The sequence below is a fragment of the Myotis myotis genome, unplaced genomic scaffold (assembly GCF_014108235.1).
Source record: "Myotis myotis isolate mMyoMyo1 unplaced genomic scaffold, mMyoMyo1.p scaffold_m19_p_12, whole genome shotgun sequence".
Classification (NCBI taxonomy): domain Eukaryota; kingdom Metazoa; phylum Chordata; class Mammalia; order Chiroptera; family Vespertilionidae; genus Myotis; species Myotis myotis.
The window spans coordinates 4,615,100-4,853,287 of NW_023416316.1; the positions used below are offsets into that span (position 1 = coordinate 4,615,100).

At 52.7% G+C, this 238,188-nt stretch overlaps 6 protein-coding genes, 1 long non-coding RNA gene and 2 other non-coding genes across 25 annotated transcripts; 4 read left to right on the forward strand and 5 right to left on the reverse strand.

Annotated features, from left to right (window-relative positions):
* Positions 1-10,831: 10,831 nt before the first annotated feature.
* LOC118667832 lies at positions 10,832-10,938 on the reverse strand. The gene has a single exon (XR_004971409.1). It is a non-coding gene; the product is annotated as a U6 spliceosomal RNA (small nuclear RNA).
* Positions 10,939-23,046: 12,108 nt separating this feature from the next.
* On the forward strand, positions 23,047-69,970 carry NIBAN2 (niban apoptosis regulator 2). Its single transcript, XM_036329600.1, has 14 exons — positions 23,047-23,233; positions 51,746-51,876; positions 56,550-56,678; positions 58,418-58,523; positions 59,730-59,897; positions 64,474-64,589; positions 65,167-65,271; positions 65,372-65,534; positions 66,555-66,742; positions 67,522-67,677; positions 68,181-68,297; positions 68,490-68,597; positions 68,751-68,862; positions 69,342-69,970. The coding sequence occupies exons 1-14, from the start codon at positions 23,179-23,181 to the stop codon at positions 69,968-69,970; spliced, it is 2,283 nt and encodes a 760-aa protein (XP_036185493.1). The 5' UTR covers positions 23,047-23,178.
* Positions 69,971-73,019: 3,049 nt separating this feature from the next.
* Positions 73,020-106,601, reverse strand: LRSAM1 (leucine rich repeat and sterile alpha motif containing 1). Of its 2 annotated transcripts, XM_036329601.1 has the most exons (26): positions 106,449-106,601; positions 105,912-106,066; positions 104,293-104,395; positions 103,824-103,880; positions 103,062-103,106; positions 102,135-102,212; positions 100,999-101,067; positions 98,860-98,944; positions 97,884-98,005; positions 95,817-95,907; positions 94,188-94,318; positions 93,043-93,072; positions 92,585-92,707; positions 92,194-92,333; positions 91,293-91,337; positions 88,000-88,070; positions 86,960-87,059; positions 85,232-85,319; positions 84,780-84,854; positions 83,389-83,469; positions 82,295-82,390; positions 80,342-80,440; positions 79,330-79,461; positions 79,014-79,095; positions 76,622-76,767; positions 73,020-73,797 (listed from the first exon to the last, which is right to left on the reverse strand). In XM_036329601.1, the coding sequence occupies exons 3-26, from the start codon at positions 104,362-104,364 to the stop codon at positions 73,672-73,674; spliced, it is 2,184 nt and encodes a 727-aa protein (XP_036185494.1). In that variant the 5' UTR covers positions 104,365-104,395; positions 105,912-106,066; positions 106,449-106,601; the 3' UTR covers positions 73,020-73,671. The 2 variants fall into 2 exon arrangements, with proteins under 2 accessions (XP_036185494.1, XP_036185496.1); XM_036329603.1 differs by lacking the exons at positions 104,293-104,395; positions 106,449-106,601 and having other exon boundaries at positions 105,912-106,065.
* RPL12 (ribosomal protein L12) lies at positions 106,590-110,507 on the forward strand. 2 transcript variants are annotated; one of them, XM_036329613.1, is made up of 7 exons: positions 106,590-106,750; positions 107,295-107,368; positions 108,726-108,824; positions 109,150-109,231; positions 109,751-109,837; positions 110,210-110,322; positions 110,452-110,507. In XM_036329613.1, exons 1-7 carry the CDS (start codon positions 106,714-106,716, stop codon positions 110,455-110,457), a joined length of 498 nt encoding a protein of 165 aa, XP_036185506.1. In that variant the 5' UTR covers positions 106,590-106,713; the 3' UTR covers positions 110,458-110,507. The 2 variants fall into 2 exon arrangements, with proteins under 2 accessions (XP_036185506.1, XP_036185507.1); XM_036329614.1 differs by lacking the exon at positions 109,751-109,837.
* LOC118667789 lies at positions 109,540-109,669 on the forward strand. Its single transcript, XR_004971382.1, has one exon. It is a non-coding gene; the product is annotated as a small nucleolar RNA SNORA65 (small nucleolar RNA).
* Positions 110,508-110,653: 146 nt separating the features above from the next.
* On the reverse strand, positions 110,654-113,667 carry ZNF79 (zinc finger protein 79). Its single transcript, XM_036329612.1, has 2 exons — positions 113,156-113,667; positions 110,654-113,024 (listed from the first exon to the last, which is right to left on the reverse strand). Exons 1-2 carry the CDS (start codon positions 113,459-113,461, stop codon positions 112,410-112,412), a joined length of 921 nt encoding a protein of 306 aa, XP_036185505.1. The 5' UTR covers positions 113,462-113,667; the 3' UTR covers positions 110,654-112,409.
* SLC2A8 (solute carrier family 2 member 8) lies at positions 113,187-135,274 on the reverse strand. 14 transcript variants are annotated; one of them, XR_004971137.1, is made up of 13 exons: positions 135,114-135,274; positions 134,863-135,016; positions 134,403-134,609; positions 133,121-133,220; positions 131,569-131,768; positions 130,748-130,894; positions 130,551-130,659; positions 129,853-130,026; positions 129,306-129,451; positions 124,177-126,259; positions 119,837-119,931; positions 118,886-119,001; positions 113,187-113,325 (listed from the first exon to the last, which is right to left on the reverse strand). XR_004971137.1 is itself a non-coding variant. In XM_036329606.1 (11 exons), exons 1-10 carry the CDS (start codon positions 135,167-135,169, stop codon positions 119,863-119,865), a joined length of 1,362 nt encoding a protein of 453 aa, XP_036185499.1. In that variant the 5' UTR covers positions 135,170-135,274; the 3' UTR covers positions 113,210-113,325; positions 119,837-119,862. The 14 variants fall into 14 exon arrangements, 8 of the variants coding, with proteins under 8 accessions (XP_036185499.1, XP_036185500.1, XP_036185501.1 ...); XR_004971138.1 differs by lacking the exon at positions 113,187-113,325 and adding an exon at positions 115,546-115,602; XR_004971139.1 differs by lacking the exon at positions 113,187-113,325 and adding an exon at positions 115,609-117,859.
* On the forward strand, positions 130,891-150,185 carry LOC118667045. Its single transcript, XR_004971145.1, has 4 exons — positions 130,891-131,219; positions 141,097-141,369; positions 141,854-142,807; positions 145,069-150,185. It is a non-coding gene; the product is annotated as an uncharacterized LOC118667045 (long non-coding RNA).
* GARNL3 (GTPase activating Rap/RanGAP domain like 3) lies at positions 138,441-237,808 on the reverse strand. Of its 2 annotated transcripts, XM_036329598.1 has the most exons (30): positions 237,631-237,808; positions 224,345-224,515; positions 209,462-209,531; positions 189,326-189,400; positions 176,133-176,232; positions 174,406-174,524; positions 173,523-173,587; positions 172,490-172,553; positions 170,839-170,865; positions 166,599-166,674; positions 165,885-165,983; positions 165,284-165,387; positions 164,105-164,213; positions 162,833-162,878; positions 161,952-162,058; positions 159,957-160,072; positions 159,314-159,418; positions 158,229-158,303; positions 155,932-156,043; positions 151,161-151,259; positions 150,559-150,675; positions 149,660-149,835; positions 147,697-147,855; positions 146,611-146,677; positions 144,705-144,812; positions 142,706-142,824; positions 142,200-142,338; positions 140,796-141,011; positions 140,026-140,152; positions 138,441-138,901 (listed from the first exon to the last, which is right to left on the reverse strand). In XM_036329598.1, exons 1-30 carry the CDS (start codon positions 237,720-237,722, stop codon positions 138,724-138,726), a joined length of 3,237 nt encoding a protein of 1,078 aa, XP_036185491.1. In that variant the 5' UTR covers positions 237,723-237,808; the 3' UTR covers positions 138,441-138,723. The 2 variants fall into 2 exon arrangements, with proteins under 2 accessions (XP_036185491.1, XP_036185492.1); XM_036329599.1 differs by lacking the exons at positions 224,345-224,515; positions 237,631-237,808 and adding an exon at positions 210,516-210,680.
* Positions 237,809-238,188: the final 380 nt, after the last annotated feature.

The following is a 238,188-nucleotide window of genomic DNA, read 5'->3' on the forward strand; positions in this document are numbered from 1 at the left end:
CTGGCCACAGGCTGCGGACGCTCTCCATCTTCCGGAGATGCAGCTATGGTCCGGTCTTCCCTCTTCTTGGTAGCATTTCATTCTTCCCCTGCCCATCAAAGGAACTCGGAGGCTAGATCTCTTAGTAAAGGTGCCCACTCCCAGCCACAACCAAAGCATGCGGTTGGTTTCATGACACCCCCTCTCTCTGGGTATCTATTCATACATCCACCATTCACTGACCTGGTAGGTGTCCAGCTCCAAGCTAAGCCCCTGACATGCATCATCTCATTAAACTCTCATAATAACTGGCATTGTTTTTAATCCCCACTTTCAGATGAAAACACAAACTGAGGCTCAGAGATCTGAGCACGCGACGTGGCTATCAGGCTGTATATTATTCATTAGCAAATATTTGTTATCTCGCTACTGTTAGTCAGCCGCTATTCCAGACATTGGAGCTACAGCCGTGTACAAGGCCGACTCAGATCCTAGTTTGGGGGCACTCAAAGTTAAAAAAAAATTTAAATCCCAATTCTGATAAGAATATGCTGTGGGGTTACTCTGAGTCTTAGTATCTCCTTCTTGAAGTCCACCTTTATCTAAGTCAGTGGTTCTCAACCTGTGGGTCGCGACCCCTTTGGCGGTTGAACGACCCTTTCACAGGGGTCGCCTAAGACCATCCTGCATATCAGATGTTTACATGATGATTCATAACAGTAGCAGCATTACAGTTATGAAGTAGCAACGAAAATAATTTTATGGCTGGGTCACAACATGAGGAACTGTATTTAAAGGGCCAGATGGTTGAGAACCACTGAATTCTAAGTGGTCCCCAGCCAGTGTTTTTGCTGCAATGTTTTTGTTAGTGGGGGCTATTATTTTTGAAATATGGGACAGGGCTCACCTTTGGCTTTAAACAACAACAAATAGAGTAGAGCCCAATTGAAAATAAAAAAGGACAGGACTGTGCTAGTTGTTGTAAATTGAATAAGTACTCATTCATTAAGTTTTTTTTTTTAAATATATTTTATTGATTTTTTACAGAGAGGAAGGGAGAGAGATAGAGAGTTAGAAACATCGATCAGCTGCCTCCAGCACATCTCCTACTGGGGATGTGCCCGCAACCCAGGCACATGCCCTTGACCGGAATCGAACCTGGGACCCTTCAGTCCGCAGGCCGACGCTCCATCCACTGAGCCAAACCGGTTTTGGCCATTAAATTTTTGAAACAGCTCTGTGAGCTGGGTCTTTTTCATAATAATATTAAGAAACCCTAGCTGAGTGCAGGAGGCAACCAGTCGATGTGTCTCTCTCACATCGATGTTTCTCTCTGTCTCTCTCTCTCCCTTCCACTTTCCCTAAAAATCACTGGAAAAATATTCTCAGGTGAGGATTAACAAAACACACACACACACACACACACACACACACACACCCCAAAAAAGAAATGTAATGTTTCACAAATGAGAAAATTGAAATTCAGAGAAGGTAAGTACTTGGTGTAAGTGACAAAGGAAAGATTCAATTCTAAAATCTGAATTCCGAACCCTTATTTTATATGAGCCACAAGTAAAGAAGCCGGGGCCTAAAGGAACACTTTCCCGTGGTCATGCAGTGAACAGGGAGGACAAGAGGCCACATGTCCTAATTCAACCACCAGCCCCGGGGCAAGAAGGATTGACCGTCTTCTCATTCCTGCCCAGAATACCCCAACAGAACCCTCATAAGGCTTCTCGGGGAAAGCATTCACCTGTCACCTCTTTACGTCTGGGCTCAGAGGGGATGGTCTGCAAATGAGAGGGGACTTAAGATGCATCTGAGATGCCACATGCGCCCTCCTTGGCCAGATGGCACAAGTCAGCAGAGATGGCCCTCAAGGAGCTGGGGTTCTAGCTGGGGAGGCGGACAGGAATCAAGAAGTCACATGCAGCACTGAGTCACTATTCGAGTTAGTGCTGGAGCAGAAGGACAAGGGGCTGTGAGAGTGAAGGACAGGGCACCTGACCCAGTGGGGGAGGAGGGGTACAGTCCTCACAGGCTCTCTGAGATGAGTAAAAGGTAGCAAGAGGGGACTGGGAGAGTGTCCTAGGCAGATTATACGGAAGGCACAAAGACCAAGAGCCAGAAAGGAGTTTGGTTTTTCCAGGAACAGAGAGGGGGCCAGAGAGCCTAAGGGGCAGGGTGAAAAGACAGCCCCCAGGGGCAGACCTGGCTGCAGAGCTCCAGGACTAGTGGGTGGATCTGCATGAGACCTCCTCAAAGTCAGAGCAAATAAAATACAGCAGCTCCTTAGTTTCTACAGAAGGAGAGACAAAAAAGAAATCTCTTCCTGCGATGCGTACCTGAAATGTGCGCTGGGAATGGCAGTACTTGGAACGGATGTTATTTTAAATAGGATGGTTGGGAGAGCAAGGGGGTGAAAGACTGTGAGCTCACTCCGGGACCCCTGACCGAGGTGGCGGATTGGAATTTCTCTGGATGTGGAATCCGAGACCGGATCGGAGATCTCCGACATCCCTCAGCCTTGGTCTCTCCATCTCTGAAACAGAGACAACAAAGCTCAGGGCCTCTCTCTCCGGGTGGCTCCGAGGAGCCAGCAGGATGACCTAAGCAATAGGGTAAAATCCTCCCCCAGCCATCGCACAGCGAGTGCCCTTTGCTCTGTAGTCTTTATTTGCATATACATTTGATTCAAGCCACACACCTCACAAAGGACTCTCATGAGTTTTCACTGAATTCTCACTATGGCTATTATTACCCCATTTTCCTGGGGCGCAGGGAGGTGCGTCACTTGCCCAAGGTCACACGGCTTTAAGTGCAGAACCCGGTCTCCCGCTCAGACGTCCTGATGCTCAGGGGACCACATCCCGCGCCCAGGCGCAGCCCCAGGGCCTTGGCCTCAGGAGAGGTTTGGCTGCGTGAACAGCTTGCTGGCAGCGCATCAGCAAGGAGAGCCAGAATCCCTCGGGAGTCCGGACCCAAGCGGGTCCACCACCCCAGCCCGGCCCAGCCCAGCCCGGGAGTGGGACAGGAGGGCTGCGTTCGTTCGCGGGATGCTCAGGGCTGGTCCACCGCCCCGCCTGGCCGGCTTGCAGGTGCGCCTGCTGCTGCGCATGCGCGGGCTGCTGCCTCTGCAGAGCCGGGTGCTGGCCAGTTGCTGGGGGTGGGAAGAGTCCTGTGATGCGCGCACCGGTCACGTGAGCGGTTGGCCACTGCGCCAGAAGCCACGCAGGTGGGAAGACGGATGCGGAGAGGAGCAGGAAGAAGCTGGGCTCAGACCAGAGAAGCAGGGAGCAGCCTGGAAGGTCTGAGAATGGAGAGAGAGGAACAAGCGAGCCAGAATAGGCAGCGGGTAGAGTAGACCCTAGTGACAGGGTGCAGTTGCCTCCATCAGACCTACTGATCCCGCGGACCCACTGGCTTGGCTCCCCCCCCCCTCCCCCCCCACACACACACCCAGGGCCTGTTGGAGGGCCTGGGTGCAGAGTCTGGGCCTCTTCTCTGACAGTCTGGGGCTTGCACCGCCCTCTCTTCTTCTCTTAAGTAGCAGCAGCGGTTGCATTGTTTTCGTGTTCATCGTGATTCACCCCTCTTCTTGGCTGCTGGGTCTTGAGATTCTGCTACGTTCTTTTAGGAGCAGTTTTTAAAGAATTCAACAAGATAATATTTACAAAGGTCTTTAATACTGAGAACCCAGTAAGGAGCCAATTACTGTTAGCTGTGAACAGGGTCAAAATGACAGGACATGAGGCTCCAAATACAGTGACAGAAATTTCAACCCGTGTCCTGCCCCTTTTGCTGCTGTAGACTCATTAGGAGAGAACGGAGAGTAATTGTCTCGTGGCAGCCACCCCTGCTGCCCCGCACCCTGTCCCAAGAGCATCTGGGCCCGGAGAGCTCGTTTGGTACATCCTTGTCCCCCAGAGTGAGTCAACCGTTTTTTGTGTTTTTCATCGGAATATATTATCAAAAAGGCTTTGTTTTCCAAACCCTAGGCCAGGTTCTCCAACTCAAAAGGACTGTAGGGGCCAGGCAGTCAGGATAACACCTCTGGTTCTCAGGTTGTCCACTGCAGGGCGCACGCCTGGCTCAGAGGGGCAGCGCTTAGTCAGCTCCAACCAGTGATGACGAAGGGTCTTGATTGTAGAAATTGTGACGTCTTCCAATGTTTAAGTGTTCCAACAGATTGTTAAAGATGTAAGAACACCACGCTGGCCAAATGAAACGCATTTCCAGCCTCCAGGCTACCTGAAGGCAAACTGTGGACTAATACCTCTTCCCAAAGGGAGAGGCTGGATTCTCCCAAGCGGCAGATTCCTGGAGACGCACTGACTTCTACCCCACGCACATAGAGGCACGTGGTGGGTGAGGCTTCAGACAGGGGTAGTGGTGGGCACCAAGAAGCAGGGCCTGGCCCCTCAGCCTGGAGAGGCAGGAGCAAGTACCTCTGCTCAGCCTGGCTCTGGCTCTGGCTCTGGGGTGGCAGGCTGGAGCCAGCCACCTTTTTCTTCTTTTTAATTTTTATTAATTTCAGGGGAGAAGGGAGAGGGAGAGAGAAATAGAAACATCAGTGAGAAAGAATCATTGATTGGCTGCCTCCTGCACGCCCCCTGCTGGGGATGGAGCCCGCAACCTGGGCCTTGTGCTCTTGACCTAAATCGAACCTGGGACCCTTCCCTCCACAGGCCCGTGCTCTGTCCACTTAGACACACCGGCCAGGGCGGCCAGGCGCTTTTGAATGGACTGAAGAGCAACTGCAGTGGAAGCCTTGGAGGACAGCTGATGCGGGCAGCTTGGTCTTGCTGGGACACGCCCTAGACCAGTGATGGCAAACCTATGACATGCGTGTCAAAGGTGACATGCGAACTCATTTTTTTGGTTGATTTTTCTTTGTTAAATGGCATTTAAATATATAAAATAAATATCAAAAATAGAAATCTTTGTTTTACTATGGTTGCAAATATCAAAAAATTTCTATATGTGACACGGCACCAGAGTTAAGTTCGGGTTTTTCAAAATGCTGACACGCCGAGCTCAAAAGGTTCGCCATCACTGCCCTAGACCAAGGAAGGAGTCACCCCCAAATGCCAGATAGGACAAGTCTCAGAGACCTCAGACAGTGGGGACTTAAAGCTGGTTTTATTTAATTTTGAAAAAAATCAAATAGAGAAATATGGCATTTTTCTATACATTGGATATCAGAGAACAATTCATGCCTTTCACGCGTTAAATTGTTGTGGAATCCCAGGGGGGGGGGCTTTTTCTTCCAACTGGGGAAATAGTTTTGTTCAGATGTGTTCTGTTTCCGGGCAGCTTGGCCAGCAAGCTTCATGGAAGACGGGGCATTTGAGCTGAGCCCAGGGGCCGAGAAGAAAGAGAAGATCAAATCCAATCAAAGACGAGAGCACAGGTTCTTGTGAACATGTGCTGTCTGATGTGCTTCCAAGGTCTGAGACGGTGTCCACATCCCATTAGTCAGCAATGGTGATTCATTAAGCATTATAGTTAACATTTTTTTTCAATCTGTGGGTATTATTTTTTTTCAAATGGTTACTAAGCTGTTAGGTCCTAACTACTTAATAAGCAGAGCTGTTAGGTTTTCATTTGGGTTAAGGACTGTGAAAAAATTACCGAGAAAGGCTGCCGTGTTTGGGAACCTCTGGCATAGGCAAAGTGCGGTGGCATTCATTAACTCAGCAATATTCATTAAACACCTACTATGTGCCAGGAACTGGAGACCCAGCAATGAACAAAAGAGAAAATTCCCTGTGGGTATGAAGCTGACATTGTAGAGGGGGAAAAACAATAAATAAGTAAATGCTAAATTATATCGTATGTTAGAAGGTGTTAAGTGCTGTGGTAATGATAGGTAAGGTCAGGACTAGGGGGTTGGACAACTTGTATGTTAAAGGGGGTAGGCTGGGCTTCATTAAGAAGTGGTTGGATAGGAGTTCAAAGTCAGTAGCCAGCTCTGGGCATTCCTGCCAGCACTTAGGAGATGGATGACACCAGGAAGAGGGACTGAGATGACCTGGGAGTTGAGGGTCATGTGAAGGGCCCTGAGAAGCACTCCAGCTTAAGGCTGAGCAGTTGGAGCAGAGCCCAGAAGGAGATAGAAGGGAAATGGACAGCCCGGCCACGTGGTTCAGTGGTTAAGCGTTGACCTATGAACCGGGAGATCATGGTTCGATTCCTGGTCAGGGCACATGCAGGGCCAGTGTGGGGCATGCGGGAGGCAGCCAATCACTGATTCTCTCTCATCATTGATGTTTCTATCTCTCTCTCCCTCCCTCTCAGAAATCAATAAAAACATCTTTTTAAAAATAAATTTAAATATGGTGTGTGCATGTGTGTTTGATCTAGAGAAGCAGGGCCACTAGTGATATAAGATACGGGGTTGGTAACAGGGACTAGACCCCATGCAATTGTGGGTGCTGGTGGAACAGACTGTGCAAGGCCTCCACACCGGCCGGTAGTTGGAAAGGAGAGATGGACGTGCGGGGGGAGAGCAAGGACACATCTGTCTCTCACCCTCTCCAACCTCAATGACACAGGTGACCTGCAGGAGAACGGGTGTCCGTTACTGCAGAGCTGCACACAGACCTGGCCCAGGGCTCAGAGAAGCCGAAGGAGGAGACCTTGCAGGAGCCAGAGACGACATATGCCCAGGTGTTGCTCCAAACCAATAATAAGGCAGGTTAACAGCTCAGGGACAACCATGTGCCAGGCACAGGAGCGCCTGAGGCCTTCTTCCAAAGCACAGAGCATAAAAGATGGCTGCTCCTTCCAAATCGTGAGCCAATTTATTTTGTGGCCAACCTGACCTGGAGCCACACAGGGAGGAGAATTCTGGGAGACGTGGTTCCAGCTAAGTTGACACAGTACAAAGGAGAGAGAGAGAGAGAGAGAGAGAGAGAGAGAGAGAGAGAGGAGAGAGAGAGAGAGAGGGCACTCACAAATGTGACAAAATGTTAACAATTGGTCAATCTAGCTGAAGAGCATTCAACTTTTCTGCAGATTTTAAATTTTTAATAAAATGTTGGAGGTGAAAAAGGCACTGGGCCTAGATGGTTTTACAGCTGAGTTCTGAGTTTTACTTTGCCTTTTTTTTTTTTTTTTTTAAGGATTTTAAAATTGATTTTTAGAGTAAGAGGAAGGGAGAGGGAGAGAGAGAAACATCGATGTGAGAGGGAAACATCTATCAGTTGCCTCCTGTGTGGCCCCCTCTGGGGATTGAGCCCAAACCCTCAGGCATGTGCCCTGACCAGGAATTGAACCGGCAACACCTCAGTGCCCAGGACAATGCACAACCAACTGAGCCACACCAACCAGGGCTTATCTAGTCTTTAAACAGATTAATAGTTTGCATAACAGATTATTTCTGTTACACAAACTATTCTAGAGTATACAAACATATAGAAAGTTCTGATCCATTTTAGTGCCATATATATATATATATATATATATATATATATATATATATATATATATATATTTTTTTTTAAGTAAAACCATAGACCATTTTTCACTTTGGGATCCCCTCCCTCACCCCCATAAAAATATTTCATCACTAGAAAGACAGTCAATTTATTACATAAATTAAAGAAGAAAAACCATGAATAACTTTTTGGCCGGAAAATATATTGAAGCAGAGTGACCTGTACCATGCCAGACACGCCGGGTTTGTACCTGGAGCTCGTGCCCTTCAGAAACTTACAGGTTGCTTGTAATCGAGTGTCCAGTCAATCAGATGATGGTGTATGAGAAACAGTGATGGGTGCTAAATTGAAAACAATTACATTCCCAGTGGGGGCATGAAGCCTAAGGATGAATGAGAAGTCAGGGCTGAGCTGTTTGAGCCGGAAATTAAATGTGAGCTCCTGGCCCTTTACAGATAGGAAAACGGAGGCCGGGAGACGAGAGGGGGACTTACCCAAGATCAGAGATGCCCACCCAGCCGGTCAGCATCTGCTTTTAAGTAATCCCGTGGATCTAGAGAATTTGGGCCAAGCAGAGACAACTTTCCAAAACCAGGCTGCTCCCGCCCCCTGCCGGTAGTCAGGAGGAACAGCAGGTCCCTGAGGCCAGGACTAGGGTAATGGCATCCAGATTTTTTCCTTTTGCCCAGGCTCAGTGGTTGAGTTTAGCCTAACCGGCCTGGCTCAGTGGTTGAGTGTTGACCTATGAGCCAGGAGGTCATGGTTCAATTCCAGGTCAGGGCACATGCCTGGGTTGTGGGCTCGATCCCTGGTCTGGGGCATGCAGGAGAATCAATGATTCTCTCTCATCATTGATGTTTCTCTCTCTCCCTCTCTCCCTCTCTCTTCCTCTCTGAAATAAATAAAAATATTAATTAAAATAATAATGCTCTTTGTACTATTCTTATTCTTGCAACCCTTCTGTAGGTTAGAAATTATTTCCAAATTAAAAGGTTAAAAGATTACTCTTCTCTCTACATGCCTGGGGGCCTGTGAGTCGGTACAGTCACTTCGGAAAGCTCTGCAGCGGCACCTACTGAAGCCAATGCCCCGCCTCCCTGGGACCCGGCCGCTCCACCTCTGGGCATGTCCCTAATGGAAACGCGTTGTATCGACCAAGAGACCTGTACCAGAAGGCACATGGCAATGTATTCCTAACAGCCCCGAACTGGAGGCAGCCCCAGCGTCCCTCAGTAGCAGAACTGACACATGGAGGTAGCTCACTCACACACAGAATCTGCCCAACAAGAAAAAGGACAACGTGCAAATACACACACGACACCACGGGTAAATCTAAAAAACATGGTGCTGAGTGTGGTGAGCCAGACACCAAAGGCAGCGCATTACATGGTAACTTCATTTCTTTGCAGTTCAACAACGGGCCAACCTGACCTAATATGATGATAGAAATGAGATACTGGTTACCTTTGGGGGGAGGGGAGCGGGTGGGCTCCTGGGGCTGGAAATGTTCTGCATCTTGATGTGGGTGGGTGCTCCAGGGATGATTACGTGCACAGGAGTGTATCAAGCCGTGCACTTAAGATTCGTGCAATCTGCTGCGTGTCACATAAGTAAATAATAACAACGAAGGATTGCCCTGGCTTCTGTGTAGAGACTAGAGTAGTGGTCCAGGCAGACAGCAGAGAAACCAGCTGGGAGGCTGTGACAAAGGTTGGGGAACAGAAGGGAGAGAGCATCAGCCTGTAGTAGCCGCAGGATGGGACATGGCAGAGGTGGAATGAAATGAGAGAAAGTGGGGGCTGGAGGGGGAGCCCTGGTTAACAGCTGGGAGGGTGGTAGTGCTGGTGACTGAGATGGGAGGCCTCGGGGAGGAGCGGACCTGAGGACCCTGCCTCCCCTGCCCTTATTCCCCCAATTTCTGCCCGTGTTGGATTTCCCTCTGGTCACCACCAGGGGGCAGTGGGTTCCTTCCTGGCGGACCAGGTAGCCTGAATCCTGCTCGGAGGCATCTGCCCCAGGGGACAGCTGTGGAGCCTCCTGCCTGCGTGGCCTCTTGGTCACCCGCAGACACTGTGCTCCTTGCAGCGGAATCCTGTAGGATGGAGAGAAAAAGAAATTAAATCCTAAAACCTAGGAATCTGAAAATTGTGGCTCCAGCCCTTCCAGTGTTCCTCTTTATGCTCAGGATGGAGCCAGGTTCCTTAAGATGGTCACAAGGGTCTGGCTGGCATGGCTCAGTGGTTGAGCTTCGACCTATGCACCAGGAGGTCACGGTTCGATTCCCAGTCAGGGCATATACCCGGGCTGTGGGCTCCATCCCTGGTCTGGGGCGTGCAGGAGGCAGCCGATCAATGATTCTCTCTCATCATTGATGTTTCTGTCTCTCCCTCTTCCTTCCTCTCTGAAATCAATAAATACATATTTTTTAAAAGATGGTCACAAGGTCTTGCTGCCAGCACCGTCCACTTCACCTGCCCCCACTGGACCCCAGTCCTGCCTCAGGGAAGAGATGGGCTTCCTGCGAGTGCACCCTCTCATACACATGCTGTTTCTGCAGCCTGACTCCCTTTTCTCTTCACACCCTTCCTCACCCCAAATGTGGGTCATCCTTGCCCCCCTAGTTCTCCCATCATAGCCTTTTCTCCCTAAATGATATTAGTCAGTCCCCCGGTCTGACTCTTCAGCTCATCTGTGGCTCTGAAAGGCAGGGCAGGGCCTGGCGTGGGCTCCAAGAATATTTGTTGAATGAATGAAAAAAACGAATGAATGAGTGAGTGAATCTGAGGTTGTAAGAGGACAGCATCTCAGTTCACCCACCTGGGTTTTCAAAGTCAGAGACCTGGGTTAAGTGGTGCCATTTATGAGCTGTGTGACCATGCAACTGTCTTAACCTCTCTGGGTCTCAGTATCATCTACTTATCACAGTTGTACAGATTCAGTGATATGATGCATGTCAGTCCTGTAGCCTAAAATCTGCACATAGTACTTTCAATCGAAACAAGAGGATTTTTTTTCTTTCTTTCTTTCCTTTTTTTTTTATTGCTTAAAGTATTACAAAGAGTATTACATATGTGTCCATTTTTCCCCCCCGCCCTAGACAGTCCCTTAGCCTCCCCTATCCCCCAGTGTCTTATGTCCATTGGTTATGCTTATATGCATGCCTACAAGTCCTTTGGTTGATCTCTTACCCCCCTACCTTCTGCCCCCCAACCCTCCCTGGCCTTCCCGCTGCAGTTTGACAATCTGTTTGAGGCAGCTCTGCCTCTGTATCTATTATTGTTCAAAAGTTTATAATGGTCTCTATTATCCATGAATGAGTGAGATCATGTGGTATTTTTCCTTCATTGACTGGCTTATTTCACTTAGCATAATGCTCTCCAGTTCCATCCATGCTGTTGCAAATGGTAAGAAAAAATATGGAACGCTTCACGAATTTGCGTGTCATCCTTGCGCAGGGGCCATGCTAATCTTCTCTGTATCGTTCCAATTTTAGTATATGTGCTGCCGAAGCGAGCACAAGAGGATTTTTTTTCTGATTAAAAAATATATATATGGCCTGGCTTATATGGCTCAGTGGTTGAGCGTTGACCTATGAACCAGGAGATCATGGTTCGATTCCCAATCAGGGCACATGACTGGGTTGTGGGCTCAGTCCCCAGTGGGGGGCATGCAGGAGGCAGCCAATAAATGATTTGCTTTCATCATTGATGGTCTTATCGCTCCCTCCTCTTCCTCTCTGAAATCAATAAAAATATACATTTTTAAAAATGTAAATTTGTGTGTGTTCAATTTTATCTGTTTGCACTATATAATAAACTGTTAGCTAATGCCAGGGTGTAAAATTGGGAGAATAAGGTAAAATCTTTCATTCTACTTTATGTACTTCTGCAGTTGAATGTGTTATCTTACGTGTGTTTTACTTTTGTAATAACACGAAGTTTAAAGGAAAAATAAAATCCAATAAAATACGAAAGAATGCTAAACATGATGAGTCAGTAGTCATGAGAGAAATGCAAAACAAAACCACATGAAATGCCACTGCTCATCCCCAGAAAGGCTAAAATTAAAGGATCGACGATAACAAACCTGGCAAGAATGTGGACCAACTGGTGGCGGAGGCACTGTTTGTGGGGGTGTAAAATCTCGGACGCTGTTGGTAGGAGTGTAAAATGACACAACCATTTTGAAAAAATGTTTGACAGTTTGAAGTAATAAGCCACACTTCCCCTATGAACCAGAAATTCCACTCTTAGCCATGACCCAGGCACCAGGAGAAATGAAAATGCGTGTTTACAGAAAGACTTGTAATGAAGACTTGCAGCATCTTTATTTACAATAGCCCCAAGCTGGGAGCAGCAGGAGAATGGATAAATATTTTGTGGCATATCTCTACAGCGGAATACTACACAGCAATACAAGGGGATACTTTACTGATACAGGCAAAAACATGGGCTACTCTTGGAGACATAATATTGAGCAAAAGAAGCCAGACACAAAAGAAAATGAATTGCAATATTTCATTTCATGTATATGACATTCTAGAACAAACAAAACTGATTTATGGCTCAGCCAGCATGGCTCAGTGGTTGAGCATTGACCTATGAACCAGGAGGTCAAGTTTCGATTCCCAGTCAGGGCACATGCCTGGGTTGAGGGCTCAATCCCCAGTGTGGGGCATGCAGAAGGCAGCCGATCGGTGATTCTCTCTCATCATTGATATTTCTATCACTCTCTCCTCTCCCTTCCTCTCTGAAATCAATAAAAAAATATATATTTTAAAAAGAGTTTTACTGCCCTAGCTGGTTTGGCTCAATGGATAGAGTGTCGGCCTGTGGACTAAAGGGTCCCGGGTTTGATTCCGGTCAAGGGCACATGCCCGGGTTGTGGGCTTGATCCCCTGTGTGGGTCATGCAGGAGGTTCATGGTTCTCTGTCATCATTGATGTTTCTATCTCTCTCTCCCTCTCTGAAATCAATAAAAAATATTTATTTTTTAAAAAAAGAGTAATACTAAATGATTCACTTGTATAAAATTCTAGAAAATGCAAACTAATCTACAGTGATAGAAATCAGATCAGCTGTTGCCTGGGATGCACGTCCGGTGGAAGAGGGAGGGAGAAATAACCAAGGACCAGGGGGAACTTTGGGGGTGGTGTTGCTAGTTTATCTTTATTTTATGGTTTGCAGATGTCTTCAGATGCCAAAAAAATCATCAAATTTTACACTTTAAATATGTGCAGCTTACTCTGCGTTAATTCTATCTCAGTAAAGCTGCAAAAAGCATGTTTTAGTAGCTCATTGTGAACTGTGCCTTTGACATATGTAAATTAGGCTTCAACAAATAAAAGACAAGAAAAGGAAGAAGTTCTCCGCCTGACCCTGTTTTCCAGAGCCACACTCCGGCCTCATCCGGGTCCCACAGGACCCTTCTTTCTCACCTGGAGCACCCCCACCCCCGAGAATTCCTACAAATCCAAGCTCTACGGCTCAGGGATATGTGGCTTCTTTACAGCAAATCTGTTCCATGTCTTGTGGCCCAGCTCAAACAGAGCCTCCTCCACCAGGAAGCCCTCCTGTCACACCCTCCCAGCTCAGGGCTCCCAGGGCCCTTGGCTCAGACCTCTGTCTTGGCTCTGGCCACTGGCGATCAGAGTTAGGGTCCTTTGTAGACCCGCATGTCTTCCACTCTAAATTCTGACAATCACTAGAGCAGCTACCACTTGATGAGCCCGCCAGGCTCTGGCCAAGTGCTGTACGTGCCTGATTTCATGGCCTCCCTACAACCGGGGATTGTTAGCTCCACTTTTTGAAGACTGAGGCCAGGATGGTGAGAGCCGGTCGGAGCCAGTCCGTGGCCACAGGAAGGCTGGATTACATGCAGACTCCACTCCTGCTCACCTCGAGGGCAGCTAGGGGCTTTCCCCGCAGCAGAGCATTGTTGGAGTCCTGCAAAGTTACAGCATGAGCCATCGCCTGTGCTCTCAGTGGTTAGAGCATTGACCCACACAGCGGGGTCACGGGTTCAATTCCCGGTCAAGGGCACGCACCTTGGGTTGCAAGTTTGATCCCCGGCCCTGGTTGGGATGTGTGCAGGATGTCTCTCTCTCATGGATGTTCTCTCTCTCTCTCTCTCTCTCTCTCTCTCTCTCTCTCTCCCTCCCTCCCTCCCTCCCTCCCTCCTTCCCTCCCTCCCTTCACTCTATCTAAAATCAACAGGAAAATATCCTAGGGTGAAGATTAACAACAACAAATAGTTACAGGATGACACCTTACAGAAGGAAAATGGAAGATTACTCAGACACCTCGGTTCCGCCTGGCCCTGCCGGTGGCTACTTGGGGAGCAGTGAGAGTGTCTGTGTGTCAGTTTCCCCATCTGTCCTGCCAGTGGCGAGTAGGGCTTTGGTGTGAAGTAGGCCCAGGTTGTAAAACGGGCTTCCCGACTTCCCACCCTCGTGACTCCCCCCCCCCCCTCTGAGCGTGTAGTTCCTCGTATGCAAACTGGGAACAATAACAGTGACAGGGCCATGGGGGTTGTCATGAAGATAACACGGCCAAAGCCTGGCCACATGTCTGGCACGGCAGGCAGGGGGCACTGGGTGTTACAGTCATGTCCTTGCCCTCAAGATTACTAAGTGAGGAATGAAAACGTCAGCTGCACCCCGAGACCAGTGAGGCAATGCATCTTTTTTTTAATGATTTTTAAAAATTAACTATTTATTTTTATTTTTATTTTTTTAAATATATTTTATTGATTTTTTACAGAGAGGAAGGGAGAGAGATAGAGAGTTAGAAACATCGATGAGAGAGAAACATCGATCAGCTGCCTCCTGCACACTCCCCATTAGTTATGTGCTTGCAACTAAGGTACATGCCCTTGACCGGAATCGAACCCGGGACCCCTCAGTCCGTAGGCCGACGCTCTATCCACTGAGCCAAACCGGTCAGGGCAAAAAATTAACTATTTTTAAAAAGTATGTTTTTATTGATTTCAGAGAGGAAGGGAGAGGGAGAGAGATAGAAGCATCAATGATGAGAGAGAATATTAATGGGCTGTCTCCTGCACGTGTGCCCTTTACTACCCCCCTCAGCCCCTTGTCCTCTAGTAACCACCATACTGTTGTCTGTGTCTATGAGTTTTTGTTTGTTCGTCTTGTTTGTCCATTTGTTGCTCTCAGTTTTTTTATATCCCACATGAGTGAAATCACATGGTTCTTGACTTTTTCCAGCTCACATTTTGCTTAGCATGGTACAAACCTGAGTTCGTGAATGTCTCCCATCTCGAAGAATTCGCTTCTCAACCCAACAACTCTTGCATGCTGATGCTTGTATGACCAGTCACACGTCTCTCCGGCGACAAACCAAGGAAAGAATGCTTGAGGATGAGTCAGTTTGCTGCTGTTAACATCTCAGGAAATTGTGCTGCGAATATTTTCATGTTTTTCTGTTGTTGTTGTTACCGTTTATTATTGCTATTATTTTAAAGTATTTTTTTATTGATTAAAGAGAGGAAGGGAGAGGGAGAGAGATAGAAACATCAATGATGAGAGAGAATCATCGATTGGCTGCCTTCTGCACACCCCACACTTGGCAATGAGCCCACAACCCGGGCATATGCCCTGACCAGGAAAGGAACCATGACCTCCTGGTTCATAGGTCGACACTCAACCGCTGAGCTATGCTTATTATTGCTGCGTATTATTATTACATTTTCATTTTTTACTGTACATTTCATTTCCTTTTTGTTAAATTCCCATTTACATTTCATGTCCTTTTTGTTATTAAAGTGTTTATTTATAGATTAAGTAGTACAGTAGACATGTACTGTACATAAGAAACGTTAAAAAAGGGAATCTTTGGGGGTCTGGAATAGATTAATGCAATTTACATTATTTCTAATGGGAAACATGCTTCAGGTTTTGAACAGCCTTCTAGAATGAATTAAGTTCGTAAACCAAGGTCTCACTGTGTTCTCAAGATCCACCCATGTGTTGCAAATGGTAGTATGTTATCTTTCCTGTGGCTGAGCAGCATTCCATTGTACATACAGACCACAAATCCTTTATCCAATCACACACGGAAGGACGCTTTGGTTGTTTCTATGTCTTAGCCACCCTGAATAATGCTGCGGTGAACATAGGGGTACGTATATCTTTATGAAGGAATGTGTTCTAATTTTCCGGTAGATACCCAGCAGAGAGGTCGCTGCACCATACAGTAGCTCTGTTCTTAATTTTCTGAGGACCCTTCGTACTGTTTTCCACAGTAGCTGTACCAGTTTACATTCCCACTGGCAGTGCACGAGGGTTCCTATTTAACCACAACGTCTCCAGCACTTATCCCCTGTCTTGTGGATGACAGCATTCTAACGGACGTGAGGTGGATCTCATTGTAGTTTCAATTTGCATTTCCCTAACAGCTGGTGAAGCTGGGTATCTTTTCCTATATCGGCTGGTCATCTGTACGTCTTCTTGGGAGAAGGAGACAGTGTAACTTAAAACCACTTGGAATCTTGGGAGGTGCTTCTAAAGTCAGCACGATCCTCTTCACACGGTTACTGGGCAGCAGAGGGGTCTCAGCCTGGATTTGGGGGTTGGGGAGAGGATTTTGTCCCTGGGCAGGACTGGCCACCTCTGCAGAATGCTCAGCATCTCTGACCTTCAGGTACTAAATGCCACTAGCCATCCTCCACCACCCCCACAGACACCAGGCATAGTGATAATTAAAAACAACTCCTACACACATTTCCAAATGCCCCCCGGGGGGGTGCACCACCCCCGCAGCTGCCCCTCGCTCAGGCTCAGGGCTCCATGTGTAAGCGCACAGGTCAACCCCCCTGCAGAGCTGTCGGATGGACTGGGTGCCGGGCAGAATCCAGCCGGTGCTGCCATTGCCAAGCCAGCTGGGGCGCTGCCTCAAGACTGTTGTCATTGACTTTGCCAGTTCTCACAGAGGGAGGCACCCTGTGGGGTAGGGCAGCCCAGTCCTCGCAAGCTCCCTGTCCTGGGCCCCTGATCAGTCCATATTCACAGAGAGGCCACCCTGGGCACTCTTCACGCCTCTCCCCCCACCTTCCTCTTGGACTTTTTCTCTGTTCCTCTCGGGGCAAAGGCTTCTGTCCTCCAGGCTCTGCCCCCTAGGAGGGTGGGGACCAAGTCTGTCACCCCTGGCACACTCGCGCATTCAGAAACCAGGATGATACTCATTCTATCTGGAAGGCCCCGAGGACAGAAATCGGCTTAAGGGAGAGAGGAAGGAGGGCCAGGCTGGGGCGGAGGTGGCCCCACCCCAACAGGCCCAGCCCAGCCTCACCACAGGCTTAGTCACTGGCAGGGCTGGGTAGGCTAGCGCTGCCACCCTGGCCAGGCTCTGAATCACCAGCTGGTGAGGGGTAGCGTCAGCCAGCAGGAAACCAGCCTGACATGGAAGAAATGGGTGGTGGTTGGTGAGGCCTGAAACTCCTGGCTGGCCCTAGAGGAACTGGGAGTGACTGTTAGCACTGGCTCAGCAGCAAACATCTCCAGGACTTGCCAGGAAGTCGGGAGGGAGTGGGGCCAGGCTCAGGGTCCCTGCTTGTGGGGCTCTCACTCTGGAGGGTGGGGTGAGATGGGAGACAAGGCTTATGCACAAGTCAGCAGGACACAAGGGTTTCTTTTTTCTTTCCTTCCTTCCTTCCTTCCTTTCCTTTCCTTTCCTTTCCTTTCCTTTCCTTTCCTTTCCTTTCCTTTCCTTTCCTTTCCTTTTCTTTCTTTTCCTTCCTTTCCTTTGTGTGTGTATGTTATTAAAATTGACATTTATTTGAAATTATATATATTTTTATTATTTACTTTCCTGTTACTTAAATGCAATTATTTAAACAAAGCAATAATAAGATTAGTTAACAGTGGCAATTAGTAGTAATTACTAGTAGGACAAGGGACATATGACAGGCACATGGCTAGCGCCAGGAGAACGCTGGCCTCTATAATCATTCCAGTGGGGCAGTTTGTCACATGTGTCAAAAACCTCAAAAGGAGGTGCATGCCAGTAATTCCACTTCTAGAAATGTATCTAATTAAGGAAATAAGCATCTGGTCACAGGTACATAGTTTAATGGGCCCTACAAGGGAGTACAATGCAGCCCTTAAAAATTAGCAGAGCCTGGCCGGCGTGGGTCAGTGGTTGAGCGTCAGTCTATGAACCAGGAGGTCATGGTTCGATTCCCGGTCAGGGCACATGCCCAGGTTGTGGGCTCGATCCCCAGTGTGGGGCGTGTAGGAGGCAGCCGATTGATGATTCTCTCTCATCATTGATGTTTCTATCTCTCTAGCCCTCTCCCTTCCTCTCTGAGATCAATGAAAAAATATATGTATTTTAAAAATTAGCAGGATTAAACATCCACAGGCATAGGAAGATGTTCATATAACATCGCTAAGTGGAAACCCAAAACGGGCGAGTCAGTAGTGGCCACAGCCGAGAATCCCGCTTCACATCTGAGAACCAGAGAAGCGCAGGGGCTGGGTCCGGAGGACGGTGCTGTGTGGTTCGGTGCTCAGCTCTGGAGCAGGCAGAGCTGTGTGTGGGTCTTATCTTCATCTCCTAGGAGATGAGGGCCCCCCACTCCCCCCCCAAAAGGGCCTCTTTCACAGAGCTGTGGTGAAGAGTGAAGAGGCAGAGGTGGGGGCCCAGAGCTGGGTGCCGCATGAGCCCGCGATGGATGCAGCTCTGGCTGTTTTCAGCAACCCTTTGTGGTTATTTTCCCCCCCTGCTGGCCCTCTGACACCCCGTGCCTGACTTTGGTGCTGTTGGATCCAACTTGGAGTCCGTGACGTGGGAAGGTGGTGAGCACCCCCTTCTTGGAGGTATGCAAGCAGAGGCTCTCACCTGGGGAGTCAAATGAGTGTGGCCACCGCAGGCACGAGCCGGGGCCAGGCGGGTGCCCGCCGTCACATCCCCCTCCAGCGCCCAGGACAGCATTCTGCACATCGCAGGCGCTCACCTCACCTCCCATGACACCTGACGCTAGGAATGTCATGTTGAATGAGGACGGTCCTTGTCATCAGAGAGGGAGAGCTATTGAAGCAATACCCACACAGGACAAAATAATTATAAATGTGCTGATTGCCATGACGACGCCGGGGGAGGCGGGGACAGGAAAGACCTCTGTGAAGGGCGGTTTTAGCTGAGGTCTGAAGGATGAATGGCGCCTGGTGGGGCAAAATGGGGCAAGGGAGTCAGCATGCGTAAGCCCTGACGCAGGAGGGAGCGCGGCTGTATGAGGATGTGAAAGGTCGGAGAAGGGCAAGGGGAAGAGGGGCAATGGAGAGGCTGGCAGGAGCCCTAATGCCATGTTTAGGGTCCGGGTCTGACTTTCTCTTGAGGACAATGGGAGCCAGCCGGTCTGAAGCGGGGGAACGACCTGGTCACATATGTGTTTCAGAACAACGCAGGTGGCTTCCAGTGAGGAGCCAATGGGAGGCTGGAGGCAGGAGGCCAGCCCAGGGCTGGGCAGTAGTCAGCCAGGGTGGTGGCCATGGGCCTGGCCTTGGCTGTGGGGTGGAGCTGGCCACCGGGAGGAGCAAGAAGGGAGTTTAGCAGCCCAAGGCCAGGTGACAGATGGAGCAGGCTGAGCTGAGGCTCCGTCCACCTCCACCCAACAGTTAATAAAGAGGGGAGGTCCGGGCAGGGTGCCAGGGTCCCTTCCGCACAACGGGCCATGCCAACTGGGTAAACAGCAGCGGACACATGATATTTCTTAAAAACAAAATCCTGATTCATTCACACTCCCTGTTGTTTACCCGAGGTGTTTGTTTTTTTTCTCCTGGGCTATTTCAGGTCTGACAGGTTTGAGGGGAGAGCAGAGCTGGAGCTCAGAGCCAACTGGGAGGGAGAGGGACCAAGGGGTCAAGGCAGGTCTTTCTCCTTCCAAGGAGACTGGGAGGGGTCCTGGCGGGGGACCCTCCTGGATGTTCTGGGGCAGATCCCTTTTCTTCTCCCGGCTCCTGGCCAAGCTCTGGCCCCTGCCTCCTGGACCCTCCCTTTCACAGTAAAGTGTTCTTATTCTTCACCTTTGGGTTCTTCTTTCTAAGTGTGGGGTGGGCGGGGCGGGGCAGCCCTGCAGGAGGCCCGTTGGCAGAAGCCACTTCCTGTCAAAGGCCGGGTGAGTCAGGAGCTGTAGGGAGGGGGCAGGCCCGGCAGGTGGGCTGGAGGACCCCTCCCTGTGCTTGATCTGGACCATTCCTAGCCTTTGTTCTCATCCTGGTATCTTCCACCAGCCTCGAGCCTCGCCTCGCCTCGGGCCAGGGCCAAGGCAAGGGTGGGGCAGAGTCTGGTGGATAGAGATGTCCCTCAGAGCCCTAGGGAAAGATCAGACTTGAGAAATTCTTCCAATAGAAAGAATTCTTAAAGATCAATACAAAAGATAGGCATCCCAGTAGAAAAGCTGGCAGAGGATATGAGTTTTTAAAAACCCTACAAATAACCAATAAATGCATGAAAAGGTGTTGTAATTACTCAGAACTAAAAACTGAACATCAAAACGGCCTCAAGTGAATGCACCGCATGTCGGTGGAGTGAGGCCGAGGTGACCAAGTTCTGGCCCGAGATGCCCCGGGGAGCCGGGACGGGGAGGATGTCGGCTTCATTAGTTCGGGCCGCTGTCCGGGCTCTGAGCAGGAGGAAGGTGCAGCCCACCGGAGCCCCTCTCCTTCTGACACCGTCAGCACTAACAACATAGAACAACTCCTTAGAGAAAAGCCTGGTCACGTGGGTGTTGTAATGGCCTTTCTTACACTCTAGACATCTAGAACAGTGATGGCGAACCTTTTGAGCTCGGCGTGTCAGCATTTTGAAAAACCTGAACTTAACTCTGGTGCCGTGTCACATATAGAAATTTTTTGATATTTGCAACCATAGTAAAACAAAGATTTCTATTTTTGATATTTATTTTATATATTTAAATGCCATTTAACAAAGAAAAATCAACCAAAAAAATGAGTTCGCGTGTCACCTCTGACACGCGTGTCATAGGTTGGCCATCACTGGTCTAGAACAAGCATGTCAAACTCGCAGCTGGCCGGCTGCATGTCTCATAAATAAACAAGGCACCTGGCCCGCCGGCCGCGAGTTTGACATGCTTGCTCTAGAACAAAAACATAAGGAGGTTCCGATGAATAAGTTGCTCAAATGAAATCAGAGCAGTCATCGGAAAGAAAGCACAGCTAAGACTTTTAGGAACAGAAATGGACTATGCAGAGGACAAATGATCCAGCGAGTTTGTGTTCAGTAACCCAGTCATCAAAGGAGCATGTGGCTGTGATGTTTGACTCCAAGAACTACTGTGGCTGTGAGATCCAGAAAGCCCGCGGGAGCCCTGGGCTCACGGAGGACGTCACGTGGCTGCCACGTGCTTAAGGTTTAGGATGCGTGGTGCCTTATGAGGAAAATAAAGGAATGCATTTTGAAAACGAGAAAAACAAAACATTCTCAAGTGGAAGGGCAGGGGTTCCCCAATTTTTGTAGTAGAGAAATTCTTCTGATGTCTAACTTCCTGGAACCCTTAATCCTTTCGGCTTCCTCATAGAGTTCTGATGACTATATTCAATTTTCTTTCCTTTAAAAAATGCCATTCTTTCTCCACCCAAAGAGCATAACTGACCTGATTTATTAACATAAAATAGTGGGCTGCCGACAACTGTTAAAGAAGCTTACGATCTTCCGAGAATAAAGTAAAGCAATTCAATGCTTCGGTGCAGGAGGGGCCTCCCAGTGGTCCCACCCACCATGGCAGGGACCCCACTCTTCTCTTCCCTATAGGCTAGCTGCCTGGCCCCAGGGTCCCCAAGGACTTGCCTTACACTGACACTGATTGATTGATTTGAGAGAGAGAGGGAAGAAGGCAGGGGAGAGACTAACCTTGGTTTGTTGTTCCACTTATTTCTGCATTCATTGGTTGACTCTTGTATGCGCCCTGACTAGGGATCGAACCCGCAACCTTGATGTATGGGGATGACACACTAATCAACTACCCGGCCAGGGCTTCACACTGACACTTCCACCTGGCATGCCCCCTCCATGCCTACCTATTCAGTGTTTAAATAAGGATTGCTACGTGCATATCATAGAATATCATGTTTTAAAAATCTTCACAATTGGTGATTCTTCCAACAGAGAAATGGTGAGAACTGTAGATAAGGCAGCGAAGGCCTTTTGGCCCTGATTCCTGGCGTGGTACCTGATCCATAAATGGTAGCTATGCCCACATCTTCACGGAGCAGGCTTCCTGCTAAGCAGGTTTCAAAGTGTCACCTCCTCAGAGAGGCCTTCCTAGACCACCTTTCTAGAAGGCACCCCCACACCTGCCACTCTACCCCCTCATTCTATTTTATTATCTTAATGATTATCACCCTCTGAAACCATGCTATTTATTTCCCGTCTTTCTCCCTCCAGCACAAGAACATAACCTCCGCAGGGCAAAGACCTTGATTATCTTGTATACGGATGTATCGCCATCACCTGCAATGTGTCGTCTGACACACACAGGTGCTCCATATATCTTTTCATTTTAAAATCAGCTTTATTAAAGTATTATTGACATAAAATAACATGCATCATTAATATGTGTAGGTTGAGTGTTGACTCCTGTGTGACCATTATCCCAGTCAAGGCACAGGCCATTTCCATCTGCCCCAAAAGTTCCCTTCTGATTTTGTTGCAGTCATTTCCCTTCCATCCCATTCCCTGATAATACAACTGGATGAGCCCTGGGGTGCAGTACAGCGGGTCTGAGTATCAGCAGCCACGCAAGGCCTCCGCCACCCCAGCCCATGACCTGGGAATCGCGGTGGTTAACCCATCCATCCACCTTGGGAAGTCGCAAGGTTAGGGTTGAAACACATTCCTCTGGTACCCGCGATCCACCCAACCCAGCTCCGCAAGGCCTGGCACCCTAAGTCCATGCCTGCGGGTTGGGTCTCTGGATTTTGAATCTGAGTCTTAGGCAAACTGGAAAGAGCTATTATTTTTTCCATTCCTCCCTGGGCCTGTCCCACGAGCCGCCACCGCCCGAGGGAAGTACCCACATGCTGGGCCCGAGGAATGTCCTCCCATCGCTGGGACCAAGAATGCCTTAGAGCACCAGCCATCCCGCCCCGCCCCTTCCCCGGCACATTGTGCAAGACCCGAGGGCACACCTTCCAGGCGGGTCGGATCCAGGCCGGGAACTTCCTGGGCTCGGGCCGCGGCGGGCGGGGCGGGGGAGGGCAGGGTGCAGGGAAGAGGGGGCGCAAACGCGCTCCTGCCTAGCGCCCCCTACCAGCCCCCCAAGTCCTCCGCGGCGGGCTGTCTCCCCGCCCAGGGAAGGAGGGAGTGACGCCCAGGGCGACCCGTTCTTTCAGATGCCCCCCAGCCCGTGGCCCGCGCGCCTCTCCGCGTCTCTCCAGGTCTCCCATCTCCGCTCAGCTCTTTGTCTCCATCTGCCCCGCTGTCCCGGCGTCCCCGCCGCCTGCCCCGCCCGCCCGGGGCCGAGGAGGGGCGGGGCTCGGTCCGGGTCCGGGGGCCGCGCCTGGCGGGGCGGGGCGGGGCGGGGCGGGCGCGGCGGGGCCGGGGCTGCGCTGTCCCCACCGACGCGGCCGGAGCCGAGCGCGGGCAGAGCGGAGGCCGCAGCCGGGGCGACGGGAGCGGCGGGAGCGGGGCGGGTCGGCTTCATGGCGCCAGCGGCGTCCGCCTGAGCAGCGCGGGCAGCGGCGGGTGGCGGCGGGGTCGGGCCGCGGCTCTCCTTTGCGATGGGGGACGTGCTGTCCACGCACCTGGACGACGCCCGGCGCCAGCAGATCGCAGGTGAGTCCCGCGCCGCGCCGCGCGCCCCGGGTCCGACCGGGATCCCTGGCCACGCCCCCGCCCCGGCCCGCCGCTCGCGCGGGGGCTGGGGTCTCGGAGGGCCAGGCCCCGGGTAAGGGCAGCAGCTGCTGGGGACCAAGTCCCTCGTCCGAGCTTGTCTCCTCCACGTCTGGGCGCCCCTTCCCAACCTCATCGGAGCTCATCCTTCTCCCTCCCGAGGGGACTTGACACCCTCTCCCCGCTAAGGGAACCCCCTTGGAGCCGGTCCGTCGGATCCCCAACACACTACCCCAATCGAGCTATGGGGGGAGGGGGTGTCGTAGCCCCCCCCCCCCCTCGGATATCCCGCCCGGAAGCATTCCAGGCCCACTCAGCCCGCCTTCCCTAACTGTCCCAGTCCCAGCTCTCCTGGCCCCAGCCCCGGCCCCGGCCCCAGTACACGTGGCTGAGGCTTCCAGGGATGAGCCCATAGATGCCTGGGACTGAGCCTGGGCAGTGGGGCTAGGAATAGTCGGGGTGCGCAGGAGGGGTGGGTCAGAACCCCATCCTTTGGCTCAGGCAGCAGGGTGCTCCTGCTGTTCCCTGGGGGAAACCTGGGACTGCAGCAGAGTCCGGGGTTCCTCCTCCCCAGCCCGAGAGAACGGAGAGGGGGAGAAGCTGGGAACCCCAGTTCTGTGGCTCACCTCCCTGCCCTGGGTGAGGCTGCCTGGCTGAGTTCTTGGACAGGCCTCTTAATGTCCTGGTGCCTCGGTTTTCTCCTCTTTGAAATGGGGTGAATGATTTCTTCCTTTAGTTATGAGTTGTTGAGAGACTCAAGTGAGATAACTTACGTAGCTTGCTTGGCACAGAGGCTGGCACAGAGGAGGCACCTGTGCACAGGTTGCTGGTGCCTGTGGGTGCCGGGCAGCCCATGGAAAGAGGAGACCGTTCCTCCCCCAGTATTTGCCTCTCCCTGTCCATTGTGCCCAGAGCACTGTGTCCGCTTACACGGATCTTGATTGCCTGGTAGAGAACTTTCAACAGCTGTGTTCCGCCCTGAGAACAGGGACCAGGTGGCCCTTAACTGGGTCCCATGCCCTCCGGGCACAAAGAAGGGGCTGGGGAAGGCTTGTCCGGTGGCTGTGGTCCTGGGCCCATAGCCTAAGCTCCCCCTTTGTACCAGAATCTGGGGCTGGGCCGAGATGAGGGTGGGATGAGGGTGATGTCGAAATGAGTCAGATCCTCTGAGGCCTGGGACCAGCAGGGGGTTAAGTCCTGGAACTCTGCTTGTAGGACAAGGACTCTGGGAGGGGGAAGGCCAGGGCGGAGTCTTCCTGTCCCCTCCCAGCCGGTGGCAGCCTCCTGGGGCTCTGTAACAGTCCCTCCATTCACGACCTCCTTTGGGGCCCCTCACCCGGCTTGGGTGGGGTGTGCTTCACTTTCTTCAGTGGGGTTTTTCCTTTCCCCACACCCACTCTGGCTCTCCCCTCCTCCCACCTCCTGGGCTGAGAACTGCCAGCACCCCCTTGGCTCCCCTGCCAGGTACAGGGGGTGGGGGAGGCTGGGACCACAAAAGGTGAAGTGTCCTCTCCTGGACAGGGTTGGTTTGTTTTGTGGATACCAGGCTGGGAGGAAGGGGGCTGTGCCCACTCAGAGCCGGCTGGCCTCCCTCTTCTCAGCACTTCAGTGCTATTAATAACCCCCTTCAGATGCCTCAGATTCCTGGTCAGAGCTCACCTGAAGGGGCTCCTGAAGTGTGGGGGTGGCAGGTTGGACGGGGAGGAAGCCAGCAAGCCTCCGGCCCCTCCCAAGGAAGTGAGCTGCCTTAGAAATCTCTGCTGGAGGGGAATTCGGGCCTGCCTTTGCCACCTCCGGGGATCCTGCACCTCCTCTCTCCACCCAAAGAGCAGTGGGCACTTTCATGCCAGGCAATTAAAATTCCAGTGCCCTCCCTACCTGGGCCTGTTCTTCGCCCAGGAGAGCTGGGGCCGCCCCTGTAGAAACATCAGGGTTCGGAACACCCCATCCCACAGTGCTCTGAGCTCCGAGGCCTGCGGGGGTTCTGTGGCTTGGCTGGCCCGCCCCCGAGCAGGTGAGCAGGTGGATGCCAGCGGGCAAGTCCTGGCAGGGGTCAGGCGGCTCCTGCCCACGGTGCTGTTTTGCTGATTCGCTGTCACAGGCCCTTTCATCCTGGGATTTCAAAGCCGCAGGCAGGCAGGGGCTTGCTTGTTCTCACACCAGGGCCCGTGGGGCTGGGGCAGGACCACTTCCTCCTGCTTTCCTGAGGGAGTTTGCTTGGAGGACAGAGCCCTGGCCCGGGAACCAGGGGGCCTGCGTCACCTGGGCAGCCACCTGCTCTCTCCGGGCCTCAGTTTCCCCAGCTGAGAACTGAGAGGTGTGCTGCCTGATGGCTGAAGTCCCTCCCAGCTCAGAGCCGATCAATCCCAAATTTCCCCCGCAAGTCGCCTCCAGCCCTGAGCCAGCTCAGGGTCCTCACACAGACTCAGGCTTATTCGCTGGCAGGACCTTGGCCCAGCATCTTAATCTCAGTTTTCTTATCTGTGAAGTGGGACTCATAGTCCCTTCCTACTAAGTACTCTAGCAAGGATTTAATAAGATAAGCAAGGTAAGAAACGCAGCCCAGTGATTGCGGCATAGGAAGTGCTCAGCAAACAATTGCTAGGATGGAGCTGGCCACTGACTCCCTGTGACTGATCCTCTGGTGGGCAAGGGGAGTGGCCGGCGTTTGGAGTTTGAAGGGGGCAATGGTAGCTGTGGGTTAGGTCCCATCTCTCTGAGGGGTGTGCAGGCCTGGGGTCAGGGCCTCTGGCTTCAAGAATTCACCGAGGTTTTCAAAAACCTTGATGCCTGGGTTCCTTCCATGTTGGCATGTGTGTGAGATGAGGTGGGTTACCTGGAGCGGGAGGGCAGTGTGGGGAACCCTACAGGAACTGGGAGGTGAAGGGGTGGGGCTGGGCCCAGAGGACCGGACTAGGACAAGAGCGTGGAAGTGCCGGGGTGGCCCGTGTCAGAGCTGTATGGGGGATTCTTTGCATATGGTCTGAGCCACATAAACCAAGATGGAGCAGGTGAGGGAGTGAGCTCACTGTTGCTCAAGATGTGCAAGTAAGGGCCGGGTGCTGTGCCGTTAGCAGAAAGCCAGGCATTGCCTGGAGGGGCCCTCCGCCTCTAGTACAGCCTTGAAGGACTCTCCATTGCTCTAGAAAGTCTGTTGAGCAGGATAAGATTGTGGGGGCTGAGGGACTCCCCACCCCCAACACACACACACACACACACACACACACACACACACACACACACCTGTAAAGTTTATCACCTGAGAGGGCTGCTGAGGGAGCCTGCCCGCACCTGAGCCCCTCCCTTCCGCTAAGCTCACCTTTCCCCTTGCTAATTCCTTTTCGAAAGAGCAGCTTTATTGAAACATAATTCACCTGCCAGACAATTCACCCACTTAAAGTGTACAGGTCAATGTTTTTGTGTGTGTGTAATTCACAGAGTTGTGCAACCATCACCGCCATCAATTTTCAAACATTCTCATCACCCCCGAAAGAAACTCTACCCATTAGTCGTCACGCCCAGTTCCTCCAGTCCTTCCCATCTCTCTGCATCCACTGGGAACATTGTGTGGCCGCAGGGCCATCGGACACGCAATGCGGGAGTGTGAGATAGAAAGCCCAAAGCTCCCTCCCTCTCCCTCCCTTCAATCCCACTCCCAGCAGAAATCACTCAAGTGTCACTGTTTCCAGCTCTGTGTACGCATGCAGTTAGCTCTGTTTATGAAAAGAGGTCCAATTATGTGTGTCTGTGGTTTGACTTCTTTCGCTCAGTATATTGTGAACATCTCTCCATGTCAGGACACACACGTCTGCCTCGTCCTCCTGGGGGGGACTTCTCTCTACCCATCCCCTGTCCTGGACGTGTGGGTTGTTTCCGATGTTTGGCCAGTAATCAGCGCGACGCCTGAACCTTAGCCCATACCCCGAGCCTGCCTCCAGGGTCACAGAGGCCTCAAAATGGAACTCCTGGGTCCTGTGTGGATGTCTTGACGTGTCGCCTCTGAAAAGGCTGTTAACATGGGACACCCCTTCCGGTCGGTACGAGTGTCTTGTTTGCTTAATTGAGCAAAACTATGAATGCCCTTTTCCAAATCGGTTTTAAAAATTTACCTCTCCACTTTAGGAAGTGGCTGTAGGTCCCAGAAGTGAAGGGGTGGAGGTGTCTGCTTCGGCCACCCCCTACCCACGTGGCTGGCTGCCTAGTTGCTGCCTGGGCTTTGCAGAGGGACCCAGCTGGCCGGCTCCACCTGGGCTGCTGCCCTTAGCCGAGGTCTGGGCCAGTCCCTGGGGTGAAACGTCTGGGGATTCTGCTCTGCTCTTGTGTCTCTTACATAATGTGCTTTTGTTGGTGTTGACCCTGCCTTCCCCTTTGTCCAGCCCCCACTCTGTCCTTTCTCACTGCTGAGGCCTCCGGCCTGGCCTGCTAGGAGCTGCCTTCTGCCTCACCCCTCCATCCTTCCCCCTTCACCCCTCCATTCTTCCCGTATGCACTGCCAAAGAGACCGTTCTAGACCCAAATTGGGCCACGGCCCTCCCTCCCTGCCTCCGAATAGTGAAGTTTAGACAAGAATAGGCATCACTTGCCATCCTGTGATAACCACTTTATTCTTTTTTTTTTAATCTTCACCTGAGGAGTGAGGATATTTTTTCCATTGATTTTTAGAGAGAGCGGAAGGGAGGAGGAAGAAGAAGGGGGGGGGGGGAGAGAGAGAAATGTCGATATGAGAGAGACACATCGATTGGTTGCCTCCCAATCGATGGAAGGCAACCTGTCTGGCCAGGGATTGGACCTGCAACAGAGGTAGGTGCCCTTGACCAGGACTTGAACCTGAGACCCAGTGGCTGCAGGCAGACACTGTGACTATTGAGCAACACGGGCCAGGGCACCACTTTGTTCTCTAGTGGCTTTCCCTTCTGTGTTTATTGCTATACATTGCTGAGACCACGACTCATTTTGTGTCTTGCTTCTTCCACTGAACGATGTATATATAGGTCGTTGGAACCTCCCAAAGGCTGCCTCTTGTGCCACTGAGGCCGTCCATGCAGAAAGGCGACCTCCTTAGCCTTTCCCCTAATGCTGGGCATTGCCATGTCTCACTGTGACCAGACTGTGGGCTTTCGGGGGCAAACCGAGTCACTGTGTTTGCTTCCTCCTTTTCTGCCCTGTCCAGATCTCCTGCTGAGGACAGACTCATCCTCTGGCCCCACTCTCCCCTGGCAGCTTACACCGATCTGGGCCTTTCAAGGGGGGCTCTTCCTGGGAGCTCCCGACACCTCTGAGCATCTTTCCACAGGGTAGTGGGCTCAAAGAGGCTGCCTGTGAGCTGGGGACATGGACTGATGACATTGACCTTTGGGGGTGTGTGACCACTTACTCGGGCTACTTCCCCGGCTGGTACCTTCAGGGACTCTGTTGATATGTCTCCTGCCTGGGGATGGTGGTTGTTGGAGGAGGGAGGGGCTGTATGAGTCTCTGAACAGTCTCTGTAAGATTAGTCACCCTTTAACTGAGCACTTACTATGTGCCAGGCCTTCCGTTGCCTGTATACCTCATGAATCCTCACCCTCTGCGCCCTCTCCAACATTTTACAAGTGGAGGTAGATCAAGCCAGTGGCAGGCCCAGGCCCAGGCCCAGACTTGGGAGTCCGAGGTCTTAGCTGTTCAAACCACCAGGTTGGGCAGGGGGGCTATTTGGAAAAGGTCCTGACAGGAAGCAGGCATTGGGGGGCGCGGGCGTGAGGATGTGGGGAGCTGAGTGGGAACAGAGCTGAATGTGTCAGAGGCTCCTGTAGATTGCACAAATCTATCCCTTCTGTCATTACTCATTCTGAGACTTAAGTCCCTCCTTGGCCAGTCCTGTTCTCCCTCACGTTGCCCCCTCCTCCTCTGCAGGCAAAGCTCATGACTCACTTTGCCCTGGGTCTCTGGCAGCAGCATCCTGCGGGTTGCACAAATTCCTGAGCTGCCTTCCCCTTCCCCCGCCCCACCCCCTCCACTTCCCTGCCTGGGAAAGGAGGGTTGCCGGCTAGTTCTAAGGAATAATGAAGGCAGATGCCTACCTCCACCTCTACCTCTACCCTCTTCTACCCTCGCAGAGCTGTGGAGCCGAGCCCCCCTCCTGTAGAATCTTAGGCTCTGAGTCAGGAAGGCTGCAATCTTCTGATCTCACAGATTTTAAAACTGGAAGAGCAGGAAGTGCCTACCTCTCCAGCGCACCTGGTCCCACCCGCTGGGAACTGTCCAGGTTTGGAGATTCACTACCTCTGGCCCACTGCCTGGTGACACAGTGGATGGTAAGTTAGAAGAAGCAGGGAGTTGAGAGGTTCGGGGCCCAGCTCTGCCACTAGATGGACCTGTGTTTTGGGACAAGTGGGTCACCTTCGCTGAGCTCAGGGTCCTCTGGGAGAGAGGATGATTGGAGAGAGAGTGCCGGCCTGGACGGGGAGGCACGGGGCTGGTGAGCGGTGAGAACAGTGGGTGGTAGCTGTTCTGATTGGCACTTCATTGAGGGCGATGTGCCAGATCTGTCCTGGGGCCTCAGGCACCTTCAACCCCTTTCCATGTGCCCCGGAAGTTGGCCTGCCCCAGGTTGAGGAGCACCAGCCCGCGGCTCTGGACACCTGGGGCCGTCAGCAGGTATGGGGAGGATGGCGCCCCAGGGGCCATGGTTCCACTGCAGAGTCAGCCGCTCTACATCATCCGCACTGTGCCGGCACTGGACAGGACACACAGAACAAATGAGTGACAGACAGATGGGAACGCACCCCCTTGCCTGGCCGCGTGTCCAGAACGGTCCTGGGTCTCCAGCCTGGTCCTGTTGACTCTGGACCAACACCTGTGCCTCTCTGTGTCTTTTCTGTGCCTCTGTGACCCGAAGACCAGTATCTACTCCTGGGCATTCTCTGCCTCTGAGAACCCTTTTCTCAGGGACTCGGGACGCCTTCCAAAGGCAGGCTGGGTGGGCTTGGGTGTGAGTTGAGGTGGAGGGTCCCGGTCTGCACGCCTGTGAGCTCTGGTCCCAGACACACTTGGTCCTTCTTTTATTCATTCAATCAATAGTTACTGAATACCGATGTGTGCCAGGCACTGTGCTAGGCACCAGAGACGCGCTGATGCACAAACTCCTGCATGGCCCCTGCCCTTCTTAGAGGGCCAGACCTCCGAGGAAAGTGTGAGGGGAGGTGTGGCCTAGTGGGTGAAGGAGGGAGAGGGTGAAGTGGAGGGAGCCATAGGGACTGACCTCGGAGAGGAGGGGACCTTTTCCTGAGGGTCACGGGGAGACCTCAGAGTATTTTCAGGCGGAAGCAGCACAGGCAGGTCAGCTGTGCGTGAGGGGAGATGAGAGGAGGACCCCGTGGTGAGCCAGTGTGGATGGGGGTGGGGCACAGTCAGGGGACAGTGTGGATGGGGGAGATGGAACAACCAGGCCGCCGTGATGGAGATGTGTGAGGTCGGGGAGATCCGGTGTCTGCTCTTCTTGGCGCTGTTGGGTTGGTTTATCAAGGCAGCCAGTGGCCCACCTCTGCTCGCATTCCTACAGCTCTGAGTGTGAGAGCCTCCTTCCTTTCCTGGGGCAGAGTGGGAAGAGGGCTAGGCCTGGGTTCTGAGGACCTAGTTTTGAGATCTTGTCTCAACTACCCTGTTATTTGACAGGGCCTTTCCCTTTTCTGGGCCTCAGGTTCCTCATCTGTAAAGTGGGCATAAGGTAGCCCAGCCCTGCTAGGTTGTGAGGGATCAATGAGATGATGTGGGCAGAGCTTTTGGGTTTCAGAAAGCGTTGGCTCCTGTCACCATTAGCTATTACTGTTGTGCATAGTCCATGATAGGACTGGCCAAGGGAGCCCCTCCTCTCAGGGAGAGCTAAGTGCAGGGCTTGGGCCAGGGCGTGGGTGCAGGGTCCATGTGCAGGGGCGGGGGCTCCAGTGGGCAACTGGGCACTCAGGGTGGGCAGAGGAGAATGGATTGTGGTTTGCAAAGTGTGAACCCCACTTTCCCACCCACACATCTGTGGCCAAGCCAACCACGGCTGCTGCCCTTCCTCCGCACACCCCACGCAGAACAGAGCTGTTTGTGCCCCGCCGTGTTTGTTAAGCCAGAATCTTCTACAAGAGGAGTCCCTTGAGCAGGAAACTACTCATCCCCTGTGCTCCACCACCTTCCAGGAGCCATATGGGTGCAGGCTAGAGGTGAAGAGTCCCAGGGCTGGTGCCAGGTGACCTTTGGCAAGCCCTTCTTCCTCTCTGGCCTCACTTTGCCTTTCTGCGCAATGGGCACAGGACCGTCTCGAGTGCCCTTCTAGTGCCCTCTGACTTCTTGGGAGCCTGTGGGATCTTGGGCTGCATTGAAGGCACAGCGCAGGTTCCTAGAAAATGTTTATGGCATGATGCCATCTTGCTGGGGAAGGAAGAGCTGTCTTGTGCTGGCCTGAGGGCCCGAGCAGGGCGGTGGGGATGGCGCCTCAGGGCCTAAGCTTGGTGGTGGTTCTGAAGCATTGACATGAGCTCATGGGACTCAGGCCAGCCGAGAAGCTCCATCAGGCTGGATGCAGTGTGGTTTGCGTTACAGAGAGAGCGGATCTTTATGTTTTACCAAGTGTACACACTGGCGTTGAACACCTGGTCAGCCCAACTCAAGAAGCAGCGTGTCTGACCTCGACGGGGAGGTGGCTGGCTTCTGCCACCGAGGGACCCCGTGGCCTGTTACTGTCCTCAGAGCCTCCGCTGTCAGTGAAATGGGAAGGTGATCCTGCCTCTGGCTGTGTGGGTGCTGGGAGGCAGTTGTCCCGGCACATGGGAAGTGGCAGTTTCATCGTAGCCAAGCTCTGGGAGGAGCTGTGTCATTTGCCCGGCCTGCCAGGGACTTCAGGGGTGATGGGCCACCCAGAGGGGAGTGAGCTGACAATTGCACTTCTGTTTCACGTTTTGTTTGGTTTGGGGGAATGCTTGGGGTAGTGGGGAGAAAAGAGAACAGGCTTAAGGTTTGGGGAGCCGCAGCGGCCTGGAAGGGTTGCTGGGTCTGCTCGGCCACAGCTCGCCGGGCGGAGTTTGGGACTGGTCTGATGGGCATGGGCTGTTCTCTTGTCTAGCCCGGGCCCTGCTTCCTCCTAGCAGGAAGGACCCTTTGCTGGCATCTAACCATCCCTCCCCCCATTTTGTAACTGAGTAAACGGAGGCTCAGAAGAGAAGGGGAGGTACCCAGGGTCTTGGCGGCTGTGGAATGGGTCGGAACCCCGCCGCCAGCACCAAGCCCTTTCCATTCCTGGGTCCCCTCTGCCCCCATGGCCGGCCCCAGACAGCAGAGACTGGTCAGGGAGGGAGTGAGCGGCTGGGTGGGGCTGTGAAGGTTGTAATTTGGAGAACCAAGTAAACAGCCCTCCGTGAGGGAGAGAGAAGCCGCTCTGTGCTGGCCTCACAGATAGGCCAGTGTCTGAGGAGACAGCCCAGGCCTGTCCGCCCGCCGCAGACAGTGAGGTGTCGGGAAGATTTAAAAAAGCCAAAGCTCCGCTCCCCTCCCAGCCCTCCCCCACTCCCACATTTAATGCTTCCAGGAAAAGGGGAGGGGGCGAGGGGGCGCCTGACCCCCTAGATGACCACTGCTCCACCCTCCAGGCTCAGCGTGGCTCAGCACGGGCACAGCTCACTGTGTGACTTCGGTCCAGGGGTCTCCTCTCTGGGCCTCAGTTCTCCGTCTCTGAAATGGGAGCGACCCTGTCTCTCCAGGAGGGGGTGAGGGTGGGGGTGACTGAGCGAGTGGTCGAACACAGGAGCCCTTTCTCTCAGCGGGACCGGGACCGCAGACTCTCTTCACTTCTTTGTGGCCAGAGGCGGGGCTCCCTGAGCCCAGGGGTTACTTTCTCAGTGACCTGAGCCTCCCATCCAAGTCAGGCAGGACGGGCCCAGCTCAGCTTTCCTGTTTTCCTGTTGAGGTCGAGGCAGAATCCGAGAGGAGCTGCTTCTGGGCCTTCCCCGCAGGTGGGGGCTGGGCTGCCTGTCTGGTTGCGAACCCCCCCCCCCAACACACCCACACACCCGCCCCGCCCCTCCCCCTTTGAAGCCCCCCTCCCTCCTCCCGGGTGGGCTGGCCAGCAAACTTCCTGTGTGATTAGGGGCAGAGCCTTTACTCCCTCCCTCCGGCTCCCCCTCTCCTCTTCCTGCGTCCCCTTGAGATCCAGCTCTGAATGGGATCTCTGTGTAGCCTCCACTCTGGGCCTCAGTTTCCCATGGTTCAGGGCAGGGGTTGGGTGACTCTGGAACGCCCTCTGGGTGAAGTCCCAGACCCCGGCCGGCCCTGAAGGACCCAAGGACCAGCCCTTGCAGCCAAGGGCACTCCTCCCGCGGCCCCACCCGCAGTCTGGGCCCTTGCGTGGTTGTGGTTCTAATTCTCCTCTAAGATATGGCACCAGGAGCGCTTGGTCAGAGTGGCGTTGAGGGCCAGAGCTTGCCCAGCAGCCACTAGCCAAGCCCCCCCCCCCCCCCCCCCCCCCCCACAGTTCCTTTGGTCCTACTCCTTAGTTTCATCGGCTGCACAGTGGGAATGATAATACTTCACCGGGTTGTAAAGTTTAAATGGCATGATGTGTGTTTATCAGTCACACTTACATATATTTAACACAGAGGCTGGGCACAAGGATCAATAGCTATAATTAACACCTACTGGTTTAAATTACTTTAATTCCTTAGCGGTGAGTGAATGAATCAGTGTCATTGCAAGGTTTACGTTCTCGCAGCAGATAGGGACCCTGGGGCTATTGGGATGAAGGGTCTGGTGGCTGCAGAGTGTGGCTTGGGGTTTGGAGGGGTGGGTGGGGCAGATGCAGGCGGGTGCAGAGCTCTGGCTGGTTCTGACTTCCCCTCTTCCTTCGGGAAGGAGTGGTTTGGGCCCCGTGGTGCCCAAGAGCGCCCGAGACCGCAGGCACGGAGCTCAGGCAGCCACACAGGGCTTCCTTCCTCCTGGGCTGTGCTCCTGGCAGTCTGACTGGTTTTGAGCCCTTTGTTCTTGTCCTTGAGCCCCGAGGGGATGCCCAGTCTGGGGGAGGAAGGGTCCTGGGGCCTGGTTCCTGGTCCCTCTGCAGTTCCAGGGCCGACAGGACTGAAGCCCAGATGTGACAGGCAGGGGACAGGACACCTGGTCCTGGTGCCCCCGCTGATGTGCTGACTCACTGTCACAGGGCACACGAGTTTGACACCCAAATCCGGCTCGCCCGGGCCTGTCTGTAGAGCTCAAGGAGAGATGGAGCAGCAGTTACCAGCCAGTCATTAAGTAAATTATTATCAGAGGGCAGGTCTTTGTGACAAATGACCACCCTCTAGAGCGCTCACACTTGTGGGTCCTCGCACAGAGCCCCGATGGTGGGGTTGTCAGCCATGCCTGTTCTTGGCTCTCCTGTCACAGATGGGGGAACAGGCTCCTGATGGCCAAGGGGCTGGCCCAGGGTCCTCTGAGTGGGTGGGAGAGCAGCCCCAGTGCCTTCCCGCTGGGCACCTCATTCCTGGTCAGTAACTGCTGGCCCCATCCAGGTCCTGGGCCGTCACTCCTGGGTTTTAGGACGGCGAGCACAGTCTCTGGGACTGCAGAGCTGAGTTGCAGGTTTTGGGGACTGGGTTTGGTAGTCCCTGAAATCCTTTCTTTGTGCTTCCTGAGGCAGAAATATAGGGTACAGAGGCCTCTGGGACTACAGCCCTGGGTGCTCCTCACACTGCGCAGCAATGACTGCCTGAGGGGGGTGGTCCTCGCCAGCCCCCACCAGGAGGAGCAACACCGGAAAGGCGGCTCAGAGCCCCTGGTGAACCTGCCTGCCATTCCACACCCAGAATTTACCCACACGTGGCCAAGTGGTTACGTTACGTTATAGCATTGGTTACAGCAAGAAAAAAAAAAAAGGGTGTCAATCAGTAGGTCATAATCTGTGGCCAATAGGTGAAGATGTAATTCTGTTCGTCTGCAAATGTATAAGTCTGTACAGATGTAGAAAAAAATACAGGAGGAAATTTATCAAAATACTAATAGAGATTTTTTCGGAGTGGTAGGATAATGGATTATTTCTTTTTCTTCATTCTCCCTAGATTTCTTTTTTATGGTAAATATATTAAAAATGTAAGACTAGTCCTATTGACCGTATTTTGGGGGAAATTTTGATCCTTTTGTCTGACTCCAGAATCTAAACCACTCTGGCCTGTGGGGACCCCAAAGGGGTTGCGAAGGGCAGGCTTGGGAAAGAGGTAGAAAGCAGGGAAGATTCTGGAAGGAGGGGTGTTTGAGTTAGGTCTTGAAGGACAGGATGGATTTTGGCCATCACAGTTGGGGTCCAGGCAGGTAGAGGGAGTGGCTTAGCACAGACAGTTGCCTGTCCTTGGAGGGGGCCAGGGGACCGGGGCTAGAGAGAGAGGGGCAGGAGCTCTGCCTGGTGCAGCCTTGAGTGCCAGGCGAAGGGACCAGGGAGTGGGGAGCCCTTTCTCATCAACACTCATTGGCTGGGCTTTGAAAGAGGGTTTTCCCTGTGCTGCTGTGAGTAAGAATAGCAGCCGCACTTCCTTTGTGCCCTGTCCAGGAGGCACTGGCTGCGGATAGATAAGACTATGGATGGATTCCACAATATGGAGCCCCTCACTGTGCCAGGCAGTGAGGGTAGGTGTGTGTGGGTTCTCGTTCCACTGGGAGAGTCTGCGACCCATCAGTCCGCCACCCTTAGGTACCTGCTCACCACTCCGGCCAGAACATGGCCCCAGGCCCCAGGTGACCTGTGTGGCTGCTGAGGGCGTGCGAGGCCCAAGGCTGGGCTGGAAGTCTGCGTTTGGTGCTCAGGGCTTCCCCTCTGCCTGTCTTCAGTGTGTCCTCTGCTCTCTTTCCCCATCAGTACAGGGGGGCTGGCCATCACCTCCTCTGAGTGCTGTGAGCTTTCCGAGGGATGCCGCTCGCCTGGTGCCTGGCACAGAGCGAACACTCAGAAGAGAGTTGCTGCCCCACTTGGGGTGCAGTGTTCCCTCCTGAAGGAGCCCACTGCCTGGACTCTGGTGACAGGCTGGTGCTAGGCCAGGTCTCCCAGCAGTGAGCTCTTACCTCCCTCTCAGACCCACAGTGGCTCCCACCTGCCAGCACCCGCCAAAGGCTGGTCCTCGGTTCCTGGAGTTTGAGCTTTCAACTTTGAGCTTCCTCAGAACTGTCCTTGTTGTTACATAAACGGTATCTAATGACCAACGAAAACAACATAAAGATAATGGGAAGAAGGTGAACATTGCCAATAACCCTGCCACCCAGGAAGAATGACTTCCAGGCGTTTTCCTGATGCAGAAGCAACGGTGGGGTGTGGGCACGGCATAGGGGCCATGCCCCCTGCAGTGTGTGGAATGGTGCAGAATGTTCCATTAGGCCCCAGTGGCCTGCGTTTCAGCTTGCTCGGCCAAACCTCTCGTGCTGGGCACTTGAGTTGTTTGTGTTTCTCCCTGCGGTAAACAGCATTACTCCATCCTTTCTACGGTTGAGAGCTTGCTCAATGCCAGCTCGTGTGTGGGGCTGTGGGTGCCCGTTGGGGAGGTAGCCACTGTCCGCACCCTCCCAAGGACCCCCTTCTGGGAGGACACACCCAGCACGGAGCTCCAGCCCAGGTTGGAGGGGGCGGAACAAGGGCATCCTTGGGAGCCTGGGGAGCAGCGGTAACTCAGACTTGGAGCTCAGGGGAGGCTTCTGGGAGGGCTGGGTGTCCAGGCAAGACCTAAAGGCTGAAAGAGGAGGACAGGGTCATGGGCAGAGGGGCAGCTCGGCAAAGGCCCAAAGCCCAGAGAGCACAGGTGTTGGGGGAACCAGAATTTCCCAGAAATTGGTGGTTTCGTCTCGGTTCTTGTTGGCCCTGGCAGCAGCTTCCCCATGCGCACAACACTTTGGTAGTTGTTTCTTGGTGTCCATACACCTGTTCCTTGGTGGGCGCCACGGAAGCAGGGTGATGCGCCTGCCCCCCGGTGAGAGTCGGCAGACCAGGCCTCCACCTCTCAGCGGGGTCCCCCCTACCCCCATCCCCTGTGCCCGCACAGAGAGGGCAGGAGAGGCTCAAGAGCAGGGCCTGCTCAGCTCCAATGTCTCCGCCCTTCGCAGGTGCTGTATCGTTTGACAGCATCTGCTGGGAGAGGAAACCAAGGATCTGAGCTTAGGTGACAGCTCGGCTTGTGTGATGGGGTGGTGACCTTTCCTGCCGCCGATGTGTGTGACCTTGAGCTAGCCTGGCCAGCTCCAGATCCGGCCCCAGCTGTACAGGAAGCGCCCTACTGGGATTGGAGAGCTCCTGGCTGAGGCTAGCCCCGAGGGTGGGGAAGGTCTGTCCCCAGGCCTGAGCTGGCTTTTCTTTCCTTTCTTTTTCTTTCCTAAATATATTGTTATTGATTTCAGAAAGGAAGGGAGAGGGAGAGATAGAAACGTCAATGAGGAGAGAGAATCATCCACCGGCTGCATCCTGCTCGCCCCTGCCTGTACCAGGGATCGAGCCTGCAGCCCTGCCTGTGCCCTGACTAGGAATCAAACCATGACCTCCTGGTTCATAGGTCGACACTCAACCCCTGAGCCACATCAGCCGGGCCTGAGCGGGCCTTTCGCAGAACCCCATCCTCTCCCTGTGCCCTAAGATGCCTGGGAGACCCAGTGGAGGCGCTCTGGTGTGATCTCTCAGCCAGGGGCAAATACAGGTGCTGCGTGCTGTGCTCTGCGCAGGGGATATAGCATGACCGAGACACACTGGGTCCCTGCCCTCGTGGGGGAAACAGACACTAAACAGTTAATTATTAAAGCAAAGTTGTGCTGATGACTAATGGGGGGTTCTGACTTGCAAAGAGGGTGGGGTGGGGGCAGGGAGGGGGGGAGGTGACTGTCGGGACAGTGCTTTCAGTACCCAGGTCGACAGGTGGAACTTGGAGCAATTTGATCAAGCCTGACGGACGGGCTCCTCCGGGCCTGCCCATATGGTCCTGGCTGGGGAGGGAACGCCGTCTTATGTCACAGTCTGAGGGTGTCAGGGCCTTGAGGGTCCAGTGCGATGAAGTCAGTCCCTTCACTGGACAGACCCTCGAGGAGATGGGAGCCCGGAGGTGTGAGGGACTTGCCCGAGGTCACCCGGGGCAGTCAGTGCCCAGTGGTCTTAGCCCTGCGGCCACCCCCTGGAGTCTGCCCCTGGAATCTGCATTGCTTCCAGGGGAGATAATGAGCCTGTCCCCAAACACCTACAAGAGACACCCCCCGACATCCCCTGGGAAGCAGACACAGAACTTGGGCTGTTGCTAAGCGCAGTTTTTCAGGGAGCACAGACAGATAGAGGTCATGCGGGCACCTGGACCAAGGAATGTGCAGCTGGCAGGGCCTCCGAGGGGATTTTCTGGTACCTCCCCTTCTGGTCCCCGAGGAGACCTGCAGCTGGTGACCCAAGGGTGGGGCAGGGCCTGTGTCCTCTGCTGGCTCAGAGGGCAGCCATGGGAGTCTTGTTATTTGAATAAACTTTTCATCTTCTATCTGCATGAAGCCTCCCCATGCTCCGAGTCCCTGGCATTCCAGCCCCAGATTGGGTTTCCTCTGGCCCAGCAGCAAACACATCGTGAATTTTCATATTGGCTTATCCGTCCTCCCTCCCCCTCCCCCTCAGCCTCTCCCTCCCTGGCTTTGAAAAGGCAGGAACCCTCCCCCTGTCCCCACCTCACTTGCCTGCAGGACCCAGGGAGCCAGCACTGCAGGCAGGTATGTGTGTGTAGCCTGGACTTAGTGTAAAGATGTTGACATCAGAGGGCACTCGGCTAATGAAACGTGGGGGATTGTGCCTCTGTTTAGCCCGTCTCTGTTAGAATTGGGCCACAGGGACTGGCATTTACTAGTGAGTGGTTCTTATTAGGACAGCAGCTGGTACTTATCGGGCTCTCACCCACTGTCAGGCAGAGTGCCAAACACTTCTCACACTTTGTCTTATTCCTCACAGCAACTCTTTGAGGTGTGCACTCTTTTTCTCCCCATTTTATAGATGAAGAAACAGGCTTGGAAGTCATGGTCAGCAGCAGAGCCGGGTCTGCTGGTCCCAAAGTTTGTGTTCACCTCCCACCTGGGACAGAATCTTCTCTGCAGCCTCCTTGCCAGTTGGCCACCCAGCCTCTGCTTGCACACCTCCAGTGATGGGGAACTCTCTACCTCGCAGAGCCGCCTGCCCCACGCTGGGCATCTTAGATAGAAAGCCCTCTCTGGTGGGTCCCTGGAGAACAGGCTCCAACATGGCTTTCGCCTGCTATGGCTGGCTTTCCCAGCGTCTCCCTTTCCAGGGAATTATCCAACTCTTTTGTTTGGGGAGAAGAGCTAAGTCCTTCCTTCTTTTCCTTAGCAGCTCCTGCCTGGTACTCAGCCCTTTAAAGAGTCCTTCATCGAATACTGAGCAAGATTGATGTTGAAACCCTAGCTCAGTGGTTCTCAACCTTCCTAATGCCGCGGCCCTTTAACACAGCTCCTCATGTTGTGCTGGCCCCCAATTTCATTGTTACAAATTGAACATAAAGCATAGTGATTAATCACAGAAACAATATGTAATTACATATGTGTTTTCCGTTGGTCTTAGGCGACCCCTGTGAAAGGGTCGTTCGACCCCCAAAGGGGTCGTGACCCACAGGTTGAGAACCGCTGCCCTAGAGGCTTTTCATTGATCTGGATGTCTTAGTCAATGCGATAAGGGGAAAAAAAAAAACGGTATCACTACAAGGTACCAAAAAGCAAGACACACAGGGTCCTGCCGTCATGAAGTTCAACGGACTTTTACCTCTAGCCTCTCCCTTGGCCTTGTCCACCTGTGGGAAGTGGAGGCTCGGAGAGACAAGGAACCACCCACCTCCACCGCCAGGGAGCAAACCGGGTTTGGTCGCTGAGGTTTGGTGGCGTGTGGTTTGTCGGGTGTCTGCTTTCAGAATCTTCATTTCTCTCTCCATTTTCCCTTTCTGATGAGTTAACCTTCGAGGGCCCGGGAGGATTGAAACCCAAGCATGTAGCTGCTGTTCTGGTTCTTCTTTGCTGGCCCCCACTCATTGGCATGAAACACAGCACAGAGAACGGTCATTCGCACAGGTCAGCTCCCTCTGTGCCCACCCCGATGACAGCAGCCGTAGGAGGAAGAAGCTCGCACGCAGGGAACAGGGACGCACCTCGGGCGGCCACTGCAGCCCAGAGCTGGGCTGTGCTCTGCGTCTGTCTGGCTCCCCAGCCAGGGCTCTCTCGGGGGCAGGAGGTCGGGAGCTGAGCAGGGTGCTCAGTGCGGGGTGGCTGGCCCTCCGGTGATCTTGCAGCTCTGGGAGTCTCCACCTGCCTTTGACCCTCCCTTTGATCCTTTCTTCATGACTCCATTGGCCTGGGTGTGGCTGTGGCCATGTCAGGGCGCGGTGCAGGACACCAACCTGCGGAGCCAGCCCGAGACGTGCTCCTGGGAGCAGCAGGGGTGCCCTCCGTGGCAGGCACAGCACGGGCACCAGGGGGGCTGTGGGTAGGCCGGCCCTGTCCTGGGTGGGGGACGCTGCAGGGCGGGCCTTGGCACCCTCCCTTCTTCACCCTCCCAGCTGGGGTCTGTGCTCCCAGAGAGCAGGGACGCCTGGGTTCTAGGCCCCAGAACAAGCCGCCAACTGTAGGCTGTGGGTACGGGCAGCGAGGGAGGGGCCGGCGGGCATGAGAGGGCTTTTGTTTCCCTGTTTGTGTCTAGATGGGAATTGACTTCTTCCCTCCAGGCAGCCTGGAGGTGTAGGGGAAAGGGCAGTCCCGGGTGGCTGGGTCTTCAGTCTGCCTTGTTTCTGACGTTTCTCCAGAACACTCCAGCCAGCCCTCCCTCCTCAGGCCCTCCGGCCTCAGAGCTCATGCTTCCTGCCAGACTTGGGTCGCTGAGCTGAGCTGTGGTTAAATATTTGCTAACTGAGAAGAGCTTTAAAGGCGGCTCTGTGAGAACTCCCGACCAGCTCCTCCTGGCCCGCCCGCCGCCTTGCCCCAAAGCTGCCTTCGTGATGGGGAGGCCGGCCTGCCCCTGCCCTGCCGAGCCTCCCTCCGGGCCCACCAGCCTCCTGCACAGCCAGTTTGGCATCTGAAACTGGATGAGCCCCACCGGGTGTTGTTCACTCAGCATGTGTTTACCGAGCACCCACCTGGGCCGGGCATGAGCTGGGTGCCGGAGATGGCGGACAGGGTCTGTCTTGGGGAGAGCCAGCCCGAAGGAGCCTTTCTCAGTGACGCAGTGATTGTGGCTGGGAAGAGTGCTAAGGGTAGGGGAGGCTGCGGTAGGAGGTTGTAGGGATAGGACTTGGGGTGGGGTGGGGGGTCCCCGAGGAGGTGGCGTTTGAGCTTGGGGAGGAAGAGGTGACGTTTGTGCCTGGCCAGATGGAGGGGGTGGGCTCTGGGAGAGCATTCCAGGCCAGAGACCCTAAGACCTGAGCCTGCTTTCCTCTCTGGGTACTGAATTCCCACTGACTTCGTTCTCCCCATTTCCCCCCAGCCTCAGTTTCCCCATCTGTCCAGTGGGGAGCTTGGACTTGATCTCAGAGGGCCCTTCTCAGGTCCAGTGGCCTGTTACCAGCCCCGGGGAGCTGCCCTCCAGTGGGGACTGTCCCAGCGGAGTCACACAGACTTGTGTTCTCGCCGTGGACTGGGCAGGCCCAGGTGCTGGGATGGAGCAGGGAGCAGAGGCTCTACCCGTGTGATGTCACGTCACCTCTGAGCCTCAGAGTCCTCATCCACAGAAAGGGTTTAATAACACATCCGGGCGAGGGTTAAACGAAATAATGTCGGCTCTAATTGTTAACATGGGGCGCTGCCTCTGTGCCTGGCATTGGGCTAAGTGTTACATGCATTAGCTCATGCCCCAGTTATTATTATAATCATATGCAAATGGTAACTCAGAACATTGTGTGGAAGAGATGACATTTGGGTCGGGCCTTGGAGTCTGGCTAAGATTTAGAACTGTGGGAAAGAGGGGAAGGGAGTTCCGCAGCGGGCACAGCCCAGGTGGGAAGTGCCTGAGTCGGGCAGGAGACAGGCAAGGTGGGGCGTGGGAAGGGAATGCGGTTGAGATGGTGGTGGACCCTGCATTCGGTTCAGTGTAATGTGTTTGCGGCTCAGTGTAATGTGCTCGCGGGCTGCAGTTTGCCAGGCCCTGTGGTAGGTGCTGAGAACGCGGCCATGGGTGAGCCCACGGTCTCCCGGGCGGTCGGAGGCCGGCGAGAGCCTTTGCAAAGTGCCCTGCGTGACTGTCGCCTGCTGTTCCCACAGCCCTGGGGTCGGGGCTCAGGCCCAGTTTGGAGTGTTCTGCACTTGACAGCTGGCTGACCTTGGACAGGTCACTGGGCCACAGGGCCTCTGTTTCCTCAATGGGGTGATGCCTGTACCCACCTCCTGGGGTGATGTCACCATTTGCTAATCACCCCTGCAGAGTGCTGGCCCCGTGGCGACGCTGCATGGTGCCTGTCCGGCTGGGTGGCCTTAGGCAGGCTCCCGAACTGCCCCCTGCCTTCGTTCTTCCCTCTGTCCACTGGGGTGATGACGAAACCTCCGTCCTCCTGGCCACTGAGATCTCCCACATAAAGCTCCTCGCGCAGAGCGGGCATGCGGTCAGATGGCCGTCATTGGTGGGCCTTGGGTGTGCTGCGGGCTGCTGTGTATGTGGGGAGAGGTTTTTCCTGGTTCATAACTGGCCCCCGGGAGGGGTGACCTAGCAGAGGGTCCCTTCAGGGCACCAGAGGCCGGTAGGGAGGGAGGCCTCGGGGTGGCAGCCACCTTCCCCAGGAAAAGAGACGGCATTGTGCACGTTCTCGTCCCCGGGACCCAGCCACAGCCCTGGGTTGGGCTTAAGCCTCCCTTTCTGTGGTGAGGAATCTCTGGGGTGTGTGTGGGGAGCCTTATTGCTCAATGGGGCGGTGTCTCTCTGCGGGAGGCGGCCCTGGCTCCGGATCGCTGCCTCTGGCGTCCTGCTCTGGGCTGTCTTCCCATTCTGTTCCTACTGTGCGCCAGGCCTTGTCCCAGGTGTGGTGGGCATTGCCAGGGGGAGTCAGACAGGGAACATGCCTTGACCAACAACTAGGAGATCAACAGGGGGCTTGTGGGAGCCAGAGAAGCTTTCTGATTCTGAGCAGGGGAGGATCAGAGGGCAGGGGGTAGAGATTTGGCGGTTGTGGCTGGCTGGGCGCCAGGGACTATCGGTATGGTCTGGGCTGAGCTGGACTGGTTCCTGGCTAGGAAGCCTGCTTCAGCCTGATGGCCCTGTGCTGGGGGGCAGGGCACGGGGTGGGATGGGTGTGGGAATCCTCTCGGGGCCCCCCAGTGGGGTCCCAGGGACCTGCCATTGCTCTACACGCCTGCTTCAGGGCATGCTCATGGGGTGACCTGATCAGTCCCTTGCGCCACCCCCCTCCGCCACCGGGTGCTATTCCCCCTCTGGACAAGGGCTGGCCTGGGGCATGCAGCGTCCCGCCGTCGGGATTTGGCTCTGCTGCTAGTTCAGGCTTTTCTCCTAGATGGGCTGCCCAGCCCGTCCCTTGCTGGGCCCTGGAGCTGTCATTACCCCTCCACCGGGTTCCCCCTGATTACGGGTCCTGAGCGGGAGCCTTGTCAGCCTTTCTGGCAGCGGCCACCCACAGGCCAGTGCTGCCTGGAGCCCTGCCCCCAGGGGCTGGCGGTCTGGAAGGTGGAGTGAGACGGATTTACTAGACTCCGACGGTTCTGGGTGCATGTCTGTCCCTAGAGAAGTCACTTGCCCTCTCTGAGTCTCCATGTCTGCTCTGTAAAGTGGGGACAGTGCATGAAAGAATGCGTGCACACGTGTAGCACCATCCTGGGCACAGAGGAGGCGTGGACAAGCAGCCGTTGCTACCATGTGTTAACAGTCACAATGGGGAGGGGGTCACATAGAAGGGCCCTGGCTAAGTCCTGGGTCCGGGCAAGCCGACCAGTGACCCTAGGAGAGTGTCGACACCTCTAAACCTGAGGCTCTCCTGCTCTCCATGGAGGCACTTGGAACAACTGTGACACAGGGAGGTGGAGTCCCGGCCTCACTCTGCTCTTCCTTCAGCTCCAGGGTGGGTGGCTCTGCGGTGGGTGGGGTTGGGGTGCTGGGCTGTCTCCCCCACATTCCCTCCTTGGCCCTGGTCCCCAGCGCCCTGGGAACTAGGCAGGCAGGTTCCGGGCCACCCCGCCTGCCAGGGTTTCAGTAAGCAAATCTCTCAGCCCTGAAACCGGGCTGGGCCTGGTGGCGAGGTGTGGCCGGGAGCCCACTGGAGGGACCGGATGGGCCAGGAGCGGGTCTGGCACAGTGCCCTCAGCTGAGGCCAAAACAGGGCTGGCACCAGCGTGAAGCCCCCAGGGTTGGCACAAGGCTGATGTGGTCTCAGGGGGAGAGCTTCCTCTTTGCCCTGGCACCCCACTATCAGCAGAGTGGGGGGCCTGGGCTCAGATCCTGCTGTCTCTGGGAGGGGGTCTCAGTTCTCTGGGTCTCCATCTCCTTGTCTGAAACGTTCCTCCGATATGACAGCACCTGGCGCGGGGTTGACTTGAGGATTTGGGGGGGTGGTCCAGCTCAAAGTTTTAGCTCAGGGGTGGCACGTGCTGGGCTTTGGAAGGGCCGCGAGAAAGCAAAGAAACTCCTTAGCTTGGCTTCCGGACTCTGCAGGGTGTTACCTACCTGGGTCCATTCTCCGAGGACCCTGCACTCTTCCTCCCATTCTCAGCTCAGCAAGGACTTTCTCTTCTCCGAGCCTCAGTTTCCCTATGGGAACCATGGGCTCAGTACCCCATCTTCTACCCCACCCCAGAGTCTCCAGGCAACTCCAGGCCACCCTGGGGCCTCCCCAGTTCTTGCCCAGCCTCCGCTATCTGAGTGCAGGAAGTAGCGTGATCCTTAACGTTGTCAGTTTGGAAAATCAGAGATTAATGTCCTTCCGGCTGCTTGGCTGCTGTCGGTGCTGGTCCTGGGGATGGGGGGACAGTGGTTGCTTGCCCCTGTGTCAAGGGCTTCTCCCTGGGTTGGAAGAGCCTTGGACAAGAACACTTAATAGGCGTCTCCATTAGTGCTGTACCTCCTCCCATCAGGGCCAGTGCACACTCTCCTTCGCCCATAGATCTTCTTATCACCCAGCCAGGCATCTACTGTTGTGCCATTTTGCAGCGACGGAAACAGAGGCCCCGAGAGGGGAACTGCCGTGGCCGAAGCCACATAGATAGTAGGTGGCAGAGCCGGGGCTTTCATCCAGAGCTCAGGTGCCTGGAGGAGATGGGCTGCCCCCCACCCCACCCCCATCCTTCTGCCCAGCCTGGGGGTGACTGTGGTCAGCTCCCACTCAGTTGACTCACCCACAGCTCAGAGGAGGTGGTCAGCTCCTGGGGCCAGGACAACACTGATTAGATCGTCATTAAGATATTAAGTCAGCTGAGCCAACAGAGACCCACCCACCCATTTTATAGGTGGGATGATTGAGGCCCAGAGAAGATGGACAAGTAGGGACCCAGCAGGTGTGAAGGTTCCCTGCTAACTCTGACCAGAGCGGGGGATGGAGCCTCCAGACTTCAGGCCTGGCTCTGACAGTGGAGCCACTGGCGTGACCTTGGGAAAGTCACTGCCTCTCTGAACCTCAGAATCCTCACCTGTAAAATGGGCCAGTTAAAGTCGGCTTTACCTGCCTCTTGGGACCAGACAGAGACCCAGCCAGAAAGTGTAAGGTAGGGCTTTGGAAAGCCCATTGTGCTGCAGTGTGGGAGGCCAGGGGAGGAAGAGGCTTTGGTGTGAGACATGGCTTAAAACCCACCTCTTGCCCTTCCAGCCTGTGTGTCTTTGAGTAAGTCGCCAGGTCTCCCTGAGCCTCAGTTTCCTTATCTGTAAAGTGGGCATAACAGTATCTGTTCACATTTGCTGTTGAACATGCATATGTTCACAGAGGATAGCATGCCTGGTAAACTCGGGGGCTTCTGGGGCAGAGTTAGGAGGACTGGCTGGTGAGAAGGCTCCCCCCCCCCCCCCCCCGAGTCACCCTCAATGGTCCCAAAGAACATACCCTTTGGAGACAGGGTTCCGGGCATTCAGGGGGCAGAGCCTCCTAAGATCCCAAGATTTAAAGATGCAAGATCCCTTACTCAGCCAGCTCACTGAAAGGCTTGAATCTAAAACAACCCCCGTGTGTGTGTGTGTGTGTGTGTGTGTGTGTGTGTGTGTGTGTGTATGTGACTGTATGTGTGTGACTGTGTGTGTGAGAGTGAGTGTGAGTGTGTGTGTGTGTGTGAGTGTATCTGTGTGAGTGTGTGTCTATGTGTGAGTGTGTGTCTGTGTGAGTGTGTATGTGTGAGAGAGAGAGAGAGTGTGTGTGTGCTGCCCTGGCCCCCATGTCCTGGGAAGTATCCTCTTTGGAGCCCACTACCCTCGTACAGCAGACATGACGTGGAGATGGAGGCCCCGGGTGGGCAGTGGCTCCCTGAGGTTGAGCACAGTGGGGTACTCAGGTGCACCCCTAGAGTTCACGGGCTGCTGCGGGAATCAGGACCCCCACGGGTGGACCCTTCCTGTGACAACCCATGGAACTGCACACTAGGTTTTTGTTGACTGACGGAGAGAAATGGCCCTTGGTGAGCCACTAAGCTTTCTGACCTCGGTTCATACACCTGTAAAGGGAGAGCTCTACCCTACTCACCTCTGGGCCATTTGAAGAATCTGGGTGTGTTGGGCCCTCCTAATTCTGTGGGACGTGCTGGCAGAGGGACACAGAAGAGGGCAGTGATTGGCTCTGGACACTAGTAGAGGCGGAAGGTTATGCCAAGGGACCCCGCCAAGGTTGAATGGGAGCCTGGGTTCCGGGTGCTCCACGCACACACCCAGCCTGCCTTTCCCACCCCCTCACCTCTGCCTGTGCCGTTCCTTCCTCCTCATGGGCTCACCTTTGTCTGTTGAAGACTTGCCCACCTTTATCATTATTCTTATTTTGTGATTACTTTCCTGGTTCTTTTTTTTCCCAAAAGTTTTTATTGGATTTTTTTCAAACTATAAAAGTTATACCTGCTAATAGGAATGTTAGTCTCTTATATTATTGTTAAAGGCTGAGAACTGTTATGATTAAAAGTAACATTTATGGAGGTCTGAACTGAGCGCTTCAAGGGCTATCCTTGACCTGCAGAGCACTGTGAATGGATTGTGTTATGCCCATTTTACAGATGAGGAACTTGAGGCTCTGGGAGAGCTAGGCTGCTGCAGGCCTGGGGTCTGGCCGAACTGGGACTCCATCTCCCACCCTGTGCTCCTCACCAGGAAGCTGGGAGCCTGAGGCTGGAGGGCAAGCTTTCAGTCCCACTACCTTCTCCTGCTACAGCACTTGGGGCTGGGTCAGTGCCAGGAGGGAGGGGGAATGGGTGAGAGAATGTGGAAGGTAGACGAAGCCAGCACACACCCTCAGACGTCTCTGCCCCAGCATCTCTGTAGCTCCCAGCAGCAACTGGATCCCTACAACTAGCCTGGGTCTCTCAGTTCCTGGGCCCAGGGGCGGAGGGTGCCCTATGGAGCAGTGGTCGGAGGCAGGGTTAGGAGGGGGTCAGCAGGCTCCGGCTTGAACCCTGAGTGCCTCAGCCTGGCCTCGGGGGAGCCCCTCACCCTCTTTGGCTGAGTCTCCTTCATGGTTGTGAGCCTTGGTCTTGGAGTTCCTAAATCCATGGTGTGTGGTGTCTCCAGAAGCTCTGGGAGGAAGTGAGAAGAGTTGGTGTGGCAGGTGGGGAGGACAGAGGGGCGCCTGAGGCCTCGGGGACCACCCAGGCACGCAGGGAGGCCACAGTGGGAATTCAAGCTGTAAAATCCCGGTGGCAGCCCCAGGGAGACAGCCCCTGCAGGGAGGCAGGAAAGGAAAGTGGGGTGCAGAGTAGCATTTGTAGGGAGGGGGCTGTCAGGGTCCTCCTCCTCCAGCAACATTTGGCCAGAGAGGGAGACCCTGTCCAGGGTGTGTCCCCTGCCAGCTCTTTGTCCTTGAAGGGGGCTGGGCCCCTCCCCTCCTGCCTCTCTGAGGCCCAGAGTCCTCATCCTCGGCCTTCCTGTGGCACTTCCTTTGTATCAAGCCGGGGGCAGCTCCTCCCAAGCTGTCTTAGGACATTTCTCAAGAATGTGCTTGGGGCTACCTCTGCCAAGAAGCCACAGCGTTCCCCCACTGTCTCCCCTTTCCAGCGCTCCCTTTGCTGCCAAACTTAGGAGAGCGCCCAGCTCCCTAGCGATGCCACCTCTTAGTCCACCCCTTACCCAGCCTCTGCCCGTCCTATAGGGCCTGGTACAGAGCAGGCCCTCAGTAACCATTTGGGGAATGGACTCCCCTCCCTCAGCACCTGCTGTGCCAGGCCACAGGGGCGACCACAAGCCCACCCGCCTGGGGTTTGCAGTCAATCCTTAGACACAATGAGCATCCCCAGCTACTGGGGTGTGAGAGACCCCACGCTCTTCAGTCTGTTTGGTTCTAGAATTTTAGGCGGCAAAGGGTTTATCTAAAAACGGCAGATCAAAAAATAAAATAAAAGTAAAGCAAAAACCAGGCAGATCTGTACAGTTCTTGAGTTCGGATAGTAAGGCATGTCTGTAATTGCGGTGGGGTTGGAGCCGGGGCTGCTGCAGTCTGTTTGGGGGTGCAGGGAGCATGGGGCTGCCTCCCCTTTTCCTGCTCCAAGTTTCTGCTGGTACCCTTTCCTCTCTCCACCCTCTGCCTGGCGACTTCTCCCCTCTACCCCAGTCCTCTTGCCCTTCACTCCTGGCCCCCGGCCCCCAGTTGCCCTTGGATAATGTGAGAGGTTTAAAATGAATTTCATCTTCGCCTCCCAGCTCGCCGGGCCACTCTCCGCCGGATGTTTCAGGTCTGTCCGCCTCATTTTCGCCTCCTGGCTCTGTCTGGGTCACCTCCTTCGGTTGTCATTTCCTCGGCCTCTGCCAGCTTCCTCTCCAGCCCACAGCCCCAGCCAACGTGGGCCTGCAGGACGCCGTCCCGCGGTGATGCCTGGCCTTCACCTGGCTGGCCTTGCCCTTCCTGCACTTTGCCCTCGTCTAGCCTCCTAAACGCTGCCTGGATATGATGTCTGGCCCTCGCTGACCGGCAGCTGAGACCCAGGTTTAGCTTCCTCCTGGACCTGGCGCCCTGAGGTCAGGGCAGCTCCCGGCCCTTCTAGAAAGAATGCTCTGTCCGAGGCTGGGTGCACAGGGCTGGGTCACACTCCCACAGACTTGGCTGAAGGACCCTCAAGGTCGGAGGGCCCACACCTACCCATCCTGCACCCTGGGAGAGTGCCCATGGGACCCAGGCTGCTCGGGGCAAAACCCCAGACCGAGGCTGAGTGGGCTGATGGCTGAGAACCCTGCTCTCCTGTTCTGGCACCAGGAGCCTCTTATCCATAAAGTGGAAAGACAGTAGTGCCGACTCCCTAGGCTTTTCCTGAAGGTTCTTGGGGATCGTGCCTGTAAACCTTGCCCCGATCCCCGCGCCCGCCCCCCCCCCCCCGCCCCCGCCCCCGGCTCGGGTTAACAATCGATGGTAACTATTATTGTAGTGATTACAGGATTTATCAACATGATTGTTGTCTAGGGTCCTATTTTCTCTGTTTGGCCCCAATTCATTACCATCTCTCCCCCCACCTCACCCCCACTCCCCATCTTGCCTCATTTTTCAAAACAATTCCCATGGTCTTTGAGAGGGTTCTGGTTGTTTATGGTTTTCAGAAATAGGCATTCAAAGCAAATTCCTCATCTGCTCTCCTTGTGTTCCCCCCAAGACAGAATGTGCACAGACAGGATCTCATCCGGGGAAGGGGAGTGCAGGCTGGGCCAGGCCGGTGGACGGGGTTCCAGGGGCTGAGCTTCCTCCAGGCGGAGGGCGTGGCTTGCCTGAGACCTCAGGTGGAGGATGTCGCACATGCTCTGGGCCTCCTCCCTGACCCCACCTCTTTGCCGGGCCCCAGGATTACATCCCAGCTACGCCGCCTGCTAGCTGTACGACCTTGTGCCAGAGACTTAACCTCTCTGCTCTCAGTTTCCTCCTCTGTAAAATGGGGCGATCCGCCCAGCCAGTGTGGCTCAGTGGTTGAGTGTCGACCTATGAACCAGGAGGTCACGGCTTGATTCCTGGTCAGGGCACATGCCCAGGTTACAGGCTCGGTCCCCAGTGTGGCAGCTGATCAAGGATTCTCTTTCATCACTGATGTTTCTATCTCTTTCTCCCTTTCCCTTCCTCTCTGATCCACAAAAATATCAATAAAAATATATTTAAAAAAAAATGAAGTGGCGTGACCCAGTTCTACCTCACAGAGCTATGGAGAGGATTCCATGAACTGCTGACCAGCCGGGTGCCCGCTGCCCCCAGAGACCAGCACGAGAGGGACGGTGTCACTTCCGCCTCTTTTCCTTTGAGAAACCTGGAATCCGAGGCTGCCAGGTTAGCAGGGCCTGTTGTGATTGAGTCCAGCCTGTTAGTGTGCAGGGGAAACTGAGGCCCAGCGAGGTACAGCGGGCCAGCGCACACGCCCCTGGACGGGACTCAGCACCAGGAAGTCCTTCCCAAGGAGACGGCCCCCTTGTTGTGGGTCACAGCCCTCTCCGGGCCTCAGCTTCTCCACCTGCACAGAGGGATGCCTGGCAGTGCATATACTGAGTGTCTGACGGGTGCCCGAGGCCACAGGACTCACTTTCTCGGTTCAGAAACCGCTTTAGCAGAAGAGAGAAGCCAATGACCAGTGCGAGCAAAAAGGTTGTTAACTTGGTAGATGAGTCACTTTTAGGATATTTATATTTTATTGTGAAAAGAGTCACGCACGTAAGCTAATTAAATGCAATAAAAGTGAGTAAAGCAGAAGATGGAGTGGACTCTGCACCCCTCATTCCCACACCCAGAAGTCCCATGTCCACAGTCTGCAGTGTGGCCTTCCCGACCTCGTCCCATAAGCCTCCAGGAGGTTTACATGTACGGACAGGGCCAACCTCAAATGCGATGGCAGGCCGCGCGATTCTGTGGCTCGCTCTTCTCTACGTGACCGAGTGTGGACACCTTCCCGCAGTTGATGCTCATACCTATAGACCCTCCTCCGTCTCCTCACGGCCTTATCCTTGTGCCCACAGCTGCCAGTCACCCTCCAAAGGGCCGTCCCGTTTCCAACACCCCAGCCCCGGTCAGGTGCCAGTTCCTCGGCATTCCGGTCTGACGGGAACCTGGAGTCTTGGTTCCGGCTGCATCTGGTCGAGGCTGAGTGCCTTTTCACTCGTCTCTGGCTCCCTCGTCCTTTCTCTGCCTCGGGTCATTGCCCATTTCCCTGCGCGGAGGTTCCCCCAGGTGTGTGTGTGCAGGAAATGCACGCTCCTGCCCAGAAACGCAACGCCGAGAGCAAACCATTCTACAAGCAGGAATTTGGGGTGCGTGGACGTCCCTCCCTGGGGCAGAGTCGCTGCGTGCAAATACCTGTGATGACCTCATGTTCCCGTTGGTCCTTCCCTTTCAGAGAAAACGGGAAAGATCCTGACGGAGTTCCTTCGTTACTACGAGGACCAGTATGGCGTCGCCCTCTTCAACAGCATGCGCCACGAGATCGAGGCCACCGGGGGACCGCAGGCCCAGCTGCTCGCGCGGAAGGTGAGAGGCCCCGAGCTGGCGTGGCTTCTGGCCGGGCTCTGGCATCGCTCACCCCGTGGTCTCAAGCCAGTGGCTGCTTCTCTGGGCCTCAGCTGCCCATTGTTGCCATGATGGGCTCTCAGGGCCCCACCCAGCTTCTGAGCAGGCAGAGGACCTGGTGGTGGTGGTGTCCAGGCCCCCAGGCCCCTTTCTCACTGTGGGTGACACCCCCAGCTCTGCCCTTTCCGCACAGACAGGCCTGGGTTCCAGCCAAATCCTTCTCTGACTACCTCACTTCCTGGATCCTCAGTTTATGCCTCTGTAAAATGGATCAGCACACCTCCTGCACAGGATGCTGTAAGGGTTAAAGATGCGAGTCAGCGGGTGCTGGGAGCAGGGAAGGAGTTTGGTGGCGCTGGCTGACACCGTTGTCATCACTGAATCCCGGTAGCGGGAGGATGATGTATGTCCAGTATGTGTTTGTCCCGCGAGGGACTGGAAGCGCCCGTGGAGGTGCTGGGGCCACTGTCCTGGAGGGATGGAGACTGGAACCCCGTGGTCTGGTAGGAAAGAACTCGGGAGGATCTGGGTTCAAATTCTCTAGGTTGATCCAACCCCCAAGGCTCAGTCTTCTCATCTGACAAGTGGGTGCGTACCTCCTGCGTAGGGCCGTGGTGAGGATGCAGAGAGGATAAATGTGTGTGTTTGGGGGCAGGTGGGATTACTCAGGGGGTGTGAGTCCTGACCTGCTGGGTGACCTCAGGCATGGGGCTTCACCTTACTGAGCCTCAGTTTGTCTGTCTGTGAAATGGCGTTCAGACAGAGGAGTCATGGGCCAGAGGACTCAGGGCAGCTTCGTGGAGGGGTGGGATTTCATGGGGCTTAGGCATGGATACAGGCATTGGGGGTAGGGTTGGGGGCGGGGGCAGGGGAGGCAGCAGAGCAGACAGAAAAGGTTAGGAAGGCCTGACACCGGGATTTTTATTTTATTTCATCCCACTCCCCATCCTCCCCAAACGAGGGACTGAAAACTGTGCTGTCTACCCTGAAGCCCCAGTGGGGTGGGAGCTGGTGTCACTAGCCGGGCTTTGAGGAGTCATTACTCTCTGGTGTCCTCTCAGCTGGGGGAACAGCTGGAGGCATTAGCTCAGGGGCTGGGAGAGCTGCTGAGACTAGGGATGACCTTGACAGACCGGCAGGCCCCTTGTCCGGGACCCACCGACCGTGTCAGGTCAGATGCTGGCCCCAAAGTCATCGGCAGGCACTCCAGGAGACAGACAATGAACAGCTGCTTGCACAGTCCAGTGGGTGCCACCACAGGGTGAGCCCAGACAGTGGGGGCCTGGCCTCTCAGCTGAGGACCTGATGGGAAAAAGAATATCAGGCAATGGCACGTGCAGAGGCCAGAGCTGAGCCTTTCAATGGCTCGCCCGGGGTGGCGGAGGCAGGACTCTGAGCCAGGGTCGGATTCCTAGCTTAGGGCTCTTTCTGCCTCTCCATGCCTCATCGCCCAGCCTGCTTGGGGTGGAGGGGAGGTCAGGACTGTGTGTCAGAGCCTCTCAGAGCATCACATGTTCCTTTGACTTTGGAACCAGCCAAGGCTGTTCTCTTGGTGTCATGGTCACCTCCGACCTTCTGACAAGGAGGGTAGAGGCGCACAGAGGGGCCTGGGGGTCTGGCAGGTGCACACCTGGGTGACAGGAAAGGAGGCAGGTGAGCTACATCGAGTGGGCTGAGCTGGAGTGGCCCCCTGTTTGGAAAGAAATGTCACAGGGATCCAGGTCCCAAAAACCGGAGATAGCAGTGGGGGCTGGCGGACAGCACAAGCCTTTACTCTGTGTGAAAAGGGCCCTCAGCACTCACGGTGCAGATTCGTTGCAGGAAAACAGAATTAACACGGAAGCAAGAAGAGTAACAGAAATCACCCACAACCCCTGGGAAGCAGGGAGATTTGGTCCCATTTTGTCACTCAGGAAATTGGCCATCACGATGCTAAGTCGTGACAGTAATATTATAGCAATAGAAGTAATGATATTAATCATCGTCATCATCATCATCACATCGTGTTTATAAGAAACAATAATAAAATAGGTATAGTAATAATCAAAACAGAAGTAATAAAATAGTAGCAGGTGTTTTAAGGGGGCATGGTTTGTCCAGCTGTGGGCGCTGAGGCGTGGAGAGGTCCTGGTGCTTGCACAGGCTGCCCTGGCGTGGGCGGCGAAGCTGGGCTGGAACTGGGGCTGTTGGAACAGGGTCTGTGTGCTGACCATTCACCCCCCCCACCCCCACCCCGAAGAGTCCCTCCGTGGTATTGGAGAGCTTTGCAGAATCCAAAATATTTTGCCTGGGCAGTCGGTTCTGTTTCATTTCCTGCAGACCTTCCAATGGAAACACGACGCTGCCATTTGAAAGTCTTAAAAATAAAACCCAAACCCACAACCAACCATCCATTCTTGGCTGCCCAGGATCTGGGGATGGACTTGGGGGGTGGGGTGGGGCGGGTTGCTGAGCCCCAACTGCCACAGCCTCCCGCTGCCCCTGGCGGAGGCCTGGGGCCTGCAAGGTCTCAGCAGGGTGTCAGGAGGGCTCTCTCAGCTCATTCTAGAAGACCTGGGGTTTGGGAGGTGGGATGAGAGTGGGCCCTGACCTAAATATAGCCCACTGACCCGCAGCTGTGACCTGGGCAAAGCCCGCGTGTGGGGTGGTGGGTAGGGGGAATCGTTTTCTTTTCCGGTAAATATTTTTATCCCTGGGTAGGAAGCAGTCCTCAGGGTCCTATTGTTTAAGTACAATGGGCCCTCGTTTTCCAAGAGTGTTTTGGCATTTCCCCTTGAAGGGTAGCAGGGAAGCTGCTGGGAAGAGGGGGCTGCGTGTGAAGAAGGAGGCCGAGGCCAAGGCCGGGACCTGGGGGCGGCTTGGGAGGGGCCCCTCACACCAGGCTGTAGCTGCGGGGCTGCCAGAGGCAGAGCCAGGAAGCTAGGGGGCCAGGCACCATTAAATCACGCTTCTCCCATGATGACATCTGACCCATGTTTCTCCTGCAAAAGGCACCATATTTGTAGAACAGGTAGAAGCTGCCCAGAAAGCGTGGAGCCCTGCCTCCCCGAGCTCCTCCCCGCCAGGAGTGAGTCTGCTCCCTGGTGGCCTGCGTCTCCTTTCCCGAAACTTCTGGGCGAAACTTCCGGGCGGGCGCTGATCTGCTCTGGAAGCACTCTCTCCCGGGGGCCGCCCCTCCTCCTCCCCAAAGCAGTCAGTCTTGGAGCTGGGAGATTGACGCAGACTGAGTAATCCTCACTGTGGCCACACGCGGACTGTGAGCTGCACGCAGACCTGCCAGGTGCCAGCAGCTTCAGCTGCCTGTGTGAACTGCACACGTCATCTCAGAGTCCGAGATGAAGTCAGTGCTGTCACGGTCCCATTGTACAGAAGAGGAAGCTGAGGCTTGTTAATGTAAAAAACCGTTGAAACCTGTAAAGAATTTTTGTGAGTTTATTTGAGTCAAACTGACAATTGTCAGGAAGCAGAACCTCAACGAATGGAGATAGTGCTCCGGAGAATGGCAGGGTTACATCCGTATTTATACATGAAATTCATTGGTGACAGATGTAAGGAGGTGGGATTAAGCGAAGCAGGGAAACCTCTGTGATAGGATGAATAGTAAAATGATGGACACATACTTAGGTGGGTGCAGGATCAATTAACATGATAATGAAGGAATTTGTAGTATCTGTCCTGGCGCCCAGAACATTTGGTTGTGCCCCAGGGGCTCCAGAAAAAGGGAAGTTACAAGTAACCCAGACATTTCAAGGGAATGTTATCTTAGAGGCAAAAAGGCAAATGGGCTCGGTAAGGATCAAAGTTGATCTTGTCAGTGAAGATACTGGCTTAGAACATAACTGCCCACCATAACTGCTTTCAGTTAAAGTTTAATTTCAGACCATCCTTTGTGGTTATTTTAGGTCTCTGAGTCTGCTAGGCTGCCACGCAGGCCTTCCCTGAGCTTGTCAGGTCAGCGTGTGGCCCCTTTCGTCCACAGGCTCAAAGAGGTGATGTGACAGGCCTGACTGAGGTCACTCTGGGTCAGAGGCAGAGTTGAAGTTAGGGCTTTGCAGGCAGGTTTGGGCGTTTCTGCCGCTCACACTGGTCACCAGTCTGCCAGGATGCCGGTCAGACATCGAGCCCTCCAGACTGGGGTCCCCTGCACCCCCGCCCGGATTCATGGAGGCCATCCCGTCAGCTTTCGGCTGGGGAGGCTCTCTGGAGCCACCTTGGTCACGTGTTTGTTGCCTTGAGGAGACACGGAGGCCCAGAGCTGGGAAGAGACTTGCCCAGGCCCTGGGGCCTTCACCGGCCTGGCCCGTGGGCGTGTCCCCTCTGCAGAGTGACTGCCCTTCGGAGGGAGTCCCAGACCCATCCGGAGGTAGCTGTGTCTGCGAGGGCCGGACGGCCTGCGGTCCTGCCTGGGTTCTGAATTGTGGTGTGCGGCCTGGGTTCAAGGGCTAGCATCTCCGTTGCTCCTCCCGGACCCCTCACTGCCCTGAGCCTCACTTGCCTCGTTTGCCAGGTGGGCTGGATGCAGCCCTGCCCCGGAGGCCTTCATGGGTGAGCGCGGAGGCACCCAGGCCGGCTGTCACCTTGTCAGAGGACCCCTGGGCCTCGTCGGCCTCACGCCCGCCCGCCTCCCTCCCCAGGTGCCGCTGGATGAACGCATCATCTTCTCGGGGAACCTCTTCCAGTACCAGGAGGACAACAAGAAGTGGAGGAACCGCTTCAGCCTCGTGCCCCATAACTATGGGCTGGTCCTCTACGAGAACAAAGTGGTGAGGCCGCCACTCCCTCCGCTGGGTGCCCGGTGCCCTCACTGAGCCCGGCTCCTCCTCCAACCCCAGCCAGGTCTTCTTCCCCTTCTCCTTGGCCCCTCCCCTCCCCAGCTGTCCTCCTTCATGCAAGCCCCCTACTCCTAAATCTGAGACTCCAGACCTCCACCCTCACCTGCCACCCACCATCCACCTTCCCGTCACCAGGGCCAAAGCAGAACCTCAGCCCCCACACCCTTCCCACCTCCCCATAGGTTCCCCTCTAACGTTCATCCATCCAGGCATCCAGCTCTGGATACCCCAGAACTAGCTCACTAGCTCCTATGTACGCATCCCTGCGAATCTCTCTCCAGTTCTTCCAAATCCCCATTTCCAGGGCCTCCTCCAACTCAGCTGCCCCCACCTCAGCCTGGGCTTCCTGCCACTCAGCTCCTCGGACCCCTCCCATCCTTACAACAGCCTCTCCCTGGGTGGTGATCTGGTCTTTTCCTTCCTGGTTATCCCCTCGCATTTCCCTGCTGCCTGCCCTGCAGCGGGAGGGATGTGTCCTGCGGAGTGTATGTCTCCTTGCCTTGGGCCCTTGCGGAAGCCCCACGCGCTGAGCCACAGACCCAGTTTCTTCTACCAGACATGTCTCCAGAGAAGCCAGGACAGGCTGGAGCCCTGTGCAGGGCAAGTCAGTGTTAAAGTAACCGGGTCAGGAGCAACCTGTTGCCGCAGGGCAGTGGTTCACAAATGGATAGAATTCCATCAGGATGACCTGGAAGGCCTGTTAAAAAAAAAAGCAGGTTGCTGGTCCTGCCCCCGTTTGATCCAGGCCTGGAATCTCTCTCAATGTGCATGTCTAACCAGTTCTCAAGTCTGGACCACACTTGGCCAGTAACCAGTGCACCCCCACCCCGTACCCCAGGTTTGAGCTACTCTCAAGAAATGTGCTGCGTAGTGACACCTAGCGGCAGGGTGCAGCATGGCAGCCCTGCTGTAGGAGCTACTTAGGCAGCAGAACCACTTTGCTCCCGGCTGGGAAAGGAAGCAGTGCCCAGACCTGACTCTCCCCGACAGGAGACTTGTGTGGTGCTCAGAGCCTAGGGCTTGGTGGACAGTTCAGGGAAATGGTCAGACACCCTGGGCTCTGGAGGCTGACAGTCCAGGATCATGTCCTAGGTCCCCGCTTACCAGCTGTGTGAACTGGTGGCTAATAATGGCACCCATCTGCCGGATTGTGCAAATTCTGTGAAACGAAGCATGCGGTACCCGTAGCACAGTGCCTGGTAGGTAGTGAACACCTGGCTGGGGTACCTGCTGATAACAGAGGCAGTGGTCGCAGTAATGATAATAACCTCCGTGTGCTTACTGTCCCGCTGTGCCGGCACCGTGCTAATCATTTCCTGTGGATTATCTGCTCAGTGAGGTGGGGGTCATGACTATCCTGGTTTTATGGATGAAGACCCTGAAACACAGGAGGTGGAGCAACCTGAACTTCTGCATCACACAGACGGCACTCGGTGGTGCCAGGATTTGAGCCCAGAGCCTGGGTTCAGGTCACTATACCAGGTTGACCCTCGTCACCGGGTTGGTTAGACTCCTCTTCCTCTTTCCTGTGTGTCTCTTCTTCCTTCCCCTCTTCTCCTCCCGCCTTGGGCAGCAACACAGAGGAGGGTCCTGGAGTCAGAGCTGGAGATGGGATTGGCTTGGGCATTACCTGTAACCCTCAGGGACCGTCTCCCTCGCCCTCTCCGCAGGCCTATGAGCGGCATGTGCCACCCCGAGCTGTCATCAACAGTGCAGGCTACAAAATCCTCACCTCCGTGGACCAGTACCTGGAGCTGGTTGGCAATTCCTTACCAGGTAAAGGAGCACCCATCCCAGGCCGAAGTGCCCTGCACAGGCCCAGGGATTTGGCCCAGGGAGAGGGCAGCCCTGATCCCGGAGCTCCAGGCTCCACGTTTGCAGAAAGACCAGCTGGGCCTGGAGCTGCGGGCAGGTGCCCAGCATGAACTGAGCCCCAAGACAGGAGGCCCGAGGCCACGCAGTGAATCCAGGCTGGACCCGTGCCCCCCCCTGTCCCCGGGTCCCCTGCTTCCTGAAGCTTATGGTCACAGCTGTGCACTGGGGACCTCACTGTCTATCCTTCCTCTTCCCTGAGTCCTTGAGAGACTCCCGGGAGAAGACGATCGGGGTGACCCTGCTTTGTAAACTGCTGAGTCAATACTGCATTTTCCAGGAGTTATTCTCCGAGTCCTGTGCACCCCACCTTGTCACAGACCCCCAGAAGCCTTACAGGGGCACAGCTGCCTCTCAGGTGATCCCAGGGAACTAAAGAGGGGAGGATGCTGGCCTGGGGGGCAGCATGGGCCCCTACGTGGGACTTGCGAGTACAGCGCCCCTGGCTGAGAGCTCAGCTGGAGTGAGCATTCCTGGATCCCGGCCCGCACTCTGGTTTTGTTTTTGCTGTGTCTTTTTGGGCAACACCGCACTGAGAAGCCTGACCTTGGGGTGTTGTGTGGACCCCATGAGGTCTGTGTGTGCCGAGCCCAGCCCCGGGACACAGACAGAGCCAGGGCACAAAGAAGAACCGTCATTGTTTTGTTATTAACAACAGCGGCGAGGTCGCAGCCCAGGACCCCTTATCTCACTGGATCTCAAATATCCATGCAGACAAAATAAAGAGAGAAAAATGCCTTTTTATTTTTCCTATCCCCCACCCCCAGGCCTCCCTTCCCCCTTGGACATTTAAGCCACACTTTGGCCTCCATAGCTAACATTCGAAGGGAAACCCAAGAAGGCAATGCTCGGCCTTTGAACCCGAGGGCTCTGACCCTGTGTTATCAGTGCCTCCCACAGGAGCTCAGACCTTCCCCAAGAGGGGGTGATGTGCTGCATCACCAGCTCTAAGAAATGGGCCTAAACAGACGCCGGGGCCCCGTTAGCCACGCTGTGGAGCACAAAGAAAGGATGCTGCCTCCCCTGCACAGGCAGCCCTCTCTGGGCTTGAGTTGACCCTCAGATCGGAACGTGCAGAGGGCAGCTGCTCAGGGGGTACTGTCTACACAGGGATCACATCAAAATCAGGCACTGCCCCCATCCTGAAGTGCCCCACGCAGTTCCCACTCATCCTCTGGCACCCGTCTGCACGGCACTACTACTTCTGCATGATGACGGAGGCCGAGCAGGAGAAGTGGCAGGCTGTCCTGCAGGACTGCATCCGGCACTGCAACAATGGTGAGTGGGGGTGAGGGGCATCACCTGGGTTATATGTTGAATGGTGACACCTACTGGCTGAGTGTGTTATGGCACCCCTGCTCTATGAGCTATTCTCTTTTCCTTCCAGACTTGTAAGAAACCATGGTGATGCTACCCTTAACCTTCTTCCTTTTTTTTTTTTGTCTCCTCTCTCTCTTCTCTCTCTCTCTCTCTCTCTCTTAACCTTCTCCCTTGATGTAAACAATTCTGTGTTGCCCTGACCAGGTGGCTCAGTTTGTGGGAGCATCGTCCTGTATACCGAAAGGTTCCAGTCAGGGCACATACCGAGGTTGTGGGTTTGATCTCCAGTTGGGGCACGTGATCTATGTTGATTTCACATTGATCTCTCTCTCTCTCTCTCTCTCTCTCTCTCTCTCTCTCTCTCCCTCCCTTCCTCTCTCTCTAAAATCAATAAACATATATCCTCCGGGTAGGATTAAAAAACCCAAAACAAACAAAAAAATAATTCTGTGTTGTTCTGAACTTGCTGTCAGAGGGGCGTGATTGTTATGCCCTTGGACCCAGGATCACAGAATCACAGTCCGGATTCTGCCACCTTCTAGCAACCTGACCTTAGGAGACTGACTTACTCCTGGGAGCCTCTGAAAATAGGGATAGAATCCCTCCCCCGCCTGAGGGTTAGTGAGGATTCACAATGAGAATCCACTCAATGCTTGTAAAAGTGGTGTTTGTTACATCATTTTTTCCCTTACACTGACCCTAGGTGCTCGGGGAAGTTTACCTCCTCCCTCAGGGCCTCAGTGCCCTCAGCTGTGAAGTTATGAGGCCTCTTTCAGCCCACCCATTCATTCAGCAAACATTTGGGTGCTAAGGATGCCTCAAGGGAGGAAGAGGTGGTCCCAGCACCCGGGCTGCCAGCAGCTTGGTGGGGGAGACAGATGTGAAACAGATGAGAATGCCAGGGGTGATGAGTCAATCACAGCTGTGCTGGGTGCTGGGGAGGGAGCTGCCCGGGGAGCCTTGAGGGTGTGAATGTCCTGGGGAGGAGGGGGTACTGATGCAGTGTGTGGGGAGCTCTGTGAGGAGGTGATGGTTCAGCTGAGACCTGAAGGATGAATTGACCCTCAGCAGAGGGAGGAGAGTTCCAGACAGAGGCCGCCGCCGCGTAAGGGGAGGCCCAGAGGGGAAGCAGTTTAGAGGAGCCCTGAATTGGGGACAGGGTGACCTGAAATGGGGTTGCCGGGGACACTGTGGTCGGGAGAGCCTGCGGAATTGGATCAAAAAGGCTGTGATTGTCTTGAGGGGACGGTGGGGCCCTGAGGGAGGAACAACCCTGTCCCGGTCCCGACTGCCTTCCTAGTGACCTGGCTTTGGGGCAGCAGAGGGAGGCACTGTGCCAGCCCCGCCCACCCTGCGGCCCAGCCCACCTTGGACTGGGCTCCACACAGAGGTGGACGATGGTGTGGCACCCACGCCCAGAGGCGGCAGTCGTGGTGCCTGGGCTCACCCCACTTGTCCTGTAAACTCTCCAGAGCCGCCTCTGCCGTCTGGAATCTGCCAGGCCCCGCCGCCCACAATGGGTCTCCTGTTCCCAGGTCCCCCGGGGCTATGGGGCCAGGACTGGGTGGAGGCCATCTGGGCTCTGGCTGCTCAGCCTGGGCACCCTCCCTGCTCCTTCCTCCTTCCCTCCCTCCCCCTCCAGGTTTCTAAGGCTAATGGCTGACCTGGCAGGGTGACCCCAGGCCCAGTGGGGAAGTCATTGTTTGGGATCCCCTTTGCACAGTGTGGGGTTCAGGTAGAGCGCTTGGCCCAGGCCTGGCACATAGTGAGTGCTCAGCTGGGAGGCGAGGGCAGCCAGGGGTGTCTGTGCCCAGGAAGGGGGGAGGCCGGCAGAGCTGGGGAGGGAGAAGGGGTCCTGCTGCAGGAAGGTGGTCCAGAGCTGCCAGGCTGGTAGGCAAGCCTTTCCTCCACCCAGGACTGTGGGAAAGGGCTCTGCTTCCTTTAGCTTGGAGGCGGGGCCTGGAATTTGTGGAGCCTGGAATTGCTCACTGCTCCAGGGCTGCCAGGAAGTGGGGGGTGCGGGGGGGAGGGGGTGAGTGGGGAAGGAGACCAAACTGGGTGGGAGCCAGCTCATCCCAGCCTCCCCCCCTACACACACACACACATCCTGCATTCCTGGAGCAGTTGGGGGTGGCAAGAGGCAGCTAGGGCACTGAGCTGAGCCCTTGGGGTGGGCCCGGGTGCAGAGGTCAAGGCCTCTTCCTGTCTGCTGCCCAGGACAGGAATGCAGTTTCCTTTCTCAGCCTGACCCTGAGGACCCCACAGGCAGGAAGTCTCCAGGTCTGGCTGGAGTCAGGGAGTCTTGGGTCTGAGCCCTGATGCTGTGTGTTCTTGAGCCGGTGAACTGCCTCTCTGAACCTCTCTTCTCACTGCGGAAAGGGGGGCTGAGAACCGCCGTTCCTCGCGGGATTAGAGGAAGGGATGCGGGCGAGGTTTTGAGGCCTCAGCCCAAGGTCAGTGTCTTAGCTGGCTCTGGTGGCCTGGGTGGCTTAGACAGTAGGAATTCATTTTCTCCCAATGCTGGAGGCTGGACGTCCCAGATCAAGGTGTCAAGGAGTCAGCAGGTTTGTTTTCTTCCGAGGCCCTCGCCTTGGTTGCAGAGGGCTGCCGCATCCCGTGTCTTCACTGGTCCTGTGTGCGAGCCTTTTCTGAGTCAAAATTTCCCGTTTTTGTAAGGACACCAGTCAGACTGGGTTAGGGCCAGGCTGATGCCTCATTTTCCCTTCATTACCTCTTTACGTCCCTGTCTCCTAATACCAATACCGTCACGTTCTGAAGTGCTGGGAGCTAGGGCTTCAACATATACATTTGTGGGGACACACACACTTCAGCCCCTAGCAGCCAGGCTCATGGGAATGGCTCAGGAGGAGTGGCCCTCACTTTTGTAAACTCGGAGCTCAGCATGCAGATCAGACGAGAGACGAGAGACGTCCTGGGGGTCTGGTTGGCCAGAGCCAGGCCCGAACGTTGGCAGCCTCCTGCCCGCGGCCCCAGCCCTCGGCCTCACCTTCCTCCTGCCTGCAGGGTTGCCTGTGGAATATAAATGCCCTGGAGTGGGAGAGGCTGCATATAATGCAGAACCCACACCTTTAGGCAAAACCTGGTCTCTGGGAGACCTTGCTCCCCCAAGAGCGTGAGCGGGTTGCTCTCCTGGCCCAGGTGGGCAGCACCCACCCCGGGCCTCTGCCTGATGCTCGGGCCAGAACCCCCTGCTCTGCCCCAGTCAGGTCCCTAAAGCGCTGGGGTGAGGTTTGCCCCGCCCCCCTGCCAGTCCAGGGAGCTGCCCCTGCAGGGCTGAGGGCTGGGCCTCAGTTTCCCCACCGCTGAGCCCGCTCCCTCCCAGCTCCGACAGGCAGTGATTCCTGCGGTCAGCCACATGTGTCGGGGAGGGGCCCTCCGCACGCCAGAGAGGGGCTTTTTCTCTGTGGGGTGACTCAGCCTGTAGTCATCGCAGCGGGAGGTGGGCACGAGCTGTGCTTCCCTTCCCTCGGCTCCGGGACGCCGCGGTCGGAGGCACGTGGCCAGGGCGGCCGCTGCCTGGCTCTGCGCTGATTAACCACGCTCTTCCCCAAGTCAGATTTTGCAACTTCCTGCAGCTGACACGTCCCCGGCACCCAGCCTGCAGGTTCGCCGCCAGCACGGGGGAGGTGCACAAACTCACCCGGGCCACCACCACCAACAAAAATAGAGAAATGGTATTGGTGGTATTTTCTAGTCAGCCCTGGACTCAGCGGCAGACCCGGCCTGCCCGTGGCAGAGGAGCAGGTCCTCGCCGCAGTTACGAGTCAGGTGCCACGCACCCTGAGCTGGGCTTGCGCTGTGGCCCCGCGAGCCTCCCGGTAGATGTGTGAGGCCAGGCTGGGTCGTGGTTCCCAGTGTTCAGAAGGGGAAACTGAGGCCCCCAGGGTTCAGTGACCTGAAACCAGGCTTGGCAGTCCAGGTCCCACGGGCACATTGTGAATCACATTCATTCACAGATGGTCTGTGGCTGCTTCCGTGTGTGCACGTGGCAGAGAGCATCTGCCTGCAAAGCTGAGAATACTTACTGTCGGGCCCTGGCAGGGAGCATGCAGGCCCCTGGTGTAGGGACCAGGGGAGGGGCAGGGGCGGGATGGGAACCCGGAACTCAGGGCGGCCTCTCCTGGGAGGATCAGGTGGCACCTAGTCCTGGCTCTGCCATCCCTGCCCTTGGCTGTGGGCAGGGGCCTGACAACTGAGAAGTAGGGTCAGTGACAGTGCCCATGTCTTGGGGTGGGTGGGAGGCCTTAAGGAGATAAGGAGGGTATGAAGGAGGGCTGCCTTGCTGCTGTCGGGGGTGGGTGATTATCCCTGTAGCTGCCACTGCAACTGCTCCTGCTCAGTTAGGACAGAGGCGGTGGGGGTTGCAGGTGTTGTGTGTATGTGTGTGTGTGTAGGGTGTGTATGTGTGTGCACTCCTGTGTGTGTGTGTGTGGGGGGAGGGGTGTTGGCTGTCGGTCAGTTGGTCTTGGTGGAGGCCGTTGGGCCAACCTCCTGTCTCCTTCCCTCCGGGCAGGGATCCCTGAAGACTCCAAGGTGGAGGGCCCGGCGTTCACGGACGCCATCCGCATGTACCGCCAGTCGAAGGAGCTGTACGGCACCTGGGAGATGCTGTGTGGGAACGAGGTGCAGGTGAGCTGGGGGGAGATGCTGGAGTTCCCCAGGGCCTAGAGTGCTGGTTGGGCACAGAGATGGGGCTCTGGGCGCTGCAGGCTTGGACAGAGACGACAACTCAGGTTTGGATCGGCGGAGGCCCAAGTTAGCCAGGCAGATGGAGAGGCTCGCTATTTTGTTCAGTCATTTCCTGGGCACCTGCCCTGGCCCACGTGCCCAGATGCCACTGTGAACAAGAGGGACACAGCCCCGGACCTCATGGAGCTCTCTGTCTAGCGGGAGAACCAGACAAATAAACACACACACTTCCATGCGCCGCCATGGGGGGGGTGGGGGGCGGGTGGTCCTGAGGGGAAGGCGGCATGTGCTAAGGCCCTGAGGGTGTGGCCCTGGAGCCTGAGGACCCTGCAGGGCACCCAGCAGAGAAGCTGAGGCCTGGGGGAAGGATACTCAGGAGAGAGGGCCCTGGAGACCTGGAGCAAAGGGCCACATGGCAAGGAGGTCGGGCCTGAGTGGCCGGGCTTGATGGCACCTGGAGAGGAGCAGCCTGGCCATGTTCCAGCCCCTGACCTGCACGGCTGGGCTCCGGTCCTAGATCCTGAGCAACCTGGTGATGGAGGAACTGGGCCCTGAGCTGAAGGCGGAGCTCGCCCCGCGGCTGAAGGGGAAACCACAGGAGCGACAGCGGCAGTGGATCCAGGTGGGTGGTGGGTGGTGGGTGGCAGGGCTGGGGGCGGGGCGGGGAGCCGGCAGCTGCCCAGCACCCTCAGCCCAGTGCTGACGCCGCTCTGTGCCCCCAGATCTCAGACGCCGTGTACCGCCTGGTGTACGAGCAGGCCAAAGCACACTTTGAGGCGGTGCTGTCCAAGCTGCTGCTGGCCCGGCCGGCCATGGAGGCCGTCATCCGCACCGACATGGACCAGATCATCACCTCCAAAGAGCACCTGGCCAGCAAGATCCGAGGTGGGCAGGCCTCCCGCGGGGCTGTCTTCCTCGGGCCGACCTGCTGGGACCGCCGGCCCCAGGAGCCAGGCGGCCCTCCCGTCTGTTTCAAGGGTCCATCTGCATTTCACAGCAACGACTCGATTCATTGATTGCTTTAAAAAAAAAAGGAAATCAAATCTGAGCCGTTGCTTTTCCAAGCTATTTCTAGACACCCAGACCCTGACGGTCTAAATGTTGTCAAGGAGGCTGAGCCCTCAGCTCATCTTCGGGCGATCACAGCTTCTCACATGTGTTGTTTCACAGACATCGGCTTAGCACGGTGATGATTCCCTTTCACCGAGTCCAACTTCTCTGTCAGTTTATGCTCCTTCCCGTGCTGCCCGATGGGATCCTTTCACTCCCTGTCACCATCACACCACGGCCAGAGTCCTCAGCTGCCTGAGACTCCTTCTGTACTGGCTATGTTCACTGGGAGTGGGTGGGCCTCCGAGAGCTGCCGTTCATTCTGTGGAACAAACACTAGCTGGGCAGAGGGGAGGGAGGGCCGTCAGAGCCCCCAGGGGGAAAGCGCCTGGGCCGGAGTGTCCTGGAGATGGTCCCTGCCACAGCGTCACAGCCTGCTACACGGGCACGCTGAGGCCGGCCACACCATTCCAGACAGGGTCGGGCTCAGCCTTTGCAAAACCCAGAGGCTCATTGAATCCACTGAAGTTTTTTCTTTTTTTAAAAAAAACAACAACAAATGAGCAAGACCCGAAGGTGTTCTCTCCCCGCTCTAGCTAAAGAAAAGCTGCCGGCGCCTCTAGGCCGCAGTCCTCTCGGTTTCTTGCGTCACCACTTAGAAATACGTCCCCGTCAAGTTGGCTCCATCATGTGTGTCTTTACTGTCTCAGAATCATTGTTTGCTGCTGCTGTCACCTTTGGTTTTCTTTAAAAAACACACAAACAAAACCCAACAGCCTGCCTTTAGCCTCGGGGGCTGGGAGGGCTGGGAGCTGCTCCCAGGGGCCTCAGCTAACCAGTTCCCTCTGGGCGCAGCCTTCATCCTCCCCAAGGCGGAGATCTGTGTGCGGAACCACGTGCAGCCCTACATCTCCTCCATCCTGGAGGCCCTCATGGTGCCCACCAGCCAGGGCTTCACCGAGGTGCGGGACGTCTTCTTCAAGGAGGTCACCGACATGAACCTGAACGTCATCAACGAGGGCGGGGTTGACAAGCTGGGCGAGGTGAGGCCTTGGCTGGGACCCGGGTGGGCCCCTCCCCTCCCGCGTCACCTGTGAACAGGGTCTGAGGGGTGAGTGCGCGAGGCTGAAGCTGTTGGGGGCCGGCATTAGAGGAAAGGGGTTACCTAATCCCCTGCCACCAGCCTTTCTAAGCCATGTGGGTTGTAAAATAGCAAAGAACAGAGAAGGGAGGGAGGGAAGGAGGAAAAGAAGGAAGGAGAGGAGCAGAGAGGAGAGGAGGAAGGAAGGCAACTGCAGAGACGAGGCATGTGACTGTCAAGGTAGATGTAAGTACGTGTGAGCCATTCATGTGCCCCACAAGCAGAGACAGCCCGGCTCTCCCTGTTCCTCAGTTATCTGGTTCTTGGGGTGAACGCCCTTCCACAGACCCCATTTGAGCACTCGGCTGCCTGGAGCCCCACATGGCTGTCAGGTGAAGGGAGACTCGATCCTATCTTAGCCTCCTCTCTATACTTTAAATTGGAGAATCTACAGACAACATAACCGTGGAATTTGAGAACCAGAAAGGAACTTAGAGGTCAGGAGAAACCTGATTTTGAGGCTGAGGAACCTGAGGCTCAGAGAGGGTGAGTGCCCTGGCCCAGGTCACCCAGCGCCCAGAAGGGAACAGGACCCAGCTCCCAGCTCCCAGGTTGTGCTGCTGGACCACGTTCCTCCAGCTTCAGATCCCCAGCTCCGAGGGCCCAGGCAAGGTGTGGGTCGGGGGGTGCCTACCGTGCAGGTGGCCCCAGCTCAGGTCCCGCCTCCCTGCCTCCCTGCAGTACATGGAGAAGCTGTCCCAGCTGGCGTATCACCCCCTCAAGATGCAGAGCTGCTACGAGAAGATGGAGCCGCTGCGGCTTGACGGGCTGCAGCAGCGTTTCGACGTGTCCAGCACATCCGTGTTCAAGCAGCGAGCCCAGATCCACATGCGTGAGGTGGGCCAGAGGCTGCTCCCCGCACACCCCTCAGCCCTCTCCCTCCCACAGCCCCCATCTCCTGGCAGAGTCCCCACCCCCGGCCGCACCCTCTTCTTGTGCGCCCTGCAGCCACGCCCAGCTCCGCGTGCTCCCCTGCTCCGGTCCATGTGTTTGGAACACCTGTCCCTCTGTTCACCTGGCTAATTCGAACTCATCTTTCAGGTCTCAGCTTAGAAACCCCTCCCTCCATGAAGCCCTCCTTACTCCCCAAGCCCCTTCCTGCAGGGCCCAGGACCTCGGTTTCCTATTCCCTTGAGGCAGGGACTGCCCGTGCCCAGCCCTGTGCCAGCACAGGGTAGACACTCCGTGACGCTGTGAGGGCGGGAGCGCAGTGAGCGAGCGCACACGCCACCCGCTCCTCCCGGCTGGCTGGGGACAGCTGGCTGAGGGGCCCCTCGGAGGCACGCAGCAGGGGCTGCGGTCACGCGGGGCCTTCACGTGCCCCCTGGTGTGTCCCACAGCAAATGGACAACGCCGTGTACACCTTCGAGACCCTCCTGCACCAGGAGCTGGGGAAGGTGCCCACCAAGGAGGACCTGTGCAAGTCCATCCAGCGGATCCTGGAGCGGGTGCTGAAGGTGAGCGGCTCTGCCCCGGCCCTGGACCTGCCCCAAGTGTGGCCGAGCCCTGCGTCCAGTCCCGGTGGGAGGCGCCGCCCACCCTCTGGTACAAATGAGGATGCTGAGGCCGAGGCCAGACCACCGGCCTTCCGTCCTCCTGCCAGGGCCGGGGGCCACTGGCTCAGAGCCCCTTCTCCTCTCTCCCGGCAGAAATACGACTATGACAGCAGCTCTGTGCGGAAGCGCTTCTTCCGGGAGGCGCTGCTGCAGATCACCATCCCCTTCCTGCTCAAGAAGCTGGCCCCCACCTGCAAGTCGGTGAGCAGCCCTGCCGCCCCCCCCCCCCCTCAGCCACTCCTGGTCCTGGCAGCCGGAGCCAGCCCGACCAGTGCCCGGGCTGGGTGGAATCGCGGACCCTCTGCCTCCAGGCCCTGACGGCCCCCTCTGCCCCTTGCCCGCCTCACCTTGCAGGAGCTGCCCCGGTTCCAGGAGCTGATCTTCGAGGACTTTGCCAGGTTTATCCTGGTGGAGAACACGTACGAGGAGGTGGTGCTGCAGACGGTCATGAAGGACATCCTGCAGGGTGCGTGCCGGCAGCCAGGGGGCCGCTGAGAGCTGGGGGGCGTGGGGGGGGGGTCGTCCCCACCTCCACTGGGCTGGGATTCTTATTGTCAGAAGGGAGACGGAGGAGGCCACCCAGAGGCCTTTCTCGTGGGGTCAGCGAAGCTGCAGACCATCATGGGGTGTATGCTGTGGGCCGGGTAGGCCCGCTGTTAGCTGTGCAGCCACAGGAGGGGAGCGCCCAGTCTCTGTGCCTTCGTTTCGTGGCGTGTCAGATGAGTGACAGGGTGGCACGGTGGTTGCCAGCTTGGGCTTTGGGTTAGGGTCATGGCTTCTCCTTCCTAGCTCTGAGGCCTGGAATAAGTCACGTCCCAGTGACAGCACCCGCAGGCCGTGGGGAGGGCTCTGGGGGTGATGCCGGTCACATCTGGGCACCGTGGAGGGTGTGGTGGCTGTGGTCCCCGTGGCACATGTGCTGATGCCGCCCGCTTGGCCCTGCAGCCGTGAAGGAGGCCGCCGTGCAGAGGAAGCACAACCTGTACCGGGACAGCGTGGTCCTGCACAACAGCGACCCCAACCTGCACCTGCTGGCTGAGGGCTCGCCCATCAACTGGGGTGAGGAGTACGGTGGCAGTGATGGTGGCAGTGGGCGCAGTGGCAGCCCCAGCCCCGGTGTCCAGGAAGCAGCCACCATCTCGGAAAAGCGACGGCGTGCCAAGCAGGTGGTGTCCGTGGTCCAGGACGAGGAGGCGGGGCTGCCCTTCGAGGTCGGCCGTGAACCACCATCACCTGCGTCCCCGGACAGTGTCACTGAGGTCCGTGACCTGCTGGCCCAGGATCTGGGGGCTGAGAGCCCCCCGCCAGCCTGCCCCCTGCTCAATGGGGCCCCCTTGCCCACGATCCCTGTGCCCTCCTCGCCTTCGCCCTCCTCACCACCTGCAGCCTCCTCACCACCTGCAGCCTCACCACGGGCCTCGCCCCTCCAGCAACTCCCACCTGGAAAGGCTGTGGACCTTGAGCCTCCAAAGCCCAATGACCAGGAGACCGGGGAGCAGGAGTCCAGCCCTGGCGGCCGGCCCCCCATCCACACCACCACCGAGGACAGCGCGGGGGTGCAGACTGAGTTCTAGGCTGGTCGCCCCCAAGCTTCTGTTGGACGCGGCACACAGGCCCCTCCCGCTGAGGCACTGACAAGCTTGGCTCCTGGGATTTGGATTTGTGCCTCCGGGTGGGGGTGGGGCAGGGCTGGTGCGGCTCCTCGGGCTGAGCAGGGACAGGCCCACCTGAAGTCACTTTATTGGGTTTGTCACACTTTGTTGCTGTTTTCTCTTCTGTGGGGTGATCTCGGCTTTCCTGCTTGGCTAGGGGTTGAGCAAAGCTGAAGGGCCTGGGGAGTGCCGGGTGGCCCCAGTTCTCTCGGTCCTCCCTTCCTGCCTTTCCTCGTTGGCCCGTGTCCCTAAGGGGTCTTGCCATCCTTGCAAAGAGGGAGGCAAAGGCATCGTCTGCTGACTCAGAGCCCATGAATTTCCTCCCCTCTCATCCAGGGCTCACTGGAACCAGGAACATGGAGTGTCCAGGCCCATCCCTGGGCCCCACTCCCCTCTCCACTCTTCCAGGCTGGGCCCAGAGGCCAGTTTTGGAGTGGACAGTGGCCTGGCTTTCCCCGCTCTGGGTGAGGGGAAGTGCAAGGAGGGGTCTTCAGGCCAGAGCCAGTCTGGGGTGGGGGGAGGGGCCATAGGCCTGGGGTGGAATGAGAAAGGCTTGGAATGTGCTGGTCTGGGCAAGGAAGTGTCCAAGGGCAGGAAAAGGGCAGGAAAGAATGAGCCATGCAAGCAGGAGGCCAGAGGGCAGAGGTTGCTGGAGGCCAGGCCGGCCTTCAGGCCCTGTCTCCCGGTTCCAGCCTCAGCCAGCTCCTGCCGCCTCCTGCCCCTGTGCCCGCTGCTGGGCTGGGCCGGGCTGAGGGAGGCGGCACTGCTCAGGGGCAGGGCTTAGCAGGTGTGGATTCTGTCTTCCGAGGGCCACCTCCAAGGTACGGCTGTCCACCGCGGGAGCTCTAGGGTTCCTGGGGGTCACGGCTCCCACGGCACCACTGGTCGCCGCTCTGAGGGCTTGGGGTCAGGCTGTGGCTTGGCTGTTGCTGCCTGAGTCCCCAAGTCACCTCAGCCTAACATTCCAGGCCTGTTTTCAAATGTGAGTCACTTGGGGGCCCACTGTCCTCAGCCTCTTGTTCCTGGGGGTGAGGGTCAGGCCGAGGCAACCCCCAGCCTGGCAGTCCCCGGCCCCGCCCCTGCTGCTTCGAGGAGAGGGTCGGCAGGGCAGACTGACTTCTTCAGGGTCCTCGGGGTGGGGCCCCCACCCAGCCCTGCACCCTCCCTTGATCTGCTTCCAGGGGCCCGGGCCTTGGACCCCAGGATGGATGGCAGTGGTTGGTGCAGCCCCCCACCCCGCACCTCACTAAACCTCTTCTACCAACACATTCCGTCTTACGATGCCCTCCTCTAGTGCCTTCTTTGGGGATTTTCCAGTCATTCTTCCCAGATATTGTATTGGAAATATTAAGCAAACTGTTTAAGCTTCTACTAATCAATAAATGCTTTATTTAAAGCCAGTGGCCTCTGTGTGGTGCTGGCAGGAGGAGACCTGGCTGGAGACTGCGGGCGGGCCTGCCCATGCGCCCTGGCTTTCTGGGCTCACTGGACCGAGTACCTCTAGCTCCGAGTTCTCATATCCTCCTGCCTTACAGAGGAGGAAACAGGCTCAGAGGGAAGACAGCACGTAGGTGACTGGCCTGCCTTGAGCTCAGCTTCCTCAGCTAGAGCTGGGCAGGGCGGTCTTCCTGCAGGTTTCAGGCCACGTGGCCGTGAGGCGCCCACAGGGGGGTGGGCCTCCGGCTCATGCTGGATCCAAACAACGATGCCACCTTTTCAAGACTCCTGACCGCACAGCACCTGCTGTGGGCCTGCACCTCCAGGACCAGAGCCTGGCAGCAGATCCCGCATATGGTGCCGTCATTACACGTCACCAACGTGTAAACTGAGGTTAGGGCCCCCCACCCCCACCCCACTACCACACACACACACACCTGGTGGGGACGGGCTGCCTCACCCATGGGTAAAAACGTGTTCCTCCTGGGTAGATGGCAGCATCACTGTGGCGGATGTTGGTTTCCTTGGTACCAGGCTGCCCACCGTGGTCAGTGGCCGAGGGCTCGTCCACGAGGGCTGGGGTGTGGAACAGCTGGGGCTATGGGGCCACAGACTAGGGGTTCACCTCTGGTCTTGCTGCTGTCCTCAGCAAGTCACTAACTCCACCTCCGGTGCCTCGCCTATAAGAGGGGACTCGCCAGAGTCCTTTCTCGCAGGGCAGATGTGCTCTGCAGAGCGGCTCTGCCCCTCTCAGGCCTCAGCCTCCCCACCTGACCACGGGGAGCTCAGCAGGGCGAGTGGTGAGGGGGAAGGAGACATCGCGGGAAGAGGCCCAGCTCCTGCCTCACACAAGGAGCCTTCATCCATTTCAGCCCACAGGACTGATGGATGGTCCCAAGAGGCGGGGAAACTGAGGCCCAGGGCTCTTTCTGCCACCAGGCCTGTCCCCTGTGTCCAGCTGGCTCTGGACACTGCACCTGGGGTGACCATCGGTCTCCATCAGAGCCCCATCATGTCCAGCATTGAACAGACAGGAAACAGGATGGAAGGCGGCCAGGGTCAGGGGGGGACAGCTAGCGGCAGAGCCCAGGCACCCTGAGCCGGTCTGCCTCCGGCCCAGAGAAAACCCTGCCCGTGGCTCAAAACCATTTGCCAGAAAAGGCACAATAAGCGTGCAACTCTACAGCCAGGACAAGGTGCACGCTCCTAGGATTGTGCAACGAACAGCCTGCACGGCTCCATACCCGGCACCGCCGTGTCCTAGCTGCAGGTCCTGGGCCTTCAGCTCCTCAGCTGGGCTCCCTGGTCTGGGATTACGGCCGCTTGGGCCTGACACGGCACCATCTGCTCCGGCTGACTCCTGTGCCACTTCTCTCTGAGCCGTGTCTCCCCCGTCCCAAGGGGTTTGCATAACTTCACGTTTGGGAATGACTCTGCCTCCTCCTTTCCTTCTGACCAGGGTGCAGCCCTCCCTGACCCCACCCAGCCCCCGGACTCTTCCCCTCCATCAGGACCCAGTGATGACTCCGAAGCAGCGGGCCGGAAGTGGGTTTATTGGCAGTCCTGCTTTGGGTCTGCAAAGCTCACTGCCCGCCCTTGAGCCGCATGGGGTGAGGTGGTGCAGATCTAGAAAGCAGAGGGGCCTGAGCGTTGGGGGGCAGCAGTGAGGGAGGCAAGAAGGGGCTGATGTCGCCTGTGGCACCAGGCCTGCACTGAACACATTCCAGCCGATCGGACAGCCCGTGGCGGCCTGTGGCCTCTCCTCACATCAGGGCCCTCCTGACTCCCACCACCCTGCTTCGTGGGACAGCACTGCCTCTGTTCCCCTGGCAAGAACACCAAGGCTCCTGCAGGGACGGGCTGCCAGAGTTGGCTGGGAAGGGTGGAGCACACTGGCCAGGATACTCAGTCCTGTGCTCAGATGGTGCCACAGCTGCCTCTCCACACCCTCCCTGGTACCAGGAGGGCTCCCCTCTTCTTCCACAGTGTGCAGGTCACCGCTAGGAACGTACACCTGCCCGGCCGGCCCAGCTGCTTGGAGATCGAGGGTGGGGGGCGCCCTCCTGGGCTGTAGGGTAGGGCCCAGGCCAGAGGGGCCTTACTCGTCTGGGGAGAGCAGGGGTGAGCTGGAGCCCTGGGCCTGCAGGTGTGGACGTGGGCCGGAGGGCCAGGGGCCAGGCGGGCGCTCAGCTGCTGTGGTAGATCCGGAGGCGCTGGGCGATCTCCTGGCGGCACAGCGGGCAGGTGCGCAGTGGCTGGCAGCACTGCAGGCAGCAGCAGACGTGGCCACAGTTGAGGAAGATCATCTGGGCCTGAGGAGAGAGCGGAGCGTCTGGGCTCTGCCACTGGTCGTCCTGAGCCTCTCGACCATCCAGAAGCACGCCACACAGCAGGGGAACGCCCAGCCCTGCCCTCTGCCAGCAGTCCGGCACTCCTTCACGTTTTGTTAAAAATCTATAAATGCCCGTAAGCCCCGCCCCTTTCTTTCTGATATGAAACTGGATTATATGCTCTGATGTTTTACTACTTGCCCGCCCCCCTCTCTCGGGGTGACAGCTGCGGTGCCCTCTGGATGGAACCAGCCCTGCTGCTGGACGGGAAGGCTGTTCCCAATTTGTGTCTTTTTTGTGTGTGCACTTGCCCAGCCCCCAGTCTAAAAGCAATTCCAACACGATGGCCTAGAAGCCACGCCTACGCTTTGCTTCAGTGGTTCCTCCTGTTAGGAATTTACTGTAAGGCCACAGTCTAGGGCAGTGATGGCGAACCTATGACACGCGTGTCAGAGGTGACACGCGAACTCATTTTTTTGGTTGATTTTTCTTTGTTAAGTGGCATTTAAATATATAAAATAAATATCAAAAATATAAGTCTTTGTTTTACTATGGTTGCAAATATCAAAAAATTTCTATATGTGACACGGCACCAGAGTTAAGTTAGGGTTTTTCAAAATGCTGACACGCCGAGCTCAAAAGGTTCGCCATCACTGGCCTAAGGTGTGCTCCCAACTCGTTCCAGGCTGCTCAGCTCAGCACTGTTTGTAATAATGAAATTGGAAGCCAACCTATGGGGCCCCAAAGCAGGAATTTGATTAAATATATAACCGAGTCCTTCCACATCATGCCTGCCCCGGGTGTGGTGAGACCGAGGGAAACCAAATGCTCTAACACGGCCGCCTTTTCTAAGCAGGGGCGCACGGTGGAGGGAGGGTGAGTTTTAATTTTATATGCTGTGTTGTACATGGAACCACAAAAGACCCCGAACAGCTGCAGCAATCTTGAGAAAGAAGAATGAAGTAGGAAGAATCACAATACCGACATCAAACTATACTACAAAGAATTATAACCAAAACAGCCCGGTACTGGCACAAGAACAGTCATATAGGCCAATGGATCAGAACAGAGACTCCAGAAATTGACCCACACCATTATGGCCAATTAATATTTGACAAAGGAGGCAAGAACATACAATGGAGTAAAGACAGTCTCTTCAACAAATGGTGCTGAGAAAACCAGACAAACACATGCAAAAAAGATGAAACTAAATCACCAACGTACACCATACACAAGAATAAACTCAAGAAGGATGATACACTTAAAGGTAAGCCATGAAACCAGAAAAATCTTAGAGGAGAACATAGACAGCAAAATCTCAGACATCTCATGGAGCAATATGTTTACAGATACATCTCCTAGGGCAAAAAAACAGGAGAAAATAAACAAACGGGACTACATAAAAATAAAAAGCTTCTGCACAGAAAAAGGAAGAAACCACCATCAAAATGAAAAGGGGACCCACTGCCTGGGAGAACATACTCGCCAATGACATACCTGGTAAGAGGTTAATATCCAAAATATATGAAGTACTCAGACACTCAACAAAAGGAAGACAAACAATCCAATTAAAAAATGGGCAGCAGACCTGAACACACATTTCCCCAAAGAGGACACACAAATGGCCAAGAGACATATGAAAAAATGCTCGAAGTCACAAACCACCAGAGAAATGCAAATAAAACCACAATGAGGTATCACCTCATACCTGTCAGAATGGCTATCATCAAAAAAAATCAGCAAACAACAAGTGCTGGCGAGGATGTGGAGAAAAGGGAACACCAGTTCACTGCTGGTGGGAATGCAGACTGGTGCAGCTGCTGTGGAAGACAGTATGGAGTTTCCTCAAAAAATTAAAAATGGAACTTCTATTTGACCCAACGATCCTGCCTCTGGGAATATAATCTAAAAACCCCAAAACGCCAATCAGAAAGAATATATGTTCATAGCAGCGTTATTTACAATAGTTAAGATTTGGAAACAGCCCAAGTGCCCATCAGTAGGATAAATGGATACAAAAGCCGTGGGATAGTTACACTATGGAATACTATGAGCTGTGAAAAAGATCTCTTATGCCTTGGGACAGCATGGAGGGACCTGGAAAATACTATGCTAGGTGACATAAGCCAAACCGAAAAAGACAAATATCGCATGATCTCACTTATTTGTAGAATCTAATGAACAAAATGAACTGACCAACAAAATAAGACCCGAAGCAGGGAGGCCTGGAACAGACTGACATACCTCGATGTGGGGCTGGGGAGACGAGAAGAGATAAACCAAAGAACTTAGATACTTATATGCAGAGCCCATGGACACGGGCAATAGGGTATTGAAGACCTGGGTGGGGGGATGGGTAATGGCTGGGAGGAGGGAGGGAAGGGGAGGAAAATGGGAGACATCTGTAATACTGCCAACAAGAAAAAATATATTTAAAACCTTCTGGGGAAAAGAAAACATAAAAATTTTTATATGCTGTGTTGTTTAGTTTTTACAATAAGAGTGAATGTTGTAATGTTTTTTTTAAAAAGACGGTTTTAGAACAGCCTCTTCAGAGAAAATTGTGTTGTTGATATTTAACAACTTGAGAAATTTTCCTTAATGTATTTGTTAAGTAGGGAAAACACCCTCTTTGGAAAAAAAAAAAGAGTCTAGCATTGCTCATATTTGGGTCATGGGATCATAGGTCACTTTTATTTCCTGTATTTTCCACAGCTTCTAATGAACACCAGATACTTACATGACTAGAGCAAAGTGTTTAGGAAGACACGGATGGCCGCGGGCAGGGCGCCGGCTCCAAACTTACCTCCCGTTCCAGGCACACCACGCACTCCGAGGTCTGCACCTCCAGATCCGCGGGGGGAGCCGACGGCCTCGCGGACTCAGGAAGCGCCTCAGGGGCCGTGGGCTCCAGGGCCCCGAGGACCTCGTCCGGGGGTGGTTTCAGCAGCTCTGTGGGGACCAGAGAGAGGTGAGCCAGGCCTCTCCCAGTGATCCCAACCCCAAGGGGCTGCCCCCAGCCCTGCCTGCCCCACGTGGACACTGAGCTGGAGGTGAGGGTGCTCTGACCTCAGAATGGGGCGGGGGGGGGGGGGGGGGCACCTTACCACACACCCTATTATTTCTCTTCTCTGAGTCTCCTGCCCCATCTGGAAAAGGGGAGAGCTGGGACACGGGCAGGGGGACGGCACTGGCTAACTGGGGTCTCTTACGCCTAACGTCCCCCGGACCTTTAAGGGCCATCCTGCAAGTAGGGCTCTGTCACTTTCAGAGATGAGACCTGAGCTCAGAGAGGGTGGCCACGTGTCCAAGGCCACAGCGCCACCTGGTGGTGGAGTCGCAGCACAGGAGCCCCTGCTTAGGGACTCGGGCGGAGGAGCCTCCCTCTCAGCTTCACCTAGTGGCCATGGAGACAGAGGAGCAGGGACAGGAGTGAGAGGTCCCCACGGCTGCTCCCCGCACCCCTGGCTGGGCCCCCAGCGTGCCCACTGCTCTCCCCTGCAGCAGCCGCCAGCCCTGAAGCCAGACATCAGCCTGGCCCTTCCAGATGCAGTCTTTCTGATCATCACCCAGTGGGCACCACCGACATCCCTGAGTCTGCTTCAGCCCTGATCCCCACCCGGATCTCAGCTCATATGTTTCATTGATTCTGTGGTTTGACTTACAAGCAGTATTATTTTATAATTGGAAAAAAATTCTGAAGATTTTTCAAAGGTTATTACAACCCTAGACACTATGAGGGTATCAGGGTGCCCCAAGCCATCGTGGTGAAGAGGCCCTTCTGTACTGAATATGACACAGATGGAGGCCTGGGAGCAGCAAGAGCATTGGCAGGAAAACGCCCAAGCATTTCCCGTCCCTTCTGGAGCTAAGAAGGAGCCATCCGCCACAGCCCCCTTCCTGGTGGGGTGGGCAGAGCCGAGGCATCACACCGGCAGCAGGGACACCGAGAGGGGGATTAGCTCCGAGCAGGGAGCAGCTCCTGCTAGCTCTGGGGTTGGTGGGAGATGGTGAGAGGTTTTGGATGCTGGAGGGGCTCGGAGTGAAAGGTACCTGCAACTCTGCTCCAGGGAGGTGTGTCTGCTAGGGTGTCACCTTTGTCTCAACCCCTCAGGTGGGCACTGTTGTTATCCTAACATGTTTGCCGATGTTAGGGCGACCCAAGTCCTGATGCCAAACTCTTCCTGACCTGAGTGCGATGGGGCCATGCAGGGGGACAAACATCTGAGGGGGCTATTTTGCACAAGACTTGATACTGAAGGGCTGGAAGCTTAATAACTTTTTCTAGGTAGAGTCAGTCCCTGCTGTAAAATTGGCTGGAAAACTGGTGTCTGTAGATGGCACGGCCCTGCCATCAGCCCTGACATCTGGGGACCCAGCCAGGCAGTCTGAGCTCCTGCCTCACCCCTTCGGTCTGGTCTGGCACCTCCACGTTAGCCTCTGTCCCAAACAGATCCTGCCTGAGGCTGGCCCTCCCGTGGGCTTGCCCAGCCTGGCAGCCTGCCCTCTCCTTCATTCTTGTTCTAGGCCCCAGGCCTCCTTCCGCGTGTCAAGGCCCCTCGGCCTTTCCTGAGGGGCAGCAGAGCCCAGTGGTTCAGCCGTTTGCTGGCTGTGTGATGTTGGAGGCGAGTTAACCTCTCTCTGCCTGTTTCCTCACCCCTCAAATGAGGATAACAATACCCACCTGATGGGGTTGAACAGGTGACACAACATGGTACACGTGATACGGCTGGCAACTGCCTGGCAGCAGATCGTGCTCGGCACACAGGAGAGCCGGTTTCCATGCCTGCCCCTGCACCCACCTCGGTACCTGCTCTCCCCTGGCCTCCGACGGGTGGAGTGCCTTTATGACCTGCACTTACCCTCACAGCCCGTCACACACATCCTCACAGACACCCCAGCCACAGTGCTGGGCACCGGATACAGCTGGTTTCTCCCTCGATTCCAAGGCCCCCGGGTGTGTGAGTCCCAGTGTCTGTAGGTGGGTTTAGGGAAGGTCACGGGACAGGGAGCCAAGGGCCCCGAATGCTGCAAGGAAACTCCCATTTTTGTGCCTGTTTTTCTCATTCGTAAATCCTGTTCCTTTAGGAAGGAACCTTAAGGACTGGCAGGGGCTAGATCCAGCCTTTAGGGCTCGACCTGAAGAGTAAAGAGATGACTGCCCCACCACAGCCCACACGCAAGGTGGGTGTCGGTACCTGGCTGCGTCCTGGCCGCGTCCAGCAGCTCCCGGGCCCTCCGCAGGATCTCGTGTTGCAGGCCAGCTTCTGAGACGCCCACCTGCGGAGTCCAAGGAGCGCAGACTGTGGCCTGGGCTGGGCCGGAGCCGGCCACACAGCACAGAGCCACGGGGCCGCCTCACTCCTGGCTGCTGGCGCCTTCAGCAAGGGGCCCTGCGGCATTTGCTAATAGCAGAGCTTTCCAAGAACTGCAAGAAGAGCAGCGACCCTTGGCCAGGTTGGGCCCGTGGCCCAGCGCTGCGCTGACCTCCCCCGAGAGGCTGCTGCCGCCCACCTTGGCCAGGTCCCCAGGGCTCATGCGGCTCAGCATGTCCAGCGAGATGCGGTGATGGGCAAAGATGGGCAGGTAGTGCTCGGCGGACAGCTCCACCAGCAGGGCCGCCAGTGGGCGCTCCATGCCCTCTTCCTGTACAGGGAAGAAGAACAAGAAGCCAGTATTCACAACAGCAAACAAAGGGTGTGAATATATATAACCGAAGTGCAAAATGTATTCTTGGAACCTTCCCTACAAAAACGCATGTGTAAGCGCAGAGAGATGGGGGTACGGAAGTTCACTGTCGCTCTATTTGTGGACTTGAAAACAGTAAGCAACCTAAGTACCACTGAGGGGACTGTTTAAATGAACGAGGGCCATCCATATGCTACGGGCATGCAGCTGTGGGGAAACAATGCGGACTCTACTAGTACGAGTACATGTCCAGGCCTGGACAGCTGCCCATCACCACTACGAGGAAAAAGAAGCTGCCAAATAGTATGTATAGAAAGACTCCATTTTTATTTGACGTTAAAAAAAAAAAAAAGTGTTGCCCTAACTGGTTTGGCTCAGTGGATAGAGCGTCGGCCTGCGGACTCAAGGGTCCCAGGTTTGATTGCAGTCAAGGGCATGTACCTGGGTTGCGGGCACATCCCCAGTAGGGGGCGTGCAAGAGGCAGCTGAATCGATGTTTCTCTCTCATCGATGTTTCTAACTCTGTATGCCTCTCCCTTCCTCTCTGTAATAAAATCAATAAAATATATTTTTTTAAAAAAAGTGTTGGGAGGGGAGAGGGAGGAGATGGACACAGGGAGAGAGGACCACATCCGGCTTATCCACGCAGGTGCGCGGCGGCAGCACTGTCGCCACGTGTGTTAGCACGCACAGAGCGCCAGCAGCTGTCTGCTCTCACGGGAATGAACCCTCCCTCTCACTCTGTGCCCGGGGTCCAGCCACCAGAAGCACGCACGGAATGAAGCTGGAAGGTCAAGCAGCAGGGTATCCCGGTGCGGGCGGCGCCACCAGGCCTTACCTGCAGCTTCAAGGACAGCGGCTTCTGGTTCAATAGCCGTTGATACTGAATCAGCCAGTAATTTTCCTGCTTGGTTTCACTTTTGGCTTCTAACTCCGTCTGCCAGAACGAAGTTGATGCTGTTAGTTACAAATCGGTAAGTAAAAACAATGACAATGACGGTGACTGAACTGTGCTCCTCTGAGCGCGTGGACGGCACGTGGTATCTCACAGCGTCCCTGTCCGCTATCATCACAGCACGTCAACTACAGGCAGGAAGGGCAGGGAGCAGCACTGCCCCAGCTTACCGCTGAGAAGGGTCTCACACACGCACCCGGTGGGGGCCTGCCCCTGGCTGCTTCACCTGGCACCTCGCTTGTGCACCCCTAGTCTGGGAGGGACACTGTCTCATCTGCTTGTGGGAATGGCCAAGCACCAGGCAGCCACCTCCTTCTCCCAGAGCTCGGGCTGGTCTCCGGGTGCCAGGTAGGGAAGGACAGAGGAGTCCAAGGACACCTCCGCTGTCTGACAAAGCTGGAGACTCGTAAACATGGAGTGGAACGGATTCCTTCCTTCCGGCACCCAACAAATATTCCTGGAGAGCCGTCTGGGCCAGGCGCTGTTCTAGGGGCCGGGGACAGAGCAGCGGACAAATGGTACCGACAGCGGCTACGTGCGACTGTGCTGTGCACGAGACGCCCTTTTACTAATTCTCACAACTGAAATGGGCTCCACTGCGTAAGTGAGGAAGCTGAGTGTCAGAGTGATTAGCAGCCCAAGGTCGAGGTGCTGCCCAGTGTCAGGGCCATAATCCAGAACCGGGTCTGTCCTGTTCTGGGGCCTGGGTCTGAGCAGCGGAGCCGGCCCATCCAGGACACGGGGGTCTGATGTGACACAGGAGCAGGGTTTCAACACAGGGACCTGAGTGCCCTTTGGTGGTCACTCCTGGGCCTTGCCTAGCTGGCTCCCCTCTCCTGGCCTGGGCTGTGGACGTACCTCTCTTCTGGAACCCATGGCCCTGAACCTCATGTTCTGCTGAGGTGCTGCTCCCTCCCCTAGTGAGTCCCTCACTGCCCCTCGAGGGCAGAGACCCAGGGCCAAGTATATGGCTGCTCCTGCACGATGCCCACACTACACTACAATTTGTACGCAATGCAGCGAGGCATCGGGAGGGAAGGCACCTTCTGATGGGCACAAGCGTGGCACTGGGGCTTGCACAGGGCTCGGAGGTTTCGGAGCTGGTCTCAGCCTCCTCCGTACCCTGCACAGGGCCTGCTCTTGGAGCCCAGAGGGTGCCTGGAGCAGTACCGACACCAGGGGAGTGCCTCGGTCCTCCAGCCCCAGCCAGTGGGCTGGCCTCCGTCCTCACCACTCACATGCACTTGGGATCTGGAGGACGCGACCTGGCTGCTACCTAAATGCAGCTCTGCCACCCTAATGACGTGCCAGAGTGACACCCATGTGGGCACAGGGGACAATTGGGTACTTCCTGTCAAAGGCTTATTAAAGGCCTGCCCTGGACACAGCAAGTCCTCTCCTGGGCTCAGCTGTTCTCAAATACTTAGCTGCAAAGACGGTCAGAGCGCACTGCTCATGAAAGTAAAGAACGGGAAGCAATCTAAATGCTCAACAGGCCAAATGATGGCCTCTCCAAACGCAGCCATGAAAAGAATGCGGAGGAGTATTTCAGTGACACGGGAAGAACAGGTGGAAGCGAGCTGGTCACCCAGGGCTCTGCACTGTTTACGTTTAAGCACGTGCACACATAGCTATAAGGAAGTATCACAACGTTTGAAAAATGTTCATCAAACCATGAGCAACAGACAACTCTCAGAAGTGAGACTCTTTTCCTTTGTAAACGTCCATGTTTTCTACGATGAACAAGTATGATGTGAATAACAGAAGTGTTTCTAAGAATGGCAAGTGTGTGGAGGGCAAGCAAACCCGTGTTCGGTGCTACGCGGCCCAACGCACCAGGATTGCCCGGAGCTCCTCCTCTCGCTGCGTCTTCTCTTTGAGCAGCTGCTGGAGCAGGGAGGTGAGGGCCCAGCGCTGCTCTGAGATCATCTCCTGCAACACAAGACCACACCCAGTGCCGCCAGAAGCTCCCAGCAGCCCTGGCGCCAGAAGGCCCAGGGCACAGTGGTGGGATCCCCAGCAGAGTTCTCAGCTGCCAGCTGGGGGCTCATGGAGGGCTGACTCAGTTCAAGTCTCTGCCCACGATCTCAGGGTGAGAATTAGGGGGCAGAGCCGAGGGGCCCCTCTGCCGGGCATCCCCTCCCCACCTGCTCCTAAGCCTGCACCTCCCTGCCCCGTGGGGCTAAGGCCAGGCATGGAATCTAGTGACTGATGTCGGTGGAGTGGTAAGAAACAGCAAACAAAGGAAATGACAAGCCATGGGTATCTGACCTCCTCTCACTGAGCCCACAGCATGTAGGGGAGACACATGGCGGGGAGGGCTGTGGAGCACCAGACAGACTGAGGCGCAGAGAAGGGAAAGGCCGCCCCTCCCCCTCCCGCCCAGGTCACACAGCAGGACTGCGCTGGACAGAACCCAGGTCCAGCCTTGCAGTCCAGATGCCGCCGGCCAGTCCCTGCAGCCCCTTCTCTGTGAGCAGGACAGCAGGCTGAGCCGCAGAGAAGCTGCCTGCAGGGAGCGACGCAGCGACGGCTGGGCCCTCTCCTCCGGACATCCCTGAGACACCAAGAAAGCTCCTTCCCCAGAGGATGTCAGCCCGAGTGGAACCAGCGCCCCAGAAGCATGGCTTAAAGAGACAGGGAGCTCAGCAGCAACCCCGCTCCAAAACAAAGAAAACGTGGAGATGGAGATGTCACCTGGTGAGCCTTGGCAATGAAACCCTCCTTCCTCTGACCCTCCTGCTTGGCAACAGCTGACCCAAGCCCTAGGCTTGGCCTGCGCTCCCATCAGCCTTCTGGGATTGGGGCACCCTCCAAGGTCACAGCCACGGAGGAGACCTGCCCGGCTTGCTGGAGAGGCGGTGGGGCACCAGGCGGGGATTTCAGGGGGTACAGGGGAGGGACCGGGCAGGCCAGGGAGCCCTACATACCTGTAGTGCCTCTGTGTCCAGGGATTTCCTCTTTAACTCCAGCTGTGTCAGCTGCAATAACTCAGTTTCTATTAACTTAATCTAAACAGAAGATGAGACAGGGCGTTTTTTATTCACATTAACCATAGTTCAAGTCTGTGCCATTGCTCTCTGATGGCCAAGTGGGGTCTGAGAATCTGTTCTGGGGCTCTCTGGGATGAAGGGGCCCTGAGTGCTTTGGGCAGGGGTGTGGACATGCCTGCCTGGTCAATACTGTTGACCAATTCTCTTGCTTCCTCTGCAGAGCTGACCCAGACAGGAGCAGAGGGTCATGGAAGTGACTGAGTAATAATAAGAGTCGTAGCTGATATTTATTGAGGATTCTGCATGCTAGGCCTGTGCTGGACACTTTATATGTATCGGTTTGTCAATTCTCCTCTGGCTCTTAGGAGGTATTATTGCCTCCATTTTACAGACAGGGAAACTGAGGCTCAGAGAGGTTAAGTAACTTGCCTAATGACACAGAGCAGGCACGTGAGTGAGCCCTTTCCCTGGATGTGCCTTCTCAGGGTCTAAAGGGGAACAGCTGGCCTGGTGGGTCAAAACCACCCACAGTGAGAATATCTAGGGGTCACTGCACACCCCAGGGTGTGACTGGGGACTTTTAGCCCTGGGGGTCAGACCGCACAGCCTGTACCTATGACCCTATGACCCTTGTCCCTAAGTTCCTAGGTCCCCACCAGCCCCTGGTCAGAGGAATGAGCTTCATGTCCGGCTATGTGGGATTGAAATTAAAGAGGGAAATAAAAAGGTAAGCTGGTTTTGGCCAAAAAAGAAAAGAATAAAAAGAAAAAAAAACATGCAAAATGTGAAATTCAAAGTGTTGAGTACAATGCGATGAGCATTCCCACAGCCTGAAAGCTCACTTCATCTCCAGCCCGCAGAGCGCACCTCACCCTCAGGAAGCCCAGAGTCAGACGGCCCAGAGGCCACAGCGGTGGGGCCCGCCCAGAGCTGGCCCAAGGTCAGCCTTGGCCCTCTCCTCCAGGCCCAGCTGACGTCAGGCCCTCCCTGCTCCCTCAGGTGGGAGATCCTGTCTGTCCCAGTTCAGAGCTGATGGGACATTGGGGTTTCAGCCGGCTGCCTGTGAGTGCTCAGCACAGGCTGCCCCGCGGTCAAGGCTGCAGCTGCCCTTCCCCTCAGCCCTGGGCACCCACAGTGCTACCTAGGGCACCTGCCAACAGCCCCTGACCGAGCTTCTGGGAGGAAAGGGAGCTTCTGCAGGGAGGCCTCCTGCTGAGCTCCTGTGAAGAAGCCAGGATTCAACCTTAACTGCGGCCTGTCCAGCCACCTCTACGTGTCTCTGAAGGCTGGCGAGACAGGTCTAGAAGGGGCCCACGACCCCCACTCACCTGGTTCCTGATCTGTCGATGCATCAGGTCTTTCTTCACCTGGAGAGCCTCAAATGCAGCCTTCTGCATGGCGCTCTGCAATGAGACAGGCTGCTGAGCAGGGCCTGCCTGGCTTCCCAGTCGGCGGCAGACCAGAGTCGAGCGGACAGTGCAGCGGGCTCGGAGGTGAGCCCAGGTCCTGCAGCGCTCTGTGGGCTTCTCCGATTGCACCACTCCCTGCCCTTTCAATCCTCATGATGGAGCCCCCACAGCACAGGGAGTGGGTGCCAGCCACAGCGGTGACCAGATCACCACCCAGAGGCCTCTCCCTGTCCCTCTCTTCCTGATGGTTTGTACTAAATGCACTAAGCATGTGGGGTCTCACACGCTCTCTGGGACAGGGCTCCATGCAGAGTTCTGCCCCAGCATGCCCTTCATGCACCCCCGCCCTCACATCCTGGGCAAGGGCTTACCTCCTGCAGGATCTGGCTGATGGCTTTGTTCTGATCCATCTGCTGCCACGACAGAATCTGCTGGAACCGCTCATCCATTTCAGCCATGCTGCCACAAAGACAGCACATTCATTTACTCTCTCAACATTTTCTGAGCACCTACTGTGTGCCCGGCGCCTTGGAGGAGATCAAGATAAACCATTTATTCATTCAACAATGCTATGGAGCACCTGCGGGGGTCATGCTCCAGGCGGGGCAGACACAGAGTCTGTCTGGGAGCTGGGAGACACCCACCCCTGTACCGGAACACCGCCTCCCAGGTGAGCCGCTCAGGCCCGGAGGAAGCTGTCCTTCCTCCGCACTAGCATCCGCACTCCCCACCCGGCGTTTCTTGCCCTGACAGCGGGTCTGCTCCCAGCCCCTAGAACAAGTCTAGTGATTTTGGCACAAAAATCCAAACTTGCAACCTCATGTATGTCCATACTTGGGTGCATCTTGGCTTTGAGTTTGTTTGTTCATAACAATAGCTGTTATTTATTGAACCCTATGTGGCATACCTTATGCTCATTAAAGGCTCCAGGCACTGTAGGGGAAGGTACTGATTTATCCCCATTTTTCTGGTATGAAAATTAGGACTCAGAAAGGAAAAGCAACTTGCCCAAGACATCACAGTTACTAGTAGAAGCGCCGTGCTCCTAAGCACAATGTCATGCACCAGGAAAGAGGGAGAGTCCGCACCTGAGGACGCAGAGGAGGCTGGCAGCTGCGCCCCCTGGGTGGGAGGAGACGGCAGCAGGGCTACTGCCTGTCCCCGTCTGGGGCTCCTGAGCATCAACTGGGCCTTTCTCACCTGGCTCTGCCAGACAACTGTGGCTCCCCCAACAGACACCCGCAGAGCCATGGGGAACTTGGAGGGTCAGACCAGAGTGGCTTCAGCATCGAAGGCAACCCCATCATTGTCCCCCCAGTGCACCCTGCCCCCGACCTGTGCAGATCCTTGGCGATGATGAGTGCACCCCCGTCAGGAGCACCTCGTCCCCCCCCCCCCCCCGGTCTGGGTTTGAATCCTGGCTCTGTCAGCTGCTAATTGTGTTTCCTGGGGTGTGTCACATGGCTCCCCTGAGCCTGAGCTGAGATGGTAAAGTGGGGCCAGTAACAGCAGAGTCCCTTGGAGATCCAATAAGCTAGTGCATGTCACGTGGCCGAGAGCCCGGCACAGGAGGGCGTGAGAAGTGGTGGTGATTACAGGCACCTCAGAGATCGTGTAGGTTTGGTTGCAGACCACCACAATAAAGGAAATACTGCAATGAAATGAGTCACAAGAACCTGGGGTTTCCCGGTGCATATGTAGGAGTTACGTTTACATAACTGTAATCTATTAAGTGTGCAACAGCATTATGTCTCAAAAAACAATGCACATACTTGAATTAAAAAATTCTTTATTGCTAAAAAATGCTAACCATCTGAGCCTTTAGGAAAAATGGTGCCAACAGACTTGTTGGAGGCATGGTTGCCACAAGCCTTTAATTTGTAAAAAATACAGTATCTGTGGAGTGCAATGAAATGAAGTATTGTCACTTTCTCACAGCCCAACACAGAACCATAAGGTCCAGCTAGAAAAGTCATGGGGACCAGTCACCACCTGCCTCTGAGAGCATGGCCGAGGCTGGGGTGGCCGGGCAGGGGACTCCCTGGGCCCAGAGCCGGCTCCCCCAATTCCCTTCCTCTGGACGCCTCTCCTTACATTACCTGGAACAGGCCTGCTGGACCAAGTTCTGCCTCTGAGACTCGTAGGTCATCTGGAGGAAGCGGTTCTTACAGCTCTCGGTCAGCATCTGCTGCATGGCGGCTGAGAGACGGGGCGGGCTGAGGGAGGGGCAGCCTCGGGGGGTTCACCCAGTCACCCGCCTGATGGTCACCCTTCAGAGAAATCTTATCTTTAAACCATAAAAGTAACTTAAGTTTGAAAGGTTGACTAATTGTAAAACACTGAACAACACACACAGAATCTCCTATCACCTGTCACCCAGAGATATTATCACTTTTGATACGTATTCTTCCAGTGACATGTAAATACATACTTGTGAATTTTTTAAAATGAAAATTAAAACACTGAAAGCAGAGACTTGAATAGATATGTGTGCGGCCACATTCATAGCAGCATGACTCACAATAGCCAACAGTGGAAACAACCCCAGTGCCCACTGGCGGATGAATAGACTAATGAAGTGTGGTGGGTCCAAACATGGAACATTATCCAGCCTTAAAAAGGAAGGAAACTCAGAGGGAAGCTGCGACATGAATGAACCCTGAGAACATGCTAAGTGAAAGAAGCCAGTCAACAGAAAGAAAAATACCATGATCCCATGTATATGAGGCACCCAGAGTAATCAGATGCAGAGAGAAGAAAGCAGGATGGTGGGTGCCGGGGCGAGGAGAGGGGACATGATGAGTTGTTACTGAATGGGCCCAGAGTTTCAGTTTTGCAAGATGAAGTTTCTGGAGATGGAGATGGTAATGGCAGCACACTAATGTACTTACTGCTACAGAACTAATGAAACGTGGTTAAAATGGTAAATTTTACGTTGTATATATTTTACCACAATAAAAAATTAAAATGTCATCACACTAAATATACCACTTCTTCCTTCTCATGAATACTTTCCCTCTCAAGGGGTCAGCCCTCAGCACCCTTCCCAGGTGACAATAGACAGGGCTGCCTACCCCTGTGCCCCAGACGGCCAGGCTCTGTTCCCAGGACCCCTCCCACTCCCCACCCTGAGACTCACAGGCTATCTCACGTCTTCGCAGGTTCTCTGTCTCCTCCTGGGTTATGGACATCAACTGTTCCATTCTTATTCTAGAAAAACAATCCATCCATTTCTTCAGCAGACATCACACTTCCAAGAGGAAATCCCATCAGAAGAACAGCTCCTCCTTCAGGAAGTCCTCCCTGATGTGCTCCGCTGCATCACGCCCCTCTCCCCCGGGGCCCTGCCTACCTTCAGCTTCGTAGGTAGCGTTTCTTATATAAAAAGGTGAACATTCCCTTAGAAAAATAGGCAAAGGACACAAACAGCCATTTCACTGATGCTTGGATATAAGTGACCAATGAACACATGGGAAGATGCTTCACATCACTGGGAACTAAAGAAAGTAAAATCTTTTCAACTAGCAGACTGGTTGGGATTAGGAAAACTGATAACCATAGGTGATGGCAATGAAGGTGGTGAAATGGGCACTTTCATAGACGGGAGAGAAGAGTATAAACTGGCAAAATGTTTTCTGGAAGGCAATTTGGCAAAACCTATCCAATGTCCTTTGACTATTTCCTTTAAAATATTCACATAAACGCATATAGGTATACTTAGGAGATATTCATTGTAACAGTATTTGTAATTATGAAAAACTGGAAACAAATTCCCATGAACAGAGGGCTAATTAAATAAGTTATGTTGTAATCATATAGTGGAATACTCTATATAGTTATTACAATAAGGTTGTTGGCATGGAAATATATCCATGAGACAATAAATGAAAATTAAAGTGTCTAATGCAAACTGTAATAAAAAAATAAAATAAAAGTAAATGAAAATATAAGAGGTAATTACATGCATGTATGTGCAGGCTGCAAGTGTGTGCATCTCTCCCGCAACCCCACCACCACCACCACCACCACACACACACACTAAACAGGTTAGAGTGGCCTGAGGGATAATCCGTATGTTTCTGCAAGTCCTACTTCACTGAAGAAGCGTGTACCCTCTGAGCCCTCTGCCCTGCCCAGTGTGCCACGCCAGCACGACCAAGGGTGACCCTGAGTGGGGGTGTGAAAGGATTAAGGAAAGACAGACAAGAGAGTAATAGCTGGGTCTCGGTGGGACGCTGCCTCCCTGATGAGGAGACAACGACAGCGCCCACAAGCCGTGTCTTTATTTTATAGCAGGTGCCACGAGGCAAAGTAGAGGCGTGATCACGCTGTTCACAGCATTCTCGTGAGTTTCAACCTCACTCAACTACATGCACCCGAACTCTAGCACAAGGCACGTGGGGCTACGTGTTTGGACCATAGGTTCAAGCTTACAACCACAGCCGTTGGCTGTGATTGTGCTGGGAGGGCCCTGCCCTCCAGCTGGGACTTGCACGTGGCAGTGAGAGGACCCTGTCCTTTCATTAGTCCGAGGCTTGAATCTGGCCAAAACAGCGTAACTGCGCCCCACAGCCCAGGACCGTGGGCTGCTCAGGGAAGCTGCACTGTGCACTGCTGGACCCCGGCCCCGCAGTGAGAGTGTGTGCCAAGTAAACGATGCCACCCCCACAGCTCAGCTTGGCCTTGACCACCCCTGGCTCCACAAGTGCCACAGCTTCAGTGGGTGGGGTGCCGGGGCTGCCGTGCCACCTGTGGGAGCTCCTTATGGGAGGTCTTCCCCAGGGTGGGCGCAAGGACAGCAGCAAAGTCCACGCTCCTATTTGGGACCTCAGAGGAGCAGGAGGGATCCCATTACTCCCTGGAGAAGGGGAGGAGGCGGCCCCTCCCAGCTGTGTTTGCCTCATTGCTATAGGGGTGTGCCTCAATGCAGTAAGTTTGGAACATACTGGACACACAAAGAAAGAAAACATCACCGCCTCTAATTCCCACCTCCTAAAAATGTCCAGTGTAAACCACTGGGGGTGGGTTTTTCGCTTTCTGAGCACGGAAACACACAGAGTGCCTTCAAGAAATGATAGAAGAGCCGAAACCGGTTTGGCTCGGTGGATAGAGCGTCGGCCTGCGGACTGAAAGGTCCCAGGTTCGGTTCCGGTCAAGGGCATGTACCTGGGTTGCGGGCATATCCCCAGTAGGAGATGTGCAGGAGGCAGCTGATCGATGTTTCTCTCTCATCGATGTTTCTAACTCTCTATCTCTCTCCCTTCCTCTCTGTAAAAAATCAATAAAATATATTAAAAAAAAAAAAAAAAAAAGCAGAAAAAAAAAAAAAAAAGAAATGATAGAAGAAAAGGATAAAAAATACGAACAATAAAATGGCAATAAATACATTATCAACAATTGAATCTAAAAAACAAAATAAACAAGCAGAACAGAAATGGACTCTAGATACAACGAGCCATTTTGACGACTGCCAGATAGATGCGAGGTTGGGAGGATGGGTGGAAAGGGGACGGGGTAAGAAGTGCAAATTGGTTGATACAGAACAGTCATGGGGATGTAAAATATAGCACAGGCGATACCGTCAATAACACTGTAATAACTGTGACGGTGTCAGATGGGTGTGAGATTTATCCAGATGATCACTTAGTAAGTTACATAGTGTCTAATCATTGGGGTATACACCTGAAACTAATATAAAAATGTATGTCAGCCAAGCCGGGGTGACTCAATAGTTGAGTGTTGACCTATGAACTAGGAAGTCATGGTTCGATTCATGGTCAGGGCACATACCTGGGTTGCAGGCTCGATCCCCAGTAGGGGGTGTGCAGGAGGCAGCCAATCAATGATTCTCTCTCATCATTGATGTTTCTCTCTCTCTCTCTCTCTCTCTCTCTCTCTCTCTCTCTCTTTCCCTTCCTCTCTGAAATTAATAAAAATATATTTTAAAAAATGTGTCAAGTGTAATTGAAAAATTAAGAATTATTTTAAAAATTATAGACTGTAGACCCTACTTTTCCACTTAGCAATATACTGTATTTCTTTTAATAAGGAATATTATTCTATATGATATTTTTGAATAGCTACAGATTAGTCTTTTGTACATAATTCATGTAACCAAATTCTTTTTTCCCCTCAGAAATGTAGATTTTTGGTAATTTTTTTATACTAGGAATATAGTTGGACATAATATATACATTCTTATTCACATCTAAATTTTTGTCAGGAATGTGTTTTAACAAACTTGCAGGTAGTGATTCTTTTTCATGATGTTCCCTAATGAGCTGAATCTGCTTATAGCTTTAGGAAAACTTCCTGGCATAATCCTTGAGAACCATAAGACATTCTAACTCCAAAGACAAAGCCACCCTCCCCTTCCCCGCCCCCCACCCCAGAAGGCAGGCCCTGCCGAGAAAGCCAGAGCCGGACACGTACCTTTCATTTTCCAGTGACTTCAAAATCTCGGAACTTTTCTTTTGCCTGTAGAGAAACCCACGAAAGGTCCCTGAAGCCGTCGCCAGCGGGCCTGTTTCCACATAACCACCCCCTCACCTCATCAGGGGTGCAGAGGGGGCTTAGAGACTGGGGGGCTGGGGGGGCTCTCAGCCCCACCACCGAGGGAGGGCTGAGGTCTCGGGCCAGATAACCACTGCAAGCCCCAGCTCCCCATCTGTGTCACGGGAACAATATTAAAAAACAAAACAAAACACTTCATGGAGTATTTGGAAAGAGTGAGTGAGAACATGTACATAAAGCGTTTGGCCCTTAGCAGCACTGGGCGGATGGTGGCTTTCCCGGACACCCCGGTGGGGAGGGCACGTGGGGGGCCCCGGGGCAGCTGACCTGGACGGCAGAGGAGCCCGTGAAAAGCAAAAGGAAGCCTGGAAGCGACAGGAGATGCGGTGAAACCTGTTTCTGGGCCCTTTCCACAGGGACCCTCACCAGACTTGCTCAGGCTCCCTGAGGTCCCTGTCCACCCCCTTCCTCCCAAGTCCGGCCAAGACCTGCGCTCAGCGGCTCCTACTTGGGCCGGATGGGTTAAAGCAGCTCCCCCAAGGGGGTGAATGCTGACCTCAGCACTAGAGGTTACTTGGAGCCCAAATGTTGGAGACGTGATCTCCACTATCTGGTTAAAGCCTCATTGACGGATGGGAAACTGGGGGACGCAGGTCAGACCAGCCTCTAAGTTGGTGCAAAATGCAGCACCAAGACCGGATGCCAATGATGGAAACCTGGGGGAGGGGTAGAGCCTGTGAGGGAGAAGTGGACCCCATCTTTGTCTCCTCCAAGGGCATCATGTGGGAGGTCTGGGGGTCTGGGAGGATGGGAGCCCGACCTCTGATTGTTCTGCAGAAGCTTCTGGATCCGGTTGGAGATGTTCTGCTCCGTCTGCTTCAGCTGCTCCTGCAGCCGCTGACGCTCTGCATCGAGGTAGCGCCGGTGCTCAATGAGGCCCTGGTCCAGCCGGGACTGCTCCTGCGGCAGGGCAGGCAGAGGTCCTGAGCCACTGGGACCCCTTCAGATGCCTTAGAGCAGTGAGGGGCTCCGGAGTGGGGTTAGGGGAATGGCCCTATCCTGCCAGCCCTTTCGTGAGACCTTGGACCAGGGTCCTCCCCTCGCTAGGCCTTGCACACAAGGAGGCTGGACCAGGCGGCGTAAAGGCCCCCCAGGCCCTGGAGTATGGAAGGGGGCGAAGACAGAACCCATCCCACTTGCCGCTCACGAACCTTCCTGACGGACTGGAGGATCTCGTCCTTCTGACTGTGGCTCTGCTGAAGGAGCTGGGCGTGCTCGCGCTGCCCGAGTTCCAGGCGCCGCTCAAACTCCAGTTTCTCCAGCATCTTCTGTTCCTGCAAGAATGGAGATGCTGGTGACTGCTGGCCCAGGCTCTACGGGCATTAGGACGTGGGAGCGGGGTGAACCCACCCCGAAACTCCGAATAACCCCCCAGGGCCCCCCTTGACTAGAACAGGCTGTTCGCTGGCGGGGGCCAGTGGTTTGGAGCTTGAGCTCCAACTCTCTGAGCCTCAGTCTTCTCATCTGTCAAGTGGGGATACTCTAACACCTACCAAGGCTGTGAGGAAAGCAATGCTTTACCCTCTAATTTAGAGGCAGGTAGGACTTGTTTCCTCAAGTCTTCTATAATTATTGAGATCTTTAATGAGAAGAAAAGTGACTTTCTTACCTTCCTCTTCTCGTAGTCTGAGAACCTATTCTGGGGGGAAAATACAGTGGTCAGAGCAGGTGGGCAGCCTGGCACCATTCAGATTCCCAGGCCCACCCCAGAGTACACCCTCATCATCAGAAGGGTGGGGTGGGTGGGAATGAGGGGTGGGTGGTGCTAGTGGACACCAGGGTTGAGAACCAGGGGCGTAGCACACCATAGGGAGGTCTTCAAGAAGTTGTGGGGATGCAGCTCTGAGAAGGCCTGGTGCTCAGAAAAGAAGACCAAGACGGGGAACCTGAGCCCTGATGTCTGCACACACAGCGGAGGCACCCAGCTCTCGCCCACCGCACTCCCCCCGCACACAAGGTGCCGCATGCACTCCTGCAGGAGTGTCCACAGAGTGAAAGCCCTGGAAACAACTCAAATGTCCATTAACAGAGGATTCCTTCAGTGAATTGTGGTGCAGCAATCTCGGCTGCGGTATTCGCCTTATTTCGGTGGTCTGGAACTGAACCCAGTCTCTCCGACGGGTGCCTGTATTTGTACGTGTGCCTGTGACAGGGACCTGGGAGAGCCACCTGCTGCTGGCGCTGACACGGGTGCCGTCTGACTCCTTCACAAAACGGAGAGCACGCAGGTGTCCTGCACGGTGAGTGGCACTGAGGCAAGAAGGGTTTGCTGAGAGACAATCAGCACTACAGACATGGTCGCCCTCCCAGCAGGGCAGACACACAGGAAACAAATTCTCTCCCATGCAGTCCTGCATTTAGCTTAGAGCTGCGGTAAGTGCTCCCAAGGAAATGGATGGGTGGGCCCTCTGAGAACACCGGCAGGAGGCTGACCTGGGCTGGTGTGTGGGGAGGGCTTCTCCGAGGCGGTGATGTGTAAACAGAGAACTGAAGGATCAGACTGAGTGAGTAGGGGAAGGTGAGTGGGGAGAGTTCCAGACCGAGGGACCGGCAGGGCGGGCATGGTGTGGTTGACGCCTGGTGAGCTGGTGAGGACAGAGGCCGTGCTTGGCCTCGTGAAAGCAATCTAATCAAGCATGCCGGTCTAATGGAGGCGAATTTTATTTGATGGAGGAATCTATGGGCCGCAGCTCTGAGCATCCCCCCACTACCCAGGGCCCTCTCTCCAGGTGCCAGCGGGCAGGCGTACCTTACCTGCCACTCTACCTCCTCCCTGGAGAATCTGTCCGCGGGCCCGTCAGGGCTGTCCTGGGAGTTCTGGGCTCCATCTTGCTCCAGGACTGGCAGCAGGTACTGCGAAGGGGGGTAGTAGTCCAGCCCTGACTCTGCAAGAGATGACACAGCTGACCCGGAGGGAGGAGGCAGCCCAGGTACCTGGAGCGGCCAGCGCCTGCCGCCCTTGCCTCCCTCCTTCCTCCTTGGCATCCCGTCCCATCCCCACCTCAGGCCACTGCTCCCCTGCCCTTGACCGGGCCCTCATGGTGCCCACCAGTCCTCACGCCTGGCCCGGAATGTGGCCAGTGCTCAGAAACCTTTCGCTGGTGCATAAACAGGGCCACCCCCTGCCTCTTTACATCAAGTAGAAATCAGATGAAGAGGAAGCCTGAGATTAAGAGTTGAAGGCTAAGTTCAAGACCCAGCTGTACCCATGATTTCCCGTGTATGAGCCCTTGGGCAAGACGCTTGCCTACTTTGGCCCTGCAGTTTTCTACTGCATAATTTATCTGTTTTTATTTGGTTGTTTACCCTATTTTTGCTGATTTGTAGGTGTTTCTTAGCTATATATTATAGCTAATAACCTTGGGTCTATATCAGGGGTGGGCAAACTTTTTGACTTGAGGGCCACAATGGGTTCTTAAACTGGACCGGAGGGCCGGAACAAAGGCATGGATGGAGTGTTTGTGTGAACTAATATAAATTCAAAGTAAACATCATTACATAAAAGGGTACGGTCTTTTTTTTCAATAGTTTTATTTATTTCAAACGGGCCGGATCCGGCCCGCGGGCCATAGTTTGCCCACGGCTGGTCTATATGCTGCCACTATTTTCTTCTGGGTGGCAACTTTTCTTTTTAGCTTTGACGATGGTACCCTATCCTTTTGAGATAAAGACGTTTTAAATTTTAATGTCGTCGAAGTTACCCTCCCCCAAGGATATAAATAGGCAGTGCACAAGAAACACTAAAACTGGGTGGTGCAGACACTCCTCACAGGAATGTAACCTCGGGTAACCTGTGCAGAGGGCAATGTGGAGTTCCTGTCCCCACCCTGTGCCAACCCCACTGGTGCCTGCCCTAGAGGAACCTCATCCAGTGCCACAGAGGTGTGGGTTACTGTTCCTGGGAGCAGGATCCTGGAAATAACTTCCGAGTTCACAACAAGGGCTCCACCATGTGAAATGCTCTGCAGCGATTTAAAATGAGGCAGAGCCTGGCCGGAGTGGCTCAGTGGTTGAGTGTCGGCCTATGAACCAGGAGGTCATGGTTCCATTTCCGGTCAGGGCACATGCCTGGGTGGTGGGCTCGATCCCAGCCTTCCCTCCATGGCCCTTCTACACGCACCTCTGTCTGCCAGGAACACCCTTCTCTCTGGTCTAAGTCCTAATCATCCTTCAGGTTTCACCGAGGCCCCTAAACCTGACACCCGCCCACGGTACTCTCATGACCACAATATGTGATTATACTTCCTTGTGTGATGTTTGGCCTGTCTCCCTGCCAGACAGTGGCCTCCTTGGTCTCTGCCGCCCCCCCATCCCGGGCTGGCCCAGGGCAGCTGCCGGGGCCACGGGTGCCCACCGAGTGGAGGAGGAGGCCGCCGGCCTTACCTTTGCAGAGGAACTGCTGGATGGCCTCGGTGCCTGCGCCACACACCTCCGGCGGCGGGAAGACCATGGACGAGGCGTCCAGGCTTAGAGCCTGCAGAGACAAGGGAACCCTCTTTATATGTCGTTCACGTCACTGCTCCACACAATGGAAAGCCACTGGGTGCAGTTATGAATACGTGCTCACTGCCTGCTCTGCCTGGCAGGGAAAGCTCACCTGCCTCGCTCCATCTGTGGTCCCAGCTCCTAGAACAGTGACTGGCATGCAGTAAGCACTCAATTCATGTTTTTGGATAAATACATGAATGAGCAAAAAAAAGGAAAGTTATAGGATAGCATAGAGAATAGATTCTTTTTGTAAAAAAAAAAAAAATACTCCTGTAGTCTCAGATTAGTATATTTATAATAGAAAGGGCACGTGCTCAGGTGGCAGGCTTGATCCCCACTAGGGGGCGTGCAGGAGGCAGCCAATCAATGATTCTCTCTCATCATTGATGTTTCTATCTCTCCCTCTCCCTTCCTCTCTGAAATCAACTAAAAATATATATTTTAGAAAAAAAAATTTTTAATTGTGACCCAGCTGGGGATCAAACTTACAACCTTGGCATATTAAGACAATGCTCTAACCAACTGAACTCTTCGGCCAGGGCTAACTGATTAAAATTAAAGAGAATTTCAAGCTCAGTTCCTCAGTTGCACCAGCCACATTTTCAGTGCTCTGCAGCCACCGGTGGCCAGCATACTGTGTTGGACAGCACAGACTATGGGACATTCCCATCATCGGCAGGAGGAGCAGCGATTGCACAGCACAGTCACACAGCCTGGTTTTAGACTCCAGCTCACCGGGGGCCAGCTGTGCGTCCTGGAACGGGCCACTTGACCTCCCTGGAGCCGCAGGTCCCTCAGACTTAAGAGGCACAATATCACCCCCCTGGCAGGCTGTCAGATGGGTAATAGGAGGTAACACGTGAAAAAGACTTTGGCCTCAACCAAGAATGGTTGCTGTTGTTGTCTCATCCTGAAAACAGGTTTGTCCAAGGTGCCACCAAGAAGCCCAAAAGATTTTTGTGTAAAGAATCGCTAGAAAACAAATCACTGAATTCTTACTGGCTTTAGAATTAGGAACACTGCTCTGAGCTGTGCCGATAAGGTAGCAACTGAGCACAGGTAGCCATTTAAATATAGATGAATCAAATTCAATAAAACGAAGCATGTGGTTCCTTGGTCATACTGGCCACACGTGGCTAGTGGCTACCAGTTGGACTGAACGTTTCCTTCATCGCTGGAAGCACAGGGGAATAAATGCCCACGTGTTAGCCATTTCTCCAGCGTGCGCAGGGCGAGCGGCCTGCCATTCTGTCCTTCCTTAGGCTGTCCACCATGGCAGCGGGGACCAGCCCCTGGGGTCAGTCACCTCCCTCTGCTGTCTCCTTGCTCCTGACCCAGATGCCACTGGTCCGCAGTCTGGCTTGCGAGCCAGTTCACTGACGGACGATCAGAGGGGTCTGGGGTGCCTGTCAGGTTGTGAATGGAGAAGTGCCAGCACCAGGGGCGGAGACCAGGCCCTGGATTCAGACGGCCTGGGTTTTACACCACCTTTGCTATTTATTACTAGTTGTGTGGCCCTTGGGCAAGCTCCTTAAATGGTCTGGGCCTCAGTCTCCATCTGCAAAGGGACACAACAGGGTTCTGTGAGGATTCAGAGAGCGAATGCAGGCCAAGTGCTGAGCCTTAGTAAGTACCTGGCATGTTCCTGCTACCCTTGTCTACATCCTCAGAGCTTCTTTCTCTTTCATGGTCTGGCTCGAATACCACCTCTTTCATAGTGTTAACCCCATCAGGATTTGATGTTATCTCCTCACTGCAGAAATATGTTCCTATGCCACCATCATGACAGCAAAGCCACGTAATTATGACTGCTCACACACTGGTCACTGCGAGCTCCCAAGGACCACGCGTTGAGATCTCCGTGACCCCAGCACCCTGTGACCAGGACAGGTACTCAACACTGTGGGAGGCAGGAGGAAGGCAGGCCAGTGAGGAATGTCTGGGAGGAATGGCTCCACTGACCTCCAGGGTCCGCACGTGCGCCAGCATCTGCGGCAGCCTCTGCATCTCATTGTCACGGATGTCAAGAGTGCGTAGGCTTCGAAGTTCCCCCAAGGTGTCTGGAAGCTCCTTCAGCTTGTTGTCTGGAGAGACCCCAATGGCACAGCTCAACACCCCAAAACCCCTTCCCCAGCTTCCTGGCTGACACCCACCACGACTCGGGGGGGAGGGGCTGCCTCACTCTGACCCTGACTGAGACTCTGAGGAAGAGCATGACGGTGGGGTTTCAGCGACCTGGACTCAAGTTCCCACTGCACAACTTACTAGCTGGGTGACTTTGGAAAACCAGCTCTACCTTCCTGGGGCACCGTCTTCTCATCTGTAAAATGGGATTATAATACCATTTGGCCTCACAGGAATATTGAGGGGTTCAATGAGATTATGCATGTGAGGTCCTCAGCACAGTGCCTATCACACAGTAAGGGGTCAGTGAATGGGGCACCATTATTTTTATCGTTATTCATGCTACGTTCAGGTAGGCTGAGGGTTCTGTGCAGCCAGGAGAAAGGAAAGAGCTGGGGCAGGCACTCTACTGACGCATCCGAATCTTGGTTCTGTCAGGATCCCACTGGGTGGTCTTGAGCAAGCCCCTGCTCTCTGAGCCTCACTTGCTTCATCTGTAAGTTGGGGATAACACCTCCTCCCTCTCCAGACCTCTCGGACTGGCCCTGAGGCTCCCTGAACCTCCGAACGTGGGGGCGCTGCTCGCTGAGTGTGAAGCGCGACTCAGCACCGTTCCCGGGGCTCCTGGCTCGCTCTCACCGCCAGTCCACTACCCATCTACGGTTACCACGGAGACAGGCCGACCCAGCAGGAGGTCCGTCCAGTGTCCAGTGACACCTCGGACTGGCTGCCCTCATGCTCAGTGGCTCCAGGAGGATGCTGGCTGGGACAGAGCTGACTGAGGGTCACACGGACAGGGCCTCTTGGCTCCTACCTTTCACATTGAGGGTCTGGAGCTGGGTCAGGTTCCCAATGGAACGTGGGAGATACGTCAGTTGATTCCTTTCCAGGTTCAATACCTAAGAAAGGAAAAAATGATGAGACCCACCCTGGCTGGGTAGTTCAGTTGGTTGGAGCGTCACCCCGATTGCACCAAGATTGTGGGTTCAATCACCAGTGAGGGGACATACAAGAATCAACCAGTGAATGCATGGATAAGAGGACCAACAAATGGATGTTTTTCTCTCTCTAAAAATCAACAAATAAATATTTTAAAAAATAATTGTGGCCCTAACCAGTTTGGTTCAGTGGATAGAGTGTCGGCGTGCGGACTGAAGGGTCCCAGGTTCGATTCCGGTCAAGGGCATGTACCTTGGTTGCGGGCACATCTCCAGTGGGGGCATGCAGGAGGCAGCTAATTGATGTTTCTCTCTCATTGATGTTTCTAACTCTCTATCCCTCTCCCTTCTTCTCTGTAAAAAACCAATAAAATATATTTAAAAAATTGTGAAAAAATGATGAGATCTCACATACAGATAATAGTGATACCCCTGCTTCTGGCCAGGAATCATCTGGGCACCACACACACACACCTTTACCTTCTCCCAACAGCCTTGTGATTATGATCCCAATTGAGAGATGAGAAAACTGAGGCTCGGACCAGTGAATCCATGAGCCCAAGAGAGCAAAGCCAGACCCTGAACCCAGTTCTGGCTGAGGTGCCGCCATTTCCACAGACCACAAAATGCACAGCCACAGTCCCCCCATCAGGAAGGGAGGGGGAGGAACTGAGAGGCCCAGGGAGCCGGGTGAGGCAGCTCATGATAAGGCTCGTTACCTCAGGGTCAGGAAAGGATGCTGAGCTGCATCAGGCAGTGGGGCCTGGCCAGCTCCAAGGCCGCAGCTGCCGGCCAGGGCGGAACCTGGTTGGTTGGGTTCCGAGGGCTGTGCTTCCTCCAGGATGCATTACTGAGGTGAGCCAGGCCAACGGGAAGACACACTAAGTACCAATTAAACATAGATACCAGGGAAGCTAAGCAGCTATTGAAAATAATGTGGCAGATGAATAGTTGATGAACTATGAGTTATTGGTTATGAGTTATTGTCAAATATCCAAAAGTTACAAAAGAGTGAATGCAGCAATCCTATAAAAACAAGCACGCTAAAAATGTCCCCAAAGACCCTACACCAAGGTATTCGCTCTGGCTCTGATTGCTTCTGCGCTGCCATGCGTTCTCTGTGTGACTTTGGGCAAGTTATAGTCGCCTCTCTGGTCAGTTCTCTCTTCTGTAAAATGCAGTGGCATCACCCACATCATAGGTTGTTCATTCAAGTCATTCAAGTGTCGAGGTGAGGGCGTGGCCCCCACAGGATTACGTTTCAGTAGGGGAGACAGTTAAGCCAACAGACACATAATCAGTAACTATACTGCAATTGGCGCTCTCGGGGAAATAATCTGGGGTTGGCAGAGAGGCCATTCGGTAGATCTACTTAGACGGGAGGTCGGGGAGGACCCTCGGGGACACTGGGGCTGAGAGCATGAGCCGCTTGGGCAGAAGGAAGAGCCTGTGGAGACGTGGGCGCCGGAGGCCAGAGGGTGCCAGGAGCTGGCTGCAGGGGGCGAAGGGGAGGAAGCAGGGAGGAGGCTGCAGACACGGGCCCCTCACATAGGGTCTGACTGGGCTCAGTGCGGAGCAGGCATTTCAATCCAAGTGTGAAGGAAAGCCGCTTCTTCCTCTGTACAATGCGATCAGTCGACACCTGCCTCACTGGGAGGCTGACCGATAGACAACACAGGGAAAGGCTCTCTGTGCTGGGAGCAGTGAGCACTTAGCAAGCGGAGGGCTAGTGACAAGGACTGGAAGGGAGCCCGAGTCAGTGCTGAGCTCAGCATTTTAAAAGGTGCACCCGCTGGGCCCTCTTTTCCTGCAAAGCTGTGGAAGCTCATGATGAAATCCCCAAAAGAACAAGCCCCCAAACATGGTGGGGGACGCCCACAGCCCAGACTGCAACAGCAAGGGCCTCCTGGGGTCTTAACAGCAAAGGGGCAGGGGCACCGGCCCGAGTGCCGCCCGATGGAGCTGCAATTTATCACTTCGACATCAAGGTGGGTTTTCTGCTTCTGTGGCCTTACTTGGAGGGCCGTCAGCTGCCCTATATCCTCAGGAAGGGCTGTCAGCTGATTATCATGAAGATCCAGAACCTGCAGAAGGAAGACAAGCTCAGCACCCAACAGCGACCCACGGAGACCACCCCTCCCACCTGGGCCTCTGCCGTTGGAGCAGCACCCAGCCTTTCCTCAACAACTGAGCGATCATCCCACCTCATTTCCTCTCCCACAGCATTGTCCCACTTCATCCTTTCATTCATCAAATATTGACTTTTACTATTGAGTGAAAAAATATGCAGACATTTATATGTTTAAGAGAAAAAATCTTCATAGTATAAATATATATTTGCAAAGAAAATGACTATTAAACATGCAATAAATATTGATAGTGGTTCTCTGGAGTATGAAATAATATATGTTTTTCCTCATTTTCTGCCTACCTGCGTTTGTTAATTTTTTAAACAATGAAAATGAGCATAAAAGACATATATATGCATCCATATGCATATATACTATACATATATATGAAATATAAATACACATAAACATAAAAATTTACTGTTATGCCTTTCTGACTATAACCATGTTGGACAATGAAGAGAAGCAAAAACTACCCTGGGCTGCACACCAGAGTTAACCATAAAAACACCTGGGTGCCTGTGCTGCCCGCCTCCTGGTGTGTACACCCAGGTCACAGCTTGTGGTCCTGGGCTCAATCCTGCGGCCATACCTCACGTACTGTGTGAGTATCACACCCCACTCCTGTGCTGACAGTCAGGAGGGATCGCCCAGGTCACCAGGCTTTCACACACTGACCACATGATGCCTGGCATCGTCCTGTTCCAATGGCCTGGGACCAGCAGTCTCCCTGCTCTCTGCTAGTTCGCTTGCTATGAGTCTGTGGTTTGTCTTTCCATCGAGCAGGCAAATTCCCCGAGGACAGGGCCTGTGGCTGGTTCTCTTGGTAACCCCACCCCACACATAGAAGGTGCCCAGTAAACCATGCGGATCAAACCCCAGATGGAATACTACATTGGGCCTGCCTGGCATAAACTCGAACAAGGGACGCTTTGCTGCCACCTGGAACTCCAGGCCATTAAACATGCAATAAAACATGGACAGTGGTTCTATCCTGATGCTTGGGAGGAGGGCCCCAGTACCTTGATGGTTATAAGACTTAGGAGGCTGCAGGATTTCGGAAGCAAGGAAGTGAGGTGATTCGTGTGGACAATCAACACCTGTGGGAAAGATTTCGGCAGGGCTCCTTAGATTAAAGCGCATCAGGTGGGGAGGCTGAGGGCAGGTGGGCGGGGATGGGATGGGATCTCCAAAGTGGAATCAGATAACCTCAAGGCCTGGAATTTCAAGGTTAAAAGGGACCTTGGAAGACTAAATCTACCTTCCATTCTGAGAAGGGAGCCCCGCACTCTTGTCCTAATCTCCGTGGGCTGCCAGGATGACTACAAGCTAATGGACACTTGGCCCGGGGCTGTCACTTTTGTTCGGCAGGGACTCCTGCGTGGATACTTCCAGTGTCCAGCAGCTCCCTACTCTGTTGGTATGGGACACTTCTCACCTACCTTCAGCTAGATAATTTCCTTAGATTACTCTATCTAGCTGCATTCAGAGCTGCAAAGCCTTTCTGAACAATCATTCATTACACTTTTAATCGCCCCAGTGACCAGAATGAAGCAAGTGTAGCTTTCATTATTAACAACAATGAGGTTGCTCAGGGTTTTCCACGTGGCAGGCACCATACTCTGTGCATTATATCTCTGTCTCTACCAGTCACTCACTCAGTTCTCACTACAGCTCTGCGAGAGTAAAGCTACGAATGTGTTCACTTCAGAGGTGAGGAAACCGCGAGGGAAGAGTTTGAGGAAGTTGCCCAAGTCCTGAGGGGCAAAGCCAGGACGTGACCTAGGGCTGTCCAATGCCAAAGCCGACTCTCCCAACTGTGAACAGACCTGCTGTAGGCGGAAAGGGCGAGAATCTGAGAGAAGAGAGATGCCAGGAAGAGAGCGCCTATAAGTCCCACCAGAGTGCAATAAACATGCAATAAAGTCTCTAAAAACGGGTTGCCTCACCTTCTTCTGTAAAACTTTGCATGTTGCAAAAGCCCCAAATGGAATCTAAGATGAAATAAAGATGAGTTAGTATCTCCCCTCCCTCGAGTTTTTAATTTGTTTTCTGAGTGTGAGGGAGAGAGGGGCAGGAGGCCCACGATGCAAAATGCTGATGTGAACGGCTAAGCCCAGGGAAAGGCTGGTGAGGAATGTGGCTTGGATACCCCAATCAGCCCTCCCCATCAGCTGGCAGGAGACTGCCCTGCCGGGCCCTGGCCCACCGGCCACATCCCCATCCCCATCCCCATCCTCAATGCTATCAGGGCCAAGGAAAGCTCTCTGGTGCTTTGCAGAAGCTGGAGAAACCCAGGTCTCCGAGGAATCTGTGGTACATTTTCTAACTAGACTCGGACTCTTGAAGACAATGCTCAAGCCAAAGATCACCTCGATTCTTTTGGACAGGAACAACATCTAAGGACATATCTCTGCACTAGGGCTTCCGGACTTCTGAAAGGCCCAGTCCAGGGAGAGATCAACCAAAGGACTCGTATGCATGCATATAAGCCTAACCAATGGACACAGACACCAGGGGGGTGAGGGCATGGGTGGGGGTGGGGGTGGGGCAATGGTGGGATAAGGACACCTATGTAATACCTTAATCAATAAAGAAAAGAAAAAATTTTAAAAAAAAGAAAGCCCCAGTCCACATCTGTCAGGGACAGGTGATTCAAGGAAAAAAAAAAGACAGATCAAATCTACAACCAGAGCACCAGCCCAATTTACCTCTGAGAGCTCACATTTAGAGATGTCGAGAATGTCATCTGCCCCAGCTTCTTTTGCCTAAGGATAAAAGTAATTTCTATGTTTCAAACAAAACATCCTTGCAGAGCGGACACACCAGGCAAAGAAACACAGGATTAAGGATCAGCAAGGGGCCATGGACAGCATGTGGTCCAGCTGGTCCATGTTGTAGGTGGACCAATGCTCCCTGCTTTCAAGGGGCTGAAGGGCCAGCAGGGCAGAGCAAACGGGCAGGTACTGACAGGTGTCACCCGTCTGTGGAGGGAAGCACAGGGCACTCCCGAGCACCTGACAGGCAGCCTCATCCTTCTGCTCTGAGTCAGAGGTTTCCTCTGGGCCTGGGGGAGGCTGAGAGGAGGGAGCACGGCTTGTCTGGGGGGCAGTGCAGAGCCCTGCCTCATGGGGCAGGCGGAGATGGGGAGGAACTCAGAGGAAACCCAGGTTCCCTCACCAGACACATCTGGTACTCCAGGCGTTTCCGAGCCTCCTCACTGGGTTTCCGCTTCCGGAAGAAGAGCGGCATCCTTCCTTTCCCCCGAGCAATCTTCTCGGCTCTAGGGCATCAGAGAAAGGCTAGGACCTGGGGAATCTGTCACCGCCTCTCAATCCCCAGGACAGGGAACACGGTCACACAGCATGTAGCTGATCTGCTGGACTGTAAGTTCCCTGAGGGCAGGTGCTGTATCCATCTCCACCATCACTCCGTGTCCTGAGCCAGGCATGGCAGGCGCTCAATGCCCTCTGTTGACGAGACAGTAAGCAGCAGTATGTGGTGGAAAGAGCATCATGGCAAGCCGGGTGGCCAGGGTTTGGGCCCACATTTGCCACTGGCCACTGAGACCTTGGCATACTTTTGCCCCATTCTGGATCCCCATCTCTCCACAAGGGCGTGGCCTAGAGAAGGTTCCTCAGGTCCTTTCTAAGGATGCCACCCGAGGACTCGGACAGATTGGCCTGGCGAGTCCCTTCTCGCCTCCGAAACACTGTTAGAGAGCATCAGCACATCCAACATGGCATGACGCCAGCCAGCCCCGACCTTGGGGAGCTCAACTACCCCATCACCAAAGAGATTTTTAAAACAGAAATTCAAAAGCCATTCTCAGGCACCTTGCCACTCTCACAGGTATTACGCCATTTGATTCTCAGCCCTGTTTATAGCGATGAAACTGATGATGACTGAGTTCAGTGACCTGGTTATACAGCCTGGATTGCAGCAAAACCAGTCTGGAATTCTGCTCTTTTGAGCCCCGATCCTGCAGATTTGCCCAACTCTCTGGTGCTGGAATAACTCAGCACACACCAAGTACACTGTCCTGAACTCAGACGCCAGGAGCTCACTGCCTGCCCGGGATCTGCAAACAGCATTTGAGGGCAGCCGTGGATGGGTCAGGAAGCAATCATCCAGGAAGCTTACAGTTCACAGCTTGGGCTTTGGGATGAGCTATAACTGGGTCAGAATCCCAGACCCAACACCCACCAACCATGTCACCTTGGTTCGCCTCTCTGAGCCTCAGTTTCCTCATTTGTAAAGTGTAATAATGTTACCAACACCCGGCTCTATGAGGGTCCAGTGATTTCATGTATGTAACCCCCATAGCACAGTACCTGCCACATAACGAGCGCTCAATAAATGTTGGCCACACAGCACCACACTTATTCAGGGCCTCCTACAATTTAAGGAGCTGGACACACACTCAGCCCCGGGTGGAGGGGGGCGGGGCGGGGGAGGAAGAGATCACCGGTCTCCGCCCACAGGGGTGTGGGCTGTCTGGGGAGCCGGCCAAGACTGCAGAGCTGGCTCAGGCCCCTCTTGTCACCCCATCTTCCTGCAGGGATGAGGACTAGTCCCAAAACAGCCCTCCCCCATCCTTCCCTGACGACCAGCTCTTACCCTTTATGCTCCCCAATGACAAACCTTTCACCACCTCCTCCCCAATAATCCTCCCTCCCAGATCCGCTCTTCCCAACCTGCTCCCCGACGTCCACCCCTCGTCCATCCCCTCCCCCGACGTCCCGCCCAGATCGGGGAACCACACCCATCTTCCCCGGCTGCAGCGGGGAGTGCCCGACCTGGCTTCGTGGGTGGACAGGTCCCGACGTTCGTTCCGCGGGCGAACCTGAGGGCAGGCCGATCACTCGTGGGGCTTGGTCATGGACGCTGGGCCGCAGACCACCTGGCAGGGGCCCCGGTGAATCGGGAGACTGGTCTCCCCCAAACGCCGGAGCTGGGGACCGAAACTCAGAATCTCAGAAAGTCATGCAGACCAGGATGACGAAGTTTGAGACTCCGAGAACCGCAGCATCTTGGAATTAAGAGTCCGAACGGATGTGGACGCGAACGGAATTGTTTTGATAACTAAAATGCACACGTCGCGAGGGAGTTAAAAGGGGGCCCGGGGATCGCTGTGGACCTGGCGTCCCGGAATGTGTGCGGACCTCTCCGGAGGGGCGGAGCTCGGGATTGGGAGACAGGGACCAGGGGGTGATCCTCATCACAAGGGAGAATGGGGGACAGGAGGAATGGGATCTTGGGAACAGCCCTCTCTCGTCTGCCTCCCTTGGGCGAATTGCCCTGAACCCCCTTCCGAGCACCCAGTCACAGCTTACCCGGTGCCAGGTTCTCCACTTATCAGCTTCTGGCGCCTGCCCACAAGGAACATGGCGGCAGAGGCGTCGCTGGGATACTGGGCGGAGAGGATGGTTCTCGCGACAGGCGGAGAGGGCAGTTCTCGCGAGAGCTGCGCTTTCCGGCCTATATCCGGCGCAGCTGAAAGGCCTTCCGGTCTTTCGGCTTTCGGCTCGGAGGAGGCTCAGGTGCAACTTTCTTCGGTCGTCCCGAATCCGGGTTCATCCGACACCAGCTGCCTCCGCCATGCCGCCGAAGTTCGACCCCAACGAAATCAAAGTCGGTGCGTGTTTTAGGTGCGGCCGGGGCTGCGGGAAAGCATCCCTTCTCCCAGCAGCCCGTCGGGCCTGCGGCCCCTCCGCAATTACTACCTTTACCACGTCGCGTTTTTAAGCTACTGCCTACTAGAGGCCTTTCCGGTGCCGCGTTCAGGGCGCCGTGAAGTCCTAGCCGAGCCTCTTACTCTTTCTGGGCCTCGGCTTCCCCACGTGCAAAATGGGGCGGGAGGACCGGAACACCTGCGGCGGCGTTGCAGCCCGCGCGCTTTAGGGTAAGGTTTGTCTCTGGCGCTTCCCCCCGTCGACTGGGTCGGTCGCCTCCACGCCGGCCCGGTGTGGGCCTCGTTAGCCGCGGCCGAGCCGAAAGCCGCTGGTCCTCGTGGCGCGTGGGGCCGTCCATGCCCAAGGAGGGGGTGGCCCGCCTCGCTCCTCCCCGAGGTTCTCGGCGGTGTTTGGAGAAGAGGCAGAGTGGCGTGGCCAGCCCGGAGCGACGCGGAGAGGGCTGTGGCCGGGGCTCTGCAGAAGCACTTACGGTTCTTTCCCTCCCAGTCTACCTGCGGTGCACCGGCGGGGAAGTGGGCGCCACGTCTGCCCTGGCCCCCAAGATCGGCCCCCTGGGCCTGGTAAGTCATCCTCGCGGGGGGAGGGGGCGTTTCTTACTCGGGAGCAGTTGGGCTCCGGCTTGTCAGACACAGCTGTGCCCGAGGGCCGGTTTCCATCCCCGCGTAGACCTCGGACTCGCTGAATTGCCGCTAGGTGTGTGGGAAGGTTCTATCTGTGCGCTTAGAGCCCAGTGCCTCGAAGCGGTCACTTTCTCCACTGAGGCAGCGGCCGGGAGGGCCACGGAGGGTTTTGAAGTTGACGGGCTTAGTGACTTTTAGCCTATGTTTTCTTTATTTTTATTGATTTCAGAGAGGAAGGGAGAGGGAGAGAGAAACATCAATGATGAGAGAATCATTGATCGGCTGCCTCCTGCACGCCCCCCACTGGGGATCGAGCCCACAACCCAGGCACGTGCCCTTGACCCGAATGGAACCCAGGACCCTTTAGCCCACAGGCTGACTGAGCCAAACCAGCGAGGGCTTAGCCTGTGTTTTCTGGTGAGGGAAATGGGCATCTCACTGTGTGGAGGCTTAAATGGGATGTTGGGTGAAGATTCTGGTGAACGTTATAGTAGCTGTTTCCTATTCTGTTCCAAACCAACTGGTTAGTGTGGCCAGCTTTCCTTGACGATCAGTCTTATTTTCCTACTTATCCATTTTACTGAAGTTGGATTTCCCAAAATATGAGACCTTTGTTCCTTGCACAGTGGTCTCTAGTCCCAAGTGTTGTCCCACCTTGGTCTTGCTTAACCAGTGTCTTCTTGTTTTAATTCTTTATTGTTGAAAGTATTACATATGTCCCGTTTCCCCCCATTGTCCTCTTCCAGCCTGTCCTGCCCCCCAGCCCTGGCCTTCACCCCCCCCCCCCATCATCTGTGTCCATTGGTTATGCTTATATGCGCACATTAACCAATGTCTCCTTGGCCCTTAGCTCTGCTGGCACTAGGGACATGTTTCCTCGTGGTCACTAGGAAATTCTAAAGTAGCAAATGCCAGACTTCCATCCCCACAGATTGACTTGGGCGGGCCTGACACAGGAACCTGATAACTTGAAAGGTCTCCAGATGATTTGAATGTAACTAGTGTGGAAATTTTCTCCCTACGCTATCACGTAGGTCCTTATGGTTAGGTAGGTAATTTTGCCCCATTATGGCCCTTGGCCTGCAGTTTACAACCCTGAACAAACCACCCCTAGCTTAATTTTTCCAGTTTATACTATGCTGAGAGCCTTGCCTTGATTGGGTAGGCGCAGGTGTGTGCTCAGTTTCCTGTGCTCTGTAAGGAAGATTTGGGGTATTGGCAAGTGAGGGAGACTGGATAGGTTTTCAGGACACTTACACTTAAGGCACAATATGATTTCATACCTTTATTTCTACAGTCTCCAAAAAAGGTTGGTGATGACATCGCCAAAGCAACCGGTGATTGGAAGGGTCTGAGGATTACAGTGAAACTGACCATTCAGAACAGACAGGCCCAGGTACTTGGTTTGAGGGTGGGCAGGGGTAGCCACCCTCGGAATCCTGGGTGGAAGGTTTTGCTGACATGGCCACCTACCATTAGCAATTTTATGTGTGGGGAAAGAGCAAGGCCAAAGACGTGCTCAAATAGTAACTCTTATCACTGTGTGACATGGGCGAATCACTTAATTCTCCTTGGCTAGGACGTGTTTTGGATTTTGAAAATTACTTGATAGTACAAGTTCAGTGTCTGCCCCATAGTCTCCAAGAAACCGAGTTTCGTGGCAATATTGTCTTCATTGGAGGTTGGGGTAGGGCTTAATCATAATGAGAATCTCTTCTTAGATCGAAGTAGTGCCTTCTGCCTCTGCCCTGATCATCAAAGCCCTCAAAGAACCGCCAAGAGACAGAAAGAAGCAAAAAAACAGTGAGTGGCCTTTCTCTGACTAGTTTGTGAGCGGTGGTGTCTGCACAATGCTTGCTACTTAGCTGCATGCTTTCTTTTTAACGTGACCTGGGGATGGCATGGGGATTTGGTGGCAGGCTGTTAGGTAGCCAGGCGGTATCGGGAAGTGCCATCCAAGGTGAAACAACAGAAGGATGAATTCAGAGAGCACTTCTTAGTTGGGTGACGCTGAATAGATTAACACCAGTAACTTAAGCTTGCCTTTCCTCATCTCTAAAACAGTCACATACATGTTAAGATTGGTAAAGATTTGATTTTGCCGTTAGCCACCCGCCACTGCACCTGACCACTTCTCTGTTGGCTGGTGCATTCCAGTGGTGAGCTGAAAGCAAACCCCAGCTTAGGAAACAGGGTCATTCTTCACGTGGGTGACTCTGTGCCGAAAGTATGGGAACAACCAGGAAGTGGCTGAGGGAGGACATGTGGTCTCTCTGGCTTTGGCTTGTGACAGAGCTTTTGCTGTGTTTTCTTTTTCTGCAGTTAAGCACAGTGGGAATATCACTTTTGATGAGATTGTCAGCATTGCCCGACAGATGCGTCACCGATCTTTAGCTAGAGAACTCTCTGGTAAGAGCAGGACAACATGGAACCACCTAGTGATATGGGGCCTATTCACCGAGTGGTACCTTTTTCCCACTTAAAGGAGACTTAATTCTGTAAGACCCAAAATTTGGGGTGTAGTCTTTTCTGGGTTTGAAAAGTGGCTTGATCATGGTGATTTTGGGCCAGGTGTATTTAATCTGGGTACCAAGGGTCCCATGGAGACTTGGCATTCAGGCCTTGCATAAGTAAATGGGAGCTCTCAAGTAGGGGAGTCATGTTTATTTCTGGTATTTTGTGACTCTGTCTGCTGTGGAACTCAAATGGATTTTCCCAGTGGTGTCTGTGGATTGCGAGGGGCTGGCGTTCCCATCTAATGCCACCTTTTCTTAATTATAGGAACCATTAAAGAGATCTTGGGGACTGCCCAGTCTGTGGGGTGCAATGTTGATGGTCGCCACCCTCATGACATCATAGACGATATCAACAGTGGTGCAGTGGAATGTCCGGCTGTAAGTGACTTCTGTATTTTGTTTGCTTAAAATCAGGGTGAAAGCTGGAGAGTTCTAGAATTGGTCAGTAGTGGGGTTGAGAAGATTTTTTTCCAATCACTGATAGGATTTCTTTTTTCTTTCCTACAGAGTTAAGAACTACAAAGGAAAATGTTTCAATTAAAGATCATTTGACAAGCAATGGACTTTTTGATGTGGCCTTTTCCCTGGGGGAGCCAGGTTCTTTGTGGTCAGGTGGTTAGTGGGACCAAGTGGGGGACCTGTGGAAGCACCATTCTGGGCATCTGTTGTCTTACCAGTAACAGATTTCTGCTCTCGATGGCACCAGCTCTCATGAAAGACATCTAGAAAAGAAGTCTCAGCGGTTTTTGTAGACATTCCTAGAGCTCTTCATAAGAAATAGTTCTTGGCCAGAAGGAAAACTTGTGCAGCATAACTACGTGAGTGATGTTCTTCATCTTAGACCAAATCATTTGGGGGGGGTGGGGCCCAGGGCCTGTAATTCAAGACTTCTATATCCATTCCAGTACACAGCTGGGGCTAAATGATTGGATAACAAAGAAACCTGACCTGTGTCCTTGATTAATTATGTGAAAGTGAGGGTCAAGTATACTTCTAAAGTTGAGCTACAGCCTAGTCCTAACATTCTCTTGGCTTTAAACCAGCAACAGATTATAATCTATGTTTTCACCTTTTTCTTCATCATCCCTCTGTTTGCTCTAAATCATCCTTAGAGCTCATCACTCACTTTTCCTTCATTAGACACGCAGCGGATGGGCACCTGGGCACTGGGATAGGCCACAGTTGAGGAGCTTGAAACTCCACTTGGGAATGATTAACCCAAGAGCTTCATTTTTTGCCATTAGTTGTTTCTTTGCTCTCCCGTTAATTTTGTCAACAGGCCCTTTAGTAGGGGGTTCTTAGTCACCCCAGGTGCAATCAGGGTTGGAGAACACACTATCTTTAGTGGAAAGGTGAGGGAAAAATAAGTATTCTAGGACATGTGCCAAGTCACCCAAAGAATCAAAGCTAGAGGCTTGGGGTGAGAATAGTTGACACAGGCCTCCCTTGCAGCAGGTGGCCAGTACTGGGAAATCTGTCCCTGAAGTCAAGCGCATTCCTAACCAAAAACCAGGGAAAGCACACAGTGGTTTGTAACTGCTGAGATGAGATCACACCAGTTGGTGTAATGTCAACAGTAGGACCCAGGTCAGTGCAAAGTGGAAAAGCAAAGGGAACTGCCCTCTAGTGGGGAAAGCAGGGATAGCCCACCCGCCCCTGACACAGGGAGAGCATGGCTTCGTCAGGTCGTCCCTCCCTGTTAGGGTGTGCCTTATGGGGAGATTTTGGTAACAGCCTCCTGACATCCTCAGCTTCTATCCTTCCAAGACTTAACAGCTCAAACAGCACTAGGTCAGTTATAAAGCGGACATAGGGTATAGCAGTGTTGCGGTGCATCTGTGTGTGTGTAGGTTTTCACATATTTAGCATTAAGGCAGGAATCCTTCATCTACCCTCAGTGAAATTGTAGCATTAAGTGGTGGCCCCAGAATCTTTCCTACTTGAATTTACTTCCCCAAATCAGATACTTTATTGACCCCATTATAGAGAAATGCTCTTTCCTGGCTAGAATTCTTGGTTCTTATGGTTTTTACAAGTCATTCAAGGAGGGATAACCATTGCTGAAATACCTAGCGTTTAAGTAGGAACCAGGTCTTCCACTGATTTGATCATACCTTTATAAACCAAGGTTTCTTGGAGTGCTTGGTACACAAAAAAGCACTTAGGCTCATGAATATAGGTGACTAGTAATTTGAGTTGGGTTATATTAAAGAAAAAAAGCTCTTGAGACCTTCCACATGAAATAGTCACTTTATTACGGTGCAAAAGTGTTTCCAGAGGCTTTCAAACCGTCAGGTCCCCATCCACGTTGGTCACGTTGCCAGTTACTCTCTAGCATGGAGTCTCTGGTGGCTAATGAAAGCTGAACTACACCTGAAAGCCTTCCCACCTCCCTACATTGGTAGGGTTTCACACCAGTGTGAATTCTCTGATGCTGACTAGGGGATGAACTCTGGTTAAATGCTTTATGGCTTCTCCCCAGTGTGGGTCTTTTGGTGGATTATAAGATTTGTACTTTGGCTGAAGGCCTTCCCACACTCGCACTTGTAGGGTTTCTCTCCAGTGTGAGTCCTCTGGTGGTTTGTGAGGTTTGCTCTCTGGCTGAAGGCCTTCCCACATGCGTTGCATCTGTAAGGTTTCTCTCCTGTATGGATCCTCTGATGCTGTATAAACGCTGCACAGTAACTGAAGGCCTTCCCACACTCACTGCACCCGTAGGGCTTCTCCCCTGTGTGAGTCCTCTGGTGGTTTGTGAGTTGGCACTGTGACGAAAGGCCTTCCCACAGTTGCTGCATTCGTAGGGTGTCTCCAGTGTGAATTCTCTGATGCTGAACAAGGGCTGAACAGTCACTGAAGGCTTTCTCACACTCGGTGCATCTGTGGGGCTTTTCTCCAGTGTGAGTGCGTTGGTGTTTTGTGAGGTTTGCATTCTGGCTGAAGGCTCTTCCACACTCACTGCATTTATAAGGTTTCTCTCCAGTGTGAATCCTTTGGTGCTGAGTAAGAGATGAGCTCTGGCTGAAGGCCTTCCCACATGCATTGCACTCATAAGGCTTCTCCCCAGTGTGGCTCTTCTGATGCTGTGAAAGGGAAGAACAGTAACTGAAGGCTTTGCCACACTCATTACATGTGTATGGTTTTGCTCTGTGAGATTTAATTATGTCTGAATTCCTGCTGAGGCTCTTTGTATTTCACATTTATGGGGTCTCACTTCTTTAGGAGCGCTCTGTTGTGGAGAAAGGACTGGTCGCAGATTAAAGCTCTTCCCCTGTCCACAGCTCCTATGATCTGATTCCCCAGGAGGTATCTCTACCCTTGTGTTTTGGAATGATTCTTCAGAAAGGTCTTGCTCTGGTGGTGATTCAGACACAGTCTTCCAGTCTGAAAAAGATGTAGAAAGGCAATTTAAAAAATTCCTTCGGTAGAAGAAAAGAGAATACTGACATACAAAGGCTGGAGGAGTTTGGCTGAACTCGAGTGCAGACAGGTTTGATGCTTCACTTTTCACCCAGAACATTAGTGGTTTCTGTTTCTGTTCTAAACCATGAATAACGACCAGTGGCTTCTGTCCTGGTCTCAATTCTGTGTGGTTTTGGGCATTCTGCTCACCTGGGTTAAAAAGCTGATAACAGCCCTAGCCAGTTTAGTTCACTGGATAGTGTTGACCTGAGGACCAAAGGGTCCTGGGTTCGCTTCCCGTCAAGGGCTCATATCTTGGTTGCAGGCTCCTCCCCAGCCCAGGCCCTGGTCAGGGCTTGTGCAGGAGGCAACCAATCCATGTGCTTCTCTCACATTGATGTTTCTGTCTCCCTCTCTCTTCCACTCTCCCTAAAAAAAAAAAATAGCCTCGGGTGAGGATTAACAAAAACAAACAAAATAAAAAGCTGCTAACAGTGCAGCAACATACATTTTTTCACTTTTTAAAATTAAGATTTAAAAAAATGTGTAATCCTAGCGTTGATAAGAATTTAGCACCCCGATATCTCATACACTGGTGGGGCTGCATAAATTGGAACATTCTGGAAAACAATATGGTTGCACATGCCAAGAGTCTTGAAAATATTGATAGCAGAATTCTATTCGAGTTTATCCTAAGGAACCATTGAGAATACACAGCTGTCAAATGAAAAGCAAACATCTAAATGTTGAATAATGAGGGGATGACCATAGCACAGCCAACCAAGGGACACTATTAGCAATTGCAAGTCATGTTTGAAGTCTGCACTAACTCCTTTGGTAGAAAAGCCCTGAGAGATGTGGGTATAAGCTGTATTGTCTTCGGGTTGTGGGATCAGACAATTTTTCCTAGTGCTTATCTGTATTTCCTAATGTCCAAGATAGTATAATAATATAAGTCATAAAAACCTTGCTTTCAGAGAATATGCAGTGATAGAAACACACAAGTGAGAAAAGGAATATGTAAAATTACATATTACTGAATTTTGTGATATGAAGACTTCTGTGTGATGGGATTGGGGATCTTGATCTTTTTCTAAATTTAACTGAACCTGCATCATTTTTACTAGAATGGATATTTTTTAAGTTAATGATTCTTTAAAATTGGTGTGCAGCACATTTTTATGCCTTAGGAAGTGACCACAGTAAGTCTAGTAACCATCTGTCACGATAGTTGTTACATTGATTCTGGTCTCTTTTCTGTAACTTAAATCACTGTGACTTATTTTATAGCTGGAAGTTTGTACTCCTGAATTCTTCCCTTTTTCTGCCCAACACTGACCTCCCTCCCCCCTCTGACCATGAGCTTGTGCTGTTTGTTTCATTGGTTCATTTTTTTTTTGTTTTTTAGATTCCACATATAGGTGAAAGCAAATGGTATTTGTCTTCCTCTGTCTGACTTTTTTCACTTAATACTTTTTAGAAAAGGTCTGTTAATATTGTTGCAAATAGCTAAGTTTCATTTTTCAGGGCTGAGTAAGATTCCATTGTATGTATGTATTATATCTTTACTCATCTATCATGGATAGTTTTGTTGGATTAGTATTGGCTGGTAGTTTCAGTGTTTTAGAAGGCAGCTATGCTCACTACTATACCACCACTGCAACCTCGTTTCAGTGTTTTGAATATATAATTCCACTCACCTGGCCTGTGGGGTTACTGAGAAATAGGATAATCTGGTAAGTTTTCCTTTGGTGGTTGCTGTCTGTTCCCCTGCCCCTTCCCCTCCTTGAAAATTCTTTATCATTAACTTCTTTTTTAAAAAAGTGTTGTTTTTTTAAAAAAATATATTTTATTGATTTTTTACAGAGAGGAAGGGAGAGATAGAGAGAGAGAAACATCGATCAGCTGCCTCCTGCACATCCCCCACTGGGAATGTGCCCGCAACCCAGGTACATGCCCTTGACCGGAATCGAACCTGGGACCCTTCAGTCCGCAAGCCGACGCTCTATCCACTGAGCCAAACCGGTTTTGGCAAAAAAGTGTTTTTTTTTTAAATATATATTTTATTGATTTTTTTTTTTACAGAGAGGAAGAGAGGGATAGTTAGAAACATGATGAGAAACATCGATCGGCTGCCTTCTGCACACCCCCTGCGGGGGATGTGCCCACAACCAAGGTACATGCCCTTGATCAGAATCAAACCTGGAACCTTTCAGTCCGCAGGCTGACGCTCTATCCACTGAGCCAAACCTGTTAGGGCTAAAAAAATGTTTTTATTGATTTCAGAGAAAGAGAGGGAGAGAGAGCTAGAAACATTCATCCGCTGCCTCCTGCACATCCCCTCACCCGGAAATGAACCGTGACTGCTTCATGGGATGACAACCAACCGAGCCCCAGTGGCCTGGCTGTTAGTAGCTTTTGACAGTTTTAATGCGTCTTAGGGGTCTTTTTGCAGAGGTAATTTCATGTCCTGTTAGCTGCTTGTACTGGATTGTCTAGTTCTCTCCCTAGTTTTGTGAAGATCTTGTCAATTCTAGATTTTTCGTTATTTTTTTCAGTTTCACAAATTCTGTCTTCCATCTGGTTTATTGTATTTCCAATGCTTTTTATGTATTTTATTGATAATCCTCACCTGAGGGATATGTACATTGATTTTTAGAGAGGAAAGGGGACACATTCAGCTGCCTCCTGTATGTGCCCCACGGGATCCAGTCCGCAACCCGTTTGGTGTAAGGCAGTGGTTCTCAACCTGGGCTGCACATTAGAATCACCTGGGAATCTTTTTAAAATCCTGATTTCTGGGCCTCATCCTCCGGAAATTCTGTTTCTTTATGTGTATGGGAAGAAGCTCCACTAAGCTTGACACAGGCTAGGAATCGGCCGGAGCCTCGTGTGCTCCTCATCTCATTCAGTGGCAGTCCTTCAGCTGCAGAATTGGTTTGGTTCTTTCTGGTAAAGTACTCCGTTTGCTCACTGATTTTATCCTGACCTCGCCTGAACTGCCTCCCAGTTTTCTTGTATGTTGAGTTTCTTCATGGCAGGAATCGATATGTCTTCCATGTCTTTCAGATTGGTTTCTGGACACTTGGAAGTTACATGCTACCCTGGTTGTTCATGGCACTTAAGGGATCGTTCCTCTGCCTGTGCATTTGAGGTAGTGGATTCTTTCCTTGTTTAGATACTGTTTTGATCTTAAAGATTCAATAGGTTGATAATTAGAGGCTCTGTTTTGTTTATCAGTAGAAGGTGACATAGTGCTAAGTTTTCAGGTTTTTTTTTCTTGTGCTGTGTGTGCTTCAGGGGTTATTATAGGAGTCCCCACTGTGTCTGGGTCCCCTCAGTCTTGGGCGCAACCACCATGGAGTGGGTGGTCAGGAGCTGGGTTCACACACCCACAGGGCTGCCTCTTGTTCCTAATGGGCACCATCACTGCTGCTACCTGGCTCTGCTGCAAGTGGGGGGAGAGGAAGGGAGCCAGATTCTTGGCCACCAATATTGTTTTTGCAGGGTCATAGTGTGGGGGCACACCCCAACACCTCCCTTGCTACTGTGTTATGTGGGGCCACCGAACTGCATCTAATCCTGCCTCCCCTATGCATTCCAATACCCCTGCCTTTCAGATGCATGGACATCTCAGGCTTTATTGGATTGCCGATGTAAGGGGAGATAAAAAGGAGTTTCCACACACTGCCATAATGCTGAGGTCACCCTTACATTTTCTTTTAGTTTAAAGGAATTTTCTTTCCCACCTAAAATCCCTTTAACTTTTTATCTCTGGTGCTGGTTTAGCTTTTGCTTGTCTAGGAAACTAGCCTTCAATTCTAAAGGATACATGGGTAGAGTATTGTTGGTTACAGGTTTCCCCCCCTTTCATTATTTTGAATATATTGTACCATTCCTTTTTGGCCTGCAAAATTTCTGAAAAGTAGCTGATAGTTTTATGGGGGCTCCTTTGTACGTAACTAGTTGCTTTATATGTCTTACCTCTTTGTGATTCTCGCTGAGTTAATCTATTCTCCTGGGTTCACTAAACATCCTTATAACCAGTGTTTTGAACTCTATTTGGTAGATTACTTGTCTCCATCTCATTTCTTTTCCTGGGCTTTTGTCCTGTTCTTTCATTTGGGACATATTTCTCTGTCTCATTTGGCTGTTTCTATGAATTAGGCAAAACAGCACCTTCTGGAGTGGCCTGTGTAAGAGCTGCAGGCGTCCTGAGGACAGGTGCTCTGACGTGCCTTGGCAGGCCAGTTGGAGGGGCTCAGGCTGCGGAGTCCAGGGAAAGTCACAATGGGGCCTGGAGCTTTAGTTGTGGCGGGTGTAAGCCACAAGTCCCAGGGGCAAGCTGTGCTAGGACCATCTTGGCAGACGTGTGAGTGGAATCAGGCTGTGAGGAGTCCAGAGGTGAAGCCACTTCAGAGCCCAGAGCTGCTGTTGGAGTAGGTGTGAGCCACGCCAGGACCACCTTGGAAGGGCAGCTGGAAGAGGAAGCAGGCTGCGGGGAGCCTCGGGTGAGCTGTAATTGGAGCAGTTACAGGCTGTAGGAAATTTTGGACACAAGCCATGGAGCTATTTTGGGCCTCGGTCCTGGTGTGCACTTGGGCTACACGGCCTGAATTGCACTTCTTGCCAGTTATCCAGGGGGCTGGGAGGGCAACATGCAGTTCCCCTCCCATTTGGCACATGCTCTGGGGTCAGTAAATGGATTTCCTTCCTGTATAGTCTAGGTGTCCTTAGAACCTATTTTTTTTCCCCCACTGTTCCATGGACTTTTCCCTTGTTCTAACTGGGAGTTCATGCCTATTCATCTGATCTAAGATAGCCCGCACCCTCACCTTTGTACCCCCAGTTACTATTCCCTTACCAAATGCATTAATGTGGGTTTCAAAGGGGCTTTTGCTCCCAAGACTCACTGGCTTAGTGCTTGTTCCCTTACCTGGACAGGTACTCCTTAGGCCTTCTCCCTCCAGCATCCATGGGCTTTACCCTTGTTCTAAATGGGAGTTCATACCAGGCTGGGAAACTGGGCTTTAGAGACCTGTCCTAATAGCCACCTAGCATTCAGGGGAATGGAAAAGGCCAGTTAGGCCATTAATTCCATTCATGCAACAAATACATATTGAGCATGCACTTGTGCTGTGCACTACGGGATACAGCAGTAAGACAGACAGACATGGTGTGGTGCTGATGTCTTGGTAAAAGCGTTTCTGGAAGGAACTACATGAACAGCCTCAAGAAGGGGGTCAAGCTGAGGATTTAAGCTAAGCTCATAAAGCAAGCTACTTGGGAAGATGTGAAACTACTGACTAGAGAAAACTAACCTGAGGGTTACCCCAGCCCTAGTCCTAGGGGGGGAATGGTGAGATGTAACCCCAGGGAGCAAACGAAAATGCCCATCCCCCAGCAAGAATGCAGAGACTTCCTAGGGAACGAGGGAGACTGAACACTCCCTCCAGGGTGTCGGAGCCATTCGGGACCACTCAACACTGGAAAGGGCCACAGGCTCTCAGACTGAGCAGAGGATGCCCAATGGTTTCCTTACCCAGTAGGACCAGGTTCCTGGACTTCTCTGGTATCTCCTTCCCTTGGAGCTCGGACCAAGTGCCTCCACTCTTTGTGAGGAAAAGCTGCAGTCACACTGCTGAAGGGCGTGGATCCCTGAAACAACAAGCACATTTCTTGCCCAGTAACCTTTGGATGTGTGGTGAGGGAGGTGGGCAGCTACGGGTGAGATGGCTAGCAGGCCTGGAGAGGGTCTTGGGAAGGATTCAGGGCTTTGAGTTCCAGAAAAGCACTTACTATGTGCTTAACAGTATTGGATATTGACACAAAAATAAAAGTCTCTTGCTGATACATTTACAATTCTGGTAGCTTTTCCTTATGAAGAAACGACGTGTGTATGCATGAACAGTAATTGGACAGAAAGTAACAGCTGCTTGGGATTAACAGCAATATAGGAAAACCAAAATTACAATCAGTTTGCCCAATGAGCCACCAGGTGTAAATTGGCAAACATGTGAAAGCTTAATGTTTTAAGAACATTCAATAGGTATTTCTGTGAACTCAGACATGACACGATACAGGAGAGCCAAGCACATGCAATGTCCTGTAATGTGTCGGAGACGGACAGAGCAGCATGTAAGATGATCGAAGAGGAATCCTGGGTGGAGGCTGGGAGGAGGCAATCAACATGCTAGCCTTAGAGAAATTCCTCAGAAGGAGCAAGAGAAGGATAATTATCTAAGGCAGGGGAAAGCCACAGAGGCAAGAAGGTATATTTTCAGCTCTGAGAACGGTGCCTCCATTCACCTAGTTGGCCGCCCAGAAACCTGGTGTTATCCTTCACCACAAATCCAAGTGCCTATTCATTCTTCCTCCTAAGTATCACCCATTGTGTGTCCCAGGTTTTCTACAATGAATATGTATTTCTTTTGTAATTAATAACAAAACCCCCCTTAATACAAGGCTGTTTTTGAGTAAATTTCCAACTTACATGTGGCCCTGCTGTGAGGAGACTAGTCACCATTCCCATTCCTTCCTCTCCCGTGCTTTCCTCTTGGGAAAGGTTAGGGTCTGGAGATCATGATTCTGGAAGAAAAGAAACAAATGAGGCATAAAAGTTTAGCTCACCAAGCTAGGAAGTCACATTCTCACTCTGAAGAGTGGGTTCAAAAGTGTCAGGTCACGGGCTGAATTCACAGACCCGCAGTGGGGTATAAATTTCCCTTTTTTAAGCTGATAATTTTGTATGGCCTGGGGATGTCAAATTACAAATGACCCTTGGCAGAAAAAAGGCTCCCCACCTCTGCACTAGAGTGTAGCAGAGTCTAGTATCCCCTATTCACCACTACCGGCAGTGTGCAAATCACAGAACCTCATAAATCTCATTTTTCTCATCTGTAAAGTGGGGATAAATACCTTGTAAAGTTGTTGCTTTGAAAATTTAAAGGAAAATGCAGATAAAGCAGTTGGTACAGTGCCTAGCAAATAAGTATATAGTTTACAAATGTCCTATTCTTTGGAGAAAGTGCCTCTGCAAATTTGCCTAATCAAAGGGAAATGACCAAGTGAGATTCATACTAAGAACACAGGTTGGTTCAGTCTACATAATATACCATATTAATACAAAGAAAAACTCCCACATGATCTAAAAACCGAAAAGATATTACAAAATATGACACCATTTTATGATAAACTAGGAACAGAAGAGAACTAATTGCATTTGAGATGCTTTAAGATGTCTGCCTTGCCACTTCTATTCAGTATTTTACGGGAAGTTCTAGCCAGGCCACTTAGGCAAGGGAAAAGAAAAAGGTATCCAGATTGGAAAGGGATTAAAACTTCATGATTTTTTATACATAAAGTCTTCAGGAATCCACAAGCTATCACAGGTAAGTTCAAGGTTGCAGGATACAAGATAATATACAGTAAAGGGACAACCGCTTTAAAATGGGCAAAAGATTTGAATAGCTATTTCTCCAGGTGTATTTCTAGGTATTAGCAATGAACAATCAAAAGATGAAATTTAAAGCAATTCGAAGAGTATTAAAAGGATGAAATGCCTAGTAATAAAAACAGGAAGTGTAGGCATGTACACTAAAAACCATTGTTGAGTTGGTGCAATCCCTGTCAAAATCCTAGCTGGCTCTTTTACAGAAAACTAACCCAAAATTTCATGGAAATGCAAGAGACCCAGAATAGTAAATCTGGAAAATGAACTAAGTTGAAGGACTAGTTTGCAATATCAAAACTTTATACAAAACAGTAATCAAAATAGTGCTGTACTGGTACAAGGGCAGACATACAGTGTATCAATAGAAAAGAACTGAGTCCAGAAATAAGCACATTGTATAAACAATTGATTTTCAACAAGAGTACTAAGAAATTAAGTGGGGAAAATATTCTTTTCAAAAAAAAATGGTGCTGGGGCAACTGGACATCCACATAAAAATGAAGTTCGAGGCCCTGACTGAGAAGCTCAGTTGGTTAGAGCAGCAGCCACCAACCTTTTGGACTGGTTGGCAACTGCTGGGTTAGAGCATCATCTCAATATGCCAAGATTGCAAATTTGACTCCTGGTCAGGGCACATATGAGAATCAACCAATGAATGAATAAGTGGAACAACAAATGGATGTTCCTCCCTCTGAAAATCAATAAAAGAATGAAATTAGACCCCTACCTTGTACTGCTAATGAACTCAAAATGGATCAAAGACCTAATGTGAAAGCTAAAAGTCCTAGAAGAAAATATAGTTTCCTAGATATGGCACCAAAAGCACAAGCAACAAAAGAAAAAAATAAATTGGATTTCATCAAAATTAAAAACTTCGTGCTTCAAAGGACACTATAAAAAATGTGAAAAGACCCCTAGCTGGTTTGGCTCAGTGGATAGAGCGTCAACCTGTGGACAGAAGAGTCTCAGGTTTGATTCTGGTCACGGGCACATGCCTGGGTTGCGGGATTGATCCCCAGTGTGGGGCGTGCAAGAGGCAGCCAATCAATGATTCTCTCTCATTGATGTTTTTCTCTCTGAAATCAATAAAAACATATATTTTTAAAAAACGTCAAAAAGATAACCACAGAATGGGGAAAAATATGTGCAAAATCATAAATTTAAGGGTCCAGTATCCAGAATACATAAAGAATATATAAACAGCCCTAACCGGTTTGGCTCAGTGGATAGAGCATCAGCCTGCGGACTGAATGGTCCCAGGTTAGATTCCGGCCAAGGGCATGTGCCTTGGATGCAGGCACATCCCTGGTAGGGGGTGTGCAGGAGGCAGCTGATCGATGTTTCTAACTCTCCCTCTCCCTTCCTCTCTGTAAAAAAATCAATAAAATATACATTTTTAAAAAAATATATAAACAAAAAACTCAATTTCAAAATGAGCAGTGGATTTGTATATTTCTCTAAGGGAGATATACTAATAGCCAAAAAGTACATGAAAAGATGTTCAACATAACTACTCGTTGGAGAAATGCATATTAAAGCACAATGAGGTACCACTTGGCACACCAGATGGCTAAAATTTACAGGTGGAAAACAAGCGTTGATGTAGGGAGAAACAAACATTCACACATTGCTACTGGGAATGTAAAATGGTGCAGCCCCGGTGGAAAACAGTTCGGCAGCTCCTTAGAAAGCTATACCACACAGCAATTCCTTTTCCAGGCATAGACCTGAGAACAATGAAAACGTGTCCACACAAAAACTTTTGCACACATGTTCACAGCATTATCTATATACATAAAAGCCTAAGCAACTGTCCGACCAGTAGCTATGACACACAATGACCACCAGAGGGCAGATGCTCAATGCAGGAGCTGCCACACTGTGGTGACTTGGCATCTGTGGTTCTTGGGTGATGCACCTGGAACCAGGGATGAGGGAGCCCAATTCTAGGGTGCATCACTGGAGAACCGCCCTCTTGCAATCTGGGACCCCTCGGGATGTCAGAGAGCCTGTTTTGGCCCCATCCCCGCAGGCCAGGCTGAGGGACCCCACCTGCTAGAGGGACCCCAACTCACTCCACAGACGCCCTTTGAGCTGCATCGCCACACCAGGTGTGGCTGGCCGGGGAGGGACCTCGGGAGGTTGGCTCTAAGGCATGTCCGCCGGTCTCACCCAGTCCCGCCCCACCAGCCACCTTTTAATTAATTTCCTTTCAATGTGCACAAATCCATGCACAGGGCATCTAGTTATTCATAATAGCCCAAACTGGAAACCACCCAACATCCATCAGCCCAGGGACAGATAAAATGTGGTACATCCATATAATGGAATATTATTCAGCCATAAAAAGGAATGAGATGCATTCATGTTACAAAATTACCCTAAGTGACAGAAATCAGACACATACTGTATGATTCTATTTTTATGAAACGTCCAAAATGGGCAAATCCATACAGTGGTTGCCAGGGACTAGAGGAGGGGGAAGGAGTGGTTAATGGGTATGGGTTTCTTTTTAGGGTGATGAAATGTTTCAGAACTAAATAGTGGTGGTGATGGTTTTGCAACTTTGCAAATATACTAAAAGCCACTGAACTGTATACTTTAAAAGTGAATATAGTATGTGAATTATATTTCAGTTAAAAAATAGAAGAGGTAGTATAGTCCTCAGAAAAAGAAAGAAAAAGGTCTTAAGTTACTGAGTTTCACCTAACTCCACTGTATCTTATTTTTCTCTTCGGAGAGGATGATAACCTGCTGCTTACGTTCTCAGGTCTCTGGGGAAGACAGCACGAAATGCTGGTTGTCAAATTGGACTTGAAGAGTTACTGACGAATACAGGGGCTCCTTGATTTAGGGGAGGATGGCACAAGCCTGGGTGGTAAAGATGAAATTTAATGCACATTTGTTCTGTTCTGCAAGGCGTTAGCAGTGCTATTTTATTTGACGCTTACAGTTCTTACTGGTAATCGAGGTACTCAATGTTATTTTACCCTTTCCTCCATAAAGAAACACAGGTTAAACAGGACTTCTGATTCCAAATCCCCAGTACCTTCCACAATTTTACGATCAGCTGGGTTCAACCCGCCCTCATCTCAGGTGGAGTCAATAGGCTCCTGTTCCAAGGATGCTTGGCTGCTTCAATAGCTGGGAGATCAGCAGCAATGGAGGAGACCCCGAGTACGTCCCAGGGTGAGGGGTTGGGTACTCAGAGATTATCCGGGGCTGAGCTCCTCAAACTTTTTTGACCTCAGAATTCTTTATTAGAAGATCGTCCCTAAGTGGGAAGGACAACCGCGGGGTTCGGGGACCGCGTCGCACAGCAGCAATAACGGGCACGCTGGGACAGGCTGGCCTGCAAACCGTTGCCTCAGCCCACTCACCTTCCTCCAGCATTCGGGTATCACCACGCGACACCGCCTCCCAGCAGTTCTCCGGGCGCCAGCGTCGCTTCCCTGCTCTGCCCGCGGATTCCTCTCTCCCGCCTTCCCCCGAGGCCGGGTCTGAGCCTGCGGTGCTGGGCTCCGGGAGCTCGGGCGGGGGCTGTCCAGCTGGGTCTTTCACTGTCTCCCAGCCACAGCCAGGCCTCGGCTGGGGAGCCCGAGGCGCAGCCAACGACTCAGTCTCAAACAAAACACCGCGGGAAAATACCGCAGGCAGGTAACCGGGTACCGCTCTAACTGAGAAACCGGCTTCGGGTCCTGCCAAACGTCACGTCCTCTTCTCGCGCCAGAGGACGCGCGAAAACAGCATCACTTCCGGTCATGCGCACTTGCCTTCCAGCGCCTCTCGCTTCTTTTCCCTAGAAATCTCCGTGCTCTCTTCCTAGTCAAAGCCTGTTCTCTCCGTGCCAGCTTTGTGATCCGCGCACGCTCCTGGATCGTGCTTCCTAGAGAGGCTTCCGCCAGTTCTCGCTCCCAGAATCTATTTCCCATCATGCTATGTCGCACAAGCTCTTCAGGTCCACCGGAATCCAACGCCTGGAGCCTCTGAGACAGGAAGGGACTTGGCGCTAAGGATCATGGGAGTTGTAGTTTTAGCGCAGACAACAGATCTACACTGGTTCTTGGCTCCTGATTTTTCAGTTGGTCGCGTTCCCAGAGTAGCAGGTGAAGAAGGTTTTCTCCTTCCCGGACCTTCAACTCAGGCCCAGCTCGACACCTTCACACTCCTCTTGAGCTTCTCAGTGTGAACAGGGCTGCCACCGGTTGGTGGCCTGGCATTCTCAAAGTATAAAATCAATCGGCAGGAGGGAACCGCTTCAGTAATTTCAGGGTCAAAAACACACTTTGATAGTGTTTGATCAGCACTGTTGCAAAAGGAGATTCCTGAACTTTCTGTCCGTTGGAGGATTCTCTGCTGCGTCAGGGGATATTTCAATGGACTTCCTCAGAGCATTGATGAAAATTCTTCACCACCCAAGCAACTTCCCGATAACTCAATTCAATTTTAGAGGCATTTTGACAATAAGACGGGAATGCGTTACCTGGGAAGCGGGAATGAGTGTAGGGGTCCTAAGGCCTCTTACGTTGTACGGTCTCGGCCCCTTTCAGTCACAGCTGGTAGCGTTTTTGCCAATATAACCCTCTTAACTTAGTGAGTCCTGTATGAATCTTACTGGATTAACTCCATTAGGCAAGTCACGCTCACAGATCCCTTTGAGATAAGCCCATTTCCACTTTCGGCTTCTGAAATTTGGGGCTTACGACTTTGGAGGTCAGAAGTCGGAGATGGGTATCACTGGGGTAAAATCAAGGTGTTGGCACGGTTACATGCCTTCCAGAGGCTCTAGGGGAGAATCTGTTTCCTTGCCTCTTCCAGCTTCCAGGGCTGTGGACACTCCTTGATTTTTGACTCCTTCCAGTTGGTGCGGTGCTGCCTGCAGCCACAGGCCGAACAGGTGCTAACCCCACACTGGCCACTAGGTGGTAGCAGAGGGTTTCTTACCCATGGCCCCTGGGAGGAAGCAGAGCGCTTCAGGCTTCAATTGATGCAATTCCGCATGTGGCCACTGGGCGGCGTTAGGACCCAGAAGCCTTGTTTTAGGTTCCCAGAAGCCAGCATTCTTCTGGAAGAGTTGGGGTGAGGGGATGGGGAGCGGGATGAGATGGAGATGGAGATGGAGTGACTCTTGGTAGGCAGTGCAGATTTCTACCGTATCCAGTACAGAGACCTGTCTTATGTGGGCTGGGTAGAGCACAGCTTCTGCTGGACCTGTCCTGTGGCAATGCTTTATCCTGCTCCTCTTCCCTATGGTCCTGTGTCTGACAGTGCTGGGCTGGGCTGGGCTGGGCTGATACTGGATTGCCAGCTGGGGCTGGTTCTTCCCATCTTGTGCCCCGAGGGGAAGGCCCCAAGGCAGTCTCAGGGGACCTCTGAAGAGCACGTGTGTCCACCGTCCTTGGTACCTATAAGTGGGTACTGGTAGCAATCAGAAGGTGGTATGGGTAGGAGTTGCTGAGGGAGCTGGGTAGGAAATAGGATATAAAGAGAAAAATGTGGAAATATTTCACATGTCTCTTTCAGAGGCACACCTTGGACATCACACCAGCTTTGCTCCACCACAGCCTCATCACCACCACCAGCTAACAGCAACAAACTTATTCTATGACATCCTCAGTTCTAAGTGCTTGACATGATTTTTTCCTTTCATCCTCACAACAATCCTGTGAGGGAGACAGCATCATTATGCCCATTTTACAGATGAATAAACTGAGACCTGGAGGTTGTGACTTGTCCGGGTCACATAGTGAGTAGTGCAACTAGAACTGGAACCAAGTCCACCGGCTCTTACCACGCTGCCATGGCTCCTGGCCCCTGGATTAAAGAGGAAAGAGACCACAGTAGGACTGAAGCCACAGGTTTTCTTGCCCACAAGTTTAACCATCTCCCTTGCAGCCTGGGGGAGGGAGGTGTGTGAGCCATCCCCTGCCTTCTCTCTGGTCCTTTGCCAATCCCCATGTGCAGAGGCTAGGGATGGCCAAGCAGGAGCTGGAAGCAGCCTCTGCTTAAGTTTCACGTGAAGAAGTTTCCAGTGCAAAGACCTGTCTTCTGTGAGGTGGCTGAGAGTGGGTGGCCTGTTAGACTGAGTTGTCTTTGGTGCTGACTCACTGAGAACAGATTCTGAGACGGTAGGGAGTAGGCCCCTGTCAGACACAGCTGGCGTATAACCTTCTGGGGTGCAGGACAAACAATAGCTTGAATCAACCCCAGGAGAGCTGCAGGAGAACTGGCCACGTGTGCAACAAGCGGACAGAAAATCGGTCAGGATGCCAGAGACCCGATCCACGCTAAACAAGTTGGCATTTGCAGGACACTCGCTGACATGACAGTGCGGTTCTCAGCCCAGCCAGTGGCCACGTGCAGCACTAACAACAGTGTCGATGTGCAGTTGTCCACACAGAAGATGAGCCTACACTTGGACATGACCTTGCTTCTGGAAGGCCCCAGGAATTTGGACTTTGCTAAAGCTGAGAGCTTTCATGCGTGTTACTTGGCCCATTTTACTGCCATCAGAGAGCTGCTGCAGGACCTCCCAGAAACCAACCCTGGGGTCCCGTCCTGTTCTCCCCACCACTCTGCCCTGAACCAATGCCCAGCTCTCAGCCTCGTTATAGCTTAATAGATGGTGCCAAGGTGGGTGCACACAGGGGCTGCACACCAGGGAAGTGAGTACAGCGGATTATGGGATGGGAAGTAAACCCACAAAGGTTCTCAGAGGCCGGTTTATGGGACAGGAAGCTGCCCTCCTCAACTGCAGCTCAGAGAGGCCGGGACCTGACTTTCTGAGTCAAGTCTTTATTTGGCAACAAATGCATTCCTGTGAGGAGACCAAGGGCCACCACCCCAGCCTCCAAAAGCACCTCCTCCAGAAAGTGAGGAACCAAGAGTCCCCTCCTCCACTGTCACTTCGTATCACGACAGGGAGGGCACATGGCGGCCTGCCACAGGGCACTGAAGACCCTCCGAGACGTCCCCTCCTCCTCAGTCTCAGAGCAACGGTGGGAACTGGACCCAGGGACTGGGAGCCTCATGCCCATGGCTCGTGGGGCTGTAGGGAACTGAGCAGGAGGGAGGGACCTGGAGGGCGAGGGCCTGGATCCTGGCTCCCTGGGGGCTGGCAGGGGCTCTGGGCTCTGGCTGAGGCCCAGCTCGAATCACAGGCAGGCTTCTGTCCCCTCCGAAACCCAAACTGTCCCAGCTGGGAGGGCAGCCGCTCCTGGGAAGGGACTGTCATCGCCCCTCAAAATGGGCTGTGATTTGCTCCAAAGTCTTTCCTTTGGTTTCAGGGACACAGAACACAGTGAAAAGGACACCGCCGACGCAGAAGGCAGAGGCGAGCCAGAAAGCACCGTAGGGCCTGAGCACCTCCTGCAGAGAGAGGGGAAGAGCCAGCGACTGGAGGAGGCAGCAGCCCTCACGTGACCACCCGCCTGCGCTGCCCGGGCGCGGGGCAGTGGAGGAGGCTGAGCACTGCCCATGGGATGGACGTTGTGTGCTGGGGAAACTGAGGCTCACTGTGATGAAGTGGCTGCCCCAGGTCAGAGAGGCACTACCCAGTGACAGCTGGGTTCTCCCCCCGGGGTCTGGCTCCAGAGCCCACAGACCTTCCCTGTACACTTGGCTTTGGCCCTGCCCTCTGAGGTACCAGAGGGAATGGGTGCGTGAACAGCAGGCGAGATGGGCAGTATGAACACACAGGCACTCAGGGCCCAGGCAGGGAAGACAGCAGTTCCCTTTGATCAGAGCCTGTCCGTCCTCCCAGCCCAGAACCACAGCCTGTCCTCCCAGCAGTCCCTCCCTGGGGCAGCTGCCTGATGGGCCCCCTCCCTGGACAGACCCCAGCCCATCCCCCTGGTTTATCCTCCCACCACCGTCCACTGCTGTCCCAGCCCTAAGCAAAGCGACCCTGCCCATCTCATTCCTTGCTGTCTCTGGCACCATGAACAACCTGGAGGTGGTATGTACCAGGAGACCTGGGGGCTGGGTGGCAAATGACTGAGCAAATGCTTGTCCATCTGCTCCAACACCATCCCCCCATTGGCTGGGAAGCCCCTTAGGCAGGGCCGTGTCTGTCAAGTCTATCCATGAAAAGGGAGCAAAATGTTGAACTGAACTGATGCTCCCATCAACCCCAGAGGAAGGTATGGCACCTCCTCCATGTTCCGCCAAGGAAGCTGGTTCGGAGGAGGTAAGCAGCACACCACGGTCACAGCGGGGAAGTGCCAGGCAGCGCTGGAGCCAGAACTTCCCCACAGAGCCCGACTTCCCGCCCTGGGTCCTCACTGTCCGGGGGGAGGCCCGCCCTGCCGTCCTCCACCAAGACCGCCCGAAGGCTCCTGAGTGGTCCGGCCTGAGTTCCCCTCACCCCGACCCAGACAGCTGGTGCCCCGGATGGGGGTGGGCAGCCTGCACACAAGGCCATTCATTGACTCTGAGTCTTTTGCGAAGAGAACAATCTACAAGCACTTCTCTGCTGACGGGAGGGGAGGCTGCCGGGGCCTGGACTCACCATGAGGCTGCTGAACTCTTTTGTCACCAGAAAGGCCATGAGCCAGTTGGTGAGGACACAGACGCCGGTGGCCACGCCCTTGACGTGCAGGGGGAAGATCTCCGACATGAGGAGCCAGGGGATGGGGCCCCAGCCCACAGCGAAGCCTCGGGAACAAGACAGGTGTCAGCACCACAGAGACCAGAACCCTCGGCCCCCCGCAGACCCCGGGGCTGACGCCTGGCTGGGCTGCCCACATGGGCTGAGGGGCCTGGGTGCCAGGCTGGGCTCCCCCTCTGTGCCTCCCCGTTGTGAGGTCGGTGGCCAGGCCCTCTGCTTCTTACACTCGGGATAACAATGGGGCCCACTCAGTGCGCTGACGGGGGGATTGAGAGGAGAAGGGCTGAGCTTGGTGCTGGGCGCGTGGCCAGAGCTATAAACGCAGACTTGGGACCGCTATGGACAGGTGAGACCAGGGAGGCCTGGGCTTGCTGGGAGCCACTGAATGCAGCAGTGACAGGGCGTCCCCATCAGTCCCCACCCAACCTCCCCACAGGCCCCCTCTCACCAGCAATGAAGAGGCACATGCTGCCCACCGCCAGCCAGGCCAGCCCTACACCGGGGTTGGCGGGCTCCACGGAGACGGGCGCCAGGAGGTCGACGTGCGAGGAGTTGCTGGGGCTACCCTGCGTCAGCTTGAAGTAGGTGCCAAAGGCACTGGTGCTGAACACCATGACCACACCTGCGGGGAGGGCGGCGCTGGGCAGGGCGCTGGGGGAAGCGGCCTGGAGCCTGGGCATGTGGCTCCCGTGGCAGGAGTCTCAGCCCGGTGTGGCCACAGCCAAGTGGCCTGGGCACCTCGGCGGGGCAGTGAGCAGTACCCCAGAGCCCTGACTGAGCAGCACCACTCAGCACGCCGAGGGGCTCCCGAGCCTCCCCATGGCCCCGTTACCCCCATTTCAGAGGGAAACCGAGGTTCAGAGAGGTCAAGTCACTTCCCCTCCAGGGCCCTCCGTTTCCTCATTGTCGGCTGGGGCCCAGTGGCACCTTCCTTGCAGGTTCATTGCAAGGTTACGGCGTGAGGTGGTGACGCGGTGAGCACGGGCCTGGCCTGCAGCGAGCGCTCCCGTTAAATCTGTCTTGTTCTCAGGGACACTTGTCCTCCTCCTCCCACAACACAGTGGCCTTGGCACAGACCCCCCAACCTGCACTGGGAGCCTGGCCGGGGTCCCCACTCGCACACGGGGCTGAGCCCTCGGGCCTCACCTGACAAGGCCAGGAGCAGCCGCCGCCCGGCTCTGTCCATGACCAGCGCCGCCCCGGCCGTGAACAGCACCTGGATGACGCCCACGATGACGGAGGCCAGGCTGCTGTTCTGGGGAGATGGGCAGAGGCGGGTCAGGCAGAGGCCCGGGGAAAGGCCACACCCGAGTGGCATCGGCATGAGGCAGAGGCCTCTTTACCTTGAACTTGGCCTCCTCAAAGATAGTCTCTGCGTAGAACATGACAGCGTTGATCCCCGACAGCTGCTGGAAGACCATGAGTGAGATGCCGATGGCGAAGGGCTTGTAGATGCCGGGCCGCCTCAGCTGGGCCAGCTGTAAGCCCTGCTGGACGGAAGGGGCGTCAGTGCTGCTCTGCCCTCTGCCCGGGCGCCCTGCTCCAAGGAGGGAGCCTCAGCTTCTCCGGGTCCCTCTCCGCGTCACTGCGGCCTCCCCGTTTGTAAGGTGGAAGGTCCTCACTCCGGACATCCCTTCCTGATTTGTTGGGGGGGCGGCCCACAGAGACAGCACACGGGCAGAGGGCCAGGGGCTCCAGAATCCCACAGCCTCGGGCCGGGCCCGAGTCCTCGTCACCGCTGGCTCCGCAGCAGCACGTGCTGGCTCCTGTTCTACATGAAGTAACGAAGGCCTGACCATGGGAGTCACCCGGCAGGTAAGGGGCAGAGACTCGATTTCAGCCCCTGCCCTACAGCCCCCCACGTAAAAACCAAGTCCTCAAGTCTGCCCTGCGTGTCCCTGGGACCCGGCCGGGCCTTTCTCTTCAGTGAGACCAAGGCTTGGGCCTGCCAAGGAGCGGGGCTTGCGCAGGCCTTTGCTTGCTGGCACACAGGACAACACTGGCCCCGTGTGTGTGTGTGTGTGTGTGTGTGTGTGTGTGTGCATGTGTGTGTGAGTGCGCGCGCATGCATGCAGTTACATCCTTGAGAACGGCTTGTGCTGGCTCCCTGGCTGCAAAGGGGTGATACCTCCCTGACCCCTTCCCCCAGCTCCCAGCCCCTCACCTGGTGCTCAGCCCCGACAGGGGGCTCTTCCCAGCCCTGCTCAGAGCCCCACAGGAACCGCACGGCAGCCAGGGCTTCCTGGCGCCTGTGCTGAGTCAGCAGGAAGCGCGGGGTCTCGGGCATGCAGCACATGAGCAGCAGCATGAAGGAGGGGGGCACACAGCCCAGCACAGCCAGCCAGCGCCACTCCAGGATCCAGCCTGGATAGGGTCAGATGTCAGAGCCTGGGTGAGCCGGCCTGGGCTTTCTCGGCAAGTGCGTGCCCCTCACCAACCCAGGGGCTCAGCTTAAAGGGTGGGGACCTACCTACCTCTGCAGTCTGTTACTGACATTGTGGCTATTGTTGAAATGCAGAAGTGACGATGGGGACGTTATGCTACATCGGCTCCGTGAATAGGTACGCAGCCATTATACAAAGCATGAGGCCTTGCTATGTAATGATGGGTATGCTGTGGCCATCTGTGTAACATTCTGGGGCGGGGGACAGGCCTCACAGAGTCCTCACGCAGACCCTCTGGAAGGCCACCAAGAGGCAGGCAAGGCTGGTTCGCCTGGAGCCGAAGCAGGACGGGGCGGGGGGGGGAGGGGGGACCTTTCACTGAGCGCCAGAGGATCAAAAGTCACAGGAACTGGCGATAATTCGACACCCATGTCTGTTCCAAATGTCAATGCATGTGCATACTGCTGGGCCCCGCGGCAGCCAGACTGCTGCCAGGATTCTGAATTACAGTCAGGATGGTAAGTGGGTAAAAAGAAAGACCACAGACCTGCAAATAGACCATTCTAAAGACCCACAGGGCACAAGGCCAGGCCCGACCACACCCATCAGGCCCGAAAGCCCCAGGCTCCCTGCCCTCCCCATGGTTCTCGGGCCATCCCTACACAATTCTCACTGGGGCCTGCTGCCAGGCACTTCTCGTGTGTCATTTAATTAAACCCTCAACAGCCCTGGACGAGGTGGGGTTTTCTCCACCTAAAGACAGGGCAAGTGCAGCTCCCGAGGGCTGAGCAGGCCAAGGCCAGGCAGCCAGTAAGTGGCAGAGGTCCTCCCCTGATCGGGCTGCCAGATCTGAGCCCCGCCTCTTTCTACCCTGTTCTAGTGCAAACACACTTCTCTGCTGGCCCCAGCTCCACCCTCAGGGTCCCCCGGAACCCGCCTCCTTCACGCTGCAAATGCAGTACTGATGTTTCTGAGGGAGACAGCTTGGGCCCGAGCGCCTGGGCGGGAGATTGTTGGGGTGCCCCGGCTGCCCCTTGAATCCTGTTTGTCGCTGCACAGTGAGGCACTGACCTAAGCAGCCAGCTCTCCCCAGACCCCGGGAATGGGCTTCTGCCCAGGAGGATGAGCACCTTCGTCAGCTCTCCCGGGGACTTAGGCACACCCACGCTTCCCGGGGTCTCAGGGAGGGGGTCTGGGAACCCAGCACCTTGGGTGCTGGCTGTGAAACCTCGGGCAACTCCTGTGACTTCTCCTGAACTTCAGTTTCCGTGGCTTTAAAGTGGCCAAGGGGCCATTAAAAGGGATCAAAAGAGAAGATGTGAAAACTCTTACCTGCCAGATAGGCCAGGAGGATGCCCGTGACGACCATCAGCTGCACACAGGAGCCCAGCAGCCCCCGCACTTCAGGGTAGGCAATCTCAGAGATGTAGACCTGTGAGCAGGTAAGGGGGAGCTGCAGGCCCGGTGGGCCCCTAACTGCAAGCCCCGGGTCAGAGCCTTGCTCATACCTCCCGCGCCCACCTAGTGATCTGCAGCAGGTGTTTAAAGGGGTGAGGGTATCTGAGTGGCTGCTGTGTGTAGGGTGATGGGGGGGTGGGCACAGAGCTTTGCAAACTTTCATGTAATTGTATCATTACCCTTGGTAACACGCAGGCGGGTGCAGCAGGTGTGGGTGGGGCCTGAGAGTCTGCCTTCTAACTAGCTCCAGGTGACACCTGGCTGCTGGCGTGGTGCCCTTGGAGTTAAGCAGGAACTCTTCACCTCATTGGTTATCGGCGACTATGCTCAGGGGCCAAAGAGGCCTTGCTCTTACTTCTGGGTTACTCCATACCTACGCCCATGGCTTAGGTGTGTTTTTACCCAGTAAAAACCCCAGACATAAAATCCAACCAGCTGCCCAGCCAATGCAGGTGAAAGGAATGGCAGGTGCAACGGGATGAGCAGGGAGAAACCCACACCACTGCTTTCAATCTCGACCCGGCTGGGGCGTGGGTGGTGGGTCACCCAAGCCCATGGCCAGCGGCAGTTCCCTGGTCACCAGCAATCCCAGCTGCAAGATCCAAGTCCTCCATAAGCCACGACAGGGCTGATGTGTGTGTCTCTGATTCCTCCCCCACTCATGGGGTGACCGGTCCTTCTCACTCACGGGAGGGAGCTGAGGACCCGGAGGCGGCAGAGCCGGAAGCCAGCCTGGCTGTGCTGGGTCAGGAGCTGACAGACTCAGGGAAGCCGCGAGCCCTGGTGTGTGAGCAGCGAAGGGGAGTGGCCCTCGGCAGCAGCCTTTGCCCCGGGACAAACCGGGCAGGATTTTCCTGCTAAACTGTACTCAGTGGTCTGAATGACAAGGGGGCCCAAGCCATACTGTGAGGCTGCTGTTGACCATCCACAGAGCAAAAGGGAGGCCACGTTAAGTGGCACAATCCTGGGTAGTCGCTTGGCCACTGACCAGTTGAGTCTGGACAAAGGACTTCACTGCGGAAACTTACTTCCTCTGCAAACGGGGCCACTGAGGGTAAGGGAGATAAAGCAGATAAGGGCCACCCGGAGGCCCCGGAGAACCACGCCCCCGTCTGCTGCTCCTCGGTTCCTGGGCGCGAGGCTGCGGGCCACTCACCGGGGCCACTAGCGAGGCAACGCCGCAGGCCAGGCCGGTGAGGAGGCGGCCCCCGAGCAGCATCCACACTTCCTGGGCGGCGGTGATGACGGCAAAGCCGGCCACGAAGGGCACCGTGCAGATCAGGAGGCTCAGCTTGCGCCCGGCGCGGTCCACCAGCCAGCCCCCCAGCACGCCGCCCGCCGCCGCGCCCAGGGTCACGATGGCCTGCGGGCGATCGCCAGCTGAGGAGGGGGCGCCAGGGGGGCGCGGCCCAACCTCGCCCTCCACCCCACCCCCAGCGGCCTCCGAGGGAGGGGGACCAGGTCCCCGGCTGGTGGTCGGGGAGAGGGCGACCCCTGGCGGGGGAACCGGGACGGAATCGGCGGAGGGTCTCCGTGTCCGCCCCAAGCCAGGCCGGGGGAGGATCCCCCCGCGCGTCCCAGGGGTGGGAGTGGGGGGTCCCAGCCGGCGGCCTCACCCCGAACCAGGAGGCAGCGTCGTCGCTGAGGCGTGGGGCCGGGGGCGCGGCGCGGCGCAGGCTCGGGATGGCCGGGGAGCTGTATCCGAGCGCGAAGCCGAAGCTGAGCGGGCCCAGGGCAGCGGCGAAGGCGGCGAGGAAGACGCGGCGGCCGCTGCGGGGATAGGCGGTCGGTGAGCGGCGCCGGCCCGGGCGCAGCGAGAGGGGCCAGGCCGCGCCCCAGGCCCGGGTTCCCCCGCCCGCCCGCCCACCTGCCACCCGGCGGCCGCAGGAGCGGCTGGGTCTCCTCCTGGTCCTCAGGCGTCATGTCCGCGGCCAACGCCGGCAGGTCCTGGTGCAGACACCGGCTCTCCCCGCAGAGCCGGCCAACGGGCCTGTCTGGGAGGCCCTGGGAGGCAGCAAGGGTGGTGTGGGAGCAGCCAATGGGAACGCAAGACACGGTAGCGTCGCCGATGGGATCCGCCCTACAGAGCAGAGCAGACCAATGGAAGCAAAGTTCGGTAGGCGGAGCGCGCTGGAACCGCCCCTAGGACAGAGCTATCCAATGTATAGGAGGGGCGGGGTTTGTCATCCAATAGGAGTGGTGCGGACCAGGCGGGGTCAAGGAGCTGCCTCCAGCCGAGCCGGCCAATGAGGGTGGAGGGCGGGGATTGCACTTGTCTGGGAGTCGCCTCTCTGTCTAGCTTCAGCCAATGGGGTTGGGGCCGGACGAAGGCGGAGCACGTGGGCCCCCCAGGACTTCCAGCCCCTCGCGGGCGGTTGCCCAGTCTTTCCACAGACGGGTCTGCAGTTCCTGCTCCTCGTGAGCCGCGGCTCTGGGCCCTGACGTAGAGAAGCCTGGCCCCTCCGCCCGGCCCTGCTCTGCCCACCGAGAGCCGCGGGGCTGGAGTTTCCAAAAGACTGTCGCGTGTCACTCTCCTCCCAGACTCAGAGCCTGGACCCGCTGGGCTCGGGGCGGAGGCGTGGCCCCCGCGCACCCCACCTGCGGGTCACCAGTGGCTGCAGAGCCCGCGACTAGGACCTCCGGGTGCTGGGCACCGTGTTGGGGGGGGGGCCCTATGCCGCCTGTGGGACTGATCAGGGCGTGAGCTTCACGCTCCCTGTTAAGTTCCACCCACTTCACAGGTAACCCTGACTCTTGAATATTCATCCAAATACCTCGCATCTTGCCGGCCGGCGTGGCTCAGGGGTTGACCTCCTATGAACCAGGAGGTCACGGTTCAATTCCCGGTCAGGGCACATTCCCCGGGTTGCGGGCTGGGTCCCCAGTTGGGGCCATGGGGGAGGCAGCCAATCGGGATTCTCTCCCATTAATGTTTCTGTCTCCCTCTCCATTCCTCTCTGAAATCAATAAAAATATATACACCGCTCATCTTTGGGGCCGCTGCGGATGTTGATAGCCAGCCACTCCGGGTGCCCCCCAAGCCACTGCTGCTGGGGCGAGGGCGAGGAGGTCAGGGCTGAGGAGCACCAACACTGGGTGCCGCCGCTGGGGTGGTGCTGGTGAATCTGGAAGGAACCAGGGCTGTAAGAGGCGTAGCTTCTCATCTTTCTCTGGGCCTGTGTTTCATCTCTAATGGAGATGAAATCTGTCTTCCAAGAGAGTTTGGAGCAGGGGCTGAGCAGGGGCAACGTACACTAACACCAAGCACACGTATGCGAAGCTGTCCGTGCTAGCCAGTGTGATCATGGTGCTAGCCAGTGTGATCATGGTGCTAGCCAGTGTGATCATGGTAGCTGTTTGCCCTCTGCAGTCATCTGACTGCACCATAAGGACAGGCATCTTGTGCTCGAGCTGTAAATTCTCATCACAGCACTTCTTATCGCTTTGTGGTCACCTGTTTACTTCTCTCCCGCCCCATGCACGTGGTCTTCTGCAGACAGCACCTGGTGTTTGCAGTGGATGCATGACTCAGACTCCAGGGGTAAACTGCTCAGTTTACTTTGTAACTCAGCGGGTGGGGTGTGTGGAGAGACCTTTGCAGACAGGACACTCCAGTGAGTCCAGCTAGGCCAGCTCTGAGCCTAAAAACCGGCTCCTGCCCTCTGGCTGGTGGTCTCCCTCCCGTGAGTGTTCAGTTCTTGACCACTAAGCAGATATTGCTGCCAGAGCAGCCTCCTGCCCGCTTCATAGCGAAGCACCATCCACCTGATTAGTAGGGTCCACTTCTTGCCCTTTCTACATTCATTCCTCAGATTTGTGACTTTTGTCAAGTCATGGGGTGACTCTAATACTGCCCAATTGTTTGCAAAAATGGTCTACAAAGCCCTTGGTTTTTCTATTCCAGAATGAGAAGCAAGAACCATCAGGGGAAGAAATTAACAGGAAAAAACACCCATACAAGCTCATAAAGCTCACAAATTAGCTTAACATGAACAACATCAGCCCGGTCCAACTGACACCATCACTCAGCCTGGCTGTGTACGGTGGGCAGGGAGAGAGCCCAGCTCTGAGACCAGAGAACTCACAGCTTCAAGCCATTGCTCCTTTCTGAGCCTGTTTCCTTATTTGAAAGCAAACAATAATAAAACCTAGTTCACCAAACTTTTGGTGAGTTCGAGATACAGGATGTAGTGGACTCTGTGTTCCCCGGTATGTGACAAGGGCATAACAAAACGCAAAGGAAGGACCAGCGTGCTGAACGCTGCGGAGACCATGAGAAGACACGTTCGGTTGTAAGCGCCCCACATGCCTCTACATAGAAAGCACCGTCTTTACTTCATACTAATTTACCTTCTGACTCTGGCCTCCTGCCTTCTGCTGAAGGGACCCAGGCGGCCTTCAGCTTGCATTCTCCATCGTGTTGAACCGTGTGTGCGGCAGGCAGGGAGGGGAGCAGTGTGCAAGGCCCACGAGGAGGCAGGTCATGATCAAGGTCAGATCAAGGTTATGTCACACAGCTCTCTGCACTAACAGGGGAAGTGATTTCCAGTGTCTTTTGATGGGTAGTGTAGACGAGAAGAGATCTACTAAAACGGACTTGTCAGACGAATGCCAGAGGTCAGTTACCTTCTTCACACGTTAAACTTTTACAATGTTAGGGACACTGGGTTCCCCCTTTAACTGTCCTGGCTGGAGGCTTACGTTTCGCTGTTTCATTTGCACCCAGATTCTCTTCTCACTTGGAGGAGGGAGCAGGGGAAGGCAGATAAGTAACAAGAGGAAGGACAATCATCTGGTTCACGGGAAAGAGCAAAGCAGAGCTGAGGGAGAGGAAGGCACTCGAAAATGCTCGTTTTGATAACTGTTCTCTGGTTATATGAATTCAGAGTAACAATAGAACCAAACAAAATAATCTTAAGACTCTTCAGCTTCTTCCTATACCTTATTGTTGTGAGACACAAGGAAAAAGGCACAGGAGCTTCTGAGACCCAACCATCAGCTTTTCTCAAGAGTCCAGGGGCAGGAACGGGGCTGGTGTTGGTGACAGGGACCTGAAGCAGTCATTGGGCCAAAGGTGCAGAAAAACTTATTTATAATACATTTAAAAAGCAATGGCTTTTCTTTGTAAAAGAAACATTCTAGGACATGAAAAAAATAATTTTCCCACCTAAGTATATAAGAGAAGGCTGCCATAGAAAGAGTGAACATTTTTGATTTATTCAAAGTTTTAATCTAAAACCTCAATGAAATCTACCACCTGTGTTACAAGGGGACTGATGGTTCCTGCACAGAAAGAAACCAAGGTCGAGAGACGGCACTGGGCACTAGAGACCGACCGGACTGGCGAGCGGCAGAGGTTTGGTCCAATAGATCGCGGACAGGCTAGACGCCGCGCTGTTGGGAAATGATGTCAGAACTGGTGAAAGTATAAACGTCCATAAGAAAACGAAAGGTGGAAAACTCGACTTGGACTCCGTTTACTTCAAGTCAATGATGTCTTCATCCGAGGAAGCCGGGAGCTGGAAGGGGCTGCTGCCCCAGACGGGGCTGCCTTCTCTGTCCTCCCCAGGGTCCTGGTCAGAGCCCGTCGAGGCGCACTGCCCCTCGGGATTGGCTTCGGCGGTAGAAGGACTTTCCAAGGAGCCCGATGTGATCCTAGAAGAGAAGAGTCGCTGGGAAAGGATCGCTGCGAAGACCACTGAGGGGCCTAGTTTCTGGCAGTTTTGAGCTCCTAAGCCTGTCTCCCCCCTCCCATTGGGGGGCGCGGTGGGGACATGCAGGAGTCACCCACCACCCCAACAGAGCTTGGGGCCTGCAATCTGGCAGCCCTACCTCCGGGACTGGTGGGAGCTGCAAAGGCCAGGGTGACAGACCTCGGAGGTGCTCGTGAGGCATCTACCTGCTTCAGTGCCCACACGATACTGTCCAGTGGCTCCCGTGGCCTGGGGCTAAGGCTGAAACTCCCACCCACAGGCCACAGGCCACAGGCCCTGCCCTGCCCTGCTGACCCTCCAGCCCCTCCAGCCCCTCCAGCCCTCCGTGTGTCTCCATGTCTCTCTTGCTCAGCTCAGTGCCACTTTCTCAAAGAAGCCTTCCTCCTACTCCCCACCGCCCCGCCCCGCCCAAAGTAGACCTATCCACCCCACACCCCCTCATGTATCTCTTTTTTAAATTTCCTTATGGCGACCGCATCCTCTGCATCACCTGCCACCCGGGGATGCCGTCTGTCCTAGGTTGTCCTTGTTGTCCTTCCCCATAGTCCTGCGAAGGCCCTGTCGCCCACCTCCATGTCCCCACACCCAGCTTGGTGCCAGGCGCTCCATGGAGGTGTGTTGAAGGAATTAATGGAGCTTGCATGGTGTCGTGTGGGGGACACAGAGGATCTCAGGGGACCAGCCAGTGGGATTCAACAAGCAGTCGCTGGGCTGTGGCACTACGCTGCCAGCAGAGGCTGCGGCTGTTCCGCTCCCACCAAAGCACTGCAGACGTGCCTTTCCCTGTCACTCCTACTGAGCATTTTTGTTCAAAAAAATTATGTCCATAAATATGGGGAGCAAAATTACAGACATGCCTGACTCTTACTGAGCACTTGTCGGGTTGCCCATCTGTCGGGGCGCCCCCGGCAGGCTGTGTTCTCCGGGGAGCCTCCACGAGGAGCTCCCCGGCGGCTGGTCCAGGGGCCACCCACAGCGTCACCGGCAGCAGACAGGGCTCCTGCCAGGGCTGCGACTCGAAGGGCCACCCCTGAGCAGGGGCTGCTGGGGCTGCTCTTTCTTTACCTGTCGCTGCTCGCTGATCTCACTGTCCCCGGCGCGGAAGCTCCGCGGTTTTCCTCGAACTGCTTCCGGGCCTTTGACTTAGGCTTCGGTGCTGCCTCTGACCTGGGGCTACCGTTGTCGGAGAGGCCTGGATTGCAGGGGAGAACCAGAGGTCAGAGGTCATCGCCACAGAGCTGCCGCAGAGATAGAAAATGCCCCTCTTCTTGGTTGGGAACTGGTGCATCATTGGGACAGTCAGGAGGAAAGAAGATACAGGATATATTTTTATTTATTCATTTAATATATTTTTATTGACTGCAGAGAGGAAGGGGGAGGGAGAGAGAGAAACATCAAGGATGAGAGAGAATCATTGATCGGCTGCCTCCTGCACCCCCACACTGGGGATTGGCCTGCAACCTGGGCATGTGCCCTGACTGGAATTCAAACCATGACCTCCTGGTTCATAGGTTGATGTGCAACCACTGAGCAACACTGGCTGGGTTCCAGTATATATTTTTAAAATTGTATCAGATTAGACACTATTTACAAACAGCCTTTTCCCCCTTAGCCATGATTTAGGCAGCTTTCCCTACCAATAAACATAGATCGAGGCTTGGTGTGGTGAACTGTATAGTATTCCTAGGTATAGATGCACTGTAATTTATTTAAAAATCCCTTTCTAAAGGGAACGTTTCCTTTTAGCACATTGCTTTTGAGGATGATGACTATCCAAAGACAAAACCAGCTGGTATGGTTACAAACGGTGAAAAGAAATAAGTGAGAGCCATTACCCAGCAGTTCCCTGCGGGTCCTGCTCGCTATTTCTTTAATCTCCATCCGGGACAGGGACAAGGAGTGAGTGACGGGAATGGCAGCGATGCCCACGCTGATGGAGGTGGGCGGGGTGATGACCTTGGGGACCAAGGGCGATTTCAGAGGTCGCTCGATGCTTCTGCCCACGAGGTTTCTGAGTGGAATCTTGTACAGATTTTTTGACTGAATTTCACCTGAAAAGTGATTTAGAAAGGAGCATTAGGACTTTAAGAGAAGTTCATATTATTTACAAGAGGGTAATTTCTGGTTCCTCAACAGGTAGCAGGAAGGAAGATTTGATGCTGCACACTGATCTCCTGTTCCCAGCAGGAGCAATGAAGCGATGGTGCCTGCCACCTCTCGAAGGGCACTGCTGTCATGGTAACGAGGATGAGATGCGCCCACCGCTGGCTACCGGCACAGGAGTGAGGGGCAGACGAGGCCCGCCAGCAGCTGCAGAGGCCAGCGGGGAGCCGGGCTTTAGGGTAACAAGGAGCATAAAGGGGACTGATGTGGGAGAAGCTGGACAACCAGCAACCACAGCAAAGCCAGGTAGAAAGCAAGACTGGGTGTGCTGAGCAGCCTGTAGGCTTTATGACCAGATCCTTTTAGCTATAATCCCCGTCTGTTGTTAACATCCCAGAAGGAAGACTAGCTTTGCTTGGCCCGGAATCCCCTAGCCCTCCCGCCCTTCCCCCCTTCTCCCCACTGAAACAAGTTTTTTTCATTATGGGATTTTTTTGTTTGTTTGTTATCACCAAGTTTCTTTTTTCTTTCTTTTTTTAAAAATAATTCTTTATTGTTGGAAGTATTACATATGTCCCCCTTTTCCTCCATGGACCCCCTCCAGCCTCCTCTGCCCCCCCGCCCCAGGCCTTCAGCACCCTGCTGCCCGTGGCCATGGCCATGCATACGTGCATACAAGGTCTCTGGTTGGTTACTGCTCCCCCCACCTCCTCCCACTTCCCTCTGAGATTCCGCACTCTGTTCCATGTCTCTGGATCCGCTCTGTTCATCAGTTTATTTTGTTATTTAGAGTCCACATACAAGTTCGGTCACGTGATCCTTGCCTTTCTCTGACTTACTTCACTCAGCATAATGCCCTCCGGGTCCCTCCAGGCTGTCTCGGGGGTGAGAGATCCTTCTGTCTCACTCTGCACAGTGTTCCACGGTGTGACTGTGCCCCAGCTTTCTCATCCACTCGGCCACTGATGGGCACTTGGGCTGCATCCCCAAGTTTCTTAAGAATGCAACCAGTGCACTCAGAATACACGTTTTTTATGGCTTTAAATAGTGACTTCCTTGGGCGGTAGTCACGTGCTGATATTTGACAAAGAACGGACTAAGAAACCTCTGAACAGGACAGTGAAAACGGGACTCACCTTCCCCCAGGGACGACGGGAACACGGGAGCATCTCCGCCCGGGGGCGTCTGAGGAGAGTTGTGGGCACTGGCCCCCTTGGAGCTGCCTCCAGACAGGACCTGGCTCTCGGCCGCGGCTGCTGTGAAGTAGATGTCCGACTGGGAGGAAAGAGATCAGGCACGTGAGGGCTGCCGGGCGCTGGGGACCCTCGTCCTCGCTCAGCTCCTCAGCGCACCCCAGGGCGGCGCTGTGCCCGGTGCTGGGGAGAGGCCGCACAGCCCCCTTCACTGCACCAAACCACCGCTCGCGGGGGGGTAAGAGGGGCGCCCCCCTCACTGCACCAAACAACCGCTCGCGGGGGGTAAGAGGGGCGCCTGCAGCCCAGGGCCGCACATGAAAACCCCACCGGGAGCATTTCCAGCCTCCTCATCGCCCCCTGGCGTCCTGACACCTGACGGGCTGGGAGGGGAGTCTCCTGGCCTTGGGGCCCACAGCCCCTCGGATGGAAACATGGGGTCTGCTCACCCTGGAGGCCACGAGCTGCAGCTGAGGCACGACCGCGGTGTGGACCAGGTTCCCGTTCACCACCAGGCGGATCTCCATGGAGTCGGGGGTGAAGGCCAGGAGGTACGGGAAAGCACAGACTGCAAGGCAGCGGGCGTCAGCTCCAGCCCCCCACTTGTGGCTGTCTCACACCCCTCCTCAGTTCTGGGGAGCTCCCGCCCCTCCCAGTGCTCCGGCTGCCTCTCCCACTTCACGGGCCTGTGCCCAGTCCTAAGAGAGCCTCCCCTGGTGGCCACGCTGTGCCTCTGGTGGGGGTGCGCTGTCTCCTCTCCTTACCGCCTTCCCTCCCGCAGTCCTGGAGCCCCATCTTCCCGCGGCTCTGCCCAGGCCCTGGGAGACCCCTACCGTCCACCCACAGCCGACCCAGCCCTCCCTGGTCTCTCTCCTCTCCGGTCCCTGTCATCAGTCCCCTCCCTCCTCCTCTGTCCTGTGTGCGGGGCGGGGCCACGCCTTATCCCTCACCGTCCCTCACCACGTCCCTGCGTTCGGTGGGCTTGAGATCGGCCCCTCTTCTTGACATCGTTTTTCCGACACATTATGGCTTCCACACACCACAACTGCCCTGGTGCCCAGGGATCCCACTCCTGCCTCTGTACTGGCCCCTCCCTGCCCTCTCCCCTCCAACCTGGCTGCTCCTTTGCACTCTGCTTGGTGACCCTGCACTTTCCTGGCTCACCCTGGACACTTTCTACCAAACATCGCCTCTCGCCTCTCACCTCCACCCCTCAAGTGACCTCCAGGGTGTGGCTCAGACCCTGAGAGCCAGTTTAGCCATCCCTGCCACACCGGCCTGTCATTGGCCAGGTCCCCGCCTTGTTACCACACGGGCCTGTCATTGGCCAGGTCCCTGCCTTGTTACCACACGGGCCTGTCATTGGCCAGGTCCCTGCCTTGTTATCACACCGGCCTGTCATTGGCCAGGTCCCCTCCTTGTTACCACACCGGCCTGTCATTGGCCAGGTCCCCTCCTTGTTACCACACCGGCCTGTCATTGGCCAGGTCCCTGCCTTGTTACCACACGGGCCTGTCATTGGCCAGGTCCCTGCCTTGTTATCACACTGGCCTGTCATTGGCCAGGTCCTGCCTTGTTACCACACTGGCCTGTCATTGGCCAGGTCCCCTCCTTGTTACCACACCGGCCTGTCATTGGCCAGGTCCCCTCCTTGTTACCACACCGGCCTGTCATTGGCCAGGTCCCCTCTTTGTTACCACACCGGCCTGTCATTGGCCAGGTCCCTGCCTTGTTACCACACCGGCCTGTCATTGGCCAGGTCCTGCCTTGTTACCACACCGGCCTGTCATTGGCCAGGTCCCTGCCTTGTTACCACACCGGCCTGTCATTGGCCAGGTCCCCTCCTTGTTACCACACCGGCCTGTCATTGGCCAGGTCCCCTCCTTGTTACCACACCGGCCTGTCATTGGCCAGGTCCCCTCCTTGTTACCACACCGGCCTGTCATTGGCCAGGTCCCCTCCTTGTTACCACACCGGCCTGTCATTGGCAGCCGGTCCTCCGGTGTCTGGGCCGGCTCCCACATACACGAGGCACCACCATGCGTGTCGTGATATCCCAGTGACGGACAAAGTCCCTGCGTTTCTGTGGTTCTAGACTTTTTAAGTATGGGAATGGCACTGGAAGCACTGGGCTTCCCCTCCCCCACGTCAGTCCGGGTGTTAGGACTGGATCTCATCTTGCATTTTAGATAAAGGCGAGTGGGGCCCAGAAACCAGAAATGAAAGGACGCTAAAAGCTGAGATTTAATTGATCTCAAAGGATCATGTGCTCAGAACTGGGAGGAACCGTAGAGACAATAGTCCTAAAAGGGGAACAACAGAAACGACTGAGTGCCCATCTTCACATAATTTATGGCAATTTAGCAGGAAGCCAGCGAGTCTGCTGACGCAGCGTGGATAGGCCCAGGGAATGCACGAGGGGAGGAGTGCAGGCAAGGACTTTCTTACCGACCGCGTAAGGAGCCTGGTTCCAACAGAACTGGAAATCGGACGCAGACGGTTGAACCAAAAAAGAGCCCCCATTAAACGGACACACTTTTTTATAGATGCAACTGTCTGCAACGAAACAATAGGACTCATTTTTGTTGGAGACAATACTTAGATGACTGTAATCGGATGCATGACAAGCAGACCACAGGAATAGCACCCTGACTGCTGTCCCGAGGCCAGGTTCCCAGGGGCAGCACTGCAATAACCACAGCTGCCACTTTGGGAGACTTTATCACAAGCCAGGCTCTGAGCTTTGAAAACACCACCCCCTGGATCTGTACGGCTTTATGAAGTGGATGCGATTATTGCGCCCATTTTACAGATGAGAAAATTGAGGCGAGGAGAGGTGAAGTAGCTGGTCCGAAGTCTCAGCAGTACCATGTGGGGAGAACACGGGGCCGCCTGACTGCAGAGAAGGGACACTTGCTGGAAGCCCTCGGATCAGGAAGCCCCCCTGAGGGGCAGGTCCGACACGGAGCCCCACTCGGCAGGACTAGTGGTGAGAGCTCCACATGTCCCTCCTCCCAACATTTTATTAGGAAACCTGAAGCCACATGCCTGCATCGCCTGGTGACCCTGAGCCAGCATTAGACTAAGGCCAGGTTACTTCAGCTACCCTGTTCCTGCCTGCTCCCAGCTCTAAACACCAGTCCAGTGGTTTGGACCCTCTCGTAGGGAGGGCGTTCACGTAGAAGCGGAGGCCCCTTGTACTCCAGGAGCCACCATGGGTTAGCCATACAATTTTATTCTTAAACCCTTGACCTCTCTTCCTCCTCTCGCTATCACCCTCTTCCCCTGTCTCTTTTTCCTTCAAAGCAAAAGTCTTTGCGAGACTTGTCTCTATTCCTCTTCCCCATTCTCTAGTGTCCTGTGTGGTCAGCTTTTGCTCCCACTTCTGCCCCAGAGACACCTGCTCGGAACAAGGTTCCCAGCGACTCCACCTGGTAAAGCCAGAGCGGCTCTCAGACCCGCCCACTCCTGGTCTTCCTCCTGCCGCCCTCCGTCTTCCGTGCTGGCTCCGCCTGTCTCTCTCCCACTTCTCTTTACACAGTCTCTTCAGTCTCGTGACTCCAGATGTCAGTTACATGCTAACGACACCCAGTGGTATCTCCCGCCAGCCCTCCCGCTGGGCGCCCAGCTCCGGACGTGACCCAGCTGATGGCTCAGGGCTCCACTGGGATCACTGGGAGGCGCCGACGCGTCCAAACTGAACTCGGATGTTTCCCCCAAGCGCCCTCCTCTTCAGGGTCCCTCTTCCCGGTAAATGTATCCTCCATTCTTCCGGCGGCCCGGGCCCCACCTGCAGAACCTGCCTCTTCCTCTCATACTGTCTGTCTGACCCATCAGCCAAATGCCTGGGTTCTCAGATTTAAAATACACCCAGGAACGGCCATCTTTCGCCAGGTGAGTGCGGCCACGAGGAGTCCCTGTGGTCAAAATTCTGGGCGAGGGAGTCACCGGGGCCGAATGCGAGCCCTGGCTCCGCGGCTTCGCATGATCTGAGGAAGGCAATTCCCCGCCCCCCGCCTCAGCTGCCTTTTCTCCAAACTACAGGTAATACGAGCACCTGAGAATCACAGAGATGCTGACTCCAGCGTCCTGAGTGCCGCACGTGGCAGGCAGCAAGGGCTCCCTAACGGAAGCTGTCACTCTAACTGTCACCCCCACACCCTGGAGACGGGGCCACGATCCGGGCGTATTGGTAGATCTAGTTAGGAATGCAATTTTTAGATGTTTCCTGGAGCGCAGTTAAGGGCACGGGAATGAACCATTAGGCAAGTCTAGGGTTAGGTCCCTTCAAATTGCCCCCCAAAAGGGACGGTGGACTTCAGCAGATAAAGACACAAACACATTGCTCACTTACAGTTGTAACACAAGAGCAGCCCGGCTTCCCCGTCTTCGTAAACATCAATAGCTGCAACGAAATGAACCTGCAATGATAATGAGCGGGGTCGTGGGCAGGCGGGAAGTTTCAGGGGCTCCCAGCACCCCGCCCAACAGCAGCCTCCCGCGTCCCTCAGGTGCCTTTGTGCACCACGCTGCCCCTGGGCTGCCTGCCCTGCCCTCCCAGTGGGGGCTCGTGCGGCCTCCTGCATTCGGCTCATCTCGCTCCAGGGCAGCAGTTGGCATCAGGCAGGTCTATGGGGACTCTGCCAGGACTGAGCTGACAGTGTGGCTGTGTTCAGAGTCAGGCTGTGGGGCAGGCCATGGCGGAGCGCCAGCCACGGCCGGGATCAGGGACAGAGCCACAGCGGAGCGCCAGCCACGGCCGGGATCAGGGACAGAGCCACAGCGGAGTGCCAGCCACGGCTGGGATCAGGGACAGAGCCACAGCGGGGGCCTCCCCACTCCCTCCTGAGTCCTCCGCAGCCTGTCAGGCCGTTACTGACACTCAGCACGGCAGACCCGCTTCATGCTTCAACCCAATCCCTGCCTCGGTCTCTCCGGGGTGAGGGCCCGGCAGGACCAGCTCCACGACCGTTTCTCCAGGTGAGGACATGAGAGCCAGCTAGAGAGCTTTCGGAAAAGGCAATTCCGGGTCCTCACTCCTAGATCCTGACGTTATAGTGTAATGTGGGGCATTGGCTTTTCAATGTTTTTTTGCTTAAAAAGCAGTTCATTTTATTGGCATTTAGAAATGATGAAAATAACATATGGTGTTTGTGAAAATGAAAAAGCACAGCTTTGTAACACGTGAGGCCTGTGCCCTGCCTTCCCAGCGCCCGCGGAAGAGGAAGCCCAGCTGGGCCCGTGGCCAGCCCTCCCGTGTGGCTCGGGGTGAGCTCCCAACTGGGAACCCCTGGGACTGGGGCCCACAAATAAGCCAGAGACCTGATCTTGTGACCACCTAATACTGATACGATACAGAACCTGCTAACCGTGGCTTCACAGAGCTGGAAGCCACACCGCTGGTCGCCTTCCATCCCCCCTGCCTGTGGCTGCGACTCACCCTGCTGGCCTCCACATGGTGCAGCCGGAAGGCCTCCCCCGTGCTCTCGTTCACCACGTCAAACTGGTGTCGATAAGCCACGCAGATGAGATTGTCACTCTCTTCTGTTGGCCCGTCTACTAAAGTCATCACCACGGGAGAGTCGGTCAGACAGATCTCCTGTGTGGTTGACAGGGTAGGAGAAACGGTCAGGACACAGACAGCCATCTTCATATCAAGCCCCACTGCCCGCCCCATCCAGAAGGGGGCCCCCTCCCAGGTCCTGCAGACCCTGCTCCTGACAGAGAGTTCTCCCCGACACCCTGTCCTCAGGACCAGACCTCCTCCACGCATTGGGGCGGGGCCAGGGAACACTTTTACAAAAGTGATTCAACAATGTGGTTTGAGTTAGCCCTTAGATTATCTGGTCCTGTCCTGTGAGAGATTTAATAATAATAATAATAAAAATAATTGCTAACTTTGTTGAGCACTTAACACAGTGCCAAGCAACCACTATTCTCACTGAAGACTCATGACAACCTTATGAAGTAGGTAAGGTTATTATCCTACTTTGCAGATGAGAAAACAGAGGCTCAAAGGTCATGTGACTTGCCTACGGTCACATGGTTTATATGTGGTACAGCCAAGATCTGAACTCAGGAAAACTGACTTCAGAACTCGTATGCCCCATAAATGGGCATACATATTCATTAAAATTGCTAATAACTGTATCAAGAAGACTAATAGCTAATTAAAGCAGAAACTGAGATGCATAACTCCAGGCAAAATCATCTCTCAGCTTGCCTACAGGCATACTCTGCCTTGGCTGCCAATGCTTGACACAGTCCATACCTTAATGTACCACAGTTTTTAAAAAGTTAGAAATGGTAAGCTCAGGGAAGGAACCTGTCCCTCAAGGAGGCTTCTCCTACAAGTTCCACCCTCAATCGATTAGCAAACCTAGTGGCTAGTGGCCTGGCTGCTCTGCCACGGCTTCCTCCACCTCTGCAGCCGCCCACGCCACCACCGTCTCTCGCTGGGCCTGCAGTGGCCTCTCAGCAGGACACCTCATCCCCATTCTTGGCCCATGCTCGCCTCTGCGCAGCGGCCAGAGGAGGCTCCATAAAACATGCAGCTCTGCCCAGCCGGTGTGGCTCAGTGGTTGAGCTTCAAACTATGAAGCAGGAGGTCACAGTTCGATTCCCAGTCAAGGGCACATGCCCAGGTTGTGGGCTCGATCCCCAGTGTGGGGTGTGCAGGAGGCAGCCGAGTAATGATTCTCTCTCATCATCGATGTTTCTCTCTCTCTCCCCCTCCCTTCCTCTCTGGAGTCAATAAAAATATATTTTAAAAAACCAGGCCAGTTCTCTGCTTCAAACCTTCCAGAGGCTTCCCCTTCACTCAGTCACAACCACAGTCCTGGGCAGCAGCCTGGTCCCGTGCCCCGGCCTCCCTGCCTCTTTACTCAGCCCGGGCACCCGCCTCTTGCCTGAGCCTTGGCCAGGGTCCGAAATGCCCTCTCCCCGATACCCTCATCACCCACTCCCATATTTCATTTGGATCTCTGCTCAGGGTAACCTTTCCAGAGAGGGTTTCTGGGACGTCCTTCCTAGGATAGAGCCCCCCGCCCCCCGCCCCATTGCCCTCTGCTGTTACCCCTACTTTGCTGTTATCCTCAGGACCACAGACCTGCCTGCTGATTCCTGTTACCCTGCAGCTAGCAAGCAATCTCTCGGAGAAGAGTGGCGTTTTGTTCACTGCTGTGTCCCCAGTGCCCAGAACACCCCTTCGGTGGTCACGGGCCTGGGATCTGGGTGGAGAAGGGAAAGACCCCTTTGGCCTTAGTCCTCTGGGGGGACAGGGCTTCAGGTGAGGGTTCCCCGAATGGGCTACTGTCTGTGGAGCAACCCCAGTGGATGACAGACTCAGCGTGGAAGGAGAGTCGGCCTGGCCCGGAGAGAGGGGGTTTGAACAGAAGACCTACCCTGATGTACTGGAATTCTTCGACGGGGGACTCCGACAGGGGGGATAACAGCGAGGGGCCGGGCAACCCTCTTAGCTTGTTGTGTTTCCTTGTGATCAGAAGCAGTTTATTCCGGATGGCGACCACCACCCTCAGCTCTCTGCTGTGGTGAGTGTTAATGGCATACAAGTGGCAGCCTGGAAAGAGAAATCCATGATGCTGATCAGGACCAGAGGTTGCCAGCCCCCAGGCCTTGGCAATCGGGACCTTCCTAGGATCCCCCGAAATTAGAAATAACCCAGTGAAATGGCTAAGAATGCTGCTGCCACCTGGCAAAATGGAGACTTGGAATAAAAACTGGGTTGAGCTACAGGAAAATTAAGGACGTTAGTTCCCTTTATTGTAGAGTTTGTGGTCTCAGCTTCCTATCACAACATGATATGAATTAAAGTGAGGGTGATTGAGCTCCAGAAACCCACGTCTAAACCAGCCGTGGGCAAACTACGGCCCGCGGGCCGGATTTCCGGCCCGTTTGAAATGAATAAAAATAAAAAAAAAAAAAAGACCGTACCCTTTTATGTAATGATGTTTACTTTGAATTTATATTAGTTCACACAAACACTCCATCCATGCTTTTGTTCCGGCCCTCCGGTCCAGTTTAAGAACCCATTGTGGCCCTCGAGTCAAAAAGTTTGCCCACCCAGAGCTGGACCAGCCCCCTGACCCGTTACACAGCCTAGGACTCCCCCTGGTCCTCAATGGTTTCCAGGGCTCAGGGTTCACTCAGGGAGCCCGTGATGCTATCTTTGTGATGTTTCCGAGTAAAAGCAAACCAGTGAAATCAAACTCCTCCTCATTTGAAGTTTCAGGGAAACCTGGCAGCCTGACCCGAAACCAGCCACGCCGCGGCTGCGCGTCACCTTTCGTTTTCTCCAGCTTGTTCTCCCGGCAGTCGCACCTGCCCCACGCGGCCTGCTTGCCCTCGATGCCCTTCTGCACAGCACTCAGCCTGAAGACAAAGAGGCGGGCGTCCTTCCCTGGTGAGACGAAGCAGTCGGAGGAGGAGACGCATGGAAAAGTGAAAAAGAATGAAAGGGGCAAACTGTGTGGGAAAGCAGGGCTAGAGGCAGGGAGACCCCCCACTGCCTTCACCTATCAATGCATTTAAGGATGCTCTGCCCCACCTTCTCTCCTTCACTGTCCCCTCTTCAGAGAACCAGTAAGCCACCCACGAACCCTGAGCACTGAGCACCAGGAACAGAGACAGTTGGTACGACCTATGCAGTCAGACCCTGTGAGCTTCAGTGCTGGCCACAGGGGACTTCACACTCCCCTTTCCCCTGGAGACCAGCACCCAGGAGGGGAGTATCACCAGAGGGGAGTATCATCTGGAGGGGAGCATCACCCAGAGGGGAGTATCACTGGAGGGGAGCACCACCCAGAGGGGAGTATAATCTTGAGGGGAGCATCACCCAGAGGGGAGTACCACCTGCAGGGGAGCACCACCTGCAGGGAAGCACACCTCTGTCTGCTCGGAGAATCAGGAGGTCCAGCGCCTCAAGCACATGCATCTGCTTCACAGGCAGAGTCCTGTCAAACACTGGCACTGCCGGGAGGTCACCTGGAAAAGGAAACCTGGTTATCAGCACAGCATCCCGAGGTGCTTTCCAGAACCTAGTGAACATGCCTGTGGCCGCTCTGGAGGCCAGTTCTCGCTGGGCAAGGAAGGAGGCCAGCTTCCAACGCTTCCATAGGGCTGCACAGGAAGTTCAAGACTCGTCTCCTCTCAGTCTGGGGAGAGGGACTGACGCTTCCTTCCGAGAGGCACTTAAACCTCCAGAGAGCCCAGGACCGAGACCTGCTTCCTCAGCGCTCGTCAGAGAACAGGCGGCCTCGCTCAGTCCCAGCTTTCCCTGGGGTTCGTACACTTAGTGTATACAAAATTCAGCCATTTCTCTTAAGTAGTTTCTGATTTTTATGTAATTTTTTGAAATTGTATCGTATCTCAGGTTATTTTATATTTCTCAAGAAAGCAAAAGTTAACATTTCCTTGTATTTAAAATAAATACAAACAGCCTACTCCAAAATGCCCTCTATCAATAGTTTACCTATACATTTTCAGTATTTCTCCATATAAGAATATGAAATGTCCTTTTTAGACAAAAATAAGAGAGAAATGATCAATTACTTTGCCCAAATAAGAGGAAAAGTGAGTTTCTGTGGAAGTGCTCAGGAAGATGCCAGGTAAACGGACGATTAAAGGCCTGTAACTACAGGCAGGATTTGCTGTTAAGCTTACTTACTGGGATCGTACATTCCTGGCGATGACTGTGCCCCTGGGGGACTGTGAAGGACACAGGCTAAACGGATTAGGCTGGTCCATAAGCAAAGGGTCTGTTCTGGGCTTGACCTGGAATCAGGCAAGTGATGGGGCCCGGGAGGGTGTGGACGTGGAGGCAGAAGTGGTAGCGTATTGCTCACCTGTACTTGTCAGGCACTTAGACCTTCAGGGGCTCTGCTGTGGGTTTAGGCTTGTCTGTCTAATTATAATTTAGGTGCAAGGGGCCCTGAGCCTCTGGCCTCTTCCAGAAGTCTGATTGGGAATTCATCCCTCCCTGACGGCGGGAGAAGGGGCAGAGCTTACAGGCCTCAGGATTAATGACCCCCTCCCGGGGGAGGGACCTCCTGCTGTTGCGCCTGTGAGAGCTCCCATCGGTCAGAACACAAGCCGGTGAAGCTCTTGCTAGAATCGGCTTGTCTCTAGTTCCTCATAAGGATGGGGCCAACTGAGTCCCATGAGAGCCCACGAAACCACTCTCCTTCCTCTTCTGCCCCAACAGGAATCGATTCCCAAGCTCTCTGTGCTTCCGCTGGGGCTGACCTGATTTTTAAAGCACGGGATGGGCTCTCATCAGCACATGTGACCAAGGAGCTAGGATCACCTCATTTCCTGAACGGCGGCTAAGAGACACCGAGGGCTTCCTGCGTGCCAGGCCCAATGATAAGTGTCTCACAGGTCATTTCATTTAAATGTCCCCGTGATGCTATTCGGGGGAACTGCAATATTCCCACTGAACAGCTGAGGAATCTGAGGCTCAGAGCTGGGGAGCTCCACAGTATCGCCCGTTTTAAATGTGAGATGCCAGTAACGTGTCCAAGGTCACGTCCTGAGCATGGGGAGCCCAGTCTGCAAGGACAAAGGCTGTGCCGTCAGCCAGCGCTGTGGCCTAAAGGCAGCTGCAAACCCACGGACGGATGGTGGGCCCGGAAGCAGCAGCCCTGGAAGGAATTAGGAAGTGACAGAAGCCCATCATTTCACATTTAAAACGGGCGACACTGCGTAGCTGCCCAACTCTGTCCAGAGTTCCTCGGGGTTTATTCTCCTCAAACCTTCCCCAGTGGCTGAACAGGCTGACGCAGCGCACAGGAAGGGAGAGGAGGCAAGGGGATGAGCAGGTGACTTGTAGATTTCATGACAGTTTCATAACAATTTTGTTCTTATCATCTCCTTATGAAGAAATCATCTTTCAGAGCCGGCTTTTCTATTACTGCAAAACCAAAACCTATGGTGACAGCTTGCTTAATCAGTATCTAGTCTCCCTTCAAAGTAGGTTTTGCTACACTTAGAACACAAAGCATCTTCATTTCTTAAGAATGACCTTGGAGAGAGCAGACTCTCAGGGATAAACCCGATGAAATGAAGCAGTGGCTAATGGGACAGCGTGAAACAGCCTAAAGGGAAGGGGAGATTCACACGTGGAAACAATGCGTATATGATGAAGTGTAGACAAGAAACAGGTAAACAAAGAAATAATAAGGATTATGGCTTCGCAGCACACAGGAGGACCAGCAAGGCCACAGTCTCTTTTTAGCAAAAGCAAACAGGGAAGCGAAGACTTTCCCGGCAAATCACAAAAGTCCTTCCATCTGACACATCTGTGAACATTTGCATCTGTAAAGATGAACACATCAGAAAGGGACTTGGTAATCTTGGTTTGGATTTTACGTTGCAAAAAATAGAAGCAACTCAAAAAAGGATTTTTCCTGTTTTTAGGCGAGCCTTACAAGTACTTCCTTTCCCACCAAGGCCAACAGGTAGAATTTAATGGTAACATTTTTCATCATTCCCTGCCCAGGACTGTCCTTTTGGAAATCTGTGTTAAGGTGACGACAGTCACATGGTGGTGTTCAGTTTTAATGCAGTGCAGCTGGTTTAGTGCCAGACGCTGGGCTAGGAGCCCCCTGTGGGCGCAGGCGCTAGTTCTAGTGCCACTAACCAGCTGTGTCATCTTGGGCAAGTCACACCGTCTCTTTCGGCCTCAGCTTCCTCATCTATAAATCAAGAGACTACACTAAACCTCTAAGGCAGCAGTTCTCAACCTGTGGGTCGCGACCCCTTTGGGGGCCGAACAACCCTTTCACAGGGGTCGCCTAAGACCATCGGAAAACACATATATAATTACATATTGTTTTTGTGATTAATCACTATGCTTTAATTATGTTCAATTTGTAACAATAAAAATACATCCTGCATATCAGATATTTACGATTCATAACAGTAGCAAAATTACAGTTATGAAGTAGCAACGCAAATAATTTTATGGTTGAGGGTCACCACAACATGAGGAATTGTATTAAAGGGTTACGGCATTAGGAAGGTTGAGAGCCACTGCTCTAAGCTGTGTGTGTGTTTTAAAAAATAAATTCTTTTATTTGGTTGTACTTTGGGCAGAATCTATGGACTTTGTTACCTTTTAGCAAGTTCACAAGGATATAGAAAAGATAATAGCTACTGTTTAATAAGTTATTACTATGTGCCAGACACGGCTTTAAGCACTTAACATCTGTAACAATAGAATCTCCACAGTTTTCTCATTGTAGTTATGATCATCATCCCCATTTTGTTCATTTCATAATTTTTCATGATCATAAATGACTTTTCAGCTACTTAAAATAATTGCCTCCACTTTAGAGAAGCCTGAAGCTCAGTGCGGTTACGCTTTCTCAGATCACAAAGGTTTTCTGTCTTGTAATTTCTAAAATTAAATATCAAATTTAAATTATTAAATTATGAATGTTAAATTATCAGCTTTTTGTGGGAGAAGGCACAGAGATTGTCTTTAGTAAATTAGTTATATATACAATTACATATGTACATACATTAAAAAATTATGTGATGGCATGAAATGAAAACATATGTGAAAAATAACAGAGGAGGTCAGAAATAAGTCCATGATGAAGCCTGGCCTGCCTGCCCTGTCTTTACAGAGGCACCTGGCACAGATGCTGGGTCAGGGTCGGAGGAGGGAGTAAAGGTCATGGCCAGGGGTGGGAAGAGGCCGCTGTTTTCGGCCACTGCATCACTCACAGCAGTGGCTTCCCGGGTTCTCATGAAATGTCACTATGTGACCGGAGCCTGGCGGCCTGCTTCCGGGCAGAGTGGGGGGCGTGCCCTGGGAAGATGCTATCTTTCCACCTGTGCTCTCTCCAGCCCGGGAGACACTTGTTACAGTGTTTAGCCCCTTTAACATTCATCTGGGGTCTGGAAACCCCACAGGGCCCTCCTGCAGGAAGGCACCAATGGTCCTGGGGTCTAAATTAAATCCCCACCTGCAGCTGAACTCCCTCTCCAGCCTCCTCACCAAGGACAGGTCGGATTGGTGGCTGCTCTGTGGAGACAGGGAGCTGACCCCCGGCAGGCTGGCCCTCCTGGGAGTCAGGAAGCTTGATTTTATACTGAATTGAAATCTGTCTTCCTGCCAAAATCCTTTTGCTTCTATATCCATCAGAAATGGATTATCTACGCTTCTTATTGTTGGTTTTGGACACCAAGTACTTTTTGAATTAGAAACCTTCAAAAAAAAAAAAAAAAAAAAAAGAAGAAGAAGAGAGAGAGAGACCTTTGAGAGAGAAAGAGCGTGTCCCTGAGAGAGTGGCTCCAAATAGCGTGTCCTTGTCGATTTAAGGTGAATGTTGGAATCGTGGTAAGTATTGGCCAAAAAGGAGATTCTTTTTGCAGGTCATTCGATACCCACAGACCAGCGATGCGGGCAAGGGAGGGACCTATCACATGGGCTCACCTCCGGCTTGCTGGCTCAGAAAACAGTCCCTCTGCTTGTCCTGGGAACTAGCGGACTGTTCCCAGGAAATGAAAGGAACTTTCCTGTAAGGAAATGAAACTTTGCCAACCTCATTGCTGGGGACACGTTTATCTAAAGGGACTTGGCTGGCGGTCACGCGTCTTAGAAGCACACGGCACACAAAGACATTTAAAGGAGCGGCTACTCACTAACCATCCACTAGCAGGACGCCCGCGTCGGTGGAGACCAGCAAGGCCTGGCCCCAGGGCTCTGCGCACACGGCTTCGTGGGGGAAGTCACTGCAGAAGCACTGGGGCTCCCAGGGCTGCGAGGGGACACAAGCATCCAACGTAAGCGCACCAGGAAGAATGGGCCGGCCCCCCGGGGACCGCGCAGTCCGCCGCCTGAACCAGCGACACCGGGCCTCCACCTGCGGGCTCGACGGGCTCCGCACTCAGTTCCTGTTGTTAAGGAGTCTCCTTCCTTTTTTTTCTTCCTTTTTAAAATATATTTTTATTGATTTCAGAGAGGAAGGGAGAGGGACAGAGAGATAGAAACATCAATGATGAGAATCATTGATTGGCTGCCTCCTGCATGCCCCCATGTGCCCTGGGGGAATTGAACCGTGACCTCCTGGTTCATAGATGAACTCTCAAGCACTGAGCCACGCCAGCAGGGCTTACGGAGTCTCCTTTCAAATCCATATGCAACAGGAAAAGAGAGCCGGCACGTGTTTCGGACACCATCACCTGTCCCCATGTTCTAAATGCTCTTTAGGGGCAATTGAAGCGTTCATCCTTTTTTTTTTTTAGCAAATGTTTTTCTTTAACACCTGCAAGTTGGACCAACTGATGCCTATATTTTTGGAGAGCTCATTTTACTTCATCATAAAAGGGAGTCCTACGTAACTCTCTCAAACAGGTTAGATTCCTGTGTTGCTGATTCAGTAAAATTATTAAGACATACAGAATGCGAGCAGTTGGCAGTGTCTTCACAGGAAAATGCTTATTGACCCATTCAAGGCCACACAATCTTAAAGAAAATAATAACACATTAGTAGGAATTTGGCAAGTTCTGCCCACAAACCTATTCATGTCTCCCCACGTGACATTCATACCACGTGACTCTTGTCATTAGTTTCAATTTCATTTCAAGCTCGAAGAGTGGGCCCTCCCTCCCACTGCGTCCGACCGGTGTGTGGACGCCTGGCCTCAGTGGTGGGTCTCAGTCCCACAGAATCGTGGACATTTCCATCAGAACTGTTAACATTTCTCCAAAGCACCTGGCTTGACCTCAAAGGAGAGAGAAGATTTGGGAGAGTCTCAGGGGCGAGTTGAAGTCGTACCTCTTCACTCTCAGACGTCCCACCAGGCTGTGCACCCGCTGGATGCAGGCGCATGCACTCAAAGCAGAGTGACGGCTCTGAGGTCACCTTCAGGGGTGCCATTTGCAAATTCTCTGTGTATTATTGCTCTCTCAGAAAAGTATACTCTCTTCCTTTAAGAACCACATGCCTCCAAATGAGTATTCTGATTGCTAAGAGAAGGCCTGGACTGTTCTGAAAAGTTGTGCAAAGGCTGTGAAGACATTTTATAACCCGAAAAAGGGCTACGTGAGAGCGGGTCAGTCACTGGCAAGGCATTTTCCTAAGAAGATTTCTGGAAGTTCTGGGTTTGTGACTTACAGCAGGAGAACATGACAAGCAAGTGAATATCAATGCCACGTGAGAGCCAGACGGGGACACCAGAGCACTCAGTGACACCGAGATGGAAACCAAGTCCAAGGACATGTCTCCTCTCAGCCAAGGACTCAAGTGAGAACACCCTGGCAGAACAGGGCTTCTGACCCAGAAGATCCAAGGGCCCTCGAGGACCTGGGGGGTGGGGGGGTGCAGGCCTGTGAAACCCTGAGACAGTGGGCGCCGTGCTGTGCAGATATGCCATCTGTACATTGTAATGGGCCTGTGTGCTCATCCATTGCTTTCCTGAGTTCTCGAAGGGGCGGGACTCCATTATGTGGGGCATCATGGAGGAGGTGTCGCAGACACAGAGGCTCTGAGGGCGGATGGCCTTCGCCATTTCTCTGGACTCCCCTCTGCCACGAGGGTGAGCACAGGCTGCAGGGTTGAATGAGGCCTCAGGCCTTCCCGCCTCAGCACAGGACTGACCTCGCTCCCTCTGAGAGCTCAGGGGACAGTGGATGCCTGGGCGGTTGGGAAAGCCCATCCCCTGGACAGAGAAGACTCTTGAGGCCGCATGTGGGTCTCTGGCCTCTGCGGGGCCAGCTGGACAGGAGCCCACGCGACCTGAGAGCAGGGCTGCTGAGGGCCTGGGCCCCTGGGAGGCTCGGAGCTGGCCCGAGAGATGCAAGTCGTGCTTTGTTGGTCACTAGTGAACACGTTACTGCTGCTCACGCTCTCCTCCTGCCCCACAAACCTCCTCCTAAGAATCTGAGTAACTTCACTGAGGACAAGGACATTCAGAGTTGAACTTGAAGTATCATCAACTCACCTCTTTTTTACAGATCCCTGAGGCCACCAAGCCGGACGGGGCGTCCACTCTCACAATGGATTTCAGCTTTAGTGCCTTCAGAACAGAGAGCTCTTTGAATGTTTGTTACCAGGCAGTAAAAGACAGCAGGGTCAACAATTATGACTTGAAGTTTTTAAAAACACAAAACAGGAGTAATTTCAGATTGAGCCCAGCTTCCCACACGGCCCTCGCGTTGAAGATAAGCAGGCAGCCTGGTATGGGGAAGCCCTGACACTGTCCCAACCCAAGGACCCAAATGCAGTCTGTCTCTCCACCGATCAATAATCAATACAGTGATTTCCAACCGCGAGTACCGAAAACAACTCTGACCTCCTGAAACCTGGTGAACAGCGTCTCCGAGGGGAGAGCTGAGATCTTCAACCAAGGACCACGCCGGGGGCCTGACACTGCACCTGTCTGGAAACGGTGACCTTTCCTCTCGGCTCTCCAAGGTCACCTTGCTCAGCTCTCTGCTTTGGGTGAGAACCTTAGCAGCTGGCAGCTGGCCTCCTCCTGTTGTGACGTGGGGTCAGCAAAGCGCTGCCACCTCCCGGAACTGAGAAATACTGATGTCGCGTGGGAGCAAGGCCAAGGGGAGGATTTCCTCCAGGATCTGGAACGAGGTGAGGACCGAGGGCCACCTGACTGAGCAGCAGGGGAAACTCTGTGAGGACACTGCCCCCTGCTCACCCCTGCCTGGGAGGGGTTCAGGGTGCTTTTCCCAAATTGGCTGCCCACTCTTAAGAAGGCTCTGGGAGGCAGGCAAACGGGAGGCAGGCAACGGGACGCTCCCTTGACCAGAGGGGCCCCGCTGGGCCCTGCGGCCTCTCTCTTCCCTCTGCACAGCGCCCTGCTCTCACTCATGCCGCACAGAGCCACGCCCGCACAGAGCCACGCCCGCACAGAGCCACGCCTGCAGGCTTCGAAACCATCTCCCTCAGGGCTTCCAGGCTCCCACAGGGAAAGCACAGGCTCGGCAGGACTGGGCGAACTGACATTCTTTGCCGGGTCGGATGGGCTCCCAGCTGCACATCCTCTGAAAGCGGTTTCAGAACACGACCCACCTGCCCTATTCTCACAAACTCCGCCTGGCGGGCCTCCTCTTTCTTCCGCGCAGACTTGGGCGACTCTGGTAAGACATCACTAAACGATCGTCTGTTCAGCATGTTCTGAAAGAGAGACACACCTTAGAGTTCCACAGAGCTCTGGGGAGCCCCACGCGTGGCAGGGCTGTGCTGGATGCAGGGATGACAGAGCCGGCAGGTGCAGAGCCAGCACGTGAAGGCTAAGGGCCAGGGCTGTGACCTCGAGCAAGCCAGCAGCTCCAGAAAAACCTTCCAAGCACCCAGGCTCTCTCCACATCCCCGCTCCCTGCCCACCAGCACACGGCCCTGGTCATGTGAGCAATGCCACCAAGACAGCCACCCCCCAGAAGCACCTCCAATGCTCCAGGGGCTGCTGTTTGACCTGGACACGTCTGCCCAGCCTGCACCTTGACTCCCATGGCCCTGGCTTTGTGAAACCACCTTCCTGTGTGTGGACAGTCACCATCCTTGTTGTGGGAACGAGAGGATGTCAGGCACGGGCCACGGAGCCACAGGCCTGTCCTGACAGCAGGATCCAGGTGAGGTCTCTGCGTGTCTACCCAGGACTCATCGTGGGGACTGTTCCCAGCTCAACCCCACGCATAGGAAAGGGACCAGTTACCTTGTGCAAGTCTGGCATCAAATCCTGGTGCAGCGACCGAATCAACATGTCCAGAGTGCGTCGGCGCTTCTGGGCGAAGGTCGGGGTTTCCAAGGTGGCCTTTTCACCGTTAATTACTGAAAGAAACCAAGTTGTAAAGGGGCTACTGATGCGAACATGCTGTCGAGGAATGCCCGCCTCATAGTGACACCACCCGCTTTCTCAATATGGGCACGACCGCGAGTAATGCCCTCGCGAAGCTCGCTTCAGAACGCTCCCACTTTCTTCATACAAACCGACCGTCCCGGGCAAGACCGTCGCACCTTCCCTGCCGGCTGCAAGCTTCGAGCAGCGGGTGTATTAATACCTGAACACCTACACACCCAGCCTGCCCATCCACCTTTCCACCCATCCATCCACCCATCCACCCACTCATCCACAGGATGCCATTCCATGGGATTAAAGATACAGATTTGCTATATTTTGTTAGAAAAAAAAAATAACACTTGACTAAGCAGAGTACTCAGCTTCTTAGCCTAATGGAAGTTTCTTCTGGGAAAAGAAAGCTAGTGGTTTAGTGGACTAGACACTGAAGTTATGATAGTGGCTGCCCAGCAACACGTCAGGGCACAGGACAGACTGCGATGGGGGTGAGGAGCCTGAGGGGCAGACAGCGGTGGGTTTGAACGCCAGCGGTGCTGCCACATACATTCTCAGCAAACAGTGTAGCTGTGTGGGGCCTCAGTTTTCTACCTTGTAAAATGGGTATAACTGTATTTCCTTGTAAGGGTTGTTGTACATTTTTAAATGACATAATACATATAAAGAGGTAGCACAGTGCTAGGCACAGCCAACTGAATGGCTGAGCTATTATTAACAGTTCTCTTTCTCAGACGGAGGGCCGAAGGAAGGACGGCGCTCACAGGCCGGACAGCGACCTCCCTGCGACAGGCTGTTCCTGGGTGAGGCCTGTACGCTGTTGGCAAGACATCGCTTAAGGAACTTAAACTTTGAACGTTTCACATTTCCTCTCATTTTGGGACTGGGAATTTTTTTGTTTGACACTATTTTTTCCTTAGCACCCTAGAAATATCCATCCTAAATGACTTGTTTTAGCTGAATAAGGAGAAAAGTTCCTTTTTTTTTTTTTTTTGCTGAAATGCTACTTCCTGTTGTCTAGTTTTCTACCTGGCCCACTCCCTCCCTCCCAATAAACCCACGTCAGGGTTCAGAGACGTCTGATCGTTGGCTTCCACCTTTTCTCTCAGTCCACCAGCCCCCCCCTCCCCCCCCATCCTCCTGGCTCCTTCCTCTGTGACTTCAGCACCCCTTCTCATAACCTTTGGCCTGTGTTCTTCCACTGGGTCCCCTGTGCAAATCTTCAATTGAACCCTTCATGACCTCCCACCCCAAGAGGGGGCTGAAGAAGTCTCCCTGCTGACTGGCTCCATTAAAAAAACACACAGATATATACACTTTTTAATGATTTCAGAGAGGAAGGGAGAGGGAGAGAGAGATAGAAACATCGATGGGCTGCCTCCTGCACTCCCCCTACTGGGGATTGAGCCCGCAGGTACCCTGACGGAATCGAACCAGCAACCTCTTGGTTCATGGTTCGACACTCAACCACTGAGCCACAACGGCCAGGCGACTGGCTCCATTTAAAGCCAAGGATAACTTGAGTCCTTTGTTGCTGAGCGATCTCCAATCCCTGGTGAAAGGACTACCAGCCCGTGGTGGTTCCCTCCCTGAGCCCGCACTCCACAGACACGGCTCACCCCCGCACCCAGGTCTCAGGACCCTTCCTCGCAGGTGAGGGGAAGGAGGGCAGGGACACAGGGGGACACCGGGCAGCTGCACACACCTCAGGAAACTACAGACACTTCGCACGGAGAATGAGAGTACCTGGCACGGAATCGATGCCCGAGCAACACACTTCCTTACACAGCATCGGAGTCTGAAGAACGTATTCTGACGCAGAACAAGTTGCAAAAAACACTTCAAAACAGCACTTACATTTCACCAGCAAGAAGTCCCTGAACTCCTGGTGGTCTGTGAACACGGGCGGGGAGGGCAGGGGCGGGCCGAAGAGGGGCACGCTTTCTTCCGAGAAGATTTTCAGCCTGCAGAGAGCACGCCGCAGTCACCTGCCGCTTCTTCAGAGGCCACGGGCATCTGGGCCTTAAAATGTGTCCAGCTGCCCACGTGACGGGGTAGGAATATTCACACCCCAGACGGTGCCTTCCTGTGGCTGCCAGCGCCTGGCCACTGTGCATTCGGGCAGAGGCCAGCTCTCCCCGTGTCCTTCGTGGCCCAGCCCAGCAGCCGTGGGCAAGGTCGGGCGGCCCAGGAGTCACAGCAAAGGCCGCCACTGGGCACCCTCTGCACACCAGGGAGCACACTGGTATTTTAAGACACGTCATCAATGGATTCTCACCAACCTGCCAAGGTGGCATCATTACCTCACCCTGGCATCACCCGAGGCTTAAGCTGACAGATGCTTTCTCAGAGCCTCCACGCTATAAGGGACAGTCGGGGTTCCAACCCAGGTCTATTTGGCCTAAAGTTCGTGCTCTTTTCACAACGTCATGATCCCTTAACAGAGGAGTGTTTGAGACCAGAAGGACAAACAGGCCAGGGGACAGCCTAGGAAAGGGGTGCTCTGGTCAGGATCAGACCATAAAACCCCGAAGCACCCGGCCTCGGTCTCCTGCACGGAGCAGCGTCACAGGGAACAAGTTTTCCCCAAAGAGAGGGTGGCCTTGAAGAAAGTTCTCTAAGGCGAGGACATCAACTCAATCGAGAAATATCTATATCAGGAGTCTCACATTATGAACACAAATTAGCAAGCAAACGTGCGAATCAGAACCAGAGATGATGACGAAGTCAGTACCTACCTGTAATTGTCGTTTTGTTGATCATACCTCACTAAGGCAAAAATATCTGTGGTAATGGTTAAGGAAATTAATCAAATGCTCACAGTCCAAGGCTTGTGCTTTGAAAATCCGTGGGGAGTCATCCCAGACCCGCCCTTTGTGGGCAGGGCACCTGTCGCCCACCCTTTGGAGGACTTTTTGGAAAGAGACCACCCGGGCAGACGTAGGTCCAGCCACTGAGTGTTTATCCTTTGGGGAAAGAGCTAAACCTCCAAGTGTGTCAGGAGAGCAACATGAATAAAGCTGCTAAGCAAGGAAGGCGCCAGCAAAGCAAAAAGAGCAACTCTGTTGCCTGGAATGCAAAGATCCCAACAGGAAACCAGTCATAGATTCCATCTGACACATTCTGAAGAGAAAAGCAGCTCCCCTTTCTCCTTCTGGCTTTGGTAGAATAAACAAACCAAACACACTCATGTAGCTGGTGGCAGCCTCTGGGAGCCCCTACTTGGCTTGTGCCAGGCACGCTGAGTTGAAACAGTACCAACCCTCCAGGCAGCTTCCTCCCGCTAACTCCCTGCCCCCCGCACCTCCCCGCATCGCCCCGCTTTCCTTAGCTCGGGTGGCAATGCCATCAGTTCCTCAAAGTGCTTCCCCATCTCGCCTCAGAGGAAGGAATCTGCACCCACTACCTGCCTGGCCCCTTCCAGACACAAATGTGCCCCAAAGTGAAATGAAAGTCTAAAAAGAATGCGCGCCCCTCTGCCACCTGCAGAGCCACCCTCCCGTCCCATGCTGGCAACATGAGCTACACAGAAACGAGAGGAAGCAAATAAAAATGATGAATTCTATCATTTCAGATTTTAAGAGATGACAATGAAGCAGCTATTATGAGGGCTTAGAATCAACAAAGAAATAGTATTTTGGCTTTTTATCCTCACTTGCAAGTTTTTATACCCAAAGCAAATTTCTCAGAGGATTCACCAGAATTCTTCTAATTCAGTTTTTATCGATGGATGGTAGGAAGTTTCCCTCATTTCAGAGACTACCTGAGGGAAGGGAAGAGATTTCAGAAGTCAAGGACTGTCTGGGAATTAATCCACAATTACTCCAAGGGATGGAGAGAGAAGAGAGAATGATGCTGAAGGAAAATCCCAATGGCAGATGTAAGAATCTACCAACACAAAACAATTATAACATGCAAGTCAATGATAACTCTTGGCGAGAGGGCCATTTCCGTCCCATGAGGCTGAGTGATAGCCCACCGAACCAGAGCAGTCACAAGGCCCAGGATACGTGTAAAATGGGAGCGGATCATGGAAGGCTTAAAGGCAGGACAGGGCTCCTCTCCTTCCTGGAACACAATGGTGACGATGTCGTTCCCGATGTGGCGCTTCCTTTCCACCTGGATTGAGCATAAATAGCATCACTGAGAAGGCCGCTCAGACCCAGCAGAGCTGAAAAAGCAGCACAGTGCGACAGCCACCAGGACCAGGGCCCAAGCTTTGGCCGCTTTCACGCCTTGCCTCCCAGGGTTTACCAGCCGGCTCCCAGCTCTGCTGTCCATCTCCACCTCGCCTCTCCCAATTCGGGCCTCATGTCCTCATCCAGCCTCTGCAGAAGCCTCCTAGCCAGCCTCCCTGCCTCCACTCTCCCATTTTACTTTTCTGATCGCGTTCATCTTCATTCATCATCACCTTAGCCTGGCATCCAAGGCCCCCAAACAAGAGGCGGTGCATCCGAATTCCCTGGGCATGGGCTCAGCGTGTGGATTTTTAGAAAAGCTTAGTTCTGACGCAGATACTGGTTAAAACAAGGCCCTACCTAAGCTGACCCAGCTGGCCTTTCCAAAATGATCTCCTCGGCGTGTGGTCAGTGTTTTTTTCTGTAAAGGGCCAGACAGGAAATACTTTCAGTCTCATAGATCACATTATCTTTTTGCAAACTCATCAGCCATTACTCAGAACGCACTTATTTTAGGTTCCGGACAAGACACAAGGCCCACTGCGAGGAGTCACAGGGGAAAGGCAGCGTAAATGCAAAACAGCCTCTCAGGAGTCACAAACCACTCACACACACGCAGATACACATGCTCTCACACAGATACACATGATCACACATGCAGATACACGCGCTCACACATGCAGATACACACACATCCACACACGCAAATACACGCGCTCACACATGCAGATACACACACATCCACACACGCAGATACACACGCTCTCACACAGACACGGCGTGCACTGCTCCCTCTGGCCCTTCATTACTTTCTGGCGAAGGCACCAGGGAGGGTGGTTCTCCCTAAGGCTGTGGAAGGTTCCAGTGCAGAGACTGCAGACAGCACCCTGAACTGGGGCCGAAGCTCTGCTCCTCTGTTGGCACCTTAGTCTGACTCCAGGAAACTGGCGGAGCTTTCTGCTGTCAGTCACGTGTGAGGGCCTGCGGCCGAGTGCCGGTGCTTGCACCCACCTGCTGCTTGTTCTCCTTGGAGTACGGCAGCATGGTGGACACGTGGAACATGATCTCGTGGCCTTGGTAGAGAGTGTAGACCGAGTGGATCCCTGTGGTGTCATCTGTAAAACACGAACATGCACTGAGTGGGTGCAGTGAACGCCGGGGCCGGAGGAAGGGTCTCCATGTGAGACAGACGAGGGGCTGCAGACAATCGGACGGTCCCTAAGGTCCCTCTGGACTGTCCACCTGCGGGGAGCGCAGTGTGAACGCTGCCCGTGGGCAGCCCTCCCCCTCCCGCTCTCCGCTCGCTTGCTCACAGCCTCGTGCCTCGCCCCGGAGGCAGGACGGCATGGGAAGTCTGAGCTAGAAGGGAGAGTGTGCTGTAACTCCTCGCCTTCCAGTTACCGCCAGTGGACAGGACAAAAGCAACACAAGATGCCACACCAATACTGACCGTGTGTGTCCATGAAACATGGGCAGACTGAACAGCGGCCCCGTGCCAGGCTGGTGTGGGGCTCAAACCCCCGCTTACCCTCTTTCCCCGACTTGGGTATAAGTTCAGGCCGGCGGCAGGAGGCCTACCAATGCCAGCAGAGCCAAGCCAGGGCGAGCTTACTTTTGGTGTCCAGACCGCCACGGTAGCCCGTCCAGCCCTTCAGAGTGATTGTGTCGCCCAGGAGGTGTAAGAATTTCTGGAAAGCGTCACTTCCGATTTCTGTGGAAAAAGGGAAAGTGTGAGGGGGTGCGGCAGCAAGTCCTCCTCTAGCTGCAGCCGCTGAAGAGCCAGCTCTGCGGACGAATGGTGTGTACTGTGGGAAAGGGTGGGCCCGGCAGGAGGGCCACGGCTCCCAGGACACGGGAAGGAAGCCACAGCATCAGACTAACCAGCCCTCCCGCGGCGGGGCCACAAGGGGTAACACACGATGACCGTTTCCACGAATAATAGAAGACACTGAACATGACAAGTGCTAAATAACAGGAAATGACGCCATCTTACAATCCCCCAGCCCTGACCTCACAGGGAAGAGGCCCCCTCTGCTCCCGATTATGCAGAACCAGCTTCTTCCGACCCCACGTCACTTCCCACCGAGACCCGGGACAAGTTAAGCGACCCGTAAGTATTTATCAAACCAACGAAACGGGGTAACATCTGCCTTACCAAATTTACCCTGGGAATTCACCCCACACTTTGCTGAAACTACCGGCGGTTTCTCTGCATTAAATAAAGGCTCCAACCCCACCGGCAAGTTTGGTTTCCGTCGGTTTCGGTTGTCAGAGCTGAAATGGGGGGGGGGGGGGCGGTGGTCCTGTCAGCAGGGGAGATACTCACCGTTGCTGAACATCTCGTCATCGGTGAGCTGCCCGTCTTTGGCAAAAAGAACCCCGAACTTGAAGTTCACAGAGCCCTGCAATAAGACAACAAAAGGGGTGACTTTCATCTTGTCAGCAGAGCACGCCCAGTTGTGCGACGTGCTGGTTGTTACCCAGGGACACGGCCATGACAGCCTGGGCCCAGGGGGATGACTCCCTCCCCTCTCTCCCAGTTTTGACCAACACGAAGAACAGTCACGCCTTCCTCTCTGTGGATTCTGACAGTGAAACTCTGCTTTTATGAGTTCATTCATCTGTCATGTCCTAAGGCGGCCAGGTCCATCCTGCAGCAAACAGAGCTGCAGGTCAGTGGCCCCCAGAACCCACAGGCTGGTACCATCTTCCGACCAACCCATCCGCAGGGCCCAGACCCCAGGCAGCACTGGGGAGCTCAGTGCAGTCAAAGCTCAGTACGACAGTGTGAGGCTGAGACCTGTGGGCTCTTAGAAATAGAAATGGAAACTGTAGCTCATTCCCCCCAATTCCTAAAGACACTGAATCTCAAGAAGCCACACAACAGATAGGGGGGAGGCTGAAGTAGCCAGAACAGAGAAAGACAAGTACCAAATGGTTTTACTTATATGTGGAAGTTAATGAGCAAAATAAGTGAACAAACAAAATAGAAACAGACTCATAGGGACAGAGACCAGACTGACAGCTGTCAGAGGGGAGGGGGGCAGGGGGCTGGGTGAAAAAGGTGAAGGGATTCCAGGGGTGGGGAATGTCTGGCCCACGGGTCCTAGAAGGCCCTCAAAATCATTTGGTCTGGCCCTCCTAAGGCATTAGGGGCGAGTTAATTAAATGTTTGACCAAATATAGCAGGCTAATTTTAAAAAATATCTATTTTATTGATTTTTTACAGAGAGGAAGGGAGAGGGAGAGTTAGAAACATCAGTGAGAGAGAAACATCGATCAGCTGCCTCCTGCACACTCCCTACTAGGTATGTGCCTGCAACCAAGGTACATGCCCTTGACCGGAATCGAACCTGGGACCCTTGGGTCCACAGGCCAACGCTCTATCCACTGAGCCAAACCGGTCAGGGTGAGCAGGCTAATTTTTAAGTTGATAATTTTATATGGATCGCAAATGATGATCCTTGGCAGAAAATGGTTCCCCACCTCTGGAATCATTAAGCAAAACAAAATAAAACAAAACACCTCATAGACACAGACAGCAGTATGGTGATTACCAGAGGGAAAGTGGGATGGGGGCAGGTAGACGAGGGTGGGGGGTGGTAAATGGTGATGGAAGGAGACTTGACAGGGGACGGTGAACACACCACACAGATGATGTATTTTGGAATTATACACCTGAAGCCTATATAATTTTATTAACCAATGTCACCCCAATAAATTCAATAAAAAAAGAAGTAGCTAGTACAAATGTTCAGTCCACTATCCTCAACTCTAAACACTGGATTGAAATCAGGTCCTGCAGGAATGATACCAATGCAAGGTAATAGCTTCTACAGAAGAGGAATGAGGTCAGAGAACTCAATGTATTTAAAAACGTATTGATTTCAGAGAAGAAGGGAGAGATAGAAACATCAATGATGAGAGAGAATTATTGACCAGCTGCCTCCTGCATGCTCCACACTGGGGATTGAGCCCACAACCCGGGCATGTGCCCTGACTGGGAATTGAACTGTGACCTCCTGGTTCATAGGTCGATGCTCAACTACTGAGCCACGCCAGCTGGGTGAGCTCAGTGTATTTTTAATAGTTTTTTTCCCTTAAGCCAAGGGTGAATTTCTAGGTCTCATTACATTAGCCTCTATGCTTTGCTTTTGCATTTCTTGAAGTATTTCCTAATAGAGTAAAATCTAGGGTTGGAAGAGAATCAACCTTTACAAGGCCGCTTGGCCCTCCACTCGCTGGGGGAATTTTTGTGGTCCGCGAAGGGGCAGACCAGAATCGGAGGTGTTAAAAGCACTGGCCCGTGGGGGCAGAGGTGCAGGGTCAGGACACAATGCCAGGCGTCAGGACAGCTACATTCCGGAGCCAAGACTTGGAATATCTAAGGGTCTCAGACAGTTTCTGTCCCCAACACAGCAAGGGGCAGATGCGTGACACCCACCAGCCAGCGTAGTTCTACACGCAGTGATTTTCTATGTGGAGCAGGGACAAGGGAGGGCGCGCCATGCTGGCCCCTCCACCTGCAGCCCTTCCTCAGCTCCTTCCGTGGAGGCCATTCCCATCACGCGCTCTCAGCTCAAATGTCCATTCTAGGGAGGCCTTCCCTGACCTCCCCAAATAGTCACCCTCCCCCAGGGCCCTCTCCATCACAGCACCTTATTTGTTTTTCTAAGAGCACATTCACACTCTGATGCTTTTGTTAAGCTTGCGTATTTGTCTGTTCTGCCACTGGAACCTGAATCCTGAGAAGGAGGGATCATACAGGTCTTACTTTCCACCAGCTTTGCAGGGCCCACCACAGAGCTGGGTGTACCGAGGGGGTGGATGAAGACTCATGGCCTAACTGTGCAGAATAAACGAGAAAGAAACAGACGGGTCCGATACAACTTCTTTTTCACAAGCTGCCCCAGTGTTGGGTAAACTCGGCATTCTGTCAGGGATCTCTCCGCTTTAGGGTTCTGTGCTCTCTAACTCTCCCTTCTCTGGCAATGCTGCTAGTGGTCACATGGCTCCAGAACTCTGGCACCTCCTCCTCCACTCTCAGGGGTCCCTTCAAAAGTACCCCCAGTGGCTTGGGGTCCACAGAGGCTTGGGGTTCTCAGAAGAAAAGTGCAGAGACTAAAGCAGAGGTTCTCGAACCTGGCCAGGCATCGGAATCACCTTGTTGGCTTGTTAAAATAAAGAGTGCTAGCCCGCTGGTGTGGCTCAGTGATGGAGTGTCAACCCATGAACCAGGGTTCCATTCCGGGTCAGGGCACATGCCTGTTGTGGGCTCAGTCCCCTGTAGGGGGCGTGTAGGAGGCAGCTGATCAGTGATGTGTGTGTGTCTCTCTCTCCCTTTTTGTCTGAAATCAATACAAATATATTAAAAGTAAGAGTGCCAGGCTCCACTCCCAGAATCTCCAAGTCATTTCTGGAGTTGGGCCCAAGAACGAGTATCTCTGACAAGCTCCCTGGTGATGCTGAGGCTGTGGTCCAGGGACCCACTTTGAGAACTGCTGGACCAGAGGAGCAAACCAGCGGACTGTCAGGAGGCCCGGGACCAGGCACAGCTGACCTGACAGCTAGCGAGCCCAGGGCAGAAGGTCGGGGTCAATGGCCAGAGCACCGAGCTATGAACTGACAGCCCGTTAGAACCAGAGGGGACCCTGAGGTCCACCAAATCCACTTCCATCTCACAGACAAGACAGCGGAAGCCCAGGGAAGGCGAGGCTGCCCGAGGCCGGTACCAGGTGAGCGGGGGGACGGGAGCTGGAAGCCGGGCTTCCACGGCTCTTTCCAGTCCCCATGCCACAGTCTTCTCAGGATGGCTGTGAACTGAGTGAAGCCGAGTCATTAGCAGAAATGAGACCCTCTGCTGACTGGTCACTGGGCTGCCCTGTGACTGGCCCCTGCCACCAGGACCCTGCTGAGGACCCTCCGCTTCGCTGGGAAGCTGGCAGGATTAAGCGAATGAGCGAATGAGCGTGGTGGTAGGGAAGCCTGAGAAATGTGTGGATTAGGGATTGTCTCGAAGCGTGTCAACAGGATGTGCTGATGGGTCAGAGATGGGCTGAGAGAGAGAGAGAGATGCTAGGATTTTTCCAAGTTTGGCCTGAGCAACTGGACGAATGATATGACCACGTACCGAGAGGCAAGTATGCACAACGGTAATTTACTGACTCAAATTGCCAATTTATAATATTTTAGGTTTTTCTCTATGTTAGTGATGTACTTAGAAAACATTTTTTTAAAGTGGGGCAACAGACAGGGCTGGAACCACACTATATATGGCATTCCGTAAACTGAGTGTGTGATCAAGTGTAGACGCCTACTTTAATTGGATGAAAATTAAAATCTCCTACCTGCACCGATCCCGAGGCTAAAATGTGAATATTCCCCAGCAGATTTAAGTAGCTTGGCTGTTTGCGTCTCTATAGTGGCTGCACAGACACCCCTGAACCACCCCTGAGAAACCGTGTCAGGAAGTACCGTAGACACGGAGAGGTCGAACTGGAAGGAGAGCGTGGTTATACACGCGGACGCCGAGCACAGAGGGACAGACGGCTCAGCAAGGCACTTACCTCTTGTTCTTCGAGAACCAGCAGGTCCTGTCAAACAAAGTTTGAAAAGTTATGTCCGTGCTTAGCAGCGATCCTTGTATTTCGACTTCCTATGAAAGCCGAGCTTTAATTTACTGAAGTTTATCCCCCACCCAGAAGTGCTGTAAACATTTAAATGTAGCTCTACAGACTTTTACAAAATGCCTGGTCATTTCAGAAAGTCTTATTATCTGGAAACAAAGACGGTGCACGGCTGTGGGAAGGAAGACACAGACCCCTAGGTCCGTCATCTCAGCCGGCCTTGCACACACTGCCTCCTGGAAGGTTCTGGCCAAGAAAAATGCTGCTACGACAGAGCAGCCAGAAACAGATCACATTTCCAAGCAGCAGCCACTTGGTGGAAAGAGGCCGTCTTCGTAATGCAGGCGGCTTAGTTCTATTTACTTCTTAGATCCAGGGATTTTTTAAGAACTCTTTCCCCTAAACCCAAAGCCTGCTGCTCACGGCTTCCTAAGGGAGGTCTACAGAAACCTGGTGAGAGCCGGGGAAACACTGCTGCCAAGCGGCACACTCATGTGCACGCATACACACGCACACGCACACACACTCATGCATACGCGCACGCATACACACGTGCACACAAACACGCACATGCACACACTCACACTTATGCACGCACGCACACTCACACGCACACACTGGGCAAGCTCCTGGGAATAGTTACTTGTAAGGGAAAGAAAGCTGGACCATGAATGTGGGGACAGCATGGACGTCTCTGCTGTGCTATAAACAGCAGAGGCTGCTGTATCTCGTTTACTTGTCCTCTTACTTTACGGAAGGGCGAGCAGGCAAGGGCGACTGGGCAGAGGTGAGCGCAGCAGCAGCCACGGGAAGGAGCACCAGTGCGCTCCGTGGGTTTTGGGGCTCAGTGTCTGGGGGTCACATCCCCTCCCAGAAGGAAAGGGTTGATAAGCCAAACAAATGAAGTGCCAGAGGCACACCGACTTATAACTCTAACTGTTCTTATGTTTGCTATAAAAATTACTTCTAAGCATAACAGGGCTTACAGTTGCTTCAAGCTGGACCTCCCACACCTGGTTTTGCCTCAGTCCCTTTTGGTCCCAGCACAGCGTTCTACCTGAATCACAGCTTGACAAGCACATTTCATATTTATTTAATATATATATTTTTTTAATTTCAAAAAGGAAGGGAAGAGGGAGAGAGAGACAGAAACATCAATGATGAGAGAGAACCATTGATCGGCTGTCTCCTGCACGCCCTCCACTGGGGATCGAGACCACAACCTTGGCATGTGCCCTTGACCGGAATCGAACCTGGGACCCTTTAGTCCACAGGCTGACGTTCTATCCACTGAGCCAAACTGGCTAGAGCCACATTTCGTATTTATTATTTTTTTAAAAATCTGACATTCCCCATAACTCTGTATCACTCAGTACAAGGAGGGGCTTTTAGGCCAATAAGATCCTTCTGACACACCCCTTTCGGACCACTGGTGGAGGAGCCTGTTGCTAGCGATCTCAGCTGTGGCTATGCCTAGAATACAGACTCCCGGCCTGCCCCTTGGGCCTGGCATAGCAGGATCTCAGTGTGAGTTCTCCAGGACCTAACACGGATCGAAGTGGTACAATTATGAAGCAGAAAGTCCTGTTACCTTCTGTATCTCAGGATGAAAAATTTCCCTGGGGCCTTTCTCAAATTTGTCCAGATTCATGGCACTGAAACAGAACAGAGAGCGTGAGGCAGGTGCGGCAGGAACGGGAACGACGCGGAGCAGGTCTCGGCTCTTCAGAGAAGCTAGAGAGCATCTCCTAGGACAGTGGTGGGCAAACTGCGGCTCGCGAGCCACATGCGACTCTTTGGCCCCTTGAGTGTGGCTCTTCCACAAAATACCGACTTCTGCGCATGGGCCATGAAGATTCAATCGCACTGTACGTGCACGCCCGCAGGTGGTATTTTGTGGAAGAGCCACGCTCAAGGGGCCAAAGAGTCGCATGTGGCTCGCGAGCCGCAGTTTGCCCACCACTGTCCTAGGAAATTGTGGGAGGGCCTGGACCCCGAAGACAGACGAGCGAGGAGGAATCCAGGAGTAACTATGTGAACATAGGACAGTAACCAGACACCACACTGTACTTTCCTTACATAACTGTCCCCAATGGCACTCGATGGTAAGGGGGGCGGGGAGGAATCGAGAGCATTTGCTTTGGGCAACCCTGACTAATCTTCATGATTCTTACTTTTATTTCCTAAAAGAGTGACTCATTGACAGTTACAGAACGAGTCATGATAAACTGAGATGTAATGAAGATGACCTGGTATTTCTTCCTGCGGTAATTCCTCTGCCACGAATGGCAAAAGACCATCCCGACAAGGTTGTTCTTTGTTTTACTTTGGACAAGCAATGAGCATTTCCTGCTGCCTATGCCCCTGGAGAGGAAAACCAGGGCCACTGAACCAGACCTCTGAGGCCCCTTCAGCCAGGATTCCTCTGCTCGTGACAGGCAAACACAAGAGCTAGTGTTAAAGCGTGTACCTATGCCAGGCCCTCTGCTAAATGCTGTAAGGGCCTGTCTCGTTTAGTCGGTGAGGCAAGCACTAGTTTATCCCCATTTTACAGATGAGGAAGACAGAGAGCTGACAGAGTGACCCCGGCTCCTGGGGTTGGGGTTCCACTCGGCGGCACTCACCTTAAGATGGACTTCACAGAGAGCGTCTTGGTGGGGCTGTAGGGGAGGCATATTTTCTGGGTACCCTGGAAAGTCAAAACGCCCAATCAGAGAAGCGTGGCAACTCCCATCTCTGAAAGCTCCCTCCCCGGTCACTTGAAGGAACCACGCCTGGCCTTTCTCACTCCCGTCAGTGGCCCAGCTATGAGTAAAGTCATTATATGACGCAGAATCGTGCTCAGACTGGACAGCGTCTGCCCCTCTCCTAGCCCAGCACTCATGGGTCTCAGCATTACAGCCTCTTCCACGGACAGACTGACAGGTCCTCCACGCCTTCGGGGTTGTGAGCAGATGTGCCGTCTGAGCCAGGCGAGAATGGGGTTTGGTCTCTGAGTCGAGGGTCAGATCAGCCTCAAAGATCATGAAAACATAACAGGCCCCAAATGTGATAGCCCCAAGTCCGAGACTCGAATGAGAAACCACTGAATCTTGCGGAAGGCCTGTGTGAGTCCTCTGTTTCCTGGTGGAAGCCCGTGTCCTCCTCCCACTGTGACTAACGCAGGGAAAGTACCCCAGTAGATGTTGGGAGCATGAAAAGGAATGAACGAAGGACCCACATCGTTTGTGGTGAAGAAAAACACAAATGGCCAATCCCATGAGCCCTGGGCTCCCCCTCCCTGTGGGCAGTTCACGAAGAACCGCAGGGGCGGGAGCCTCTCTGTCCATACACCCCATCTCAGGCCGCCCTTGGCTTCTCTACAAAAATGCCTTTACGTCAGGCTGTTACCTTAACCTGCCTAAAAGAAGACATTTCTGACACGTGATGTGGACACTTATGTAAACAGAAGCAGCAGAGCACACAGGTTAAGTGGGAGGAAACTCCAGGCCCAAACCAGTTACTTACCGTTTTCCTCCAGAGAATTGCACGATATTGAGGGACTCGCTGATTGTTCTGGTCAGAAAGGGTCACGGACAAGAAGAAGGGGCTCTTCTCAGCATCATTTCCGATGTAGTTCTGATGGACTGGGGAAGAGATGGGCTTAGGACAGGGACAGCCTAATGGCTCCTCCAGTCCCCGGTGTGGGGGCACGTCAGGTGGTATCCAGCCCTTCGCACAGGGTCGGGGAGCAGCAATCCCGAACCCAGCTTGAGACAGAACCCAATCACTCTCTAGAACAGTGGTTCAACCTTCCTAATGCCGCGACCCTTTAATACAGTTCCTCATGTTGTGGTGACCCCAATTTCATTGTTACAAATTGAACATAAAACATAGCGATTAATCACAAAAACAATATGTAATTACATATGTATTTTCCGATGGTCTTAGGCGACCCCTGTGAAAGGGTCGTTCGACCCCCAAAGGGGTCTCGACCCACAGGTTGAGAACCGCTGCTCTAGAATCACGCACTCCCATTCCCCTAGCCAGGGGCTGGTTCTGGGGTGAGCGTATGACCCCATTCTGGCCAATGAGACAAGAGGATAAATGTGTCAGAGGTTTCTGGAAAGGCTTCCTCACTCTTGGAGATGGCCTTCCGGATGAACTCTGGGTGGTGGTGTCTGGAGTGATGCCTGGAATTGCTGCAGCCATTCTGCGACCCTGAGGAAGCCCAGCCTGGTGACATCACAGAGCCTGTGACTCCACCCCCGCTTAGAGCCTGGCCTCCCTCTGGGTTTCTTATTAGAAACCATTTCAGCCATTGAGGAAGCCGAGGCATCCACACCATCTTCCTCCCGTCATCACTGCTCCAGGACTATGTTTTGCAAGCATTTGGGAGGCTGACCACTTCCCACTGATTTCTTTCTTTATAACGAAGTATGCCTTGCCAAGTAAGGGAGCTTCTTAGCACAGTGCAGGAACGGATTGTTTAAAAAGACACCTTTTGGGTCTGGCCACTCTCATTTTCTAGTTCGAGCCTCACATCTTCTCCAAACCAATGTATTAGTCTGATAAGAAATGTGTCTAACTCATTTCCAATCCCACAGCAGCGACCGTTCTTCCATTTCTGCAGTGAGCCACACTCCTGCCTGCCACCTCTCCGTGTGTTCACCAGAGCCCTTCGTCGTGCACGTGTGTCACCCCAATGGCGGAGCTCCCGCCACGCGCCAGGCATCAGGCCTGGGGTTTTTCCTGTGTATCTCTTTGAAACCTCCGTCCAAACCTGCTAGGTGTGAACCAGTAACACCCCCACTTCACAGATAAGGAAACTAAGTCTCAGAGAAGCAGAGAGTAGCAGGTGTAAGGTCCTATGGTGAGTAACAGTGGGGCAGGATTCAAACCCATGAAGGCAGGGGCCGTGACTGCCTTTGCCAGCTCCACATTGGCCCTGGAGCTCAGGGAGCCATTTCTCTTCCCACTGCCTTACACTGTTCAAAACCCACTACACTCAGGGCACTTGCCTTGTTAAATCTAAAGTTGCTTTCCACCCTGCAAATTCTTCTATGTTTCAAGTCACTCATTCAGATGATCTAATCCCCTTTATTCCTCAGGGGCAAAAACAACTGCCCCCCCTCAAAAAAATGAGTGTCCTTACACTGGTTAGCGGCACACGGACAGGGCACGTGCAAACCACGCCAACACTGATTTTCATGTTGAATAGCCTTCCCTCCCAGCCACCATCACGGCACACTTACCTTGTCCTAAAAAATACTTGAAATACCATCTGGTGTGGTATTCCGGGTTCTCTAAGTGCACGGCTGTTCTTCGCCAGGTCCCTGGCAGAGCAGTGGCATTCTGTAACGGAACAACGTTGTGCCATGAGGAGGCTTATTCATTAGAAAGTAAACAAGAAGCTGACAATGAGCCAGAGGCCGAAGAACCAGAAAAGTCATTGTTGAAAGCATATAAACAGCCCTAGCCAGTTTGGCTCAGCAGATAGAGCGCCGGGCTATGGACTGAAGGGTGGGATTCCGGCCAAGGGCATGCACCTCATTAGCAGGCTCAATCCCCGGCCCTGGTTGTGGCATGTGCAGGAGGCAACCAATAGATGTGTCTCTCCCTCCCTTCCACTCTCTCTAGAAATTGATGGGGAAATATCCTCGGGTGAGGATTAACAACAAGAAGCATACAGACTGGGCTGTGCCCACGCTGTCATTAGCAAAGGCCCCATCTAAATGGCCTCACAGGAGCCTTCTGGGGCGTGGGGACAAGGGACCAAGCGACCAGTGGGCTCAGCTATTTCTAACCTGAGTATAACTGGGGTTTAAAGTTCACTCCTTTCTGGTCCGAAGCTTCCGAAATATTTGGGCGCTGGTGCCCCCTAGAGGCACGCCCTTCTGTTGTCACCCTGGAAGGCACATTTCACCTGGAAGATATCTCTCCAGCATCTTGAGTTCATATTCTTTGTAGAATTTTAAAAATTTATCATAAAAATTACTCAGTCAATGTGGAAAATACAGACAATCATAATGAATAACCGGAATCCTCTGTCCAAAGATAATCAATATTAACGATTTGGTGTGATTTCCTGTAATGTTTTTCCTACACGTGCAAACATATGTCATTTTGCTCCAATGGAATCATAATGAACATAGTTTCAAACTCCTTTGGTGTCTACATTGTACCATGCGTATAGACAGAATTCAGGAACATGGTTTTCTTTTTTAAAATTGATTTTGGGAGAGAGAGAGAGAGAGAGAGAGAGAGAGAGAGAGAGAGAGAAACATTCATTGGCTGCCTCCTGTATACCCTCTACTGGGGACTGAACCCACAACCTTTCAGTGCACGGATGACACCCAATCAGCTGAGCCCCACTGGCCAGGGCAGGCACAGATTTTTCCGGTTCGGACATGTCTCTAGTGATTTCCTAGGTGTTTGTGGTCAGTTGCTTTCTCATGTTGAAGTCTCCTTCAAATCCAAGTTTACAAAGAGGCTCTTCTTAGGAAGGACTATTGAATTTTACTGGAAGCTTTCTGGGTAACTATGGAGAGAACAGGCTAAATGAGGGAAATCTCAGCGATGTAATGAATTACACTACAGCTCTGCGGTGCCGAGCGGCCGTTAGATTTCTGGAATGCACCCCCTCGGCCCGGGTGCAGGCCTCTCCTGATGCTGCCGGGCTTAGACCACGCGTTATGTGTCCTGCTCGCTAGGAGCCGGAGCCGCGGGCGTCTCCTCTGTATGGTTTGTTGTGCTTTCAGGCGAGTCTTACTGTGGACAGTGGACGGGGATGCCCGTCTCTCCCGTGGCTCTGGATGCAGACACTCAGTGAGCGAGCTCTACGTCCAGGCACCGGCCGGCACCTGCTACGCACCAGCTCCACAGCCTCTCCCAGCTTCCCGAGCTGGAGCGTCCGCTGGGCTCCGGGCAGACAGTATGCAGTGAAGCGGAAACTAAAAGTCTTAACCTTACATCATCTTCTGCGTCCTTAATGCTCTGCCTTTTTAATCTATCAAGGAGTAAAAGAGTACGTTAGCATATCTTAGTATGATTGCGCTTTTTATTGAATTTTCTTGAATTTCAAAAATTCAGTGACTGATGCGCACACATAAAAGCCATGAGACTAGGAAGAGCGCGGGAGCATGTGTGTGCCCTTGACCAGGCTCACCTGCTGTTAGCACTGTATCCACGGACTCATTTGTTCCCCTCCCCTCCCTCTCTCTGCACGCACGCACGCACGCACGCACGCACGCCATTTCCTCAGTCACTTAAGACTAAGTTGCCCAAAGAATAGCCCCATATTCCTAAAGGCTTCAGTGTGCATTTCCCAAGAAGAGGGATGTTTTCTTACATCAGCACAGTTAGCTTTACCAACTTTTGTAAATTCAACCTCAATATTTTAACCTACCGCCTGTATCCCAGTTTTGTCAACTGACTCAACAGTGCCATTTAAGGGGATCATTTAGTGCCATGTCTCTTTAGATTCCCTTAATCTGGAACGTTCCTGCAGACTCTGTCTTCTATTACACCGACACTTGTGGAGAATGAGCACTCCCCACTCCCACCCCCGACCGCCCCTTTTAAGAAAGAAAGCGGCCCTCACTGTGGGCTCGTCTGCTGCCCGTGACGGGGTCCAGGTTATGCACACCTGCTCAGGACACCACACAGGTGCCGCCGTCCTCCTCAGCTCGTCGCATTTCCAGAGACCCACTGGTTCCTTATGGGCGATGCTAACGCTGACCACCCGTTGGAGATGGTGCCTCTTAGCCTTGACCTTTCGTGTGACTAGGAGGCCGTATAATTGGATTTTATTCCCTGTAGAATTTCTGGATGATTCATTATCAACAGCCACTCATTTTATAACCACAAACCACCACAGTACTCCTGGTGCACAGTTCTTACCACCACGTCACCAGGCAGCACCCACGACGCATAACCCTGGGGTCCACCAGCCAGCCGCCACAGGGGCGGGTGTCATGGTTCCCAGGCCCTGGGCCCTGGGAGGCGCCTGCAGAACCTGGAAGCCACCCGGACATTGAAGCCCCTCGAGCCTCCAGTGCTGCAGGCCCAGACAGGTCTCTCAGCGGCAGCCAGATCCAAGCTCACCCTGTGAGCTCAGTGCTCTCGATCTGCTAACTGTGCAACCTTGGGCCCACTAGCGCCATCCTCACGATTTCTGTGGCCAGGGCCCTGGAACCTGCATTTTAACCAGCATCCCAGGGAATTCTGATGAACACGGAACTCTGAAAGAATCCAGGGAGGACATGAACTAGGGGCAAAAAATTCTTCATTTTCCCTAACTTCTCACTAAAACTTAGTATTTCATCAGTTATGAATATATGCAAAAATTACAGTAGAATAAACAGCCCCGATACCATGTCACACACACAAAAGTCACAGTTATTTTCAGAACTCATCATAGCGACTGCAGGTATCTTGAAATATTGTTCACACTCTTCACAGTTCAAAATTAAAATAGTTCAGAGACCTGCTGCTAGATTTTTTATTTAAAGTACTCATTAAAAAACATGTATATTACAGTTTTATATACTGGGTTTTAAAAAGTCATTTTGATAACTATTTTTCTTTAAATGAATTACTTCTTTTTAAAAAAATCTTCACCCAAGGATATTTTCTCATTATTTTTAGAAAGAGTGGAAGAGAGAGGGAGAGACAGAGAGAAATATCAAAGTGAGAGAAACACATCAATTGATTGCCTCTTGCATGAGCCCTGACGAGGGCCCAGGTCAGGGAGGAGCCTGCAACTGAGGTACGTGCCCTTGACTGGAATCGAACCCAGGAACCTTCGGTCCAGGCTAACTCTCTATCCACTGAGCCAAACCGGCTAGGGCGAATTACTTCTTTAAAAAAATTTATTTTTATTGATTTCAGAGAGGAAGGGAGAGGAAGAGAGATAGAAACATCAATGATGAGAGAGAATCATTGATCAGCTGCCTCCTGCACACTGGGGATCAAGCCCACAAGCCAGGCATTTGCCCTGACCAGGAATCAAACTATGACCTCCTGGTTTACATGTCGACACTCAACCACTGAGACATGCTGGCCGGGTGATAACTCTTACAATACAACTGTTTGCCTCTGTTATCCTAGGACAGTGGTCGGCAAACCGCAGCTCGAGAGCCACATGCGGCTCTTTGGCCCCTGAGTGTGGCTCTTCCACAAAATATCACGTGCGGGCGTGTAGATACAGTGCGATTGAAACTTTGTGGCACATGCGCAGAAGTCAGTATTTTGTGGAAGAGCCACACTCAAGGGGCTAAAGAGCCGCATGTGTCTTGCGAGCTGCAGTTTGCCGACCACTGGCCTAGGCATTTTGTTTCGTGCATTTGAAAGCATTATTCTGAGAAGGGGTCTACAGGCTTCACAGGCTGCTAAGGGGGGCCAAAGGCACAGAAAATGACCCAGACCCTCTAGACCAGGGGTGGGCAAACTTTTTGACTCGAGGGCCACAATGGGTTCTTAAACTGGACCGGAGGAGCGGAACAAAAGCATGGATGGAGTGTTTGTGTGAACTAATATAAATTCAAAGTAAACATCATTACATAAAAGGGTACGGTCTTTTTTTTTTTTTTTAATATATTTTATTGATTTTTTACAGAGAGGAAGGGAGAGAGATAGAGAGTTAGAAACATCAATGAGAGAGAAACATCGATCAGCTGCCTCCTGCACATCTCCCACTGGGGATGTGCCCGCAACCCAGGTACATGCCCTTGACCGGAATTGAACCTGGGACCTTTCAGTCCGCAGGCCGACGCTCTATACACTGAGCCAAACCGGTTTCGGCTATGGGTTCTTTTTAATGATGAAAAAGTTACCTATTTATCTGTCATCTTCACTGAATACTTAGCTAATGTGGGAAAAAGCCCAACACCAAGAAAGTTGTGAGCCTCGCAGAGCAAGACTTCCCACCCCTTGTTGAAAGACACATGATGAGGTGCAAAGACAAGAATATACGCAGGAGCTGGCAAAAGAAATGGGAACCAAGCAAAACAGACCCTCTTCCCAGAAGAATGACTCTGAAAATGAGTTCGAATTTCTGTTGACATGGAGTAGAAATGGACAGCAAAAGGCACAGATCTTAAGTGCATATTCTAGGGGAGGAAAAGTAATTTTCCTTCAACTCTTCTGAGTTCTTCTGGTTGGTCTAATAATCCAATTAGCATGAGACAGACTAACAGGAGGAAAGAACCAGATTTCACGTGTGCATACTGGGGCTCTGTAAGACTGGGACCCGGGACTGGTGTCTCCCAGCCTGAGCCAAGGAGAAGGGGGTAGTGACCCAGACTTCAAAGGGAATGAAGGCAATTCACGGCTAGATGAGGAAGTACATTTGATGAACAGATTCTTGCTGGGTCGCCTAGAAACAATGGGACACAGGAGGCAAGCTATCAAACAGCTCTCCAGGCCCCTCCCTGTCTATCTACCAGCTTCCCAGGCTCCTCCCTGTCTATCTAACAGCTTTCCAGGCTCCTCCCTGTCGGCCACACCTAGTTCACCTGGTGTGAAGGTGCTCTCCCTCCCTGGAGGGCACTTCTAACTGAATTCCTTGAGGTAGGTGATGGGGAAGTAAGAAGCCCTTCTTGAGTCTTTTGTTTTCTTGAAAATAATCAATAATATGCCTTTTGGGGATGGCAAGGCTCTGTTCCCCACAGAGTTAAATACTTTAAAAAAATATGTATACACCTTAGCACCACTACCTGGACCAAGATAGGAAACATTTTTGGTTCCCAGAAGGCTCCTCCATTCATTTTCCCTGTCGATACCCAACCACACTCCAACATGACTCCTATCGCCATGGATTCATCCGACCGGCTTTGAACCTCATAGAATGAAGTCATATTGTGTGTTTTCACTGAGCCCAGATTTTTGTCCTTCCACATCATGTCTGTGACATGCACCATGTTACTGGTGTAGCAGGAGATCGCTCCTCCCACAGCCACGTCGCAGTCCACAGAACGGGCACCACAGTTCATAGGTGGCCACAGGGGCTGTTTCCAGTGTGGGGTTATCACAGATAAAGCCACTCTTGACAATTCTTGCGTCTGTCTTTATGGAACAGGAGCACTCATTTCTGTTGGGCGCAGTCCTGAGACACGGGTGCAGATGCTCCCATGGGGACACACAGCTGGCACTGTTAGTGACATAAACGAGCTGCCCACACCCTTCCCCAGATCCCCGAATTTCACCCCGTGTTTCAGCAGTTCCAGAGTGGGGGCAGCAGTACCTAATTGTGGTTTTAATTTTTCTTTTCTTTTTTTAAAAATATATTTTTATTAATTTCAGAGAGGAAGGGAGAGAGAGATAGAAACACCAATGATGAGAGAGAATCATTGATCAGCTGCCTCCTGCACACCCTCTACTGGGGATCAAGCCCACAACTTGGGCATGTGCCCTTGACTGGAATAGAACCTGGGACCCTTCAGTCCTCAGGCCGGCGCTCTATCCACTGAGCCAAACCAGCTAGGGCTGTGGTTTAATTTTTCAATAAACCCTCAGTATTCTGAGTCTGTCCTGTTTGGCAGGGGGTTTGGGAGCACAGAAGGTTTGTCTGCAGCACTTCCAGGCCACAGAGGCACGGGAACACGCTCTTTATTTGACACCAACAAGGAAAGCAGGGGAAATATTCTGATGAGCATGTTTTCTAGGCAATTGAGGTTTAACACTACAAACACCCACACTTATTTCAGGCCCTTTTATTTTATTTTATTTAAAAGATATACTGTTGATTTCAGAGAGGAAGGGAGAGAGAGAGAAAACATCAATGATGAGAGAGAATCATTGATCAGCTGCCTCCTGCACGTCCCACACTGGGGATCAAGCCCACAACCCGGGCATGTGCCTGACTGGGAATCGAACTGTGACCTCCTGGTTCAGAGGTCGATGCTCAACCACTGAGCCACGCCGGCTGTGCTCATGCCCTTTTCATCATCTTTTCCTACGAGGGATTACGAAGTCATGACGCTGAAATCTGTGCTGCAGACAGGCCTGGGCTCACCCATGTGCCGAGGGAGCCCTGAGACTAAGCACCCGCACACGTGGGCGTCAGGGTCCAGAGCCCACAGCGCCCCCACTGCCTCACTGTCTCTTTTACCCCACGGGCACTGTGGATGTGGAGGAGGAAGACTGCGTCTGGCCAAGACATTCTGAACTCAGTCGAAATCCATACAGTACACCCTCGTGGAGTCTGCACGGCCCCTCACGCTGGCCTGTAACTTTAAGCAGGGAATCCGCCCGCTCACACCACAATCCGATCGAGGCTCAGCGAATGCCTGTGGGTTTTCAGTCTCCTCTACAGTGAGTTCGATGAATGAGTGGTCGTTTAAACCGCCTTTACTTCCGCTTCCAGGTTACATTGCTGAGAGGACACTGGCAGTAAAGAAGATGGATTTAACAAAAAAGACTAAAATTTTCCGAATTGCAAATATTAGCTACTTAAAAAAAGTGAAATCACACAAAAATTAAAATCCTTTTCTATCCCCCCCATGCCCCAGTCCACTTCCTTTCCCTATATGCCCACGCTACCAGATTGTGCGGACAGTCCCAGATTTCTCTGTGAGTTTACAAAGATGTGCTTACTTTATATATAAATACATACATAACATCCACATTCACACACACACATCTGTATACATACATGCATACATACATATATACATGTAAATATCTACACATGCCATTTGTTTTCATGAATGAGACAGTATCATAGATATTATACTAAAACATGCTTTTTTTTTACTAAAGAAAATACCTTAGAAACATTGCCATGTCAGTACATATGGATCTACCCTGTCCTTTTTAACAACTATGCAGATTCTTTTAAAAAACCAAACACTTCAGTTGAGTATCAATGTATAAAATATGTAAAGAGCAGAAAAGGGCCTAAAGTGGGAAGTTAAGGCCCCCCAACTCCTTCCCGGCCTCCCGTTTTCATTCTCCACGGGAAATGGCTATCAAACCCGTGGGTGCCCTTCTGGAACTTTCTTGCATACTGACAAGCATATTTATCTTTCTTTGTTGTTTTAAGGAAATGGGGAGGTATCGTACGAATCATTCTGGAACTCGCTTTTCTGTCTAACACTGTATGTGAGACATTTCTCTGTGGTGTCACATCTATTTCCACGTCGCCTTTCCAACAGCTGGGAAGCAGTGCATTGTTCAAATGGATCATAATTTCCACAATCACTCCTCTACTGATGGAAATTGAGGTAGCTCCCAGGTGTGGTTTGTTTTTTCTGTTTTAAATAATGCTAGCACACACATCCTAACAATAGAGCTGTGGCTAAATGCTGTGTGCATCTTTAATGACTGCTAATGGCCCTCCCAACAGACTGTACCATGCACATATCCCCCAGCAGTCTGCGGAGACTCCTCCCGTGCCAGGAGGACAGATCTGTAAGGAGCTGCAAGTCCGCCCCTGCCCTGCCAGATCCTAATTGATATAGAAGGAGCTGTCAGGGAGGCCCCCAGGGCGCCACCCAGGGTCACACTCATTTCAATTAATAACCAGAGGAGCTCACAGATGGCAGGGAGCACAGGGTAACCAACGCTTGGGGGTGGGGGGTGAGCTAACAGGCAGGTGACAGAATCAAGATGTCAGGAAACTCCTGACAAGTAGCAATTACAGACACACTGAGGAGATTCGACTCAGTGGACAAGGCAAACCCCCCACGGAGGTGCAAATACAAACTGCAGATGCAACCCACAGGGTGGGGCGGGTGGCTGCTAGGGGGCAGGCGTGTGTCCCCACTCCACCCACAGGAAGCGAGGCTCACAGGCGTCCTCATAAACTGGCAGGTGATAGAGCTGAGGTCTGAACCAGGTTCGTTTGACTCCAAAATTGTCCCCGCTACACATGATGTCACCTCACAGCCATTAACAGCTCGGGTGGGGGAGGGTGCTGTGGTTCCCCAGGAGTCATCAGGCAAGGCAGCGGACCGGCCTGCTCCACTGGTGCCTAGGGGACGGGGGCCCAGAGTTCAGATCTGAGCACTTCAATTTAAAAGGCTCGTTAAGACCTCACACGTGCCCAGGGAGCGCAAGGAGGGTGGTGATGAGGGGAGCGGAGGCCAGGTCTCGGGAGGAAAGGAGCAGGTGACCTGGAATGCCCGGAGGCAGCACGGTGACGGTCCTGGTGACGATCCGACCCGGGTGACGAGGGCTCAGCCTTATACTACGGCTACAGAGAACGCAAACGGAAACTCGGAATGCAAGACACAGACAAATGAATTCACTTAAAACAAACTTTCTAGCAGCCAGAGATGCGGAGAGAGGAGATGAATTGCTGTGGGGGTGCTGTATTAATTGCTTTTGGGGGATTTGTCCCCGGGCCCTGGCACGGCGCGCCTACAATCCTGGGAGCTTCCTGAGTGATAAGGGTGATGGGAGCGACTTGGGCTCTAAGAGGCCACGCTGGTGGCCCTGGAGAGCGTCAGGACGGGGCTGGTCGCTGGGAAGACCAAGCCTGGATTTAGGAGCTTGAAACGCTCAGATCCAGCCCGGCTGGCGTGGCTCAGTGGTTGAGCGTCAACCTATAAACCAGGAGGTCACAGTTCAGTTCCAGGTCAGGGCACATGCCCAGGTTGCAGGCTCGCGATCCCCCGTGTGGGGAATGTAGGAAGCAGCCGATCAACGAGTCTCTCTCATCATTGATGTTTCCATCTCTCTCTCTCCCTTCCTCTCTGAAATCAATAAAAATATTAAAAAACCAAAAAAACAAAAACAACCAAATACCTTGCGGACCCAGCCTGAAATCTCTGGATGAGGCGCTGAGCGATCCAATCGCCAATGGCCAATGGTTTAATCAGAGGTGCCTGTGTGATGGAGCCGCCACAAAGCCCTGCACCCCGGGGTTCAGCAGCTCCCGGCTGGTGCACACACCAAGGTCCATGGGAGCTCTGTGCCCCTTGGCTGCTCCTGAACTGTATCCTTTACAATAAAAGGATAATAGTAAGTGATGTGCTTTCCTGAGTTCCGAGTCATTTTAGCAAATGAGTGAGCCTGAAGGCACCCCTGACTGTGACCTAGGACTTGATCCTCACAATTGGCATCTGACGTGAAGGCTGCCCAGTGGGCTGGGCCCTTGAGCTGTGGAGGCTGACACTAACTCTGAGTGGTTTGTGTCGGAAGTGAATTGAATTGTGGGACACTCAGCAGGTATCAGAACTGGTTGGTGTCAGGAGAGAAAACACCTATGAAGGAGGTAGAAACTTCTCTTTACTGGAGACCTTCAGCAGGGCCAGGCAGCTGGCTGCTGGTAGAGCTGCTGGGATTCACGCCGTGGGCGGGGGGCTGGCCCAGATGAACCCTGAGGCAGTAGGTATGGTCCACGGTGCTGGCCTGCAGGCTGCTACCAGCGCACGACCAAGCGAGCAGGAACGGGAAGCAAGCATGTAGGAAACAACAGCAACCTGACATGGCCGTGACCCCTTACATGGAGTCCAGACCATCTGGGTGGACTGAACTCGGTGGTAAGTGCATGAGGCGGGTGGGGCATACTGGTCAAGCATAGCAGGACCACAGCAGAATGTAGGTCTGCAACAGACTAGAAATTAAAACGTGGGTCCTTCACCGCAAACAGTCGGAGAAGTGCGGCTCAGGGCCTCGGCCTCATGTGCTGGCCCCAAGGAGGCCTTTCTGACCACCCTAAGCAGCTCTTCCTCACTCTGCAGGGAGCCAGCCTTCATGTAAGTTTACAGCTCCTTCCTCCATCACGGGGGTGGTTAAAGAAAGTTTCAAGCTGGGATTTAAAGGTGTCTGGAGAAAGTGAGTGCAAACCCTCCCTCCAATCCTGACACGAACTCCCGTGTGTGCTTCCCCTGCATGCACCAGGAGCTCTCCGACACCCGAACCACGAATGGCACACGAGAAACGCAGCACCATGGGCACCACAAAGTCACGCACTGGAGTACCAGCCACAGGCGGCGAAGCCATTACGCTGACAATGGTGAAAAATAAAAGGCAAATTTAACATTTTAAGGTAATGTCCACAGAAACTATAAAAAACGACCAAGCAACCTTGGGTTAGGCAATGGTTTCTGAGATATGACATGAGACACACAGGCAACAGAAAAACAGATGGAGGAGACACCATCACATTTAAAAACGTGTGTACTTCAAAAGACACCATCAAGAAAGTGAAGAGGCATCCTACAAAATGAGAGAAAACGTCTGCAAATCATGTATCTGACACAGTATCCATCTGTATTGAGCATCCTTAACATCTATAATAATAGAAGCGCAATATGCTAATTAGACCGGACGACCTTCGGAATGAAGCTGGGGCTGCAGTTGCCTCGGGCTGAGGCAAGCCACCGCGGCTGCGAGGGTGGAGCCCCTTGCACGAATTTCATGCATCGGGCCTCTAGTTCAATAATAAAAGGAAAAACAGCCCCATGGTGCAGTGGTTTTGCCATTTCTTTGTTCGTGGGTTTGGACGTTTTTAGGCAGCAACATGGCGCTCCGAGGCCCTGCCTGCTCCTCTGACTCGGGCCGCAGCCCTGCCTGTTTTGTTTGTCTTCCCCGAGTCTCGGATCCTCAGGTCTCCTGCCAGGCTGGGCAGCAACACCGGCCAGAAGCTTTACCCGAGACCATCGATACAAACCACAGCAACGTGCTGCAGGGAGCGCGCATGCTCAGTGTCTTCGGCAGAAACAAAACCGGAGACCACATTCGAGCCTGGCTATCATCTTTCCCACAGAGGCCACCGGAGACGGCCTGTGTTCGGGATACGACAGACCACAGTGATTTGTGAAGTCGATCCTTCTAGCCAACGGTTCCAAAGATGTAAGGGAGCTGCCCACGCCGCGCCACGGGTGAGTGTGGAGCCACGGGGGCCGGGCAGGCTGGCTCAGGCCGCTGCTGCCCAGCACGCTCCACAGGCGATTTCTCACCCCCCATGGGGTCCCAGGACATGGCCGCCAGCATGTGGCAGGACCAGGGGACACCCCCGGGCGAGGACTGTGTGATGATCCACGTGAGGGGTGATGCTGGGCCCACATGGAGGCTCTGTGTCTCTTTCCTGGGAGGCGTGGCTTTCCTCTGGGCACAGGTGCTGGCCGCAGAGCTGTGTGGCTGGGGAAAGCCCAGGGCAGTTTGTTCCTTTTGGGCGGGGCTGACGTTTTGCCCAATTCTGGCAGCAGAAGGACTTCCCGAGGGGAGCAACCTCGCGGTCTCTGGTGCTCTAAGCAGAAAGAAGCTCAGCGTGGCGGGTGCTGGCACCCTGAGCACGAGAAACGGAGGGTTCGCGCTTCTGCTCCTGACTGAGCGGCCGGGACGCCCTGGGCTGTCTCAGCGGCCGGGCCCTTGGGGAGGGCTGTGCTCAAGCCTCGGGAGCACATTCCCCCGGGGCCCTTCTTCTGTGTGGGTCAGCGGGCGCCGCTCTGGACAAGAAGCATGTGGACACCTCTTCAGAGGCCCAGCCCGAGACGGGACCGCCCCCCTGGCCTCACAGGACAAGGCGAGGTGGGCGCCCGGCAACCTGGGTGTGCTCCGTGAAGGCCAAGGTGAAGATGGGCCAGACATTGTGGCCTTGAGCGACTCCATAGCCCTTCACCAGGGACTGGACGCAGGGTGCCCAGGAGGGCGAGGCTGGCTCTCAGGCACCAGGACCATGATCACCGCCACTGTTACCGTGACAACCGTCATGTGCTGAGTGCACGTTCTGTGCCGGGCACCGTGCTCACAGCTCCCCCTGCTCAGCTCTTGGAATCCTCTTCATCGTCCCAGACAGTTTCCACTGCAGATGATGAAGCCGAGGCTCGGAAAGGCGGGTTACCTGCGCAGGGCCCTGAGCCCAGGAGGCGGGGAGCCTCAGGCAGGCCAGGTGGCCCCGAAGCTGGGGTCTGCTAAGCACGGTGACGGGCAAGCTCTCCAGGAGGCAGCAAAGAAAAAACGGGGGCACTTACATGGCCTCTGCAGTTCTAGGGGAGACCCCCAGGGGTAGAGCGGGCAGTGGAAGTTTGAAAGGAGAAAGAAAAGCAACGGAGAGCCCAGCGTGAGGGCCTGGCCCAGGAGTGGGGGCAGCAATGCCTCCTTTCCTGTGTCCTCGCTGAACAGAGAGGGCATTTCGCAACCGCAGTGATTTCCGGCCTCTCTCTCCAGGACCTTGTTGCTCACAGGCAGGACCAGAGGCCGGCCTGGGACTGCGCGGCCATGCACAAAGGGCTGTGGTCCCATTGGCCTTGGTCCCATCTCCTATCCCCTGGCTCCCGTACAGATCTGTTAAAGGGTCTGCGTCACCCTATCAGAGCACCTTCCACACGCAGAGTACCGGCCTCTCCCCCTCAGCTCTGCTTCAGGAAACACTGAGGAGCTGTGTGCCCTCCCGGCTCCACTCGGGCAAGACTTCTGGGTAGCGAGGGCCCAGCCGGCCCGGCGCGCTCACATGGCCCTGCGCTTGGTGACAGTGCCGGGCCCGGGAGCTTCCTACCTCGTCCGAAGAGCCGTTCTCCACTCGGAACCGTCCGGCCCTCTGGATGGCTCCATCGGCATCGCTGGAAATAAGCTGGGACAAGAGAGCGCTCGGTTAGGTAGCTGCTCAGCACGACAACGTCCCTCTGTCTGTATCCGTCCCTCTGTCCGTATCCGTCCCTCTGTCCGTATCCGTCCCTCTGTCTGTATCCGTCCCTCAGGCTGTATCCGTCCCTCTGTCTGTATCCGTCCCTCTGTCTGTATCCGTCCCTCTGTCTGTATCCGTCCCTCAGGCTGTATCCGTCCCTCTGTCTGTATCCGTCCCTCAGGCTGTATCCGTCCCTCTGTCTGTATCCGTCCCTCTGTCTGTATCCGTCCCTCAGGCTGTATCCGTCCCTCAGTCTGTATCCGTCCCTCTGTCTGTATCCGTCCCTCTGTCTGTATCCGTCCCTCAGGCTGTATCCGTCCCTCTGTCTGTATCCGTCCCTCAGTCTGTATCCGTCCCTCAGACTGTATCCGTCCCTCTGTCTGTATCCGTCCCTCAGGCTGTATCCGTCCCTCTGTCTGTATCCGTCCCTCTGTCTGTATCCGTCCCTCAGGCTGTATCCGTCCCTCTGTCTGTATCCGTCCCTCTGTCTGTATCCGTCCCTCAGGCTGTATCCGTCCCTCTGTCTGTATCCGTCCCTCTGTCTGTATCCGTCCCTCAGGCTGTATCCGTCCCTCTGTCTGTATCCGTCCCTCTGTCTGTATCCGTCCCTCAGGCTGTATCCGTCCCTCAGGCTGTATCCGTCCCTCTGTCTGTATCCGTCCCTCTGTCTGTATCCGTCCCTCTGTCTGTATCCGTCCCTCAGGCTGTATCCGTCCCTCTGTCTGTATCCGTCCCTCTGTCTGTATCCGTCCCTCTGTCTGTATCCGTCCCTCAGGCTGTATCCGTCCCTCTGTCTGTATCCGTCCCTCTGTCTGTATCCGTCCCTCTGTCTGTATCCGTCCCTCAGGCTGTATCCGTCCCTCTGTCTGTATCCGTCCCTCTGGCTGTATCCGTCCCTCAGGCTGTATCCGTCCCTCTGTCTGTATCCGTCCCTCTGTCTGTATCCGTCCCTCAGGCTGTATCCGTCCCTCAGGCTGTATCCGTCCCTCTGTCTGTATCCGTCCCTCTGTCTGTATCCGTCCCTCTGTCTGTATCCGTCCCTCTGTCTGTATCCGTCCCTCAGGCTGTATCCGTCCCTCTGTCTGTATCCGTCCCTCTGTCTGTATCCGTCCCTCAGGCTGTATCCGTCCCTCTGTCTGTATCCGTCCCTCAGTGTCTGTATCCGTCCCTCTGTCTGTATCCGTCCCTCAGTCTGTATCCGTCCCTCAGGCTGTATCCGTCCCTCTGTCTGTATCCGTCCCTCTGTCTGTATCCGTCCCTCTGTCTGTATCCGTCCCTCTGGCTGTATCCGTCCCTCTGTCTGTATCCGTCCCTCTGTCTGTATCCGTCCCTCAGTCTGTATCCGTCCCTCAGGCTGTATCCGTCCCTCAGTCTGTATCCGTCCCTCTGTCTGTATCCGTCCCTCAGTCTGTATCCGTCCCTCAGGCTGTATCCGTCCCTCAGGCTGTATCCGTCCCTCTGTCTGTATCCGTCCCTCTGTCTGTATCCGTCCCTCAGGCTGTATCCGTCCCTCTGTCTGTATCCGTCCCTCTGTCTGTATCCGTCCCTCAGGCTGTATCCGTCCCTCTGTCTGTATCCGTCCCTCTGTCTGTATCCGTCCCTCAGGCTGTATCCGTCCCTCTGTCTGTATCCGTCCCTCTGTCTGTATCCGTCCCTCAGGCTGTATCCGTCCCTCTGGCTGTATCCGTCCCTCTGTCTGTATCCGTCCTCTGTCTGTATCCGTCCCTCAGGCTGTATCCGTCCCTCAGGCTGTATCCGTCCCTCTGTCTGTATCCGTCCCTCTGTCTGTATCCGTCCCTCTGTCTGTATCCGTCCCTCAGGCTGTATCCGTCCCTCTGTCTGTATCCGTCCCTCTGTCTGTATCCGTCCCTCTGTCTGTATCCGTCCCTCTGTCTGTATCCGTCCCTCCTGTCTGTATCCGTCCCTCTGTCTGTATCCGTCCCTCTGTCTGTATCCGTCCCTCTGGCTGTATCCGTCCCTCAGGCTGTATCCGTCCCTGTCTATCCGTCCCTCTGTCTGTATCCGTCCCTCTGTCTGTATCCGTCCCTCAGGCTGTATCCGTCCCTCTGTCTGTATCCGTCCCTCTGTCTGTATCCATCCCTCTGTCTGTATCCGTCCCTCAGGCTGTATCCGTCCCTCTGTCTGTATCCGTCCCTCTGTCTGTATCCGTCCCTCTGTCTGTATCCGTCCCTCTGTCTGTATCCATCCTGTGAGTGAGCCAAATCCCACGCGAGCGGGGCCTGCCTAGCAGCTAACGGTCTGTCTGAAGCTCCCCCGGCCAGGTCCTCGGACAGCCAGCCCCCAGCCTTCAGGAGCTGAAGTGAGGGAGAGACACCTAACCCACAGGAGTGGAGACAACAGCATCGATTCTAAATATGACCGTATTCCAAGACGGAAAAGCATGAAGGCAATGCTCCCTGGAAAGAGAATCTTAAAAAAAAATAAAAATTTATATATATATATATTGATTTCAGAGAGGAAGGGAGAGGGAAGTGGGAGAGTGAGCTAGAAACATCAATGATGAGAGGTATCATTGATCGGCTGCCTCCTCACGCCCCCCACTAGGGATTGAGCCCACAACCAGGGCATGTGCCCTGACCGGGAATCAAACTGTAACCTCCTGGTTCATAGGTCGACCCTCAACCACTGGACTGAGCCACCCTGGCAGGGCAAAGTCCAGTTTTTATGCCTAATCTTTATCTTGCAAAGTATTTTTTAAAAGCAAATAAAAAGATTTGTGTGTGTGCTTCACTATTCCTGGATCGGATCCTCACGCTGTTGGTGCTCTGAAGGTAGGCAAGAGGCTGTGCAGTAGAGAATTTGACCTCGCCAAGGAGAGGTTGCCTGTGCCCTCGGCTCCTGGGAGGTGACCTCTAAGCCTGGAGATGCCCCGAGTGTCTGTTCACCGCTCAGAGTCACATGGACAGTGACGTCCTTTATAATGGGGGCTTTGGGGCGCGTGGTATCAGGTCTACCTCTGGACACCAAGACTCAGGTGAGCTCCCCTGGTTGGCAACACTCCGTGTGTCGTTACCAGGAGGAGTTAACGCTGTCCGTGACCCTAGGAGCAGGCAGGTGGAACCTGCACCTGGACTAGCTCTCCTGCCTCTGTCCCTGTGTCAGTTCCTTGGCTGATTCTAACCTGGGTCCCTTCACTGTGATGAACCACAGTGAGCTTCACAGCTTTCAGGAAGTTCTGAGTCTCACAGCACATTATGGAACCCGACAGTGGCCTGGGACCTCGAGTTTCCTAACCTGCAGAGGCCGATTCTAAAGCACCAGAGCCAGATGAGCCGAGGGCTCCTGGGGTGACTGCCATTCTCCCAGGGGAAGCACAGAGGACCCAGTGCTAACTTCTTCTTTGCTTATGAGCTTCCACTCACTATTAAAATGGAGGGACTAGCAAGTAGGTTCCAAGTCCAGTGTGATTGGCATAGGCTGCCTCAGGGGCTTTGGGGGCAGTATTCTGAGGATGCATCTGGAGAGCAAGAGCTGCCATCAATTAGTAATGTCTGACATCGGACTCTGGGAGACTGGAGGTTGGCAGATCTAGTCTTCACGCAGCCAGCCCCACCCAGGACTCAAAGGCTTGGAAGAGGAGCTGAGAGCCCTGCAGTGATTCACTCATTCATTCACATGAGACGTAAACTCAATGTGTGGACACTGCTGGGCCAGCAATAATGCCCTTTCCTTTGTTGAGATGAGAATGAGAAGCTTACTGCTCATCTTGTTTAAAAGGTTCAAGAAGAAGAAAGGAAGGACTTGTTTAATGATTGGATGGTTAGAAGGTACTTAGCTCCCTCTGAACTTCTGATCATAAAACCCACAGACACTGAACTCAGACCTCAAGCTGACCTGCTTAACTCTGTCACCTCTACCATCTCCCCCAGCCACCTTCATCCAACCCCAGCCACCTCTCACCCGGACGACGGCAACCGCCTCCTAACCCGTCCACACAGCCACCCACCATCGCTTCTCTCCCACCCACTCCTCACACTGCAGCCCGGTGATTTCAGCAAACTGCAAACCGGATCGCCCCGCAATCCTGCCTAACCCAGCACCCCACTCTGTCCACCTGAGGATGGGCACGCATCACCCCCTCGCCTGGGACGCCCCCTCCACCAGCCTCCCCTCGTGAACGCCTCCTCCTTATTCAATCTCACCGCAGTCCCGCTGCAGGGGACTTCCCTGACCCGGTCGGTGCCTGGGAAACGAGCCCTGTCAGTCTGCAACTCGGAACTGTGCTCCCATTTCTTCGTGGAGCTCCCTTCATGCCGTCTCTCCTCACCACTCCCTCTGCCCCCTGAGAGCTCCACAGAGGCGGGGACTAGTTTTCTTCTCACCACTGCACCCCCCAAGCTAAGCACATGGTCTAGATGTTCACGAAATATTTATCAAACGAGGAATATGGAAATCGAGGAAGGCCAAATTCCTACTGAAAGGACAAAGGAAAGTAAAACTGTGGTAAGATCTATGCCAGCCCTGGAAACATTACTCACACAAGAAACCAGGGAAGGCGGGGCCAAGGAATCCGAATCAGGGTGTGCCAGGGGAAGGCAGCCGAGGTAACTTAAACCCGCCCTGAGCTCATGCTGGCAGAGCCTGTGGCCTGGGTGTTTGGGGGGTGTCAGGGCAGCGGTGGGAAGGCCCCTCCAGTCGCCTGGAAGAGGGATCCAGGCTGGCTCGCAGAGTGGCAGCCCCAGCTCTCAGCCGGTTCTGGCTGCTGGCTTCATAGGGGGAGGGTGCCATGCTGGTGCCTGGCGAGGGCTGGTACACCCGCCGATGTGAGAGGAGATGGCACTCCAGTGAGCGAGGAGATGAACAACAACAACAGGGGAAAATCCTGTCAACACAGCAGAGACGCCGTTTCTATCCGCAGTTTTCCTTCTATGATTCTCATAAACCTGACCCGACCACTTAAACCTGTACACCCTGTAAACGCTTCCCTTCGCTGGCAGGAGATCTGGCGAGCAATGGAGCAGTGCCTCTGAGAGCCCATCTCACCAGCCAGTGCCCAGTACCGAGAACCTTCTCCCCCAGCTCCTTCCATGTGGCACAGAGTTCTGACTGCCACCAAAATCCATGCCCGCCACGTCCCACGGTAACAGAACAGCAGCCAGTCACGTGGCTGGACCACGTTTCCCTCCAGGTGGCCCTTGGGCTTAATTCTTTCCACCTGCAGGTGTGCCAGAGGTCCAGTGGCATGCGGGCCCAGGCCCCTAGAGAGGGCCGCCTCTCCCACACCTCCCGCCCGCTCCACTGGCCAGGGCCTCGGTGACTGAGAGGCCTTGATGTCCACAGTGAGGACAGTGGGTTGACTGCGAGCCCACATGTGTGGGGCAGAGCCAGCCACTGACTTAGAATGTGGGGCTGGATGTGACAGTGAATAAACTTGCTCTTAACCGCAATCTGCTGTTCTAAGGCAACTTATCCACCCTACAAGGAGGAACAAAGAAACAAAAATCACTAAACCTATGACAAGCCCATAATTTAAAATGTGGAAACAGCTGAGGTATCAGGGCAGATGTTCCTTGAAACAAATTTACTGCAAAAGCACAAGGAAACTTCAGGCAGTGGCTAATCACTGTAACGCGTTGGGAGGACAGTGGATCTATGATATGGAACAATCTGTGATCAGCTTTCAAGATGCAAAGCATAGTTTCTGAATTTTGAAATGCAGACCACATTTCATAGTGAACAAAAATTAGATACTCAGGCCGAAACCGGTTTGGCTCAGTGGATAGAGCGTCGGCCTGCAGACTGAAGGGTCCCAGGTTCGATTCCGGTCAAGGGCATGTACCTGGGTTGCGGGCACATCCCCCGTGGGAGATGTGCAGGAGGCAGCTGATCGATGTTTCTCTCCCATCGATGTTTCTAGCTCTCTGTCTCTCTCCCTTCCTCTCTGTAAAAAATCAATAAAATATATTTTTTTTAAAAAATTAGATACTCAGAAAAAATGCTCCCAAAAGAGTCAATCAGAATATCAGTTTGGTCCGGCCGGTGTGGCTCAGTGGTTGAGAGTCAACCTGTGAGCCCGGAGGTCACAGTTGGATTCCCGGTCAGGGCACATGCCTGGGCTCAATCCAATCACTGATTCTCTCTCGTCATTGATGTTTCTCTCTCTCCCTCTCCCTTCCTCTCTAGAACCAATAAGAAATATATATTAAAAAAAGGACAAGAACATCTGTTTGTAAACTGGCCCGAAAGGTTCAGAAACAAACTGGAGAGCAGGGCAGTCTGAGACCCTCCCGGTCCGAAGCCAGCAGAGCCGGCAGCTGTCGGCCTCCCGCACAGCGCACCGCCGGCGGTCACTCTTCTGGGAGAAGCGTCCACTAAGGACATTCCCTCGCGTGCTCTGCCCTTCGCGGATGCAGCTCTGCCCACCCAGGAGTTCAGTAGGATGCGCTCTAATCTGCTCAATCGGACCTGCATTCCTGAGGGGAGGAGAGAGGGAGAGGGCAAAGGAGGATAACAAAGGGGAACTGGGACCCTCCCTGGAGGTCAACAGGGAGAGCAGCACAGACATGTCAATAAACATGCATGGGCTACACCCTGTTAGAGGGGAAATAAGACTCAAAGATTAGGACGTAACTGAAATCCAACTACCAGCAAGAGACAGATTAAAATCAATGAAACAATCGTGAAAGAGGGAAAGGAAAAAATATTCATGGTGAGGTGGAAAAAAGAAAAGAAAATGATGAGGGAATAATAAAGTCAGATGGTAGAACTTAAAAAATACCAAATTTAAAAAAGTTATAGTACATGGACAAGTAAATCCATCTACTCGCAAAGCATAATAATTACAGGCTGACTATAAAACAACAACTATTATAAATAGAGTGTATAAAATTATAATAGGAAATTTCAGTATGTTTCTTCCTGGTAGGTCAAAGCAAACACTAGTAAGAATTTATAGAAGAGTAAAATTAATAAGCATAATTAATAGACAAAAACTTAATTTATCAAGTACAAACAGAGGATACACACCTTTTAAGAACACTGACTAAACTCTTAAAAATCATGAAGTATTGGATAGAAAGCAAACATGAATAAATTCTATTAAAACAGAAATGGAACTAATCATTTTTTAGCATGTTGCCACTGAATGAGAAGTTATCAAAGATTAATAAAATTGGGAATTAAAAAATATACATCTGAAAAAATTCTTGGGTCAAACAAGAAAACTAAAATTGGACACTATTCAGAAACCAACCATGAGAATAGTAATATTAAAACAGATAATGCAACGGATGCTATATTTACAGGAAAATGCATAATCTTAAATGCTTTCATTATTAAACCAGAAAGAACAAAAACAATGAACTACTCATTAAGCTCTAGAAGAGAAAAGCTCTACAAAAGAGAACAATGGAATCAACCCAGGAGAGCAGGGGAGGAATCAAGAAACGACAGCTTTAGAAAGAGTGGAATTGATAAACACATGCAAGAGATCACTGGCAAGTCTGATTTTCAAAACAAAGAACCAACTCACACACAGCATGATAATAAAGAAGACACAACCACGAAGAAGAGAGAGATTTTTAAATGATGAGAGAATGTCACATGAAACTATGCAAATATTACCCCAAACTGCAATGAGATGGAAATTTTCTAGAAAAATATAGGCAATGAAAGTTATTTTAAGATGAGAAAGAAACCTGAGTGTACCAACAATTGTTTGTAGAACTGATCACGGTGTCAGGGCACTACCCACAGAGCCGCCCTGGCTCAGAGGTTTCCTGAGGAGGCAGGGCCATCCCTGAAGCTTGTGAAGCTCACTCACAAGCAAGCAGAGAGAGAAGAAGGAAGGGCAATTCTCTCTTTTTAAAAAAACATATTTTTATTGATTCAGAGAGGAAGGGAGAGGGGGAGAGAGAGAGAGAAACATTGATGATGAGAAAGAATCCTTGATCGGCTGCCTCATGCACGCCTCACACTGGGGATGGAGCCTGCAACCCGGGCATGTGCCCTGACCGGGAATCGAACTGTGACCTCCTGGTCGACACTCAACCGCTGAGCCATGCCAGGCTGGGCAAGGAGCAGAATTCTCTTGTATTCATTTTGGTGCAGAAGTTCAGGGGTATTAGCATGTATTTAATGTCAGCAATGCTAAGAAAAGACACGATTTTCATTTTATTTTACTTAATTTTGTCTTATATCAGAAATGGTCACGCACCAAGAGAAAAAGGAAGACAAATCAAATGATGTGGCCGGTATCTGCAAGGCACCAGAGGGGTCCCTTCAGCATTCGCACACTACCCAGCACTATCGCCACTGGCACCATTTACATTTGATTTTAAATTAATTAAAATAAAGTGAAAAATATCCAGTTTCTCAGTGGCAGTAGTCACACTTCAAGTGACCACATGAGGCGACCACATGGGACAGATCACACAGCTCCACAGGGAAGTTCTACGGAGCAGGACTGCGACATGCTGAACATGGATGCAACTCTGGGTGACCAGGGCCAAGTCAGTTCTCAGGCTGAAACTCCTGCAGGGAGTTAAATCCACTAAACCCAGCGGGAACGCTGTACTCCAACATACCAGCCAAAACTGTAACAGTGTTCAATGTATTAGATGGTTTGTTTCTGGGAGAAAGGAACATCCAAGCAATAATATCTATTTGTATGATTTAACAAATTAACTTAAAAGAAAACATAAGAAACAGGAAGCACAAAATGTTATTCATTAACTATTCTAAATGGAAGTATTACTAGTTTAATATTATAGGCAATTAAATAAGAATATTTCCTAAACTAATACAAATGCATAATTTTTCAAAAACAAAGGCTCTTTCCTCTCTATGGAACTCTGTGGCTTTGGGTTGGTGTCGGTTTCCATTCCAAGGCAGGGCTGGGCCTCCCCGTAGTCTGTTCATCATGCACTGTGCACATGACAGCAGGTATAGAAATCACAGAAACAGTACTTTAACCCAGAACAAATTCTCCAAAAGTGTATGTAAAGTATGTCTTTAAAATAATATTTCAGATCCCCCCCCCCCCCCATCTCCTTTCTTTGAGTGGTTACGACTATGGGCTTTGGTATTCAACGGATCAGGTTCAAACCTCAGTTCCACATTTATTAGCTGTGTAATCTTGGGCAAACCCCTTAATTTTTCCTTTCTAAATGTGAGTTTCCTTATCTTCAAAATGGGGACAGTGAGTGCAGCCACTTCTAGGCTCGTGGAGAGGATGCGATGAAATAGAGCATGTAATGAGCCTAGAACAGTGCCTGGGCTTAGGAAGTGCTCCATAAATGTTAAACAACATATGTAACAATATCATTAATAAAAAATGCTCTGCATGTTTGTAGTTAGTATAGTGAAGCCATGTTAATGCTGCCTTTACACACTCAGAAGCCCTGTTTAAACATTTGTCTGTCCTGCAAACCTGATCAAGAACCTCTTTTTCGGAGCCTGTGCTAATTGCTGGGCTTATAAAGACAAATGCAACACGATCCCTGGCCTGGAGCAGCACGCAGACCAGTGGGAGTGAGAGACATAAACAGATAAATCACCGCACAACCTGGTTAGATGCCACAACAGAAGCACGGATGGGGTGCTGGGGGAGGTCAGGGGCCAGACAGCCAACTCTGCCTCAGGGAACTGGAGAAGGTTTCATTGCTATAATGCAATTTATTCTGGGAGATTTATGGGACCTTTGAGAGATGATTTCCAACATAAGCAGATTAAAAAAATACACATACTGGTCAAGAAGACCCATTTGACCCTGTATATGCAGAACACACACACACACACACACACACACACACACACACACACCAATGAATTAGAAAGTACTGTTCAGAGGGATGCAAGACAGTTTAAATATGTCCATTTAAAGTCTGTGTGTGTGTGTCTGTGTGTGTCTGTGTGTGTGTCTCTCTGTGTGTGTGTCTGTGTGTGTGTGTGTGTGTGTGTGTGTGTGTGTGTGTGTATGGGCGGGGGGGGGGGGGCAGGTCTTAAAAGTGGGTGTAATGAGCCATCCTATGAACCATCCCTGCCGGTGAGGTCAGGCTGCTGAGGTGCTGAGCACCTGGCGCCGGTGAGAGCACCGGGGTGGTGAGAAGACTCCCCAGCGGGGGAGTGCTGGCTGAAGAACCACCCAGGCCTCGGATCTGGGCGCAGATTGTTTTTTTACCATCATCAGTCCTTGGCCACCATCCTCAGCGAACTCCACACCCATCACAATGAATGATCTGGTGTTCGGAGCGCAGGGCCTTCTGCTTTGTCAAATCTAATAACTTCACTTGCCTTCACGGCTCTGGCGCCCACTACGAAACCCCCAATCACGCTTCCGCTCACTGGCAGGGCTTCGTCAGGACAGTGCCGTGCTGTCTGGCTCTCTTGGGTGCACGTTCCTGCTGGGGCATCTGTGGTTAATCACCCCAACGCTGCACTGACCGACACACGGATCTTGGGCACTGCTGACTTCTCCTGCCCACCGAGTCCAGCACCAGCTCCAATCTCCCCTGCCTCTCCCTCTCCCTCTCCCTCGTCTGCACTCGGAGAAACTAACGCTCCCATGGCACCAGGCCCACAACCAGCTCATGCTCTGGACATAGCCATCGTCACTTCTTCCATCCATTCCTTTCTCACTTCCCATGACATCTCCCTCCTTGTCCTTGACTTGTCAGCCACCACCCAGAAACACCCTTTCTGTAACAGATGACCTTCCTACTCTTTAACTGAGAAATGTGAGGCCAGTCGGGATGAGTACTGGACCTAACCCTCCATTTCAAAATCTATCTGCCTTGGAGTCCTTATCAAGATAATGCCTGACTGGCAGTTCCTGGGACCCAACTTTGCAGTAAAATACCTGTGGAGATGCAGCAAAAGATGACAATTCCGGCCAAATATTGGGGCATTTATACTTCCTCTCGGCCAGTGAAGAACTGAAAAACATCGGTGGTCACCGGCTTTATTGCCAGCACAGGAAGTTGGAGGGCACTTTATCCTTCCCTCTGCTATCTCATTTTGGCTAGGAGACATTGGGGTTGTATAGAGTCACAGCAGCCTGGCCGGTGTGGTTCAGTGGTTGAGCATCGACCCATGAACCAGGGGTTCAGGTTTGATTCTTGGTCAGGGCACATGACTGGGTTGTGGGCCCCATCCCCAGTAGCGGGTGTGCAGGAGGCAGCCGATCCATGATTCTCTCTCATCATTGATGTTTCGATCTCTCGATCTCTCTCTCCCTCTCCCTTCCTCTCTCTCTCTCTTTCTTTTTTTAAGAGTCCCAGGAAAACACTGGGAGTCATCCTTCTCCTGCATGGGCATTGCATTTTAAGGCAGCCGCAGTCTCACTAGCACTTCTCCAAGAAAACACTGGGCCGGAGGTGAGAGGGAGGAAGAGAAAGCCCATTTTGGAAAGTGCAGTCTTCCTCAGCCGAGTGCACAGGGGGAGGAAGGCAGGGCGCCCTGCAGCAGAGCAGTCGGCCACCAGAGGGTGGTTGGGGGTGCGAAGAGGTTTCCCCTCTTCATAATCTCCATCCAGTTCTTGAACCCACACCGACACCATTTTCTCCAGCGCATGTAAAGAGCCGAGCAAACATTGCTTCAAACTCCTCTTCCACTCGGGGCTACCGGGAGCCCCCAGGCTCCTGCCCTACGGGCAAGTCCTGGAGCCCCTGGTTCCGAGCAGCCATAGGACAAGCAGGGGCGTCCCATCTCGCTCCGGCAGAGCCTTACAAGATGAGCACCCGCCAGACCCGGGAAGCGGATCAGGCAGCTCTGCACCATCAGCAGCCACCCAGCTGCTCAGCCGAAGCTGCAGCCCCTAAAAGGACAATGCGTGCCTAGGGCCAGTTACACGGACTGTCCTTGAAAGACACAAGGTCTCAATAGCTCTCTTTGTTTGCAGATTTTGTAAAAAGAAAAAGAAAAACCCAACAAGTAGCTATGGAAGAAACGCTACCTGTGATCCAGAAAACTAAAGAAGGATGTATGTATATCATTTTTTACTATGAAACCAAGATAAAATTTTAGAAAATTTTAAAAAGACACAAGACGTGCACTTTGCAACAAGTGTCTAAAGCCTGTGGGCGTGGGGAAGGGAAAGGAAAAAAATAGGGAGGGGGGACCACAGTATGCAAATGTCAGTACCCCCTCCCGCCCGGGCTGTCTGTGGGGTAAACTGGTGAATGCGGGGAAAGCAGTTACCTCAGTGACGGGAGCACAGTGAGCATCCCATAAATGTGGAAGCTAATAACAGCAACAACACCATAATAATAGTAATGAAAGATTTCCGGTCCGTCCTAATGCATGCGTAATTACGTGGCTAAGGTCTCCAAGTTCCACCTCACCAAAAATAGTTGCAATAATTTCAGCCTTGGAAAAGGTGCCAAGTGAGCATTCCCATCACCCACAAAGGGATCACAAATGTCCCCCGGAGCCCCCCCAGTTCTAACCAGGTTACCTCACTCGCGAATGCTCTAAGATGAATGTTGTGGTGTCCACGTGAGTCAGCCTGCTCTAAAAGACTTAGATCCAAGCCAGTTAAATACGAAGAACAGCTGTCAACATTGTGATTGTGGCTGTGGAATACTGAAGCTCTGTTGTTCCCGGGGGAAATAGACTGGTACTTTCACTAATCTCTCAATTTGGTAAACCACATGGAATATAATTTCTCCCATCAAATACCCATGAAAACAAAAAAAGCTACTGAGCCCTACGTGGAGAGAGCAAAACTGCGCTGAGTTAGGGATGCTGGACAGGCAGCTCAATCCCCCACTGGCCGAGTCGTCCTTCGCCACAGTCCACAGGCGCGATTCAGCTTTGCGCCTGAGCAGAAACACAGACGACCGCGTGTCAGACTTCAGGAGGCTTCAAACAGTCCACACCTCAAAAGTGGAAATCTGCAGATGCTGAGTGAGTCCTCCGTAAGCCCTTCTTTTGACAATTAAATAGCCAGACCAATACCCTTGAGCCCCCCCTCCCCGTACCCCCCATCCAGAACAACAAAACCATGCCCTCCTCGGATAAGGGCTGATAGGTTTCCTGCCCACACGGCAGGGGGCGGGCAGTGTCCAGTGCAGGCTTCCGTCCTTAGGCTCAGGATGAAAAGGGAAGGGACGATACAGGACCCTGCTATCCTGGCTTGAAGTCACCTGCAGACTGTGACTTCCCAGAAACATCAAGGTGTAGGCAGGGGAGAGGTCCATATTGTGCCCATGCCATGTTTCATTCCTAATGCATCAGTGTCTTATCTACTGAGTCAAAGGCCAAGAAGAGATCGATAACAGCTACAAACAGTCTTATGCTTTTCCTGACAGATTTCAATAGACGGCGATGAAGAACGGTCGATGGGGGAACAGCTGTCCTGGCACAGAATGCTGCCACGGGAGACGAGACGTTCAATTCATCGAGAAGAAAACTGGCATCCGTTTGAGACGGAAAGCACCCACAGTAATGGTCTGGCTGTACTTTGGGGTGGGCATCAAAGAGGCTGTTTCCCTTTCCTTTATATATGTTTTGATGGGTTAGGCTACTCTCTAAATTTCAACCAAATGGAACCATTCACTCATTCAACCAGTATTTACTAAGTAACCAAAGCTGAGCATTGTCTTGGTGCTAGGAATACCGTGATAAATAAAGAGCCATAGTTCCTATTCTTAGGGCGTTTATAATCTATATCCTTGTTTATGGGACTTACCAAGTGCCAGGAAAACAGGCCACTGGCAGAGGAAGAAATTTTCACCAGGTGCTTTTAGTTTGAGTTTATTTATTTATTTTTGTTAATTCTCACCTGAGGATATTTTTTCCATTGATTTTTAGAGAGAGTGGAAGGGAGGAGGAGACACTGAGAAAGAGAAACATTGATGTGAGAGAGACACATCGATTGGTTGCCTCCCACACACGCCCCAACCAGGACCAGGGATCAAGTCTGCAACCGAGGCACGTGCCCTTGACCGAAATCAAACCTGAGACCCTTCAGTCCACTGGCCAACGCTCTAACCACTGCTCAGGCCAGGGCTAGTTTGTGCTTTTAAATCATCTACTATATGAGGGGATGTAAAACACACATTTAGGGGAGTTCCTGCCCAGCTCATGCTCTTTGAAACCGACTTTGGACTACACCCTCTCCAGAGAGAATCTGCCTATCCACTAACGTTGCTGAGGAGACGGGGGGCCCTGTTTATATCACATGACCCCAGTGCCCTGAACCCAACTGTTTGAATCAGGGATAGGTACCTGAACCAGACCGGCCAATCCATAATGTGCTACTTGGATTTTGAAATTAGGACCCAAGAATGAATAATGGGCAATAGAGCTGCAAGACCAGGGAGACTGGGGGGCTGAAAATCAACTTAGTCATAAAGAACATTGAATGAGAACTTAGTACGTGACAGGGCCTAGAAGCACAACAATGAACAAGACAGACAGATCCCACCCTCACCTCTAGTGGGTGAGACAGTAGTTGCCAAACAAATAAATGAAACAAATATAGATTGTGATAAACACTCTAAAGCAGTGGTTCTCAACCTTCCTAATGCCGTAACCCTTTAATACAGTTCCTCATGTTGTGGTGACCCCCAATTTCATTGTTACAAATTGAACATAATTAAAGCATAGTGATTAATCACAAAAACAATATGTAATTACATATGTGTTTTCCGATGGTCTTAGGTGACCCCTGTGAAAGGGTCGTTCGACCCCCAAAGGGGTCGCGACCCACAGGTTGAGAACCGCTGCTCTAAAGGGAAGGAACAGGATGCTGAGTTAGAGAATGAGTGACACAGAGAGGGAGACCACGTTAGCTAGGTGGTCAGGGAGGCCTCTCTGAGGAGGTGGCATGTACACTGTGACCAACCAGGAGAAGTGCTGTGGGGAAGAAATAGTAAGTGCAAAGGCCCTGGGACAGAGAAACCTGTGTTCCAGGCACCAAAAGAAGGCCCGGTGTCTGAAGCACGGTGCGTGAGTGCAAGAGAGAAGGTGGGAGAGGCAGGCAGGACGGGGTCATGCAGGTTCTCGTAGGAATTTGTAAAGGGCATGGATGTGAATTGCAATGAGCAGCCAATGAAGGCTTTTTAGAAAGAAAAGACACTGTATTGTCAACATTTTAATCGTCATTCTGGCATAAGGACAGACATACAGCTCAATGAGATAGAAGAGAAAGCCCAGAAATTGCCCCTTGCATACATACATGGTCAATTGACATTCAATAAGGGCGCCAAGATCGTTCAGTGGGAAAAGGACAGTCTTTTCAACAAATGGTGCTGGGAAAACTGGATACTCACAGGCAAAGAATGAAGCTGGACCCTTACCTAATACCATTTACAAAAATTAATTCCAAATGGGCATAAACGTTAACGCTACAACTATAAAACTCTTAGAAGAAAATGTAGGGTGAAATCTTCCCAACACTGGACTTGGTAATTATTCCTTAGATATAACACTAAAAATGCAGGCAACAACAACAACAAAATAGATAAATTAAACTTCATGAAAACTAAAAACTGTTGTGCATCAAAGGACACTATTCGCAGAGTAAGAAGGCAACTCACATATTTGCAGGTCATATCTGGTAAGGGAGTAACACCCAGAATATGTGAAGAACTCCTACAACTAAACAATAAAACAAACAACCCATGAAAACATTGTCTAAGGACTTGAATACCATTTCACCAAAGAAGACATACAAATGGTCACGCAGCACAGGAGAAGATGCTCCACATCATCACTCATTAGTGAAACAATGCGATGCCACTGCACACCCACCAGTGTGGCTATGACCAAAGAGAAGAGAACTGGTGTTGGTGAGAATGTGGAGAACCTGGAACCCTGTGCTGCCGGTGGAAATGTAGATGTGCATTCCACTCCTTGCTAATTAATACACCCGCAAGAACTGAATGCAGGGACTTGAGCACATGCTTGCACACCCATGTGCATAGCACTATTATTCACACTAGCTAAAAAGTGTAAAAATCCAAGCGCCCATCGATAGAGAAACGGATAAACTGCGGTACAGGCACACAGTGAATGTGATTCAGCCAGAAAAAGCAATGAAGCACGGAGATCTGCTAGGAGGTGGATGAACCTTGAAAACACTGTGCTAAGTGAAATAAACCGGACACAGAAGGACAGGTATGATGTAATTCCACTTACATGAGGTTCCTAGAATAGACAGATAACTCATAGACACCGAAAATAAAACAGAGGTTACTGGGGGGGGGGGGGAGTATGGGGTTACTGTGTAACGGGGACAGTGTCTGCTTGGGATGATGAAAACATGCTCTGAAAGTGGGTGCGATGGTTGTATAACATTGTGGCTATACTTACTGTGTAACAGCTTCCCTCTGCTTGTAAAATTGGGTTGTTTCTAGTTTCCCAGGTTAGAAATGACATGCAATGGTGTTGGGATGGAGAAGCGGCCTGGAAGGCCTCTTTTTTATTTTGTGTCAATTTTATGTTGTGTATGTTTTTCCACAATAAAAAAGAGCATTGAGAAAACTGTGCTGCTGGGAGAGACAGGCTGAGAGAGGCGGTGCACGGGGAAAGAGGCTAGAAACCACCAGGGCCAGAGAGAATCGGGGGGGGGGGGCGGTTTGGAGGGGTTGGGAGGGTGCGGGGGGGGGGGGGGGGGAGGGCTCTAGTGGCTCTGCAGTCACGGTGGCCCAGCCGCTTCCTGTTGAGAATCACCTTCTCCTGCTAGTGGACCCGGTGGATCTCTGTTCCTGGCAGTGAATGGTCCCTGGTTAAGGCAGGGAACATGGCTGGGGCTGAAAGTTTGAGGGGTTGGTTTCCAAAGCCAGACCACCGCTCCACGAGAGCAGAACACCTTTTCTCCTCCCCCTCGGTGCCTAGCACAGTGCCCCCCACACGGTGCAGGCCTTCAGTAAAGTTACTGAGTGAGGCTGAGAGAGCTCCTGTGAGTCTGCAGAGAGCTGAGCGCCCACGTTCTCACCATACTGACACCCAAGCTAAACCTAGGCCCCTCAGGCGGCCCTCCATACTGATGAGCGGCCACGCTTGGTTCCTCACAAGGACTTCCTCCTAATTTGTTCAAGGTCAGGAGAAGCAGATGCTAAAATTTCAATTGTACAGGATCCTGGGTCCCTGCCCCCCCTCCAATGTTTGCGTTCCAGGATGCCCAAGATTTATTGGGTTCCCCCAAATATCCATCAGACCAGGTAGAAGAAAAGTCGAATTCACCTTCTCATAGACACAGAACACACCCACTGGGGTTTAAGTTAATAATCCTCCGTGGTCCACAGGTGAAAAGTTGCAGTCAGAATTTCAGGAGATCCTTAGGCAGCAAAAATGGGACTTCGCTATGTCATCTCCCCACCACCCCCAACACCACTGTGTGTCATTTCTAACCTGGGAAACTAGAAACAACCCAAGTTTCCAAGAGGAGGGAAGCTGTCACAGAGAACTGTGCGTCACCGTGCTGGGCTACCACGGGCCAATCAGAATGCTGACACCGAAGACCACATAGCGAGAGAAGATGTTTACAAGAGGCAGCTAGAGGAAGAACGAGGAATGCAAGATGAAGTCATAGTTTGATTGCCAGCATGTAGAAATGACATTTGTAGCCATAAAGATTGGAAGGAACCAGAAGGGGATGAAAACATTTGCTGCAAGGTGGTGACGTCATACATGGAATTGAAAGATGTATTTAACATTTACTTTAGAATATTTTAAAAGGTTGATCACACACAAACACACACACACACACACACACACACACACACACACACACACACTCATGGCTCCAGAATAAAAACCTGAACATGCTCTAACCGGTTTGGCTCAGTGGATAGAGCGTCAGCCTGCAGACTGAAAGGTCCCAGGTTCGATCCCGGTTAAGGGCCTGTACCTTGGTTGCGGGCACATCCCCAATTGGAGGTGTGCGGGAGGCAGCTGATCAATGTTTCTCTCTCATCGATGTTTCTAACTCTCTATCCCTCTCCCTTCCTCTCTGTAAAAAATCAATAAAATATATTTAAAAAAAACAAAAAATAGGCCTGAAAAAATGGATGGAGACCTTTTGGGATAACAGATGACTAGTCGGGATTCTCCGAAGGCAGGGTATCTTCCAGTGTGGGCCTGGGAACAGCAGCATCCGCATCATCTGGGAACTTGTTAGAAATGCAAGTGCTGGGTAACCCCAGCCCTCCTGAAGCAGGAACTCTGGGGATGGGGTCCAGCTCACTCTGACGCCTGATCCAGCGGAAACACTGCCCTCGAGAACCTTCCCAGCCTGATATTCTGTGATCCCCACGAGTTTATAAGGGTCCATCTTTCATTTTGTGAGATCTCTCCCCAACACTGCGCTCACTGCTTACAAGAGTCCATGCTACTCATTACGTCAGGTTCAAAGTCTTCACCTGAGGTCAGGGTTCTACTTTTGCTACCACATTTCATCTTTACTACTATAGCTAGTAACATGGGCTGTGCTTCTGTGCGTTAATCATCTAACAACTCTATAAGGTAGATAATTTAATACCCCCATTTCATAGATGAGAACACTGAGGCCGAAAGAAGTCCAAGATCATACCACCAGCAAATGATGAAACCAGGATGATTTCAGAGCACAAGGCCTTCCGCACCCCTGAGGTTCGGAGTCCGCAGAGATAACAAGTGATGGAGCTAGTATTCGAACCCAGGCCTTTCTGATTCCCAGGCCGACTTGCTTTATAACAACTAGGCTCTGCTGCCTTACACTCTCTGCTGGGCAGAACCAATTGCTCACTACCCTTCGAATACACCCCAGATCATGACACTGGCAAATATCTACTGACTTATCTTCTTCGCCACCAAACCACATCCTTCAGCCTCCTTGAGGCCTTCCAGCCGCTTCTCCAAGATCCCTGGCTGGAGTGGGCTGCTCCCTCCCTTCTCTCAACCCCCGCCATGACCTACTGCATCCCTCTCACGACATTTACCAATTTGCACCCGGAATTACAGTTACCCACACGCTCCTTCAGGGGAGGTGGTGGTCTGTGTTGGCTTGGTGTCTGGCATTGATGGAGTTCATCAATGTGTCTCGGATGGGACTAAATTCATTCTTTATATATTTTATGTATCTTATCAGCCAGCTGGAGGACAGCAAGATCCTTAAGAATAAGGACCAAATCTTTTACTTATTTTATATTTTCAAGAATATTCAGCTCGGGGCCAGGCACACAGTCGAGCCTGTAATATATGCTTGACTTCAAGTAGGACGCTAGGGCGCACAACTCTGGGGGCCATTTCCCACCACTGAGGCCCCGCTGGAATGCAGCTTATATTAACGGGGGAAAACCGGACACTATGCAAATGGATCCAAGCAACTCATTTCTTTGTAAATAGAAAGAATACATTTAACGTTTTTAATAATGTTGATAATCAAGAGAATTTTATGAGCACATTTTCCTGAAAATTAGTTCAAATTTCTATGCAATTAGAAAAAAAATCACAATTCTGTCTTTAAAAAATTGAGGCTATTATATGCCTTCATTATGCCCCTTTTAAAATGAAAGCACACTATTTTTTCAAAGCACAAAACACAAACCCCAATGTCCCTCATTAAGGAAAATGTATTTTCATTCCAAATAGTGATCGTCTATTACAGTCCTCTAGTCCAAGAGCTATACTTTTAACAGGGGAAAAAAAATCTCATAAATATCCAACTCCTATCACATACCCAGAGAGCAAAGGTACAAAATAATAAAAAATATGGATTTCAATAATATTCAAACCTCAAAAACTAGCTTTATAAACTTCTAGGAAACAAGAGAATATAAAAACCAAATGCTTTCCGGATTCATGAATCATTTTGTAAATTATCTATATCAATAACAGAGGAAAAGACCAAGCCACATGTTTTTTTTTAACAAACTGAAATCACAGATGAAAAGTACGTAACAATAAAAACAAACGAAGATGATCATTTCTTGGCATCCCATCCTTATACTGTCCTCACATGGTCTAACGGTAAACATTCAACAAAAGATCCGATGAGCTCGGCCAGCCTCTCTAAATCCAAATCAATGCACCACCCCTGCACAGGCAGCGGAAACTTACCAGCTCCACAGATCCATAATGTTTCCTACTGAAATCCCCACGTCTACAGCCTAGGTCTTCCGAGACAGAGCTGGAACAAAAATGCTTCATCAGTATGACACATAGCGATCTGGTCACCAACCTGCTGCAAAAAATCCACTGCTCCCGTTCGCAAAAGGCAAGGGCTGCCGTGCAGCAGGCTGGCCCGCGCTCACTGCAGGGGAGCCTCCTGGCCGCGGCCGCGGGCCTCAGCAGCCATTGCAGAGCCTGGCTCTCCTGGAGCCCTCAGTGAAAAGCAAAACACCCGAGTCATCCCTGGAAGGCTAGGCAGTGATTGAATTAAATATTTAGTCATTTGGAATCGATTGAAATTTCCAAGGCTACTGGTGGTTTATAATTTCATTTCTGTAGAAGCAAAGGGGGAGAGAAACCGTGCAGTAAACTTGAGGCAAGGAACAAAGCTTGCAATTATCTTTCATTAAGAGAGCCTCTTTGTCCCAAACAGTCCACATAAAAATAACCAGCATTTTTTGGATGCTATGCAGGAGAAATAAAACTTTAAATAGGAGGAAAAAAATCTTCAAAATCCTGGTAGGCTCCACCGCCCGCCCCATCCCCCGCCTCTAATTTATGACAATATGAAAAAGACCAGGGCTAAAAAAAAATTTTTTTTTAAATATCCAACTTCCAAGTATATTTCATCTTTTTATATAGCAGTAGCTAATGCTTCTACAACCCCTCCCCTCAAAGAAGACTTAATTAAATCAGATGAGAAAAATCACGAGTTATTGAAGAAGAGCAATTAAAACAAGGACAAAATTGTTCCTGCATTTGCATCTTGAGTACATAGTTACACACTCAAAAGACACACATCTTATCGACTGGTTCAGACCCCAGACAGCACTCATGAAAACACCTGAGACCCACAAATACAAACAGTTTTAATAAGTTTTGTTCTAATATGTCATGCAGATAACACTAATAAAACACAGACACTAAAATGACACGGGAATTACGTGGTTAAGAAAGCCAAAACATTTGGGATCTGACATGCAAAGAGAGGTGTGGTGAGTACCTTTTCATCTTCCTTAAAAGGTGGGCTACATTTTCTAAATGACAGCCCTCGAGGCAGGTTCGGGAAGAGACCGCCTGGTGCTCACATCCGCGGGACTGCCTCCCTGCCAGGGCCTGCCTGATAGGCTCCCGGAGAGACAGCGTGAGAGAAATGAGATTAGGCAGGCTAATGGTATGCTGCTCCCACCATTTCACAGAGATGGCTGAATTCATCTGATCTGAGAAATTAACCTTCTGTGGTTCTCACTTCCTTAGCTGAAAACGTGCAGCACGTTAGCAAATGCAATTTGGGAGGGTGTCCTGAATATTAACTTCCTGCTTCTCGTGACACGATCTTCTACCAAAATATCTCTGAACCAAATTTAAAAACTCCCCTCCGTGGAGCTCTGGTCCGTGTCAGATAGATCCTCTGTGTCCATGTTACATACGTCCTCCATGTCCATCAACTTAGCTCATGTTGAAAACCAGAATGCGCTGAGTTGATGGACATGGAGGCGAATGCTAGCACTGCCCTCGGCAACCTCAGTCAACCCTGCAGCAGCTTCTAGCACGAGGTTCCTGGGGCGTAGAAAGAGCAGGCTGAGCTCTGGGCCCCGCCCTGCGCTGCCCTCAGCACTGCCCAGGGGTTCTGGGACACAGTGCCGGAGACAAACACCAAACAGATGACAACTCTGCGTCCTGGGGCCACCTGTGAGAGGGAAAACACGTCCTGTGAGAAAACCAAGCCCTCGCTGGTTTGGCTCAGTGGATAGAGCGTTGGCAGACTGAAGGGTTCCAGGTTCGATTCTGGTCAAGGGCACATACCTAGGTTGCAGGCTCCATCCCTGGCCCTGGTCAGAGCACATGCAGGGAGGCAACCAACTGATGTGTCTCTCTCACATCAATGTTTCTCTCTCTCTTTCCCCCTCCCTTCCACTCTCTCTGAAAATCAATGGAAAAATATCTTCGGGTGAGGATTAACCAAAAAAAGGAAAAAAAGAGAAAAAAACCAAGGCAGATATACACAGAACGTCTGCTCTCAGTGGCCCTTTCCCCTCTAACTGCCTTTCATCCGATAGGCTGCGGAGACTGCGTGCTGATGGCAGAGCCAGGCTGAAAGACACGGGCGAGTTCCCAGGGCTGCGGGGAGCACTCGAAGCAGCCATGTTAAAACCTCCCCTCCTCTTCCCTCCCCAGGCCCTCTGGCCCCTGGGTTCCAGCACAAAGGGTGTGATTAGAGGGGGTCCCCCAGAGCTCCAAGAGGAATTCGTTCTCCTCCAGGCCCCGCGTCGGGCCCCTGCCTGGCACAGAGTGGACCTGCAGTAAACATCTGTGCGTTAATGAAGATATTTGCACATATTTGGATCTTACTAGCTACTGCCTGATGGCATCCTCACGAGCCCGAGAAAGGCTGCCTGCTGACATTCTCCCTCGTAGTCCCTGTTGTTATTCCATCAGGCAGACAGTCCTGGCCCAACAGGCAAGCCCTGCTTTGTGCGCGCCAAAAGCCGTTCTCTTTTCCTCTCGGGCTTGTGGCCAGACTACATCTCCTGGCCCCTCTCGTGGGCAGTGTGGCCATGTGACTCCGTTCTAGCCAAGCAACTATGGGCAGAAGTGATGGGGACCACTTCCGGGCACATCCCACGGGGCACTTCCTCTCCCTCCCCAGGGCCAGCAGGTGAGAGGACTGCAAGGACCCACAAAAAGGCAGAGCTTCAAGATGGAAAAAACCTGGGTCTCTGAATGACGGTGGGAAGCTCACACTTCCAAGAACATCTGCACTAGAAAATGATGGAGCAAGAAACAAACATTCAGTTAAGCACGTAGAATCTGGGTTTCCCTTTTAAAGCCGCTGTGTTACCTCAACTAATACAGAAGTCGGTCTCTCACAGTGGGGTGCTGCCATAGCAACAACCTAAAACGTGGCACCAGCCTAGCAGGCAGACAGCAGCCGGTGCGGAAACTGATCTCAGAGGCTGAAAGATGGACATCTATGGTATAAAGTAGCGAAATATGTCGTAAAACTTACACCTACGGTAACGTAGCAGGTGGAACTGAGCCTCTGAGCCTGCAGCGCTAGGGAAAGTGGCTGGACAGATCAGAGAGATGCTGGCTCCGCTGGCTGACCCCAGCAAGGTTTTTGACAGGGAAGAGATGAGCTCAGGCAAGAACTGGATGGGTGTCAAGCAAAGACAGAAGGGAACGGAGAGTCTCGAGACAAGGGGCCTCTTAGACTTGAGAAATCGCTCTGTTCCTGGACCCCAAACAATAAGATCTGGCCTTTGAAATGTGGGTTGAAATTATGGGCCCAGCTAGCAGACCTAGAGCATCGATTTCCCACAAATCATCCCTGCTCTCCTTGCCCAGCCACTGGCTGAACGGAGAGGGCTGTGAAGACCAAGAGGACACGCCAAGGATGAGCGTTGTCCCTAAATGACCCCATAAAAGATCCCAAGTAGAAATACCCTCATTGGGCTGTAATATAGTGAGAAATAACTCTTATTGTTTAAGTCGCTAAGATTCAAGGTTTACCTATTATACATAACAGGTGATTTTACCTTTTTTTGCTGTTGTTATTGTTTTAATCCTCACCCAAGGATATTTTTTTCCCCATTGATCTTTAGAGAGAGAGTGGAAGGGATGGAGGAGGGGAGACAGAGAGAGTAAAACACCAATGTGAGTGCCCTAACCGGTTTGGCTCAGTGGATAGAGCGTCAGCCTGCGGACTGAAGGGTCCCAGGTTCAATTCCGGTCAAGGGCATGTACCTTGGTTGCGGGCATATCCCCAGTGGGGGGTGTGCAGGAGGCAGCTGATCGATGTTTCTAACTCTCTATCCCTCTCCCTTCCTCTCTGTAAAAAATCAATAAAATATATTTAAAAAAAACAACAACAACAAAAACCAACACCAATGCGAGAGAGTCACATTGACTGGCTGCCTCCTGCACATCTCCAACCGGGACCGGGAATCAAACCTGCAACTCAGGCACGTGCCCTTGACCAGGAATTGAACTTGCGACCCTTCAGTCCTCAGGCTGATACTCTAACCACTGAGCAACCGGCCAGGGTGGTGATTTTATCTTTTTTTTTTAATTTCTTATTTATTGATTTTAGAGAGAGAGAGGAAGGGAGGAAGAGGGAAAGGGAGGGGCAGAGGGAGAGGGAGAGAGAGAGAGATTTGTTGTTCCACGTATTTATGATTCATTGACTGATTCGTGTATGTGGCCTGACTGGGGATCAAACCTGCAACCTTGGTGCATCGGGACAATGTTCTATCCAACGGAGCTACCGGCCAGGGTGATGCTTGTCTCTCCATTGACAGAACTCTCTGGGGTCACGAAGCAGAGAGAGTGACTCCCACAGAGGGTCCTCCGCGGGCTGGAGGGCCTGGATGACTCCACTCTCAAGGGGCAGCAAGCTCTGCCCTCGGCAAGGCCTGTTTTAGGAAACAAGGTTTTACTGGGAGACGGCCATGCCCTTGGGCCACAGGCCGTCTGTGCGGCCTCCGTGTCATGTCACGATGGCGAGTGGGAAGCTGCAGCAGGGACCTGCGTGGCCACCAAGGGCAACTATTTACTGTGGCCCCTGATAGAAAGCGTCGCCCACCTGCCCTGCAGCCTCACGATCCCTTTGTTGGCTTCAGGCCCTCCCGTAACCCGTGAATAGTATGCGCCCCCAAAATACCAGGCGGAGTCCCTGGGAGGAGCATTCCAAAAATGCATGTTCCCTGGCCCTACTCCCAGAGGCGTGACTCAGCCGGCCTGCGGTTCCGACAGCAGCGGGGTTCCGGTGCGGATGGTCCGCCGGCATGTTCTGGTGACTCCGGAATCTGGGAAACCTGCCGCCTTCCTGCAGCCCAATTGGGGTCTTCATTCCCTTGTGAATAAAATGTGGTTGATGTGCTCAATAAATGTTCGCTATTATTATTACCCTTATTATCAGCATGAATTCTCCCCAGGTTGCTAGAGAAAGCCCTGGGAAGGGGAGTCTACATAAATGATCACTAACTTTTTAAGAGTTTTAAAGCAGGTGCCTTCTTTCCCCGCTGGGGCCACGCAGCAGGCCTCCCGGGGCAAGGCGAGGCAGCTCCGCAGCTCCGCTCAGCGGACGTCTCCCTAAAGTGCCGGCCCAGCGCGGGACCTTGCCAGGAAAATACCTGGGACCAAGAGTGTGTCACCAGAACAAAGCAGGTGCAAACGTGCACCGGGAGGCCAAGGTCCTCCCATGAGTGTGGCCTGGGTTCTAAATATAAACGCCTCGGTCTTAGCAAATCGATGCGCTTCACCTGCCGGAACAGAGCTGCGGACCTTCAGGAGGACTCGCTAAACGTGGCCAGGAGGAAAGCAAAGCTGTCCAGCTCCACGCAGAGCCGGAAGAATTCATTATGTAATAAGCAGGTTCCTGGAAAGCGGGGCAACCCCCGTCAGAGAGTCAAAGTCATGGGAACCAAATAAGGAAAAGGAAGGGAGCAGAAACTCAACACCGGTCCTTAGGAGGCTCACCCAGAGACCAGGGACTGACCCTAAGGACTGGCCAGGTCCCGCTAACACAGGCCTCGGTCACCCCCAGCCCCACCGGAAGCACTAGGGCCCACGGCCAGGACCGGGCTCTTCCTGGACACGCAGAGAAGCTGAGAAACATCAGGCGGCTTTTCAGAAGCTCCAGGACCGTGCCCCGCCCTCTGACCAGCAGGTAGTAAGTGACAGATGGAAGGGACCCCCTATTTGAGGGACAGAGAAGGTATCAAATGCGACAGACTACAGATTCAGGCTCAGAGGGAGCCCAGCACCGCCTGACACCAGGCTCTAGGTAGCTTACTGCGTGAAGAGGAGTGGTTGTCTCTCCTTCTGAAGGAAGTGACAGAGAAAAGCGGCGATGCCGGTAATGTCTGGTGACGACATGGGAGGTTTCCTGAGCACTCCTGAGGAGATCTAGGACACCAGCTTGTGGAACGTAGGAAGTGAGCGGGCAGGTTTCTAGACTGGAAAGTTTCAGAGCCCAGGATCCCTGACCTGCAGCCGCCACAGGGCCCAGCAACGGTACCCTGGGCATTTCTCCCAGAGAAATGAAAACGTGTATTCACAGAATCTTGCCCACCAGGCTCACAGCAGCTTTCTTCATAGTTAGCCTCCAACTGGAAAAGGCCTGGGTACTTATATTTTCCCTCTGCACTGTGAGTGCTCACAGCTGGGGCCCCAGCCGAGACCTAATGAAACAGAACCAGCATTCTAACAAGATCCCCCAAGGATTCATGTGCTCATTGGAATCTGAGAAGCACTGATTATCGACCTCACTATATATCAGAACCACCTGGATTTTTTCTCTATTTATTTTATTGTGAAATATTTCAAGACAGAAAAATAAAGAATAACATAATGAACACTGGAGACTTGAAATTCCTGTGTACCTCTCCCCTGAAACAACCATTAAGTAATTTCGTTTATACTTCCTGCTTATATTTTTATATTTGTACTGACCATTTACTTATTCAAAACAATACACAGTATTGCTTAGAATGTTTTAAAATTTCACACAAAAGAATACCATGCCGTGCCTATCTTGCTGCAACTAGCTTCTTTGGCTGAACAGTTTGTTTCTGAGATTTGACCATGTCGATACCTGTGGCTCCAATTCATTCACTTACACTGCTGTTTCCTATGGTGCCAACTCCCCACTGGTGCTCCCTCCACCCTCCTATGGCTGGGCATTTCAGTGGCTTCCAATTTTTAACAATGTTGTAATGGACATCCTCTTACAAGTCTCCTTGAACACAAGTGCCATCATTTCCCGAGATCCACGCCCAGGAGGGCATCTGCTAAGTTGTGACATGTGCATCTTTGTTTTTCTACATATCGCCAAATTTGCTTTCCAAAGTGACTAGAGCCGGTCCTCAAATAATGTTGCTTTATTCCACATTGATGAGGTGCTGTAGGAACTCCATTCTTGTTTATATCAACTAGCCTGTGGTAGAACTGGCTTCATTGTATGTCATCTCACTGCAGTTCCAAGAACCCAGCAACGATGCTAAGTGAGGAGTCGCTGTCTACCAACTTAACTCTCCCATCAGCAGCGTGTGAGTTCTATTTGCTCCACACCCTAACCAACACTGGGGATTGTCAGAAATGGGTTTGTCAGCGTGAGGGACAGGAGGCGGTGCCTTGCTGAGCTGTCATTGGAATTTCCATTCCTCTGATAACTCAAGGCCTTGAGCATCTTTTCCTCTGCTTCTCAGCCGTCTGAGCTGCCTGGCCTGTCACCTGCCTATCCCACCCTTTGCCTACCCCCTTTTGTAGGCTGTTGGTCTTTTTTCTAATTGATTTGCAGGAATAATTTGTATATGCGGAATGCCAACCCTTTTTTACAGATGTCTTCTTCCGGAGAGTGGTTTTTCTTTTTCAAACGGCTTTCCTGACATCTTTCATCATGTAGAAATTTTAAAATTCTAATGCAGGTATTTTCAGACTTTTTCTTTAATGGTCTTTGTTTTGTGACTTAAACCATCCTTCAGCATCATGATGTCATAAAGATAGTTTCCTATCATTCCTTGTTAAAGTTTTAAAGTCTACTTAATACATTTTCATATAAATATATAAATGCCCAGTTTTCACCCAGACCTCCTCAATCAGAATCTTCAGGAGTGGGACCTAACCACCTATAGTTTAAAAAAATAAGTTCTAAAGGTAATCCTCAGAAACGCTGGCACACTCCCTTCCTACCTGCTGGATGCGCACGGACGTGTTTCCTCTGTCAAGTCCCAGGGACCCGTCTCATCCCCGTCCCCCTCTCGGGCCCATCCTTTATTTTTCTGTTCCCAAACTTGAAGTGCTCCCCAATGGCTGTCCTTTGAAGGCATTATCTACTCCTAGAGCAGTGATGACGAACCTTTTGAGCTTGGCGTGTCAGCATTTTGAAAAGCCCTAACTTAACTCTGGTGCCGTGTCACATATAGAAATTTTTTGATATTTGCAACCATAGTAAAACAAATATGTATATTTTTGACATTTATTTTATATATTTAAATGCCATTTAACAAAGAAAAATCAACCAAAAAAAGGAGTTCGCGTGTCATAGGTTCGCCATCACTGTCCTATAGCATCAGTATTACTGACACATCTCAAACATACCCCTCCGGCCTTAATTACCTTTCCTAATTCTCCCAGAAACACCAGTAGCCCAGTGTGCTTTTTCCAAAACTCATTCAAAAACTTGGTTTCTCATTTCTGTTGGAGCACAATTATTTTCACAATCTCCAAACTACGGAATCACCTCTGACTTCTCCCTGTCTTATAAACTCTATAATCAACCATCAAATATCATCAGTGATCATCTCCCTCACTGGACCAGCCCAGTCCCTCCGTCTCACAGGCCCTCACTGTTTCACAGATTCTTATACAGCCTTGTCAGTCTTCCTGTCTCCTTACATAGGATTTGAAGGTGAAATAATGGAAGACTTTGGGACACACTGTTTGTTATCACTAATAGTGTGTAAGTGGAGACTAGAGAGCTATTTTTCAAGTATCTGATAGACGATAGGTGGACCTATATTTATTCAATAACTACTTGAATAAATATAGGTTGTGCATCCATACCACTTATTAGGAAGACAATGTGTGTGTGCTTAAAGAACAACACAAATAAGGGAAAAAAAGGCTTTTTGTGGAAAGTTAGGGGTAAGCTAGAATTTGCCATAATAAAAAATGTTCTCATTTTAGTAACATAGTTGTTGGGAAGGAAAAACTTTTCCTCTACCCTGTTAGGTTCTGTGACTGGGGCCTGTGAATTAAAATGACAAAGACAGATTAAAAGGAGAAAAGGAGCACACATTTTATTTTTAATTTTACCTGTTCAAGCGCTCCATAGAGAAGCAAACCCAAAGAAGCAGTTAAATACTGGGATTTATACATCATTTTAACAAAGGGCAATAAACTGGAGAAGTGACTAGACAAAAGAAAAGGATTTGGGCTTCTAGGAGTGGTAATCATGGAAGGTAAACACCTGGGGGCAACTAATGGCCTATGAGGGTTGTTTAGCGAGGTTTGCTGTGCATGAAGACTCATCTTGGTGGCCCTCTTTCTCTGCTGGCAGTGCTGTCCTCCTCCTCCTGGTACAGGAGAGGGGAGTGGGGGGGGCACCTTTACAAAAGGAAATGTCTGCCCTGCTTTTAGGCAGATGGGGGGAGAGTGGAGATGTCTTCCTGTGTCTGCTTTTTCTCAATTGCCTTCAGCTCAAAATAATCCTTAGGCCAAAGTGGCAGGTTTTTAGGTGGCATATTTTGATCCCCTTCATAGCCAATACTAACATGTGAAAAATTCTTTGTCTCAAACATAAAAGTAAATGCTATGGAACTGACTGAATTTCACCTTGAGGTAACCCAGTAGAGGGGGACGGCCCAGGCTACTTTTTAAACAACCTCTGTATCATATTCTAATTTTCTGGGCCAATTTAGACCCATTCCGTGCTTATCTGTGTTGGTTTCCTCCAAGCACATGCAGAGCACGTAGTAGAAGAAAAGCAGCTTACTCTGTGCTTTTGAGGTCGAACTCTATTTTTGAAAGATTTTCTAAAATTTTTACTTCACTCAGCTATTCTGATTCTGAGATAGTTTAAGAAAATGAGACCATGAAACCATGGGTGAGGGAGAGTGGTGAGGGAAGGGGAGGGGGATGCTCTTTAAAGAAAGCAAAATAATAGATAAACCAAACGTATAGAAAGAGAGGAGGCAAAGTATCTTAACTGAGAACATTTATTATTAGAGGAGAGATGACAAGAAACAGCCAGCCTGCTTCCACGGACAAAACGAGATTTAGAACAATGAGTGTTGGCCGAAGTGAATTTAGGGCAGGAGGGCTGAAACTAATTCCTTTTGCCTCTTAAAAGCAATGATTAAAAGAGTGATAATATCCAGGCCCTATTTATAGTGTGTCCTTATGGTGTTCTGTACTGTACTTTGAGATGAGGTGAGCACCAAAAATGGGTTGCTGGCCCAGGAGGACTGTACAATTTCAAAGAATAGAAAACTTGAATCATCAAAGGAATACAATTCTTAGTAATGGCATAACCTCCTTGAGGAAAAATGATTGCTTTTAGCAATTATCCCTCGAGGGGATGTGGAGCTCAGTGGTGAGCAGGGCATCTGCTGCCTCTGTTCCAAGCCAAGGGCCAGGATGTCCTGGCAGAGAGCGCCCATGCTCCTCCCCCACTCACCTGTGAGTCCACGTCATCCTTGACCTGTGAAGATCCACCTTCCTCTCCCTTCAGGCAGGTGGCCTCCCCCCTGCGGACCTCACTGTTCCTGCACCTCTGTGCTAACGAGTCTCAAACCAAACCGCCAACTTGGCTCTTTCTCTCCAACCAACAGCAAACTCAGACTTCCACCTGCTGGACAGAGTTCCGTGGACACCTGAGCTGCTGGGGTCCAACCCCAGCAGGTCCAGGGGTCCCCAAAGGTGTGGACGGAGTTGGCGAAGAAGGAATGACACGGAGACAGCGTTCAGTTGATCAGCAGCCTAGCCAGGATCTCCAGCCAAGTTCTGGTCAGGATCTCCAGCCAGGTTCTGTGTCCATGTTCTCTTGCTAGGTTCTCCAGCCAGGTTCAGTCACCAGGTTCTAGTCAGGTTCTCTTGCCATGTTCTATCCAGGTTCTGTAGCCAGGTTCTGTCTCTAGGTTCTTCAGCCAGATTCTCTCACTAGGTTCTGTCTCTAGGTTCTGTGGCCAGTTTCTGTGTCTAGGTTCTGTGTCCTGTTGTCTTGTTACATCTGTATTTATACCAGTTGATTCCAATCCTATCAATCTCTATTCCAAAGGTTAGGGTGTTTCTTATCTCCATTCCAGGGAGTAAAGATTATGTAGCTTAAGCATGATTGTTCGTAGTTAAAGTGATTAATTACCCGCCTGGCACTTAGTTAAAGGGTTTTATTCCCTCCCTAACTTCAGGGGAAAATCCCTACCTGGGGAAACAACCTTTCTCAGAGAGGTGACCTTGGTTAAAACACATAGTGCCAAGAAGGTGAGCAAACATATTAAGAACAGTATGCCATATATGCCAGGTCCCTTGAAACAGCAAGGATGGACTGGCTCCCGGCACTGAACTGCCCCTAAAACATAACCTGGCCCAGATCACACTCATTCCCACTGCTGCATTCGCATCTCAGTTAGCAGAACTGCCATCTTTTCCCCAGTTGCTCAAGGTACCAAGTCCAGAGTCATCTCTGTCTCCTCTCACATCCAACACCTAATCAGTCGCCAGGCCCTGTCACTGCTGCCTGCACAGCATTGCTTTTGAAAGTTGTAGTAGGTTTGTATCGGTGTATTTGTATTTCATTCTTTGAAGACAGAACACACTCCCTTGATTCAAAACTAAAAGGCTGAACAGGGCAAAGCTTCCCCCCCCCTCTGCACCTCCTCTCCCCGCTGGATTGTTCGTGTGTCTCCCAAAGATGCTGGATGCGTTTACAAAGAAAGAGAAATACCTATTCCTCCCCTCCCCCCTTACTTTACACGAATGGCAGCAAACCATGCACAACTCTACTTCTTGTTTTTGTTATTTTTAAGTTCATATACCTTGGCGATCTTTCCAAATCAGTACCAAAAAGCTCCTGTATTCTTTCTTATGGCCACACTGTATTCTACTGAGTAGATGGACCCTATTTTATGGAACCAATTCCCTAGATAAAGGACTAGTAAACTGCAATGCATAACCTTGCATGTGCCATTTGGCCCCGAGGACATGAGCAGAGTTCCACAAGGTCTCTGAGTCCCTTGTTCCTTCTCTCCTTTCCATTTTCACTTTCTCTGCTTTAGCGCAGACCTTCCTTGGTGCAGAAGCCCTCTAACTGGCACCTCTGCTCTATGACCCTTAACTTACACCCAACAAACATATTTAGTGAGCCCTTTCTACATGCCAGGTACTCTGCTAAGAGGCGAGAACAAGAGAATCAAACCCAACAAAACCAAACAAGCCTCTCCTAACCAGACCCACACAGATCCCTGCCTGTCTCACAGTTGTTGGAGTTTGGGAGCTTATCAGTCAATCATCTGCTCCCTTCTCTATGTTTGGAATCGATTGGGAATTAGTGACAGGAGTTGGGCAAATGGGAATCAAAATATAAATTTCCTCACTGTCAGAGTTTCATTGGCAAACAGCCCTAGAGCCCAATGCACTTCCAACTACTACTCCTTCCCCCACGCGTGGAGCTGAAACAGTCCGCTCTGCAGAGGGGCAGACCCTTGCCCGCATGGCTGCCAGGGGAAGTGCTGTGTCAGTCTCCACTGTCAATCTCCAGCAGGGGAGACCAAGGCAGATGGGGCTCTAGACCTGTCTCTAGAAGACTCAGGTGGGTTTTTCCAGATGGAAATTGGAGAGAAGGTAACACACAGCTCTGTGGGCAACCAGACCCTGGACAAGTCTCTTAACCGTTCTGCACCCAGCTTGCTTCCTTACTGTAAAATGAAGCTAACAGGAGCTACCTCATCGGGTTTTGTTTTTTTATGTGTTAAGACTAAATAAGCAAACGCTTTTAGGATGTTTGCGCAAATGCCCGATATGCAAGTAATCAATAAATATTTGTTGAATAAATGAGTTAATGAAAGAGTGGTCCACAGAATCGCAGTTCTTAAAGCCATCTTTCCAGCACGTCTTCTAGAGAACCTAAACCTAACATCCGCAGCCGCCAATCACCAGGGCTGAACAGGATTCACCAATACGGCCCAGATTGTGCCACCTCGGGCTGCTTCTTATAGGCTCTTCCGACGTTCTGCCCGCCTCCTGGATTGTGTCATCTGTGCGATGCATTATGGGGCTGGTAGTATAGAGAAGAGGTGGTGCTGGCTGGACCACTGTGAGGACCCAACCCTCTGCCTGGGGCTCTGAGGAAGGGAGAGCTGCTCTTCTCCCCACCCCACCTTTGATAGATGGAGCCCTGGCGTCCCTTCTCTCCCTTGCAGCGCGCCAGGACTGCCCAGGACTCTGGTTACCAGAGGCCTCCAAAAGTCAGGAGCATTTTGCTCAGAAAATTCAATATTCACTGAAATTTGAGATTTCAGTTTCAAATCAATAAAATATTCAATTCCCATATTCTCATAAACAGACCGCAGGGGCCCTTTGTGGAAGGTATGGCAGTAGTTCTGAAAAGTCGGTGGTGACCCCAGATGTCCTCTAGTTTCCCTGCGGAATCAATCCACAACAGAACTAGCAATTCGGAATTTATCCGAATTCTGTGTACCTTGTCTATTTAAATCGGCATCATCTTGTAACATCATAAAAGCTACCCACGGCTCCCCATTGCCAAGATATAAAGTTCCGACCTCTTAGCCAGGCATATATGGTGCTTTGTAACTATTTGGCATCTCTTTATGTGCGGTCACATTTTTAAAAGCAGCCTTTCTCCACATCTGCACATGCGAATCAGCTGTGGCTTCATAAAATCTTGGTATTTGTGTCCCACCATAGACCTCGGGATCCTGGAGGGATGGTACAGGCTTCCGTGTGTTTTTAAAGCCCCCAGGGTGATTCTCAGGTGCAGCCGGGCAGACAACCGCCGCCGCCATGCCTGTCAACACTGCGGGGCACACGCTCTGGTCTCCCAGCCTTAGCTCCGCCGTCCCCTCTGTGTGACGTGGCCTCTTCCCCCTTTCCTGCCTGGTGACGCGCATCCTGCCCAGCTAAGCTCACCTGCCGCCCCTCGGCTCCCGTCCTCCAGCGGTTACTTACTCCTACTGCAGAGGGTGCATGCTTCTTTTCTGGAAGCACGGGGATTACCGGGATACCTGTGTTTCCAGGAAAGGCTACAAGTTCCTGGAGAAGCAGAGTCCTCTTTTACCCACTCCAGAGCCACTGAATCTGAATCTGGGGGTGGGCCTCGGGCATCAGTTGTGTCTTAAGCCCCACAGGTGATTCTGACCCATCCCCCCCCCGCCCCCCGAGGAATTAGCTTCACAAAAGCACTGGGGACAGTGAGCATCCATACATATTTCTTGCATTAAATTGCTGAAGCGTCTCATTGTTTTTGTCTAATTTGGTTTTACTGTTGAAAGTTTTACAAATGTCCCCCTTTCCACCCCCCCCCCATTAACCCCCTCCATCCTGCTCCCTTCCTCTCCCCAGCCCTTCCCAGCACTATTGTCTGTCCATGGACTGTGCCTCTATGCATACACGTCTCATTTGTTTCTAAGTCAATCATATCTCGGCACCTAGTTGCCTTTGATTCCCCTGGAGAGCTAAGCACTCTGCCTTGCACTGCCTTCTTCAATCACTGACTCATTCATTCATTTAACAGGTATTACTGCACACCGTAACAAACCCTGGGGATTCAGGAGTAAACAGGAAGCCACAGTTACCACCCTATGGGGCTTAGAATCTAGTAACATATTAGTTATAGCATAGCTATTATTACCACTTTTCTGAATAATGTTGGATTTCCCCCTCTAGATACTATAAGGGAATCTCATATTCTCTTATACCCCCAGTATGTTATATAAGACATTCTGTAAAGATTTACTGAATCAAAGCAACACATTTCATAGCACATACCACAAATTAGTTAGCATTTATTTGTGTGGTTATTTGATTCTGTCCCATGAGCTGTAAATGCCCTCAACACAGGAATCGAATCTGTTTTGCTCACTACAGCTGACACAGGGCCTGGCTGAGCAGGTGCTCAATGAATATTGTTAAGTAAATAAATACATGAATAAGATATCATTAAGAACAAAACCTGAAATCTCCCAAACCAATATCCACTCCTTCTCCCTCCCTATTCTCCCCACAAAAAGGTCATTTCCTCCCTGAGCACTGAGGGATTTCAGGTGACAGTGAACATGAGCCCGGACAGAGGATGTTCTTCTACTTACTTACAGGGTGACCTGGGACTCTGCTTCAGGGCCTGTTGCTGGCCACGTCTGAAGGGGCTGGATGCGGAAGGAGAGAGACGACGTTGCTTTCCACAGAAGGGTCTGTGCGACCTGGCCCCCGCAGGACCCCTTCGTCAGCGGATCCATCGGTGGGCCTGGAGGCGGAAGCGCTGTGCTGAAGAAGGATGGGAAAGGCACTGAGAACGGAGAAGAATGACAGGCCGATCACTGGCCGATGCTGGCACCCAGAGGCCAGCCCCATTAGTCAGTGAGGGGCAGGAAGCCAAGGCACTCCCAACACCAGTGTCCCACCAAGCCCGCGTCACGCCCTTCTGCATGAGCAAGCTGCGGAGAGAAGGCCCCGTCCACATCCCCAGGGCCTCAGCCTGAGTGAAGTCCCACACGCTCCAGTCAGGGGCTCTCGGGCAAAAGGAGGTCAGTGAGCATCTAAACCACCTCAGACTCATCCAGGAAAGGCACCCTCACCCCGTAAGGGCAGCTCTGTCTAGAGGCCTCCGGAGAACAGCCAGCGGGAGCTCGTGGGGACGCAGACTGTCTCCTCCTCTCCAGTTAGTTCCCAAGAAAAGCCAAAGAGCGGGCTTACACTGGCCACGACACTGCAGGCCACACCCACGTTCCGAGAGGAATGGCGCAGAGCAGGTAGCAGTGGGTTCACACACAACTGCTCGTAACACACGAACACACTGAGACATGCAGCCTGAAGCTGCCTGCTCCTTTCCCTGCCCACAGACAGGCAGGCAAACACAGCCCCGTGACTCTGGGGGTAGGGGGGCCAGGGGATTGTCAAGGGCGGGGGGAAAAAAGGGAGACATATTTAATACTCTTTGTAATACTTTAAGCAATAAAACAAAAAAAAAACACAAAGCCCCGTGACTTAGAGATGGGACATAGAAAGCACCCTTAGATAACACTGGTCAGAAGGGACTCCTTATAATGACTTCTTTTTTATTGAATTTATTCGTGCTCGCTTCGGCAGCACATATACTAAAATTGAATTTATTGGAGTGACATCTATAATAATAAAAGCATAATATGCTAATTAGACCAGATGTCCTTCCGGATGTCCTTCTGGATGACCTCTGGATGAAGCCGGGGCGGCCGAGGGCCAAGGCAGCTGTGGCTGAGCCCCTCGCACAAATTTCATGCACCGGGCCTCTAATTAGTTAATAAAAGTATATAGGCTTCAGGTGTTCAATTTTATAATATATCATCTATATATTGTATTGTGTGTTCACCACCCCAAGTCAAGTCTCCTTCCATCACCACTTTACCCTTTACCCTCTTTTACCCGCTCTTCCCACCTTTCCCTCTGGTAATCACCATACTCATACTGTTGTCTGTGTCGATGAGGTCTTATTTTGTTTTTTCCATTTTTTTTCCATTGATTTTTAGAGAGAGTAGACGGGAGGGGGAGGGGGAAAGAGAGAGACACACACACATTGACTGGTTGCTTCTTGTACTTGCTCCAACCTGGGCCAGGGATCGAACCTGAAGCTGAAGCTAAGGTATGTGCCCTTGACTGGGAACCAAACCTGCAACCCTTTGGTCCAAGGGCCAATGCTCTAACCACTGAGCAACCAGCCAGGGCTTTTGTTGTTGTTTTTGTTTAATCCCTTCAGCTTTTTCACCCCGCCCCCAACCCCCCCTCTGATAGCTTACAGTTTATCTTTTAGTTTATTTTAATCTTGAAATAAGATTAATTCATTGCTTTAACGTTATTTTCTAGCCCTTTAATCTTTAAGTTTTGTTTGAAAACACTTAAGTGTTAGTTCTTTTAAACCTTTATCACCATTTAATTTTATCTTTTTGCCATACCTTTACCCCTAGTTTCTGAGTTCTTTTTTTATACTTTCATCTAATTCTTTAGCTTCATTTTTCTAACTGTTTGAATTCTGTTTAATCATTGTTAATTTTAATCCTTTTTCTCATTTCTGTTATCTTTTCTAGTCTTAACTTCCTAGTTTAAAAAAACGTACATTCCTTTCATCTTCTGACATATTTTATCTTTATTGTCTCGCTATTTAACATAGTGGGCAGTTGGAGAACTTCTTGGAAAGATGGAGAGTAAGCGCTCATTTGCACAACTCCTTGGAACCCATGGGAATCAGCAAAAATAGCCCAGTATTCGGAGAAAACGTATTGAAACAAGAGAATGGCCAAACTCCATGCTATCACTCCGAAGACCTGTGTACACAATGAATGTTGACAAGCTGAAAGTGACCATGGAATTCTGCCTGTGATGTGACGGGAGGGAAATGATCAAGAATGCTCTCCAGGCTGCCCCTGGGCGCCGGGTGGGGCTGGGCAGGAGCTGTTTCTGCTTCATTCCCCACTCCCCCCACTGCCCAGCTTTCTAATAGGGAGGGGCCTGACCTGAGAAAGGCTGAGGAAGAGAAGAAAAAGTATACCTTAGGAGCCATTCGAACCTCTTGACCGAAAGCTTGTATGAACCCCCTAAGAAGGCCCGTGAGTCGGGAATCACGCCGAGCCAGGCCCTCTTTGAAGGGACCTGTTTGCCCTAAGGTGGGGGGAAGGGAGGAAGAGTTGAAAATTCAAGGGAAGTCCTGTGTGGGGTCACCCACACCACAGCACAGGGGACTCTGCAGATGGGAGGGACGGCCTGGGGAGAGAGTGAAAACAGGTGGCCCGTTCCCACAGCCTCTGCGCCCTTCCTGCCCCCCAAGAGGCGTCAGGACCAGGGCTCCAGCTCGGGCTCCGAAAGCCAAGGGTCACTGCTGCTCAGACGAAAGGGAAGGGGGTCAGGTGAGTCTACCATGTTATTAACAGGCGAACCCAGACCCAGACGGAAGCGCTTCAGTCCAAGGATGAGCATCAGGAGTTCGCTGGCCCAGACCCATGAAATAAGGCTTGCAGAGGCCGAGGGAGAGGACAGAGCAGGAGACGTTTAGCGGAGCCAGATGAACAACACAACAGCTTTGTTTTCTCAAGAAAATGAAAGATCAAGAATTCTCTGAAAACAAAAGATCAGATAAAAGAGGCAGACCTCCCAAGGCTCCAGGATAAAACTGCCTGAACTGGCAGGAGGGGCTGACCCACAGTGAGGAGGTGCTCTCTGGGGGCAGGGCCTGGGAGAGGGCACCAGGGGTCCAGGAGTGAACCCCTTGGGCGGGTGCTTTTGTGTGTGTGGGGGGGGGGGGGGGCGGGGAGACGGGTATTACACTGGGGACAGACAGCCTTCAGAAATCAGTTTAGTTTTCTCCTCTTCTGTTGGGACTCCGAGCCCTTGGTGCGCCTTGAGTGTTAGTATTGAGTCTAAATGGAGGGTGGTCATGAAAATGTGGCCGCTTCACAGTGAGCCCTCTGCTGCTGGCCACGTGGCCACCGGGAGCTCCCGAGGGGACCTGGCAGCTGTGGTGACACAGCCAGGCCTGCTGAGGCCCGACGATGCTGCAGACGGACCATGGGAGGGTACACTGTGGCACAGGTGCCGCCTCACACGCTGGTAGGTAGGTCCCTGGATGCAAGTGACAAAAAGGCAACAAGATCTCAGTTCCAGCTCCTTCGACGTGGCTGGTTCTCCCACAGCGCAGGTAGCGTTGATCGCGGAGTTTCAGCTGTAATTCTACCAGGAATGGGGGAAGCTTCCGGGAGCCACACCCACTGCCTTGCATTTTTGATCTTGTGCATTATTCCTTGCTCAGACTGTGGGCTGAGAACGACCTTAACCCAAGCTCAAATCATCACTGTCGCCTACCTTCAAACCGAGACCAGCTCTGGGGGTCGGAGCTGGCTCAGCAGCCACAGGAGCAGTAGTCCCTGCAGAGCCGGGAGCAGTGGGAAAACCATTCCCTCTGTCCCCAAATCTAAACTGCCCCCTCCCACACACAGTCACTCTGTCCAGGACCCTCCTTCCCCGAGCACTCAGCACCAGCAAAAGTCATAGTGGTTACTCCGTCTTCTGCTGGCGCATCGTCTGCCCTTGTCCACGACAAGTTAGCTCCCCGGCAGCAGGCGCCCTGTCTGGCCGTTCTCAGTACCCCGTGCCCAGCACACAGAGGGCTCAGTACATATGTGCTGTGTGGATAAGTGACTATGTGAAGGCCAACTACCTGAGGAGAAGGGTCATTTGGAGCAGGGAGGCTGTCAGGCTGCGTTGGCCTTTTTTGACTGAGGTCACTGGTGGCTGCAGGCAGACAGGCCACGGTGGGACCTGCTCAATTTCTTTGCCAATCTCTGAGGGGCAGATTGGCTGCCAGGGACTCGGGGGCACAGCAGTTACAGGAACCTCCCCTGGCATGCTGCCAACTTCTGATCAGTGTGTCTAATGCATCTGTGCTTTACTGCAGAAAGATGCTGCTTGTGGCAGATACTGTGGGACGACTGGCTCAGTCCCCATTTCAACCCCATTCCAGGGTACAGAAGTTGGGAAGTTAAAAACGCAATCGTCCTAACCTCCTTTGCAGGTCCGAGCTCTGGCCGTGATCTAGATTCCACAGCTCAGGTTCAGAGAGCCTCTGATCTGGCACGAAGACAGGCAGACTCAGCGAGAGGATCCAGGGCACCGCCTGGCGTTTGCAGGTCAGGGCAGAGCCGCCGTGGCTCTGGAGGCGGCAGCTCCTTGGCAGCTGCTGCATCAGTCAGTTGCTTGTTGGGAGGTGGCCGCTCTCCTGTGCACACAGAGCACAGTGGTTCTGGGCGCTGGGAGCTCAGACTGGAGCCTGCTGCCCAGCCCGGCCGACCACTTTGTAAGCACTTAATTCCCGGGTCACTATTAACCCTGTCCGCTCACCGCAGGCAGAGTGGATTCCGTGGAGGCAACAGATTACCGAGTGACCGTCATGGTGACGCCTGTCCGGGTGGATTTTGAGCTTCCAGTTCACGTGACCCTGTGGCACAACTTCCTTCTGGTGGGTGCAATGGCATAACTTCCAGGTGACACCGAAAGGAGGCAGGGCTTCTATGGGAAGGCAGGGCATTCTGTTATGTGGGTGTCAGAGAGCTTGATCCCAGCGCTATGCATTTCTGCTCCAGCAGCAGGGCACCCGCCGAGGGAGCCGCTAACTGCGGGGTTCCGGGCCACGCTGCCCTGGGCTGTGACCCATCTCTCTCCCGCACCTGCTCAACGCCGCCACCAAAACCTGTCGGGGCAGCTGTGTGCCACTGCAAGCACCTAACAGGCGAGAGGCACTAATGCCTTTCACCTCTCCGGTGATAAAAACTGTGCTGCCTCCTGAAGTCAGCAGGCTAGCGGGGAGCGCTGGCAGCCGGATGCACTTTCATTTCCTGAGTCCAGGCTGTGTGGTCAGCCCTCCCGCCCGCTGCGATGGGAGGTCCAGCCGGGGCCATACGCAGAGAGGGCCTTTTCAAATGTGGGAAGACAGCTCTTATGTCCTCTGTGAATTTTCTCTTTTTCAAGTCAAATAGCCACTCCCCTGCTGAAATCTTTTCTCTTTGCTGGATCATTCCCATCAGATATAAACATCTTTATAAAGCAAACGCAAAATCAAATCAAGTCAATTTTTCAACTCACATCCCTTCCACGCCTGCAGAGTTGGCGCTATTCACTGTTTCCAATTCCTCTTTCATTAGAGCCTGAAGCCCGGCCAGGGAGACATTCTCATCCTCACTCTCCCCAAGGAACAGCTCTTGTCAAAGGCAACCAGTGACCACACATGCTAAACCCAATGGCCAATTCTTAGTTCTCTTTTATTTTTATTTTTTAATTGATTTCAGAGAAGAAGGGAGAGGAAAAGAGAGATAGAAACACTAATGATGAGAGAGAATCATTGATCTGCTGCCTCCTGCATGTGCCACCCTGGGGATGGAGCCTGCAACCCAGGCATGTGCCCCGACTGGGAATTGAACCGTGACCTCCTGGTTTATAGGTCGACACTTAATTACTGAGCCACACCGGCTGGGCCCAATTCTTAGTTCTTCATTTTGCTTGACCCATCAGTAACATTTGACACAGAAAAAATCACTCCCTCTCTGTTTTTAACTGTTTACGTACACTACTTTGCCCCAATGAAAACATTTTAATGACCTCATGTGTCCATGACACTATGGTTTCACATTTAAGTCTAAATTTTACTTGGGATTTAAATGAATAGTTAACCAAAGTTCATCAAAACATAGTCATTCTTCCTGACTCACTACGTTTATTTATTGGTCCCCTTTTCCTAAAGATTCCTGTTATCCTACCCACCCACCCCCAATTTTTTTTTACCTTTCTCTATTTGACTGTGATTCACAGTCACATTAAAGAACAAAACAAAAGCCATGATGTATTCTTCTTACATTTCCTACTTGAGGGTCCATACCTGCACTGTCCAATAAGGCCGCCACAAACCACGCTTGACTACTGAGCACTTAACATGTGACGGGTTGGAATCGAGGTGCTGTAAGTGCAAAAGACACTGGGTTTCAGACAGCACAGAAAAAAGGGTAAATTATCTTAATTATTTTCAACACTGATCCTAGCTCTAGAGACAGCCGGATGTGTGGTCCATCTTCACACTTGCATGCGGCGTTAGATCCACCCCCACCCCCACCCCCGGAAAGCCAGCGGCGAGTCTCGCTGTATAGGCCAAATCCCTTATAACTTCCCGACAGCGTTATTCGCCAGACGCCATCTCCGTTCAGATCTTCAGCTCTAGAAACCAGACAACCAAACATAATTTCTCATATGAACCTTCCACAGCAAAACTAATTTGACTATTGTCTTCCTCCAAGAAAGGAAGCTGGTTTGTATTAACTTAACCTCTTTAGTGAATAATAAAAGATGGATTCTTTTTCCTTCTCACAGGAGAGCAGACATAATATGAAAATGAATTTTCTCCTGTGGGCCCTAAGAGCCCATTATGTCAGCTCAACGCAAGACAGCTCTTCATAGTCCTTCCCAGGAAGTCTGCTGTTTTTCCAAAAGGAAACTGACAGCAGCACTTATTTGTGATTAAACACTTATGGGCCCGACACAAACAAAAAGAATAAGGACAGCATGTGGAAGAATGAAGACGATGGAAACACCTCACACTGAAATGCTTGTTTACAAAACCACCTGGAAAAAAGTGTCTCCTGGGAAAAATAAACACAAACAAGTCTAAGAATCTGAGTCAGGAGAAACAGAAGGAAGAAGAAAAGAAGGCAACGCAATGCATGATGGATAATTGTTCTTTTCTGCTCCGATCTGGCCTGGAGAACCATATTCGGGAACAAGAAAGCATTTGTCTTGGCATCAAATTTGTTCTCACAGGCGTGGGTATGTGCATTACTAATAAGGGAGCCACTATGTGGGAAGCAATATTTGGGAAAGTGGAAAATATGTTGTTTTCCATTTGTAATTCACAATCTTCTGTCTATCTAGGGTTCTGCACCCACGGTGGCTAAACATAGTAAGCATAATTTATTCACTCAACTGAGGTGGACTTTTACAATGAGAACTTAAAAAAATACAGAAACCCCAATTCTGTGGCTCTGGGGTGACATCTGGGTTTTGTATTTTAGAAAGCTTCCCAGATACAATGGCACTTTCTCTTTTTTTTTTTCTTTTTTTGCCAACCCAGTATCCGTCACCCCTTCTGGTAATAGTACTGTGATTCTTTCTTTGGACAATCACTCTCTCCTGGTCTCTTGTGGATGGAAGTGATCTAACCCCTCAGTCCTGCGTGGGGTACATGACCCAGACGCAGCCAAAGAGCACATTTCACCCTTGTCTGGCCCAAACAATTGGTTCAGGGATGAGCACAGAACCCAAGAGATCCAATGTCTGTCAGGCCTGAGGCATGATCTAGAACTCCCGAGAAAGAGGCCCTGTCTTTCTGTTAGGATCGTACATTGGCGGAAAGTGAGCCTGGAATAGTTCCTTTCTCTCCCTCCATGAGGAAAGGCTTCAGCAAGAAAGAAAGCCAACCCAAAAAGAAGAAAGACTACTGGTGACATTAGTTGAGCCCCTGGATCGATCCTCTCCCAAAGCTTGGTCTACCCTAGCAAGTTCCAGTTGCATAAGCCAATCATTCACCTTGGCTTGTCATTCAGAGCTTTCGATAATCTTTTTTTAAAAAAATTTAGCAACTGGCAAGGCACCGATCAGAAAAGATCCCGAAGAGTTACCAGGCCTGCTTGTGGCTGAATGAACGTTCAGTGGTGGTCACACCTGGGTGGCCAGGAGTGGGAACCACTCGCCTGCTGAGTCTGCACCCCACAATCTGAGCCTCTACTTTTCAGCTGGAATCAGAACCAAGGCCTTGCTACTGCAAAGGGCTATGAAAGCAGAATCGTGAATGACGGGTGACAAAGTATGATGAGGTGAGCTTCGGCGCTGTGATTAGGGAAAGATAACAGCTGCCCAAGAACCGGAAGGCTTGCCTGATGACGCAGTGAGCGCCCTGCCCTTCAATGTAATAGAGCATAGAAGTTGGATGACCAGCTGCAAGGGTTGTCGTAGAAAAGACCCCTGCAGTGCCCTGATGGAGTGGTTTTCAAAGCATGTCCCTGGGCCAGCCGGACTGGCATTACCTGTGAGCTTGTTAGAAAGACAATTCATAGACCCAGCCTCACTCAGTGAGCCTCTGGAGGTGAGGCCCCGAACCCATGTCAGCAGCCCTCCTGGTGATTCTCACGCGAGAGAGGATCGGGAATCACAGCTCCCTGAACCCCAGCCCCAGAGATTCCAACTGAGCAGATGTGGGCTTGAGCTTGAGAATGTGCATTTCCAACAAAAGTCCAGGGAAGGCGGCTGCTGCTGGTCCGGACCTGCTGTGTGAACCATGTCTGAGAGGCTGGCCTCGGTGACGGCTCAAGTTCCACTCGTAGAGTCTCTGATCTTCAGGACTCGCCTTGCAAACTGGATCCTACTAATATGTAACCCTGTCCATGCCGTGGCTCACTGTATCAGCGCCATGAAGTGCTGCCGCCAAAATGACCCAGTTCAGCTACAGAAGAGTGATTGCAAATAATTCAGGCTCATTAACTGTATTTCTTGATCATCACAAAGTCACAAAAGAGAGCAGACATATTTTCTGAAATAAACTTTAAAGCAACAAAAACACGAGGGAGACTTACTGACCTCCCTCAGACAAACTAGGCGTTTCTGTACCTCTCGCCTCTAACTCACCCCCTAAAAGCTTTTTTCCAGTCAGTCCTAACCAGCGTCCTGTGTACCCACCATCCTCCTCCTCAATCTCTCTCTTCCTAAATCTGCACGCAGAAAGGTGAGAAAGCAAGCCTTGCTCTGAGGGCAGGGGAGGAAGAAAACTTGAATGGGCAAAACTAAAATTTTAACAAGGCCAGGGAAGGGAAAGGCAGAGAACTCTCAGATAAATGTTAATCATTTTTGTCCAGAAAAGTTACCATTCGTATGCTTTGTGCCACACACTATTTTTGGCATTTTGTAGAAATCAATTCCTTTAAAGCTCACATCAATATTGTGAGACAGGTGTTACTGTCATGTTTCAAATGAGTGAATCAAGGCTCAGAGGGGTTAAGCAACGTGTCCGAGGCCACACGCATAGCAAGTGAAAGGACAGGAACTTGAACTCAGGTCTGTCTCATTCCAAAGCCCTTGTACCTGAACACTACCTGATACGCCTTCCCACAAAACCCGGACACACACACATCTAGGGGCAATGGGCATAAGCGCCTTGCACTACGGCCTCCGGATTTTGCAGCTGGTCTTTCTCTCGCTGCTACTGCCTGGATGTCTAGCATCAGGGCCACTCCTTGCTCCCTTACATTCATCACACGCCGTGTCTGCCCGCCAGCTATCAGCGTTGCTGTGGGATATTTAGCAAAGGCAGCTGTCATCCTAAAAGCAATGCCTCTTTTTCCACAAGGTGATTGAGTAACTATGGCTAAACCAGACTCTGAAAGGCCCCACACATGAAGCAGTGGCACTTGAACTTGACATAATAGGAAGTGAGAGGTGGGGACTTCGGAGTAAGGGAGGCTAATCTGGCAGCGTGCCCACAAACGAGGAGAGGTTCTCACCTCCACCAGAATCACCTGCAGAGAAGCCACACGCCATGACCACCCTGGACTTTCTGGAACAGTAGGCCTGAGGGAGGGACCCACCCACTTGTATGGTTAAGAAGTTTCAAGGTGATTCTTCTTCTGTTGGCCCTAAGAGCCCACGATGCCTGTCCAAGAGAAGGTAGCTTAATAGGCTTACTTACAAGTAAGACAATTTTGATTAATAGATTAAACAGGGATTTTGTTTAAAAACAACAGAAATTATAGATGGACACTGATTTGTTTTAAGTTAGAAAAGTCGTTCTAATCAAGCACAAACAGCAGGAATAAATAGATCTGACCAAATTTTTAAAAAGACAGTAGCCCTGTTGGGTGTGGCTCAGTGGTTGAACATCGACCCAGGAATTAGGAAGTCACCAGTTCGATTCCCGGTTGGGGCATCTGCCCAGGTTGTGGGCTCCATCCCCAGTGGGGAGCGTGCAGGAGGTAGCCGATTGATGATTCTCTTTCATCATTGATGTTTCTCTCCCTCTCTCCCTCTCCCTTCCTCTCTGAAATCAATAAAAAAATATATATATTTTAAAAATAGTAAAAACTTTTATCAAAAAATACCATAAACCAAGTTAAAGGCAAATAACGAACTTCAAAAAATCTCTGCTACATATTAGACCAAAAAATTAATTTCCACAACAAATAAAAAGTGCTCCAGCCAAAACCGGTTTGGCTCAGTGGATAGAGTGTCCGCCTGCGGACTGAAGGGTCCCAGGTTCGATTCCGGTCAAGGGCATGTACCTGGGTTGCGGGCATATCCCCAGTAGGAGATGTACAGGAGGCAGCTGATCGATGTTTCTCTCTCATCCATGTTTCTAACTCTCTATCTCTCTCCCTTCCTCTCTGTAAAAAATCAATAAAATATATTTTTTTAAAAAAAGTGCTCCAATAAGGAAAAAAATAAACATTCCAAAGGGAAAATGGGCAAAATTCATGTATATATTTCATTAAAAAACAAATACCAATTATAAATAAATATAAGAAAAGTTTCACCTACTTACTAAACAAAGAAATTAAAATTAAAACAAGGTACAGCTTTGGCCAATACTTATAAATGATAATGCCTTGCATGAGATGACTAAAAGCAGGCACATTTATCTGTTCTTAGAGAACTGTGAACTGGGACAACTTTCCAGTGGGCAATGTGGCATTATGCCAAACGTTCATTTTTCTTGGATTCGATAATCCCCAGCATTTCTATGAATTTACCTTAAGGAAGTGACAACCTCTTCACACACAGGTGAACGCACATGGACTCAATGTGTCCTTAATAGAAGTGAAAAACTGGCGATAAACTGCACTACAATAATCAAGGATGAGTTCAATCAATTGTCCTCCAATAAAGAAAAGTTATTTTGATGATCAGAAAAGCGGTAATCATTATTTCTGAGGTTTACACGATAATGTCATGGAGTGTTATGTAGGTGGTGTCCATCTACAATTTCTCCTGTTGTTTTTAAACAAAATCCCTGTTTAATCTATTAATCAAAATTATCTTACTTGTAAGTAAGCCTATTAAGCTACCTTCTCTTGGCCAACCTCTGGTGGCCAAGAAGTCATTTAGTCTTTCAGGTGATAGCCGTGAAGAAAAAATAATTTTCCTATTTGGTGCTGTCCAATATTGTAAACGTTAGTCATATGCGGCTACTTAACTTTAAAGTTAGATACAATGTAAAATTCAGTTTCTTAGTTGCATTAGCCATATTTCAAGTGCTCAACAGCCACAAGTGGCTAATGGCTACCGTATCCGACAGCACAGATTACGGAATGACTGGAAGGTTCTATCGGGCAGTGCTGATGGAAACATTCCTCCTCACACCTGGATCCAGTCTGGACCCAGCTCTGGGCTCCTCTCTTCAGCCTCATCGCTTGGTACACCCTTTCTCCAGAAGAGCAGACACCATATGTGTCTGGTTCCCCCAGTCTAGTGGGGGAGACGATTACCCAGGGAATTACACACCATGGAGAGCACAGAGCTCCCCTGGGGTCAGGGAAGGGGAGGAGGGGGGGCATTACCCACAAGCAAGGAGAAGACCGCTCTAAGCGGAGAAAGGAGCAGGATATGAAACAGCACAGCATCGGAGAGGAACTGCCAGCTGGCCAGGCACGCCATCCTTCAGCAGACAGTGCCTGTGATGGGCGGGGCCGAGCCAGGTTCTGGGGACACAGGGTGAATTGGACAGCACTGGCCGCCCGTTCTCCGGCGCTTATACTCCCACCCGGTCCTGCAGGAGCGCAAGGGTGAGGCTGGGCGTGCAAGGACCTCGCACCTCATCCTAAGGACCCTCGGTGCTTTTTAGCCAGCAACTGAAGCTCTTTTTGTCTCAGTGAGGACCCGGGTCCGACCTCCTGTCCCTCTCCTTGTCCCGGACCCCAGTGCCATCACTGCTGCAGGTGGAGAGCTGGTGGCAGGTGGGAGAGGAGGGGTGCGTGGAGGGGGACGCCGCGGACAGTTCGGGTAAGACGCCTGGCGGGCAGTGAGGGTGTGGATGGGGAGGAGGAAGGATGAGGAGGGAAGTCCAGTGGGGCGGCTGCTGGAGGCACCTAGAGCCGCGGGAGCTGAAAATGCAGGGCCAACTTCAGCGTCGGCGCGGAGAAGGCGCTCCGAGTTAGGAGAAGGCTCTCAGCACTGAGGCTGCGGAGCGGAGGAGCGCCGCCCAGCCCGCGTCTGCGGGGCAAAGTTCCAGGTTGGAGAAGGAGCCAGCGTGCCCCAGGCCGGAGGAAGGGGGCCCCCCAGAAAGGGAGTCCGCGGGTCAGAGAGGCTCGAGGGCCCCCCCTGCTGGGGGCCTCCCCGCGCCAGGATGGGCGGGGCCGCGAGGCAGCAGGTGTGCGTTCCCCGCGGGGCGAGAACCCGAGGCTGCCGCTGGCCCGGGTCCTGGGGCGGCGCCGAGCGCTCCCGGGGGAAGGGAGACCTTCCTGGACGTTAGCAGGGCAGTTACCCGACCTTGTCCTTGAGCGATTTACCAGAGGCCGGCCGAGCACAGCCCTAGATCCGCCCGGAGCCACGGCGAGGCTCGGGGCCTGCCAGAGCCGCCGCTTGGCCGGGGTCTCGTCCGGTCCGGATTCCCGACGCCCGCCAGGCTCTCCTCTAGGGCGACCCCCTCCCGCTCCTGCCGCCAGGCGGCCCGGTTCCCCTCGACCCCCGGCCGCCCCGCCTAGGCTCCTCTCGCGCCACCCTCAGACCCCCGGTGCCCCTCCCCGCGCCGTCCGCGCTCCCCTCCGACCGCCACATCCCCCGACGGGCCGGCCCCGCTCCCACCTCTCCCGGCGCACCCCGCCTGGCCGCGGTACCTGGGGCTCTCGAAGCTGCACCCCCTGCGCCGCAGCGCCGCCCTCTTCTGCCGCAGGAGCGCGGCGGCCTCCCCACCCGGCGCCGGCTCCATCGCCCCGGGCGGGGACCGCGGGCTCGAGCGCACTCGGGTGGGCTCGGGCTTCGGCGCCGCTCGGCCGGCCGCTCGGCTCACGCGCCCCAGCCCACGCCCCGCCCCGCGCGCCTCCGCCCGGTCCATGCCCCGCCCCTACCCCGCCCCGAACGTCAGCCCCGCCCACTCTTGGCCCCTCAGCCGGGTCCAGGCCCCGCCCCTAACCTTGGCCCCTCCCACTCCGTGCCCCTCAGAGAGCTCTAGGCCCCGCCCTTTCCCTCTACCTCCGCACTTCAGCCCCGCCCACTCCGCGCTCCTCCTCCCGGCAAAGGCCCGACCCCACCCCCGCCGGCACTCTAGCCACGCCCATCCCGCTCCGGTCCGGTTCGGTTTCGGGGCTGGCTCTCTGCACCTCTGTTCGGCCTGCACGCATTAAATGCCCACCGCGTCCTTAAATGTCCATAAGGTCCACGGCCCGCGCCCCTTC

What these genes read in the sequence shown, in the direction of transcription:
- LRSAM1 (XM_036329601.1), bottom strand. Translation starts at nt 104,364, where the DNA reads ATGCCGCTCTTCTTCCGGAAGCGGAAACCCAGTGAGGAGGCTCGGAAA. An exon ending in CAGACTACGAGAAGAGGAAG is followed by an intron (nt 92,708 to 93,042) that starts GTAAGAAAGTCA and finishes CCATTCTTGCAG; the next exon opens with GAACAGAAGATGCTGGAGAA. An exon ending in ATCGACAGATCAGGAACCAG is followed by an intron (nt 83,470 to 84,779) that starts GTGAGTGGGGGT and finishes TCTTCTGTTTAG; the next exon opens with ATTAAGTTAATAGAAACTGA.
- ZNF79 (XM_036329612.1), bottom strand. Translation starts at nt 113,461, where the DNA reads ATGTTCTGGGTGAAAAGTGAAGCATCAAACCTGTCTGCACTCGAGTTC. An exon ending in AACAGAGCGCTCCTAAAGAA is followed by an intron (nt 113,025 to 113,155) that starts GTGAGACCCCAT and finishes TCCCTTTCACAG; the next exon opens with CATCAGAAGAGCCACACTGG.
- NIBAN2 (XM_036329600.1), top strand. Translation starts at nt 23,179, where the DNA reads ATGGGGGACGTGCTGTCCACGCACCTGGACGACGCCCGGCGCCAGCAG. An exon ending in CCCAGATCCACATGCGTGAG is followed by an intron (nt 67,678 to 68,180) that starts GTGGGCCAGAGG and finishes TGTGTCCCACAG; the next exon opens with CAAATGGACAACGCCGTGTA. An exon ending in TGGCCCCCACCTGCAAGTCG is followed by an intron (nt 68,598 to 68,750) that starts GTGAGCAGCCCT and finishes CTCACCTTGCAG; the next exon opens with GAGCTGCCCCGGTTCCAGGA.
- SLC2A8 (XM_036329604.1), bottom strand. Translation starts at nt 135,169, where the DNA reads ATGACGCCTGAGGACCAGGAGGAGACCCAGCCGCTCCTGCGGCCGCCG. An exon ending in CCTCCTGGCCTATCTGGCAG is followed by an intron (nt 131,769 to 133,120) that starts GTAAGAGTTTTC and finishes GACCCTATCCAG; the next exon opens with GCTGGATCCTGGAGTGGCGC. An exon ending in AAGAGTTCAGCAGCCTCATG is followed by an intron (nt 128,165 to 129,305) that starts GTGAGTCCAGGC and finishes CTCTCTCTGCAG; the next exon opens with GAGGTGCTCAGGCCCTACGG.
- RPL12 (XM_036329613.1), top strand. Translation starts at nt 106,714, where the DNA reads ATGCCGCCGAAGTTCGACCCCAACGAAATCAAAGTCG. An exon ending in AGATCGGCCCCCTGGGCCTG is followed by an intron (nt 107,369 to 108,725) that starts GTAAGTCATCCT and finishes TTATTTCTACAG; the next exon opens with TCTCCAAAAAAGGTTGGTGA. An exon ending in TTCAGAACAGACAGGCCCAG is followed by an intron (nt 108,825 to 109,149) that starts GTACTTGGTTTG and finishes ATCTCTTCTTAG; the next exon opens with ATCGAAGTAGTGCCTTCTGC.
- GARNL3 (XM_036329598.1), bottom strand. Translation starts at nt 237,722, where the DNA reads ATGGAGCCGGCGCCGGGTGGGGAGGCCGCCGCGCTCCTGCGGCAGAAG. An exon ending in TGACGAGATGTTCAGCAACG is followed by an intron (nt 165,984 to 166,598) that starts GTGAGTATCTCC and finishes CTTTTTCCACAG; the next exon opens with AAATCGGAAGTGACGCTTTC. An exon ending in GGACTTCTTGCTGGTGAAAT is followed by an intron (nt 160,073 to 161,951) that starts GTAAGTGCTGTT and finishes GGTTTCTTTCAG; the next exon opens with TAATTAACGGTGAAAAGGCC.